This window comes from Haliotis asinina, chromosome 11 (assembly GCF_037392515.1).
Source record: "Haliotis asinina isolate JCU_RB_2024 chromosome 11, JCU_Hal_asi_v2, whole genome shotgun sequence".
NCBI classification, from domain to species: Eukaryota; Metazoa; Mollusca; class Gastropoda; order Lepetellida; family Haliotidae; genus Haliotis; species Haliotis asinina.
Window position 1 is genome coordinate 32,660,558 of NC_090290.1, and position 274,796 is coordinate 32,935,353.

Genomic DNA, 274,796 nt, shown 5'->3' on the forward strand with positions numbered 1-274,796 from the left:
TAGTATCATCATGTATCATCTGTATATCTGATGATCAAGTATCGCCTGTATGTCAGATTGTCTAGTATCATCATGTATCATCTGTATATCTGATGATCAAGTATCACCTGTATGTCGAATTGTCTAGTATCATCATGTATCATCTGTATATCTGATGATCAAGTATCACCTGTATGTCGGATTGTCTAGTATCATCATGTATCATCTGTATATCTGATGATCAAGTATCGCCTGTATGTCAGATTGTCTAGTATCATCATGTATCATCTGTATATCTGATGATCAAGTATCACCTGTATGTCGAATTGTCTAGTATCATCATGTATCATCTGTATATCTGATGATCAAGTATCACCTGTATGTCGGATTGTCTAGTATCATCATGTATCATCTGTATATCTGATGATCAAGTATCGCCTGTATGTCAGATTGTCTAGTATCATCATGTATCATCTGTATATCTGATGATCAAGTATCACCTGTATGTCGGATTGTCTAGTATCATCATGTATCATCTGTATATCTGATGATCAAGTATCGCCTGTATGTCAGATTGTCTAGTATCATCATGTGTCATCTGTATATCTGATGATCAAGTATCACCTGTATGTCGGATTGTCTAGTATCGTCATGTATCACCTGTATATCTGATGATCAAGTATCGCCTGTATGTCGAATTGTCTAGTATCATCATGTATCATCTGTATATCTGATGATCAAGTATCACCTGTATGTCGGATTGTCTAGTATCATCATGTATCATATGTATATCTGATGATCAAGTATCACCTGTATGTCGGATTGTCTAGTATCATCATGTATCATCTGTATATCTGATGATCAAGTATCACCTGTATGTCGGATTGTCTAGTATCATCATGTATCATCTGTATATCTGATGATCAAGAGTCATATGTACGTCAGAAAGTCTAGTATCATCATGTGTCATCTGTATATCTGATGATCAAGAGTCATATGTACGTCAGAAAGTCTAGTATTTTATGTATCATCTGTATATCTGATGATCAAGAGTCATATGTACGTCAGAAAGTCTAGTATTTTATGTATCATCTGTATATCTGATGGTCAAGAGTCATATGTACGTCAGAAAGTCTAGTATTTTATGTATCATCTGTATATCTGATGATCAAGAGTCATATGTACGTCAGAAAGTCTAGTATTTTATGTATCATCTGTATATCTGATGATCAAGAGTCATATGTACGTCAGAAAGTCTAGTATCATCATGTATCATCTGTATATCTGATGATCAAGAGTCATATGTACGTCAGAAAGTCTAGTATTTTATGTATCATCTGTATATCTGATGATCAAGAGTCATATGTACGTCAGAAAGTCTAGTATTTTATGTATCTCAGAACATCTAGTATGCCACGTATCTTATGTATGTCGGATCATCTAGTATCACAAGTATGTCGGATGATCAAGCATCATGTGTATCTCAGATCATGTAGTATACTGTGTGTCATCTAGTATCTTATGTGTGTCAATTGGTCGAATATCATATGTGTGTCAGATGATCAAGTATCATATATGTCATTGATGATGAAGCATTATATGTATGTCAGATGATCTAGTATCTTATGTATTTCTTATCATCTAACATCTTATGTATATCAGATGATCTAATATTATATATTTGTCTGATGATCAAGTATCATATGTAAGTCGTATCGTCTATTATCATATGCGTGTTGGATCGTCCATTATCATATGTCTGACGGATGATCTCGTATCATGTATACGTTTCAGCTTGGTACTGGTGTGATTCAACCGACAGATTTCAGCGTGCTACTTGTGTGATTAAAAATACAGATGTTTCAGCGTGGTACTGGCGTCGTAAAACCTTCAGATTTCAGCGTGGTACTGGTGTCGTAAAACCTTCAGATTTCAGCGTGCTACTGGTGTGATTGAACCTGCAGATTTCAGCATGGTACTGGTGTGATCAAGCATACAGATTTCAGTGTGCTACTTGTGTGATTAAACCGACAGACTTCAGCATGGTACTGGTGTGATTAAACCTACAAACGTTATGCAGATGAACTGCACGAGGATGATGCATTAAATTGCTAAATACATGTACGAATATCTTGCATGAGAACAGTGGATTGTGGGTGTAGAGTTTTATGAATTTGCCAATTTTCATCATTTAATGAACTCAGGGCAGTACTCTTTTCAATTATACGGATTTGTTTTACAATATGTTCACCAATTCATATGTAAACAGTACTTTTAAACAGAATGGAATATTTTGCAACGTCTACTTTAGAACTGAAGTGACTGACTGAAGTAAATGGTTACATTTACAGTAGTGAGTCTAAATCTTTGATGAACCTTCAAATTGTGTACGAGTGATTGGCTAGGCGAACACAAAAGCACGTTGATAATGGTGCTTCAAGTCTTTCTCACAGATGAATGGTCAGTCATTAAGATATTTCTGCAGCCTTTAGCAATATCTCGGCGGCGACAAAAACAATGGGCTTTACACATTGTACCTATTTGCAGAATCGAACCAGTTCCTCAGTGTGACAAGTGTACGCTTTAACCACGAGGCTGCGCCGATCGGTGACATAGATAACACACACCTGTTATTACCTGTATAAGTAATGTTAGTTTGTTGTCGCACTCATCCGTATTCCAGCTATACGGCGGTGTACAAGTGTTGAAGGCTACTCTGATGGGTAAGAGAAGAATACAAAACATACATTTCTATTTATATAATTATGCATATTTTATTCACTTTTCAAATTACAATTCAAAAATATATAGGTAAATTAATAATGGTGGCGCTATATGGCGAGCACTGCAGTCTTTGTTTCAACATATTCCAAGACTGGTTACCTCTGCTTTTAGAGGCTGAAAAAGAAAAAAAAAGAACAGTCACAACACCTCCGATAATTACGACATATTCCAGGACAACACCATTCAAACAATACAAAGTACATAGTTGGACACGTTATAAAGCATTCACCATGAACACTCGTAACTATAAACGATATTTCCATAGATAATATACATTATACTGGATGCCAAACCCCTGAAGCAGTAAAACATGATCGGTTATACGTCAGTGTATACGACTACAATACTACAAACACTATAATGCGGACAAAGACCGGAATCAGATAGCATTTGAACAGACATCTCGTTTGACAGTGCTATGAAACTCCACTCGCGACATATTTAGAGTGAGTGAGTTAGTATGACTTTATGCCGCTTTTAACAATATTCCAGCAACATCAGGCGGATGACATCAGAAATGGGCTCCACACACCTGGGAATCGAAGCCAAGTCTTCATCGTGACGAGCGGGACGCTTGAACTACTTGGGGTCAGTGAAAAGTTTAATTCCATGGAAAAAAAGAACTAATACGGGAGATGAAATCAAAGTATCAGATTGCTAGATATCGGTTCAAATCCTTATCTCACCACGATTATTAACCTGTTTCGTTGGAATTCTACTTGTTTTGGTAATACTATCAACAGGGGCGTGAAATCCACACATTTAAAGACTGCAGCTTGTTATACGTACCACATGTTACAAGAGCAGCTGGTGATTTCCCTGATGCTGATGGTGCGGGAAGAAGTGTCGGCGCAGGTGACGGTGTAGTTCTTGAGTGACGTCTCAACAGGGATGCAACATCTGCACTCCTTCACCATGGCGTTATTTTTAGTTACGTCGAAAGTGACAGTACTAGGACCACAGTCACCTTTGCAGGAATACTGGTCTACCTCAAAGCTGTCGATACAACCCTGAACGCCAATCTTGACCTTTTCAGCAGATGGTTGGCATGTCTTCTTTCTGCATTCATACTTGCAGCAAGAGCCTTCAGGAGCAAGAATCATATCTTCGGTGTCCTGGAATGAATAGTTTTGTATACATTTAACACCTCATTTATCATCTTCGTTGATATCCTAAATGGGACAGTTTTGATATCATTTAGAGAATCGGTTGGTCACAAACATAGATGGTCTCTAATTCCTCCATTATTGAAAATTACACGTTACTGAATAACATCATACATGGACATACATTTGATTTGAACGAAAGCAAGTGGTATGTATATACGTCACATCTATACAGTGACTTGAGCTTACAAAAGAGGCTACAATTTCTTAAAATCGTGTGGTTGGCGGGTAGGGTCATGCTGGTGTTAAGCATCCACAAGAATCAAAATGTAACCTCTGATAGCGTTGGAATGACGAATTCTTCTAAAGGGATACTCCTTTCGAATAACCTCAAGTAAATGTAACTTACGGAATTGCATGACTTCACACAGTTATCGCTAGGGATTCGCTCTCCTTCTTCGCAGATCCACTTAGTACAGTTATCAGCTGGATCTGTGATGAGTTCTCCGTTCTAGAAGTATTGATTAGCATTTAAGTTAATCTGGTTTGATGACGACGTCTTGTAAAAGGTTCAACAATAGCATATCTGTACAAACATCACATCATTTGAAACCACAATATTTGATTGGATGATTGATCATATTTCCAAACATTTATATTCAGCAACAATAATTTGTTTGTAACTATGTTCCATTAACACGGTTCAGAGAAGACAGTGTGCCATCTTGTCATTACGAATGGAGGCCGTCACATGATAACTATGTCTCATTCATCCTCTGACTGGACAATATTAGTAGTGAGGATGAACTGGTAACTCACCTTATAAATTTTGCCATTGTACACACAGTCTAGACATTCCTCAATCGTGACGCAATCTGCACCACGTCTAACGGTGTTGTTGGTGCACATACATCCGGGAGATGGAGAGGCCTGGCAGTTGTCCCTCGGGGTCCTGTCTTCACAAGTCATTTGGCAGTAGGTGTAGTTAGTATACTCTTCGTTGTCTTTGTCGCATTCTGAAAAAAAACCCACAGAAACTTTAGCTTTGGGGGTTCTCTAGAAACCATTCTTGTAGTGAATGGACACTAATGGGGTCGGTTTGTCAGACTTGGTTCCTGGATATTGGTGTCAGTCACTGGATGTCTGGTCCAGACTCGATTATTTCCCGACAATGGTTATTTAGCTGGCCATCTGTCACAACACAACACACAAAGCTACATGTTGTATCGTCATGGAACAGTAGCAATATATATGGAAACTATATACTCAAAAATAGTCGTCGATAACATACTTATATTTGTTGTAGTAAGAAGGTTATGCTCTTCTTCACGTATCTTAACTTATCGTATCTTACCTATCTTGGAATGAACTGCAGTCTATGACTGGAACATAAATATGTTTATGTTTGTTGGTAATTGTCTCATTTTATTTCATTAAACAGTCAATATTAAAAGACAAATATCATCGCTCATAAAGGATGGGCGAGAGCATGTACTCACTGCATGGTTCGTTGTAGCAAGGACGAGTTTCTTCTTTCTTCAAGTGTTCGCACCTCACATCATTTTGTGTATCACGTGTTCTTGTGACATTCTGAAGTCCACATGTACCGTCACATGTTGTCCACTCGCCCCATGTATACTTGTTGCCTTTTTTTAGAAGACATAACATGTGTGTACCGTTCAAGCATGTGCATTATGTGGCATTATGCGCCATGACCACTAAATGTCATATATAGCCCTGTGAGTAATTGTTACAATGTTAGCAGGTGTAGTAAATGTAATACTGTGAGTAAACATGAGAATGCCAGCATCAGTAAAATTTTACAATTTGTTTGAGTAAACATGAGAATGTTAGCAGGTAAAGTAAACGTTGCACTGTGTTTGAATAAATTTGAGAATGATAGCAGGCGTAGTACATTCTACAGTGTTTAAGTAAACATGAGAATGTTGGCAGGTGGAGTAAATGTTACATATTTTAGCAGACGTAGGCTTTGAGAAAACCTTTAGTTCTATAGTTATTGAAATGTAGATCAGAAGCTTACAATAGCAGGGTTCTCCACAAGGTTCCTCGGTCGACTCAGTGATTTGACAGTTCTTGTCGTCTGGATTTGCGATGGTGTAATTCCTTGTCTTGATACCTTGTGTTTCACCATCCTTGACGCATTCCTTGCTGCAAGGCGTCCAAGCAGTCCATACGGGGTCGCAACCTGTGAGAGAAAGAATCATATTTTGTTCAGCAAATCACTACCTTGAATGTGAATACCACTAACTCAGAACAACATCAGTGAATCTCGCACATGTTTAGGTTGGGAATTCATATCACTGCATGAGTCTGACATACTTGAGACCCGCAGAGAAACGAGGCTGAACAAATCTGGCAACCGAAGTCTTAGAGCTTACATTCGGCAGTTCCACAAGGTTCAGTCTCCACTTCTCTTGGGCCGTTTTCACATCCTTTGCCTCCGCATTTAGGGCCATCGCACTCTCTCTGTCTTGTCATGTTCCTGTCCCTGCACATCTTTCCATTACAAGTGATGGTTGACCATTCCGCCCACTCCTTATACTTGCCATCAACTGCAAACGGATTACAGTCAGATCAACAATGCTGAGCCATGTTGTGTTTGGTAGAGAATGGGCACTTAACGTAAGGGAAGAAAACAAGTAGGATACGCGATGATTAATACACACTTTCGAAAACATCAACGAATAAAGATCAATGGCTTTTAAGTTTTGGCCTTAGCGAAATATTTAGCGGAACGTACTTGGTGACTTGGGAACCTTGGTGGAGTTTCCGTTTTCGCATGTACTGAAACACGTGGAAAGGGCTTTATTAGACAAAAGCAAAAGATAACCTGTAGAATTCAGTAGGTGTTCTGCGATGGATGCGTGAGAACAAATATGGGGCATGTGGGCGAGATGTCTACGGTATCATGCCCTAGTGTGCAGTGCACGGCCATGTGCACTTAAAAGAATCCACGAATCCGTTGGTATGGTGGCCACATGGAAACACCTTGTTGTGGGCACAGCAACGTGCAGTGAATTTGGACAAAGTACCATGGCCCTGTGTCCCTGTCCACCCAGCTGTGAATGGGTATGGGAAAGCCGCATTAACTCGGCGCGCCTAGTGACTGTATGACTTGCATGTTCCCCAGGGAGTTGAGATTTATAATACGATATGCCGATTAGATTGACATCATGCGATCGATGAAAAATACCAGCTTCTTGACCTTGTACAAGTTGCGCAGATGTGTGAGCTATCCTATCTCCTACTGAGAGCACCATGAGCAATGTAGCAGTGGAGTTCAATGACATGGCCCGTGTGATAGTCGCCAATTTACACTGACAAGACAACAGCGGCAGTCTTTAAAACAGACACTGATTTGTAAAATTATGTGAAATGCGCCCATAATGGGGACGTTAATTTCGTCAAGGTTTATTTATACGTACACAGTGAAACACTCCTCATCGATAGTATTGCCGCTTTTGATGATGTCACCCTGATATTCACATGGGCATAGTGGTACGACGCAATCAGCAGTCTCTGTCTCTGGGTTCTGCTTATCACACGTACTCGCGCTCTGTGACACCCTACAGAAACAAATATATTCGGTTACACATGTCTATAGATTGTAACAAACACATTTCTGATGACAGTACATTGAAGTATCATTATATATGTTAAACATGGGACAATATTTATATTCAAATTTCAAATATCAAACATACCCCTGATAGGTAAAATAATCAGCAGGCAACACTAACCTTGTCCTGGATTTTGTTGCATTCTCTCCGCATGTTGGATTACAATCACTCCACTGTGTCCATTCAGCCCAGTTGCAGCCTAGGCAGAAATACAGTCAATGATGTTTTAACATCTGAGAATCCACTATCAACAATAAGTCTCGTGACATATTTCATAAAACTGTTTTACGCAATCCAATATTGAAATATTTTAGTTTCAAATGATTCTGACCGAAGGCCACGAGTTAACAACATCGTTTATCTGCTGCTGAAGGATTCTTTTTAATGTAATAAAGGGTGAATATTCCAGTGTGAGTATTAGACATGAAAAGGACTTATGATAGCATATAACACGTTCAAATATATCCAACCAATATGTATAAATACAGATAATAAGCACAAAACCGATAACAGTAAACATTAGCTTGCTATATTATGTCAGTATCAATGCATCATCATAAAAGCCTGCCATCATTAAATATTCTGCTGCTTTACTCCTAACTCTGTTAGGTACCACTTGTAGTCAGTGTTTGGACATACTAGTAAATACTCCAGTCATGGATACTGTCAACTCAGTCATGAAAAAAAAATATGTGTATACGTACATGCAGCTTTAGGTGCACAGACGAATTTCTTTTCACTGTTACATTTGCTGAAAAAAGGCAGTTTGCACAGCATGAATATGCATCCATCAAAGGATTGCAACATATGTCATATTTGGGATTTCACTTTCTTAGTAAAGTATAGATTGTAGTACGTTTTGGTTGAGTCCCATCCGGGTTTCGAACACGCACCCTCAGAGTCAGGCAATCATTGCATGTTTTTGCCTTGAAATTAGAGAAGTTCCACATTAGAATATTGTGTACAGGTTTCATAAATCTCCTCAACAGACCGGCGGGAGCAACTCGACTACCATTAGCCACATGGCACTATTTGTTGAAAGGTATCATTTTCATATTCCACAGCAGTTCAGTTATCGGTATTATACATTATACAAGTATAACAGGAATATATTAAAAGATCTAAAATACCATTCTTCACATGGGTCTCCGGATGGTGCTGGGTAGACTTCATTTTCGTTGTATTTTTTCCCGTCACTGTCGTAACACCCACAGTCTTCTTTAGGGATGCATTTTCCATCCTCCATCTTGTAACCCTCCTCACAGACGCATGTTTCACCAATGACACAGTCTCCTGAACTCAAGCAGGCAGCGGAAAATCGCATTCCGTAACAGGTCTCGCACGTCTCATTGCAGTTCGTGCTAATTTTCATGTTTTCCCCACAGACAGCTACACCAAAGACAAGAAATAGTGTATGCTTCTATATGTCATAATGAATTATGTCTATATGTCGTGAAAAAACTAACTTGTACCAAATGACGAGTATCTTCTAAAGTGTATACTCTTGAGTAGTGTGAAAAACTAGCTTGTACAAAATGACGTGTACCTTCTAAAGGGTATACTCCTGTACCATGGGAAAATTAGCCTGTGTACCTTCTAAAGAGTATACTCTTGTGCAGTGTAAAAAACCTGGTTTCTACCAACTGACGTGTACCTTCTAAAGAGTATATTCTTGTCTGGTGTGCAAAACTGACTTGTGCCAACATACATGAAGCCTTCAATAGATATGCAAGTGATAATCTGACATACGCGTAGAACAGTCCGAGTCACACGCCAGCTCCTGCACTTGACTCTCTGAGCAGGTACATCTGACGTCATCAGTACAGTTTCTACTTCGGGTCCTGGACACGGTAACAGATTTACACCCAGAGTCGCAGGCCGACCATTCTCCCCACGGCTCCCAACATGTTGGTGGCCCTGAAATATTTATAAACAGATGATCAGATGCGGTAGTACCACTGGTTGTAGTTGTACCAGATGTGGTAGTACCACTGTTTGTTGTACCAGATGTGGTAGTGCCACTGGTTGTAGTTGTACCAGATGTGATAGTACCATTGGTTGTTTTCCCAGATGTGGTAGTACCACTTTTGTTTTACCATATGTGATAATGCCACTGCTTCTTTTTTCCAGATGTGGTAGTACCACCTTTGTTTTACCATATGTGGTAGTACCACTGGCTGTTGTACCAGATGTGGTAGTACCACTGCTTGTTTTTTCTAGATGTGGTAGTACCACTGGTTGTTGTACCACATGTGGTAGTACCACTGGTTGTTGTACAGATGTGGCAGTACCACTGGTTGTACCACATGTGGTAGTGCTACTGGTTGTTGTACCACATGTGGTAGTACCACTGGTTGTTGTACCACATGTGGTAGTACCACTGGTTGTTGTACAGATGTGGCAGTACCACTGGCTGTTGTACCACATGTGGTAGTACCACTGGTTGTTGTACAGATGTGGTAGTACCACTGGTTGTACAGATATGGTAGTACCACTGGCTGTTGTACCACATGTGGTAGTACCACTGGTTGTTGTACAGATGTGGTAGTACCACTGGTTGTTGTACAGATGTGGCAGTACCACTGGCTGTTGTACCACATGTGGTAGTACCACTGGTTGTTGTACAGATGTGGTAGTACCACTGGTTGTACAGATATGGTAGTACCACTGGCTGTTGTACCACATGTGGTAGTACCACTGGTTGTTGTACAGATGTGGTAGTACCAGTGGTAGTTGTACCACATGTGGTAGTACCACTGGTTGTTGTACAGATGTGGTAGTACCACTGGTTGTACAGATATGGTAGTACCACTGATAGTTGTACCACATGTAGTACCACTGATTGTTGTACAGATGTGGTAGTACCACTGGTTGTACATATATGGCAGTACCACTGGCTGTTGTACCACATGTGGTAGTACCACTGGTTGTTGTACCAGATGTGGTAGCACCACTGGTTGTTGTACCACATGTGGTAATACCACTGGTTGTTGTAGATGCTGTACCCCTGGTTGGAGTGGTACCTCAATGCATAATCGTGCTTGAGATTTAGAGATGTAAGGAATACGATTTCAAGCAGTAGCCGTCGCACGTCGATAATATTGTAGATGTCGCTACCATATCTTATATGTACCTTTCCTGGTTTCGTTGAGTAGAAATCACTTACCAGTGGTGGTGGTTGTTCCGCTAGTTGTTGTTCCACTGGTTGTTGTTCCGCTAGTTGTTGTTCCACTGGTTGTTGTTCCGCTAGTTGTTGTTCCGCTGGTTGTAGTTCCTAAAACATGTGAGTCGCTGAGCGTGTTAAAGGTTAACGTTTAACGAGTTATTTCAGCCATAAAGCGCCGAAACCAGCTGACAAATGAATCACCGGTTCAACGTCCTCATTAATAGTGTTGTACATATTCAAAACATATAATGAGGTAATGAGGTTAGATGACAACTGACAATGGAAATTCTTCAGGTAATGTCGCAAACGAAGATATGAAGAAAAACCATTGTAAGGAAACAAACCATAGAATTCAGAGAAAAAGAAAACGCCACCTATAAATCGTAATATTTTATATATAGATCTGTATGACAAATAAAATTCGTTTCAGTATATTTATTAACAAATCAGTAAATATTATCCATAAAAAACTCAGGTTTTGATATGGTAACGCTTTATTTCTATGTGTAATGTTGTTAGATTCCAATTTTCTTAAATGTTCCAGGCATCTGTTATTCGACGTTGCTGTTGCTGGATAATGAGAAAATATTGAAATGATTAGACATGAAAATAAAACACATATCTCTCTGAACCACAACAGAGGTACAAAGAATTAATGGTAAGATGGTATAAAGAACGACTCGCCTTTGCAACGTTTCTGGTGTTCTTTTTGGAAGTTCATACAACGTAAGCTATATCTAACACAGTAAGATTTATTTATAACAAACACAAAAACAACGTTAATTCTGGTCATGGTATCACATTGTATACTGTTCTCGGAGTCATTATAAACGTACTTTTCTCTATCTAGTTTTTGAACTCTGTCTTCGATCTTTATCAATAATTAAAAGTCCATCGGCAGATTCACTACGAAAACTGTTACAAACCGCTCAGACAACAACAAGGCAAATCCTTATCGTCTACACTGTTCCTCAAAATGAAATATGCCGTTGAGGGATCTTTCATAAAAAACACAAACGTACCTGTGGTTTCCTCTCCACAATAACTAATGTCACCATTGGTTTGGATGGCATTCTGAAGCGTACTTCTTGTCATGCTGGTTTCAATAAGCACAACGATAACTGGTATAGCTCTGTTGAGTGAAATGGGTCTTGAAACCTATGAAAACATAGACGAAAGCTGTCAGGGCAAGAACGGATGTGTTTTCACATGAGGAGAGGTAAGAAACGTAGGACTGCTGTACTAGTTACTTCTGTGAATGGTGTTCACCGAGATGAAAAAGGCTGCTCAAACAGGCTTATGTATTGCAGTCTTTGCTACTATCGAAATCTTCAGATTACTTTAATATAAAAAGTCAACTCTAGTCAAACATTTGCCAGTACTCACATCGAAACTATCAAGCAATACTAGAATCCTTAGATTCGCCAAGGCTTCGGTATATCGAATTGTCAATCTTCTGTTTGGCCTGGGATTATTCACAGTGGCTAAAACCAAGTTACTGTTTAGAGTCTCCTGACCGAAGGGTACAGATTCACCAGTGTCTGCAAAGAATGAACATGTGAACATGATTAAATCGTAGCCATGGATTAATATCCATATAAAATAGAACACAATCGGTATATGTTTTCACCTGTTTGGTTTATCTGGTATCTGGCGGAATTGGTCTAACAATAAATATATATAATGTACCCTCAGCCAATATATATTTGCATTTATCCCCACACCAGCAATGCCATATACACTTTGCAGAAATAAAAGGTTTACCTGTGTCTGTAATTATGATTGTGCCCGATATAAATCCACTAATAAGCACAGAAAATCCACTCTCCATTTCCTCTGTCACTTGAAAAATGTTCGAATCGTTGACACCCTATAATGAAAAGGAATGTAACATGATGCATCATTTTTGTTGTACCTTATATGCAATAATGAAGACTTTCAACGAGACAGATATTGCTTTGAAACATATCGTATAGGAACATAGTCACAGCAATTAGTTGGTGAGATTTGCTATTTATCTACCCTGACAATGCACTGTATCACAATATTACTAGACGGTAAACACCGGTAAACACCTTTCTTTAGTTGCTTGAGCAAGAAAGTAAAATTTATAACACTCTATGGCACTAGGCACGCAGTAGGCGACTCTCGAAAACATCTGTCTTTACGTAAACTTACGTTTCTGTCAGTAACTACACTTTACGTAGGTGCAGAATAATCAGTGGCAAAGCTTCTTCAGAGTTTGTCATGACTGTAATTTCAACACTTGATATTTGGATTGCATGCCAATGGCACTGATATAAACTGCAACTTTAATGTATTGCATACAGTTGCATGTTTTCTTAACAGTTTTACGGCACATTCATTCAACGTTACCTTATTTAGTCCCCCTTCCTGAAAGCAAGATGAAATATGCCATAAGTAAGGTGAATGAGACACAGGAGTTGCCACTAGAACATTAGTCAATAAAAACATATGCGTCCATTCTAATGTACCTCATGAATCTATCTTTGTGCACGGCGTGTTTACATGTATTTGATAACACACAAACGGAGATGTCAAATATTTCATGTTCATAGTAGACGAAACCATTCAAAGAGATATTAATATTAACTGAGTCTGACTTATATATGGGCATACTACTTACCGGTGTCCTTTGAAGATCCGAAAACAACTGTCCCCTGGCAGTTGGTAAACCAAGCCTCAGATCACCGATTATTTCGTTCCCCCTAGTGACAATGGAGGCCAAAGAACGATCCCTAAAGCGTTCCACCGTTAAGCCCGTGATAAGTTCATGTATGCAGGTTCCTGTAAACAGAAGAAGAGACAATGAATGCACAAACGTGACTTCAACATTGTCGTAAGTGCGAATACAGCTAGATAGTACCTCATGGCATAATAAGGTTATATCGTAATGCATGGCAGTTTGTCTTGTGTCATTTTGACAACCACATACGTTTCTGAAAAAATATGCATGCAAGTCTAGCGCTAGTAGCACTGCTTGTTGTCAGTCTGATCCCGTTTGGTTCCTAAGCACAGTTTTGGGATTCATTTAAAGCATTCACATTCATACCTGTTGTTGCACTTGTTGTTCCCGATGTTGTTGTACCACTGGTTGTTGTTGTACCACTAGTAGTTGTGGTGCCACTGGTTGTTGTACCACTAGTAGTTGTGGTGCCACTGGTTGTTGTTCCCGATGTAGTAGTTGTACCACTGGTTGTTGTTGTACCGCTAGTAGTGGTGGTGCCACTGGTTGTTGTTCCTGATGTTGTAGTTGTACCACTCGTCGTTGTGCCTAGATTGTAAATAAGTTTTATTTCATATTGTGCGTATTGTTGGTTGTGACACTGTGCTTAGAATTGACATAGTTTCAGACCTTTCATCTAGTGCCATTGCCTACTGTGACCCCAGAGTAGATAAATCTCAATAGTACACATAAGCCACTTTGACCATATCCTCAACAAACCTCAGGACGTGAAGTCCTGTGTAAGCTACAACAAGCACCGATTGGAGTATAGAAATGATACGACAGCAACCACATGAACACGTCATTGCACTATTCCTGAATTTCAGACTTTAGAAATCAAAGAAGACCAAAAGTGGGCCTTTCTAGATGTTTCATTTTAGCATCCCGACCATCTTCTTCGATCTTTATCAACCCTTAAACGTCCATCGGCAGATTTATTGGCACATAACTGACAGATTGTTACAAACCACTGTTTCAGTCAACACCTATAAGGACTATAACAAACAAATCCTTATCGTCTACACTGTTCCTCAAAATGAAATATGCCGTTGAGGGAATCTTTCATAAAAAACACAAAACGTACCTGTGGTTTCCTCTCCACAATAACTAATGTCACCATTGGTTTGGATGGCATTCTGAAGCGTACTTCTTGTCATGCTGGTTTCAATAAGCACAACGATAACTGGTATAGCTCTGTTGAGTGAAATGGGTCTTGAAACCTATGAAAACATAGACGAAAGCTGTCAGGGCAAGAATGGATGTGTTTTCACATGAGGAGTGGTAAGAAACGTAGGACTGCTGTACTAGTTACTTCTGTGAATGGTGTTCACCGAGCTGAAAAAGGCTACTCAAACAGGCTTATGTATTGCAGTCTTTGCTACTATGGAAATGTTCAAATTAGTTTAATATAAAAAGTTAACTCTAGTCAAACATTTGCCAGTACTCACATCGAAACTATCAAGCAATACTAGAATCCTTAGATTCGCCAAGGCTTCGGTATATCGAATTGTCAGCCTTCTGTTTGGCCTGGGATTATTCACAGTGGCTAAAACCAAGTTACTGTTTAGAGTCTCCTGACCGAAGGGTACAGATTCACCAGTGTCTGCAAAGAATGAACATGTGAACATGATTAAATCGTAGCCATGGATTAATATCCATATAAAATAGAACACAATCGGTAAATGTTTTCACCTGTTTGGTTTATCTGGTATCTGGCGGAATTGGTCTAACAATAAATATATATAATGTACCCTCAGCCAATATATATTTGCATTTATCCCCACACCAGCAATGCCATATACACTTTGCAGAAATAAAAGGTTTACCTGTGTCTGTAATTATGATTGTGCCCGATATAAATCCACTAATAAGCACAGAAAATCCACTCTCCATTTCCTCTGTCACTTGAAAAATGTTCGAATCGTTGACACCCTATAATGAAAAGGAATGTAACATGATGCATCATTTTTGTTGTACCTTATATGCAGTAATGAAGACTTTCAACGAGACAGATATTGCTTTGAAACATATCGTATAGGAACATAGTCACAGCGATTAGTTGGTGAGATTTGCTATTTATCTACCCTGACAATGCACTGTATCACAATATTACTAGACGGTAAACACCGGTAAACACTTTTCTTTAGTTGCTTGAGCAAGAAAGTAAAATTTATAACACTCTATGGCACTAGGCACGCAGTAGGCGACTCTCGAAAACATCTGTCTTTACGTAAACTTACGTTTCTGTCAGTAACTACACTTTACGTAGGTGCAGAATAATCAGTGGCAAAGCTTCTTCAGAGTTTGTCATGACTGTAATTTCAACACTTGATATTTGGATTGCATGCCAATGGCACTGATATAAACTGCAACTTTAATGTATTGCATACAGTTGCATGTTTTCTTAACAGTTTTACGGCACATTCATTCAACGTTACCTTATTTAGTCCCCCTTCCTGAAAGCAAGATGAAATATGCCATAAGTAAGGTGAATGAGACACAGGAGTTGCCACTAGAACATTAGTCAATAAAAACATATGCGTCCATTCTAATGTACCTCATGAATCTATCTTTGTGCACGGCGTGTTTACATGTATTTGATAACACACAAACGGAGATGTCAAATATTTCATGTTCATAGTAGACGAAACCATTCAAAGAGATATTAATATTAATTGAGTCTGACTTATATATGGGCATACTACTTACCGGTGTCCTTTGAAGATCCGAAAACAACTGTCCCCTGGCAGTTGGTAAACCAAGCCTCAGATCACCGATTATTTCGTTCCCCCTAGTGACAATGGAGGCCAAAGAACGATCCCTAAAGCGTTCCACCGTTAAGCCCGTGATAAGTTCATGTATGCAGGTTCCTGTAAACAGAAGAAGAGACAATGAATGCACAAACGTGACTTCAACATTGTCGTAAGTGCGAATACAGCTAGATAGTACCTCATGGCATAATAAGGTTATATCGTAATGCATGGCAGTTTGTCTTGTGTCATTTTGACAACCACATACGTTTCTGAAAAAATATGCATGCAAGTCTAGCGCTAGTAGCACTGCTTGTTGTCAGTCTGATCCCGTTTGGTTCCTAAGCACAGTTTTGGGATTCATTTAAAGCATTCACATTCATACCTGTTGTTGCACTTGTTGTTCCCGATGTTGTTGTACCACTGGTTGTTGTTGTACCACTAGTAGTTGTGGTGCCACTGGTTGTTGTACCACTAGTAGTTGTGGTGCCACTGGTTGTTGTTCCCGATGTAGTAGTTGTACCACTGGTTGTTGTTGTACCGCTAGTAGTGGTGGTGCCACTGGTTGTTGTTCCTGATGTTGTAGTTGTACCACTCGTCGTTGTGCCTAGATTGTAAATAAGTTTTATTTCATATTGTGCGTATTGTTGGTTGTGACACTGTGCTTAGAATTGACATAGTTTCAGACCTTTCATCTAGTGCCATTGCCTACTGTGACCCCAGAGTAGATAAATCTCAATAGTACACATAAGCCACTTTGACCATATCCTCAACAAACCTCAGGACGTGAAGTCCTGTGTAAGCTACAACAAGCACCGATTGGAGTATAGAAATGATACGACAGCAACCACATGAACACGTCATTGCACTATTCCTGAATTTCAGACTTTAGAAATCAAAGAAGACCAAAAGTGGGCCTTTCTAGATGTTTCATTTTAGCATCCCGACCATCTTCTTCGATCTTTATCAACCCTTAAACGTCCATCGGCAGATTTATTGGCACATAACTGACAGATTGTTACAAACCACTGTTTCAGTCAACACCTATAAGGACTATAACAAACAAATCCTTATCGTCTACACTGTTCCTCAAAATGAAATATGCCGTTGAGGGAATCTTTCATAAAAAACACAAAACGTACCTGTGGTTTCCTCTCCACAATAACTAATGTCACCATTGGTTTGGATGGCATTCTGAAGCGTACTTCTTGTCATGCTGGTTTCAATAAGCACAACGATAACTGGTATAGCTCTGTTGAGTGAAATGGGTCTTGAAACCTATGAAAACATAGACGAAAGCTGTCAGGGCAAGAATGGATGTGTTTTCACATGAGGAGTGGTAAGAAACGTAGGACTGCTGTACTAGTTACTTCTGTGAATGGTGTTCACCGAGCTGAAAAAGGCTGCTCAAACAGGCTTATGTATTGCAGTCTTTGCTACTATGGAAATGTTCAAATTAGTTTAATATAAAAAGTTAACTCTAGTCAAACATTTGCCAGTACTCACATCGAAACTATCAAGCAATACTAGAATCCTTAGATTCGCCAAGGCTTCGGTATATCGAATTGTCAGCCTTCTGTTTGGCCTGGGATTATTCACAGTGGCTAAAACCAAGTTACTGTTTAGAGTCTCCTGACCGAAGGGTACAGATTCACCAGTGTCTGCAAAGAATGAACATGTGAACATGATTAAATCGTAGCCATGGATTAATATCCATATAAAATAGAACACAATCGGTAAATGTTTTCACCTGTTTGGTTTATCTGGTATCTGGCGGAATTGGTCTAACAATAAATATATATAATGTACCCTCAGCCAATATATATTTGCATTTATCCCCACACCAGCAATGCCATATACACTTTGCAGAAATAAAAGGTTTACCTGTGTCTGTAATTATGATTGTGCCCGATATAAATCCACTAATAAGCACAGAAAATCCACTCTCCATTTCCTCTGTCACTTGAAAAATGTTCGAATCGTTGACACCCTATAATGAAAAGGAATGTAACATGATGCATCATTTTTGTTGTACCTTATATGCAGTAATGAAGACTTTCAACGAGACAGATATTGCTTTGAAACATATCGTATAGGAACATAGTCACAGCGATTAGTTGGTGAGATTTGCTATTTATCTACCCTGACAATGCACTGTATCACAATATTACTAGACGGTAAACACCGGTAAACACTTTTCTTTAGTTGCTTGAGCAAGAAAGTAAAATTTATAACACTCTATGGCACTAGGCACGCAGTAGGCGACTCTCGAAAACATCTGTCTTTACGTAAACTTACGTTTCTGTCAGTAACTACACTTTACGTAGGTGCAGAATAATCAGTGGCAAAGCTTCTTCAGAGTTTGTCATGACTGTAATTTCAACACTTGATATTTGGATTGCATGCCAATGGCACTGATATAAACTGCAACTTTAATGTATTGCATACAGTTGCATGTTTTCTTAACAGTTTTACGGCACATTCATTCAACGTTACCTTATTTAGTCCCCCTTCCTGAAAGCAAGATGAAATATGCCATAAGTAAGGTGAATGAGACACAGGAGTTGCCACTAGAACATTAGTCAATAAAAACATATGCGTCCATTCTAATGTACCTCATGAATCTATCTTTGTGCACGGCGTGTTTACATGTATTTGATAACACACAAACGGAGATGTCAAATATTTCATGTTCATAGTAGACGAAACCATTCAAAGAGATATTAATATTAACTGAGTCTGACTTATATATGGGCATACTACTTACCGGTGTCCTTTGAAGATCCGAAAACAACTGTCCCCTGGCAGTTGGTAAACCAAGCCTCAGATCACCGATTATTTCGTTCCCCCTAGTGACAATGGAGGCCAAAGAACGATCCCTAAAGCGTTCCACCGTTAAGCCCGTGATAAGTTCATGTATGCAGGTTCCTGTAAACAGAAGAAGAGACAATGAATGCACAAACGTGACTTCAACATTGTCGTAAGTGCGAATACAGCTAGATAGTACCTCATGGCATAATAAGGTTATATCGTAATGCATGGCAGTTTGTCTTGTGTCATTTTGACAACCACATACGTTTCTGAAAAAATATGCATGCAAGTCTAGCGCTAGTAGCACTGCTTGTTGTCAGTCTGATCCCGTTTGGTTCCTAAGCACAGTTTTGGGATTCATTTAAAGCATTCACATTCATACCTGTTGTTGCACTTGTTGTTCCCGATGTTGTTGTACCACTGGTTGTTGTTGTACCACTAGTAGTTGTGGTGCCACTGGTTGTTGTACCACTAGTAGTTGTGGTGCCACTGGTTGTTGTTCCCGATGTAGTAGTTGTACCACTGGTTGTTGTTGTACCGCTAGTAGTGGTGGTGCCACTGGTTGTTGTTCCTGATGTTGTAGTTGTACCACTCGTCGTTGTGCCTAGATTGTAAATAAGTTTTATTTCATATTGTGCGTATTGTTGGTTGTGACACTGTGCTTAGAATTGACATAGTTTCAGACCTTTCATCTAGTGCCATTGCCTACTGTGACCCCAGAGTAGATAAATCTCAATAGTACACATAAGCCACTTTGACCATATCCTCAACAAACCTCAGGACGTGAAGTCCTGTGTAAGCTACAACAAGCACCGATTGGAGTATAGAAATGATACGACAGCAACCACATGAACACGTCATTGCACTATTCCTGAATTTCAGACTTTAGAAATCAAAGAAGACCAAAAGTGGGCCTTTCTAGATGTTTCATTTTAGCATCCCGACCATCTTCTTCGATCTTTATCAACCCTTAAACGTCCATCGGCAGATTTATTGGCACATAACTGACAGATTGTTACAAACCACTGTTTCAGTCAACACCTATAAGGACTATAACAAACAAATCCTTATCGTCTACACTGTTCCTCAAAATGAAATATGCCGTTGAGGGAATCTTTCATAAAAAACACAAAACGTACCTGTGGTTTCCTCTCCACAATAACTAATGTCACCATTGGTTTGGATGGCATTCTGAAGCGTACTTCTTGTCATGCTGGTTTCAATAAGCACAACGATAACTGGTATAGCTCTGTTGAGTGAAATGGGTCTTGAAACCTATGAAAACATAGACGAAAGCTGTCAGGGCAAGAATGGATGTGTTTTCACATGAGGAGTGGTAAGAAACGTAGGACTGCTGTACTAGTTACTTCTGTGAATGGTGTTCACCGAGCTGAAAAAGGCTGCTCAAACAGGCTTATGTATTGCAGTCTTTGCTACTATGGAAATGTTCAAATTAGTTTAATATAAAAAGTTAACTCTAGTCAAACATTTGCCAGTACTCACATCGAAACTATCAAGCAATACTAGAATCCTTAGATTCGCCAAGGCTTCGGTATATCGAATTGTCAGCCTTCTGTTTGGCCTGGGATTATTCACAGTGGCTAAAACCAAGTTACTGTTTAGAGTCTCCTGACCGAAGGGTACAGATTCACCAGTGTCTGCAAAGAATGAACATGTGAACATGATTAAATCGTAGCCATGGATTAATATCCATATAAAATAGAACACAATCGGTAAATGTTTTCACCTGTTTGGTTTATCTGGTATCTGGCGGAATTGGTCTAACAATAAATATATATAATGTACCCTCAGCCAATATATATTTGCATTTATCCCCACACCAGCAATGCCATATACACTTTGCAGAAATAAAAGGTTTACCTGTGTCTGTAATTATGATTGTGCCCGATATAAATCCACTAATAAGCACAGAAAATCCACTCTCCATTTCCTCTGTCACTTGAAAAATGTTCGAATCGTTGACACCCTATAATGAAAAGGAATGTAACATGATGCATCATTTTTGTTTACCTTATATGCAGTAATGAAGACTTTCAACGAGACAGATATTGCTTTGAAACATATCGTATAGGAACATAGTCACAGCGATTAGTTGGTGAGATTTGCTATTTATCTACCCTGACAATGCACTGTATCACAATATTACTAGACGGTAAACACCGGTAAACACTTTTCTTTAGTTGCTTGAGCAAGAAAGTAAAATTTATAACACTCTATGGCACTAGGCACGCAGTAGGCGACTCTCGAAAACATCTGTCTTTACGTAAACTTACGTTTCTGTCAGTAACTACACTTTACGTAGGTGCAGAATAATCAGTGGCAAAGCTTCTTCAGAGTTTGTCATGACTGTAATTTCAACACTTGATATTTGGATTGCATGCCAATGGCACTGATATAAACTGCAACTTTAATGTATTGCATACAGTTGCATGTTTTCTTAACAGTTTTACGGCACATTCATTCAACGTTACCTTATTTAGTCCCCCTTCCTGAAAGCAAGATGAAATATGCCATAAGTAAGGTGAATGAGACACAGGAGTTGCCACTAGAACATTAGTCAATAAAAACATATGCGTCCATTCTAATGTACCTCATGAATCTATCTTTGTGCACGGCGTGTTTACATGTATTTGATAACACACAAACGGAGATGTCAAATATTTCATGTTCATAGTAGACGAAACCATTCAAAGAGATATTAATATTAACTGAGTCTGACTTATATATGGGCATACTACTTACCGGTGTCCTTTGAAGATCCGAAAACAACTGTCCCCTGGCAGTTGGTAAACCAAGCCTCAGATCACCGATTATTTCGTTCCCCCTAGTGACAATGGAGGCCAAAGAACGATCCCTAAAGCGTTCCACCGTTAAGCCCGTGATAAGTTCATGTATGCAGGTTCCTGTAAACAGAAGAAGAGACAATGAATGCACAAACGTGACTTCAACATTGTCGTAAGTGCGAATACAGCTAGATAGTACCTCATGGCATAATAAGGTTATATCGTAATGCATGGCAGTTTGTCTTGTGTCATTTTGACAACCACATACGTTTCTGAAAAAATATGCATGCAAGTCTAGCGCTAGTAGCACTGCTTGTTGTCAGTCTGATCCCGTTTGGTTCCTAAGCACAGTTTTGGGATTCATTTAAAGCATTCACATTCATACCTGTTGTTGCACTTGTTGTTCCCGATGTTGTTGTACCACTGGTTGTTGTTGTACCACTAGTAGTTGTGGTGCCACTGGTTGTTGTACCACTAGTAGTTGTGGTGCCACTGGTTGTTGTTCCCGATGTAGTAGTTGTACCACTGGTTGTTGTTGTACCGCTAGTAGTGGTGGTGCCACTGGTTGTTGTTCCTGATGTTGTAGTTGTACCACTCGTCGTTGTGCCTAGATTGTAAATAAGTTTTATTTCATATTGTGCGTATTGTTGGTTGTGACACTGTGCTTAGAATTGACATAGTTTCAGACCTTTCATCTAGTGCCATTGCCTACTGTGACCCCAGAGTAGATAAATCTCAATAGTACACATAAGCCACTTTGACCATATCCTCAACAAACCTCAGGACGTGAAGTCCTGTGTAAGCTACAACAAGCACCGATTGGAGTATAGAAATGATACGACAGCAACCACATGAACACGTCATTGCACTATTCCTGAATTTCAGACTTTAGAAATCAAAGAAGACCAAAAGTGGGCCTTTCTAGATGTTTCATTTTAGCATCCCGACCATCTTCTTCGATCTTTATCAACCCTTAAACGTCCATCGGCAGATTTATTGGCACATAACTGACAGATTGTTACAAACCACTGTTTCAGTCAACACCTATAAGGACTATAACAAACAAATCCTTATCGTCTACACTGTTCCTCAAAATGAAATATGCCGTTGAGGGAATCTTTCATAAAAAACACAAAACGTACCTGTGGTTTCCTCTCCACAATAACTAATGTCACCATTGGTTTGGATGGCATTCTGAAGCGTACTTCTTGTCATGCTGGTTTCAATAAGCACAACGATAACTGGTATAGCTCTGTTGAGTGAAATGGGTCTTGAAACCTATGAAAACATAGACGAAAGCTGTCAGGGCAAGAATGGATGTGTTTTCACATGAGGAGTGGTAAGAAACGTAGGACTGCTGTACTAGTTACTTCTGTGAATGGTGTTCACCGAGCTGAAAAAGGCTACTCAAACAGGCTTATGTATTGCAGTCTTTGCTACTATGGAAATGTTCAAATTAGTTTAATATAAAAAGTCAACTCTAGTCAAACATTTGCCAGTACTCACATCGAAACTATCAAGCAATACTAGAATCCTTAGATTCGCCAAGGCTTCGGTATATCGAATTGTCAGCCTTCTGTTTGGCCTGGGATTATTCACAGTGGCTAAAACCAAGTTACTGTTTAGAGTCTCCTGACCGAAGGGTACAGATTCACCAGTGTCTGCAAAGAATGAACATGTGAACATGATTAAATCGTAGCCATGGATTAATATCCATATAAAATAGAACACAATCGGTATATGTTTTCACCTGTTTGGTTTATTTGGTATCTGGCGGAATTGGTCTAACAATAAATATATATAATGTACCCTCAGCCAATATATATTTGCATTTATCCCCACACCAGCAATGCCATATACACTTTGCATCAATAAAAGGTTTACCTGTGTCTGTAATTATGATTGTGCCCGATATAAATCCACTAATAAGCACAGAAAATCCACTCTCCATTTCCTCTGTCACTTGAAAAATGTTCGAATCGTTGACACCCTATAATGAAAAGGAATGTAACATGATGCATCATTTTTGTTTACCTTATATGCAGTAATGAAGACTTTCAACGAGACAGATATTGCTTTGAAACATATCGTATAGGAACATAGTCACAGCGATTAGTTGGTGAGATTTGCTATTTATCTACCCTGACAATGCACTGTATCACAATATTACTAGACGGTAAACACCGGTAAACACTTTTCTTTAGTTGCTTGAGCAAGAAAGTAAAATTTATAACACTCTATGGCACTAGGCACGCAGTAGGCGACTCTCGAAAACATCTGTCTTTACGTAAACTTACGTTTCTGTCAGTAACTACACTTTATGTAGGTGCAGAATAATCAGTGGCAAAGCTTCTTCAGAGTTTGTCATGACTGTAATTTCAACACTTGATATTTGGATTGCATGCCAATGGCACTGATATAAACTGCAACTTTAATGTATTGCATACAGTTGCATGTTTTCTTAACAGTTTTACGGCACATTCATTCAACGTTACCTTATTTAGTCCCCCTTCCTGAAAGCAAGATGAAATATGCCATAAGTAAGGTGAATGAGACACAGGAGTTGCCACTAGAACATTAGTCAATAAAAACATATGCGTCCATTCTAATGTACCTCATGAATCTATCTTTGTGCACGGCGTGTTTACATGTATTTGATAACACACAAACGGAGATGTCAAATATTTCATGTTCATAGTAGACGAAACCATTCAAAGAGATATTAATATTAATTGAGTCTGACTTATATATGGGCATACTACTTACCGGTGTCCTTTGAAGATCCGAAAACAACTGTCCCCTGGCAGTTGGTAAACCAAGCCTCAGATCACCGATTATTTCGTTCCCCCTAGTGACAATGGAGGCCAAAGAACGATCCCTAAAGCGTTCCACCGTTAAGCCCGTGATAAGTTCATGTATGCAGGTTCCTGTAAACAGAAGAAGAGACAATGAATGCACAAACGTGACTTCAACATTGTCGTAAGTGCGAATACAGCTAGATAGTACCTCATGGCATAATAAGGTTATATCGTAATGCATGGCAGTTTGTCTTGTGTCATTTTGACAACCACATACGTTTCTGAAAAAATATGCATGCAAGTCTAGCGCTAGTAGCACTGCTTGTTGTCAGTCTGATCCCGTTTGGTTCCTAAGCACAGTTTTGGGATTCATTTAAAGCATTCACATTCATACCTGTTGTTGCACTTGTTGTTCCCGATGTTGTTGTACCACTGGTTGTTGTTGTACCACTAGTAGTTGTGGTGCCACTGGTTGTTGTACCACTAGTAGTTGTGGTGCCACTGGTTGTTGTTCCCGATGTAGTAGTTGTACCACTGGTTGTTGTTGTACCGCTAGTAGTGGTGGTGCCACTGGTTGTTGTTCCTGATGTTGTAGTTGTACCACTCGTCGTTGTGCCTAGATTGTAAATAAGTTTTATTTCATATTGTGCGTATTGTTGGTTGTGACACTGTGCTTAGAATTGACATAGTTTCAGACCTTTCATCTAGTGCCATTGCCTACTGTGACCCCAGAGTAGATAAATCTCAATAGTACACATAAGCCACTTTGACCATATCCTCAACAAACCTCAGGACGTGAAGTCCTGTGTAAGCTACAACAAGCACCGATTGGAGTATAGAAATGATACGACAGCAACCACATGAACACGTCATTGCACTATTCCTGAATTTCAGACTTTAGAAATCAAAGAAGACCAAAAGTGGGCCTTTCTAGATGTTTCATGTTAGCATCCCGACCATCTTCTTCGATCTTTATCAACCCTTAAACGTCCATCGGCAGATTTATTGGCACATAACTGACAGATTGTTACAAACCACTGTTTCAGTCAACACCTATAAGGACTATAACAAACAAATCCTTATCGTCTACACTGTTCCTCAAAATGAAATATGCCGTTGAGGGAATCTTTCATAAAAAACACAAAACGTACCTGTGGTTTCCTCTCCACAATAACTAATGTCACCATTGGTTTGGATGGCATTCTGAAGCGTACTTCTTGTCATGCTGGTTTCAATAAGCACAACGATAACTGGTATAGCTCTGTTGAGTGAAATGGGTCTTGAAACCTACGAAAACATAGACGAAAGCTGTCAGGGCAAGAATGGATGTGTTTTCACATGAGGAGTGGTAAGAAACGTAGGACTGCTGTACTAGTTACTTCTGTGAATGGTGTTCACCGAGCTGAAAAAGGCTGCTCAAACAGGCTTATGTATTGCAGTCTTTGCTACTATGGAAATGTTCAAATTAGTTTAATATAAAAAGTTAACTCTAGTCAAACATTTGCCAGTACTCACATCGAAACTATCAAGCAATACTAGAATCCTTAGATTCGCCAAGGCTTCGGTATATCGAATTGTCAGCCTTCTTTTTGGCCTGGGATTATTCACAGTGGCTAAAACCAAGTTACTGTTTAGAGTCTCCTGACCGAAGGGTACAGATTCACCAGTGTCTGCAAAGAATGAACATGTGAACATGATTAAATCGTAGCCATGGATTAATATCCATATAAAATAGAACACAATCGGTAAATGTTTTCACCTGTTTGGTTTATCTGGTATCTGGCGGAATTGGTCTTACAAAAAATATATATAATGTACCCTCAGCCAATATATATTTGCATTTATCCCCACACCAGCAATGCCATATACACTTTGCATCAATAAAAGGTTTACCTGTGTCTGTAATTATGATTGTGCCCGATATAAATCCACTAATAAGCACAGAAAATCCACTCTCCATTTCCTCTGTCACTTGAAAAATGTTCGAATCGTTGACACCCTATAATGAAAAGGAATGTAACATGATGCATCATTTTTGTTTACCTTATATGCAGTAATGAAGACTTTCAACGAGACAGATATTGCTTTGAAACATATCGTATAGGAACATAGTCACAGCGATTAGTTGGTGAGATTTGCTATTTATCTACCCTGACAATGCACTGTATCACAATATTACTAGACGGTAAACACCGGTAAACACTTTTCTTTAGTTGCTTGAGCAAGAAAGTAAAATTTATAACACTCTATGGCACTAGGCACGCAGTAGGCGACTCTCGAAAACATCTGTCTTTACGTAAACTTACGTTTCTGTCAGTAACTACACTTTACGTAGGTGCAGAATAATCAGTGGCAAAGCTTCTTCAGAGTTTGTCATGACTGTAATTTCAACACTTGATATTTGGATTGCATGCCAATGGCACTGATATAAACTGCAACTTTAATGTATTGCATACAGTTGCATGTTTTCTTAACAGTTTTACGGCACATTCATTCAACGTTACCTTATTTAGTCCCCCTTCCTGAAAGCAAGATGAAATATGCCATAAGTAAGGTGAATGAGACACAGGAGTTGCCACTAGAACATTAGTCAATAAAAACATATGCGTCCATTCTAATGTACCTCATGAATCTATCTTTGTGCACGGCGTGTTTACATGTATTTGATAACACACAAACGGAGATGTCAAATATTTCATGTTCATAGTAGACGAAACCATTCAAAGAGATATTAATATTAATTGAGTCTGACTTATATATGGGCATACTACTTACCGGTGTCCTTTGAAGATCCGAAAACAACTGTCCCCTGGCAGTTGGTAAACCAAGCCTCAGATCACCGATTATTTCGTTCCCCCTAGTGACAATGGAGGCCAAAGAACGATCCCTAAAGCGTTCCACCGTTAAGCCCGTGATAAGTTCATGTATGCAGGTTCCTGTAAACAGAAGAAGAGACAATGAATGCACAAACGTGACTTCAACATTGTCGTAAGTGCGAATACAGCTAGATAGTACCTCATGGCATAATAAGGTTATATCGTAATGCATGGCAGTTTGTCTTGTGTCATTTTGACAACCACATACGTTTCTGAAAAAATATGCATGCAAGTCTAGCGCTAGTAGCACTGCTTGTTGTCAGTCTGATCCCGTTTGGTTCCTAAGCACAGTTTTGGGATTCATTTAAAGCATTCACATTCATACCTGTTGTTGCACTTGTTGTTCCCGATGTTGTTGTACCACTGGTTGTTGTTGTACCACTAGTAGTTGTGGTGCCACTGGTTGTTGTACCACTAGTAGTTGTGGTGCCACTGGTTGTTGTTCCCGATGTAGTAGTTGTACCACTGGTTGTTGTTGTACCGCTAGTAGTGGTGGTGCCACTAGTTGTTGTTCCTGATGTTGTAGTTGTACCACTCGTCGTTGTGCCTAGATTGTAAATAAGTTTTATTTCATATTGTGCGTATTGTTGGTTGTGACACTGTGCTTAGAATTGACATAGTTTCAGACCTTTCATCTAGTGCCATTGCCTACTGTGACCCCAGAGTAGATAAATCTCAATAGTACACATAAGCCACTTTGACCATATCCTCAACAAACCTCAGGACGTGAAGTCCTGTGTAAGCTACAACAAGCACCGATTGGAGTATAGAAATGATACGACAGCAACCACATGAACACGTCATTGCACTATTCCTGAATTTCAGACTTTAGAAATCAAAGAAGACCAAAAGTGGGCCTTTCTAGATGTTTCATTTTAGCATCCCGACCATCTTCTTCGATCTTTATCAACCCTTAAACGTCCATCGGCAGATTTATTGGCACATAACTGACAGATTGTTACAAACCACTGTTTCAGTCAACACCTATAAGGACTATAACAAACAAATCCTTATCGTCTACACTGTTCCTCAAAATGAAATATGCCGTTGAGGGAATCTTTCATAAAAAACACAAAACGTACCTGTGGTTTCCTCTCCACAATAACTAATGTCACCATTGGTTTGGATGGCATTCTGAAGCGTACTTCTTGTCATGCTGGTTTCAATAAGCACAACGATAACTGGTATAGCTCTGTTGAGTGAAATGGGTCTTGAAACCTACGAAAACATAGACGAAAGCTGTCAGGGCAAGAATGGATGTGTTTTCACATGAGGAGTGGTAAGAAACGTAGGACTGCTGTACTAGTTACTTCTGTGAATGGTGTTCACCGAGCTGAAAAAGGCTGCTCAAACAGGCTTATGTATTGCAGTCTTTGCTACTATGGAAATGTTCAAATTAGTTTAATATAAAAAGTTAACTCTAGTCAAACATTTGCCAGTACTCACATCGAAACTATCAAGCAATACTAGAATCCTTAGATTCGCCAAGGCTTCGGTATATCGAATTGTCAGCCTTCTGTTTGGCCTGGGATTATTCACAGTGGCTAAAACCAAGTTACTGTTTAGAGTCTCCTGACCGAAGGGTACAGATTCACCAGTGTCTGCAAAGAATGAACATGTGAACATGATTAAATCGTAGCCATGGATTAATATCCATATAAAATAGAACACAATCGGTATATGTTTTCACCTGTTTGGTTTATCTGGTATCTGGCGGAATTGGTCTAACAATAAATATATATAATGTACCCTCAGCCAATATATATTTGCATTTATCCCCACACCAGCAATGCCATATACACTTTGCATCAATAAAAGGTTTACCTGTGTCTGTAATTATGATTGTGCCCGATATAAATCCACTAATAAGCACAGAAAATCCACTCTCCATTTCCTCTGTCACTTGAAAAATGTTCGAATCGTTGACACCCTATAATGAAAAGGAATGTAACATGATGCATCATTTTTGTTGTACCTTATATGCAGTAATGAAGACTTTCAACGAGACAGATATTGCTTTGAAACATATCGTATAGGAACATAGTCACAGCGATTAGTTGGTGAGATTTGCTATTTATCTACCCTGACAATGCACTGTATCACAATATTACTAGACGGTAAACACCGGTAAACACTTTTCTTTAGTTGCTTGAGCAAGAAAGTAAAATTTATAACACTCTATGGCACTAGGCACGCAGTAGGCGACTCTCGAAAACATCTGTCTTTACGTAAACTTACGTTTCTGTCAGTAACTACACTTTACGTAGGTGCAGAATAATCAGTGGCAAAGCTTCTTCAGAGTTTGTCATGACTGTAATTTCAACACTTGATATTTGGATTGCATGCCAATGGCACTGATATAAACTGCAACTTTAATGTATTGCATACAGTTGCATGTTTTCTTAACAGTTTTACGGCACATTCATTCAACGTTACCTTATTTAGTCCCCCTTCCTGAAAGCAAGATGAAATATGCCATAAGTAAGGTGAATGAGACACAGGAGTTGCCACTAGAACATTAGTCAATAAAAACATATGCGTCCATTCTAATGTACCTCATGAATCTATCTTTGTGCACGGCGTGTTTACATGTATTTGATAACACACAAACGGAGATGTCAAATATTTCATGTTCATAGTAGACGAAACCATTCAAAGAGATATTAATATTAATTGAGTCTGACTTATATATGGGCATACTACTTACCGGTGTCCTTTGAAGATCCGAAAACAACTGTCCCCTGGCAGTTGGTAAACCAAGCCTCAGATCACCGATTATTTCGTTCCCCCTAGTGACAATGGAGGCCAAAGAACGATCCCTAAAGCGTTCCACCGTTAAGCCCGTGATAAGTTCATGTATGCAGGTTCCTGTAAACAGAAGAAGAGACAATGAATGCACAAACGTGACTTCAACATTGTCGTAAGTGCGAATACAGCTAGATAGTACCTCATGGCATAATAAGGTTATATCGTAATGCATGGCAGTTTGTCTTGTGTCATTTTGACAACCACATACGTTTCTGAAAAAATATGCATGCAAGTCTAGCGCTAGTAGCACTGCTTGTTGTCAGTCTGATCCCGTTTGGTTCCTAAGCACAGTTTTGGGATTCATTTAAAGCATTCACATTCATACCTGTTGTTGCACTTGTTGTTCCCGATGTTGTTGTACCACTGGTTGTTGTTGTACCACTAGTAGTTGTGGTGCCACTGGTTGTTGTACCACTAGTAGTTGTGGTGCCACTGGTTGTTGTTCCCGATGTAGTAGTTGTACCACTGGTTGTTGTTGTACCGCTAGTAGTGGTGGTGCCACTGGTTGTTGTTCCTGATGTTGTAGTTGTACCACTCGTCGTTGTGCCTAGATTGTAAATAAGTTTTATTTCATATTGTGCGTATTGTTGGTTGTGACACTGTGCTTAGAATTGACATAGTTTCAGACCTTTCATCTAGTGCCATTGCCTACTGTGACCCCAGAGTAGATAAATCTCAATAGTACACATAAGCCACTTTGACCATATCCTCAACAAACCTCAGGACGTGAAGTCCTGTGTAAGCTACAACAAGCACCGATTGGAGTATAGAAATGATACGACAGCAACCACATGAACACGTCATTGCACTATTCCTGAATTTCAGACTTTAGAAATCAAAGAAGACCAAAAGTGGGCCTTTCTAGATGTTTCATTTTAGCATCCCGACCATCTTCTTCGATCTTTATCAACCCTTAAACGTCCATCGGCAGATTTATTGGCACATAACTGACAGATTGTTACAAACCACTGTTTCAGTCAACACCTATAAGGACTATAACAAACAAATCCTTATCGTCTACACTGTTCCTCAAAATGAAATATGCCGTTGAGGGAATCTTTCATAAAAAACACAAAACGTACCTGTGGTTTCCTCTCCACAATAACTAATGTCACCATTGGTTTGGATGGCATTCTGAAGCGTACTTCTTGTCATGCTGGTTTCAATAAGCACAACGATAACTGGTATAGCTCTGTTGAGTGAAATGGGTCTTGAAACCTACGAAAACATAGACGAAAGCTGTCAGGGCAAGAATGGATGTGTTTTCACATGAGGAGTGGTAAGAAACGTAGGACTGCTGTACTAGTTACTTCTGTGAATGGTGTTCACCGAGCTGAAAAAGGCTGCTCAAACAGGCTTATGTATTGCAGTCTTTGCTACTATGGAAATGTTCAAATTAGTTTAATATAAAAAGTTAACTCTAGTCAAACATTTGCCAGTACTCACATCGAAACTATCAAGCAATACTAGAATCCTTAGATTCGCCAAGGCTTCGGTATATCGAATTGTCAGCCTTCTGTTTGGCCTGGGATTATTCACAGTGGCTAAAACCAAGTTACTGTTTAGAGTCTCCTGACCGAAGGGTACAGATTCACCAGTGTCTGCAAAGAATGAACATGTGAACATGATTAAATCGTAGCCATGGATTAATATCCATATAAAATAGAACACAATCGGTATATGTTTTCACCTGTTTGGTTTATCTGGTATCTGGCGGAATTGGTCTAACAATAAATATATATAATGTACCCTCAGCCAATATATATTTGCATTTATCCCCACACCAGCAATGCCATATACACTTTGCATCAATAAAAGGTTTACCTGTGTCTGTAATTATGATTGTGCCCGATATAAATCCACTAATAAGCACAGAAAATCCACTCTCCATTTCCTCTGTCACTTGAAAAATGTTCGAATCGTTGACACCCTATAATGAAAAGGAATGTAACATGATGCATCATTTTTGTTGTACCTTATATGCAGTAATGAAGACTTTCAACGAGACAGATATTGCTTTGAAACATATCGTATAGGAACATAGTCACAGCGATTAGTTGGTGAGATTTGCTATTTATCTACCCTGACAATGCACTGTATCACAATATTACTAGACGGTAAACACCGGTAAACACTTTTCTTTAGTTGCTTGAGCAAGAAAGTAAAATTTATAACACTCTATGGCACTAGGCACGCAGTAGGCGACTCTCGAAAACATCTGTCTTTACGTAAACTTACGTTTCTGTCAGTAACTACACTTTACGTAGGTGCAGAATAATCAGTGGCAAAGCTTCTTCAGAGTTTGTCATGACTGTAATTTCAACACTTGATATTTGGATTGCATGCCAATGGCACTGATATAAACTGCAACTTTAATGTATTGCATACAGTTGCATGTTTTCTTAACAGTTTTACGGCACATTCATTCAACGTTACCTTATTTAGTCCCCCTTCCTGAAAGCAAGATGAAATATGCCATAAGTAAGGTGAATGAGACACAGGAGTTGCCACTAGAACATTAGTCAGTAAAAACATATGCGTCCATTCTAATGTACCTCATGAATCTATCTTTGTGCACGGCGTGTTTACATGTATTTGATAACACACAAACGGAGATGTCAAATATTTCATGTTCATAGTAGACGAAACCATTCAAAGAGATATTAATATTAATTGAGTCTGACTTATATATGGGCATACTACTTACCGGTGTCCTTTGAAGATCCGAAAACAACTGTCCCCTGGCAGTTGGTAAACCAAGCCTCAGATCACCGATTATTTCGTTCCCCCTAGTGACAATGGAGGCCAAAGAACGATCCCTAAAGCGTTCCACCGTTAAGCCCGTGATAAGTTCATGTATGCAGGTTCCTGTAAACAGAAGAAGATACAATGAATGCACAAACGTGACTTCAACATTGTCGTAAGTGCGAATACAGCTAGATAGTACCACATGGCATAATACGGTTATATCGTAATGCATGGCAGTTTGTCTTGTGTCATTTTGACAACCACATACGTTTCTGAAAAAATATGCATGCAAGTCTAGCGCTAGTAGCACTGCTTGTTGTCAGTCTGATCCCGTTTGGTTCCTAAGCACAGTTTTGGGATTCATTTAAAGCATTCACATTCATACCTGTTGTTGCACTTGTTGTTCCCGATGTTGTTGTACCACTGGTTGTTGTTGTACCACTAGTAGTTGTGGTGCCACTGGTTGTTGTACCACTAGTAGTTGTGGTGCCACTGGTTGTTGTTCCCGATGTAGTAGTTGTACCACTGGTTGTTGTTGTACCACTAGTAGTGGTGGTGCCACTGGTTGTAGTTCCTGATGTAGTGGTTGTACTACTGGTCGTTGTGCCTGGTTATGAAATACATTGTTATATGTTAGTTTGTGACCCATGTTCCTGGAAATATGTTAAGACATGGCAGCAAGAGCCAGTGACTTTTTGTCTCCTTGGCACAATGACGTAAATGACTTTATTGAGTGTTTGTGTTTGTTTGTACCACTTTGTTTTACCAGCGACTTTCAAACTATGGGAAGAAGTTTCAATTGATCATTTAGCGTGTAAGATGTTGCGAAATTTACCATCATTATTAATGATAAAAGAAGTTTAGCTCATTGAAAAGATTGTGATTTTCTAAAGTAAATTACAGAAGTTGCAAGTGTCTTGATGAATTATTTACTTTTTTACAGACCAGGACAAATAATGATATTTACCAGATGTCCGCTGTTTTCCAGCCAGTGGAATCTTGTTGAAAATACTTCTTGTAAAAACTAAACGCGCGAAAACTTGCCGTGTTTATATCAATACAAGGTGCTTACAACAAGATATTTAATAAATGTACAGTATACTTTATATCTTTATTAAAATGTTTACATTTAATTATAATAATATTAATCATGAACAACATTTATTACGCTTATCTATGTTTCTGTCAAATGAAGTGATATCATTTAAATCCTTTCAGCAGTAAAATTACACGTATTAGTATCACTAATGCAATCAATGTTCGAAACTTGTGTTGTTGTGAATCACGTAAGGTTGTTGTCATTTATGACAGTATCACAGGATCATTCACTCTGGTTTTCGCGTTCCTGCTAAGATGCATCAATTTGCTCGCGCACCTTGATTACAAAAAACTGAGAGATTACAGTTAAACATAACAGCTTCTCAAACAGCGCAAAACAGTCCGTATATATCTTCAAGAAACAGCCGTTTCTTTCGCTGATGAAAGTCAAAGACACCCAAATAGAAAATGACATAAACATTACTTGGAAAACACATCATGTAACAACCAAAGTAAAATCCATCAGGTGTACAACCAAGAAAACCTGCTGTACCTGATGATGTTGTTTCGCTTTTTGTTGCGCCACTGGTTGTTGTACCACGAGTTGTAGTAGTGCCACTAGATGTAGTTGTGCCACTAGTTGTTGCTGAACTGGTTGTACCACTGGTGGTTGTACCACTTGTGGTTGTACCACCACTTGCAGTTGTTACACTACTTGTAGTTGTTCCAATGGTTGTTGTACCACTACTTGTAGTTGTTACACTACTTGTAGTTGTTCCAATGGTTGTTGTACCACTACTTGTAGTTGTGCCTATGGTTGTTGTTCCACTACTTGCAGTTGTGCCTATGGTTGTTGTTCCGCTAGTTGTAGTTGTTCCAATGGTTGTTGTACCACTGGTTGTAGTTGTGCCTCTGGTTGTTGTTCCACTAGTTGTAGTTGTTCCACTGGTTGTTGTTCCACTAGTTGTAGTTGTTCCACTAGTTGTAGTTGTGCCACTACTTGTAGTTGTGCCACTGGTTGCTGTACTACTACTTGTAGTTGTGCCCGTGGATGTTGTTCCGCCGGTTGAAGCTGTACCACTAGTTCTTGTTGTTCCACTGGTTGTTGCACCACTACTTGTAGTTGTGCCTATGGTTGTTGTACGACTAGTTGTAGTTGTTCCACTTGTTCTACTAGTAGTTCTTACACTGGTTGTTGTAGTGCTTGCTGTAGTGGTGCCATTGGTTGTTGTTCCTGTAGCTGTTGTTCCTAAATTTTGCACCGTTATGAATTCGTGATACATTTTAAAATTGTCTTCCTCGTACCCTTATGTAAGCCGAGTCTTTTTTGCGTGTCCTTGAAACAGCGCATTCGTTTATAGACACATGTTCCAGCAGTACAGTAAATAATTTCGACGTTGATACTACAATAATAACACGTAAATAAACCGAACATAATATATCGTCAAGGAAACAACTGTTTCTTTTCCTGATAACACATGAGGTCATGTAGGCACATAACCAAAAATGTGAAAAGATCAGAAAAGGTTCCTGAAAAAAATATCATCTAACCCAAAAATAAAACCCTTATCACTTGACTTGCTGTACCTGAAGATGTTGTTCCACTTGTAGTTGTGCCACTGGTTGTTGTACCACTAGTTGTAGTTGTGCCACTGGTTGTTGTACCACTGGTTGTAGTTGTGCCACTTGTAGTTGTGCCACTGGTTGTTGTGCCACTAGTTGTGGTTGTACCACTAGTTGTAGTTGTTCCAGTCGTTGTTGTACCACTCGTTGTAGTTGTGCCACTGGTTGTTGTACCACTAGTTGTAGTTGTTCCGCTGGTTGTTGTACCACTGGTTGTAGTTGTGCCGCTGGTTGTTGTGCCACTCGTTGTAGTTGTTCCACTGGTGGTTGTTCCACTGGTTGTTGTTCCTAAAATCAAGAGAGTTGTCAGTTGATGATTTGTATTAGTATTTCCTTGTATTTTTTTAATTATGGAGGACTCCATCCTGGAGGGTGGGTTTTCATTTAGCGCATTATGTTTCAGTAGTATGGTACAATACTTTCATCCCCTCCACTGTGCTCTTGGCAACCCATGCTTCTTGAATATATTTATTCTCACAGAATGCTCTGGTGAAAGACTGACACGAATTGCCTCCCCGAAATAAAACATACCCAATCCAGAGTATAATGAAAAGTTCAAAGTTCGAGGGGCAGAGTCAGGTCATGTTCATGGGCATCAACCATACGCACTTACGTTGCCACACGAAATGTTACAACATCAAAGATTAAATGATCTTCATTCATCAAGTGGATTAACCTCTTCGCTAGCAGAGGGCACAGCGTCGCGGCGTCACACAATTAAACCAATCATGTGCCCCGGTGATATATATATGTTTATGAGAGCAACCAGGGAAACATATGACATATAACTGTTAACAACAGAGCCCATGTCCATGTGTCCAAACAATTCATGAGACCCCTGATGGTTCACGTATCTTTCACTGTCAAAAAACGTTTTCTTGCATTTACTGGAAAGAATGATAAATTATCACTTACCGTGCAGAAAGTATTCCCTTGTCGTTATCGATATGGTGATTGTTATATCTTAACCCACTGAGTATGTGGTAAGAAAGATCAAGCTTTAAAGTGCTACCTTTTAACATGTGTAACACTTCAGCGTGAAGAGACCTTTATTCGTAATCCTTACTTGAAACTATACTATATGGCGTGACATACTCACAATGCAAGAGAAATCATTTCAATCCCTTTTTAATTAAGATATACACGCTCTTTTGTTAGAAAAGGAAATGGATGCAGGAATCGTAAATGTCGTTATGAACCATGTCACCTCTTGCATCAGGATGTAAGATCAGACATAGTGAGATCATTCAGCGAAGTACTCTCGTTCCTGTTTAGTATGCACTGACTTGATCATCCATCTAATGGCACCTAATGATACAAATGCTATTATCAAGCTACAACTCTAGCATCACTATGCACTGCGTCTGAGACGTCAATGTTTGTAATATGCCAATTCCAACCACTTGGTTGTGTCAACTGTATATGGGTGATATTATTATAGCGAAATAAGATCGCGTAAGCTAGATATGATTACAGAGGCGTATGGACGCTTAAGCTAAAGTACCTACTGTGTGTCTGTACATGCTATAATATAAAAAACTAGTTCCATCAATTTAATGGTCTCTAATGATACAAACTTTATTATTAACGTACAACTATATTTTACCTGTCACCCATCACGTCTGAAATACTAACGTTTGTAAAATGTGAATACCAACCCGCTCTATCATCTCCATATGTACCGGAGGCCATACATCCGGAATAAACAAATTGAAATTGAAATTTACATGCTCCTCCTAGTTTCCTACTACCACTGACACTAAACCTTATGCAGAATAAACATTAGATTCACCAGTTAGATCACCAGTAAAACATCTGACCAAAAACAAAAGTGATCACGAACTGCCATAGGTTGTTGTACCACTCGTTGTAGTTGTTCTGCTGGTGGTTTTTCCACTCGTAGTAGTTCTTCCACTCGTTCTTGTACCGCTAGTTGTTGTTCCTAAAATTGACATCCTTTCACTTTCTCATAATAAACTTCCACTCTTATCTTAATCCCGTTGCTTGTTGTATGGAAGGCTCTTCGACTCCATTCTTGAAAGCTGTTATTTGTTTGGTGCCACATGCTCCAGCGCTATAGGACATGATTTACATTCCCTGTACAGTACACTTGGCAACCTCTACTTCTTGAATTTATTCTTTCTGACAGGATGCTCTGTTGGTGAAAGCCTAACAAGAATTGCCTCCCGAAACAACATACTCTGTCCATCGTATATGTTGCGGCCTAATTCAACGCACAAGCTTCGAGGGGTACATTCATATCAGCAACGAACATAAAGGTCATGATCATAGGGCATCAAACAGACGCAACTGCGCTGCCACACGGGATGTAATAATATCAAAAGATCTATATTCAACGTTTGGACTTTACACACATCTTCATGGGAGCCCTAACGTATTTATGGCAGCGAGAAGTTTAGAATATAGTCCATACCCATGATCATCGAAAGAATTCATACGATCACTGCTCGTCACTCAGTGTCAAAACACCCAGTATCTCGTGCATTTGTTGGAAGGAACGATATATTACCACTTGCTTTTTTGAAAGGTATTCCTTGGTCCTGATTTATACGGTTATCCATATGTCCTCATTCTTAGAGTATGTGCTTACAAAGATACGCTGATTAGTTCTAGGTTTTAACATTCCTATCATTTCAACATGAAGAGCCCTTTCTTTATATATCCTTGCGTGATACTCCACCATATGCTTTGCTGCCCCTAAAAAACCTGACACACCCATCCTTTCGGCCAGTGCAAGAGAAATCATTTCAATCCCTTCGTTAAATATCAAATACACGTGCTAACGCAAATAATAAGTTTATATCTTAAAGAAAAGATTCCTCAGCCGATTCAACCCCCAACAATGGCGACAAATAAACAAACAAGGACAACGTTCACCAATGTACCAAAGAAAAAAATATAAAAAAAACACAAAAAACGTGTAATTATCAAATAAGAATCCCTCACTTAGAACACTCAAAGCCTATTGTACCTGAGGAAGTTGTACCACTGGTTGTAGTTGTTCCACTGGTTGTTGTACCGCTAGTTGTGGTTGTTCCGCTGGTTGTTGTGCCACTGGTTGTAGTTGTGCCACTAGTCGTTCTTCCACTCGTTGTGGTTGTACCACTGGTTGTCGTACCACTAGTTGTTGTTGTGCCACTAGTTGTTGTTCCACTGGTTGTAGTTGTACCACTCGTTGTTGTACCACTCGTTGTGGTTGTACCACTGGTTGTCGTACCACTCGTTGTAGTTGTGCCACTGGTTGTTGTACCACTGGTTGTAGTTGTTCCACTGGTTGTTGTACCGCTAGTTGTGGTTGTTCCGCTGGTTGTTGTGCCACTGGTTGTAGTCGTACCGCTGGTTGTTGTACCACTAGTTGTGGTTGTTCCACTGGTTGTTGCACCGGTTGTTGTTGTGCCACTAGTTGTTGTTCCCTTTGTTGTAGTTGTTCCACTGGTTGTCGTACCACTCGTTGTAGTTGTGCCACTAGTTGTTGTTCCACTGGTTGTGGTTGTACCACTCGTTGTTGTACCACTCGTTGTAGTAGTACCGCTGGTTGTCGTACCACTCGTTGTAGTTGTGCCACTGGTTGTTGTACCACTGGTTGTTGTACCACTGGTTGTTGTTCCACTGGTTGTAGTTGTTCCACTGGTTGTTGTACCGCTAGTTGTGGTTGTTCCGCTGGATGTTGTGCCACTGGTTGTAGTTGTGCCACTAGTCGTTGTTCCACTCGTTGTGGTTGTACCACTGGTTGTCGTACCACTAGTTGTAGTTGTGCCACTGGTTGTTGTACCACTGGTTGTAGTTGTTCCACTGGTTGTTGTACCACTGGTTGTAGTTGTTCCACTGGTTGTTGTACCACTCGTTGTGGTTGTTCCGCTGGTTGTTGTGCCACTGGTTGTAGTCGTACCGCTGGTTGTTGTACCACTAGTTGTGGTTGTACCACTGGTTGTTGTACCGGTTGTTGTTGTACCACTAGTTGTTGTTCCACTTGTTGTAGTTGTTCCACTGGTTGTTGTACCACTAGTTGTGGTTGTACCACTGGTTGTTGTACCGGTTGTTGTCGTACCACTAGTCGTTGTTCCACTTGTTGTAGTTGTTCCACTGGTTGTCGTACCACTGGTTGTAGTGGTTCCGCTGGTTGTTGTACCACTGGTTGTTGTACCACTGGTTGTAGTTGTTCCACTGGTTGTTGTACCGCTAGTTGTGGTTGTTCCGCTGGTTGTTGTGCCACTCGTTGTAGTTGTGCCACTAGTCGTTGTTCCACTCGTTGTGGTTGTACCACTGGTTGTCGTACCACTAGTTGTTGTTGTGCCACTAGTTGTTGTTCCACTAGTTGTAGTTGTACCACTCGTTGTTGTACCACTCGTTGTAGTAGTACCGCTGGTTGTCGTACCACTCGTTATAGTTCTGCCACTGGTTGTTGTACCACTTGTTGTTGTACCACTGGTTATAGTTGTTCCACTGGTTGTTGTACCGCTAGTTGTGGTTGTTCCACTGGTTGTTGTGCCACTGGTTGTAGTTGTGCCACTAGTCGTTGTTCCACTCGTTGTGGTTGTACCACTGGTTGTAGTACCACTAGTTGTTGTTGTGCCACTAGTTGTTGTTCCACTGGTTGTAGTTGTACCACTCGTTGTTGTACCACTCGTTGTAGTAGTACCACTGGTTGTCGTACCACTCGTTGTAGTTGTGCCACTGGTTGTTGTACCACTGGTTGTAGTTGTTCCACTGGTTGTTGTACCGCTAGTTGTGGTTGTTCCGCTGGTTGTTGTGCCACTGGTTGTAGTCGTACCGCTGGTTGTTGTACCACTGGTTGTGGTTGTACCACTGGTTGTTGTACCGGTTGTTGTCGTACCACTAGTTGTTGTTCCACTTGTTGTAGTTGTTCCACTGGTTGTTGTACCACTGGTTGTAGTTGTTCCGCTGGTTGTTGTACCACTGGTTGTTGTACCACTAGTTGTAGTTGTTCCACTAGTTGTAGTTGTACCACTCGTTGTAGTTGTACCGCTTGTTGTCGTACCACTCGTTGTAGTTGTACCACTTGTTGTTGTTCCTAAAATTGACATTGTTTCACTTTGTGATAATACACTTGCATTCTTAATCCCGTTGCTTTTTGTATGGAAGGCTCTTCGACTCCATTCTTGAAAGCTGTTATTTGTTTGGGGCCACATGTTTCAGCACTATAGGACATGGTTTTCATTCCCTGTACAGTACACTTGGCAACCTCTACACTTCTTGAATTTATTCTTTCTGACAGGATGCTCTGTTGGTGAAAGCCTAACAAGAATTGCCTCCCGAAACAAAACATACTCTGTCCATCGTATATGTTGCGGCCTAATTCAACGCACAAGCTTCGAGGGGTACATTCATATCAGCAACGAACATAAAGGTCATGATCATAGGGCATCAAACAGACGCAACTGCGCTGCCACACGGGACGTAATAATATCAAAAGATCTATATTCAACGTTTGGACTTTACACACATCTTCATGGGAGCCCTAACGTATTTATGGCAGCGAGAAGTTTAGAATATAGTCCATACCCATGATCATCGAAAGAATTCATACGATCACTGCTCGTCACTCAGTGTCAAAACACCCAGTATCTCGTGCATTTGTTGGAAGGAACGATATATTACCACTTGCTTTTTTGAAAGGTATTCCTTGGTCCTGATTTATACGGTTATCCATATGTCCTCATTCTTAGAGTATGTGGTTACAAAGATACGCTGATTAGTTCTAGGTTTTAACATTCCTATCATTTCAACATGAAGAGCCCTTTCTTTATATATCCTTGCGTGATACTCCACCATATGCTTTGTTGCCCCTAGAAAACCTGACACACCCATCCTTTCGGCCAATGCAAGAGAAATCATTTCAATCCCTTCGTTAAATATCAAATACACGTGCTAACGCAAATAATAAGTTTATATCTTAAAGAAAAGATTCCTCAGCCGATTCAACCCCCAACAATGGCGACAAATAAACAAACAAGGACAACGTTCACCAATGTACCAAAGAAAAAAATATAAAAAAAACACCAAAAACGTGTAATTATAAAATAAGAATCCCTCACTTAGAACACTCAAAGCCTATTGTACCTGAGGAAGTTGTTCCACTGGTTGTAGTTGTACCACTCGTTGTTGTACCACTCGTTGTAGTAGTACCGCTGGTTGTCGTACCACTAGTTGTAGTTGTGCCACTGGTTGTTGTACCACTGGTTGTTGTACCACTGGTTGTAGTTGTTCCACTGGTTGTTGTACCGCTAGTTGTGGTTGTTCCACTGGTTGTTGTGCCACTCGTTGTAGTTGTGCCACTAGTCGTTGTTCCACTCGTTGTGGTTGTACCACTGGTTGTCGTACCACTCGTTGTAGTTGTGCCACTGGTTGTTGTACCACTGGTTGTAGTTGTTCCACTGGTTGTTGTACCGCTAGTTGTGGTTGTTCCGCTGGTTGTTGTGCCACTGGTTGTAGTCGTACCGCTGGTTGTTGTACCACTAGTTGTGGTTGTACCACTGGTTGTTGCACCGGTTGTTGTTGTACCACTAGTTGTTGTTCCACTTGTTGTAGTTGTTGCACTGGTTGTCGTACCACTCGTTGTAATTGTGCCACTGGTTGTTGTACCACTGGTTGTAGTTGTTCCACTGGTTGTTGTACCGCTAGTTGTGGTTGTTCCGCTGGTTGTTGTGCCACTGGTTGTAGTCGTACCGCTGGTTGTTGTACCACTAGTTGTGGTTGTTCCACTGGTTGTTGTACCGGTTGTTGTTGTACCACTAGTTGTTGTTCCACTTGTTGTAGTTGTTGCACTGGTTGTCGCACCACTAGTTGTAGTTGTTCCGCTGGTTGTTGTACCACTGGTTGTTGTACCACTAGTTGTAGTTGTTCCACTAGTTGTAGTTGTACCACTCGTTGTAGTAGTACCGCTGGTTGTCGTACCACTCGTTGTAGTTGTGCCACTGGTTGTTGTACCACTGGTTGTTGTACCACTGGTTGTAGTTGTTCCACTGGTTGTTGTACCGCTAGTTGTGGTTGTTCCGCTGGTTGTTGTGCCACTGGTTGTAGTTGTGCCACTAGTCGTTGTTCCACTCGTTGTGGTTGTACCACTGGTTGTCGTACCACTAGTTGTTGTTGTGCCACTAGTTGTTGTTCCACTTGTTGTAGTTGTACCACTCGTTGTTGTACCACTCGTTGTAGTAGTACCACTGGTTGTTCTACCACTCGTTGTAGTTGTGCCACTGGTTGTTGTACCACTCGTTGTTGTACCACTGGTTGTAGTTGTTCCACTGGTTGTTGTACCTCTACTTGTGGTTGTTCCACTGGTTGTTGTGCCACTCGTTGTGGTTGTGCCACTAGTCGTTGTTCCACTCGTTGTGGTTGTACCACTGGTTGTCGTACCACTCGTTGTAGTTGTGCCACTGGTTGTTGTACCGCTAGTTGTGGTTGTTCCGCTGGTTGTTGTGCCACTGGTTGTAGTCGTACCGCTGGTTGTTGTACCACTAGTTGTGGTTGTACCACTGGTTGTTGTACCGGTTGTTGTTGTACCACTAGTTTTTGTTCCACTTGTTGTAGTTGTTCCACTGGTTGTCGTACCACTAGTTGTAGTTGTTCCGCTGGTTGTTGTACCACTGGTTGTTGTACCACTAGTTGTAGTTGTTCCACTAGTTGTAGTTGTACCACTCGTTGTAGTAGCACCGCTTGTTGTCGTACCACTCGTTGTAGTTGTACCACTTGTTGTTGTTCCTAAAATTGACATTGTTTCACTTTGTGATAATACACTTGCATTCTTAATCCCGTTGCTTTTTGTATGGAAGGCTCTTCGACTCCATTCTTGAAAGCTGTTATTTGTTTGGGGCCACATGTTTCAGCACTATAGGACATGGTTTTCATTCCCTGTACAGTACACTTGGCAACCTCTACACTTCTTGAATTTATTCTTTCTGACAGGATGCTCTGTTGGTGAAAGCCTAACAAGAATTGCCTCCCGAAACAAAACATACTCTGTCCATCGTATATGTTGCGGCCTAATTCAACGCACAAGCTTCGAGGGGTACATTCATATCAGCAACGAACATAAAGGTCATGATCATAGGGCATCAAACAGACGCAACTGCGCTGCCACACGGGATGTAATAATATCAAAAGATCTATATTCAACGTTTGGACTTTACACACATCTTCATGGGAGCCCTAACGTATTTATGGCAGCGAGAAGTTTAGAATATAGTCCATACCCATGATCATCGAAAGAATTCATACGATCACTGCTCGTCACTCAGTGTCAAAACACCCAGTATCTCGTGCATTTGTTGGAAGGAACGATATATTACCACTTGCTTTTTTGAAAGGTATTCCTTGGTCCTGATTTATACGGTTATCCATATGTCCTCATTCTTAGAGTATGTGCTTACAAAGATACGCTGATTAGTTCTAGGTTTTAACATTCCTATCATTTCAACATGAAGAGCCCTTTCTTTATATATCCTTGCGTGATACTCCACCATATGCTTTGTTGCCCCTAGAAAACCTGACACACCCATCCTTTCGGCCAATGCAAGAGAAATCATTTCAATCCCTTCGTTAAATATCAAATACACGTGCTAACGCAAATAATAAGTTTATATCTTAAAGAAAAGATTCCTCAGCCGATTCAACCCCCAACAATGGCGACAAATAAACAAACAAGGACAACGTTCACCAATGTACCTCAGAAAAAAAAATAAAAAAAACACCAAAAACGTGTAATTATCAAATAATAATCCCTCACTTAGAACACTCAAAGCCTATTGTACCTGAGGAAGTTGTTCCACTTGTTGTAGTTGTGCCACTTGTTGTTGTACCACTGGTTGTAGTTGTACCGCTGGTTGTCGTACCGCTCGTTGTAGTTGTGCCACTGGTTGTTGTACCACTGGTTGTTGTACCACTGGTTGTAGTTGTTCCACTGGTTGTTGTACCGCTAGTTGTGGTTGTTCCGCTGGTTGTTGTGCCACTGGTTGTAGTTGTGCCACTAGTCGTTGTTCCACTCGTTGTGGTTGTACCACTGGTTGTCGTACCACTAGTTGTTGTTGTGCCACTAGCTGTTGTTCCACTGGTTGTAGTTGTACCACTCGTTGTTGTACCACTCGTTGTGGTTGTACCACTGGTTGTCGTACCACTCGTTGTAGTTGTGCCACTGGTTGTTGTACCACTGGTTGTAGTTGTTCCACTGGTTGTTGTACCGCTAGTTGTGGTTGTTCCGCTGGTTGTTGTGCCACTGGTTGTAGTCGTACCGCTGGTTGTTGTACCACTAGTTGTGGTTGTTCCACTGGTTGTTGCACCGGTTGTTGTTGTGCCACTAGTTGTTGTTCCACTTGTTGTAGTTGTTGCACTGGTTGTCGTACCACTCGTTGTGGTTGTTCCGCTGGTTGTTGTACCACTGGTTGTTGTACCACTAGTTGTAGTTGTTCCACTAGTTGTAGTTGTACCACTCGTTGTAGTAGTACCGCTTGTTGTCGTACCACTCGTTGTAGTTGTACCACTTGTTGTTGTTCCTAAAATTGACATTGTTTCACTTTGTGATAATACACTTGCATTCTTAATCCCGTTGCTTTTTGTATGGAAGGCTCTTCGACTCCATTCTTGAAAGCTGTTATTTGTTTGCCACATGTTTCAGCACTATAGGACATGGTTTTCATTCCCTGTACAGTACACTTGGCAACCTCTACACTTCTTGAATTTATTCTTTCTGACAGGATGCTCTGTTGGTGAAAGCCTAACAAGAATTGCCTCCCGAAACAAAACATACTCTGTCCATCGTATATGTTGCGGCCTAATTCAACGCACAAGCTTCGAGGGGTACATTCATATCAGCAACGAACATAAAGGTCATGATCATAGGGCATCAAACAGACGCAACTGCGCTGCCACACGGGATGTAATAATATCAAAAGATCTATATTCAACGTTTGGACTTTACACACATCTTCATGGGAGCCCTAACGTATTTATGGCAGCGAGAAGTTTAGAATATAGTCCATACCCATGATCATCGAAAGAATTCATACGATCACTGCTCGTCACTCAGTGTCAAAACACCCAGTATCTCGTGCATTTGTTGGAAGGAACGATATATTACCACTTGCTTTTTTGAAAGGTATTCCTTGGTCCTGATTTATACGGTTATCCATATGTCCTCATTCTTAGAGTATGTGCTTACAAAGATACGCTGATTAGTTCTAGGTTTTAACATTCCTATCATTTCAACATGAAGAGCCCTTTCTTTATATATCCTTGCGTGATACTCCACCATATGCTTTGTTGCCCCTAGAAAACCTGACACACCCATCCTTTCGGCCAATGCAAGAGAAATCATTTCAATCCCTTCGTTAAATATCAAATACACGTGCTAACGCAAATAATAAGTTTATATCTTAAAGAAAAGATTCCTCAGCCGATTCAACCCCCAACAATGGCGACAAATAAACAAACAAGGACAACGTTCACCAATGTACCTCAGAAAAAAAAATAAAAAAACACCAAAAACGTGTAATTATCAAATAATAATCCCTCACTTAGAACACTCAAAGCCTATTGTACCTGAGGAAGTTGTACCACTGGTTGTAGTTGTTCCACTGGTTGTTGTACCGCTAGTTGTGGTTGTTCCGCTGGTTGTTGTGCCACTGGTTGTAGTTGTGCCACTAGTCGTTGTTCCACTCGTTGTGGTTGTACCACTGGTTGTCGTACCACTAGTTGTTGTTGTGCCACTAGTTGTTGTTCCACTTGTTGTAGTTGTACCACTCGTTGTTGTACCACTCGTTGTAGTAGTACCGCTGGTTGTCGTACCACTCGTTGTAGTTGTGCCACTGGTTGTTGTACCACTGGTTGTAGTTGTTCCACTGGTTGTTGTACCGCTAGTTGTGGTTGTTCCACTGGTTGTTGTGCCACTGGTTGTAGTTGTGCCACTAGTCGTTCTTCCACTCGTTGTGGTTGTACCACTGGTTGTCGTACCACTAGTTGTTGTTGTGCCACTAGTTGTTGTTCCACTGGTTGTAGTTGTACCACTCGTTGTTGTACCACTCGTTGTGGTTGTACCACTGGTTGTCGTACCACTCGTTGTAGTTGTGCCACTGGTTGTTGTACCACTGGTTGTAGTTGTTCCACTGGTTGTTGTACCGCTAGTTGTGGTTGTTCCGCTGGTTGTTGTGCCACTGGTTGTAGTCGTACCGCTGGTTGTTGTACCACTAGTTGTGGTTGTTCCACTGTTTGTTGCACCGGTTGTTGTTGTGCCACTAGTTGTTGTTCCCTTTGTTGTAGTTGTTCCACTGGTTGTCGTACCACTCGTTGTAGTTGTGCCACTAGTTGTTGTTCCACTGGTTGTGGTTGTACCACTCGTTGTTGTACCACTCGTTGTAGTAGTACCGCTGGTTGTCGTACCACTCGTTGTAGTTGTGCCACTGGTTGTTGTACCACTGGTTGTTGTACCACTGGTTGTTGCTCCACTGGTTGTAGTTGTTCCACTGGTTGTTGTACCGCTAGTTGTGGTTCTTCCGCTGGATGTTGTGCCACTGGTTGTAGTTGTGCCACTAGTCGTTGTTCCACTCGTTGTGGTTGTACCACTGGTTGTCGTACCACTAGTTGTAGTTGTGCCACTGGTTGTTGTACCACTTGTTGTAGTTGTTCCACTGGTTGTTGTACCACTGGTTGTAGTTGTTCCACTGGTTGTTGTACCACTGGTTGTAGTTGTTCCACTGGTTGTTGTGCCACTGGTTGTAGTCGTACCGCTGGTTGTTGTACCACTAGTTGTGGTTGTACCACTGGTTGTTGTACCGGTTGTTGTTGTACCACTAGTTGTTGTTCCACTTGTTGTAGTTGTTCCACTGGTTGTTGTACCACTAGTTGTGGTTGTACCACTGGTTGTTGTACCGGTTGTTGTCGTACCACTAGTTGTTGTTCCACTTGTTGTAGTTGTTCCACTGGTTGTCGTACCACTGGCTGTAGTGGTTCCGCTGGTTGTTGTACCACTGGTTGTTGTACCACTGGTTGTAGTTGTTCCACTGGTTGTTGTACCGCTAGTTGTGGTTGTTCCGCTGGTTGTTGTGCCACTGGTTGTAGTTGTGCCACTAGTCGTTGTTCCACTCGTTGTGGTTGTACCACTGGTTGTCGTACCACTAGTTGTTGTTGTGCCACTAGTTGTTGTTCCACTAGTTGTAGTTGTACCACTCGTTGTTGTACCACTCGTTGTAGTAGTACCGCTGGTTGTCGTACCACTCGTTATAGTTCTGCCACTGGTTGTTGTACCACTTGTTGTTGTACCACTGGTTGTAGTTGTTCCACTGGTTGTTGTACCGCTAGTTGTGGTTGTTCCACTGGTTGTTGTGCCACTGGTTGTAGTTGTGCCACTAGTCGTTGTTCCACTCGTTGTGGTTGTACCACTGGTTGTCGTACCACTAGTTGTTGTTGTGCCACTAGTTGTTGTTCCACTGGTTGTAGTTGTACCACTCGTTGTTGTACCACTCGTTGTAGTAGTACCACTGGTTGTCGTACCACTCGTTGTAGTTGTGCCACTGGTTGTTGTACCACTGGTTGTAGTTGTTCCACTGGTTGTTGTACCGCTAGTTGTGGTTGTTCCGCTGGTTGTTGTGCCACTGGTTGTTGTCGTACCGCTGGTTGTTGTACCACTAGTTGTGGTTGTACCACTGGTTGTTGTACCGGTTGTTGTCGTACCACTAGTTGTTGTTCCACTTGTTGTAGTTGTTCCACTGGTTGTTGTACCACTGGTTGTAGTTGTTCTGCTGGTTGTTGTACCACTGGTTGTTGTACCACTAGTTGTAGTTGTTCCACTAGTTGTAGTTGTACCACTCGTTGTAGTTGTACCCCTTGTTGTCGTACCACTCGTTGTAGTTGTACCACTTGTTGTTGTTCCTAAAATTGACATTGTTTCACTTTGTGATAATACACTTGCATTCTTAATCCCGTTGCTTTTTGTATGGAAGGCTCTTCGACTCCATTCTTGAAAGCTGTTATTTGTTTGGGGCCACATGTTTCAGCACTATAGGACATGGTTTTCATTCCCTGTACAGTACACTTGGCAACCTCTACACTTCTTGAATTTATTCTTTCTGACAGGATGCTCTGTTGGTGAAAGCCTAACAAGAATTGCCTCCCGAAACAAAACATACTCTGTCCATCGTATATGTTGCGGCCTAATTCAACGCACAAGCTTCGAGGGGTACATTCATATCAGCAACGAACATAAAGGTCATGATCATAGGGCATCAAACAGACGCAACTGCGCTGCCACACGGGACGTAATAATATCAAAAGATCTATATTCAACGTTTGGACTTTACACACATCTTCATGGGAGCCCTAACGTATTTATGGCAGCGAGAAGTTTAGAATATAGTCCATACCCATGATCATCGAAAGAATTCATACGATCACTGCTCGTCACTCAGTGTCAAAACACCCAGTATCTCGTGCATTTGTTGGAAGGAACGATATATTACCACTTGCTTTTTTGAAAGGTATTCCTTGGTCCTGATTTATACGGTTATCCATATGTCCTCATTCTTAGAGTATGTGGTTACAAAGATACGCTGATTAGTTCTAGGTTTTAACATTCCTATCATTTCAACATGAAGAGCCCTTTCTTTATATATCCTTGCGTTATACTCCACCATATGCTTTGTTGCCCCTAGAAAACCTGACACACCCATCCTTTCGGCCAATGCAAGAGAAATCATTTCAATCCCTTCGTTAAATATCAAATACACGTGCTAACGCAAATAATAAGTTTATATCTTAAAGAAAAGATTCCTCAGCCGATTCAACCCCCAACAATGGCGACAAATAAACAAACAAGGACAACGTTCACCAATGTACCTCAGAAAAAAAAATAAAAAAACACCAAAAACGTGTAATTATCAAATAATAATCCCTCACTTAGAACACTCAAAGCCTATTGTACCTGAGGAAGTTGTACCACTGGTTGTTGTACCACTGGTTGTAGTTGTTCCACTGGTTGTTGTACCGCTAGTTGTGGTTGTTCCGCTGGTTGTTGTGCCACTGGTTGTAGTCGTACCGCTGGTTGTTGTACCACTAGTTGTGGTTGTACCACTGGTTGTTGCACCGGTTCCTGTTGTGCCACCAGTTGTTGTTCCCTTTGTTGCAGTTGTTCCACTGGTTGTCGTACCATTCGTTGTAGTAGTACCGCTGGTTGTCGTACCACCCGTTGTAGTTGTGCCACTAGTTGTTGTTCCACTGGTTGTGGTTGTACCACTCGTTGTTGTACCACTCGTTGTAGTAGTACCGCTGGTTGTCGTACCACTCGTTGTAGTTGTGCCACTGGTTGTTGTACCACTGGTTGTTGCACCACTGGTTGTTGTTCCACTGGTTGTAGTTGTTCCACTGGTTGTTGTACCGCTAGTTGTGGTTGTTCCGCTGGATGTTGTGCCACTGGTTGTAGTTGTGCCACTAGTCGTTGTTCCACTCGTTGTGGTTGTACCACTGGTTGTCGTACCACTAGTTGTAGTTGTGCCACTGGTTGTTGTGCCACTGGTTGTCGTTGTTCCACTGGTTGTTGTACCACTCGTTGTGGTTGTTCCGCTGGTTGTTGTGCCACTGGTTGTAGTCGTACCGCTGGTTGTTGTACCACTAGTTGTGGTTGTACCACTGGTTGTTGTACCGGTTGTTGTTGTACCACTAGTTGTTGTTCCACTTGTTGTAGTTGTTCCACTGGTTGTTGTACCACTAGTTGTGGTTGTACCACTGGTTGTTGTACCGGTTGTTGTCGTACCACTAGTCGTTGTTCCACTTGTTGTAGTTGTTCCACTGGTTGTCGTACCACTGGTTGTAGTGGTTCCGCTGGTTGTTGTACCACTGGTTGTTGTACCACTGGTTGTAGTTGTTCCACTGGTTGTTGTACCGCTAGTTGTGGTTGTTCCGCTGGTTGTTGTGCCACTGGTTGTAGTTGTGCCACTAGTCGTTGTTCCACTCGTTGTGGTTGTACCACTGGTTGTCGTACCACTAGTTGTTGTTGTGCCACTAGTTGTTGTTCCACTAGTTGTAGTTGTACCACTCGTTGTTGTACCACTCGTTGTAGTAGTACCGCTGGTTGTCGTACCACTCGTTATAGTTCTGCCACTGGTTGTTGTACCACTTGTTGTTGTACCACTGGTTGTAGTTGTTCCACTGGTTGTTGTACCGCTAGTTGTGGTTGTTCCACTGGTTGTTGTGCCACTGGTTGTAGTTGTGCCACTAGTCGTTGTTCCACTCGTTGTGGTTGTACCACTGGTTGTCGTACCACTAGTTGTTGTTGTGCCACTAGTTGTTGTTCCACTGGTTGTAGTTGTACCACTCGTTGTTGTACCACTCGTTGTAGTAGTACCACTGGTTGTCGTACCACTCGTTGTAGTTGTGCCACTGGTTGTTGTACCACTGGTTGTAGTTGTTCCACTGGTTGTTGTACCGCTAGTTGTGGTTGTTCCGCTGGTTGTTGTGCCACTGGTTGTAGTTGTGCCACTAGTCGTTGTTCCACTCGTTGTGGTTGTACCACTGGTTGTCGTACCACTAGTTGTTGTTGTGCCACTAGTTGTTGTTCCACTAGTTGTAGTTGTACCACTCGTTGTTGTACCACTCGTTGTAGTAGTACCGCTGGTTGTCGTACCACTCGTTATAGTTCTGCCACTGGTTGTTGTACCACTTGTTGTTGTACCACTGGTTGTAGTTGTTCCACTGGTTGTTGTACCGCTAGTTCTGGTTGTTCCACTGGTTGTTGTGCCACTCGTTGTAGTTGTGCCACTAGTCGTTGTTCCACTCGTTGTGGTTGTACCACTGGTTGTCGTACCACTAGTTGTTGTTGTGCCACTAGTTGTTGTTCCACTGGTTGTAGTTGTACCACTCGTTGTTGTACCACTCGTTGTAGTAGTACCACTGGTTGTCGTACCACTCGTTGTAGTTGTGCCACTGGTTGTTGTACCACTGGTTGTAGTTGTTCCACTGGTTGTTGTACCGCTAGTTGTGGTTGTTCCGCTGGTTGTTGTGCCACTGGTTGTAGTCGTACCGCTGGCTGTTGTACCACTAGTTGTGGTTGTACCACTGGTTGTTGTACCGGTTGTTGTCGTACCACTAGTTGTTGTTCCACTTGTTGTAGTTGTTCCACTGGTTGTTGTACCACTGGTTGTAGTTGTTCCGCTGGTTGTTGTACCACTGGTTGTTGTACCACTAGTTGTAGTTGTTCCACTAGTTGTAGTTGTACCACTCGTTGTAGTTGTACCGCTTGTTGTCGTACCACTCGTTGTAGTTGTACCACTTGTTGTTGTTCCTAAAATTGACATTGTTTCACTTTGTGATAATACACTTGCATTCTTAATCCCGTTGCTTTTTGTATGGAAGGCTCTTCGACTCCATTCTTGAAAGCTGTTATTTGTTTGGGGCCACATGTTTCAGCACTATAGGACATGGTTTTCATTCCCTGTACAGTACACTTGGCAACCTCTACACTTCTTGAATTTATTCTTTCTGACAGGATGCTCTGTTGGTGAAAGCCTAACAAGAATTGCCTCCCGAAACAAAACATACTCTGTCCATCGTATATGTTGCGGCCTAATTCAACGCACAAGCTTCGAGGGGTACATTCATATCAGCAACGAACATAAAGGTCATGATCATAGGGCATCAAACAGACGCAACTGCGCTGCCACACGGGACGTAATAATATCAAAAGATCTATATTCAACGTTTGGACTTTACACACATCTTCATGGGAGCCCTAACGTATTTATGGCAGCGAGAAGTTTAGAATATAGTCCATACCCATGATCATCGAAAGAATTCATACGATCACTGCTCGTCACTCAGTGTCAAAACACCCAGTATCTCGTGCATTTGTTGGAAGGAACGATATATTACCACTTGCTTTTTTGAAAGGTATTCCTTGGTCCTGATTTATACGGTTATCCATATGTCCTCATTCTTAGAGTATGTGCTTACAAAGATACGCTGATTAGTTCTAGGTTTTAACATTCCTATCATTTCAACATGAAGAGCCCTTTCTTTATATATCCTTGCGTGATACTCCACCATATGCTTTGTTGCCCCTAGAAAACCTGACACACCCATCCTTTCGGCCAATGCAAGAGAAATCATTTCAATCCCTTCGTTAAATATCAAATACACGTGCTAACGCAAATAATAAGTTTATATCTTAAAGAAAAGATTCCTCAGCCGATTCAACCCCCAACAATGGCGACAAATAAACAAACAAGGACAACGTTCACCAATGTACCAAAGAAAACAATATAAAAAAAACACCAAAAACGTGTAATTATCAAATAATAATCCCTCACTTAGAACACTCAAAGCCTATTGTACCTGAGGAAGTTGTTCCACTTGTTGTAGTTGTGCCACTTGTTGTTGTACCACTGGTTGTAGTTGTACCGCTGGTTGTCGTACCGCTCGTTGTAGTTGTGCCACTGGTTGTTGTACCACTGGTTGTTGTACCACTGGTTGTAGTTGTTCCACTGGTTGTTGTACCGCTAGTTGTGGTTGTTCCGCTGGTTGTTGTGCCACTGGTTGTAGTTGTGCCACTAGTCGTTGTTCCACTCGTTGTGGTTGTACCACTGGTTGTCGTACCACTAGTTGTTGTTGTGCCACTAGTTGTTGTTCCACTTGTTGTAGTTGTACCACTCGTTGTTGTACCACTCGTTGTAGTAGTACCGCTGGTTGTCGTACCACTCGTTGTAGTTGTGCCACTGGTTGTTGTACCACTGGTTGTAGTTGTTCCACTGGTTGTTGTACCTCTAGTTGTGGTTGTTCCACTGGTTGTTGTGCCACTGGTTGTAGTTGTGCCACTAGTCGTTCTTCCACTCGTTGTGGTTGTACCACTGGTTGTCGTACCACTAGTTGTTGTTGTGCCACTAGTTGTTGTTCCACTGGTTGTAGTTGTACCACTCGTTGTTGTACCACTCGTTGTGGTTGTACCACTGGTTGTTGTGCCACTGGTTGTAGTCGTACCGCTGGTTGTTGTACCACTAGTTGTGGTTGTACCACTGGTTGTTGTACCGGTTGTTGTTGTACCACTAGTTGTTGTTCCACTTGTTGTAGTTGTTCCACTGGTTGTTGTACCACTAGTTGTGGTTGTACCACTGGTTGTTGTACCGGTTGTTGTCGTACCACTAGTTGTTGTTCCACTTGTTGTAGTTCTTCCACTGGTTGTCGTACCACTGGTTGTAGTTGTTCCGCTGGTTGTTGTACCACTGGTTGTTGTTCCACTGGTTGTAGTTGTTCCACTGGTTGTTGTACCGCTAGTTGTGGTTGTTCCGCTGGTTGTTGTGCCACTCGTTGTAGTTGTGCCACTAGTCGTTGTTCCACTCGTTGTGGTTGTACCACTGGTTGTCGTACCACTAGTTGTTGTTGTGCCACTAGTTGTTGTTCCACTAGTTGTAGTTGTACCACTCGTTGTTGTACCACTCGTTGTACTAGTACCGCTGGTTGTCGTACCACTCGTTATAGTTCTGCCACTGGTTGTTGTACCACTTGTTGTTGTACCACTGGTTGTAGTTGTTCCACTGGTTGTTGTACCGCTAGTTGTGGTTGTTCCACTGGTTGTTGTGCCACTGGTTGTAGTTGTGCCACTAGTCGTTGTTCCACTCGTTGTGGTTGTACCACTGGTTGTCGTACCACTAGTTGTTGTTGTGCCACTAGTTGTTGTTCCACTGGTTGTAGTTGTACCACTCGTTGTTGTACCACTCGTTGTAGTAGTACCACTGGTTGTCGTACCACTCGTTGTAGTTGTGCCACTGGTTGTTGTACCACTGGTTGTAGTTGTTCCACTGGTTGTTGTACCGCTAGTTGTGGTTGTTCCGCTGGTTGTTGTGCCACTGGTTGTAGTCGTACCGCTGGTTGTTGTACCACTAGTTGTGGTTGTACCACTGGTTGTTGTACCGGTTGTTGTCGTACCACTAGTTGTTGTTCCACTTGTTGTAGTTGTTCCACTGGTTGTTGTACCACTGGTTGTAGTTGTTCCGCTGGTTGTTGTACCACTGGTTGTTGTACCACTAGTTGTAGTTGTTCCACTAGTTGTAGTTGTACCACTCGTTGTAGTTGTACCGCTTGTTGTCGTACCACTCGTTGTAGTTGTACCACTTGTTGTTGTTCCTAAAATTGACATTGTTTCACTTTGTGATAATACACTTGCATTCTTAATCCCGTTGCTTTTTGTATGGAAGGCTCTTCGACTCCATTCTTGAAAGCTGTTATTTGTTTGGGGCCACATGTTTCAGCACTATAGGACATGGTTTTCATTCCCTGTACAGTACACTTGGCAACCTCTACACTTCTTGAATTTATTCTTTCTGACAGGATGCTCTGTTGGTGAAAGCCTAACAAGAATTGCCTCCCGAAACAAAACATACTCTGTCCATCGTATATGTTGCGGCCTAATTCAACGCACAAGCTTCGAGGGGTACATTCATATCAGCAACGAACATAAAGGTCATGATCATAGGGCATCAAACAGACGCAACTGCGCTGCCACACGGGACGTAATAATATCAAAAGATCTATATTCAACGTTTGGACTTTACACACATCTTCATGGGAGCCCTAACGTATTTATGGCAGCGAGAAGTTTAGAATATAGTCCATACCCATGATCATCGAAAGAATTCATACGATCACTGCTCGTCACTCAGTGTCAAAACACCCAGTATCTCGTGCATTTGTTGGAAGGAACGATATATTACCACTTGCTTTTTTGAAAGGTATTCCTTGGTCCTGATTTATACGGTTATCCATATGTCCTCATTCTTAGAGTATGTGCTTACAAAGATACGCTGATTAGTTCTAGGTTTTAACATTCCTATCATTTCAACATGAAGAGCCCTTTCTTTATATATCCTTGCGTGATACTCCGCCATATGCTTTGTTGCCCCTAGAAAACCTGACACACCCATCCTTTCGGCCAATGCAAGAGAAATCATTTCAATCCCTTCGTTAAATATCAAATACACGTGCTAACGCAAATAATAAGTTTATATCTTAAAGAAAAGATTCCTCAGCCGATTCAACCCCCAACAATGGCGACAAATAAACAAACAAGGACAACGTTCACCAATGTACCAAAGAAAAAAATATAAAAAAAACACCAAAAACGTGTAATTATCAAATAATAATCCCTCACTTAGAACACTCAAAGCCTATTGTACCTGAGGAAGTTGTTCCACTTGTTGTAGTTGTGCCACTTGTTGTTGTACCACTGGTTGTAGTTGTACCGCTGGTTGTCGTACCGCTCGTTGTAGTTGTGCCACTGGTTGTTGTACCACTGGTTGTTGTACCACTGGTTGTAGTTGTTCCACTGGTTGTTGTACCGCTAGTTGTGGTTGTTCCGCTGGTTGTTGTGCCACTGGTTGTAGTTGTGCCACTAGTCGTTGTTCCACTCGTTGTGGTTGTACCACTGGTTGTCGTACCACTAGTTGTTGTTGTGCCACTAGTTGTTGTTCCACTTGTTGTAGTTGTACCACTCGTTGTTGTACCACTCGTTGTAGTAGTACCGCTGGTTGTCGTACCACTCGTTGTAGTTGTGCCACTGGTTGTTGTACCACTGGTTGTAGTTGTTCCACTGGTTGTTGTACCTCTAGTTGTGGTTGTTCCACTGGTTGTTGTGCCACTGGTTGTAGTTGTGCCACTAGTCGTTCTTCCACTCGTTGTGGTTGTACCACTGGTTGTCGTACCACTAGTTGTTGTTGTGCCACTAGTTGTTGTTCCACTGGTTGTAGTTGTACCACTCGTTGTTGTACCACTCGTTGTGGTTGTACCACTGGTTGTTGTGCCACTGGTTGTAGTCGTACCGCTGGTTGTTGTACTACTAGTTGTGGTTGTACCACTGGTTGTTGTACCGGTTGTTGTTGTACCACTAGTTGTTGTTCCACTTGTTGTAGTTGTTCCACTGGTTGTTGTACCACTAGTTGTGGTTGCACCACTGGTTGTTGTACCGGTTGTTGTCGTACCACTAGTTGTTGTTCCACTTGTTGTAGTTCTTCCACTGGTTGTCGTACCACTGGTTGTAGTTGTTCCGCTGGTTGTTGTACCACTGGTTGTTGTTCCACTGGTTGTAGTTGTTCCACTGGTTGTTGTACCGCTAGTTGTGGTTGTTCCGCTGGTTGTTGTGCCACTCGTTGTAGTTGTGCCACTAGTCGTTGTTCCACTCGTTGTGGTTGTACCACTGGTTGTCGTACCACTAGTTGTTGTTGTGCCACTAGTTGTTGTTCCACTAGTTGTAGTTGTACCACTCGTTGTTGTACCACTCGTTGTAGTAGTACCGCTGGTTGTCGTACCACTCGTTATAGTTCTGCCACTGGTTGTTGTACCACTTGTTGTTGTACCACTGGTTGTAGTTGTTCCACTGGTTGTTGTACCGCTAGTTGTGGTTGTTCCACTGGTTGTTGTGCCACTGGTTGTAGTTGTGCCACTAGTCGTTGTTCCACTCGTTGTGGTTGTACCACTGGTTGTCGTACCACTAGTTGTTGTTGTGCCACTAGTTGTTGTTCCACTGGTTGTAGTTGTACCACTCGTTGTTGTACCACTCGTTGTAGTAGTACCACTGGTTGTCGTACCACTCGTTGTAGTTGTGCCACTGGTTGTTGTACCACTGGTTGTAGTTGTTCCACTGGTTGTTGTACCGCTAGTTGTGGTTGTTCCGCTGGTTGTTGTGCCACTGGTTGTAGTCGTACCGCTGGTTGTTGTACCACTAGTTGTGGTTGTACCACTGGTTGTTGTACCGGTTGTTGTCGTACCACTAGTTGTTGTTCCACTTGTTGTAGTTGTTCCACTGGTTGTTGTACCACTGGTTGTAGTTGTTCCGCTGGTTGTTGTACCACTGGTTGTTGTACCACTAGTTGTTGTTCCACTAGTTGTAGTTGTACCACTCGTTGTAGTAGCACCGCTTGTTGTCGTACCACTCGTTGTAGTTGTACCACTTGTTGTTGTTCCTAAAATTGACATTGTTTCACTTTGTGATAATACACTTGCATTCTTAATCCCGTTGCTTTTTGTATGGAAGGCTCTTCGACTCCATTCTTGAAAGCTGTTATTTGTTTGGGGCCACATGTTTCAGCACTATAGGACATGGTTTTCATTCCCTGTACAGTACACTTGGCAACCTCTACACTTCTTGAATTTATTCTTTCTGACAGGATGCTCTGTTGGTGAAAGCCTAACAAGAATTGCCTCCCGAAACAAAACATACTCTGTCCATCGTATATGTTGCGGCCTAATTCCACGCACAAGCTTCGAGGGGTACATTCATATCAGCAACGAACATAAAGGTCATGATCATAGGGCATCAAACAGACGCAACTGCGCTGCCACACGGGATGTAATAATATCAAAAGATCTATATTCAACGTTTGGACTTTACACACATCTTCATGGGAGCCCTAACGTATTTATGGCAGCGAGAAGTTTAGAATATAGTCCATACCCATGATCATCGAAAGAATTCATACGATCACTGCTCGTCACTCAGTGTCTAAACACCCAGTATCTCGTGCATTTGTTGGAAGGAACGATATATTACCACTTGCTTTTTTGAAAGGTATTCCTTGGTCCTGATTTATACGGTTATCCATATGTCCTCATTCTTAGAGTATGTGCTTACAAAGATACGCTGATTAGTTCTAGGTTTTAACATTCCTATCATTTCAACATGAAGAGCCCTTTCTTTATACATCCTTCCTTGATACTCGGCCATATGCTTTGTTGCCCCTAGAAAACCTGACACACCCATCCTTTCGGCCAATGCAAGAGAAATCATTTCAATCCCTTCGTTAAATATCAAATACACGTGCTAACGCAAATAATAAGTTTATATCTTAAAGAAAAGATTCCTCAGCCGATTCAACCCCCAACAATGGCGACAAATAAACAAACAAGGACAACGTTCACCAATGTACCTCAGAAAAAAATATAAAAAAAACACCAAAAACGTGTAATTATCAAATAAGAATCCCTCACTTAGAACACTCAAAGCCTATTGTACCTGAGGAAGTTGTTCCACTTGTTGTAGTTGTGCCACTTGTTGTTGTACCACTGGTTGTAGTTGTACCGCTGGTTGTCGTACCGCTCGTTGTAGTTGTGCCACTGGTTGTTGTACCACTGGTTGTTGTACCACTGGTTGTAGTTGTTCCACTGGTTGTTGTACCGCTAGTTGTGGTTGTTCCGCTGGTTGTTGTGCCACTGGTTGTAGTTGTGCCACTAGTCGTTGTTCCACTCGTTGTGGTTGTACCACTGGTTGTTGTACCACTAGTTGTGGTTGTGCCACTAGTTGTTGTACCACTTGTTGTAGTTGTACCACTCGTTGTTGTACCACTCGTTGTAGTAGTACCGCTGGTTGTCGAACCACTCGTTGTAGTTGTGCCACTGGTTGTTGTACCACTGGTTGTTGTACCACTGGTTGTAGTTGTTCCACTGGTTGTTGTACCGCTAGTTGTGGTTGTTCCACTGGTTGTTGTGCCACTGGTTGTAGTTGTGCCACTAGTCGTTGTTCCACTCGTTGTGGTCGTACCACTGGTTGTTGTACCACTAGTTGTTGTTGTGCCACTAGTTGTTGTTCCACTTGTTGTAGTTGTACCACTCGTTGTTGTACCACTCGTTGTAGTAGTACCACTGGTTGTCGTACCACTCGTTGTAGTTGTGCCACTGGTTGTTGTACCACTGGTTGTAGTTGTTCCACTGGTTGTTGTACCGCTAGTTGTGGTTGTTCCGCTGGTTGTTGTGCCACTGGTTGTAGTCGTACCGCTGGTTGTTGTACCACTAGTTGTGGTTGTACCACTGGTTGTTGTACCGGTTGTTGTTGTACCACTAGTTGTTGTTCCACTTGTTGTAGTTGTTCCACTGGTTGTCGTACCACTAGTTGTAGTGGTTCCGCTGGTTGTTGTACCACTGGTTGTTGTACCACTAGTTGTAGTTGTACCACTCGTTGTAGTTGTACCGCTTGTTGTCGTACCACTCGTTGTAGTTGTACCACTTGTTGTTGTTCCTAAAATTGACATTGTTTCACTTTGTGATAATACACTTGCATTCTTAATCCCGTTGCTTTTTGTATGGAAGGCTCTTCGACTCCATTCTTGAAAGCTGTTATTTGTTTGGGGCCACATGTTTCAGCACTATAGGACATGGTTTTCATTCCCTGTACAGTACACTTGGCAACCTCTACACTTCTTGAATTTATTCTTTCTGACAGGATGCTCTGTTGGTGAAAGCCTAACAAGAATTGCCTCCCGAAACAAAACATACTCTGTCCATCGTATATGTTGCGGCCTAATTCAACGCACAAGCTTCGAGGGGTACATTCATATCAGCAACGAACATAAAGGTCATGATCATAGGGCATCAAACATACGCAACTGCGCTGCCACACGGGATGTAATAATATCAAAAGATCTATATTCAACGTTTGGACTTTACACACATCTTCATGGGAGCCCTAACGTATTTATGGCAGCGAGAAGTTTAGAATATAGTCCATACCCATGATCATCGAAAGAATTCATACGATCACTGCTCGTCACTCAATGTCAAAACTCCCAGTATCTCGTGCATTTGTTGGAAGGAACGATATATTACCACTTGCTTTTTTGAAAGGTATTCCTTGGTCCTGATTTATACGGTTATCCATATGTCCTCATTCTTAGAGTATGTGCTTACAAAGATACGCTGATTAGTTCTAGGTTTTAACATTCCTATCATTTCAACATGAAGAGCCCTTTCTTTATACATCCTTCCGTGATACTCCGCCATATGCTTTGTTGCCCCTAGAAAACCTGACACACCCATCCTTTCGGCCAATGCAAGAGAAATCATTTCAATCCCTTCGTTAAATATCAAATACACGTGCTAACGCAAATAATAAGTTTATATCTTAAAGAAAAGATTCCTCAGCCGATTCAACCCCCAACAATGGCGACAAATAAACAAACAAGGACAACGTTCACCAATGTACCTCAGAAAAAAATAAAACAAAAAAACCCATAAACGTGTAATTATCAAATAATAATCCCTCACTTAGAACACTCAAAGCCTATTGTACCTGAGGAAGTTGTTCCACTTGTTGTAGTTGTGCCACTTGTTGTTGTACCACTGGTTGTAGTTGTACCGCTGGTTGTCGTACCGCTCGTTGTAGTTGTTCCGCTGGTTGTTGTGCCACTCGTTGTAGTTGTGCCACTAGTCGTTGTTCCACTCGTTGCGGTTGTACCACTGGTTGTCGTACCACTAGTTGTTGTTGTGCCACTAGTTGTTGTTCCACTGGTTGTAGTTGTACCACTCGTTGTTGTACCACTCGTTGTAGTAGTACCACTGGTTGTCGTACCACTCGTTGTAGTTGTGCCACTGGTTGTTGTACCACTGGTTGTAGTTGTTCCACTGGTTGTTGTACCGCTAGTTGTGGTTGTTCCGCTGGTTGTTGTGCCACTCGTTGTAGTCGTACCGCTGGTTGTCGTACCACTGGTTGTAGTTGTACCACTGGTTGTCGTACCACTCGTTGTTGTACCACTGGTTGTTGTACCACTGGTTGTTGTACCACTGGTTGTTGTACCACTGGTTGTTGTACCACTAGTTGTGGTTGTGCCACTGGTTGTTGTACCGGTTGTAGTTGTACCACTAGTTGTTGTTCCACTTGTTGTAGTTGTTCCACTGGTTGTCGTACCACTAGTTGTAGTTGTTCCGCTGGTTGTTGTACCACTGGTTGTTGTACCACTAGTTGTGGTTGTGCCACTGGTTGTTGTACCACTTGTTGTGGTTGTGCCACTGGTTGTTGTACCACTAGTTGTAGTTGTTCCACTGGTTGTTGTTCCTAAAATTGGGAACCTTATTAGTTGATGTGTGTTTTGTTGTTCGCTTAGTGCTGTTTTTTTCACGTACGGTTGGGTCGCTGAGTATCACGGAAAGTGTAAAGTTGAATACTTTTTTATCCACTTGCTTTAGCAGTACAAGTCATTTTATATAAGTTTATTCTGTATCTTTAGGAATCATACTTTTTCAATTTGCCCATTGTGGCCGGACACTGCAGATCATTTAACCCATCCCCCAATCCTGAAAACAAATCTTTTCTAACCCATACAAACCTCCCGTTACCCTTTTCCCCCATCCCTTCGCTTCCTACTTAGTGCATGGTTATGAAATTGCAAAGCATTGGATTTCTTCTTAATAGTTTCGGTTTCATTCAACATTACCTGATGTAGTTCCGGTTGCTGAAAGCAAGAAGAAATATGCAATAAGCACATTGAATGAGGGAAACAAGAGGTCATTTGAACACCATTCAACCAATGATGCATTGTACAGCTTATATTACTGATAGATTCTATGTGGACAGAATATGTAAAATGATAATGTTATTCATTTTATTGAAACGCTATGCAGATACTGATAAATGGAAATATATAGTTTGATAGATACAGTGGTCGGATTTATTCAAAATGCAATCAAATCAGTGATAGATGCCAATAGATTGTATAACTGTACTACACTGTACACTGTGTTTTTTGTTGGGGTAGTTAAGGACAGGCCGAGAGTAATATACATGCGAGCAATGAATCTTATTACCTTCATTGCATCAACGGCTCCTGATAGGCAGCTAAATGCATAATCTTTCGCACGTTGCATAACCTTGTGATATTATTAGCAGATGAGAAAACTTACTTTCTCCCTGACAAACACCCACAGTGTCCTCTATGTTGTCGATCACACCGTTGAAGGTTACCACATAACCTGGAATGAGCTTGTTGATGGTCACGGAATTCTGAAATTGTGTGATATATGATCATTTCAAACAAGCATATACAATTATTAGGAGATCTGAGAGAATTTGCAGTGAGATGGAACAATATGGGACTGTAGCGGCACCTTTTGTTGCCATCTTACTGTGGCGAATTCAAAACCAGAAAAGCAATAAATACAACGATAAAACGTGAAAGAGAGACACATTTTAGAAATGGGCATGATGTCTTCAGTTACATTCTAACTAACTACTCTCACTAACTGTGCACATATATAAAGTATAACTCATAGGTAGAACAACCATGTATAATCGACAAGGGTTGCTTTCTGCCATAGTTATGTGGTATGCTTCTACGATACTTACTTCAACAAGCTCTGCAAAAAATTTCAACGAAGTTGCCTGTAAGAAGTTTCCTTGTACTTTTATCCCATTGACCACGTCTTCTTTATTGAAGAAAACACATACGACGGTTTCCTTGCTGAATGCGTTTTCTCCCAATTCTTTTGCAATGGGCGTGATTAGTTTATCCGTGCCCACTGAAAATGGAAATCATAAAATGTATTTTATCTGTGTACCTTAAGGTACATCATAATGCATAATAATGTTCAGTGGGTATTTATACCGCACGTGTAATTGATTCCGCAAATACGAAAGACATTAGTAATTCGCTAGTAGGGGGTTAATATTTCCCCGTTTTCGCTATATTTGTACCTGTTTTGATATAGTAATAATGATTGTGTCTGGTATGTTCTATTAAGTCTCACTTTAATGAAGAAAACATTAAGTATGTTCATTTCTCAGTTAGGAATATATGTAAAATGTTACCTTCAGTGAATGTCAGGCCTTTAGCGTCGTCGAGTGACAGAACTGTGACGAGAATTGTCTGTTTATCTTTGGTAGTATCCTCAAACGTCAACCTTCTACTGACACCAGGATCACGCTTAAAGATAAGGGTCAAAGATTCGTGTTTTGTTGAGTAAGTAAGGGAACATAAAACAGAGTAATACAATCACAATGAGAACGTATGTGTACATACGATTTTGCTTTTAACGCCCCGTTACGTTATTTTCAGTTCAAAACGTCTGTTGTGTGCACTAACACGGGTATAATGATAACAAGAAAGAAAGTACATGTTTGCGTTGAGTAAATGATTAGCCGAGTCTGACGGAAGTAATATAACGTCATTAAGACAACGGACTCAATACGGTCGGAGATGTAAGGACGAGATACGAAAATAGGACCAACTAATACGAACAATGAACAATTTGGCTGCGTTACACTTTTAAATTGTTAGCAATGAAGTTTGATACTTACCGTAGTTGAAACAACTTCAAAGAAGTTGGGTACTGTGCCTGGTGGTGCTCTTGTGTAGTAGGTATCCACAAAGGCTGGAGGGCTATATATCGCCTCCAGAACAGTCTTGTTTCCGACGATAAACTTCTGCACCTCGAACGGAGCGTTGTCACTCGTGCCATTCATATTAAATTGCTCGCACCTTTCTACTGTGATGACATAGACAAAATAGTTGCATGTGATATTCTGTCTCAATGTTCTTTTGTTTAATTAGTATAGCATGTACATGTAATGGAAGAACACCCACGAAACTGAAAAAGGCAATATGCACCCCTTCCAAATACATCAAAACCTCATAATGTTGATACAAGGACTGTGGGTCTGTTTAGGCTTATCAAGACTTTGTCCTTTCTGGGTCACGTCATGGATTAACCGTTCAGTCCAAAAACACAACCATTGCGTAGAATGAATGAAAAGGACTGAGTCATACCTGACAATCAGATACTGTGCTTATAATAACGACTGACATCCACTGCCAATGTCTGGATAGTCTTGTTAAATTCATTACATGCCTTACATTTTATATTTACATTTTGACGTAAAATGGCACATTAGCGGTTACAAGGTGGAAGTGACTGGTCACCTTTCTGGACGGCTGAATTATTAGTATTAAGCTTTACAGATTTAAAATAGTCATGCTGGTAAAATTCACCATCAGCTTAAGCACCCATGCCCCCTCTACACGCAGCCCAGAAAGCGAATGGAACTTTTCTCGAGATGCGCTGCCTTGTCAAACTCACTTCCACACTCACAAAATTGCAGCCTCCAGCATTACAGAGTTTCAAAAGCGCTTTGTTCCCGGTGGACAACACGGGCACTCTCCTGATCTACGCCAAGAGATGAGGAGGTACCAAACCAAGGTCACCGAGAACAGTGGGGAGTTGCGGGCTTTTCAAGACCAGGCAAAAAATGGGTTGGATTGCTGTTCTGTTCCACAAACTGCATGTAAACATGATGCAGTGGTTTCTCAGAAAGCATCTCCACAAATGACCGACACTGAGCAGACTTTCTAAAGGACTTCACTTGGCTAAATCCCAGCCAGACGTGCTTCTTCTACAACCTTGGCACATTTGAAATAAAGTTCCTTGCTTTCATCATGAGTCTTGACAAGCGCCATCAGAGGATCATCGGATAAATAGGTATATACAAAAGTACAAATAAAAATCTATGATGAACAGCCTGCGCCTTCATCAAACCACTCCTACCTGAATTCAGTGCACTCATAAACGATTACGAGAGGACTGAAGGTGATGGGTTCAGGCAGTAAAGACACTGGGTGTATTGCCTTGTCAACTGCTCCTCAAAGAGTAGGAAAGGACTGGCACGACAAACATATTTGTGTCGTCATTTTGAAAACAAAGTTGTTTACTAACACACACACATAAACACACACACATCCACATTTGGAGCGCGGGTGTAGAATCTCTTTGATAACTCATGTCAGAGCGTTTTTTCTTCTTAGCAGTCCACAAGCTTTATACTAATACCTTAAATTTATCAATAATAAGAAAACTTACCTGTTGTTCCACTTGTTGTTGTTGTTCCACTTGTTGTTGTTCCACTTGTTGTGGTTGTTCCACTTGTTGTTGTTGTTCCACTTGTTGTGGTTGTTCCACTTGTTGTGGTTGTTCCACTCGTTGTTGTTGTGCCGCTGGTAGTAGTTGTTCCACTTGTCGTTGTACCTGTTTACCCAATATCATAAAACTTGATACCCGTGTGTCCTGAATAAACTCGTAGCTTCAAAGAGTACTTTTTGTAAAAAAGAACAAAAAACACCATAATATGAACTGGAAAATATGGTAAGATGTAAACTTATAATAATTGCTGTATTTAATGAATAGTTTTGCATATTCCAGTGTTTACATGAAATACATGTAATAATGTTGCATATATATTACCAACATCTTTATCTGAAGGCGTCTGATATTCACATATATTTGAATTATATATGCTGTTACTAAGTCCGTATTTTATAAGTGTAGCATAAGATACTTGACAATTGTCGGTAACTGACACTTTTGAGTTTCATCACAAACCGTAACAGTCTTTTCAGCCTTGTATAATAACAAAAAAAAACCCACAACATAAAGCTAGTTCAGTATCTAGGTGTGCACTCAAAAGCATGTTACGAAATGTTTTGAAATTTGAAATGTACTCTTTCTCAGTGACTTATTTTGAGCGCCTCGAATTAATGCTCCCCTAAAAAAGGATTCGCTCAAATCAGATTGGTGACTCCATTCGGTCCACAAATAAGAATTCGTAGACTACAAGTGTCCTTCAATGGACAGCCTTACCTGTTGTCTCGTGCTGGCATATGACAAGTTCAGATACCGAGCTAGTTGCTGGCACAAGGATGTCTGATACAGGACCATTGATGGAAATCTGAACATGAAAAAAGGCGATGTGCAACTTTCACACAATCACTTTATGCATCAATATATACAATGCAAATGATAGTTTATACACTCAAGACTGTGGACATAACCTGCTAAGCAATAAAAGCGAAAATGGGCATTTCAAAAGAAAGTCATTGAAAGAGCTGACAATGACTTTTTCATATATGTGGCCTCTAAACCTTGAAGGAAAAACTTACTTCAAAAACAGATGGATTTTGTGGATCTTCAGTGCCATCAAGTTCTTCGAAGACTTCGGGTTTGTCTTTTCCAGCTGGAGTGGTTACTGTCACTGGATTTGGACTTGGTGTAACTGGCACAGTAGTGAGGAAAACTGGTTTGCCATCAACAGTGCCTGGCGTACTGCTAGAGGTATCAACTGGTGATCCATTGACACTGAAGCCCTCAGGTTTCTCGTCAGTTACCAAGATAATCGTATCAGTCGAAGGTTTGACAGGGAACTCAGTCTCCTACAAAGTTAAAACAAATGCTTTATTACCTTCACTTGAAAATTCTTTCACCACAATCAAATGGGTAACAACAAATCTTCTTTGCAAACTACAAGCAAACGGTAAATAGTACAAATCTTCTTTGATGTCATCCTATCTTCAATCCAATATTTTCACGCCAAGTTTATTAAACTGCTCGCCAACATAGTGTATAAATTATCATTCAGTTCAGGAGGGTTTATTCAGATCCGAAAAGGTTATCTTATCAGTCGAAGGTTTGACAGGGAACATTGTTTTCTCATTCAGCACATACTCTCCACAGACATACCCTAGGATTTGTGGTTTCCTTAGGAGGCACCGAAGTGAAGATCGTTTTAGATGTGACCTTCACTGAGTCAACAAAGGGTGACTCATCCAAAGGTATTTGCGACAGAGGGTTGTCTGTGTTACCGACTGGGGATGATGTTGGTGCCGGTGATGGGTTCTCACTTGCGTTCATCAGATCAAGCTTGTCACATGGGGTAGTTCCTGTAATGTTGTCATAAAACAAGGGTCATAACATTTTCTGGTAGTATTTGTTAAAGCAAGTTCCAGGTCTTGATTTTGCAAAGAAAAAAACCCAAAATATAAGTACTAGAGCACACCAGGATATGACAAGTACATATGCATATAATAATATCATCGATATCCCAACAGTGTATATCCGATTCGAACTGCTTAGTATAGTACTTCGGTCTATGACAAGTGGATATACATAAAATCATGACAACAGTGGACAATCGAATTGAAAATATAATTATTTTTCTTTAGTCATTAAGAAAGGGAGACTGGGGCAAAAGTGTCGAGGTCAATAAGTATTTTAGAATAAAAGTATTACAAATTGACGACATACAATAAACAATTTATGATTGAACCATAACACATGTTAGTGACATGATTTTTTTAAAGGTTGTGGATCTGGTTGTACCGGATGTGGTTGTTCCGGACGTAGTTGTGCCGGACGTGGTTGTACCAGATGTGGTTGTTGTTGCACTGGTTGTTGTTGTTCCACTTGTAGTCGTTCCTAATGGAAATAATTCTATTATATATACCCTAACAGATCCTGTATTCCATCAAGGTATGATAATACGTTGTATATTTGTCGACAATTGATACTTTTTTAGTTTCATCACAAACCGTAAAAGTCTTTTCAGCCTATACAACAAACGGCCATAACAACAGTTTAATGTCTAAGTATACACTCAAAGCCATGCCATTAGAAGTTTCTTAAGAAATTTGAAATGTAATCCTTCTGAGTGACTTCTTTGGAGCACCTCGAATTAATGCTCTCCCAAAAATGGTTTCGCTCAAATCTGATTCGTGATTCCATTCCGTCTACAAATATGAATTCATAGATTACAAGTGTCCTTCAATAGACGGCCTCACCTGTTGTCTCGTGCTGGCATATGACAAGTTCAGATACCGAGCTAGTTGCTGGCACAAGGATGTCTGATACAGGACCATTGATGAGAATCTGAACATGAAAAAAGGCAATGTGCACCTTTCACACAATTACTTTATGCATCAATATAGACAATGCAAATGATAGTTTATACACTCAGGACTATAGACGTCGAACATAATGGCGATGGAAGCGATGAACTGGCATTTCAAAAGAAAGCTGCTGATAGAACTGTGAATCACTTATTCATATATGTAGCCTCTAAACCTTGAAGAAATACTTACTTCAAAAAGAGATGGATTTTGTGGATCTTCAGTGCCATCAAGTTCTTCGAAGACTTCAGGTTTGTTTTTCCCAGCTGGAGTGGTTACTGTCACTGGATTTGAACTTGGTGTAACTGGCACAGTAGTGAGGAAAACTGGTTTGCCATCAACGGTACCTGGGGTACTGCTAGAGGTATCAACTGGTGATCCATTGACACTGAAGCCCTCAGGTTTCTCGTCAGTTACCAAGATAATCGTATCAGTCGAAGGTTTGACAGGGAACTCAGTCTCCTACAAAGTTCAATCAAATGCTTTATTACCTTCATTTGAACATTATTTCACTACAATCAAACAGTTAAAAACAAATCTTCTTTGAGGTCATACATTCTTCAAGCCAATAGTTTACGCCAATTCGCCAGCAAAGTATATAGATTATCATTCAGTTCAGGAGGGTTTATTCAGATCCGAATAGGTTATCATATCAGTCGAAGGTTTGACAGGGAACGTTGTTTTCTCATTCAGCACATGTTCTCTAAAGACATACCCTAGGATTTGTGGTTTCCTTTGGAGGCACCGAAGTGAAGATCGTTTTAGATGTGACCTTTACTGAGTCAACAAAGGGTGACTCATCCAAAGGTATTTGCGACAGAGGGTTGTCTGTGTTACCGACTGGGGATGATGTTGGTGCCGGTGATGGATTCTCACTTGCGTTCATTAGATCAAGCTTGTCACATGGAGTTGTTCCTGTAATGATGTCATAAAACAAGGGTTATAACATCTTATGGATGTATTTGTGAAATCAGTTTGCAGGTCTTCATTTTACAAAGGAAAAAGGACGGCACACCAGGATATGACAAGTGCATATGCATATAATTATATCATCGATATCGCAACAGTGCAAATCCGATTCGAACTGCTTAGTACAGAATTTTGGTCCATGACAAATGCATATACATAAAATCATGACAACAGTGCACAATCGAAATGAAAATATAATTATTTTTCTTGTTAGTCGTTAACATTGAGAAAATGAAGCATAAGTGTCGAGGTCGGTTAATAATTTAGAATACAAGTATTGTTAACTGACATACAATACACAATTTATGATTGAACCATAACACATGTTAGTGACATGATTTCTTTTAAAGGTTGTGGATCTGGTTGTACCGGATGTGGTTGTTCCGGACGTAGTTGTGCCGGACGTGGTTGTACCAGACGTGGTTGTACCAGATGTGGTTGTTGTTGCGCTGGTTGTTGTTGTTCCACTTGTAGTCGTTCCTAATGGAAATAATTGTATTATATATATCCTAACAAATTCTGTATTCTATCCACATAAGATAATGCACTGCACGCTCGTTGACATCTCACACTTTTTTTAGTTTCATCGCAAACCATAAATGTCTGTTCAGCCTATACAACAAACAAATGGCCATAACGCCAGTTTAGTGTCTAAGAGTACACTCAAAGCCATGTCACTGGACGTTTCTTAAGAAATTTGAAATGTAATCCTTCTGTGTGACTTCTTTGGAGCACCTCGAAGTATTGCCTCCGGCTAAAAGGATTCCTTTAAATAAGACTGATGATTCCATTCCGTCTACAAATATGAATTTATAGATTACAAGTATCCTTAAACACAAAATATAATGGACAGCCTTACCTGTTGTCTCGTGCTGGCATATGACAAGTTCAGATACCGAGCTAGTTGCTGGCACAAGGATGTCTGATACTTTGCCATTGACGGGAACCTGAACATAAAAAAAGGCAATGTGTAACTTTCACATAATCACTTTATGCATCAATATATACAATGCAAATGATAATTTATACACTCAGGACTATAGACGTCGAACATATCGGTTAATGAATTTAAGAAAAAAACTGCCTTTCAAGAGAGAGCCATTGAAAGAACTGGGAATCACCTGAACCGTGAAGAAATACTTACTTCAAAAAGAGATGGATTTTGTGGATCTTCAGTGCCATCAAGTTCTTCGAAGACTTCAGGTTTGTTTTTCCCAGCTGGAGTGGTTACTGTCACTGGATTTGAACTTGGTGTAACTGGCACAGTAGTGAGGAAAACTGGTTTGCCATCAACGGTACCTGGGGTACTGCTAGAGGTATCAACTGGTGATCCATTGACACTGAAGCCCTCAGGTTTCTCGTCAGTTACCAAGATAATCGTATCAGTCGAAGGTTTGACAGGGAACTCAGTCTCCTACAAAGTTCAATCAAATGCTTTATTACCTTCATTTGAACATTATTTAACTACAATCAAACGGTTAAAAACAAATCTTCTTTGAGGTCATACATTCTTCAAGCCAATAGTTTACGCCAACTCGCCAGCAAAGTATATAAATTATCATTCAGTTCAGGGGGGTTTATTCAGATCCGAATAGCTTATCTTATCAGTCGAAGGTTTGACAGGGAACGTTGTTTTCTCATTCAGCACATACTCTCCACAGACATACCCTAGGATTTGTGGTTTCCTTAGGAAGCACCGAAGTGAAGATCGTTTTAGATGTGACCTTCACTGAGTCAACAAAGGGTGACTCATCCAAAGGTATTTGCGACAGAGGGTTGTCTGTGTTACCGACTGGGGATGATGTTGGTGCCGGTGATGGATTCTCACTTGCGTTCATCAGATCAAGCTTGTCACATGGAGTTGTTCCTGTAATGATGTTATACAACAAGGATCATAACATCTTATGGAAGTGTTCGTGAAATTAGTTCACAGGTCTTTTATTGAAAAGCCCCAAATCTGACCAACCAAGCACATCAGAGAACGAGAAGTACACAAATCATATCAGCGATATTGCAGTGTGTACATTCGAGTTGAGAATGTACTTATGTTTGTTTTTAGCCATTAACAAAGAGAATTGAGGCAAAAGTGTAAACATATATAAGAGACATGATTTTTTACCCGTTGAGGATGTGGTTGTGCCGGAAGTGGTTGTACCGGATGTAGTTGTACCGGATGTGGTTGTTCCAGATGTGGTTGTGGCCGTTGTTTCTGAAATAAACATTTTTGTCATCTTTTACGTAGAGATTCCTAATATGTACACGACAGTGCGTGTGTGTGTGTGTGTGCGTGCGTGCGTGCGTGCGTGTGTGTGTGTGTGTGTGTGTGTGTGTGTGTGTGGTGGTGATGGCAGGAGGGGCATGGGGAAGGAGAAGCTGAATGGTCCAGATATCAGAAATGTTGAAGAATAAATAATAAAACTTAAAGAGTGAAAATGAAATTGTTCAAAACCAACATTTAGACTCATTGCCTTATTCTATTTCTGATTTTTCAGTTACATCTGGAAATTATCCAGTTAAATACACAATCCAATGTTTTTCCACAATTACAATTGTTCTGTCTCTTAATTACAAGACAATCATATTTAGATATGAATGTGGACAGTCAGAGCTAGATCAAATATTTAACGAGCTTTAGTATAACTGAGACCTATGCCTAAATGCACAGCCTGTTGGTTTCATATACAGTAGTCTTTATTTAGGTTTACTTGGGTTTTTTTTACTATCATTTTGCATGGTGGAATATCATTGGCCCTCTTGATGCTTTTCATTGTTAAATATGAAAAATCGCGGCAAATATATGTTTTACCTGGTGCCTCATAACATCCCTCAGGTTCTATGTTCTTTATATTGACCGCTGTAGCTCCAGCTTTCGGCGTTATCTTCGCCTGCAGCGTTTTTGATGATACTAGTTCAAGTCCGTCCGGTATACTCAAAACGGCTCTGTCTCCAGTGAATGGAACTTCCTAAAAGCGAATTTTGTTACGTAGATAATTAAAATCGTTTCGGCACTACGATTAAGGTGAAGATAATGAGGGTCAGCTGTATATGCACGGTGGACTAGAGGATGGCTTAGGATAATGAGAAGTAGTGGTTGTAGCAGTCGCAGCAGTAATTGTAGTATTGAAGAAGTACTTATACACTAACCTTGATAATTTCGGTTGATCCATCATCATTCGACACTTGCAATGCTGCCTTTTCCATTTCATCACCGGTTATTGTCAATGAGAAAAGTTCTGCATTTGTCCCTGTTTTTGTGTTGATTCTGATGTTCAACAGAACGTTGCCAGTAACACCGGGACTGATTTGGAATGCAACTCCCGACTGTGGTAAGTCGTTAGCGGTCACGGAAATGTCATCTACGGGCACGTTCTTCTTTTCACAAACTTTGAAAGAAAAACACGAGGCTTTGTAGCTAATCGGCATATTTCTGGAATAACACTAAATAATAAATAAGAAAAAACAAAAAAAACATAACATATTACTGTCAAGCAGATATCCATACCGCAAGATATTGCATTAGTCACTAGCTGACATGATATACTGTCATGGGTGAATAAATTTCAAGATCCGAGTTACAGCAAATACAATCAAAGTTCAAGCCACATTCTGACTCACCCGCTGTCGTAGATGATGTAGTTCCTGGAAGAGAATTCGAGACGGTTGAAGGATTCTAAATCGCCATAGTACATGACGCATACCTAAGGGATCTGGACAATTTTATTTGTAAACTTACAAGGGTTTTACGTACATTTATGAACTCATCCATTCACTTCGTTATCATCCTATGTGACTGACAGTGCAAAACCTCACTCAGAACCAATGCAATGTTATCTACCCGATACTGAAATAATTTTAGGTTATCCCAAACTAAACGTTCGTATCTTGGTGGTGATACGGCCTTTGTGTAAGGAAAAACTCTGAATTACCTGAAGTGGTCGTCGTTTCCACTGCAAAAAGAGAAGGAAGCGTACCGGTAATAAATTTCAACAAGAACATTTCGAACCTTAAAGAACTGATCATCAAAGCATTATGCATCAATATACTGAACGACAAAAGAAACATCACTCTGACCTTTTGTCAAGTTTTTGAATAGCAGACATGAACGCTTACTTCTATGAGACATTTTTAGGGAAGGTGACTGGGTAAGGACTTGCAAATTTGAATTGTGTAGTTTTCACTCATCCGTTTTGGCATATGCTCTTCTCTTCGCTGCAAAATCATTTACGTGATATTTTCCAAAAAGTGGTTAGGGGAGGCAATGTTTCAGTTGCGTGTAAAAAACTTAGAGCAACAGGCGAGTAAAGTCCTTTCCATGTTTTAAAGCTAATCAACTGGCTAGGGCTTCATTACTGTAAATACCTGTAAAGTGTGGTCTCGTTGTGGCTTTGGTAGTCGTTGTTGTGGCTTCCGTTGTTCCGAAAAGACCTTTACCCTCTGTTGAAACAAATGTGAAAGAAAAAGTCCTTACAAGAAAAGGGCCCCGGACATATACTTCTACAATCAGACAATATTCAGCCAGAGTGTAGGACATGTACATAGCTAGCCTCGGGTCTAATCTGAGAGTTTGTGTTTTGAGCTATAAGTGTATATTCAACACCAGAAATACACTCTTAGAAAGGTTATGTTTGTTAAACTTGAAACATTATTTGTAATCACAAGTGTTGGTGTTGCTTGCATTTGGACGACTCTGTGTCGACAAAGGGTAGACCCTTGTCGGCCGGTTCTGGCAGTTCATACTTTCTTTATTCGGCTTTAGTAAGTGGATGTCAATTTTAATAGTGCTTTAATAGTGCTGCCAAGAAGTCATGGCTAATCTTGAGAGCGGTTGCACTGTAACATTTCACCATCATCACTTACTAGAAAAAGATATACTATTTAGGTATAGCCACCACACTCTGATTATCCAACATCAGATTCTTTTAAATACAATTGAGAATTTTATGTTCTGTGAACAGGACCACATTCTTGAAGTTATTTGTAATGTCCTTTCAACACTGGTTGTAGCATCTTACCCGTGGTAGTAGTTGACGTTGATGTTGAAGTTGTCCCTGGAAAGGTATAAGAAATAATGCAATGCAATGTTGATGTAAGCATTCTAACTGTACTGTATGTATACAATGCATACAATTATTTATGCATAATGCATCTCTCACTTAAACGATCATTTCAGTGAATATTTAATGTATTTTATAGCAGTCCTTTATTAGTTTTTATGTTTGGCTTTAACATGCATGGTTAATACTTGCGGCACAGTACCCGTGGTGGTGCCTGAAATAGAAACAAACACTGAATTAACATTTACGACAGGAAAATGTCAACAACAAATGCCATCATGCAATCATCGTCACCATCCTAGGAGAGACCTATATTATGATTATGAGCAGGTTAACACATAACGGTGCACATTTAATATTTGTTTCATTATCATTTTCTTGTTAACTAGACACCACTAATTCCTACACTAATTCCTATTGTTTTGTGATACGAATGCAGGTAATTGTAATACCGCTGGTTGTAGCACTGGTTGTAGTTCCCGAAGTTGTTCCACTGGTTGTTGCTGAAGTTGTAGCACTGGTCGTTGTTCCCGATGTAGTTGCGCTGGTTGTTGCTGGGAAAGTGTTATTCATTATTTTAAAAAAATGACATTCTCTCTTAATTACATCTCTAACACTTAATTATTCATACGAATGTTTTCATTGTACGAGGCGTTTGTATATTACGTCAGGTTAAACAAAAACTGCAGATCATCGGTTTTAAGCAAGAACATGTCATTATCGCATTTTGTTGTCTTACCACTGGTTGTTGTTCCAGACGTTGTTGTCGTACCACTGGTTGTTGTTCCAGATGTAGTTGTACCACTGGTTGTTGTTCCAGATGTTGTTGTACCACTGGTTGTTGTTCCAGACGTTGTTGTCGTACCACTGGTTGTTGTTCCAGACGTTGTTGTTGTACCACTGGTTGTTGTCGTTCCAGACGTTGTTGTAGTACCACTGGTTGTTGTTCCAGACGTTGTTGTTGTACCACTAGTTGTTGTTCCAGACGTTGTTGTTGTACCACTGGTTGTTGTTCCAGACGTTGTTGTTGTACCACTGGTTGTTGTTCCAGACGTTGTTGTTGTACCACTGGTTGTTGTTCCAGATGTTGTTGTACCACTGGTTGTTGTTCCAGATGTAGTTGTAGTACCACTGGTTGTTGTTCCAGATGTTGTTGTTGTACCACTGGTTGTTGTTCCAGACGTAGTTGTTGTACCACTGGTTGTGGTTGTTCCAGACGTAGTTGTAGTACCACTGGTTGTTGTTCCAGACGTTGCTGTTGTACCACTGGTTGTTGTTCCAGACGTAGTTGTTGTACCACTGGTGGTTGTTCCAGATGTAGTTGTTGTACCACTGGTGGTTGTTCCAGATGTCGTTGTCGTACCACTAGTTGTTGTTCCAGATGTAGTTGTACCAGAGGTTGTTGTTCCAGACGTAGTTGTAGTACCACTGGTTGTTGTTCCAGATGTTGTTGTTGTACCACTGGTTGTTGTTCCAGATGTTGTTGTACCACTGGTTGTTGTCGTTCCAGACGTAGTTGTTGTACCACTGGTTGTTGTTCCAGACGTTGTTGTTGTACCACTAGTTGTCGTTCCAGACGTTGTTGTTGTACCACTGGTTGTTGTTCCAGATGTTGTAGTTGTACCACTGGTTGTTGTTCCAGACGTTGTTGTTGTACCACTGGTTGTTGTTCCAGACGTAGTTGTTGTACCACTGGTGGTTGTTCCAGATGTTGTTGTTGTACCACTGGTGGTTGTTCCAGATGTCGTTGTCGTACCACTAGTTGTTGTTCCAGATGTAGTTGTGCCAGAGGTTGTTGTTCCAGACGTAGTTGTAGTACCACTGGTTGTTGTTCCAGATGTTGTTGTTGTACCACTGGTTGTTGTTCCAGATGTTGTTGTACCACTGGTTGTCGTCGTTCCAGACGTTGTTGTTGTACCACTAGTTGTTGTTCCAGACGTTGTTGTTGTACCACTAGTTGTCGTTCCAGACGTTGTTGTTGTACCACTGGTTGTTGTTCCAGACGTAGTTGTTGTACCACTGGTTGTTGTTCCAGAGGTTGTTGTTGTACCACTGGTTGTTGTTCCAGATGTCGTTGTCGTACCACTAGTTGTTGTTCCAGACGTAGTTGTACCAGAGGTTGTTGTTCCAGACGTAGTTGTCGTACCACTGGTTGTTGTTCCAGATGTTGTTGTACCACTGGTTGTTGTTCCAGATGTTGTTGTACCACTGGTTGTTGTTCCAGACGTTGTTGTAGTACCACTGGTGGTTGTTCCAGACGTTGTTGTCGTACCACTGGTTGTTGTTCCAGATGTAGTTGTACCACTGGTGGTTGTTCCAGATGTTGTTGTACCACTGGTTGTTGTTCCAGACGTTGTTGTAGTACCACTGGTTGTTGTTCCAGACGTTGTTGTCGTACCACTGGTTGTTGTTCCAGATGTAGTTGTACCACTGGTTGTTGTTCCAGATGTTGTTGTACCACTGGTTGTTGTTCCAGACGTTGTTGTAGTACCACTGGTTGTTGTCGTTCCAGACGTTGTTGTAGTACCACTGGTTGTTGTTCCAGACGTTGTTGTTGTACCACTGGTTGTTGTTCCGGACGTTGTTGTTGTACCACTGGTTGTTGTCGTTCCAGACGTTGTTGTTGTACCACTGGTTGTTGTCGTTCCAGACGTTGTTGTTGTACCACTGGTTGTTGTCGTTCCAGACGTTGTTGTTGTACCACTGGTTGTTGTTCCAGACGTTGTTGTACCACTGGTTGTTGTTCCAGACGTTGTTGTTGTACCACTGGTTGTTGTTCCAGATGTTGTAGTTGTACCACTGGTTGTTGTTCCAGACGTTGTTGTTGTGCCGCTGGTGGTGGTTTCTGACATTTGTTTAATTGATGTATTAGTTGGTGCTCAACTTTCATCGTCAATCTTATCCTTGTTGGATAAAGCCCAACTTTGCTAACATTCTTAAGCCGTAACTGATATCAATTGCCTGTTTTATGCATACAAATATAATAAAGACCTGAGAAAATGCTTCTCGTTTTTCATGTCCTACTTCATTTTTCCTACTGTTTGGGTATTTGGAGGAAGATTAATGCCCCTTTTCTAGTCGCATTAAAAACTGCAATCAGTGTTCAGAGAGTAATTACTGGACCATGATTTCCAGTTTAGAACTTATCTATAGTAAGTGCCACTTGCCACTGGAATTAACATATTAACAGTTAAGGGAGCATATTGATAAAAATGGGTACTTGATAAATTATGGGTGTTGAGGATCTTATCCTCTATTCTGTTTGCAATATGATACTGATGAAAGAATTCAGGATATCTCAAGTTTACCTGTTGTTTCCTCGCCGCAGTAACTGATGGAACCAGAGTTTACGGCAGTCTGTAAAGCTGCATCTTTTACTTTAAAAAGCGCCAAGATACTTGCTGTCGCTTGGTTGATTGTAATCGGGGTTGAAGCCTGTAATATAAAGAAACAATTAACTAAGACGTGAATATCTCTATTTAAATAATATAAGTGCTTAGTACAAAATAGGGATTTATGCAAAAGAGTTGACATGTTCACTAGTCATTGACGTTTATGTCATGTGTAAATCTAATTCCTACTTTTCCTGGCGATGTTTTGTTGTGGTAATTTCGGAAACAGTATCACCTATGTGACAGACATTGAAGAAGGACATATAGTCACTTATAGATAGATAAGATAGAGTGTGGTTCTCAAAGAAGGAAGCTATTTTGATTTGATTTAATGGTGTGACCAACCTGGCATAAAACTCATGATGTCAACTCTAACCATTGGTCACTTCTGCATTGTGTGTATGAGACTAAATATTTAATTAAAAACATAAGGCAACCCTGAAGAAATATTTGCCATAACTCACATCGAAATCACCAAGTGACTTTACAATCTCCACACTGATAGAGTCTTCGGGATCATTAATTGTCAACTGTTTGGATGGATCAGCATTCTTCACAGTGACCAATGTAATCTCGCTTGTGGTGATTTCGACAGTGAAAGGTACAGGTGAACCGCCAACTGCAACAGATGAACATCTCAGCATCACTAATCCGTTCTGGAGGATTTATATCAATATTACAATATAATACAACCCTAGCTATTCATATATCTTTTAAATGTATTTTGTATTTTTGCAGTCACTCTTGTGATGTAACTTAAACATTTTGGTCCTTACCATAATCATCCATACATCCAGTTGTGTCCAGTCATATGTTACTTCTACGGTAAATACTTCCTTAAAATACCCCATGCTACACAGAATTACGTTACAGTTCCTAATGATATGTGACTTGGTATATGTCGTATCTCCTTAGAAGCTAACCAGAAAGAACCCATTTTCAATCAATACATCTCTTATCCAAGTTCAACAGGTCGAAGCATCGCCACGATTTTATGAAAAATCCAGGAGATGTGATATGTGATATATCTTCATACATGTATATGTCGGTGGAACCTTATTATTAATCATATTCCCATGCATCGATCCTAAACTATCATTTGGTGTGCCCCATACCAATCTACATCACATACATATCAATACCATTGACCTCTACCTGTTTCGGTTATTTCAAATGAGCCTTGCACATTCCCACGAACCAACAGAGAAAATTCATCCTTCATTTCCTCTGTCACATCCAGTGTAGAGGTTTGGGATGGGTTCTGAAAAGAGACGGTTTGTAGTATTATACATGTGGGAAGTCCTCTGCCATATGCAGTGACGGTCATATTTTTTAACAATATACTGTGGTTTAGGTTATCTTGATTGTTGATGTGATCGACTTGCATCGTTTCTGGCTGTCCTCACAACCTGTTTGTAGTGCACAGCTGTCAATATTTAAGTCATGGTTTAATAACTTCGGGGTTCCCATTGATGGAATTAAAACGGGTCTGTATAATTTCAACGATTGGGCCTGTGGTCAGTCTTCTAGCTTCCACCTCGGATTCCATGGCCATTGTCGGTCCATACCAACTATAAGCTCCGTGAACATTTGCCTCAATGAAAATCTTCAACGTGAATTCGGTTGTCGGTTGTACCCAGGGGTCATGAGCAAAACAATCAACCAGAGTGACATTTTACAGAATAGTATTCATAAGTTTGCTAACATAACGTAGTATTACATTCGGCATTGCACGACAGGTTAACCTTTCTATTGGTCCCTAAACATATTTGTCCATCAGCCTAAACCCATAATGTTACTTCACCATTGCTGACGTTTGTACGTACAGTTTTCTCTTTAAGTGTCGAAAACACCTTTGCAGTTCCGGTGAAACCGAGATTCACATCACCAACTATTTCATTGGCCCTGGGGCTAATGAGGACTAATGATGAATCGCCACTTTCTTGTACTACTCCGGTGAGACTTTCATGTTTGCAGGTCCCTGGAAATATGACAATCATACCAATATTTAGCAGCAATTGTTTTGTGTAATGGCGTGGCGCTTTTTTTCTATTTTCTTTTTTTTAAATGTATGATTAAACTGTTGGGGAAAATGTATCATTATGTAGTACATAATCCCATTACCAATACCTTACATAAATGGTGATAGTATTAGATGATAAGGTCAATAGCACAGGCAGCTCAGATATACTGAATCAGAAAACATAATGTAGCTAAGTGATTGCTACAATGAAACGCATTTCAAACTTACAGTGGATAGAAGCATGAGCATTCAGGGTTAAAGTTCAGTTCAGTAAGTGAAATAAAGTAAACATGATATTGTACCTGTGGTTGCCGAAGTAGTGGTGGACACGGTGGTAGAGCCTGAAAATGAAGGACAAACCATTGTTATCGATGAGCATGAAGAATTATCAACATTATACTGGCTACACAGAAGAAGTGCATGATTGACATTTCTGGTCATGCCATATATCAGTTTCAGTTATTTTTATGGTGTTGTTCACACATGCCGATTCATCTTTTTATTTTGAGACACGTTTGTTCAACGTAGTCCGGTTGAGCCTGTGAAAAGTAATCTTACTAGGGGCGTTCATTAAAGATTTCCACTGACCCAGTTCTGGTTTCACATGTGGTTGAAACATCATGTGAATAATGACATATAATGTCTATGGGTCATGTGGTCATTTTCAGCAGGGAACTATGAAAGGTATTTCTTTGACAAAGCATTGTATTAAAGTGAGGTGTGACAATGGTGCCAGCTGACTACCGAGCAGTGATCACATTTTGTACTTGAAAGGTCGCACACCAAAAGAGACCTTTGATGAAAAGAAAGCAGCCCATGGGGAGGATGCCCCGTCGTATCAGCTAGTTACACATCGCCAGTTTACATGTGGTCTGAAATCTGTGGAAATGCTCCCATTCCTGGTCGACCTCATTCACCCATTGATAAAGACACTGTCGGTCAAGTGGAGACTGGCATTTTGGAAGGTCACCGTTTGTCAGTTAGTCCATGATAATAGTTGCATAAAACATTTGGAGAATAGTCTAAGTCTTGGTGGATGTTATGTAGAGAGGGACTAATAACTGTGGAATGTTTCGTTCCCCTAAATTCACTGCAAGTTAGTCAGGTGAAATCTTTAATGAACGCCCCTCGTAGTAGTTAAAGTCATGTAAAGGCTGCTATCTATATTGTTACTTTGTTGTGAATAATTATTGTTTTCACACACCGGGTATGTTGCAACACTCCAGTGCATATTTTTAGAATGCGAGTTTTGATATACTCAAACCAACGTATGTCTTACTAAAAGTTGGAGAAAGAGGTATAGAGCCGCTTTTGGCCGGAAGCATAGCTTCTGAGTTACTAGCGGACGGTTGTAAGGTTTTTCTGTTGCTGGTTGATGGTACAAATGTTACTGTTCCGCTGGTTGATGGTACAAATGTTGCTGCGCCGCTGGTTGATGGTACAAATGTTGCTGTTCCGCTGGTTGATGGTACAAATGTTGCTGTTCCGCTGGTTGATGGTACAAATGTTGCTGCGCCGCTGGTTGATGGTACAAATGTTACTGTTCCGCTGGTTGATGGTACAAATGTTGCTGCGCCACTGGTTGATGGTACAAATGTTGCTGCGCCGCTGGTTGATGGTACAAATGTTGCTGCGCCGCTGGTTGATGGTACAAATGTTACTGTTCCGCTGGTTGATGGTACAAATGTTGCTGTTCCGCTAGTTGATGGTACAAATGTTACTGTTCCGCTGGTTGATGGTTCTGGAAGTGCTGTTTACATGCGATGATTATTCACGATGACCAGCAAGAATCTAATTCCCAATCTCAAGTCGATAAGAAGAGTATTTAATGCTGTTACTCCCGTTATCTTTGTAGAAGTTTCCAGATAGTCAAGTAGTAGTAGTAGTAGTAGTAGTAGTAGTAGTAGTGGTGGTGGTGGTGATGGTAGTAGTAGTAGTGGTAGTAATAGATTAGTTGTTATTGTTGTTGCAAATACAAATTATGCAATATTGATACAATCCAACTTAACTGAAACAGATTAATTCATCAGTTGCAAGCCTTGACTATATTTCATTCAATTGATACAATGATACAATGCGGTTATATATTGTCTAGAAATGATAGCAACATTGTGGATAGAAACGGACGTCCATAAGGCGCATATTCCGATCAGTCCATTTAGACACCACCCTCCTAAGCACATGCCCCTGAATGTCTATGGAATTTCTGAAGCTTTCTGACGCAAATGTCTACCCTACCGATGCTCAGTCGAGTTTTGTAAGACCATGGCAAGACACTGACGTGAAAATTATGAAGGCGGTCAACAATGACATCAGATGTGTTTGGTGTAATATTGCCATGATGAAACTCGCCTCTCTGTCAGCTGATGATCAGAAGATGACGTAGAAAAATGTGACCAGCGTACTGATTTCCGGATTTACTAAAACTTCCATCAAGTCAGACATCCGTAAGTAGGCTCCAGCTACCCCCGTCATTACATCTCGCTGACGACCGTTCGATTGCAAAGGTCTATGTGAACGTTGGGAGAAACGCAGTCTTCCGTGCTTCTTCTCGGACCAGATTCGATGCCATTTTCTATGCGTGTACGGTGATGCTCCATCACACATGTTGTAGTCGATGCAAACGCCTCGCACTCACGGACACAGATTATACGCTGAGGTGGTGACACTTATTTGACATCGTTTCGTACGATATACCAGTCTAACAGCCGAGATATGCTCTAGAGTACATCGAAATGACTGCAGTCTTGCTCGGACTCTCTGTTTTCGAGATGCTGAGGTTAGGAACATTCAGTGTCGTGTTGGCATTTTTTTCACTTCCGGTAAGTCGACACATGTATGACGATACGTTGTCTGAAGTTTGCCCTTTAGTTGCTATTGTCACTGAACATGAACGTCGCAACTTACATTCTTTCTTTAATCTCCACGTGTGAGTAACAATGAGCAATAAATAATATTCAATTCGTACTCATGGTCTCATGAATATAATAATCGACACCTACTTGTTGTTGTACCACTTGTTGTTGTACCACTTGTTGTTGTTCCACTGGTTGTTGTTCCACTGGTTGTTGCAGTGGCTGAAAGTAAAACGTGACGAACGGTGAAATAATAGTAGTAGTGTTTGTAGTATATTATACAATAATTGTAAGAAGGTATGTTTCATGTTTGCTTGTATTGTAACATAATAGTTCATATTCAGTGTCGATGGCGAGCAGCAGAACACTTTCACATCAGCGTATTTTGTCACAGAAAGCTAATTGCACTGAACAACATGACCACCCCATCTACGGACAGTTGATCACCATCACACTTGCTTGAATGCACTCTAAAACGTTAAGTTCCCTTCGGATGAGTTTAAGAAAACGGGCCAAGGATAAAGTATAAAACAACAGGGACCCACCTTCAGAATACACACACCAAGGAGAATACATTCTTCCTTAATTACTTATGTGCAGATCTGAACTTATCTTCGGTACTTCTATTATTATCATTATTATTAACTACTTTTATGACACATTTGGCACCGCTGCTTGTCGTTCCACTAGATGTTGTTGTTCCTGAAGTTACATTACCACTGGTCGCTGTTGTTCCAGATGTTGTGGTGCTACTCGTTCTTGTTGTTCCTAAAGTCGTAGTTCCACTGGTCGTTGTTCTTCCTGAAGTCGTAGTACCACCAGTTGTTGTTGTTCCTGAAGTCGTAGTACCACTAGTTGTTGTTGTCCCTGATGTTGTAGTACCAGTGGTTGTTGTACCAGACGTGGTAGTACCACTAGTTGTTGTTGTCTCTGATGTTGTAGTACCACTGGTTGTTGTTGTTCCAGATGTTGTGGTGCTACTGGTTGTTGTTGTTCCTGAAGTCGTAGTTCCACCAGTTGTTGTTGTTCCTGAAGTCGTACTACCACTAGTTGTTGTTGTCCCTGATGTTGTAGTACCAGTGGATGTTGTACCAGATGTTGTAGTTCCACTGGTTGTTGTTGTTCCAGATGTTGTAGTTTCACCGGTTGTTATTGTTCCTGAAGTTGTAGTGCCACTGGTCGTTGTCCCAGGTGTGGTGGTACCACTGGATGTTGTACCAGATGTGGTAGTACCACTAGTTGTTGTTCCTGATGTTGTAGTACCACTGGTCGTTGTTGCTCCTGAAGTTGTAGTACCACTGGATGTTGTTGTCAGTGATGTTGTAGTACCACTGGTTGTTGTAGTTCCTAAAGTCGTAGTACCACTGGTTGTTGTTGTCGATGATGTTGTGGTTTCACCGGTAGTAGTTGTTCCTGAAGGTGTAGTGCCACTGGTTGTTGTCCCAGTCGTGGTAGAACCCCTGGTTGTTGTTGTTCCAGATGTTGTGGTGCTACTGGTTGTTGTTGTTCCTGAAGTCGTAGTTCCACTGGTTGTTGTTGTTCCAGATGTTGTAGTACCAGTGGTTGTTGTACCAGACGTGGTAGTTCCACTGGTTGTTGTTGTTCCAGATGTTGTAGTTTCACCGGTTGTTGTTGTTCCTGAAGTTGTAGTGCCACTGGTCGTTGTCCCAGGTGTGGTGGTACCACTGGATGTTGTACCAGACGTTGTAGTTCCACTGGTTGTTGTTGTTCCTGATGTTGTAGTACCACTGGTCGTTGTTGTTCCAGATGATGTGGTACTACTGGTTGTTGTTGTTCCTGAAGTCGTAGTACCACTAGTTGTTGTTCTCCCAGATGTTGTAGTACCAGTGGTTGTTGTACCAGACGTGGTTGTACCACTGGTCGTTGTTGTTCCAGATGTTGTGGTACTACTGGTTGTTATTGTTCCTGAAGTTGTTATACCACTAGTTCTTGTTGTACCAGACGTTGTAGTTCCACTGGTTGTTGTTGTTCCAGATGTTGTAGTTCCACTGGTTGGTGTTGTTCCAGATGTTGTGGTGCTACTGGTTGTTGTTGTTCCTGAAGTCGTAGTTCCACTGGTTGTTGTTGTTCCTGAAGTCGAAGTACCACTAGTTGTTGTTGTTCCTGATGTTGTAGTACCAGTGGATGTTGTACCAGATCTTGTAGTTCCACTGGTTGTTGGTGTTCCAGATGTTGTAGTTCCACTGGTCGTTGTCCCAGGTATGGTGGTACCACTGGATGTTGTACCAGATGTTGTAGTTCCACTGGTTGTTGGTGTTCCAGATGTTGTAGTACCAGTGGTCGTTGTTGTACCAGACATTGTAGATCCACTAGTTGTTGTTGTTCCAGATGTTGTAGTTTCACCGGTTGTTGTTGTTCCTGAAGTTGTAGTGCCACTGGTCGTTGTCCCAGGTATGGTGGTACCACTGGATGTTGAACCAGACGTTATGGTTCCACTGGTTGTTGTTGTTCCAGATGTTGTAGTACCACTGGTTGGTGTTGTTCCAGATGATGTGGTACTACTGGTTGTTGTTGTTCCTGAAGTCGTCCTACCACTAGTTGTTGTTGTGCCTGATGTTGTAGTACCAGTGGATGTTGTACCAGACGTGGTAGTTCCACTGGTTGTTGTTGTTCCAGATGTTGTAGTTTCACCGGTTGTTCTTGTTCCTGAAGTTGTAGTTCCACTGGTCGTTGTTCCAGGTGTGGTGTTACCACTGGATGTTGTACCAGACGTTGTAGTTCCACCGGTTGTTGTTGTTCCTGATGTTGTAGTACCACTAGTTGTTGTTCTCCCAGATGTTGTAGTAACAGTGGTTGTTGTACCAGACGTGGTAGTACCACTGGTCGTTGTTGTTCCAGATGATGTGGTACTACTGGTTGTTGTTGTTCCTGAAGTTGTAGTACCACTAGTTGTTGTTCTCCCAGATGTTGTAGTACCAGTGGTTGTTGTACCAGACGTGGTAGTACCACTGGTCGTTGTTGTTCCAGATGTTGTGGTACTACTGGTTGTTGTTGTTCCTGAAGTTGTAATACCACTAGTTGTTGTTGTACCAGATGTTGTAGTACCAGTGGTTGTTGTCCCAGACGTTGTAGTTCCACTGGTTGGTGTTGTTCCAGATGTTGTGGTGCCACTGGTTGTTGTTGTTCCTGAAGTCGTAGTTCCACCAGTTGTTGTTGTTCCTGAAGTCGTAGTACCACTAGTTGTTGTTGTCCCTGATGTTGTAGTACCAGTGGATGTTGTACCAGATGTTGTAGTTCCACTGGTTGTTGGTGTTCCAGATGTTGTAGCACCAGTGGTCGTTGTTGTTCCAGATGTTGTGGTGCTACTGGTTGTTGTTGCTCCTGAAGTCGTAGTTCCACTGGTTGTTGTTGTTCCTGAAGTCGTAGTACCACTAGTTGTTGTTGTCCCAGATGTTGTAGTACCAGTGGTTGTTGTACCAGACGTGGTAGTTCCACTGGTTGTTGTTGTTCCAGATGTTGTAGTTTCACCGGTTGTTGTTGTTCCTGAAGTTGTAGTGCCACTGGTCGTTGTCCCAGGTATGGTGGTACCACTGGATGTTGTACCAGACGTTGTAGTTCCACTGGTTGTTGTTGTTCCAGATGTTGTAGTGCCACTGGTCGTTATCCCAGGTATGGTGGTACCACTGGATGTTGTACCAGACGTTGTAGTTCCACTGCTTGTTGTTGTTCCAGATGTTGTAGTTTCACTGGTTGGTGTTGTTCCAGATGTTGTGGTGCTACTGGTTGTTGTTGTTCCTGAAGTCGTAGTACCACTAGTTGTTGTTGTCCCTGATGTTGTGGTACCAGTGGATGTTGTACCAGATGTTGTAGTTCCACTGGTTGTTGGTGTTCCAGATGTTGTAGTACCAGTGGTCGTTGTTGTTCCAGATGTTGTGGTGCTAGTGGTTATTGTTGTTCCTGAAGTCGTACTACCACTAGTTGTTCCAGATGTTGTAGTTTCACCGGTTGTTGTTGTTCCTGAAGTTGTAGTACCACTGGTCGTTGTCCCAGGTGTGGTGCTACCACTGGTTGTTGTACCAAATGTGGTAGTACCACTAGTTGTTGTTCCTGAGGTTGTAGTACCACTGGTCGTTGTTGTTCCTGAAGTTGTAGTACCACTGGATGTTGTTGTCCCAGATGTTGTAGTACCACTGGTTGTTGTTGTTCCTGAAATCGTTGTTCCACTTATTGTTGTCGATGATGTTGTGGTTTCACCGGTAGTTGTTGTTCCTGAAGATGTAGTACCACTGGTTGCTGTCCCAGGCGTGGTAGAACCACTGGTTGGTGTTGTTCCAGATGTTGTGGTGCTACTGGTTGTTGTTGTTCCTGAAGTCGTAGTTCCACTGGTTGTTGTTGTCCCAGATGTTGTAGTACCACCAGTTGTTGTTGTCCCAGATGTTTTAGTACCAGTGGTTGTTGTACCAGACGTGGTAGTTCCACTGGTTGTTGTTGTTCCAGATGTTGTAGTTTCACCGGTTGGTGTTGTTCCAGATGTTGTGGTGCTACTGGTTGTTGTTGTTCCTGAAGTCGTAGTTCCACTGGTTGTTGTTGTCCCAGATGTTGTAGTACCAGTGGATGTTGTACCAGACGTTGTAGTTCCACTGGTTGTTGTTGTTCCAGATGTTGTAGTTTCACCGGTTGGTGTTGTTCCAGATGTTGTGGTGCTACTGGTTGTTGTTGTTCCTGAAGTCGTAGTTCCACTGGTTGTTGTTGTCCCAGATGTTGTAGTACCAGTGGATGTTGTACCAGACGTTGTAGTTCCACTGGTTGTTGTTGTTCCAGATGTTGTAGTTTCACCGGTTGGTGTTGTTCCAGATGTTGTGGTGCTACTGGTTGTTGTTGTTCCTGAAGTCGTAGTTCCACTTGTTGTTGTTGTCCCAGATGTTGTAGTACCAGTGGATGTTGTACCAGACGTTGTAGTTCCACTGGTTGTTATTGTTCCAGATGTTGTAGTTTCACTGGTTGTTGTTATTCCTGAAGTTGTAGTGCCACTGGTCGTTGTCCCAGGTATGGTGGTACCACTGGATGTTGTACCAGACGTTGTAGTTCCACTGCTTGTTGTTGTTCCAGATGTTGTAGTTTCACTGGTTGGTGTTGTTCCAGATGTTGTGGTGCTACTGGTTGTTGTTGTTCCTGAAGTCGTAGTTCCACTGGTTGTTGTTGTCCCAGATGTTGTAGTACCAGTGGTTGTTGTACCAGACGTGGTAGTTCCACTGGTTGTTGTTGTTCCAGATGTTGTAGTTTCACCGGTTGTTCTTGTTCCTGAAGTTGTAGTTCCACTGGTCGTTGTTCCAGGTGTGGTGGTACCACTGGATGTTGTACCAGACGTTGTAGTTCCACCGGTTGTTGTTGTACCAGACGTGGTAGTACCACTGGTCGTTGTTGTTCCAGATGTTGTGGTACTACTGGTTGTTGTTGTTCCTGAAGTTGTAATACCACTAGTTGTTGTTGTACCAGATGTTGTAGTACCAGTGGTTGTTGTCCCAGACGTTGTAGTTCCACTGGTTGGTGTTGTTCCAGATGTTGTGGTGCTACTGGTTGTTGTTGTTCCTGAAGTCGTAGTTCCACCAGTTGTTGTTGTTCCTGAAGTCGTAGTACCACTAGTTGTTGTTGTCCCTGATGTTGTAGTACCAGTGGATGTTGTACCAGATGTTGTAGTTCCACTGGTTGTTGGTGTTCCAGATGTTGTAGCACCAGTGGTCGTTGTTGTTCCAGATGTTGTGGTGCTACTGGTTGTTGTTGTTCCTGAAGTCGTAGTTCCACTGGTTGTTGTTGTTCCTGAAGTCGTAGTACCACTAGTTGTTGTTGTCCCAGATGTTGTAGTACCAGTGGTTGTTGTACCAGACGTGGTAGTTCCACTGGTTGTTGTTGTTCCAGATGTTGTAGTTTCACCGGTTGTTGTTGTTCCTGAAGTTGTAGTGCCACTGGTCGTTGTCCCAGGTATGGTGGTACCACTGGATGTTGTACCAGACGTTGTAGTTCCACTGGTTGTTGTTGTTCCAGATGTTGTAGTGCCACTGGTCGTTGTCCCAGGTATGGTGGTACCACTGGATGTTGTACCAGACGTTGTAGTTCCACTGCTTGTTGTTGTTCCAGATGTTGTAGTTTCACTGGTTGGTGTTGTTCCAGATGTTGTGGTGCTACTGGTTGTTGTTGTTCCTGAAGTCGTAGTACCACTAGTTGTTGTTGTCCCTGATGTTGTGGTACCAGTGGATGTTGTACCAGATGTTGTAGTTCCACTGGTTGTTGGTGTTCCAGATGTTGTAGTACCAGTGGTCGTTGTTGTTCCAGATGTTGTGGTGCTAGTGGTTATTGTTGTTCCTGAAGTCGTACTACCACTAGTTGTTGTTGTCCCTGATGTTGTGGTACCAGTGGATGTTGTACCAGACGTTGTAGTTCCACTGGTTGTTGTTGTTCCAGATGTTGTAGTTTCACCGGTTGTTGTTGTTCCTGAAGTTGTAGTGCCATTGGTCGTTGTCCCAGGTGTGGTGTTACCACTGGTTGTTGTACCAAATGTGGTAGTACCACTAGTTGTTGTTCCTGAGGTTGTAGTACCACTGGTCGTTGTTGTTCCTGAGGTTGTAGTACCACTGGATGTTGTTGTCCCAGATGTTGTAGTACCACTGGTTGTTGTTGTTCCTGAAATCGTTGTTCCACTTATTGCTGTTGTCGATGATGTTGTGGTTTCACCGGTAGTAGTTGTTCCTGAAGATGTAGTACCACTGGTTGCTGTCCCAGGCGTGGTAGAACCACTGGTTGGTGTTGTTCCAGATGTTGTGGTGCTACTGGTTGTTGTTGTTCCTGAAGTCGTAGTTCCACTGGTTGTTGTTGTTCCAGATGTTGTAGTACCACCAGTTGTTGTTGTCCCAGATGTTTTAGTACCAGTGGTTGTTGTACCAGACGTGGTAGTTCCACTGGTTGTTGTTGTTCCAGATGTTGTAGTTTCACCGGTTGGTGTTGTTCCAGATGTTGTGGTGCTACTGGTTGTTGTTGTTCCTGAAGTCGTAGTTCCACTGGTTGTTGTTGTCCCAGATGTTGTAGTACCAGTGGATGTTGTACCAGACGTTGTAGTTCCACTGGTTGTTGTTGTTGTTCCAGATGTTGTAGTTTCACCGGTTGTTGTTATTCCTGAAGTTGTAGTGCCACTGGTCGTTGTCCCAGGTATGGTGGTACCACTGGATGTTGTACCAGACGTTGTAGTTCCACTGCTTGTTGTTGTTCCAGATGTTGTAGTTTCACTGGTTGGTGTTGTTCCAGATGTTGTGGTGCTACTGGTTGTTGTTCTTCCTGAAGTCGTAGTTCCACTGGTTGTTGTTGTTCCTGAAGTCGTACTACCACTAGTTGTTGTTGTCCCAGATGTTGTAGTACCAGTGGTTGTTGTACCAGACGTGGTAGTTCCACTGGTTGTTGTTGTTCCAGATGTTGTAGTTTCACCGGTTGTTGTTGTTCCTGAAGTCGTAGTGCCACTGGTCGTTGTCCCAGGTATGGTGGTACCGCTGGATGTTGTACCAGACGTTGTAGTTCCACTGCTTGTTGTTGTTCCAGATGTTGTAGTTTCACTGGTTGGTGTTGTTCCAGATGTTGTGGTGCTACTGGTTGTTGTTGTTCCTGAAGTCGTAGTTCCACTGGTTGTTGTTGTTCCTGAAGTCATAGTACCACTAGTTGTTGTTGTCCCTGATGTTGTGGTACCAGTGGATGTTGTACCAGATGTTGTAGTTCCACTGGTTGTTGGTGTTCCAGATGTTGTAGTACCAGTGGTCGTTCTTGTTCCAGATGTTGTGGTGCTACTGGTTGTTGTTGTTCCTGAAGTCGTACTACCACTAGTTGTTGTTGTCCCAGATGTTGTAGTAGCAGTGGTTGTTGTACCAGACGTTGTAGTTCCACTGGTTGTTGTTGTTCCAGATGTTGTAGTTTCACCGGTTGTTGTTGTTCCTGAAGTTGTAGTGCCACTGGTCGTTGTCCCAGGTGTGGTGCTACCACTGGTTGTTGTACCAAATGTGGTGGTACCACTAGTGGTTGTTCCTGAGGTTGTAGTACCACTGGTCGTTGTTGTTCCTGAAGTTGTAGTTCCACTGGATGTTGTTGTCCCTGATGTTGTAGTACCACTGGTTGTTGTTGTTCCTGAAATCGTTGTTCCACTTATTGTTGTTGTCGATGATGTTGTGGTTTCACCGGTAGTAGTTGTTCCTGAAGATGTAGTACCACTGGTTGCTGTCCCAGGCGTGGTAGAACCACTGGTTGGTGTTGTTCCAGATGTTGTGGTGCTACTGGTTGTTGTTGTTCCTGAAGTCGTAGTTCCACTAGTTGTTGTTGTCCCAGATGTTGTAGTACCAGTGGATGTTGTACCAGACGTGGTAGTTCCACTGGTTGTTGTTGTTCCAGATGTTGTAGTTTCACCGGTTGTTGTTGTTCCTGAAGTTGTAGTTCCACTGGTCGTTGTCCCAGGTGTGGTGGTACCACTGGATGTTGTACCAGACGTTGTAGTTCCACCGGTTGTTGTTGTTCCTGGTGTTGTAGTACCACTGGTCGTTGTTGTTCCAGATGATGTGGTACTACTGCTTGTTGTTGTTCCTGAAGTCGTAGTACCACTAGTTGTTGTTCTCCCAGATGTTGTAGTACCAGTGGCTGTTGTACCAGACGTGGTAGTACCACTGGTCGTTGTTGTTCCAGATGTTGTGGTACTACTGGTTGTTGTTGTTCCTGAAGTTGTAATACCACTAGTTGTTGTTGTACCAGATGTTGTAGTACCAGTGGTTGTTGTCCCAGACGTTGTAGTTCCACTGGTTGGTGTTGTTCCAGATGTTGTGGTGCTACTGGTTGTTGTTGTTCCTGAAGTCGTAGTTCCACTGGTTGTTGTTGTTCCTGAAGTCGTAGTACCACTAGTTGTTGTTGTCCCTGATGTTGTAGTACCAGTGGATGTTGTACCAGATGTTGTAGTTCCACTGGTTGTTGGTGTTCCAGATGTTGTAGTACCAGTGGTCGTTGTTGTTCCAGATGTTGTGGTGCTACTGGTTGTTGTTGTTCCTGAAGTCGTAGTTCCACTGGTTGTTGTTGTTCCTGAAGTCGTAGTACCACTAATTGTTGTTGTCTCTGATGTTGTAGTACCAATGGATGTTGTACCAGACGTTGTAGGTCCACTGGTTGTTGTTGTTCCTGAAGTTGTGGTTCCACTGGTCGTTGTGCCAGGTGTGGTGGTACCACTGGTTGTTGTACCAGATGTGGCTGTACCACTAGTTGTTGTTCCTGAGGCTGTAGTACCACTCGTCGTTGTTGTTCCAGAAGTTGTAGTACCACTGGTCGTTGGAGTTCCAGATGTTGTGGTGCTACTGGTTGTTGTTGTTCCTGAAGTCGTAGTTCCACTGGTTGTTGTTGTTCCACTGGTTGTAGTTCCACTGGTTGTCGTTCCACTGGTTGTTGTGCCTAAATAACAAAGAGTTTCACAGGTGAATATTAACAATTCGCACTAGTTGTTGTACCAGACGTGGTAGTACCACTGGTTGTTGTTGTTCCAGAAGTTGTAGTTTCACTGGTTGTTGTTGTTCCTGAAGGTGTAGTGCCATTGGTCGTTGTCCCAGATGTGGTGGTACCACTGGTTGTTGTGCCAGACGTGGTAGTACCACTAGTTGTTGTTCCTGAAGTTGTAGTACCACTGGTCATTGCTGTTCCAAAAGTTGTAGTACCACTGCTTGCTGTTGTTTCTGAAGTTGTAGTACCACTGGTTGATGTTCCAGTCGTTGTAGTACTACTGGTTGTTTTTGTTCCAGATGTGGTGGTGGCACTGGTCGTCGTTCTTGTAATGGTTGTCTTAGATGGAGCTAATTGCTTTATTTGAGTATTGCTTTATTTGAAGGTGAATTTTTTCCAGTAACTCGTTAAATGGTACCAGTTTTTTCGTACCATTAAACACAATTTTATAGATACATGATGAAACTTGCATCGTGTCTACGATGTTCAACCTCTGCTTACAGTTATTTCGCAGGATTGCAAATATCGTTAACTTGAAGGCTTGCTCAAAACATTATGCATGACGACCATTCAAAAAATGAACAAGCATGATAATCCCCTTTTTATGATGTCATTCAATAAAATCTCTTATCGAAAAATCCCTGTTTTCATCTCAAAGAAACTTTGAGCGACAGGGCCTGTTTCAATACATCAAGGACAGGTCAGACCTAGAGGGTAATCCAGTTAGATTCATGACCTCGCTGCTTGCTTGACGACAAGACAGGTCTTCTTTGATAGTGTTCACATTGTTGATGTGATGACATGGTACCATGTACATGCTATATATGTCTCTAAATTGTGTCTTAAGTCCCCAAGGTGTGAAAAATAATATATTATGCTCTTTCACAAAACGGTAGAGTTTGTTAGGTAGAGGTTTGTTGAATGTTATGAATGTTATAACTGAAGCACTTGAAAATTTAGCAAATACAAGAGATAACTGCTGATATATGACCACACACTTACTTGTCAGGGTCTTCACACATGCTTTAATGGTGACTTGACTGAATGTGAATCCTTTCTTGGCAATGACAAGGAGCTCCGTTGATCCACTTGGACTCTCCTAGAATTGTTAATCAAGAGGATTAGTTATACAAGTATGAATTCAGCACCATGTAAATATTTCATGGAACCCTTCGTATTTGACGAACAAATGAGATATTGCGCTATAGTAATGAATGTACAAAGAAAAGGAAAGACAACCATAGTCAAACGTTTCTTTTTACAACATGAGATTTTCTTTTTCTGCTGTGGAAGTCAGTTAGGAATGTATGGAGAGAACATGAACATTTTCGTCTTGAGAGACAAAACGTGGACCAAAAATGTACAATACACTGCACCCTGGCTATAATGACCCTGGTTCTGTGTTTGCCAGAACGGATTACCTGCTGATATAATACCCTGGTTATAATGCCATGTGTTTGCCAGAGCGGATATCTTGTTGATATGATACCCTGGTTATAACTGATACAGCGAGGATTGGATTGCATGCCTATTTTGGCAATTACTATTTGACAGTGGGACACCAAGAGTGAATTTTCAACAATGTATCAAGGTGCGTAAATCATTAACCAGTTCAAGAACACATTTCGTACACTTAGTTCAAATCTGTTAGGAGTTTGTAAGTGATACTAACCTTTAATGGGAGAGCAGCGTCTGTCACTTCTGTTAGTGAGTAAATCTTGTCCCCAGGACTTAAACTCGATATTGTAATTTGTTCTATTCCAGTCGGTTCAACAACCGTGAACTTGTCATTGAATGTTTCAGCGTTCCCTGCTGTGAAGAAAAGTGAAAAGTGGTTGAGTTTCTCTGAGCCCGTGTGAGATGACGGATGTGACACTTTCAGTTGAAAACCAGATTACAAAAGGTAAATGGTATATTCATTAAAATTTATGGTAAATATGGACAGTTACCGATGACCTGATCCCTTATAAGCACTATTATCAATATGTTTTACAGATTACAAGAGAGTTGGTTGTCCTGGCGCAGTCAGGCTGGTTTCACGCAGGCACCCTTGCCTCATCCCAGGCAGAAAATAGGACCTCTCCCACAGAGGGATGGCAAGTCGAACCAGGAACAGTGGCGAAAGTGGCGACATATTTGGGGTGTAAACGAGGTTGACCATAAATCTATGTAAATAGATTTATATGCTTCTTAGAAAAGATAGATGTGGGTTGATTCATGGGTTGGCAATCATGATCACGGTATGACATTTGTGCCAAGAAAGGACATCCAAAAACAATGTGCTGAACTGTCTCACCAATTAATTACACCATAAAATAAATTTCACGTTAAGGTTGTCTATAAGAGAGACATTTTGGTGATTGGTCTTCGACGGCCAAAGGATAAACCTCAGTTTCTTATTTGGGAAAAGCATATTCAGCTGTTTAATGAATGAAACAAAATAGAAACAGAATTTAGAGAATAATCTGCTAATAGAACAAGAATCTAGGCCAGAAATTTCGAGGCCGGTTGTTTCTAAGCCAGATGAGTTTACATCAGAAAGAAGAACGAGATTGACGTTGACGTCCATTTGAAGAACGCTCATGCAAAGGCTCCTGGCCGTCTCCAGTTGTGCCCTCACCCCAGGGACTGACGGCTCATGTGACTTTTGAGGAACTTGAGTTGGTCTCCGTCTCCGTATGGTACTTTCCCAATGCAGGTGAAGCAATTTGCCATTAATGCATGTATTTTAAGACCATCCTTTGGCACACTGATGTAATGTGTCTTGGGATGGTTAGGACATTCTTGGCTAGGTTCTGTGCCTAAACCATAGGAAGTCCCATCTCCATTACCGGAGGCAGGCTAGTTGGACAGGGGACTGAACAAAATTCTTCTTGACATTCAGTAAATATACGTTTAAAGAATACAATTACCCCAATCAAGACCAGATAGCTGCATATGTATTATTTAAGAAACCATTAATCTCCAGTTACCTGTAACTGTAACCTTGTCTCCGACTGTTGCCTCTTCAATAAATATAGGTCCAGGAACTGCATCTCCATTATTAACAGTCTGCAAATTGATATAGACGAGGGGTTTATTTGTGCAAATGTGTATGTTTGGAGACAACTCTCGAAGCAAAAAGAGCAACACCACTAGTTCACTTTAAATACGAATGTATGCATTAGTATAAAGTGTCTTGCCAAAATGGCTAATACTCTGACTGAATGTTTAAATTGGAAGAGCGGAAGAGCTGGTATCTTGCATACGATAATAATGTGTTAATTTTAATTGTTTTCGGTTTTTCTCCCTTTTTTGCCAATATATCTGATACTAGCTGAATACATAAAATATAATTATGAAAGCAGATCGACAAATGCCAAGATACCATTCCAGACATTTACCTAGGTAGGCGATTGCGTCGTGATCCTGGCACTAAACAGTTTTAGTATTAGTACAGCTACTTACGAGCAAACGATCAATGGTATAAATCTTCACAGGTTCTGTTCCGGGACTTTCGACAGACATTATCTGTCCTAGGATTTCCTCCCGAACAAGTTCTCTTGTGTTTGTTGTATCAGTCAAAGGAGCACTAGTGAGAGTCACTGTATTTTCAGAGTCGCTGTCCTCACACAATTTGGCTGGAATTTAGGAACATGAGACAAACTGTGTTCAACGCGTGTTGAGAATCATTGTTAAATCAATGCGTGTGCAAAACAGGCGAGTTTTAAAAAACATATAACAGGATTTAAGATCAGAGTGATTGATTCAGTTTAGTTTCAGCACTCAGCACTAACCAGTATTCCAGTTATATGGCGGCCGTATGTAAATAATCGAGTCTGGACAAGACAATCCAGTGATCAACAGCATGAGCATTGATGTGCTCAATTGGGAACCGATGGCATGTGCCTAGCGAGCCTGACCACCCGATCCCGTTAGTCGCCTCTTACGACAAGCATGTTAACCTGTTCTACCCCGGCCTTCACGGGTCCTCAGGGTTAGAACCTACAATTCTGGTATCGTGACCACGATATGAACTTGGAGTCCTCAACAAAGGTTTTGCTTCATTTAAATCAAACAATGTGACTTACTGTGAAGTTATGCACTTACGAAACCAAAACATGAAGTAAACATGCTTCACACCAGGTTACGGGGACATTCAGCTTCAAGTTTACGACAGGTGGTTATAACGTGCAATGTTCTTTACTCACATGTAGTCCCACTCGTAGTTGTTGTTCCACTTGTGGTTGTTGTTCCACTTGTGGTTGTCGTTCCACTAGTTGTTGTTCCACTAGTTGTGGTTGTTCCACTGGTTGTCGTTCCACTGGTGGTTGTGCCTAAATAACAGAGTTTCACAGGTGAATATTAACAATTCGCACTTAAAGTTTCTTCATTAAACATACGCAAATGATTTGAGAAAATGTAAGATAACTCACACTTATTTCCAAACGTAAAACATTGTATTCTCACCTGTTGTTAAATGTTCGCAGATCTCGATCTTTTCAACATCTGTGCCCTTTGGCACAATTATGCTCGAAAGCTCTTTATTAATAGGAACCTGAAAGAATAATGTGTTCACGTTAGTGAATACGAATTCAAGTGGTACATCCTCATGCATATACCTGCTTAAACAAAAGTTACAGTCAGAACAGCTAAGTCTGCCATAGGTTGTAATATGAACGTGTTTTCAGTTTGGCATTATCTTATGATAAGTACCTTGAAGCTGTCTGTTCCGGGGAGTTTCTCTCCAACAACTTCTTCAAATACTTCCGGCCTCTTTTCTCCCGGTGGTGTGACAACAGTTACGGGTGCACCCTCGGTTATGTCAACAACAGTCACAAAGATGGGCTTGCCATTCCTATTGCCGCTGGCAGATGTGGTTGTATCTACAGGTTGACCATTAACACTGGTACCAGTCGGAATTGTCTCTGTTATAAGAAGAATCTTCTTGGTCCTTGGCTTGACGGCAAATGGTTCCTAAAAGTTTGTAAAATTGAAAAATGTTCAATTTGTTAGTTACAGTACACAGATGCATGTTTTTTTTCTAAAAGCAACAACTTAAAACCACCAAAAAGGAAACGCGTACTCAAATCATTCGAAGGATATTCACAGACAATTTAAAAATCATGAGTCAAGCTTCGAGTACGTGTCACGCACTAAAGATAAAAAGAATTCTACAGTAGTTGTGTCGTTTCTACAGAATGTTCAAGCATTCTGAAAAATCTTGTGAAAACAAACACGAGACAATTTTGAACAAACTCACTTGACTAAGTAGAAACTACATGTAGTTGTGATATGTCCTCACTCATGTTTTGAATCAACCGCTTAAGCTGTTCGTAGGAGTTTTCATAGGGAGATAAATCTAGTGCTATGCATTACAGAACATGTATATCATCCGATAGATGGTGTCCATGCATGTCTGCCATGTTACATTTCTTAAATGTTCGCATAACGTCTTAAGGGTTATTGTTTCAAAACCTACCCCGGGTGTTTCTTCCACAGGGGAATACACGACGGACGATGTCGAAGTTACACTGTCAACCAGTGGGCTATCCGACAGTGGGAATTCCAACAGGTTGTTGTTTGGCAGGCCAAAGTCGTCTGGTGTTGGAGTAGCTGCATTATCCTGTGGGTTCATCAAGTCCACCTTGCTACAAGGAGTACCTGGAAGTAAATATCGCGAGGATGTAAGTACAGTTGCCGTCATTTATCATGTTTGTAAAGACCAACGGCGCTTAGGAGAGGGTTCTGGTGATCCTGACAAAGTCAGGATAGTTTCATGATCAGCTCAAGGCTCTTGCCCCTCTCTACTTGCAACCAAAACAGCAAATGGGACTTCTCCCAGTAAACGCTGCCTAGTCGAACCCTTCCAGAACTTTCCGGAGAATATGTAGATTCCCAAGCATTGCAGAGTTCTGCATTACCCAGATTGTCAGAAGGTCTGTGCTCCCGGTAGAAAACCCGGACATCCTCCTGATCTGCGCCAAGAGATCAAGAGGTGACATACCGAGGGCACCGAGAACAATGGGTTGTCTGACGACAGTGTACTTGCAATGCAAGCAAGGCATTTCAAAGGCGAAGTCCGCATACTTAGCATGCTTTTCCTGAATCTTGCCAATCACGTTACAGTCAACATGGACAGAAAATTCAATGATGTTCAATGATGGCTTTATCAATAAGGACACGAACAGGTTTGTTGGTAGAAATTCTTCTGAGGCCGTGTAAGGACCTATACCAAAGAAGTTTGAAAGCGTCATTTTCAATGACGCTCTGGAGATGTTAAGGGTCGTACCATGGATAACCTCGGAGTCAGTTAGTTACACGCATGGCACAGGCGGTAGTAAAAGTAGCGAGCCTTTCCATCATGTCTCTTAAGATATGCTGTTTGTGCAGGGCATCCACTGACAAGGTGTTAGACAGTCTTTGTAAATTCTTTACACATTCGACATTTCATTTTAATATTTTCTTTAAGCATCACACTTTGGCGATTGTCAGTGGGAAGTGACTGGTCTTGACCAGGAAAAACACTGCCCTGAGTTTCACTTTTAATGACCCCCATCACTATCGAGTGAATAGACCCCAAAAATGTAATCTGGTGAAATTTTAAATCAATACACCTTGTTGATTTCGTATTTAATCCATCCAACAGTTCTGACGAAGTGCATAATCATAAGCTTTTCTGATAAGTTTCTGCATCTGGAATCGTGTGGACACAGTGGTTTTAAGAGTATATAGGGAATATTATATCTGATGGTTCCATTGAAGTGGGTCAAAACTCTAGTTTAAAGTATTCAATGAAGGAAGTAATGACCCCAAAGTCCAAGAAATGTATAGAGACTTAGCTGGAATCCAGTTGGAATTTGAGAACATTTTCAGTGTACACTTCGCATAGCTTTAAGTATGCCCGCGGCATTCTAGGGTCCCACTGTCTGTGTTAAGATTTCTGTTTGTGTGTTCTGTTTCCACATATACCATACTGTTTGAGGATTTCGAAATCTGTCTTGGTGTATATGCGGATATTATAAAGTGCCGCCTAAAAAGAGACCTTTTGATAGCTTCACATGTTCTTTATTTTAGTGGCTCCGATTTTATTTTATGGACACTATTCAACGACGATTTTCAACAATTTTCAATACATGCACATTTACAGCGTATTATATGGTTGCTGAAAAGGGTCACATGACTTGGAAATATTGTTGTATCATTGAAAATTACGTTTGATTAACTGTTCATGTCCTGAGCACATACACCTTATATTCTTACCAATCTAAAAAGATATACACGAGATAAAATAGTCGTAAAGTTTCTTTCTGTGAAATGAATGTTCAATTAATTTAGAGCAGACGTAATTGTTGTGCATTTTTGACAAAAAAACCCAGCTTATTTATATAAGGAATGAAAGGTAAATATTTGATAAATGATACTTTAATATTCCCTTCTGAAAAATTATTTTGTTAAAAAATCGACAACTGGGTAAATATAGCACTTCATTTTTAAAAGATGAGAGCAAATCTAAGCGACGGATTCTAATCATAAATGAAAAGGATTGATGGTTTCAAGACTGTTTTAAATTAGAGGTACATTTTAGAACATTATTTCAGTTCTAATAGCCTTAGTGTGGGCCGACTGCACTTATTTATCATTGCAGTACTTGCCTTTACACGTATGTCTTTTTATGGCGCACATATGCAGTTGTGTTAGGGTAATCGTGACATATTTTATTACAAGAGTAAGAACTTGTACGTTGTATATAGGATCGTGCTCATGATACCAACCAATACCCATAAACATATACCAAATTACAATACACTAGCGCCATATCACCATAAAATATTGGAACATGTCCTAACGTGTCTAGCCTGTTGATATAGAATGGTGTAGAACATTATGACAATGATGCGTCCATTGCTATTGTTCTGGGGGATCATCAGGCTACCAAGACTGATTCCCACGTCTGATGACACATATTTTATACACCACCCTTGTAAGGAACTACTGAAAAGGCCTATATTAGCTCGTTTTGCATTGTAGCTCGACATTTGCCGTTCCAAATAGTGTTGAGAAATAGTACTTATCAACATCCTAAGCATTCACACATAAAATAGTGTAATGTGCGGTTATTGAGTATGTAATCACCTGTAGTGGTTGTTGTTCCACTTGTTGTGGTTGTTCCACTAGTTGTTGTACCACTGGTTGTCGTTCCACTGGTTGTCGTTCCACTTGTGGTTGTGCCTAAATAACAAAGAGTTTCACAGGTGAATATTAACAATTCGCACTTAATGTTTCTTCATTAAACATACGCAAATGATTTGAGAAAATGTAAGATAACTCACACTTATTTCCAAACGTAAAACATTGTATTCTCACCTGTTGTTAAATGTTCGCAGATCTCGATCTTTTCAACATCTGTGCCCTTTGGCACAATTATGCTCGAAAGCTCTTTATTAATAGGAACCTGAAAGAATAATGTGTTCACGTTAGTGAATACGAATTCAAGTGGTACATCCTCATGCATATACCTGCTTAAACAAAAGTTACAGTCAGAACAGCTAAGTCTGCCATAGGTTGTAATATGAACGTGTTTTCAGTTTGGCATTATCTTATGATAAGTACCTTGAAGCTGTCTGTTCCGGGGAGTTTCTCTCCAACAACTTCTTCAAATACTTCCGGCCTCTTTTCTCCCGGTGGTGTGACAACAGTTACGGGTGCACCCTCGGTTATGTCAACAACAGTCACAAAGATGGGCTTGCCATTCCTATTGCCGCTGGCAGATGTGGTTGTATCTACAGGTTGACCATTAACACTGGTACCAGTCGGAATTGTCTCTGTTATAAGAAGAATCTTCTTGGTCCTTGGCTTGACGGCAAATGGTTCCTAAAAGTTTGTAAAATTGAAAAATGTTCAATTTGTTAGTTACAGTACACAGATGCATGTTTTTTTTCTAAAAGCAACAACTTAAAACCACCAAAAAGGAAACGCGTACTCAAATCATTCGAAGGATATTCACAGACAATTTAAAAATCATGAGTCAAGCTTCGAATACATGTCACGCACTAAAGATAAAAAGAATTCCACAGTAGTTGTGTCGTTTCTACAGAATGTTCAAGCATTCTGAAAAATCTTGTGAAAACAAACACGTCAAGGGGATGTCAACTTAAATAACTATGTTGAATTGAGATAGAAATCACACGAATGAATTATACACAAAACAGAAGACATTGATACGTTTTGATTCAGGTGTAGCATTTAAAGTAGGCAACACGAAGCATATAGTATATTCTTACAATTAGTTTTTGGTTTACATTACTCAGAGTCAAGTCATGTTGTGCCATGGGAAGCTACTATCATATACATCATATTTACACTGTTGTTCCCGGTCATGAAATTGGTGCACACTGAAACGGTGTCAGACTCAACTCACTAACTCACTCATGACAAAACCTGCGTTTAGAATTTTTTGTTTCTTATCACATGGCATTGCAACACCAACATGCATAGTTCTTCAAGCAGTGTTTTACATATTTTCCAGATAAGTGTTTCAAACATATTGAGGGTTGGACATTGAAAATACATTTTTCATGGTTAATGTTCTTCGAGGTTCCAGTCATCTTCTGTATCACAGTTTCCAAACACGATTGCTCGCAGCGCCTAATCAGACTTTGATTCCTGTTACCGCGGATAACGCAAGCTGCCTGTTAGGCGTTAGAAGGTTATAGTCAAATAACTTTATCCAACCAGGTACCCATTTTCTGTTAGGTGAACAGAGACAATTTTGAACAAACTCACTTGACTAAGTAGAAACTACATGATATGTGATATGTCCTCACTCATGTTTTGAATCAACCGCTTAAGCTGTTCGTAGGAGTTTTCATAGGGAGATAAATCTAGTGCTATGCATTACAGAACATGTATATCATCCGATAGATGGTGTCCATGCATGTCTGCCATGTTACATTTCTTAAATGTTCGCATAACGTCTTAAGGGTTATTGTTTCAAAACCTACCCCGGGTGTTTCTTCCACAGGGGAATACACGACGGACGATGTCGAAGTTACACTATCAACCAGTGGGCTATCCGACAGTGGGAATTCCAACAGGTTGTTGTTTGGCAGGCCAAAGTCGTCTGGTGTTGGAGTAGCTGCATTATCCTGTGGGTTCATCAAGTCCACCTTGCTACAAGGAGTACCTGGAAGTAAATATCGCGAGGATGTAAGTACAGTTGCCGTCATTTATCATGTTTGTAAAGACCAACGGCGCTTAGGAGAGGGTTCTGGTGATCCTGACAAAGTCAGGATAGTTTCATGATCAGCTCAAGGCTCTTGCCCCTCTCTACTTGCAACCAAAACAGCAAATGGGACTTCTCCCAGTAAACGCTGCCTAGTCGAACCCTTCCAGAACTTTCCGGAGAATATGTAGATTCCCAAGCATTGCAGAGTTCTGCATTACCCAGATTGTCAGAAGGTCTGTGCTCCCGGTAGAAAACCCGGACATCCTCCTGATCTGCGCCAAGAGATCAAGAGGTGACATACCGAGGGCACCGAGAACAATGGGTTGTCTGACGACAGTGTACTTGCAATGCAAGCAAGGCATTTCAAAGGCGAAGTCCGCATACTTAGCATGCTTTTCCTGAATCTTGCCAATCACGTTACAGTCAACATGGACAGAAAATTCAATGATGTTCAATGATGGCTTTATCAATAAGGACACGAACAGGTTTGTTGGTAGAAATTCTTCTGAGGCCGTGTAAGGACCTATACCAAAGAAGTTTGAAAGCGTCATTTTCAATGACGCTCTGGAGATGTTAAGGGTCGTACCATGGATAACCTCGGAGTCAGTTAGTTACACGCATGGCACAGGCGGTAGTAAAAGTAGCGAGCCTTTCCATCATGTCTCTTAAGATATGCTGTTTGTGCAGGGCATCCACTGACAAGGTGTTAGACAGTCTTTGTAAATTCTTTACACATTCGACATTTCATTTTAATATTTTCTTTAAGCATCACACTTTGGCGATTGTCAGTGGGAAGTGACTGGTCTTGACCAGGAAAAACACTGCCCTGAGTTTCACTTTTAATGACCCCCATCACTATCGAGTGAATAGACCCCAAAAATGTAATCTGGTGAAATTTTAAATCAATACACCTTGTTGATTTCGTATTTAATCCATCCAACAGTTCTGACGAAGTGCATAATCATAAGCTTTTCTGATAAGTTTCTGCATCTGGAATCGTGTGGACACAGTGGTTTTAAGAGTATATAGGGAATATTATATCTGATGGTTCCATTGAAGTGGGTCAAAACTCTAGTTTAAAGTATTCAATGAAGGAAGTAATGACCCCAAAGTCCAAGAAATGTATAGAGACTTAGCTGGAATCCAGTTGGAATTTGAGAACATTTTCAGTGTACACTTCGCATAGCTTTAAGTATGCCCGCGGCATTCTAGGGTCCCACTGTCTGTGTTAAGATTTCTGTTTGTGTGTTCTGTTTCCACATATACCATACTGTTTGAGGATTTCGAAATCTGTCTTGGTGTATATGCGGATATTATAAAGTGCCGCCTAAAAAGAGACCTTTTGATAGCTTCACATGTTCTTTATTTTAGTGGCTCCGATTTTATTTTATGGACACTATTCAACGACGATTTTCAACAATTTTCAATACATGCACATTTACAGCGTATTATATGGTTGCTGAAAAGGGTCACATGACTTGGAAATATTGTTGTATCATTGAAAATTACGTTTGATTAACTGTTCATGTCCTGAGCACATACACCTTATATTCTTACCAATCTAAAAAGATATACACGAGATAAAATAGTCGTAAAGTTTCTTTCTGTGAAATGAATGTTCAATTAATTTAGAGCAGACGTAATTGTTGTGCATTTTTGACAAAAAAACCCAGCTTATTTATATAAGGAATGAAAGGTAAATCTTTGATAAATGATACTTTAATATTCCCTTCTGAAAAATTATTTTGTTAAAAAATCGACAACTGGGTAAATATAGCACTTCATTTTTAAAAGATGAGAGCAAATCTAAGCGACGGATTCTAATCATAAATGAAAAGGATTGATGGTTTCAAGACTGTTTTAAATTAGAGGTACATTTTAGAACATTATTTCAGTTCTAATAGCCTTAGTGTGGGCCGACTGCACTTATTTATCATTGCAGTACTTGCCTTTACACGTATGTCTTTTTATGGCGCACATATGCAGTTGTGTTAGGGTAATCGTGACATATTTTATTACAAGAGTAAGAACTTGTACGTTGTATATAGGATCGTGCTCATGATACCAACCAATACCCATAAACATATACCAAATTACAATACACTAGCGCCATATCACCATAAAATATTGGAACATGTCCTAACGTGTCTAGCCTGTTGATATAGAATGGTGTAGAACATTATGACAATGATGCGTCCATTGCTATTGTTCTGGGGGATCATCAGGCTACCAAGACTGATTCCCACGTCTGATGACACATATTTTATACACCACCCTTGTAAGGAACTACTGAAAAGGCCTATATTAGCTCGTTTTGCATTGTAGCTCGACATTTGCCGTTCCAAATAGTGTTGAGAAATAGTACTTATCAACATCCTAAGCATTCACACATAAAATAGTGTAATGTGCGGTTATTGAGTATGTAATCACCTGTAGTGGTTGTTGTTCCACTTGTTGTGGTTGTTCCACTAGTTGTTGTACCACTGGTTGTCGTTCCACTGGTTGTCGTTCCACTGGTGGTTGTGCCTAAATAACAAAGAGTTTCACAGGTGAATATTAACAATTCGCACTTAATGTTTCTTCATTAAACATACGCAAATGATTTGAGAAAATGTAAGATAACTCACACTTATTTCCAAACGTAAAACATTGTATTCTCACCTGTTGTTAAATGTTCGCAGATCTCGATCTTTTCAACATCTGTGCCCTTTGGCACAATTATGCTCGAAAGCTCTTTATTAATAGGAACCTGAAAGAATAATGTGTTCACGTTAGTGAATACGAATTCAAGTGGTACATCCTCATGCATATACCTGCTTAAACAAAAGTTACAGTCAGAACAGCTAAGTCTGCCATAGGTTGTAATATGAACGTGTTTTCAGTTTGGCATTATCTTATGATAAGTACCTTGAAGCTGTCTGTTCCGGGGAGTTTCTCTCCAACAACTTCTTCAAATACTTCCGGCCTCTTTTCTCCCGGTGGTGTGACAACAGTTACGGGTGCACCCTCGGTTATGTCAACAACAGTCACAAAGATGGGCTTGCCATTCCTATTGCCGCTGGCAGATGTGGTTGTATCTACAGGTTGACCATTAACACTGGTACCAGTCGGAATTGTCTCTGTTATAAGAAGAATCTTCTTGGTCCTTGGCTTGACGGCAAATGGTTCCTAAAAGTTTGTAAAATTGAAAAATGTTCAATTTGTTAGTTACAGTACACAGATGCATGTTTTTTTCTAAAAGCAACAACTTAAAACCACCAAAAAGGAAACGCGTACTCAAATCATTCGAAGGATATTCACAGACAATTTAAAAATCATGAGTCAAGCTTCGAATACATGTCACGCACTAAAGATAAAAAGAATTCCACAGTAGTTGTGTCGTTTCTACAGAATGTTCAAGCATTCTGAAAAATCTTGTGAAAACAAACACGTCAAGGGGATGTCAACTTAAATAACTATGTTGAATTGAGATAGAAATCACACGAATGAATTATACACAAAACAGAAGACATTGATACGTTTTGATTCAGGTGTAGCATTTAAAGTAGGCAACACGAAGCATATAGTATATTCTTACAATTAGTTTTTGGTTTACATTACTCAGAGTCAAGTCATGTTGTGCCATGGGAAGCTACTATCATATACATCATATTTACACTGTTGTTCCCGGTCATGAAATTGGTGCACACTGAAACGGTGTCAGACTCAACTCACTAACTCACTCATGACAAAACCTGCGTTTAGAATTTTTTGTTTCTTATCACATGGCATTGCAACACCAACATGCATAGTTCTTCAAGCAGTGTTTTACATATTTTCCAGATAAGTGTTTCAAACATATTGAGGGTTGGACATTGAAAATACATTTTTCATGGTTAATGTTCTTCGAGGTTCCAGTCATCTTCTATATCACAGTTTCCAAACACGATTGCTCGCAGCGCCTAATCAGACTTTGATTCCTGTTACCGCGGATAACGCAAGCTGCCTGTTAGGCGTTAGAAGGTTATAGTCAAATAACTTTATCCAACCAGGTACCCATTTTCTGTTAGGTGAACAGAGACAATTTTGAACAAACTCACTTGACTAAGTAGAAACTACATGATATGTGATATGTCCTCACTCATGTTTTGAATCAACCGCTTAAGCTGTTCGTAGGAGTTTTCATAGGGAGATAAATCTAGTGCTATGCATTACAGAACATGTATATCATCCGATAGATGGTGTCCATGCATGTCTGCCATGTTACATTTCTTAAATGTTCGCATAACGTCTTAAGGGTTATTGTTTCAAAACCTACCCCGGGTGTTTCTTCCACAGGGGAATACACGACGGACGATGTCGAAGTTACACTATCAACCAGTGGGCTATCCGACAGTGGGAATTCCAACAGGTTGTTGTTTGGCAGGCCAAAGTCGTCTGGTGTTGGAGTAGCTGCATTATCCTGTGGGTTCATCAAGTCCACCTTGCTACAAGGAGTACCTGGAGGTAAATATCGCGAGGATGTAAGTACAGTTGCCGCCATTTATCATGTTTGTAAAGACCACCTGCAATTAAGCAGAGATGGCATGAATTTTCTTGATTCTCCCTATTGTTTGGTTATGGCCACAGAACCGCCTAAAGGTTGATGAATTGTTGTGTTGATGAATGTTGTGGTAACTGCTCCTTTAACATACTAATGTCAAACTTTCACTTCCAGGAATGGTTAAATAGTCCCCGAAAAGAATTCACTTTTCGTATCTTCCTTAGTCGTAATGCCCTTTCATTCTCAGTCATTGTTGTTTTGTTTGTTTTTGGGGGGGTGTATAAAAAATACCTGTTTTCTTTTATATGCTTAATCAAGACTGTTAGGTATTCACGAAAGTCATAAGTTTGGAAAGTTGATAACTCGAGCGATTTCGTTAGAATCTATCTCAAACACATAAATAAGGTTTCACTATGCATATGACCTGAGACACCATATGATAATACAAACGGTCTAGGTCAAGATTTCCGAAACTTCCGAAACAATTTTATCCCCAGAATTGTATTATTGTTATCAGTTTAAAATGTCTGCTTCGTGTAAAATGATATAATGTGAGGTGTACATGAGTTGTCGATTTTGGACATCATATAGTTATTCTATTTTTGCTCATTGGCATAGATTCCCAATACTGAGTGTATATGGAAATGACATATTCCTGCTTTGCCTTGCTTTATCGTTTGGACGGGTAAAAAGATGATCCACTAGACGAACCGGACTACAAATTCACATTAACATTTGACAACTGAACATACCGCAATGTTCCAAGTTTTTATTTTTTATTTTATCATAATTGTGAAAGCAATGATATGAATAAGAAAGATATTGTGATTTGTGACATGTTCAGTACACAGATATATCAATATGTGTCGACCAGGTTTTTGACCACATTCATTCTCCTATAAGTGTTAGATATCTGCAACCGTTATATTTCCAAGGGCAGTAATTCAAAGAGTCAAAGATGTTAACGATTGTATTTGGTGGGTGTTGGATATTCAACTCAACTGATCATTCCTAACATGTTATATCACATCAGATGTCGCTATTACATACAATAGTTCATCACAAGAGGTATTGCAGTAAAGAGCAAACTAATGATTGGTATATGCCCGATAGCTCGAAAACGTCATGAGTATCATTGCATGGCGACAATTACAAAGGTGTATGGCATTTTTCATATCACTGACATATGAGTGAACTTGATTGATATGATTGTTACAGACATTAAAATATTTGCTCTGAAAAATATTTTATTTGTTTTTATGTGTGAATGTGCGTGTGTGTGTGTGTGTGTATGTGTGTGTGTGTGTGGTCAGTGTGCCTCTGATAGTATTTTATAAATATGACCATGAAGACGATATGGATTTTGTCAATCGCTATGACCGTAGACATGCACAAGTAAATGAGTATATACGTTGTGAAACACAGACATGTGCCCGAGATTAATTTCCATCAACTTGTCATTCTTACAATTAGAGTCATAGCAAATGGACATTCAGAATGTTTCATATCCATTGCCTCTGGAAGTCTAGAGCTTCTGTAAACACAGGTTTCTCTCAAGGAAATGATTTGTAACACACATTATACTCACCAGTCGTTGTTGTTGTTCCACTTGTTGTGGTTGTCCCACTGGTTGTAGTTCCACTTGTTGTTGTTCCACTTGTGGTTGTAGTTCCACTAGTCGTTGTTCCACTGGTTGTGGTTGTTCCTATTAAACACACACTCATATATACTCCCTGTCGTTTGTCATCAAACACGTGAACAAACACGTCTTTTTGTTACCCTGCCTATCGTTATAAGAATAAAACTACGACTGGTTACGCCACTATATAAAAACAGTAACCACGGGCGCGACATTAAAACGGTAAGTGTTTTTTGTTTGTTTGTTTGTTTGTTTTTTATTCAAGGCATGCACACTGTACTACAAATTAAAACTATTCAAACATCAATTTTCATGTAATATAGCACATGGGCAATAACCCGCAGCATATATCACAGTATTATATTTATGAACGAAGATATTAACGCAATCTAACACAGAACTGCAGACGAGCACAATTACGGTAAGTATACACTTAACCATGTCCATATTTTGATGATTTTGATGTATTTATGATGTCTATGCAAGCTTTTTAGTCATTTTTATTAGAACGCAATCCAACTGAATGCCTATTCCCCAGACAAAATGAACTCTTTGCACACCATGGGTATGGATGAAGAAGGCAAAGATCAGATGCATATATCTATAGTAACATATCAAAGAATCTACCCTTTACATTAGGATTAGATTCATGTGGATAGCCGTTAACTCAACACCTTTAACTCAAACACAAGGCCTAGCCACACAATCCTGTTTCCACTGAGTTTATCAAAGTACTGAGTTAAGGAATTGTTTGACCGTTTTACAACACAAATTTCGTTCAGAAGATAGATAATACAGTTTCGTTTCAAAATACGAGGAAAGAATTTACTCATAATACATACCAGCCACAAAATGTTTTTGCGCAAACCGAAAATATCAATGTAGGGACATGGTATCTTCATACATAGATACAAGTGTGAACCCAGCAAGTAATGGAGACAATCAAACGCTCATACACGTGCCTTCCGACCACAAGCCATTGATGGTGGCCAATGGACTTGTACTGTTTTACTGCACGTGGACCCCATGCAACTGCACACAATATATGAAACTCGGAAATTGCTGTCACTGTCAAAAATTTGATCTTTGGTCATTCAAACTTTCAGAAATTCACAAGAGAAGTCATTTGCCCAGATTATCATCTGTCATGAATCCATTGGAATGGTTTGACTAGGAATGAGCCAACAGGTGACAGCAAATTTCCAGTGCCATCGCAACATCTGCACTGGTCAGGGGTTGTCAAAACACTAATGACGTCGGCGGCTCCCGACGTACTGGGCGTCCCCGAGTAACGACACCAAGACAGACGGATTCGGAGGGACTCGTCTCCGGCACAGGCTCCAGACGGCAGTGACCACATTCCAGACCATTCCAGGACTGCACCGTGTCAGGGATCATTTACGTCAGATTTAGATTTGACCACGACACTCTGTGACTTTGTCGAGTCACGGATATTGTTCATGTTCTTTTTCTTGTAGTCCGATACTTCAGCTTATAAAGTGTCTACATCATTTCATTTCTTCTGTGTTGTATTACAATTCCGAATGCAGTGTCTGCGAACACAGTTTCTTTAAGAGCTAGTATGTTATAATCGGTCAATCTTGTCACAAAATACAGTGTGCATGAAATTGACTTACATCTACTTGCCATTTTTAATAACATGAACATTTCTAATGTTATAATATTAAAATGTCTGTCAAAAATGAAACTTCCTCAATTCCACAGCAAAAAAGTGCCATTAACAGCACCGACGACCGTCCCCGTAGTGATCGACTCTGTGAAACAACACGTCGCTAGAACTGTCCTATCGTCCATCACAACATGGACATAGTACCCGTAATCAGAAGGCATTTGAACGATTGCCATTCAAACAGTAAATTTACTGATGTACCGGCACCTGGATTTCAATGTTTTGTTTCTACGAACGCTTCCCTTTCCACAAACAAAACCAATATTTTATTGGGCAGAAAAGGATATACGAACATGACTCATATTTTTCAAATAATAACAAATATTTAATGAAACAAATCGCATTATCTACTAGCAAATCTAATCAACATCTACAATCACATTTCATCAAAACATGGTGCTGCTTCTTTTCCAGAAAAACAACCGCTCAAACACAACTAAGTGTCAAAGAGTACTCTTCGCGTCAGCAAAATCATTCCTTCTGAAAAACGTTCGTATCCATCTCATCTAAATACCATTTATGCAGCATTTCTAATGAACCCATCCTTAAAATAACATTCAATTAAATAACTGTGAAACACATGGTACACACGGGCAGCCTCACCTGTTGTCTCGTGCTGGCATATGACAATTTCAGATACCGTGCTAGTTGCTGGCACAAGGATGTCTGATACTTTGCCATTGACGGGAACCTGAACATGAAAGCAGCAGCATGAAACTTTCACATAATCAATTTATGCATCAACGGATGCAATGCAAATTTGAGTTTGTACACTCAAGACTACAGAAGTTGAGCATATCGGCTAAGCAATAAAAGCGAAGAGCTGGCATTTCTAAAGAAAGTCTCTGAAAGAGCTGACAATCATTTCTTCATATATGTAGCCTCGAAAGCTTGAATAAATACTTACTTCAAAAACAGATGCATTTTGTGGATCCTCAGTGCCAACACGTTCTTCGAAGACTTCAGGTTTGTCTTTTCCAGCTGGAGTGGTTACTGTCACTGGATTTGTACTTGGTGTAACTGGCACAGTAGTGAGGAAAACTGGTTTGCCATCAACGGTACCTGGGGTACTGCTAGAGGTATCAACTGGTGTCCCATTGACACTGAAGTCCTCAGGTTTGTCGTCAGTTACCAAGATAATCGTATCAGTTGAAGGTTTGACAGGGAACTCAGTCTCCTACAAAGTTCAAACAAAATGCTCTATTACCTTCACTTGAAAATTCTTTCACCACAATCAAATGGGTAACAACAAATCTTCTTTGCGCTCATACATTCTTCAAGCCAATATTTTACACCAACTTTATTAAACTGCTCGTCAGCATAGTACATACATTATCATTCAGTCTATGAGCGTTTAATCACATCGGAAAATGTTATGTACGTTGTTTATTCAATCAGCACGTAGTCTCTACAGACATACCCTAGGATTTGTGGTTTCCTTAGGAGGCACTGAAGTGAAGATCGTTTTAGATGTGACCTTCACTGTGTCAACATAGGGTGACTCGTCCAAAGGTATTTGTGACAGAGGGTTGTCTGTATTACCGACTGGGGATGATGTCGGTGCGGGTGATGGGTTCTCACTTGGGTTCATCAGATCAATCTTGTCACATGGGGTCGTTTCTGTAACGATGTCATACAACCATGTGTCATAACATATTGTGGAAGTGTTTGTAAAAGCAAGTCATAGGTCTTCATTTTCATTAAAACAAAACCAACTCTAACTAACCCAGCACATTAGGGATATGACGGGCACATATATCATATCAACAATATCGCACGTGTGAACTGTACATTCGACCCTAGGACACGATTTTATTACGTTTTTCCAACATTAACAAGGACAAAATGGGGCAAAAATGTCCAATTGAAAAGGACTTTGCTAACAAAGTATTGTAAAGTGACGTACAAAACCATTTCTGTACTGAACCACAAAATATACTTGTGACATTATTTCTTTTACCCGTTGTTGTTCCACTGGTTGTGGTTGTTCCACTCGTAGTGGTTGTTCCACTTGTGGTTGTTGTTGCACTGGTAGTGGTTGTTCCACTTGTAGTTGTTGTACCACTGGTTGTGGTAGTTCCACTTGTGGTTGTCGTTGCACTGGTTGTGGTTGTTCCACTTGTGGTTGTCCCTAATGGAAACAATGGAATTAGGTATGACCATCCAGTCTGTGTTTTATCAACAGCAGAAAAACAGGGCATTTAACCAATGACATCATCAGACAGGGTATCTGAGATATATCACAGATCTATATGTTCAACATTCTCTCAAGCTTGAAGTACCAAAACAAACAAACATCAACGCCAGTTAAGTGTGCAAGGGTACACATTGAGTCAGCTAAATCGTTCTTTATAAAGAAGTTTCAAATGTAATCCTAATGGATGACGTCTCTTTAGCATCTCTAATGAATCCATCCTTAAAGTACAATTCGCGTAAATCACATTGACGGTTCCTTTCCGTGCAAGAAATGTGAAGTATCCTTCACCACATGGTACACGCGGGCAGCCTCACCTGTTGTCTCGTGCTGGCATATGACAATTTCAGATACCGAGCTAGTTGCTGGCACAAGGATGTCTGATACTTTGCCATTGACGGGAACCTGAACATGAAAGCAGCAGCATGAAACTTTCACATAATCAATTTATGCATCAACGGATGCAATGCAAATTTGAGTTTGTACACTCAAGACTACAGAAGTTGAGCATATCGGCTAAGCAATAAAAGCGAAGAGCTGGCATTTCTAAAGAAAGTCTCTGAAAGAGCTGACAATCATTTCTTCATATATGTAGCCTCCAAAGCTTGAATAAATACTTACTTCAAAAACAGATGGATTTTGTGGATCCTCAGTGCCAACACGTTCTTCGAAGACTTCAGGTTTGTCTTTTCCAGCTGGAGTGGTTACTGTCACTGGATTTGTACTTGGTGTAACTGGCACAGTAGTGAGGAAAACTGGTTTGCCATCAACGGTACCTGGGGTACTGCTAGAGGTATCAACTGGTGTCCCATTGACACTGAAGTCCTCAGGTTTGTCGTCAGTTACCAAGATAATCGTATCAGTTGAAGGTTTGACAGGGAACTCAGTCTCCTACAAAGTTCAAACAAAATGCTCTATTACCTTCACTTGAAAATTCTTTCACCACAATCAAATGGGTAACAACAAATCTTCTTTGCGCTCATACATTCTTCAAGCCAATATTTTACACCAACTTTATTAAACTGCTCGTCAGCATAGTATATACATTATCATTCAGTCCATGAGCGTTTAATCACATCGGAAAATGTTATGTACGTTGTTTATTCAATCAGCACGTAGTCTCTACAGACATACCCTAGGATTTGTGGTTTCCTTAGGAGGCACGGAAGTGAAGATCGTTTTAGATGTGACCTTCACTGTGTCAACATAGGGTGACTCGTCCAAAGGTATTTGTGACAGAGGGTTGTCTGTATTACCGACTGGGGATGATGTCGGTGCGGGTGATGGGTTCTCACTTGGGTTCATCAGATCAATCTTGTCACATGGGGTCGTTTCTGTAACGATGTCATACAACAATGTGTCATAACATATTGTGGAAGTGTTTGTAAAAGCAAGTCATAGGTCTTCATTTTCATTAAAACAAAACCAACTCTAACTAACCCAGCACATTAGGGATATGACGGGCACATATGTCATATCAACAATATCGCACGTGTGAACTGTACATTCGACCCTAGAACACGATTTTATTACAACATTAACAAGGACAAAATGGGGCAAAAATGTCCAATTGAAAAGGACTTTGCTAACAAAGTATTGTAAAGTGACGTACAAAACCATTTCTGTACTGAACCACAAAATATACTTGTGACATTATTTCTTTTACCCGTTGTTGTTCCACTGGTTGTGGTTGTTCCACTCGTAGTGGTTGTTCCACTTGTGGTTGTTGTTGCACTGGTAGTGGTTGTTCCACTTGTAGTTGTTGTACCACTGGTTGTGGTAGTTCCACTTGTGGTTGTCGTTGCACTGGTTGTGGTTGTTCCACTTGTGGTTGTCCCTAATGGAAACAATGGAATTAGGTATGACCATCCAGTCTGTGTTTTATCAACAGCAGAAAAACAGGGCATTTAACCAATGACATCATCAGACAGGGTATCTGAGATATATCACAGATCTACGTGTTCAACATTCTCTCAAGCTTGAAGTACCAAAACAAACAAACATCAACGCCAGTTAAGCGTGCAAGGGTACACTTTGAGTCAGCTAAATCGTTCTTTATAAAGAAGTTTCAAATGTAATCCTAATGGATGACGTCTCTTTAGCATCTCTAATGAATCCATCCTTAAAGTACAATTCGCGTAAATCACATTGACGGTTCCTTTCCGTGCAAGAAATGTGAAGTATCCTTCACCACATGGTACACGCGGGCAGCCTCACCTGTTGTCTCGTGCTGGCATATGACAATTTCAGATACCGTGCTAGTTGCTGGCACAAGGATGTCTGATACTTTGCCATTGACGGGAACCTGAACATGAAAGCAGCAGCATGAAACTTTCACATAATCAATTTATGCATCAACGGATGCAATGCAAATTTGAGTTTGTACACTCAAGACTACAGAAGTTGAGCATATCGGCTAAGCAATAAAAGCGAAGAGCTGGCATTTCTAAAGAAAGTCTCTGAAAGAGCTGACAATCATTTCTTCATATATGTAGCCTCGAAAGCTTGAATAAATACTTACTTCAAAAACAGATGGATTTTGTGGATCCTCAGTGCCAACACGTTCTTCGAAGACTTCAGGTTTGTCTTTTCCAGCTGGAGTGGTTACTGTCACTGGATTTGTACTTGGTGTAACTGGCACAGTAGTGAGGAAAACTGGTTTGCCATCAACGGTACCTGGGGTACTGCTAGAGGTATCAACTGGTGTCCCATTGACACTGAAGTCCTCAGGTTTGTCGTCAGTTACCAAGATAATCGTATCAGTTGAAGGTTTGACAGGGAACTCAGTCTCCTACAAAGTTCAAACAAAATGCTCTATTACCTTCACTTGAAAATTCTTTCACCACACTCAAATGGGCAAAAACAAATCTTCTTTGCGCTCATACATTCTTCAAGCCAATATTTTACACCAACTTTATTAAACTGCTCGTCAGCATAGTATATACATTATCATTCAGTCCATGAGCGTTTAATCACATCGAAAAATGTTATGTACGTTGTTTATTCAATCAGCACGTAGTCTCTACAGACATACCCTAGGATTTGTGGTTTCCTTAGGAGGCACTGAAGTGAAGATCGTTTTAGATGTGACTTTCACTGTGTCAACATAGGGTGACTCGTCCAAAGGTATTTGTGACAGAGGGTTGTCTGTATTACCGACTGGGGATGATGTCGGTGCGGGTGATGGGTTCTCACTTGGGTTCATCAGATCAATCTTGTCACATGGGGTCGTTTCTGTAACGATGTCATACAACCATGTGTCATAACATATTGTGGAAGTGTTTGTAAAAGCAAGTCATAGGTCTTCATTTTCATTAAAACAAAACCAACTCTAACTAACCCAGCACATTAGGGATATGACGGGCACATATATCATATCAACAATATCGCACGTGTGAACTGTACATTCGACCCTAGGACACGATTTTATTACGTTTTTCCAACATTAACAAGGACAAAATGGGGCAAAAATGTCCAATTGAAAAGGACTTTGCTAACAAAGTATTGTAAAGTGACGTACAAAACCATTTCTGTACTGAACCACAAAATATACTTGTGACATTATTTCTTTTACCCGTTGTTGTTCCACTGGTTGTGGTTGTTCCACTCGTAGTGGTTGTTCCACTTGTGGTTGTTGTTGCACTGGTAGTGGTTGTTCCACTTGTAGTTGTTGTACCACTGGTTGTGGTAGTTCCACTTGTGGTTGTCGTTGCACTGGTTGTGGTTGTTCCACTTGTGGTTGTCCCTAATGGAAACAATGGAATTAGGTATGACCATCCAGTCTGTGTTTTATCAACAGCAGAAAAACAGGGCATTTAACCAATGACATCATCAGACAGGGTATCTGAGATATATCACAGATCTATATGTTCAACATTCTCTCAAGCTTGAAGTACCAAAACAAACAAACATCAACGCCAGTTAAGTGTGCAAGGGTACACATTGAGTCAGCTAAATCGTTCTTTATAAAGAAGTTTCAAATGTAATCCTAATGGATGACGTCTCTTTAGCATCTCTAATGAATCCATCCTTAAAGTACAATTCGCGTAAATCACATTGACGGTTCCTTTCCGTGCAAGAAATGTGAAGTATCCTTCACCACATGGTACACGCGGGCAGCCTCACCTGTTGTCTCGTGCTGGCATATGACAATTTCAGATACCGAGCTAGTTGCTGGCACAAGGATGTCTGATACTTTGCCATTGACGGGAACCTGAACATGAAAGCAGCAGCATGAAACTTTCACATAATCAATTTATGCATCAACGGATGCAATGCAAATTTGAGTTTGTACACTCAAGACTACAGAAGTTGAGCATATCGGCTAAGCAATAAAAGCGAAGAGCTGGCATTTCTAAAGAAAGTCTCTGAAAGAGCTGACAATCATTTCTTCATATATGTAGCCTCGAAAGCTTGAATAAATACTTACTTCAAAAACAGATGGATTTTGTGGATCCTCAGTGCCAACACGTTCTTCGAAGACTTCAGGTTTGTCTTTTCCAGCTGGAGTGGTTACTGTCACTGGATTTGTACTTGGTGTAACTGGCACAGTAGTGAGGAAAACTGGTTTGCCATCAACGGTACCTGGGGTACTGCTAGAGGTATCAACTGGTGTCCCATTGACACTGAAGTCCTCAGGTTTGTCGTCAGTTACCAAGATAATCGTATCAGTTGAAGGTTTGACAGGGAACTCAGTCTCCTACAAAGTTCAAACAAAATGCTCTATTACCTTCACTTGAAAATTCTTTCACCACAATCAAATGGGTAACAACAAATCTTCTTTGCGCTCATACATTCTTCAAGCCAATATTTTACACCAACTTTATTAAACTGCTCGTCAGCATAGTATATACATTATCATTCAGTCCATGAGCGTTTAATCACATCGGAAAATGTTATGTACGTTGTTTATTCAATCAGCACGTAGTCTCTACAGACATACCCTAGGATTTGTGGTTTCCTTAGGAGGCACGGAAGTGAAGATCGTTTTAGATGTGACCTTCACTGTGTCAACATAGGGTGACTCGTCCAAAGGTATTTGTGACAGAGGGTTGTCTGTATTACCGACTGGGGATGATGTCGGTGCGGGTGATGGGTTCTCACTTGGGTTCATCAGATCAATCTTGTCACATGGGGTCGTTTCTGTAACGATGTCATACAACAATGTGTCATAACATATTGTGGAAGTGTTTGTAAAAGCAAGTCATAGGTCTTCATTTTCATTAAAACAAAACCAACTCTAACTAACCCAGCACATTAGGGATATGACGGGCACATATGTCAAATCAACAATATCGCACGTGTGAACTGTACATTCGACCCTAGAACACGATTTTATTACAACATTAACAAGGACAAAATGGGGCAAAAATGTCCAATTGAAAAGGACTTTGCTAACAAAGTATTGTAAAGTGACGTACAAAACCATTTCTGTACTGAACCACAAAATATACTTGTGACATTATTTCTTTTACCCGTTGTTGTTCCACTGGTTGTGGTTGTTCCACTCGTAGTGGTTGTTCCACTTGTGGTTGTTGTTGCACTGGTAGTGGTTGTTCCACTTGTAGTTGTTGTACCACTGGTTGTGGTAGTTCCACTTGTGGTTGTCGTTGCACTGGTTGTGGTTGTTCCACTTGTGGTTGTCCCTAATGGAAACAATGGAATTAGGTATGACCATCCAGTCTGTGTTTTATCAACAGCAGAAAAACAGGGCATTTAACCAATGACATCATCAGACAGGGTATCTGAGATATATCACAGATCTACGTGTTCAACATTCTCTCAAGCTTGAAGTACCAAAACAAACAAACATCAACGCCAGTTAAGCGTGCAAGGGTACACTTTGAGTCAGCTAAATCGTTCTTTATAAAGAAGTTTCAAATGTAATCCTAATGGATGACGTCTCTTTAGCATCTCTAATGAATCCATCCTTAAAGTACAATTCGCGTAAATCACATTGACGGTTCCTTTCCGTGCAAGAAATGTGAAGTATCCTTCACCACATGGTACACACGGGCAGCCTCACCTGTTGTCTCGTGCTGGCATATGACAATTTCAGATACCGTGCTAGTTGCTGGCACAAGGATGTCTGATACTTTGCCATTGACGGGAACCTGAACATGAAAGCAGCAGCATGAAACTTTCACATAATCAATTTATGCATCAACGGATGCAATGCAAATTTGAGTTTGTACACTCAAGACTACAGAAGTTGAGCATATCGGCTAAGCAATAAAAGCGAAGAGCTGGCATTTCTAAAGAAAGTCTCTGAAAGAGCTGACAATCATTTCTTCATATATGTAGCCTCCAAAGCTTGAATAAATACTTACTTCAAAAACAGATGGATTTTGTGGATCCTCAGTGCCAACACGTTCTTCGAAGACTTCAGGTTTGTCTTTTCCAGCTGGAGTGGTTACTGTCACTGGATTTGTACTTGGTGTAACTGGCACAGTAGTGAGGAAAACTGGTTTGCCATCAACGGTACCTGGGGTACTGCTAGAGGTATCAACTGGTGTCCCATTGACACTGAAGTCCTCAGGTTTGTCGTCAGTTACCAAGATAATCGTATCAGTTGAAGGTTTGACAGGGAACTCAGTCTCCTACAAAGTTCAAACAAAATGCTCTATTACCTTCACTTGAAAATTCTTTCACCACACTCAAATGGGCAAAAACAAATCTTCTTTGCGCTCATACATTCTTCAAGCCAATATTTTACACCAACTTTATTAAACTGCTCGTCAGCATAGTATATACATTATCATTCAGTCCATGAGCGTTTAATCACATCGAAAACTGTTATGTACGTTGTTTATTCAATCAGCACGTGGTCTCTACAGACATACCCTAGGATTTGTGGTTTCCTTAGGAGGCACTGAAGTGAAGATCGTTTTAGATGTGACTTTCACTGTGTCAACATAGGGTGACTCGTCCAAAGGTATTTGTGACAGAGGGTTGTCTGTATTACCGACTGGGGATGATGTCGGTGCGGGTGATGGGTTCTCACTTGGGTTCATCAGATCAATCTTGTCACATGGGGTCGTTTCTGTAACGATGTCATACAACCATGTGTCATAACATATTGTGGAAGTGTTTGTAAAAGCAAGTCATAGGTCTTCATTTTCATTAAAACAAAACCAACTCTAACTAACCCAGCACATTAGGGATATGACGGGCACATATATCATATCAACAATATCGCACGTGTGAACTGTACATTCGACCCTAGGACACGATTTTATTACGTTTTTCCAACATTAACAAGGACAAAATGGGGCAAAAATGTCCCATTGAAAAGGACTTTGCTAACAAAGTATTGTAAAGTGACGTACAAAACCATTTCTGTACTGAACCACAAAATATACTTGTGACATTATTTCTTTTACCCGTTGTTGTTCCACTGGTTGTGGTTGTTCCACTTGTAGTTGTTGTACCACTGGTTGTGGTAGTTCCACTTGTGGTTGTCGTTGCACTGGTTGTGGTTGTTCCACTTGTGGTTGTCCCTAATGGAAACAATGGAATTAGGTATGACCATCCAGTCTGTGTTTTATCAACAGCAGAAAAACAGGGCATTTAACCAATGACATCATCAGACAGGGTATCTGAGATATATCACAGATCTACGTGTTCAACATTCTCTCAAGCTTGAAGTACCAAAACAAACAAACATCAACGCCAGTTAAGTGTGCAAGGGTACACTTTGAGTCAGCTAAATCGTTCTTTATAAAGAAGTTTCAAATGTAATCGTAATGGATGACGTCTCTTTAGCATCTCTAATGAATCCATCCTTAAAGTACAATTCGCGTAAATCACATTGACGGTTCCTTTCCGTGCAAGAAATGTGAAGTATCCTTCACCACATGGTACACACGGGCAGCCTCACCTGTTGTCTCGTGCTGGCATATGACAATTTCAGATACCGTGCTAGTTGCTGGCACAAGGATGTCTGATACTTTGCCATTGACGGGAACCTAAGCATGAAAGCAACAGCATGAAACTTTCACATAATCAATTCATGTATCAACGGATGCAATGCAAATGGGACTTTATACACTCAAGACTACAGAAGTTGAGCATATCGGCTAAGTAATAAAAGCGAAGAGCTGGCATTTCAAAAGAAAGTCTCTGAAAGAGCTGACAATAATTTCTTCATATATGTAGCCTCGAAAGCTTGAATAAATACTTACTTCAAAAACAGATGGATTTTGTGGATCCTCAGTGCCAACACGTTCTTCGAAGACTTCAGGTTTGTCTTTTCCAGCTGGAGTGGTTACTGTCACTGGATTTGTACTTGGTGTAACTGGCACAGTAGTGAGGAAAACTGGTTTGCCATCAACGGTACCTGGGGTACTGCTAGAGGTATCAACTGGTGTCCCATTGACACTGAAGTCCTCAGGTTTGTCGTCAGTTACCAAGATAATCGTATCAGTTGAAGGTTTGACAGGGAACTCAGTCTCCTACAAAGTTCAAACAAAATGCTCTATTACCTTCACTTGAAAATTCTTTCACCACAATCAAATGGTTAAAAACAAATCTTCTTTGCACTCATACATTCTTCAAGCCAATATTTTACACCAACTTTATTAAACTGCTCGTCAGCATAGTATATACATTATCATTCAGTCTATGAGCGTTTAATCACATCGGAAAATGTTATGTACGTTGTTTATTCAATCAGCACGTAGTCTCTACAGACATACCCTAGGATTTGTGGTTTCCTTAGGAGGCACTGAAGTGAAGATCGTTTTAGATGTGACCTTCACTGTGTCAACATAGGGTGACTCGTCCAAAGGTATTTGTGACAGAGGGTTGTCTGTATTACCGACTGGGGATGATGTCGGTGCGGGTGATGGGTTCTCACTTGGGTTCATCAGATCAATCTTGTCACATGGGGTCGTTTCTGTAACGATGTCATACAACCATGTGTCATAACATATTGTGGAAGTGTTTGTAAAAGCAAGTCATAGGTCTTCATTTTCATTAAAACAAAACCAACTCTAACTAACCCAGCACATTAGGGATATGACGGGCACATATATCATATCAACAATATCGCACGTGTGAACTGTACATTCGACCCTAGGACACGATTTTATTACGTTTTTCCAACATTAACAAGGACAAAATGGGGCAAAAATGTCCCATTGAAAAGGACTTTGCTAACAAAGTATTGTAAAGTGACGTACAAAACCATTTCTGTACTGAACCACAAAATATACTTGTGACATTATTTCTTTTACCCGTTGTTGTTCCACTGGTTGTGGTTGTTCCACTTGTAGTTGTTGTACCACTGGTTGTGGTAGTTCCACTTGTGGTTGTCGTTGCACTGGTTGTGGTTGTTCCACTTGTGGTTGTCCCTAATGGAAACAATGGAATTAGGTATGACCATCCAGTCTGTGTTTTATCAACAGCAGAAAAACAGGGCATTTAACCAATGACATCATCAGACAGGGTATCTGAGATATATCACAGATCTACGTGTTCAACATTCTCTCAAGCTTGAAGTACCAAAACAAACAAACATCAACGCCAGTTAAGTGTGCAAGGGTACACTTTGAGTCAGCTAAATCGTTCTTTATAAAGAAGTTTCAAATGTAATCGTAATGGATGACGTCTCTTTAGCATCTCTAATGAATCCATCCTTAAAGTACAATTCGCGTAAATCACATTGACGGTTCCTTTCCGTGCAAGAAATGTGAAGTATCCTTCACCACATGGTACACACGGGCAGCCTCACCTGTTGTCTCGTGCTGGCATATGACAATTTCAGATACCGTGCTAGTTGCTGGCACAAGGATGTCTGATACTTTGCCATTGACGGGAACCTAAACATGAAAGCAACAGCATGAAACTTTCACATAATCAATTCATGTATCAACGGATGCAATGCAAATGGGACTTTATACACTCAAGACTACAGAAGTTGAGCATATCGGCTAAGTAATAAAAGCGAAGAGCTGGCATTTCAAAAGAAAGTCTCTGAAAGAGCTGACAATCATTTCTTCATATATGTAGCCTCCAAAGCTTGAATAAATACTTACTTCAAAAACAGATGGATTTTGTGGATCCTCAGTGCCAACACGTTCTTCGAAGACTTCAGGTTTGTCTTTTCCAGCTGGAGTGGTTACTGTCACTGGATTTGTACTTGGTGTAACTGGCACAGTAGTGAGGAAAACTGGTTTGCCATCAACGGTACCTGGGGTACTGCTAGAGGTATCAACTGGTGTCCCATTGACACTGAAGTCCTCAGGTTTGTCGTCAGTTACCAAGATAATCGTATCAGTTGAAGGTTTGACAGGGAACTCAGTCTCCTACAAAGTTCAAACAAAATGCTCTATTACCTTCACTTGAAAATTCTTTCACCACAATCAAATGGTTAAAAACAAATCTTCTTTGCACTCATACATTCTTCAAGCCAATATTTTACACCAACTTTATTAAACTGCTCGTCAGCATAGTATATACATTATCATTCAGTCTATGAGCGTTTAATCACATCGGAAAATGTTATGTACGTTGTTTATTCAATCAGCACGTAGTCTCTACAGACATACCCTAGGATTTGTGGTTTCCTTAGGAGGCACTGAAGTGAAGATCGTTTTAGATGTGACCTTCACTGTGTCAACATAGGGTGACTCGTCCAAAGGTATTTGTGACAGAGGGTTGTCTGTATTACCGACTGGGGATGATGTCGGTGCGGGTGATGGGTTCTCACTTGGGTTCATCAGATCAATCTTGTCACATGGGGTCGTTTCTGTAACGATGTCATACAACCATGTGTCATAACATATTGTGGAAGTGTTTGTAAAAGCAAGTCATAGGTCTTCATTTTCATTAAAACAAAACCAACTCTAACTAACCCAGCATATTAGGGATATGACGGGCACATATATCACATCAACAATATCGCATGTGTGTACATTCGACCCTAGGACACGATTTTATTACGTTTTTCCAACATTAACAAGGACAAAATGGGGCAAAAATGTCCCATTGAAAAGGACTTTGCTAACAAAGTATTGCAAAGTGACGTACAAAACCATTTCTGTACTGAACCACAAAATATACTTGTGACATTATTTCTTTTACCTGTTGTTGTTCCACTGGTTGTGGTTGTTCCACTCGTAGTGGTTGTTCCACTTGTGGTTGTTGTTGCACTGGTAGTGGTTGTTCCACTTGTAGTTGTTGTACCACTGGTTGTGGTAGTTCCACTTGTGGTTGTCGTTGCACTGGTTGTGGTTGTTCCACTTGTGGTTGTCCCTAATGGAAACAATGGAATTAGGTGTGACCATCCAGTCTGTGTTTTATCAACAGCAGAAAAACAGGGCATTTAACCAATGACATCATCAGACAGGGTATCTGAGATATATCACAGATCTACGTGTTCAACATTCTCTCAAGCTTGAAGTACCAAAACAAACAAACATCAACGCCAGTTAAGTGTGCACGGGTACACTTCGAGTCAGCTAAATCGTTCTTTATAGAGAAGTTTCAAATGTAATCCTAATGGATGACGTCTCTTTAGCATCTCTAATGAATCCATCCTTAAAGTACAATTCGCGTAAATCACATTGACGGTTCCTTTCCGTGCAAGAAATGTGAAGTATCCTTCACCACATGGTACACACGGGCAGCCTCACCTGTTGTCTCGTGCTGGCATATGACAATTTCAGATACCGTGCTAGTTGCTGGCACAAGGATGTCTGATACTTTGCCATTGACGGGAACCTGAACATGAAAGCAACAGCATGAAACTTTCACATAATCAATTCATGTATCAACGGATGCAATGCAAATGGGACTTTATACACTCAAGACTACAGAAGTTGAGCATATCGGCTAAGTAATAAAAGCGAAGAGCTGGCATTTCTAAAGAAAGTCTCTGAAAGAGCTGACAATCATTTCTTCATATATGTAGCCTCGAAAGCTGGAATAAATACTTACTTCAAAAACAGATGGATTTTGTGGATCCTCAGTGCCAACACGTTCTTCGAAGACTTCAGGTTTGTCTTTTCCAGCTGGAGTGGTTACTGTCACTGGATTTGTACTTGGTGTAACTGGCACAGTAGTGAGGAAAACTGGTTTGCCATCAACGGTACCTGGGGTACTGCTAGAGGTATCAACTGGTGTCCCATTGACACTGAAGTCCTCAGGTTTGTCGTCAGTTACCAAGATAATCGTATCAGTTGAAGGTTTGACAGGGAACTCAGTCTCCTACAAAGTTCAAACAAAATGCTCTATTACCTTCACTTGAAAATTCTTTCACCACAATCAAATGGTTAAAAACAAATCTTCTTTGCGCTCATACATTCTTCAAGCCAATATTTTACACCAACTTTATTAAACTGCTCGTCAGCATAGTATATACATTATCATTCAGTCTATGAGCGTTTAATCACATCGGAAAATGTTATGTACGTTGTTTATTCAATCAGCACGTAGTCTCTACAGACATACCCTAGGATTTGTGGTTTCCTTAGGAGGCACTGAAGTGAAGATCGTTTTAGATGTGACCTTCACTGTGTCAACATAGGGTGACTCGTCCAAAGGTATTTGTGACAGAGGGTTGTCTGTATTACCGACTGGGGATGATGTCGGTGCGGGTGATGGGTTCTCACTTGGGTTCATCAGATCAATCTTGTCACATGGGGTCGTTTCTGTAACGATGTCATACAACCATGTGTCATAACATATTGTGGAAGTGTTTGTAAAAGCAAGTCATAGGTCTTCATTTTCATTAAAACAAAACCAACTCTAACTAACCCAGCACATTAGGGATATGACGGGCACATATATCATATCAACAATATCGCACGTGTGAACTGTACATTCGACCCTAGGACACGATTTTATTACGTTTTTCCAACATTAACAAGGACAAAATGGGGCAAAAATGTCCCATTGAAAAGGACTTTGCTAACAAAGTATTGTAAAGTGACGTACAAAACCATTTCTGTACTGAACCACAAAATATACTTGTGACATTATTTCTTTTACCCGTTGTTGTTCCACTGGTTGTGGTTGTTCCACTTGTAGTTGTTGTACCACTGGTTGTGGTAGTTCCACTTGTGGTTGTCGTTGCACTGGTTGTGGTTGTTCCACTTGTGGTTGTCCCTAATGGAAACAATGGAATTAGGTATGACCATCCAGTCTGTGTTTTATCAACAGCAGAAAAACAGGGCATTTAACCAATGACATCATCAGACAGGGTATCTGAGATATATCACAGATCTACGTGTTCAACATTCTCTCAAGCTTGAAGTACCAAAACAAACAAACATCAACGCCAGTTAAGTGTGCAAGGGTACACTTTGAGTCAGCTAAATCGTTCTTTATAAAGAAGTTTCAAATGTAATCGTAATGGATGACGTCTCTTTAGCATCTCTAATGAATCCATCCTTAAAGTACAATTCGCGTAAATCACATTGACGGTTCCTTTCCGTGCAAGAAATGTGAAGTATCCTTCACCACATGGTACACACGGGCAGCCTCACCTGTTGTCTCGTGCTGGCATATGACAATTTCAGATACCGTGCTAGTTGCTGGCACAAGGATGTCTGATACTTTGCCATTGACGGGAACCTAAACATGAAAGCAACAGCATGAAACTTTCACATAATCAATTCATGTATCAACGGATGCAATGCAAATGGGACTTTATACACTCAAGACTACAGAAGTTGAGCATATCGGCTAAGTAATAAAAGCGAAGAGCTGGCATTTCAAAAGAAAGTCTCTGAAAGAGCTGACAATAATTTCTTCATATATGTAGCCTCGAAAGCTTGAATAAATACTTACTTCAAAAACAGATGGATTTTGTGGATCCTCAGTGCCAACACGTTCTTCGAAGACTTCAGGTTTGTCTTTTCCAGCTGGAGTGGTTACTGTCACTGGATTTGTACTTGGTGTAACTGGCACAGTAGTGAGGAAAACTGGTTTGCCATCAACGGTACCTGGGGTACTGCTAGAGGTATCAACTGGTGTCCCATTGACACTGAAGTCCTCAGGTTTGTCGTCAGTTACCAAGATAATCGTATCAGTTGAAGGTTTGACAGGGAACTCAGTCTCCTACAAAGTTCAAACAAAATGCTCTATTACCTTCACTTGAAAATTCTTTCACCACAATCAAATGGTTAAAAACAAATCTTCTTTGCACTCATACATTCTTCAAGCCAATATTTTACACCAACTTTATCAAACTGCTCGTCAGCATAGTATATACATTATCATTCAGTCTATGAGCGTTTAATCACATCGGAAAATGTTATGTACGTTGTTTATTCAATCAGCACGTAGTCTCTACAGACATACCCTAGGATTTGTGGTTTCCTTAGGAGGCACTGAAGTGAAGATCGTTTTAGATGTGACCTTCACTGTGTCAACATAGGGTGACTCGTCCAAAGGTATTTGTGACAGAGGGTTGTCTGTATTACCGACTGGGGATGATGTCGGTGCGGGTGATGGGTTCTCACTTGGGTTCATCAGATCAATCTTGTCACATGGGGTCGTTTCTGTAACGATGTCATACAACCATGTGTCATAACATATTGTGGAAGTGTTTGTAAAAGCAAGTCATAGGTCTTCATTTTCATTAAAACAAAACCAACTCTAACTAACCCAGCATATTAGGGATATGACGGGCACATATATCACATCAACAATATCGCATGTGTGTACATTCGACCCTAGGACACGATTTTATTACGTTTTTCCAACATTAACAAGGACAAAATGGGGCAAAAATGTCCCATTGAAAAGGACTTTGCTAACAAAGTATTGCAAAGTGACGTACAAAACCATTTCTGTACTGAACCACAAAATATACTTGTGACATTATTTCTTTTACCTGTTGTTGTTCCACTGGTTGTGGTTGTTCCACTCGTAGTGGTTGTTCCACTTGTGGTTGTTGTTGCACTGGTAGTGGTTGTTCCACTTGTAGTTGTTGTACCACTGGTTGTGGTAGTTCCACTTGTGGTTGTCGTTGCACTGGTTGTGGTTGTTCCACTTGTGGTTGTCCCTAATGGAAACAATGGAATTAGGTGTGACCATCCAGTCTGTGTTTTATCAACAGCAGAAAAACAGGGCATTTAACCAATGACATCATCAGACAGGGTATCTGAGATATATCACAGATCTACGTGTTCAACATTCTCTCAAGCTTGAAGTACCAAAACAAACAAACATCAACGCCAGTTAAGTGTGCACGGGCACACTTCGAGTCAGCTAAATCGTTCTTTATAGAGAAGTTTCAAATGTAATCCTAATGGATGACGTCTCTTTAGCATCTCTAATGAATCCATCCTTAAAGTACAATTCGCGTAAATCACATTGACGGTTCCTTTCCGTGCAAGAAATGTGAAGTATCCTTCACCACATGGTACACACGGGCAGCCTCACCTGTTGTCTCGTGCTGGCATATGACAATTTCAGATACCGTGCTAGTTGCTGGCACAAGGATGTCTGATACTTTGCCATTGACGGGAACCTGAACATGAAAGCAACAGCATGAAACTTTCACATAATCAATTCATGTATCAACGGATGCAATGCAAATGGGACTTTATACACTCAAGACTACAGAAGTTGAGCATATCGGCTAAGTAATAAAAGCGAAGAGCTGGCATTTCTAAAGAAAGTCTCTGAAAGAGCTGACAATCATTTCTTCATATATGTAGCCTCGAAAGCTGGAATAAATACTTACTTCAACAACAGATGGATTTTGTGGATCCTCAGTGCCAACACGTTCTTCGAAGACTTCAGGTTTGTCTTTTCCAGCTGGAGTGGTTACTGTCACTGGATTTGTACTTGGTGTAACTGGCACAGTAGTGAGGAAAACTGGTTTGCCATCAACGGTACCTGGGGTACTGCTAGAGGTATCAACTGGTGTCCCATTGACACTGAAGTCCTCAGGTTTGTCGTCAGTTACCAAGATAATCGTATCAGTTGAAGGTTTGACAGGGAACTCAGTCTCCTACAAAGTTCAAACAAAATGCTCTATTACCTTCACTTGAAAATTCTTTCACCACAATCAAATGGTTAAAAACAAATCTTCTTTGCGCTCATACATTCTTCAAGCCAATATTTTACACCAACTTTATTAAACTGCTCGTCAGCATAGTATATACATTATCATTCAGTCTATGAGCGTTTAATCACATCGGAAAATGTTATGTACGTTGTTTATTCAATCAGCACGTAGTCTCTACAGACATACCCTAGGATTTGTGGTTTCCTTAGGAGGCACTGAAGTGAAGATCGTTTTAGATGTGACCTTCACTGTGTCAACATAGGGTGACTCGTCCAAAGGTATTTGTGACAGAGGGTTGTCTGTATTACCGACTGGGGATGATGTCGGTGCGGGTGATGGGTTCTCACTTGGGTTCATCAGATCAATCTTGTCACATGGGGTCGTTTCTGTAACGATGTCATACAACCATGTGTCATAACATATTGTGGAAGTGTTTGTAAAAGCAAGTCATAGGTCTTCATTTTCATTAAAACAAAACCAACTCTAACTAACCCAGCACATTAGGGATATGACGGGCACATATATCATATCAACAATATCGCACGTGTGAACTGTACATTCGACCCTAGGACACGATTTTATTACGTTTTTCCAACATTAACAAGGACAAAATGGGGCAAAAATGTCCCATTGAAAAGGACTTTGCTAACAAAGTATTGTAAAGTGACGTACAAAACCATTTCTGTACTGAACCACAAAATATACTTGTGACATTATTTCTTTTACCCGTTGTTGTTCCACTGGTTGTGGTTGTTCCACTTGTAGTTGTTGTACCACTGGTTGTGGTAGTTCCACTTGTGGTTGTCGTTGCACTGGTTGTGGTTGTTCCACTTGTGGTTGTCCCTAATGGAAACAATGGAATTAGGTATGACCATCCAGTCTGTGTTTTATCAACAGCAGAAAAACAGGGCATTTAATCAATGACATCATCAGACAGGGTATCTGAGATATATCATAGATCTACGTGTTCAACATTCTCTCAAGCTTGAAGTACCAAAACAAACAAACATCAACGCCAGTTAAGTGTGCAAGGGTACACTTCGAGTCAGCTAAATCGTTCTTTATAAAGAAGTTTCAAATGTAATCCTAATGGATGACGTCTCTTTAGCATCTCTAATGAATCCATCCTTAAAGTACAATTCGCGTAAATCACATTGACGGTTCCTTTCCGTGCAAGAAATGTGAAGTACCCTTCACCACATGGTACACACGGGCAGCCTCACCTGTTGTCTCGTGCTGGCATATGACAATTTCAGATACCGTGCTAGTTGCTGGCACAAGGATGTCTGATACTTTGCCATTGACGGGAACCTAAACATGAAAGCAACAGCATGAAACTTTCACATAATCAATTCATGTATCAACGGATGCAATGCAAATGGGACTTTATACACTCAAGACTACAGAAGTTGAGCATATCGGCTAAATAATGAAAGCGAAGAGCTGGCATTTCAAAAGAAAGTCTCTGAAAGATTTGACAATCATTTCTTCATATATGTAGCCTCGAAAGCTGGAATAAATACTTACTTCAACAACAGATGGATTTTGTGGATCCTCAGTGCCAACACGTTCTTCGAAGACTTCAGGTTTGTCTTTTCCAGCTGGAGTGGTTACTGTCACTGGATTTGTACTTGGTGTAACTGGCACAGTAGTGAGGAAAACTGGTTTGCCATCAACGGTACCTGAGGTACTGCTAGAGGTATCAACTGGTGTCCCATTGACACTGAAGTCCTCAGGTTTGTCGTCAGTTACCAAGATAATCGTATCAGTTGAAGGTTTGACAGGGAACTCAGTCTCCTACAAAGTTCAAACAAAATGCTTTATTACCTTCACTTGAAAATTCTTTCACCACAATCAAATGGTTAAAAACAAATCTTCTTTGCACTTATACATTCTTCAAGCCAATATTTTACACCAACTTTATCAAACTGCTCGTCAGCATAGTATATACATTATCATTCAGTCTATGAGCGTTTAATCACATCGGAAAATGTTATGTACGTTGTTTATTCAATCAGCACGTAGTCTCTACAGACATACCCTAGGATTTGTGGTTTCCTTAGGAGGCACTGAAGTGAAGATCGTTTTAGATGTGACCTTCACTGTGTCAACATAGGGTGACTCGTCCAAAGGTATTTGTGACAGAGGGTTGTCTGTATTACCGACTGGGGATGATGTCGGTGCGGGTGATGGGTTCTCACTTGGGTTCATCAGATCAATCTTGTCACATGGGGTCGTTTCTGTAACGATGTCATACAACCATGTGTCATAACATATTGTGGAAGTGTTTGTAAAAGCAAGTCATAGGTCTTCATTTTCATTAAAACAAAACCAACTCTAACTAACCCAGCACATTAGGGATATGATGGGCACATATATCACATCAACAATATCGCACGTGTGAACTGTACATTCGACCCTAGGACACGATTTTATTACGTTTTTCCAACATTAACAAGGACAAAATGGGGCATAAATGTCCCATTGAAAAGGACTTTGCTAACAAAGTATTGCAAAGTGACGTACAAAACCATTTCTGTACTGAACCACAAAATATACTTGTGACATTATTTCTTTTACCCGTTGTTGTTCCACTGGTTGTGGTTGTTCCACTCGTAGTGGTTGTTCCACTTGTGGTTGTTGTTGCACTGGTAGTGGTTGTTCCACTTGTAGTTGTTGTACCACTGGTTGTGGTAGTTCCACTTGTGGTTGTCGTTGCACTGGTTGTGGTTGTTCCACTTGTGGTTGTCCCTAATGGAAACAATGGAATTAGGTATGACCATCCAGTCTGTGTTTTATCAACAGCAGAAAAACAGGGCATTTAACCAATGACATCATCAGACAGGGTATCTGAGATATATCACAGATCTACGTGTTCAACATTCTCTCAAGCTTGAAGTACCAAAACAAACAAACATCAACGCCAGTTAAGTGTGCAAGGGTACACTTCGAGTCAGCTAAATCGTTCTTTATAAAGAAGTTTCAAATGTAATCCTAATGGATGACGTCTCTTTAGCATCTCTAATGAATCCATCCTTAAAGTACAATTCGCGTAAATCACATTGACGGTTCCTTTCCGTGCAAGAAATGTGAAGTACCCTTCACCACATGGTACACACGGGCAGCCTCACCTGTTGTCTCGTGCTGGCATATGACAATTTCAGATACCGTGCTAGTTGCTGGCACAAGGATGTCTGATACTTTGCCATTGACGGGAACCTAAACATGAAAGCAACAGCATGAAACTTTCACATAATCAATTCATGTATCAACGGATGCAATGCAAATGGGACTTTATACACTCAAGACTACAGAAGTTGAGCATATCGGCTAAATAATGAAAGCGAAGAGCTGGCATTTCAAAAGAAAGTCTCTGAAAGATTTGACAATCATTTCTTCATATATGTAGCCTCGAAAGCTGGAATAAATACTTACTTCAACAACAGATGGATTTTGTGGATCCTCAGTGCCAACACGTTCTTCGAAGACTTCAGGTTTGTCTTTTCCAGCTGGAGTGGTTACTGTCACTGGATTTGTACTTGGTGTAACTGGCACAGTAGTGAGGAAAACTGGTTTGCCATCAACGGTACCTGAGGTACTGCTAGAGGTATCAACTGGTGTCCCATTGACACTGAAGTCCTCAGGTTTGTCGTCAGTTACCAAGATAATCGTATCAGTTGAAGGTTTGACAGGGAACTCAGTCTCCTACAAAGTTCAAACAAAATGCTTTATTACCTTCACTTGAAAATTCTTTCACCACAATCAAATGGTTAAAAACAAATCTTCTTTGCACTTATACATTCTTCAAGCCAATATTTTACACCAACTTTATCAAACTGCTCGTCAGCATAGTATATACATTATCATTCAGTCTATGAGCGTTTAATCACATCGGAAAATGTTATGTACGTTGTTTATGCAATCAGCACGTAGTCTCTACAGACATACCCTAGGATTTGTGGTTTCCTTAGGAGGCACTGAAGTGAAGATCGTTTTAGATGTGACCTTCACTGTGTCAACATAGGGTGACTCGTCCAAAGGTATTTGTGACAGAGGGTTGTCTGTATTACCGACTGGGGATGATGTCGGTGCGGGTGATGGGTTCTCACTTGGGTTCATCAGATCAATCTTGTCACATGGGGTCGTTTCTGTAACGATGTCATACAACCATGTGTCATAACATATTGTGGAAGTGTTTGTAAAAGCAAGTCATAGGTCTTCATTTTCATTAAAACAAAACCAACTCTAACTAACCCAGCACATTAGGGATATGATGGGCACATATATCACATCAACAATATCGCACGTGTGAACTGTACATTCGACCCTAGGACACGATTTTATTACGTTTTTCCAACATTAACAAGGACAAAATGGGGCAAAAATGTCCCATTGAAAAGGACTTTGCTAACAAAGTATTGCAAAGTGACGTACAAAACCATTTCTGTACTGAACCACAAAATATACTTGTGACATTATTTCTTTTACCCGTTGTTGTTCCACTGGTTGTGGTTGTTCCACTCGTAGTTGTTGTACCACTGGTTGTGGTAGTTCCACTTGTGGTTGTCGTTGCACTGGTTGTGGTTGTTCCACTTGTGGTTGTCCCTAATGAAAACAATGGAATTAGGTATGACCATCCAGTCTGTGTTTTATCAACAGCAGAAAAACAGGGCATTTAACCAATGTCATCATCAGACAGGGTATCTGAGATATATCACAGATCTACGTGTTCAACATTCTCTCAAGCTTGAAGTACCAAAACAAACAAACATCAACGCCAGTTAAGTGTGCAAGGGTACACTTCGAGTCAGCTAAATCGTTCTTTATAGAGAAGTTTCAAATGTAATCCTAATGGATGACGTCTCTTTAGCATCTCTAATGAATCCATCCTTAAAGTACAATTCGCGTAAATCACATTGACGGTTCCTTTCCGTGCAAGAAATGTGAAGTATCCTTCACCACATGGTACACACAGGCAGCCTCACCTGTTGTCTCGTGCTGGCATATGACAATTTCAGATACCGTGCTAGTTGCTGGCACAAGGATGTCTGATACTTTGCCATTGACGGGAACCTGAACATGAAAGCAACAGCATGAAACTTTCACATAATCAATTCATGTATCAACGGATGCAATGCAAATGGGACTTTATACACTCAAGACTACAGAAGTTGAGCATATCGGCTAAGTAATAAAAGCGAAGAGCTGGCATTTCAAAAGAAAGTCTCTGAAAGATTTGACAATCATTTCTTCATATATGTAGCCTCGAAAGCTGGAATAAATACTTACTTCAACAACAGATGGATTTTGTGGATCCTCAGTGCCAACACGTTCTTCGAAGACTTCAGGTTTGTCTTTTCCAGCTGGAGTGGTTACTGTCACTGGATTTGTACTTGGTGTAACTGGCACAGTAGTGAGGAAAACTGGTTTGCCATCAACGGTACCTGGGGTACTGCTAGAGGTATCAACTGGTGTCCCATTGACACTGAAGTCCTCAGGTTTGTCGTCAGTTACCAAGATAATCGTATCAGTTGAAGGTTTGACAGGGAACTCAGTCTCCTACAAAGTTCAAACAAAATGCTTTATTACCTTCACTTGAAAATTCTTTCACCACAATCAAATGGTTAAAAACAAATCTTCTTTGCACTTATACATTCTTCAAGCCAATATTTTACACCAACTTTATTAAACTGCTCGTCAGCATAGTATATACATTATCATTCAGTCTATGAGCGTTTAATCACATCGGAAAATGTTATGTACGTTGTTTATTCAATCAGCACGTAGTCTCTACAGACATACCCTAGGATTTGTGGTTTCCTTAGGAGGCACTGAAGTGAAGATCGTTTTAGATGTGACCTTCACTGTGTCAACATAGGGTGACTCGTCCAAAGGTATTTGTGACAGAGGGTTGTCTGTATTACCGACTGGGGATGATGTCGGTGCGGGTGATGGGTTCTCACTTGGGTTCATCAGATCAATCTTGTCACATGGGGTCGTTTCTGTAACGATGTCATGCAACCATGTGTCATAACATATTGTGGAAGTGTTTGTAAAAGCAAGTCATAGGTCTTCATTTTCATTAAAACAAAACCAACTCTAACTAACCCAGCATATTAGGGATATGACGGGCACACATATCACATCAACAATATCGGATGTGTGTACATTCGACCCTAGGACACGATTTTATTACGTTTTTCCAACATTAACAAGGACAAAATGGGGCAAAAATGTCCCATTGAAAAGGACTTTGCTAACAAAGCATTGCAAAGTGACTTACAAAACCATTTCTGTACTGAACCACAAAATATACTTGTGACATTATTTCTTTTACCTGTTGTTGTTCCACTGGTTGTGGTTGTTCCACTCGTAGTTGTTGTACCACTGGTTGTGGTAGTTCCACTTGTGGTTGTTGTTCCACTGGTAGTGGTTGTTCCACTTGTAGTTGTTGTACCACTGGTTGTGGTAGTTCCACTTGTGGTTGTCGTTGCACTGGTTGTGGTTGTTCCACTTGTGGTTGTCCCTAATGGAAACAATGGAATTTGGTATGACCATCCAGTCTGTGTTTTATCAACAGCAGAAAAACAGGGCATTTAACCAATGTCATCATCAGACAGGGTATCTGAGATATATCACAGATCTACGTGTTCAACATTCTCTCAAGCTTGAAGTACCAAAACAAACAAACATCAACGCCAGTTAAGTGTGCAAGGGTACACTTCGAGTCAGCTAAATCGTTCTTTATAAAGAAGTTTCAAATGTAATCCTAATGGATGACGTCTCTTTAGCATCTCTAATGAATCCATCCTTAAAGTACAATTCGCGTAAATCACATTGACGGTTCCTTTCCGTGCAAGAAATGTGAAGTATCCTTCACCACATGGTACACACGGGCAGCCTCACCTGTTGTCTCGTGCTGGCATATGACAATTTCAGATACCGTGCTAGTTGCTGGCACAAGGATGTCTGATACTTTGCCATTGACGGGAACCTGAACATGAAAGCAACAGCATGAAACTTTCACATAATCAATTCATGTATCAACGGATGCAATGCAAATGGGACTTTATACACTCAAGACTACAGAAGTTGAGCATATCGGCTAAGTAATAAAAGCGAAGAGCTGGCATTTCAAAAGAAAGTCTCTGAAAGATTTGACAATCATTTCTTCATATATGTAGCCTCGAAAGCTGGAATAAATACTTACTTCAACAACAGATGGATTTTGTGGATCCTCAGTGCCAACACGTTCTTCGAAGACTTCAGGTTTGTCTTTTCCAGCTGGAGTGGTTACTGTCACTGGATTTGTACTTGGTGTAACTGGCACAGTAGTGAGGAAAACTGGTTTGCCATCAACGGTACCTGGGGTACTGCTAGAGGTATCAACTGGTGTCCCATTGACACTGAAGTCCTCAGGTTTGTCGTCAGTTACCAAGATAATCGTATCAGTTGAAGGTTTGACAGGGAACTCAGTCTCCTACAAAGTTCAAACAAAATGCTTTATTACCTTCACTTGAAAATTCTTTCACCACAATCAAATGGTTAAAAACAAATCTTCTTTGCACTTATACATTCTTCAAGCCAATATTTTACACCAACTTTATTAAACTGCTCGTCAGCATAGTATATACATTATCATTCAGTCTATGAGCGTTTAATCACATCGGAAAATGTTATGTACGTTGTTTATTCAATCAGCACGTAGTCTCTACAGACATACCCTAGGATTTGTGGTTTCCTTAGGAGGCACTGAAGTGAAGATCGTTTTAGATGTGACCTTCACTGTGTCAACATAGGGTGACTCGTCCAAAGGTATTTGTGACAGAGGGTTGTCTGTATTACCGACTGGGGATGATGTCGGTGCGGGTGATGGGTTCTCACTTGGGTTCATCAGATCAATCTTGTCACATGGGGTCGTTTCTGTAACGATGTCATACAACCATGTGTCATAACATATTGTGGAAGTGTTTGTAAAAGCAAGTCATAGGTCTTCATTTTCATTAAAACAAAACCAACTCTAACTAACCCAGCATATTAGGGATATGACGGGCACACATATCACATCAACAATATCGGATGTGTGTACATTCGACCCTAGGACACGATTTTATTACGTTTTTCCAACATTAACAAGGACAAAATGGGGCAAAAATGTCCCATTGAAAAGGACTTTGCTAACAAAGCATTGCAAAGTGACTTACAAAACCATTTCTGTACTGAACCACAAAATATACTTGTGACATTATTTCTTTTACCTGTTGTTGTTCCACTGGTTGTGGTTGTTCCACTCGTAGTTGTTGTACCACTGGTTGTGGTAGTTCCACTTGTGGTTGTTGTTGCACTGGTAGTGGTTGTTCCACTTGTAGTTGTTGTACCACTGGTTGTGGTAGTTCCACTTGTGGTTGTCGTTGCACTGGTTGTGGTTGTTCCACTTGTGGTTGTCCCTAATGGAAACAATGGAATTAGGTATGACCATCCAGTCTGTGTTTTATCAACAGCAGAAAAACAGGGCATTTAACCAATGTCATCATCAGACAGGGTATCTGAGATATATCACAGATCTACGTGTTCAACATTCTCTCAAGCTTGAAGTACCAAAACAAACAAACATCAACGCCAGTTAAGTGTGCAAGGGTACACTTCGAGTCAGCTAAATCGTTCTTTATAAAGAAGTTTCAAATGTAATCCTAATGGATGACGTCTCTTTAGCATCTCTAATGAATCCATCCTTAAAGTACAATTCGCGTAAATCACATTGACGGTTCCTTTCCGTGCAAGAAATGTGAAGTATCCTTCACCACATGGTACACACGGGCAGCCTCACCTGTTGTCTCGTGCTGGCATATGACAATTTCAGATACCGTGCTAGTTGCTGGCACAAGGATGTCTGATACTTTGCCATTGACGGGAACCTGAACATGAAAGCAACAGCATGAAACTTTCACATAATCAATTCATGTATCAACGGATGCAATGCAAATGGGACTTTATACACTCAAGACTACAGAAGTTGAGCATATCGGCTAAGTAATAAAAGCGAAGAGCTGGCATTTCAAAAGAAAGTCTCTGAAAGATTTGACAATCATTTCTTCATATATGTAGCCTCGAAAGCTGGAATAAATACTTACTTCAAAAACAGATGGATTTTGTGGATCCTCAGTGCCAACACGTTCTTCGAAGACTTCAGGTTTGTCTTTTCCAGCTGGAGTGGTTACTGTCACTGGATTTGTACTTGGTGTAACTGGCACAGTAGTGAGGAAAACTGGTTTGCCATCAACGGTACCTGGGGTACTGCTAGAGGTATCAACTGGTGTCCCATTGACACTGAAGTCCTCAGGTTTGTCGTCAGTTACCAAGATAATCGTATCAGTTGAAGGTTTGACAGGGAACTCAGTCTCCTACAAAGTTCAAACAAAATGCTTATTACCTTCACTTGAAAATTCTTTCACCACAATCAAATGGTTAAAAACAAATCTTCTTTGCGCTCATACATTCTTCAAGCCAATATTTTACACCAACTTTATTAAACTGCTCGTCAGCATAGTATATACATTATCATTCAGTCTATGAGCGTTTAATCACATCGGAAAATGTTATGTACGTTGTTTATTCAATCAGCACGTAGTCTCTACAGACATACCCTAGGATTTGTGGTTTCCTTAGGAGGCACGGAAGTGAAGATCGTTTTAGATGTGACCTTCACTGTGTCAACATAGGGTGACTCGTCCAAAGGTATTTGTGACAGAGGGTTGTCTGTATTACCGACTGGGGATGATGTCGGTGCGGGTGATGGGTTCTCACTTGGGTTCATCAGATCAATCTTGTCACATGGGGTCGTTTCTGTAACGATGTCATACAACCATGTGTCATAACATATTGTGGAAGTGTTTGTAAAAGCAAGTCATAGGTCTTCATTTTCATTAAAACAGAACCAACTCTAACTAACCCAGCACATTAGGGATATGATGGGCACATATATCACATCAACAATATCGCACGTGTGAACTTACATTCGACCCTAGGACACGATTTTATTACGTTTTTCCAACATTAACAAAGACAAAATGGGGCAAAAATGTCACATTGAAAAGGACTTTGCTAACAAAGTATTGTAAAGTGACGTACAAAACCATTTCTGTACTGAACCACAAAATATACTTGTGACATTATTTCTTTTACCCGTTGTTGTTCCACTGGTTGTGGTTGTTCCACTTGTAGTTGTTGTACCACTGGTTGTGGTAGTTCCACTTGTGGTTGTCGTTGCACTGGTTGTGGTTGTTCCACTTGTGGTTGTCCCTAATGGAAACAATGGAATTTGGTATGACCATCCAGTCTGTGTTTTATCAACAGCAGAAAAACAGGGCATTTAACCAATGTCATCATCAGACAGGGTATCTGAGATATATCACAGATCTACGTGTTCAACATTCTCTCAAGCTTGAAGTACCAAAACAAACAAACATCAACGCCAGTTAAGTGTGCAAGGGTACACTTCGAGTCAGCTAAATCGTTCTTTATAGAGAAGTTTCAAATGTAATCCTAATGGATGACGTCTCTTTAGCATCTCTAATGAATCCATCCTTAAAGTACAATTCGCGTAAATCACATTGACGGTTCCTTTCCGTGCAAGAAATGTGAAGTATCCTTCACCACATGGTACACACGGGCAGCCTCACCTGTTGTCTCGTGCTGGCATATGACAATTTCAGATACCGTGCTAGTTGCTGGCACAAGGATGTCTGATACTTTGCCATTGACGGGAACCTGAACATGAAAGCAACAGCATGAAACTTTCACATAATCAATTCATGTATCAACGGATGCAATGCAAATGGGACTTTATACACTCAAGACTACAGAAGTTGAGCATATCGGCTAAGTAATAAAAGCGAAGAGCTGGCATTTCTAAAGAAAGTCTCTGAAAGAGCTGACAATCATTTCTTCATATATGTAGCCTCGAAAGCTTGAATAAATACTTACTTCAACAACAGATGGATTTTGTGGATCCTCAGTGCCAACACGTTCTTCAAAGACTTCAGGTTTGTCTTTTCCAGCTGGAGTGGTTACTGTCACTGGATTTGTACTTGGTGTAACTGGCACAGTAGTGAGGAAAACTGGTTTGCCATCAACGGTACCTGGGGTACTGCTAGAGGTATCAACTGGTGTCCCATTGACACTGAAGTCCTCAGGTTTGTCGTCAGTTACCAAGATAATCGTATCAGTTGAAGGTTTGACAGGGAACTCAGTCTCCTACAAAGTTCAAACAAAATGCTTTATTACCTTCACTTGAAAATTCTTTCACCACAATCAAATGGTTAAAAACAAATCTTCTTTGCGCTCATACATTCTTCAAGCCAATATTTTACACCAACTTTATTAAACTGCTCGTCAGCATAGTATATACATTATCATTCAGTCTATGAGCGTTTAATCACATCGGAAAATGTTATGTACGTTGTTTATTCAATCAGCACGTAGTCTCTACAGACATACCCTAGGATTTGTGGTTTCCTTAGGAGGCACGGAAGTGAAGATCGTTTTAGATGTGACCTTCACTGTGTCAACATAGGGTGACTCGTCCAAAGGTATTTGTGACAGAGGGTTGTCTGTATTACCGACTGGGGATGATGTCGGTGCGGGTGATGGGTTCTCACTTGGGTTCATCAGATCAATCTTGTCACATGGGGTCGTTTCTGTAACGATGTCATACAACCATGTGTCATAACATATTGTGGAAGTGTTTGTAAAAGCAAGTCATAGGTCTTCATTTTCATTAAAACAGAGCCAACTCTAACTAACCCAGCACATTAGGGATATGATGGGCACATATATCACATCAACAATATCGCACGTGTGAACTGTACATTCGACCCTAGGACACGATTTTATTACGTTTTTCCAACAGTAACAAGGACAAAATGGGGCAAAAATGTCCCATTGAAAAGGACTTTGCTAACAAAGTATTGCAAAGTGACGTACAAAACCATTTCTGTACTGAACCACAAAATATACTTGTGACATTATTTCTTTTACCTGTTGTTGTTCCACTGGTTGTGGTTGTTCCACTCGTAGTGGTTGTTCCACTTGTGGTTGTTGTTGCACTGGTAGTGGTTGTTCCACTTGTAGTTGTTGTACCACTGGTTGTGGTAGTTCCACTTGTGGTTGTCGTTGCACTGGTTGTGGTTGTTCCACTTGTGGTTGTCCCTAATGGAAACAATGGAATTAGGTATGACCATCCAGTCTGTGTTTTATCAACAGCAGAAAAACAGGGCATTTAACCAATGTCATCATCAGACAGGGTATATGAGATATATCACAGATCTACGTGTTCAACATTCTCTCAAGCTTGAAGTACCAAAACAAACAAACATCAACGCCAGTTAAGTGTGCAAGGGTACACTTCGAGTCAGCTAAATCGTTCTTTATAAAGAAGTTTCAAATGTAATCCTAATGGATGACGTCTCTTTAGCATCTCTAATGAATCCATCCTTAAAGTACAATTCGCGTAAATCACATTGACGGTTCCTTTCCGTGCAAGAAATGTGAAGTATCCTTCACCACATGGTACACACGCTCAGCCTCACCTGTTGTCTCGTGCTGGCATATGACAATTTCAGATACCGAGCCAGTTGCTGGCACAAGGATGTCTGATACTTTGCCATTGACGGGAACCTGAACATGAAAGCAACAGCATGAAACTTTCACATAATCAATTTATGCATCAACGGATGCAATGCAAATTTGAGCTTATACACTCAAGACAACAGAAGTCGAGCATATCGGCTAAGCAATAAAAGCGAAGAGCTGGCATTTCAAAAGAAAGTCTCTGAAAGAGCTGACAATCATTTCTTCATATATGTAGCCTCGAAAGCTTGAATAAATACTTACTTCAAAAACAGATGGATTTTGTGGATCCTCAGTGCCAACACGTTCTTCGAAGACTTCAGGTTTGTCTTTTCCAGCTGGAGTGGTTACTGTCACTGGATTTGTACTTGGTGTAACTGGCACAGTAGTGAGGAAAACTGGTTTGCCATCAACGGTACCTGGGGTACTGCTAGAGGTATCAACTGGTGTCCCATTGACACTGAAGTCCTCAGGTTTGTCGTCAGTTACCAAGATAATCGTATCAGTTGAAGGTTTGACAGGGAACTCAGTCTCCTACAAAGTTCAAACAAAATGCTTATTACCTTCACTTGAAAATTCTTTCACCACAATCAAATGGTTAAAAACAAATCTTCTTTGCGCTCATACATTCTTCAAGCCAATATTTTACACCAACTTTATTAAACTGCTCGTCAGCATAGTATATACATTATCATTCAGTCTATGAGCGTTTAATCACATCGGAAAATGTTATGTACGTTGTTTATTCAATCAGCACGTAGTCTCTACAGACATACCCTAGGACTTGTGGTTTCCTTCGGAGGCACGGAAGTGAAGATCGTTTTAGATGTGACCTTCACTGTGTCAACATAGGGTGACTCGTCCAAAGGTATTTGTGACAGAGGGTTGTCTGTATTACCGACTGGGGATGATGTCGGTGCGGGTGATGGGTTCTCACTTGGGTTCATCAGATCAATCTTGTCACATGGGGTCGTTTCTGTAACGATGTCATACAACCATGTGTCATAACATATTGTGGAAGTGTTTGTAAAAGCAAGTCATAGGTCTTCATTTTCATTAAAACAGAACCAACTCTAACTAACCCAGCACATTAGGGATATGATGGGCACATATATCACATCAACAATATCGCACGTGTGAACTGTACATTCGACCCTAGGACACGATTGTATTACGTTTTTCCAACATTAACAAAGACAAAATGGGGCAAAAATGTCCCATTGAAAAGGACTTTGCTAACAAAGTATTGCAAAGTGACGTACAAAACCATTTCTGTACTGAACCACAAAATATACTTGTGACATTATTTCTTTTACCCGTTGTTGTTCCACTGGTTGTGGTTGTTCCACTTGTAGTTGTTGTACCACTGGTTGTGGTAGTTCCACTTGTGGTTGTCGTTGCACTGGTTGTGGTTGTTCCACTTGTGGTTGTCCCTAATGAAAACAATGGAATTTGGTATGACCATCCAGTCTGTGTTTTATCAACAGCAGAAAAACAGGGCATTTAACCAATGTCATCATCAGACAGGGTATCTGAGATATATCACAGATCTACGTGTTCAACATTCTCTCAAGCTTGAAGTACCAAAACAAACAAACATCAACGCCAGTTAAGTGTGCAAGGGTACACTTCGAGTCAGCTAAATCGTTCTTTATAAAGAAGTTTCAAATGTAATCCTAATGGATGACGTCTCTTTAGCATCTCTAATGAATCCATCCTTAAAGTACAATTCGCGTAAATCACATTGACGGTTCCTTTCCGTGCAAGAAATGTGAAGTATCCTTCACCACATGGTACACACGCTCAGCCTCACCTGTTGTCTCGTGCTGGCATATGACAATTTCAGATACCGAGCCAGTTGCTGGCACAAGGATGTCTGATACTTTGCCATTGACGGGAACCTGAACATGAAAGCAACAGCATGAAACTTTCACATAATCAATTTATGCATCAACGGATGCAATGCAAATTTGAGCTTATACACTCAAGACAACAGAAGTCGAGCATATCGGCTAAGCAATAAAAGCGAAGAGCTGGCATTTCAAAAGAAAGTCTCTGAAAGAGCTGACAATCATTTCTTCATATATGTAGCCTCGAAAGCTTGAATAAATACTTACTTCAAAAACAGATGGATTTTGTGGATCCTCAGTGCCAACACGTTCTTCGAAGACTTCAGGTTTGTCTTTTCCAGCTGGAGTGGTTACTGTCACTGGATTTGTACTTGGTGTAACTGGCACAGTAGTGAGGAAAACTGGTTTGCCATCAACGGTACCTGGGGTACTGCTAGAGGTATCAACTGGTGTCCCATTGACACTGAAGTCCTCAGGTTTGTCGTCAGTTACCAAGATAATCGTATCAGTTGAAGGTTTGACAGGGAACTCAGTCTCCTACAAAGTTCAAACAAAATGCTTATTACCTTCACTTGAAAATTCTTTCACCACAATCAAATGGTTAAAAACAAATCTTCTTTGCGCTCATACATTCTTCAAGCCAATATTTTACACCAACTTTATTAAACTGCTCGTCAGCATAGTATATACATTATCATTCAGTCTATGAGCGTTTAATCACATCGGAAAATGTTATGTACGTTGTTTATTCAATCAGCACGTAGTCTCTACAGACATACCCTAGGACTTGTGGTTTCCTTCGGAGGCACGGAAGTGAAGATCGTTTTAGATGTGACCTTCACTGTGTCAACATAGGGTGACTCGTCCAAAGGTATTTGTGACAGAGGGTTGTCTGTATTACCGACTGGGGATGATGTCGGTGCGGGTGATGGGTTCTCACTTGGGTTCATCAGATCAATCTTGTCACATGGGGTCGTTTCTGTAACGATGTCATACAACCATGTGTCATAACATATTGTGGAAGTGTTTGTAAAAGCAAGTCATAGGTCTTCATTTTCATTAAAACAGAACCAACTCTAACTAACCCAGCACATTAGGGATATGATGGGCACATATATCACATCAACAATATCGCACGTGTGAACTGTACATTCGACCCTAGGACACGATTGTATTACGTTTTTCCAACATTAACAAAGACAAAATGGGGCAAAAATGTCCCATTGAAAAGGACTTTGCTAACAAAGTATTGCAAAGTGACGTACAAAACCATTTCTGTACTGAACCACAAAATATACTTGTGACATTATTTCTTTTACCCGTTGTTGTTCCACTGGTTGTGGTTGTTCCACTTGTAGTTGTTGTACCACTGGTTGTGGTAGTTCCACTTGTGGTTGTCGTTGCACTGGTTGTGGTTGTTCCACTTGTGGTTGTCCCTAATGAAAACAATGGAATTTGGTATGACCATCCAGTCTGTGTTTTATCAACAGCAGAAAAACAGGGCATTTAACCAATGTCATCATCAGACAGGGTATCTGAGATATATCACAGATCTACGTGTTCAACATTCTCTCAAGCTTGAAGTACCAAAACAAACAAACATCAACGCCAGTTAAGTGTGCAAGGGTACACTTCGAGTCAGCTAAATCGTTCTTTATAAAGAAGTTTCAAATGTAATCCTAATGGATGACGTCTCTTTAGCATCTCTAATGAATCCATCCTTAAAGTACAATTCGCGTAAATCACATTGACGGTTCCTTTCCGTGCAAGAAATGTGAAGTATCCTTCACCACATGGTACACACGCTCAGCCTCACCTGTTGTCTCGTGCTGGCATATGACAATTTCAGATACCGAGCCAGTTGCTGGCACAAGGATGTCTGATACTTTGCCATTGACGGGAACCTGAACATGAAAGCAACAGCATGAAACTTTCACATAATCAATTTATGCATCAACGGATGCAATGCAAATTTGAGCTTATACACTCAAGACAACAGAAGTCGAGCATATCGGCTAAGCAATAAAAGCGAAGAGCTGGCATTTCAAAAGAAAGTCTCTGAAAGAGCTGACAATCATTTCTTCATATATGTAGCCTCGAAAGCTTGAATAAATACTTACTTCAAAAACAGATGGATTTTGTGGATCCTCAGTGCCAACACGTTCTTCGAAGACTTCAGGTTTGTCTTTTCCAGCTGGAGTGGTTACTGTCACTGGATTTGTACTTGGTGTAACTGGCACAGTAGTGAGGAAAACTGGTTTGCCATCAACGGTACCTGGGGTACTGCTAGAGGTATCAACTGGTGTCCCATTGACACTGAAGTCCTCAGGTTTGTCGTCAGTTACCAAGATAATCGTATCAGTTGAAGGTTTGACAGGGAACTCAGTCTCCTACAAAGTTCAAACAAAATGCTTATTACCTTCACTTGAAAATTCTTTCACCACAATCAAATGGTTAAAAACAAATCTTCTTTGCGCTCATACATTCTTCAAGCCAATATTTTACACCAACTTTATTAAACTGCTCGTCAGCATAGTATATACATTATCATTCAGTCTATGAGCGTTTAATCACATCGGAAAATGTTATGTACGTTGTTTATTCAATCAGCACGTAGTCTCTACAGACATACCCTAGGACTTGTGGTTTCCTTCGGAGGCACGGAAGTGAAGATCGTTTTAGATGTGACCTTCACTGTGTCAACATAGGGTGACTCGTCCAAAGGTATTTGTGACAGAGGGTTGTCTGTATTACCGACTGGGGATGATGTCGGTGCGGGTGATGGGTTCTCACTTGGGTTCATCAGATCAATCTTGTCACATGGGGTCGTTTCTGTAACGATGTCATACAACCATGTGTCATAACATATTGTGGAAGTGTTTGTAAAAGCAAGTCATAGGTCTTCATTTTCATTAAAACAGAACCAACTCTAACTAACCCAGCACATTAGGGATATGATGGGCACATATATCACATCAACAATATCGCACGTGTGAACTGTACATTCGACCCTAGGACACGATTGTATTACGTTTTTCCAACATTAACAAAGACAAAATGGGGCAAAAATGTCCCATTGAAAAGGACTTTGCTAACAAAGTATTGCAAAGTGACGTACAAAACCATTTCTGTACTGAACCACAAAATATACTTGTGACATTATTTCTTTTACCCGTTGTTGTTCCACTGGTTGTGGTTGTTCCACTTGTAGTTGTTGTACCACTGGTTGTGGTAGTTCCACTTGTGGTTGTCGTTGCACTGGTTGTGGTTGTCCCTAATGAAAACAATGGAATTTGGTATGACCATCCAGTCTGTGTTTTATCAACAGCAGAAAAACAGGGCATTTAACCAATGTCATCATCAGACAGGGTATCTGAGATATATCACAGATCTACGTGTTCAACATTCTCTCAAGCTTGAAGTACCAAAACAAACAAACATCAACGCCAGTTAAGTGTGCAAGGGTACACTTCGAGTCAGCTAAATCGTTCTTTATAAAGAAGTTTCAAATGTAATCCTAATGGATGACGTCTCTTTAGCATCTCTAATGAATCCATCCTTAAAGTACAATTCGCGTAAATCACATTGACGGTTCCTTTCCGTGCAAGAAATGTGAAGTATCCTTCACCACATGGTACACACGGGCAGCCTCACCTGTTGTCTCGTGCTGGCATATGACAATTTCAGATACCGTGCTAGTTGCTGGCACAAGGATGTCTGATACTTTGCCATTGACGGGAACCTGAACATGAAAGCAACAGCATGAAACTTTCACATAATCAATTCATGTATCAACGGATGCAATGCAAATGGGACTTTATACACTCAAGACTACAGAAGTTGAGCATATCGGCTAAGTAATAAAAGCGAAGAGCTGGCATTTCTAAAGAAAGTCTCTGAAAGAGCTGACAATCATTTCTTCATATATGTAGCCTCGAAAGCTGGAATAAATACTTACTTCAACAACAGATGGATTTTGTGGATCCTCAGTGCCAACACGTTCTTCGAAGACTTCAGGTTTGTCTTTTCCAGCTGGAGTGGTTACTGTCACTGGATTTGTACTTGGTGTAACTGGCACAGTAGTGAGGAAAACTGGTTTGCCATCAACGGTACCTGGGGTACTGCTAGAGGTATCAACTGGTGTCCCATTGACACTGAAGTCCTCAGGTTTGTCGTCAGTTACCAAGATAATCGTATCAGTTGAAGGTTTGACAGGGAACTCAGTCTCCTACAAAGTTCAAACAAAATGCTTTATTACCTTCACTTGAAAATTCTTTCACCACAATCAAATGGTTAAAAACAAATCTTCTTTGCGCTCATACATTCTTCAAGCCAATATTTTACACCAACTTTATTAAACTGCTCGTCAGCATAGTATATACATTATCATTCAGTCTATGAGCGTTTAATCACATCGGAAAATGTTATGTACGTTGTTTATTCAATCAGCACGTAGTCTCTACAGACATACCCTAGGATTTGTGGTTTCCTTAGGAGGCACTGAAGTGAAGATCGTTTTAGATGTGACCTTCACTGTGTCAACATAGGGTGACTCGTCCAAAGGTATTTGTGACAGAGGGTTGTCTGTATTACCGACTGGGGATGATGTCGGTGCGGGTGATGGGTTCTCACTTGGGTTCATCAGATCAATCTTGTCACATGGGGTCGTTTCTGTAACGATGTCATACAACCATGTGTCATAACATATTGTGGAAGTGTTTGTAAAAGCAAGTCATAGGTCTTCATTTTCATTAAAACAGAACCAACTCTAACTAACCCAGCACATTAGGGATATGATGGGCACATATATCACATCAACAATATCGCACGTGTGAACTGTACATTCGACCCTAGGACACGATTTTATTACGTTTTTCCAACAGTAACAAGGACAAAATGGGGCAAAAATGTCCCATTGAAAAGGACTTTGCTAACAAAGTATTGCAAAGTGACGTACAAAACCATTTCTGTACTGAACCACAAAATATACTTGTGACATTATTTCTTTTACCTGTTGTTGTTCCACTGGTTGTGGTTGTTCCACTCGTAGTGGTTGTTCCACTTGTGGTTGTTGTTGCACTGGTAGTGGTTGTTCCACTTGTAGTTGTTGTACCACTGGTTGTGGTAGTTCCACTTGTGGTTGTCGTTGCACTGGTTGTGGTTGTTCCACTTGTGGTTGTCCCTAATGGAAACAATGGAATTAGGTATGACCATCCAGTCTGTGTTTTATCAACAGCAGAAAAACAGGGCATTTAACCATTGTCATCATCAGACAGGGTATCTGAGATATATCACAGATCTACGTGTTCAACATTCTCTCAAGCTTGAAGTACCAAAACAAACAAACATCAACGCCAGTTAAGTGTGCAAGGGTACACTTCGAGTCAGCTAAATCGTTCTTTATAAAGAAGTTTCAAATGTAATCCTAATGGATGACGTCTCTTTAGCATCTCTAATGAATCCATCCTTAAAGTACAATTCGCGTAAATCACATTGACGGTTCCTTTCCGTGCAAGAAATGTGAAGTATCCTTCACCACATGGTACACACGCTCAGCCTCACCTGTTGTCTCGTGCTGGCATATGACAATTTCAGATACCGAGCTAGTTGCTGGCACAAGGATGTCTGATACTTTGCCATTGACGGGAACCTGAACATGAAAGCAACAGCATGAAACTTTCACATAATCAATTTATGCATCAACGGATGCAATGCAAATTTGAGCTAATACACTCAAGACAACAGAAGTCGAGCATATCGGCTAAGCAATAAAAGCGAAGAGCTGGCATTTCTAAAGAAAGTCTCTGAAAGAGCTGACAATCATTTCTTCATATATGTAGCCTCGAAAGCTTGAATAAATACTTACTTCAAAAACAGATGGATTTTGTGGATCCTCAGTGCCAACACGTTCTTCGAAGACTTCAGGTTTGTCTTTTCCAGCTGGAGTGGTTACTGTCACTGGATTTGTACTTGGTGTAACTGGCACAGTAGTGAGGAAAACTGGTTTGCCATCAACGGTACCTGGGGTACTGCTAGAGGTATCAACTGGTGTCCCATTGACACTGAAGTCCTCAGGTTTGTCGTCAGTTACCAAGATAATCGTATCAGTTGAAGGTTTGACAGGGAACTCAGTCTCCTACAAAGTTCAAACAAAATGCTTATTACCTTCACTTGAAAATTCTTTCACCACAATCAAATGGTTAAAAACAAATCTTCTTTGCGCTCATACATTCTTCAAGCCAATATTTTACACCAACTTTATTAAACTGCTCGTCAGCATAGTATATACATTATCATTCAGTCTATGAGCGTTTAATCACATCGGAAAATGTTATGTACGTTGTTTATTCAATCAGCACGTAGTCTCTACAGACATACCCTAGGACTTGTGGTTTCCTTCGGAGGCACGGAAGTGAAGATCGTTTTAGATGTGACCTTCACTGTGTCAACATAGGGTGACTCGTCCAAAGGTATTTGTGACAGAGGGTTGTCTGTATTACCGACTGGGGATGATGTCGGTGCGGGTGATGGGTTCTCACTTGGGTTCATCAGATCAATCCTGTCACATGGGGTCGTTTCTGTAACGATGTCATACAACCATGTGTCATAACATATTGTGGAAGTGTTTGTAAAAGCAAGTCATAGGTCTTCATTTTCATTAAAACAGAACCAACTCTAACTAACCCAGCACATTAGGGATATGATGGGCACATATATCACATCAACAATATCGCACGTGTGAACTGTACATTCGACCCTAGGACACGATTGTATTACGTTTTTCCAACATTAACAAAGACAAAATGGGGCAAAAATGTCCCATTGAAAAGGACTTTGCTAACAAAGTATTGCAAAGTGACGTACAAAACCATTTCTGTACTGAACCACAAAATATACTTGTGACATTATTTCTTTTACCCGTTGTTGTTCCACTGGTTGTGGTTGTTCCACTCGTAGTGGTTGTTCCACTTGTGGTTGTTGTTGCACTGGTTGTGGTTGTTCCACTTGTGGTTGTCCCTAATGGAAACAATGGAATTAGGTATGACCATCCAGTCTGTGTTTTATCAACAGCAGAAAAACAGGGCATTTAACCAATGTCATCATCAGACAGGGTATCTGAGATATATCACAGATCTACGTGTTCAACATTCTTTCAAGCTTGAAGTACCAAAACAAACAAACATCAATGCCAGATAAGTGTGCAAGGGTACACTTCGAGTCAGCTAAATCGTTCTTTATAAAGAAGTTTCATATGTAATCCTAATGGATGACGTCTCTTTAGCATCTCTAATGAATCCATCCTTAAAGTACAATTCGCGTAAATCACATTGACGGTTCCTTTCGGTTCAAGAAATGTCAAGTATCCTTCACCACATGGTACACACGGGCAGCCTCACCTGTTGTCTCGTGCTGGCATATGACAATTTCAGATACCGAGCTAGTTGCTGGCACAAGGATGTCTGATACTTTGCCATTGACGGGAACCTAAGCATGAAAGCAACAACATGAAACTTTCACATAATCAATTCATGCATCAACGGATGCAATACAAATGCGACTTTATACACTCAAGACTACAGAAGTCGAGTATATCGGCTAAGCAATAAAAGCGAAGAGCTGGCATTTCTAAAGAAAGTCTCTGAAAGAGCTGACAATCATTTCTTCATATATGTAGCCTCGAAAGCTTGAATAAATACTTACTTCAAAAACAGATGGATTTTGTGGATCCTCAGTGCCAACACGTTCTTCGAAGACTTCAGGTTTGTCTTTTCCAGCTGGAGTGGTTACTGTCACTGGATTTGTACTTGGTGTAACTGGCACAGTAGTGAGGAAAACTGGTTTGCCATCAACGGTGCCTGGGGTACTGCTAGAGGTATCAACTGGTGTCCCATTGACACTGAAGTCCTCAGGTTTGTCGTCAGTTACCAAGATAATCGTATCAGTTGAAGGTTTGACAGGGAACTCAGTCTCCTACAAAGTTCAAACAAAATGCTTATTACCTTCACTTGAAAATTCTTTCACCACAATCAAATGGTTAAAAACAAATCTTCTTTGCGCTCATACATTCTTCAAGCCAATATTTTACACCAACTTTATTAAACTGCTCGTCAGCATAGTATATACATTATCATTCAGTCTATGAGCGTTTAATCACATCGGAAAATGTTATGTACGTTGTTTATTCAATCAGCACGTAGTCTCTACAGACATACCCTAGGACTTGTGGTTTCCTTCGGAGGCACGGAAGTGAAGATCGTTTTAGATGTGACCTTCACTGTGTCAACATAGGGTGACTCGTCCAAAGGTATTTGTGACAGAGGGTTGTCTGTATTACCGACTGGGGATGATGTCGGTGCGGGTGATGGGTTCTCACTTGGGTTCATCAGATCAATCCTGTCACATGGGGTCGTTTCTGTAACGATGTCATACAACCATGTGTCATAACATATTGTGGAAGTGTTTGTAAAAGCAAGTCATAGGTCTTCATTTTCATTAAAACAGAACCAACTCTAACTAACCCAGCACATTAGGGATATGATGGGCACATATATCACATCAACAATATCGCACGTGTGAACTGTACATTCGACCCTAGGACACGATTGTATTACGTTTTTCCAACATTAACAAAGACAAAATGGGGCAAAAATGTCCCATTGAAAAGGACTTTGCTAACAAAGTATTGCAAAGTGACGTACAAAACCATTTCTGTACTGAACCACAAAATATACTTGTGACATTATTTCTTTTACCCGTTGTTGTTCCACTGGTTGTGGTTGTTCCACTCGTAGTGGTTGTTCCACTTGTGGTTGTTGTTGCACTGGTTGTGGTTGTTCCACTTGTGGTTGTCCCTAATGGAAACAATGGAATTAGGTATGACCATCCAGTCTGTGTTTTATCAACAGCAGAAAAACAGGGCATTTAACCAATGTCATCATCAGACAGGGTATCTGAGATATATCACAGATCTACGTGTTCAACATTCTTTCAAGCTTGAAGTACCAAAACAAACAAACATCAATGCCAGATAAGTGTGCAAGGGTACACTTCGAGTCAGCTAAATCGTTCTTTATAAAGAAGTTTCATATGTAATCCTAATGGATGACGTCTCTTTAGCATCTCTAATGAATCCATCCTTAAAGTACAATTCGCGTAAATCACATTGACGGTTCCTTTCGGTTCAAGAAATGTCAAGTATCCTTCACCACATGGTACACACGGGCAGCCTCACCTGTTGTCTCGTGCTGGCATATGACAATTTCAGATACCGAGCTAGTTGCTGGCACAAGGATGTCTGATACTTTGCCATTGACGGGAACCTAAGCATGAAAGCAACAACATGAAACTTTCACATAATCAATTCATGCATCAACGGATGCAATACAAATGCGACTTTATACACTCAAGACTACAGAAGTCGAGTATATCGGCTAAGCAATAAAAGCGAAGAGCTGGCATTTCTAAAGAAAGTCTCTGAAAGAGCTGACAATCATTTCTTCATATATGTAGCCTCGAAAGCTTGAATAAATACTTACTTCAAAAACAGATGGATTTTGTGGATCCTCAGTGCCAACACGTTCTTCGAAGACTTCAGGTTTGTCTTTTCCAGCTGGAGTGGTTACTGTCACTGGATTTGTACTTGGTGTAACTGGCACAGTAGTGAGGAAAACTGGTTTGCCATCAACGGTGCCTGGGGTACTGCTAGAGGTATCAACTGGTGTCCCATTGACACTGAAGTCCTCAGGTTTGTCGTCAGTTACCAAGATAATCGTATCAGTTGAAGGTTTGACAGGGAACTCAGTCTCCTACAAAGTTCAAACAAAATGCTTTATTACCTTCACTTGAAAATTCTTTCACCACAATCAAATGGTTAAAAACAAATCTTCTTTGCGCTCATACATTCTTCAAGCCAATATTTTACACCAACTTTATTAAACTGCTCGTCAGCATAGTATATACATTATCATTCAGTCTATGAGCGTTTAATCACATCGGAAAATGTTATGTACGTTGTTTATTCAATCAGCACATAGTCTCTACAGACATACCCTAGGATTTGTGGTTTCCGTAGGAGGCACTGAAGTGAAGATCGTTTTAGATGTGACCTTCACTGTGTCAACATAGGGTGACTCGTCCAAAGGTATTTGTGACAGAGGGTTGTCTGTATTACCGACTGGGGATGATGTCGGTGCAGGTGATGGGTTCTCACTTGGGTTCATCAGATCAATCTTGTCACATGGGGTCGTTTCTGTAACGATGTCATACAACCATGTGTCATAACATTTTCTGGAAGTGTTTGTAAAAGCAAGTCATAGGTCTTCATTTTCATTAAAACAAAACCAACTCAAACTAACCCGGCACATTAGGGATATGATGGGCACATATATCACATCAACAATATCGCATGTGTGTACATTCGACCCTAGGACACGATTGTATTACGTTTTTCCAACATTAACAAGGACAAAATGGGGCACAAATGTCCAATTGAAAATTACTTTGGTACTAAGTATTGTAAAGTGACGTAGAAAAACATTTCTGTACTGAGCCACAAAATATACTAGTGACATTATTTCTTTTACCCGTTGTTGTTCCACTGGTTGTGGTTGTTCCACTTGTAGTTGTTGTACCACTGGTTGTGGTTGTTCCACTTGTGGTTGTCCCTAATGGAAACAATGGAATTTGGTATGACCATCCAGTCTGTGTTTTATCAACAGCAGAAAAACAGGGCATTTAACCAATGTCATCATCAGACAGGGTATCTGAGATATATCACAGATCTACGTGTTCAACATTCTTTCAAGCTTGAAGTACCAAAACAAACAAACATCAATGCCAGTTAAGTGTGCAAGGGTACACTTCGAGTCAGCTAAATCGTTCTTTATAAAGAAGTTTCAAATGTAATCCTAATGGATGACGTCTCTTTAGCATCTCTAATGAATCCATCCTTAAAGTACAATTCGCGTAAATCACATTGACGGTTCCTTTCGGTTCAAGAAATGTCAAGTATCCTTCACCACATGGTACACACGGGCAGCCTCACCTGTTGTCTCGTGCTGGCATATGACAATTTCAGATACCGAGCTAGTTGCTGGCACAAGGATGTCTGATACTTTGCCATTGACGGGAACCTAAGCATGAAAGCAACAACATGAAACTTTCACATAATCAATTCATGCATCAACGGATGCAATGCAAATGCGACTTTATACACTCAAGACTACAGATGTCGAGCATATCGGCTAAGCAATAAAAGCGAAGAGCTGGCATTTCTAAAGAAAGTCTCTGAAAGAGCTGACAATCATATCTTCATATATGTAGTCTCGAAAGCTTGAATAAATGCTTACTTCAAAAACAGATGGATTTTGTGGATCCTCAGTGCCAACACGTTCTTCGAAGACTTCAGGTTTGTCTTTTCCAGCTGGAGTGGTTACTGTCACTGGATTTGTACTTGGTGTAACTGGCACAGTAGTGAGGAAAACTGGTTTGCCATCAACGGTGCCTGGGGTACTGCTAGAGGTATCAACTGGTGTCCCATTGACACTGAAGTCCTCAGGTTTGTCGTCAGTTACCAAGATAATCGTATCAGTTGAAGGTTTGACAGGGAACTCAGTCTCCTACAAAGTTCAAACAAAATGCTTTATTACCTTCACTTGAAAATTCTTTCACCACAATCAAATGGTTAAAAACAAATCTTCTTTGCGCTCATACATTCTTCAAGCCAATATTTTACACCAACTTTATTAAACTGCTCGTCAGCATAGTATATACATTATCATTCAGTCTATGAGCGTTTAATCACATCGGAAAATGTTATGTACGTTGTTTATTCAATCAGCACATAGTCTCTACAGACATACCCTAGGATTTGTGGTTTCCGTAGGAGGCACTGAAGTGAAGATCGTTTTAGATGTGACCTTCACTGTGTCAACATAGGGTGACTCGTCCAAAGGTATTTGTGACAGAGGGTTGTCTGTATTACCGACTGGGGATGATGTCGGTGCAGGTGATGGGTTCTCACTTGGGTTCATCAGATCAATCTTGTCACATGGGGTCGTTTCTGTAACGATGTCATACAACCATGTGTCATAACATTTTCTGGAAGTGTTTGTAAAAGCAAGTCATAGGTCTTCATTTTCATTAAAACAAAACCAACTCAAACTAACCCGGCACATTAGGGATATGACGGGCACACATATCACATCAACAATATCGCATGTGTGTACATTCGACCCTAGGACACGATTGTATTACGTTTTTCCAACATTAACAAGGACAAAATGGGGCACAAATGTCCAATTGAAAATTACTTTGGTACTAAGTATTGTAAAGTGACGTAGAAAAACATTTCTGTACTGAGCCACAAAATATACTAGTGACATTATTTCTTTTACCCGTTGTTGTTCCACTGGTTGTGGTTGTTCCACTTGTAGTTGTTGTACCACTGGTTGTGGTAGTTCCACTTGTGGTTGTCGTTGCACTGGTTGTGGTTGTTCCACTTGTGGTTGTCCCTAATGGAAACAATGGAATTAGGTATGACCATCCAGTCTGTGTTTTATCAACAGCAGAAAAACAGGGCATTTAACCAATGTCATCATCAGACAGGGTATCTGAGATATATCACAGATCTACGTGTTCAACATTCTTTCAAGCTTGAAGTACCAAAACAAACAAACATCAATGCCAGATAAGTGTGCAAGGGTACACTTCGAGTCAGCTAAATCGTTCTTTATAAAGAAGTTTCAAATGTAATCCTAATGGATGACGTCTCTTTAGCATCTCTAATGAATCCATCCTTAAAGTACAATTCGCGTAAATCACATTGACGGTTCCTTTCGGTTCAAGAAATGTGAAGTATCCTTCACCACATGGTACACACGGGCAGCCTCACCTGTTGTCTCGTGCTGGCATATGACAATTTCAGATACCGAGCTAGTTGCTGGCACAAGGATGTCTGATACTTTGCCATTGACGGGAACCTAAGCATGAAAGCAACAACATGAAACTTTCACATAATCAATTCATGCATCAACGGATGCAATGCAAATGGGACTTTATACACTCAAGACTACAGAAGTTGAGTATATCGACTAAGCAATAAAAGCGAAGAGCTGGCATTTCTAAAGAAAGTCTCTGAAAGAGCTGACAATCATATCTTCATATATGTAGCCTCGAAAGCTTGAATAAATGCTTACTTCAAAAACAGATGGATTTTGTGGATCCTCAGTGCCAACACGTTCTTCGAAGACTTCAGGTTTGTCTTTTCCAGCTGGAGTGGTTACTGTCACTGGATTTGTACTTGGTGTAACTGGCACAGTAGTGAGGAAAACTGGTTTGCCATCAACGGTACCTGGGGTACTGCTAGAGGTATCAACTGGTGTCCCATTGACACTGAAGTCCTCAGGTTTGTCGTCAGTTACCAAGATAATCGTATCAGTTGAAGGTTTGACAGGGAACTCAGTCTCCTACAAAGTTCAAACAAAATGCTTTATTACCTTCACTTGAAAATTCTTTCACCACAATCAAATGGTTAAAAACAAATCTTCTTTGCGCTCATACATTCTTCAAGCCAATATTTTACACCAACTTTATTAAACTGTTCGTCAGCATAGTATATACATTATCATTCAGTCCATGAGCGTTTAATCACATCGGAAAATGTTATGTACGTTGTTTATTCAATCAGCACATAGTCTCTACAGACATACCCTAGGATTTGTGGTTTCCGTAGGAGGCACTGAAGTGAAGATCGTTTTAGATGTGACCTTCACTGTGTCAACATAGGGTGACTCGTCCAAAGGTATTTGTGACAGAGGGTTGTCTGTATTACCGACTGGGGATGATGTCGGTGCGGGTGATGGGTTCTCACTTGGGTTCATCAGATCAATCTTGTCACATGGGGTCGTTTCTGTAACGATGTCATACAACCATGTGTCATAACGTCTTGTGGAAGTATTTGTGAAAGCGAGTCATAGGTCTTCATTTTCATTGAAACCAAGCCATGTTTAACTAATCTACCACATTAGGGATATGACGGGCACATATGCATACAGCATATCAACAATTTCACATTTGTGGTTTTATCGACATTAACAACGAGAAATTGGAGCGAAATATTATTTTAGCGACAAAGCATTGTAAACTGACGTACGATAACTTTTCTGTACTGAACTACAACATATACTAGTGACATTATTTATTTTACCCGTTGTTGTTCCACTGGTAGTGGTTGTTCCACTTGTGGTTGTTGTTGCACTGGTAGTGGTTGTTCCACTTGTGGTTGTCGTTGCACTTGTAGTGGTAGTTCCACTTGTTGTTGTTCCTACCGAGGTAATTGAAATACACATGTGTTTCCAGACTTTGTTTACTGTTTACATAAGATTCTGATTTGTTTTTCTATTAATGACTAGCAGACAAGTAACGTCAAACTACACAAATGTAGGAGTAAACAAACAGAATCGTTACTTCCAAGATAATCAAACTTCTCAGACCTTTCAATTGACTAAAACATTAATATTTTCAAATTGCATTGTAAACATCACAGTGTGATATAAGAAAAGAGGAATATCACAGATGATGGCCCGTGTTTCTTACCGTTTGTCTCCAATATGAAACCCCTGAATGTGTAGAGGATAGCAAATTTTATGTCAGCAAGTTTTGCGGATAAGATATTTGATATCTGTCTAGTGTTTAAATGTGGTAAAGTCATGTTGTCTTCTCGTCATGATCATTTCAGAGTTAACGTAATAAATGACCACTTATTTGTAATATTCGCTTAGAGTTAGTTTTCCTTTGTAGAAATACGAAAATATATGATGTTAGCATGTGATATATGGTACCTTCAGCAAAAAACAATTTTGTAGCTACCTGTGGTTTCATGTTCACAGATATCAAGACGTGAAAGAGTCGCGCTTTGTGGCAAAATGATGCTTTCAAGAGGTCTGTTGATGAGGAACTGTGGATAAAAAAGAAATCAACTGCTGTAAGGAACCACTTTAAGTTCCAACAGTCCAAGATATAACATTATTTACCAGTAATGCCATTACTGAACAAATAAATTTGATATCAGAATTGAGTATGCTGGAATTCATTGGAATTCTGGAAGTCTAATTTGGCTGGAAATTTGTGGCATCGCATTTAGCCAGATTCTGTAGTCAGATTATTTAGTCATTCTCTCATTTAGTCATTCCCTAGGTTGAGTCTCGATTATCGCAATGTTGAGGTTATGTAGCTGGCATATTTCTAAAACGAAAGGAACATTGAATACACACTTTTCATAACTAAAAACTTCGTTAACTTCTTACTTTGAAAGTTTGGGGTCCAGTTGATTCTCCTGTGATCTTTTCATATACGTCTAATAAGTCTATTCCAGTGATCCCGACCGTAACCTCTGTGCTACCTTTAACAACATCGGCTCTTGTAATAAAAACAGGAACTCCCTTCCTAGTTCCTTCAACACTATTAGTTACATCAACTGGATTTTTGTTTACAGTAATTCCTGTTGGACGAGCCTTTGTGATCAGGATTACTTCATCCGTACCGGGATCCAGAGTGAAAGATTTTTCCTGAAAAACCAAAACCAAAATGGAAAAAAAACAAGTATAAGAGATTGTACATCATACGTTCGATGTTTACATCGACATTGAATTTAATGAAAAATATTTCTACAACGGAAGATCTCTGTAAGATGTTATAGCTAAGACAGACTATTTGACAGAATCGGTGGACGATGATGTAGCCAGATTTTTACAGGTTTTAGGGGATTCAACTATAAACCCCACTTGCAATTTCAATAAGATGGGTGGACCTTATTTGAGTGTGCTACTTTTCGCAATAACGACTGCCGTTTATGACTTACTTAGGCTCGTCTAGCTCAACGTTTCAGTACCTGATCAGTTGATGTCGTGGTTTCCAAAGGCAAGAAGATGTTTTCTTCTGAAGAAACTACATTATCCACCAATGGATTACCAGGGAGGATTATTTCACCAAATGAAGACGTTACTACTTCAGGAGCTGGTGCTGGAGAACCATCTGTAGGTGCCATCAAGTCCCTCTTCTCACATGGCGTTGTACCTAAGCACAATGGACAAATCACGTGAATCATCATCGATGATATTTTCCCCACATACCACTGGAACACGAAGAAGGAATACACTCCAGATAAATAGGCAGGATTTCTTTTCTGATCGTAACAAGATAAATATATAGCTAATCAATCAATTAGTAACAAATAGACAACAGACATATTGATTACACTGCCTCAAAATGAAATGTCTCTTCAAGTTCCATGAAATATTGTGCAATCAATGTCCTCAAATCCTGGATCTGATTCCAGTTAGAATTGTTTGCCATCGACCTGTTCTGGTTTCTCAAAGGATCGAAGAACAGGATTTATGACCTGACTGATGACGTGTCAGCTTATACAGGTTTAATGTTTACACAGGTATTATTCCCTACAGTAGTTAAAAGACGGGTATTCATAGGGACCTGTCACAGTAGGAAAACAGAAGAGTGAATAAATACTCCGGGTACATGTTTGTTCCCAATTGACAAATTTGAGTGCATCATAGGATACCTGTTGTTCCACTTGTAGTAGTTGTACCACTTGTAGTAGTTGTACCACTTGTAGTAGTTGTCCCACTTGTCGTTGTACCTTGGGATGTAGAAACAATTTATTATAAACGTAAGTATTTTCAGTGTCAAACGTTTAATTTAAGACACTTATATTCAATCTGTCCATACTAATAAATATAACCGCACAAAATATTACTTGTATGCACATACAAAATGCAGACACGGTTTTTCCATATCAGACAGTGATGTGAATGAATAAAATTCACCTTTTCACGCAAATATGGACATTGAGAATCGGGACATCCAAATGAAATTTCACGTACTGGCATCAAGATTTGATCTGTTCAAACTTTGAATCCACGGATACATTGTTGATACATGTTACATTTAATCTTCAGTAACCCATGCTTGTCAAACGAGGCGACTACCGGGATCTGGTGGTCAGGCTAACTGACATACATGAGCTCTCTGCGGTTGATGACTGGATATTTTTATCAAGATTCGGTAACTTACAAACCGCTGCAACATAGCTGAATAGCTGACGTCAGCAAAAACTGAACTCAGTCAATCACTCAAATCATGAATAGCTTCAGAAAGCATTTTGATGGACTGGGGGGTACGATATCTATATTTTGTACATCGGGTTGATCTGATGACGTTGGTTCATATAGATATTAGTCACCAGAGAATTTCCAAAAGTATGAAGTTTTACTGAGTTTGACAAAAACAGGTAACGCTAATAAAGACAGAACATTGCGCAAAATAACTTCAAACACTTACCATATGTGTGGTAAGGAACAACATATTAATCAATGAAGGCCCTCGTACATAACTTGAATGGTTGCACTGGGAAATTAAGATAAAGAAAATAGTTAAACAGCCTTACCTGTTGTCTCGTGCTGGCATATGACAATTTCAGATACCGAGCTAGTTGCGGGCACAAGGATGTCTGATACTTTGCCATTGACGGGAACCTGAAGATGAAAAAAAGCATCATGCAACTTTCACATAATCACTCCATGCATCGGTATATACAGTGCAGATGAGAGTTTATACCCTCAAAACTATCGGCTCTGAACATAATCAATAAAAGCGAAGATCTGGACATTTTATGAAAAAAAAGTAGCTGAAAGAAATTGGAATTACTTCTTAACATTTGTAGTCTAAACCTTGAACAAATACTTACTTCAAAAACAGAAGGATTTTGTGGATCCTCAGTGCCAACACGTTCTTCGAAGACTTCAGGTTTGTCTTTTCCAGCTGGAGTGGTTATTGTCACTGGATTTGTACTTGGTGTAACTGGCACAGTAGTGAGGAAAACTGGTTTGCCATCAACGGTACCTGGTGTGCTGCTAGAGGTATCAACTGGTGTCCCATTGACACTGAAGTCCTCAGGTTTGTCGTCAGTTACCAAGATAATCGTATCAGTTGAAGGTTTGACAGGGAACTCAGTCTCCTACAAAGTTCAAACAAATGCTTTATTACCTTCACTTGAACATTGCTCCACTACAATCAAACGGTTAAAAACAAATCTTCTTTGCAGTCATACATTCTTCAAGCCAATATTTTACACCAACTTTATTAAACTACTCGTCTGCATAGTATACAGATCGTCATTCCGTTCATTAGCGATTATTCACATCCGAAAATGTTATGCATGTTGTTTTCTCATTCTGCACATACTCTCTTAAGACATACCCTAGGATCTGTGGTTTCCTGAGAAGGCACTGAAGTGAAGATCGTTTTGGATGTGACCTTCACTGTGTCAACAAAGGGTGACTCGTCCAAAGGTATTTGCGACAGAGGGTCGTTTGTATTACCGACCGGGGATGATGTCGGTGCTGGTGATGGGTTCTCACTTGTGTTCATCAGATCAATCTTATCACAAGGAGTTGTTTCTGTAATGATGTCATGTATCATTAATTTTAGTCGTTATATTGAAAGATAAATTACCACACATGAATCAGACTAAACCAGTGTGATTACTGCGATTTGAAGTACAATGATATAGTCACTAATAATGAATTGTACCAAAAGGTACAAAATTGAATTATTTCAATTTACCTGTTGTTGTTCCACTGGTTGTTGTTGTTCCACTGGTTGTGGTTGTCCCGCTTGTTGTTGTCCCTGGTGGAGAAACAGTTTCGAATCTCAAAGCAGTCAATACACTGTGACAGTGGTAAATATACATCACAAAACATGTGGCACTGATCTCTTTAAAAACAATCAGTGTAATGTTTTCCTAAACACATTTGCAGTCATACCTGTTGTATGATAACAAATCTTGACCTTGATATTGCTTTCATCGACAGGTGTTGATGGATTGGCAGACAAAATGATGAATTTTGGTCCAGTAATTGGCACATCCCCGCTCTGAAATCATTTACATGTTTGATTAAACACTGTCAAAGTGCCAGTGTCATATATCCATGCATCTATTTCGAAACTAATCTTAGTTCATCGTTTACTATACATTGTATTGAGACATTTATTGATATAAACGCATGGTACTTAATTTCCATGCATGTAATATAGTTCATTAGAATATTGCTACAACACCTCTTATGCAGTGAAGCCATGCATGCAATGAAAGTGGGTAAGTTACTTGATTTTACGCTGCTTTTTAGCAATATGCCAGCAATAATTCGATGAGGGACACCTGAAAAGAGCTTCACACATTCTATTTACTTGAGGAATCCCATCCGGGTGTTCAGTGTGACCAGCGAACACTTTAACCGCAATCATCCCTATAATGAGTCCATTGAGCACATACTATTCTCGTGTGTTTAGATTTATTGCCCTTGACTGCGATCGTATCAAACATAACTTCAAGCAGAGGGGCACAGCATAATGAATAGGTATTAAACAAAGACATCCAGGAAGAAAAGCTAAACATGCTGTATTAAGTGTCATTGTAGGACCTTTGGTTGATCAACTTGTCCAAGCTGCTGTTGCACCTGGTAAGAGGAAATTCAACACTTCATCCACTATTTAGATAGCATGTGAGAATAATGATAATGTTAGTATGACACTTCGGCAAAAATATAGCCATATTCACAGGTTTGAAAGTCTGATAAGTAATGTTTATCATTTCCAAAAAGTGTTTACGTCACTTTCCTGGACACCTTACACAAACACACAGGTATGGGTACAAAGTTTTGTACACACTACCGATTTTATCAGAGATCTTTGACTGAAACTAAAGAAACAGTTTCAAACTCATGCACAAACATTGACATACGCATACTCAATAGAAATCATCAGGAGGTTAGCAGCTCACTTCAATCGATTTACATCAGGTTTACCTGTGGTGCATTTTCTTCAACAAAGGTCTCACTTCCAGAAACTGGTGTGTAGGTCCCTTCTGGAGCGTCTCTGTACACGTACACCTTCTTGTCATCGAAAGAAAGTGTTTCACTTGGACTTTCAACACTGTTGTCTACAATAGACACCAAGTCGTTAACAACGGGGAATTATGTCACCAATAGATATCGAGTTTTCACGTGAAAAGCCGGATGAGAAAAAAGCAGCATTTTTTCACAAGCAAGACATTGCTCAAGACACTGACATGATATTGTGATACTTATTGACGCTTAAGTCACCAACCCTAAATTTCAGAGAGAGAAAGAGATTTTTACCTTTCTTTAGTGGTTCCGTACTGTCTCCTGTTGTTATAACAATAATGTCCTTCGGGCCAGTAAGAGTGACAGTAGCCTGAAATTATGTCGTCATTGTCACATAGATTACTGAGTCTGACGAAGTCTAGTATATTATACAATGGTGATGATTAATCTGACATCGCATGGCTCATACTTGAAGTGCTTCAAAAGACCATATAAGAGACTTCATGAAGACATTACCATTTGTCTATAATCTCGCATTATATTGAAAGCATCGGTTTCTGCTGAAAGAACTTGACTACAATTGCCGCTGGGTGAATGACGTTATTACTGTTATCACTGTTATAGTTTATACTGACATCATCATTATACTACTTTTGAGTTTTGCACAGACACTCTTATGTGTCTTGACACTGTAAATACCTTGGAATATTTTGAATCATAACAGACTCGGCTTACCTCTTCCGGCTCTAACGGGTTTAAGATGCTGCCATCAGATGGGTTTGTGACTGAGACGATGTCTCCACTGTCAAAAATACTAACAGATGAGCCCGCTTTTTTCACTGCACTGGGGAGATCCTGTCCCTCCATGATATCTTCACATGGGGTTCCAGCTGTAGCAAGAATAATCAGTCAATCGCCACACAATTTGAAGAGTACATATGTATTTATCGTCATGGCACCTGGAATGAAACCAAAACCAATGGCCCAAACTAAGGATCACCAGATATCATCACCAAACATCATTGAACTCACCTGTTGTCGTTCCACTTGTAGTTGTTGTACCACTGGTTGTGGTTGTCCCACTAGTAGTTGTTGTTCCACTAGTGGTTGTTGTTGCACTTGTGGTTGTTGTTCCACTAGTCGTCGTTCCTATGAAAACATTTCAAATACTTGTCCTTTTGGTATCTGTATTCTGTAGTCTTTAGGAATGAAGTTCAATGGTGATTGTAATTTGACAAATGTTTTAGTTACATTCAAAATTAAATGAAGTTCAGCTGTCTTTTTGGCAGTAACAGAACAAGACGACTGCTGCCGTCCATTACAACACACAGAATCTATAGGCATCTATGTTCTGAGGAAAATTCCTATTTATATAACACGCCTTTTTGTCTTAATTTTTCAAGTACATAAAACATTAACTTCTCTAAGATCTAACATCAGCAGGATGATCGACATTGCAAATCCTTCCTTTACAAACACAAAGGCCCCTCCAGTGAAAAGGCGATTCAGGTTATTATTAAACACAGAGTTGTAGCCTCACCTGTCGTCTCGTGCTGGCATATGACAATTTCAGATACCGAGCTAGTTGCGGGCACAAGGATGTCTGATACTTTGCCATTGACGGGAACCTGAAGATGAAAAAAAGCATCATGCAACTTTCACATAATCACTCCATGCATCGGTATATACAGTGCAGATGAGAGTTTATACTCTCAAAACTATCGGCTCTGAACATAATCAATAAAAGCGAAGATCTGGACATTTTATGAAAAAAAGTAGCTGAAAGAAATTGGAATTACTTCTTAACATTTGTAGTCTAAACCTTGAACAAATACTTACTTCAAAAACAGAAGGATTTTGTGGATCCTCAGTGCCAACACGTTCTTCGAAGACTTCAGGTTTGTCTTTTCCAGCTGGAGTGGTTACTGTCACTGGATTTGTACTTGGTGTAACTGGCACAGTAGTGAGGAAAACTGGTTTGCCATCAACGGTACCTGGGGTACTGCTAGAGGTATCAACTGGTGTCCCATTGACACTGAAGTCCTCAGGTTTGTCGTCAGTTACCAAGATAATCGTATCAGTTGAAGGTTTGACAGGGAACTCAGTCTCCTACAAAGTTCAAACAAATGCTTTATTACCTTCACTTGAACATTGTTCCACTACAATCAAATGGTTAAAAACAAATCTTCTTTGCAGTCATACATTCTTCAAGCCAATATTTTACACCAACTTTATTAAACTGCTCGTCAGCATAGTATATAGATCGTCATTCCGTTCATTAGCGATTATTCACATCCGAAAATGGTATGCATGTTGTTTTCTCATTCTGCACATACTCTCATAAGACATACCCTAGGATCTGTGGTTTCCTGAGAAGGCACTGAAGTGAAGATCGTTTTGGATGTGACCTTCACTGTGTCAACAAAGGGTGATTCGTCCAAAGGTATTTGCGACAGAGGGTCGTTTGTATTACCGACCGGGGATGATGTCGGTGCTGGTGATGGGTTCTCACTTGTGTTCATCAGATCAATCTTATCACAAGGAGTTGTTTCTGTAATGATGTCATGTATCATTAATTTTAGTCGTTATATTGAAAGATAAATTACCACACATGAATCAGACTAAACCAGTGTGATTACTGCGATTTGCAGTACAATGATATAGTCACTAATAATGAATTGTACCAAAAGGTACAAAATTGAATTATTTCAATTTACCTGTTGTTGTTCCACTGGTTGTTGTTCCACTGGTTGTTGTTGTTCCACTGGTTGTGGTTGTCCCGCTTGTTGTTGTCCCTGGTGGAGAAACAGTTTCGAATCTCAAAGCAGTCAATACACTGTGACAGTGGTAAATATACATCACAAAACATGTGGCACTGATCTCTTTAAAAACAATCAGTGTAATGTTTTCCTAAACACATTTGCAGTCATACCTGTTGTATGATAACAAATCTTGACCTTGATATTGCTTTCATCGACAGGTGTTGATGGATTTGCAGACAAAATGATGAATCTTCGCCCCGAAAGTGGTACGTCTCCGCTCTGAAAGCATTGGCATGTGAAATATGATTTTTGACTAAACAGTATCAAAGCACCAAGTTATATACATTGATGACATCTGTTTCGAAACTAATCCTGGTTCCCATTTTCTATGTATTGACAGATCTTTAAATGAAACTGAAAAAAAAGTTTCAAACTCATGCACAAACATTGTCAGACGCATACTCAATAGAAATCATCAGAAGGTTAGCAGCTCACTTCAATAGAAATCATGTTGAACTAATCACGATCTATATCAGGTTTACCTGTGGAGCATTTTCTTCAACAAAGGTCTCACTTCCAGAAACTGGTGTGTAGGTCCCTTCTGGAGCGTCTCTGTACACGTACACCTTCTTGTCATCGAAAGAAAGTGTTTCACTTGGACTTTCAACACTGTTGTCTACAATACACAAAAAGTCGTTAACAACTAGGAATTATGTCACTAATGGATATCGAGTTTTTCACGTGAAAAGCCGGATGAGAGAAAAGTAGCATTTTTTTCACAAGCAAGACATTGCTCAAGACACTGACATGATATTGTGATACTTATTGACGCTTAAGTCACCAACCCTAAATTTCAGTGAGAGAAAGAGCGCCAACCACTTTCAGAGAGAGAAAGAGATTCTTACCTTTCTTTAGTGGTTCCGTACTGTCTCCTGTTGTTATAACAATAATGTCCTTCGGGCCAGTAAGAGTGACAGTAGCCTGAAATTATGTCGTCAGTGTCACACAGATTACTGAACTTTTATTGATTACATTTTCATAACTGACAAGGTCATTGCTGGAATTCAGCATTTATTCCCAACAAATATTAATCCGAATTGAACAAGAATAGTTAACACGAGCATTGCAAAACTAGCTAGTGGGTACATTGACAGCTATTTAGTATTTGTATTATGTTTCCGTACAAGACGCCATAGGTCACAAACTTGTGTCATTTCCAGGTTCTGTTTATCCTCAGACAATTTCTTTGGTCGTGTGACTGATGGCGATTGTGATTAGTTTAGTGTATTCATAGGAACATACACTGCCTATCTACACAGAACTCTGTTCAGAGAAACAGGATTGGCTCTGACTGGTATCTAAAGAAATCGCGACAAATAGAGTTTTGTAAGGCTGTATACTTCATATTCAATAGTATTGTGATTATGCTATATTGCTTTCCTTCCACTTCAGTAGAGGACAAATGAGTGACTATGTTTGGCTGATTGTGGAGTCTAACGTGGTCTGAAATATTATAGAATGGTGATGATTAATCTGACATTGTGTAGATCATTCTGCTTCAAAAGACCACTGGCATTTTGTCTATAATCTCGCATTACATTGGAAGCAGCGGTTTCTGTTGTTTTAGAAGGTTAGCTACAGTTGCTGCTGAGGGAATGATTTTATTGTTGTTATCACTGTCATATTTTATACTGACATCATCATTATACTACTTTTGAGTTTTGCACAGACACTCTTATGTGTCTTGACACTGTAAATACCTTGGAATATTTTGAATCAGTCCATAACAGACTCGGCTTACCTCTTCCGGCTCTAACGGGTTTAAGATGCTGCCATCAGATGGGTTTGTGACTGAGACGATGTCTCCACTGTCAAAAATACTAACAGATGAGCCCGCTTTTTTCACTGCACTGGGGAGATCCTGTCCCTCCATGATATCTTCACATGGGGTTCCAGCTGTACCAAGATTAATCAGTCAGTTACTACACAATTCGAAGAGTACATATGTATTTCTCGTCATGACGCCGGGATTGATCCAAAACCAGTGGCCAAAATTACTGGTCATTAAATATCATTTTAAGAAATACATCATTGAACTCAGCTGTTACTTTAACGTCTTGAATTCATTTGACAAATTCGTGAGAAATCCAAAGAACTTTCTCATTTCAGTAATCTGCATCTAAATAGATGCGCCACTGATAAAGAGTATGCTCAGACTGTTCAAATGTATTCTTTTACTCTATTAGTACCCTATTGATGGGTGAGTATACTCGTGATCGTTTTAACCGCCATGTTAGCTTCGTGGAAACTTACCTGTGGTGGTTGAAGGTGTACCCTCTGCAAAGCAGAAAGTAATAGGAGTTATCCATCTATTTGCTATGACAACTCGTTTGTACTCGTGCAAGATAAGTTACAATTAGGGGACCCTTGTGCTGATAATCCCACTGGTGGTATGACTGAAGCTCCAAATGTTAGAATAAGATCAATTTGCTCAGTGCAAACCTTCGCTGTTACAACTGTTGATGTAATAACAGGATTTTTAGGAAGCCTCATAGAAGGTTCTGAACCACCTGTATAAGTGAATGCTAGAAATTTATTTCATACATTTAATTTAAGCGTCAATACATTGGAGAATATATCGATATGATATTTTCAGTATACACCAAGAAACTAGAGTCCACGTGACGTAATTCGGTCTATAAGCGAAGGAAATGGGCAATCTTTTTGAATTTATCTTCCCGTTACTAATCCGCTAGGTGCGCTGATCCGGACTGTCCAACATTAAACTGACAGCGCATGGCGTATGCGCGATGTGCGCCATACGTGTTACTGTTACACTTGGAGAAAGTTAACCAGTATAGCCTTCACTGTCACCGGGAACGTTCACGCTGGTGCATGGACAGCATATCTTTTCCCTTTTACGATGATATATCAAGTGTTATGTCCTGAAATATTTATTCTATGATTTTATGATACACCTGGGATAGGCAAGACTGCTCACATTGCAAGTGTGAATCGCGAAATGGTAGTCAGATGATCGTTTTCAGGCCATGTTTTGTCGTTTTGTCGACGTTTTGCAGTCGGTAATTTACGTCTGGCACTAGATGTCTCAGCACCACACATTTTAAACTGCAGTGTATTTTCATTGTATATGTACTCAAATCGCCTTAGTATTACGGCCGATATGGCTGCATTCATGGAATTCACTAAGGTGGGGAGTTGATGCGATGCGCGAAATGTGAAATGTTCACTGAAAGTCTTGTTATGTAAATTCCATTGGGTCGTGATGGGATTGAGATATTAAGCACCTACAGAGGAAAGTAAGAAACAATGGTGAAGTAATGGGCATAACTAAAATCCCTACTGTACTTTTTTATGTTTCTAACGGTTTGTGATGCATGAAATATTAATTCACTCTATAGATAAATAATAAATAAAAATACTGCAAATTTCTACAATAACTGCATTTTAATTATGCTCAATTAAGTGTATAAATTAAAACGTAATTCTTAAGTTTTAATAAAGGAAATAATATTAAAATATTAATTTATTAAAATATACTAAGCAAAACTACATTAGGTTAAGTACATATTCAAGGGCACTTTCCAAATGTTATTTTAAATTACACAACTAAACAATACATATATTCATATTGATAATAAATTTCGGTCTCTAATATAATAAATGACACTGTCAGCATCGAATGGTTTACATTTTCCTGCAGTGTCTATATACATCTTGTCTTCACAATGATCAGATTATTATAATAGTCATGAAAAAGTTCACACTTTACTTTTTAGCCCTCGTTCTTTATGTTTTGTTGCATTAATTGATTTTTCAAATTCTAACACAAATATGCCAATAAAGTCAATATCTTTTTCCACTTTACATTGTATTTGCATTGCACAATGTTGTAAATCTGTCTGATTCTTTGTATGCTGGTGTATGTACACTTTAATATTAAATTACACATGCAGGACGTTATTCAGTCATTGCACATTGTACTGTTATTTGCTATAATATAAATAAATGCATCAACATATCTTCATATAATAATTGTGGGGTTAAATCCAAATGTATATCATCTGAAATATATATTTGAAAATGAACATATTTTCTGTGTTTATTCCTAACAAACAGACATAACCTAAGTCTTTCTTTCAGAGCTGTTAGATAGTACATGGTCTGTCATGAGAAATATTTTGTCAATTTAATGTTACCATAACAAGAAACATGAGATGTCATTTTATGATTCACATACTCTTGGGTGGTCAGAATTATATGCTGTTCGTGCGAAATCTCTGTAAATATATTAAGAGCTTTAAGTGGTGTTAAACTGAGAAATGAATCAGTAAAATAACATATATAACAGGACTCACAACACTGACTGGTGGACATATTTTAGAAGGGATAAATATTTTATTTCAAACTATGATGATTGGTGTTTATCATGCAACCGACTAACTGCTTGGACAATAGATGTATGGCACTTGTACAAGTATACATAAAGATATACAGTAGTGTCAGAATTTAAAAATCAAAATGGTTTCAGATTAGTGAGGAACTGCCGCTCAAACTGTAATATTTATGTCGCTAGGTAACTGTTACATTCTATGCGGAATTTCTTCAATTTGAGGGACGTGTAATAATCACAAATTCTCAATAAAGAACTTCCAGGGAACACTCTTTCGCCAGAGGTGTATCTCCGGATTTTCTTTTACGTTGAGATCGGTGGTAGAATAAGAACTAGTTGTAAGATTTTAATGTGGTAATAGTTAAAGAATTACTGTTGGGAATAACATAAGGGCTAATAACGTATAAAAAAGAATTTTCATTATTTCACAGATGCTACGACACCCGAGACTTGCTCTGTCTTGTGTTCTGTGGTAGGAAATGCCGTGACAATATAGCAGCTTTTCATGGCGTTTTCCCTGCTATCTTCTATCGTGTCAATTCGTACTGCATTTGGAAATTAAACAAACGATGCCTTTCAAAACTAAAAATCAAAGCAAAACGTGTCAGTTAATGGTTTTTCGTCGTCAATGATCGTTTCTTCAATGAAGTTGACCACGGCAACGCGTTTGCTGGGTTCTGTCTTTACATGTAGCAAGTTGTCGCAGTCCACTTTGAGTCGGGAACCAGACCAGAAGCGAGAAGTTTGACCGTCGCTTATATCATTTTAAAAGGAGAGTTATCGCCCCTCGCAACAAAAAGATCGCCCATTGTATTATACTGAGTACATAATACAAAACCGTATGTTTTCAAATGATCATTTATACAGCATTGTACCTCTTTTCGTGTCCTTCCGAATGCAGACAATATGCTGCATACAGTATATGTGACTTGACATACCTACAAAGTCACTGCTCAGTGAAACGCGAGTATTTAAATTTCAAAAAGAAAAATGTTGTTATATGTGTATGACAAATGATTGCATGCAATTTGTTTATGGCATTCTCCTTTCTCTCTTACCACAGTCAGTATGTTCAATCGTTCAATCTTCAATAGGCTGGTTGAAATATAGTGAGTATATCCTAACTAGCAAAGGGTTACTTTAAATTGTATCTTAGTATGCATGGTTAATGCACTGCTATCTTTTCCCTCTGCATTTAAAACCACCTCATTTCTCCGTGGAAGAGCAAATTTTACTGTATTTCCAAACGGAATTTCATAATCATTGTGATTTCGAAATAGGTTCAAATTTCTGAAATAATAAACGCGTTATGCTTTACCTGTTGTCTGCGTAATTTCTGTGACAGTAGTGGCTGAGGTTGTTGCTGAAAAACGACAAGCAACATGTTTGGTTGACATATACGTGACATATTATGTGACACATTCGTGACACGAATCATATCCTATGCATTTCTCTAATTTTCTAAATTTCTCAAAGGCAAAAGTTGTGGATATTTTTGTTTGTAATCATATGATCACATATTTGCCCCAGAGACAGAGTGTTTGCAAATAATGTTAAAAACGCAAGCATTAGGTAGTTGTTTGGAATGAATGAATGCTACAGGACGCCTGCCTGTCGTGAAACATAGCCAGGAATGTTCTCTTTATGAAGCCAGAGAACTTGATGTTTGTCAATTCCACTGAATCTATTCAAAGGAAGTGTAGAAGTCAGCAAAAGCATCTCTGTTCGTTCTCTTAATATTCGTTCTATGTGGGATACAGAGTCGTGAATTTACAATGGCTGCTTTACAGTTTTTGCAACAGAACAGCAATTGAGTGACGTTTCACTACTGAAACGGCAGAGCACACGTTGCTTGAGCTGTACCGGAACACTAATGATGTGTTACTCTGAGCCCACAAGATCTCAGTAATTATGATCCATTGAATAAGTGTGGGACTGAATGGAGCGACGTTTACCACGTCATCCGAATCCTCCAACAACGCTGCAGAAACTCCACCAAATTTTACCAACAGGCCTCATTACTAAGAAAACCTGCCAATCTTGTTCGTGTTAATTTGTTCATAACCAAAAAAATTGAACGTAAAGTTAAACGTAATATCTCTTTAAGGATTGAATACTATATATATTTTACCGCATCGGATGTCGTCTTCATCTTCGCAATAGGGTACCCCTTGTCGTGTTGTATTACAGTCACATTTACCGTCACAGACAGCTGTCTTGGGTATGCAGATGTTCACCTCCATGCACCATTCCTCCTCACTTGTACATGGTACTGTATTGAAGAAGAAGCACTGGCACTGCACTCAAGGTATTACAGTTTCCCAAAAGCAAGACGTGTGCATGATTATCACACATTTTATATGAGAAACAAGTAAGAAATGTTATATGGACACAATATTCTTTCGCATAGAATCTTTGTTAGAATCGAACCCATGCATTGCACAGCTGTAATCACTAGGCTACCCTTCAGCCATTGCAATTCTCATACACACCCGGGTTGAAGCCGTAACGTGCATCTCACCTGAAGGAGTGGTACCACTTGTTGTTGTACCACTTGTTGTTGTACCACTGGTCGTTGTACCACTGGTTGTTGTGCCACTGGTTGTCGTCTCGCTTGTTGTCGGGATGGTTGTTTCTGACACACAAGAAGTATTTGAATGAAATGTATAAACTGGTATGCCTTTCTTATTTTAACACACAAGTAATATTACAACATATCTGTGAATCTGGGCCCGATTTCTCGAAACAGACTTAAGTATTAACTCAAATCTGAAACTGAGTTTGACAATTTGAAACTGTTGAATCTTTATCCCAACTGCATTTTTGGCCCAACTAAGTCCAAACAACTAAAGGCAACTGTCCACCAAATTCAGATTGTCTACTATGTGTGAGCTGGATACCAATTTCCTTTCATTCTAGAAAATGCATGTGCCTGCATTCTCTCAAATTTGAGCAAAAACGTGAACTTAAGTCAAAACTCAGACTTAAGTTTCTTTCGAGAAATCGGGGCCTGGTCTACTTGTTAGTACAGCATTACATTATAGCATTTTTGTATGTTTTGTTCAGCAATACGGGCGTCCATGCCACCATCACGTAAACAACAAATAATCCATCCAACTAGTGGCTGAAGTCATGATTAACCACACCATCAACAAGTAGACCCGATTCTGTGTCAGATGGCTCTTATGAAAAACAGTTGCTGCGTGGCATCATTGGATTCCAAGGGATTCATTCTATATAATTTCATAACGGATCAGTTATATACGCATATACGTACCTCCTGGCTCGTAGCAGGCTTCAACCTCGATGTCATGGATAACCGTTACTGTCAGGAGAACCTTTATCTCCACCAGAATTTTGGCCACTTTATCTCCAGTTATGACAAACTTTGCGATGTCATTTTCAATTGTTGGATTCTATTTCAACAGAAGAAAGTTACGGCTCAGTTAATAATGTGACTCAACCTGATGGTAGTACAAAACAAATTTTACACATTAACGCTATGGTCCCTATGTTAAACACACAGTAAAATACGTTCACAGTTGAGTTGATCTATGATCTTTGAAATTACTCATCTGCCTTTGCTTTTCTATGATATTTAATGGCCCTTCTTTGAAATTACTCATCTATCTTTGCTTTTTGTCACATTTTGAGATGTCTCCAAAACGCAATATACTGGATGGTTCTCTAACTTAATTCAATACTTTCGATATTCCAGGTTCGTCTCAGCTCTTGTTTGGTCTATGAATGCAAAGAGCGTTACTGAATGCACGCAGACAATTAGACCGACAAACACTATGACGCTTTTACCTATTGTTTGAAGGGCGGACAAACGGATATAGAGACTGACAAATTTGTTATACAGATATGAGGATGGTGGGTTTAGAGGCGGTGGTGGCGTGGTGATGATGCAGTCGCTATTGATGACAAAGAAACAAGTATTGTCCATTTGGATACACGTGCCGATTGCCAGTGGGAAAACAAAAGAAAAGATAATAGAATAACCACTCCTTAACTTTGAAACTGGTTTGCTGTTGATATGCGTTAGCTGGTGATTACCTCATAAACTTTCTTTCCTCCTGCTGGTGTTTCTATCATAACCTTGGCGTCGGTCATGTTGTCAGCTCCGAAGCTCACTCCAAACACTTTCGGTTCTGTCCCAGCTTTAGCAATGATAGTAAGTTCCAGTTCAACATCCCCATCCACAGTTGTGTTGAAACTTCCCCCGTTGGCAGCCAACTGTGCCATGACGTTATTATCCTTGGTCTGTACGATGAGGTAGCCGGTTGACACCTTCTCCACATCACACTCCGGAGCTAGGGTAAATAACAAATAACACATATAAGCTTGAGACTGTGAGCAGGGTTGACAACAGTGACGTTTAATAATAGTGGGTGGTTGGATATTGTTAAATAGCAAATTGTTACAGCAATATATAAATGAATTGTACATCAACGGCCCACGCGGGAGGGGAACATGCTTTTCAAATGGCCAAGGAAACAGTCGATTCTTTAACAGGCCGTTGTCCTTATCCCTACAGTCAAAATATTTAGCATTCCGGAAATGTCCATATCTAATATTTCCAGTAGTTTGAATATAATTGACTTCCAGCTTATGTTTCTGTAGTTTGTGAATTTGTGTTTGTGTCAGCAGCGTTGAATCAGTGCCAAATTAATCTCAAAAACTTTGTAATGGATGGTCCAGCTAGCGTCCAAAGAAATTGTTCAAGAAAAGATAGCCTCGGAGGGTGTATGCGGAAGTAAGACCGTCAGGTATTGCCCATGAGGCAATCCTAGTTTTACTATCAAGAGAAGAGAAGAAGATAGTACTTACTTGTTGACATCGGCGTTGCTGTAACACAAAAAAGAATAGTGTTAAAAGTTTTAAGATAAAAAGTTTATAAATAATATTTCTTTGAAAAATGAATATTCATTCAAATCAAATAAGACAGATACCGTGCGTTTTCTACTTACTGCATCCCTTCTCGTCAGATCCATCCCCACAGTCATCATGGCCATCACATCTCCGGTCCTTGGGGATGCAACTATCGTTCTCCACACACTGTGTCTCATTCCTTGGACAAACTGTAATAATAAATAACATAATTATTATTAATGGTTTCGTTAATCTATATGCCCCTTTACATGCTTGTAAAATCGTTTGCTTCACTTCTGGCCCCTCTTTCATGTTATTATTTTAGTTGTGTTAAAGGTATCTTTTCACATTTATGAGACCCATGAAGTTCCTGGTTAGATCTGGTCTTCAGCATTTCATGCTTGTTGCAAGAGGCGACTAACGAGGTCGGGTGGTCAGGTTCGCTGAGTTGGTTGACACGTCATCGGTTACAGGTAGATCGAGACGCATGGTGTTGATCACTGGATTGTCTGGTCCAGACTCGATTATGTACACTATAGCTGTAATATTGCTGAGTACGACGTTAACAACAAACCAACTTACTTACTTACTCCATGTGCCTTGGAACGTCCACATATTGGCTGAGATGTAGGACTATTTATTTCAATGGCAACAAATCACGTAAACGTTGGAAAGACCTTTCAGTTTAACACGATTTCATCTCTGAATGTATTGCAATGACATTTAAGGGACCAGTTTACTAGAGGTCCCAAGTATCATGTAAAACTATATGATTAAGTTACACAACACAAACCAACCAATGATATTTATTACACACTACAAATAATTTATCCTCCAGATAATTTGAATATGAGACAACCCTTACCATGGCAACCTGCTTCATCCGACTTGTCTTTACAGTCTGCCTCTCCATCGCAGACAAAGGACAGTGGCATGCACATTGTTTTCACGTCCGCACACGTGAAAGTTTCATTGCCGCATGTTATGTCTGAAAATATATCCATGTGGTCATATATGTTGGAAAGGAATATAGAACAAAGTATTATAGACGAATGATATTGATAATAGAATAATCGGGCAGTACCATTTGATTGGTGGTCGCTGTAGAATCTTAATAGCATGATGATACAAACACATCACAATAATAAATTACACTTACTGCAGTTTCTTTCGTCGGATCCATCGTCACACTCTTTGAGGCCGTTGCAAGTGAAGGTTTTGGGGATACATTGTCCAGAGTCGCATCTGAACTGAAGGTCAGTGCAGGTTCCATCTACAATCAACACAAGTTACCATTTGTACATCTCAACATTTTGTTGTTTTTACATACAGGTTGAAACGGAATGCATTTAAAATGCAAACACTAATATGAATACAAACACATGCGTAAGCGACTGTTGCTAAAGTGATTTCATATGCTCAATAGATATTTTCTTCCTCAAGACGTTTTTCGTGTGTTGAAACACTTCCCTATCATAACCATATAATTGAATCCAGGTATTTTTCTTCCAAAATTATCATCCTGTTTATTCCAGGTATTATTATTATTATTTAAACTGTCAGCCAAATAAACCCACATAAAAGTGGTCGCGTTCCAGTCTTGGGTAATAGTTGTATGAAGCTTGGCCATTAGAATATCCATGACAAGTGTATTGTTCGTTTCGGGTTACCGTGATGTCAATATTCCTGTGCTTAAAGTGGAAGACAACAAAGGATTAGAGTCTCTCTTCTGTAAAGTGTCCATTTATAACAAATGTTATCGAGAATTCCAATAATCACTCTTAGCGCTAGTTGTTTTTTCTAGCCAAATATAAGAAATGAACTGGTTACATACTGCAGTTGACTTCATCTGAGCCGTCGCTGCAGTCCCTCATTCCGTCACAGACCTTGTCCTTACTGATACACATGAGTACTCCCTGCACTTCACCACAACTGTGTTGTGTCGAGTCGCATTCGCCACATGTCTTGCCAGTACATTGCAGTTGGCCCTCTTTACATGTGCTGTAGCACAACAAAACAGTTATAGCACTCTTCACAGGGACAAATATTTAGTTCAGTAACACCGCTAATAAACAGAAGACGCTCCATAAAGTCATTCGACAGGTTATATGAACATGGGAATTTCAGGCACAATCACGACAGGATACATGATACTACCCAAATGCTTGCTGGATAGATGGTTACACGTCTTTCGTTGCCTCTTGGTTAAGGAAAGATCACAGAGGCCGTTATACGTTTGCGAATAAGTTACCATGGGCATTTACCATATGCACCTTCAGTTTCCACGACCACGGTCCCACGTGTGGTGATCTACCTTCAATTACTGGCAATCTGTAGTCTGTGGTGTTTTTTGTGTTGTATTGTCATTTATAGTTAAAATATTTTAGATTTAATTACGAGTCTTAAATTCATTCCAGTGATAATATAGTTATTTTACTGTCCTTCCACAACAAGTGTTTTATAATTTGATTGTGTTTATTGTTAATTTATAACTTTTTCATGTCACAATATGGTTGAAATATTGTCGATGTGACTATAGATGTTAACTTACTCACTCACTCAGTTTCAACAGGGGAGAATAAAGGAAAACAGAATTACCAGAGTTGGCAATCTCGTGTGAAGTTCTGTCCTGGTTGATATATGAAGCCGTTGTCGTCCTTGCATGGGCATTGCTCCAGTGGTACACATTGTTTGGTTTCCTCTGAAAGAATTAAATTTCCAGTTAACTCGACACATAAACCACACATATACAACTTTATGACTGATCAAGTAAGGTGGGGTTAAATGCAGCTTTTATTGGTTGGGTGCTCACAATTGTCAAATAGAATCTCAAAGCAGAGAAAATATCAAATGTAAACGTTATTAAGGCAAACGATTCAAAGCTGAGCATGAATCTTAGAATTGCAAGTGGTATTGGAAACTACATATACACTTGACGCTAAACAAACTAGTGAAGGGGTGTCTACATACCATCCATGATAGTTCCTTCGGGGCAGAAACAGCCTTCAACACAATGGGTGCTGTTGCAGATCTCGCCGACAGTATCGCTGATGGTTGGTTTGGCGCAGCTTGGTTGACAGGGGTTGCCACATGCTCTGTACTGACTTCCACCATCACATTGGATTGCTGGTAAGATACAATTAAATAACTAGTGTGGTCGATATTGACAATCATGTGTTGACACATTATTTTGAAGGTTAACATTGCTTTCATGAAATGAGTCGACAACCGTTTGGGATGAGAGTTTGCTACAAATCATATACCTAGATTTTTAAAAGACAGTTACAAAGGTGGAGGAAGATTGACCTCATTTCGATAAGCAAGTCTTTAATTCAATGTGAACTGGGTGACTTGGTTGTATTTACTTACGGCACAATCTCTGCGTTCTCCATTTAATAGCTATGCCATGGAGGTTCATACATTCAGCAGCATACGTTGCAATGGCGTTACACAAACATTCACAGTCGCCTCCCTTGTCACAACTGCAAACATCGGGGAATATTGTTATTACTGACCGATTTATTTGGAGTTATTGATCGAATATGTCTCTTTAACTTTTAATATTTTTCTTTAATTAGCGTATTCCGTTTAACTATAAGGGGTACATCATCACTATATTCACACAGCATGCGTTTAAAATCAGTTATAAATAAACGTTTTTATTTTATCGAGTATAAATTGTTAAACGTGCTTTCAAACTGAACACTTACCCACATGCCTCCGACTGACAGAATTTAAAGAGGGTATGTGTCCGTGTCACCATCTTGTTTCTACATTGTTGAAATTCAGGACTGTTAAGTACACTGCAAGCACTTGTGGCCCAGTCTTTCCTGTCGCTATTTACCTGTTTAGTATAAAACAAAAACAAATTTGATAATATGTATACTAAGACGTTTTCATACTTTTATACGTAAATAATTATTAGGTGAAATGGGGTTTTAGCTGGTGGGGTAAGAACGGGGTGTTGGCGGTGTATGGTGGGTTCACTGCTTTCATAAGACTTTAGAGGCAGTCCGTAATCTGTTACACAAATCGATAACGGGTGTGATGCGTGTGAAATATGTATGTGTCTCAACAGAAACGATAAAATCTATTTTTAAAAAAAATATATGAAATGTAACATTAGTTGGGAAGATAAGCATCGATGTAATATGTGCTCTCACCTCACATGGCTCTTTGCCCGAGGGCACATACTCGACACATGTATCGGGGGACACTCTCCAGGAGTTTCCGAATTCTGCTGCATCAGCAGCAAGGGCACCTGTTTGCAAGGTTTTGTCGTCCCGACTGTTACCATTGTTATTACCGCACAAACCACGTGTTTGATTTTCCCAGCTCTCGGGTACTTCAAGCTTCACGTATAGACCTGTTGAAATACCAAGGTTATGATTTTTATAACGTTTCTATTGTTCCCAAGGGTACATCATTAAACATCAACATTTTTTAAAGTTTGTCGGCTCGACTTCGACTTCGACTTCGACTTCGACTTCGACACAAAAATTCACAAAATGACGTACCGACTATAGCGTCCATTTTCATTGTTAAGTTGGGAACATAGGTCTCCATTTTGTGTCATGACTTTGGAGGCTAGTATTTTAATTGCAGTGAACTTTGTCACGTTGAATATTACTCTCAAAAGAAACATTAATGTTTGAAGTTTCAGAGTGTGTTGGTTAATTCCACATAAATGGATATATCTTTTGGCAGTTAGGATTTTATGGTTAATAATCTATGTGTGTATAATGTTCCAAACCAAACAAGGTTATTGTCAACAAGTGTCATTTTAAATAGTTCCTTTTTAGCATAGATAATACCATGTAGAAACGTGTATTGGAAATCAGTAAGTTTGATATCTTTCAAACCATTGCCATAAGCAACTTTAGCGAAAGATGCTTGACATTTAAGACACATTTTAGGTAAATCTTCAATAGTTGTTGCGTCTGATAGTGCACTCCGATATCAACGGAATGCATATGAATATATTGACTGTAGATGTATACAGATGTGAGTATATCATGCATAAAATCAAATGCCAAGGCCTTCAACATACACACTTAATCAACATACATCAAGTACATTTTCCTTTGCTCACCTTGGTCCCATGTGAGGACTAAACCGCGGGCGATGATGTGATATGTAAGAGCGGTGAGGCGGACCTGGATGCCATCCAGTATGTTGTTAATAGTTCCTTCTGGGTAGTTCTGACCGTTGATGTCAACACCTTTAGATCTGGCCATTGTTAAAGTCATGCCTTCACCCAATTGAACTTCAACAGATTTGGTGCACATGGTCTCGGTACCTCGACACTTGTAGCCCTGTATAAGAACCTTGATATCGTTATACTCCAACATGACGTACTGACACGAGCCGTCACTGGAACCAGGGAAGTAGTATGCGTCGCCATCAAAGGTCTGGAAGAATTGCTGGGTTCCGGACAGCGTACAGATTTCTACAGTCAAAATAAACAAGATAAGAAGTATGAGATTGAGAAAAAAATTTTATACTTTCATCTTCAGGACGAATTGGATTTAATCCAAATATAAATAACCAGGGCAATGATTTAAGACTCTCTGGAACTTCAATAGTGAGACATACATATCTTATAGTTGATTATACATGGAAACTATGTCTGTGGAAAGGATTCGTTCATGTGTATATAAACATGAATGCATTTTAAATGCTAAATAAAATAACTTATTCAGTTTGAGGATTGTGATTAAGACAAAGTAACCATTACTCACGTCTGCACGTGCTTGAGTCGAGGACGTCCCAGTGAGCGTTGTTACATTTCCTGTAAATTCATGCTGAAGTTGTAGTGATGTTTATATGCACAACATTTGTCAACATGGTGGAATCTTTATAATATCTAAGTACAATATGCTTCATTATATCCTTCTGCTGACTGCAGTATTACTTCTACATAGGCTTACATTGAATGTCCTTGAAAGTGTGCGCAATCATATTCTTACATAATACATATCCGTAAACTACAGTAGAATATTGTCTGCCAGGGGTGTAAGACCGAAATAACGAACATCCCTATGTCTGCACTGTGGTCTGTTTATCTTCAAATCCTGTGTGCTACTAAGGTTAAATGTACCGGTAGACTCATTCTTTATAATGCGGGTGGACCTGGAAGTCACAAACATGGCGAAGGTGGGTCTTGCTTCGTTTTTGTCTAGGATATCCTGTTTCGTCAAATCAATAACACGAAAAGAAAATGAAAGGGTGAGCACAGCATACGTATTTGTGGCTTAGGCGTAACAGCAGCAGTAGCAGTAGTAGCAGTAGCAGTAGTAGTAGTAGCAGTAGCAGTAGCTGTAGTAGCAGTAGCAGTAGCAGTAGCTGTAGTAGCAGTAGCAGTAGAAGTAGCAGTAGCAGTAGTAGTAGTAGCAGCAGTAGCTGTATTCGTAGCAGTAGCAGTAGTAGTAGTAGCAGTAGTAGTAGTAGCAGCAGTAGTAGTAGCAGCAGTAGCTGTAGTAGTAGCAGTAGCTGTAGTAGTAACAGTAGCAGTAGCAGTAGTAATAGTAGTAGTAATAGGAGTAGTAATAGGAGTAGTAATAGTAGTAGTGATAGTTACTTTTGGTGACAGCCTGCGGAGATGATGGCTCCATGCGCGAAGTAATCCCCGGTGTCGTAACATGGACACTGTCCAGCCTGAATACATTTCCCAGACTGGAAAGAAAAATATAACATTTCATCATGCACTGCCGTCGTGCTTTCCCCAACCCGTACTTCATCATTTAAGTCCTTTCAGAAACAATAGGGTAGATTCTCTCAATGACATCGGATCTTTATAACTGCCATATCTATTGTAATTTGTGAGCATTTGTAGTAATTAACGTATGTCTTTCCGTCTGTTCACGCCAGCCATAAGACTGTTGTCTGATTCATTTAGTCGCTTAATGCGATAATCATGGATTGCTCTTGATGATCATGAATCATTGCTGACCCGGAAAATATATGGAATGACACACAAGTTATTCTGTAAGTACATGCGTCGTATAAATAACTCACTGGATCTTCAACAGTTCCATCGGGACAATAACAAGCTTCCTGCAAGATGAACTCGCCATTTCTCTGTGGAAGTTGTTTGCAAGAGCTCTTTCGTCCAGGCATTTGGCAGACGGGTTTACAGGTACCATCTGGAAGTTCAGCCAGAGTTTGAGTTCCAAGACAGGTCCTCTTCTCGCATGTTGTATTGGTGCAGGACAGTTTACCACCTGAACACACGCTGAAAACACACCATAAGGTCAATAATAAGTACACAGTAAAGATGACATGGCTTCATTAAATGCTTACTTATGTGTAATGATTAGCATCAATGTATCCACAACGGACGTCTAATCTACTGCGTGACTAACACAGTAGGTTACCTCCCCTTCACCATGACCACAAGAATGGTTTCAAAACGGTTGACATTTGGAAGGGGTATTTGACATTGTTTCACATAGGCGTGTTCCCTTAGATCCAAAGGGATCGCCGGAAGATATATATTGAAACAAATTTACTTTTTTAAGTATTTCAATAGAATGGGGACAAAATACAAAGTTTTTCGAAAATAACCTTCATGAAAATATATATTTTAGTATTTTTAGTATTTTCACTACTTGGACTCAATGGAGTTATTTCTTGTCCATGATGTGTCTTCTCCCATTGTTGGGGTGATAGGTTGTAGAACTATTAAAAAGAAATTATTTATGCACACGTTAAAATAACAAAGCTATTGACAAATAACAGGATTTTAGATATTTGTTGTATTTATGCAGCAATAATAATAACTCCCCATGAGTAATACATATCACAAAGAACTCTGAATTCAGAGATATGACACATAACACAAGAGGCTGCTCATTTCTGTGAACGTTCATTATCAATCCCGAACACCGTAGTTTGCTTTGTGGTGAATGTTCATCATAACGGTATGTTGAGTTTCCTAATGTGAAAAGTTGAAAGTCGAAGGGTATCAACAGGGAAAAGGATATCTATTTTTAACCAATCAAAACCAAGCTTACTAGAGTGATACATATCTCACACGCCTATGATACGGGTGCAATGGTAATTCGACTCTTTGACCTTTTGCAGGGAATATTATCAATATTATTGAAACATGTTTGTCGCTCTTTATAATTTGATTCATGAGTGGATGATGTATGTAATATTTCAATATCAAATACAGGAAACTGAAACGTGAGAGTTTTTTCAACATAATGAGAATATCTCTGTACAGTTACTTATGAGTGAGCCTGGAGTGTATGTAACCACTTGGTTTGCTTGTTTACTGCCCGAACCAACCACCAAACATACGAACGACTTGACACACTTTTCAGTTTCACTAGTTTTTACATTCTAAAATAATGAACGTATTATAAAACAATTCCTGTATGGCTCAATCGCTAACCAATAACAAATCATTATAACACCTATCAATATCGGTATCGGTAATTCCAACGCATCGAGTCTAAGTTTCTGTTGTTGTCGGGTTTTTTCATTTATATTTCAGAAAGCAACCATTATCTATTACAACACTTTCTTTTGAGGCTCGTATATAATAACTGAGTAGCTGAACCTGTACACGTTTGGTTCCGAGCTTACCATTCCTGACAGCCAATGGTGACCTTGTCGCCGGGTTTAATGGGGGTGGTAGGATCATCGAGCGAGTAGCAGTTGCACTGGTCCTGTGGAACACAGTTGTTGTCTTGGTCAAGGTAATTTCCTGCCTTGCAAGTACAACCCTGGAGACAGTCGCCAGTGCATTTTCCATCGCTGAGACTGAGGTCACGACAGGAGGTGTCACAGCTCTTCACGCAACAGCTGTACTCCTTATCAGTGTCTTGATTACCAGTCCCGGTTGTACATTTTGTCATTGACGCTAGTAAAGAAAGAAAGCATATCATTAGTGAGTGAGTTTTCGTTTTTCACGGCTTGCAGCAATATTCCAGTAACATCACGTCGGGGTACACCAGAAAAGGACTTCACACATAATGTGAATCGAACCCGAGTCTTCGGCATGACGAGCGAACGCTTTAACAAACAGGCCACCCTACCGCCCCCTTATAATAATAACATCCCTATGGACTACCTTAGCCAGTCAAAGTATAATGCTACGTAATGCTATGAAATTGACTGCTTGACTATCTTACCAATGATCATGTGATGAAGTATTCCTTCGTCTCTAATATTAAAACATTAGATATTCTAGTTTGAAATGCTTCACCCGTCTGTGCTTGGAGAGAGTCCAATAAATATACCAGTGGAATTACAACACAAACTGACGTAAAAGCACGAGGACTTACAGCAGTCTACTGTGGCTGAGTCGTTGAACTGTGTAAGGCAGATGCCACAGTCTCGAAGCATTCCTTTGAGAAGACCACAGACTCCTTCTCCCTTCATTGCTTCACAGGCAACTTCGTACTCATCCAGTTTGCTTATGTCCATTGTTGGACATTTGCTGGTTATAGCTTTCCTCATGTTCTCACACTGCAACAGGTAAATGTGTATAATATATACAGTGCTATAGTGGATATCATTTGCCAAGTGAGGAGTGGAGAGACAGCTTCCAGAGTTCAAAATTTAATACAATGGAACTGTCGGGAACTGTGTGATATCAATAACTTTAGATGTTTGATTGGCAATTATACGACACTATTGTCTGGGTTACACCTTGTTTTCATTCTTTCTATTGTATAAAAACGAAAGAAGATGTACCCACCACCACCCCCTACCACCCCAATCTCTATATTCATCAACATTACTGTTTGTCAAGTCAATGCAATGTCATACTTTTTTACTTCAACACTCTTAAACGGAACTGACAATATTGAGTTTAGATTTATTATGTCCAATAAATGTTCAAGTAAACATTGAAGACGAAATATGTTACTAAATGATCCTAATCAAACCCTGAGAGGCACATATCAAATCCTGCCACATTGGCAAAATAATCATCATCTGACGACTATGCTACAGATTTTCACACTGGTAACTCAGAGGAATACAACAGACCATTTTCTTCGATAATCCAGCAGCAAACATACCATTTCGCAGTTCGTGTTATTTTGGAAATGGGGAAGAAAATGCATGACTGTAGACTTGCCCCATTTCATGGAGAGATGCTATAATCATTTCAAGCCTAATAAGGATCATTATTACTCAATATATCATCATTTCTTTCATTTCCATTTGCTCTGATTTGTCAACGTTTGATACTGAACAAACGATTTAAATGGGAGATGTCATCGGATACTGTGACAGCAGTTACAGTCATATTCGTCATCACCTTATATTCTATATTCATTTCGATAGAAATATGTTTCTTGCCGCACATAACTTTATTATTGCTGATGTGGCTTAAAGCAATTTTACTCACTCACTACTGAACTGCACTGGACTATTTTTCAAGCCACGAAAATGATCTTAGATGATGATACTTAAAATGCACGAATACATTCTTGCAATATGCGTTGGTGAAACAATAGTCGGTATATGTGTTAAGTATAGGAAGGGATATACCTGTGGTATTTTGGTTGTGCTGTCATAAGCATCAAATGCAAGACATCTGTCCTGTGAGTTCCCGGCAATGAAGTCGTCTTCACTGTACTGACTAAGAGTGACTGGATCGATGAGGTCGTTGTCGGGTTTGTAGTCGAAGTTACCACAAAGGCCGGATACCTAGAACACACACAAAATGATCATTACTACCGAAAGAAAACTGTATTTGGATACCTTCTTCACAGTCTCCTGTCTCAATGGAATGACATATGCACCCATCTGAATTAGAACTTTCACAACTCACAACGTTTTTTTCCTTCAGCTGTTGGCAATCTATAGCCTGAGGATTTTTTATATTGCATTACCATGCAAAGCTAAAGTGTATTAGAATTCATTACTAATTATAAATAAAAATATTGTGATAAACTAGCTGTTTTACTGTCCTTCGATAACAGTGTTTAATACTTAATCTGTATCTCTTATGAAAGTAATATTTGTTTTTAGTCACCATATGGCTGAAATATTGTCGATGTGACTAAAATCTTAACTGACTCACTCACTCACAACAGTTTGAATATATAGTACTATAAACGGTTTGATACTTTTGTCCGAAAAACAAGGGTATAAATACCTTAATCGGATATCATTTAACGTTGCAAACAGAAAAACTGCAGTCAGTGGACAGAGTGTGGATAAACAAATAGTAAAAGATGATCGCAATTAGAATCTGGAATATGCAAGCCACATAACACTAATCCCAATCAGGGACTGACACGTGTAGACGATTGTAAAGCGAAACTATATTTCAGCTATATCACGGGTTTGGGTAGATAAGAGTGTCCTTCACTACAAACAATTGCAACAGATTACACAATTTCGCTGTTTTTCAAAGTGATGATGTTGTGTCCCCTCCTTATGTGACAATACCTACCCTGGTTGAGTATACACTGGGTCTGGCCGAAATGACGATACCGCTGCTTTTGTCGATTGAAACTGTGAGGTCCAGGAATTCAACTACGTAGGTATCCGCGGCTGTGCTGATGAACAATCCAGTTTTGGTGAATGGAAGACCTTTAGTTTGACCATTGACTTTGAAGGTTTGGTCTTTCACACCGATTGCGTAGCTGTCTTTTCCCCTGGTCACTGTGACTGTCATCAGACTCATGTCTGGTGCCGTTGAAGCGTCTACTTTCATCTTGTCTTTGAGCTATAACAGACATTGTAATTAACTGACTGTTACATTGAATGATAAGATCTATATTAGTCTAATCCCAAGCTCAATGTTTAGACTGGCGGCGATGATAAGCTTGTTGTTGCATGATATGTAAATAAAATCTATCATAATATACATCGCTGTAAATAGTTAGGATCGTTGTCATTAGAATAAACACATTATCCGGAGTATTGACATGTGGCGGGATGCGGTAATTTCATCATTTTAAGCAACTGACCATATGTTGTTTGGTTCGTTGAATGTGACAAATGGTTGCGATCATGTTTTAATACGATGTGTCGGCTTCAGTGTGTCTGTTATTTCCCCTTTTAAAAGTGTATATATGCAAGTGATCAGATCCCCTTACCTCCAACAGTGTGAAGGAACACTCGGCTGAGCCCTTGTTGGACACCTTGAAAGAGAAGTCATCAAACTGTTTGACGGTCTTGAGACCTTTCACTTCGCAGATGCCTGGACAATCCTCCTTGACACATTTCCATATACCATAGGTTTGACAGGTACTGTAACGAAGAATGAGATTCGATACTCTGGGTTTCCCATCAGTAGCGGGCACACGAGGGAAACAAGCATTAAATTAAGAGATTATTCAATAATCCATTCAGCAGGTAGAAAACAATGTTCTGCTTATTTGTTGGAAAGGTGTGAAATAAATGACTGCAAAAATATCTACTTATCTCTAAAGACTTGTTAATATAAGTTCTTACCATGACATACACTTGTCCTTCGTGTACATTTTTTCGTCGAGAGCATATGCCTTCTTGTCGTAGATGCACTTGCAGTCGTTAGGTGCCACACAGTTGCCTGCATTGTCAAGAATCTTTCCTGTCTCGCAGACACACCCGGCCATGTGCTGAGAACAGGATGGACTAGTGAGTCTCTTCAGGTTGTCTGTGTCCATCATTCCGCACATTGCAGGGCATGGGGATGCATACACAGAGAAGACCTTTCCAGCTGGGCACTTCTTGGCTGAAGAATCAAAACAGGTGCGTATTCAAAAGGTGTGACTCAATTCAGAACATTAGAAAATCCATATTGTTTGAATGAAGAGACGTAATGACTTAACCACAAAATCAGCATGACATCCATTTTTGTTTCATTCACGATCAGCAATATGGTATCTTAGTATCTTAGAATACAACGATAATAACGAGTAATTAAGAAATTCAAGTCATCAAGCTAATCTCCTTGAGTCTGAAAGTAAGAAGTATACATACGACAGAAGTTCTTCGTTCGCCATTTAAAGTAGACTTGCTTTGCAATACACATGGAAGAATAGAGAGACAGCGTGTTGCACACGGCTTCCTGTTTCTTCTCGGGAGTGGCAGCATTGCAGTAGGCTCTCTTGCACTCAAAGAGGCTCAGTGTAGGGTCCACCTGTTATCATGACACACGTCTTGCAAATATACACTCAAAGTGGGCAAACATTTACAATTAGATAATGATATACATTCAGTGTGTACAAAAGAGGTTAAATGTGCTGTAAGTGGACAGTAAGTAATAATGATAATAACAGTACGTGTGTTAATACTCCCTGGATTCCGTACAAACGTGTAGACTCAAAGTGCTACATATAAAGGTGATTTGAATGCTAGAAGGCATACCTTTAGGAGTCCATCTATCTATTGTTTTAGTCAAAGTACACTGATCCCCATGAAGTGTCCGTATACTTACGATATCGTTGCAAGTTCTGAAGCCACTGCTTCTAAGCCAAGCACAGGCCTTGTTAGCTTGGTCCTCTTCATCCCCAGCGGCACATCGCCTCAGTCCCTCGCCACACTGCATCACATTGTATACACCAGTTTTACCAAATAATATATGATATAGTCAGTGTCATATATTTCTGCTTAGTGGGTATTAAAGGTAATATGCGCATACAACAAGGGTTGAAAGTACAGGATCTGAGAGTATTGATATCAGATCACAAACGGAACATGTGAGGGTTGACATATCGTTATATACACACATGGTTGAGAGTACATGGTTAAAGAAGCTTAATATTCCATTACATACACAGAGTTTTGAAAGTACTCTATGGACGGATATGATATCATGTACAAGGAGCGCTGGTAGCACGTTAAAGTGAGTGAGTGAATGAGTGAGTGAGTGAGTTTAGTTTTACGCCGAACTCAGCAATATTCCAGCTATATGGCAGCGGTCTGTAAATAATCGAGTCTGGACCACACAATCCAGTGACCAACAACATGTGCATCGAACTGCGCAATTGGGAAACGATGACATGTGTCAACCAAGTCAGCCAGTCTGACCACCCGATCCCGTTAGTCGCCTCTTACGACAAGCATAGTCGCCTTTTATGGCAAGCGTAGGTTGCTGAAGGCCTGTTCTACCCCGGAATTTTCACGGGTCAGCACGTTAAAGTGTACATCGAGTGCTGATTACTGCTACATGTATCAAGGGTCATAGCATTATGTCATCTAGTGTTACATATGACTGGTAGTAAATACAAAAGATAGAGGTTGTGCATGCAGGGGAAGTGTACAGAATGTAAGTTATACATTTCAGCTTTATATCAATCAAGCACATCTGTTAAACGCTGAAAATGATAGACAACTTTACCTTATCTGCGCTTCTGAAGCTACCTGCAATACCTTTGACTTCAATGGGGTTGGTGAGGAGGGCGTATTCAGCTGCAGAGGAAACGATTTGGGTATATATATGGTAATTGAATCGATTGAAAAAAATATTCTTACTGTCCTTTTCCTCAAAAAAAGTGAAAAGAAAATGAATATTATCTGTACCTGCTTGATCGCCCCTGCCGTTCCCACACATTCCGGTGAAACCTCCATCTTCAAGCGTTGCCCTGTCAGCTGTGATCACAGCCATACCGTCATCATCCACACCAACGGTGATCTCGAATGCTGAGAGTTTGAAGTTCTTACGCTCCAACTTTTCGTAAACAGTAATGTCTGAAAAAAATATGGGATTTACCAATGCATTCTAACAGAGAACTTTTCTCCTGATTGTCTCAACAAACAAACCACCAACAAAATCTTTGACGAGCGTGTCATTATTTAGCGTGTCATTAATAACATCATTGGGTTTTCACAGTCAAAACTGCTTATACAAGAGATTTTACTACAAAGCAGATACGCGTGTCTTATGTAGTTTCATAAACCATACAATATTCATTAATTCCAACTATCAACCCTTCCGTATTACAAATACGTCCGTTTAAAATTCTATTTTTAATTTTCTTGATTCTACATATTTTCGAAACGATTAAACGATACCATTTTAATGGTATTGCCTCACTGAAATTACATTGATATAACATCTGCAAAGGTCAAGATCTAGAATGATATGTGTATGATCAAATGAATAACATTTCAACGATTTAAGCGATATAGTGAGATCTGACGGGGTCGTGCTGGTGAGGTCTCACTTGAGAATTCTTTTATAAACACTTGATGTTAGAATGAAGATTTTTATGGATATCAGCTTCTCTATTATGAGAACACAACGTTTCGGAGTTTATGCTTACTCCTTCATCAGGTGAATGAGAATTACATAGATAAACACTGATGAATTACATAGATAGAATGTACACAGATAGATAAGATTAATTTATCAATAATATCAATCATAAAAATCTTATGCATTCTTATGTATTTCACTTCTAAATGCCCTTCAAAGACTTGACACTTGATGTTATCACCTGCTAAATATCCATCTATGCAAATGTTCAGATTTACCGTTAACATCTACAATAAATGGAATCTGATTTGAGTTAGTGTTAGTCCATACTTCTTCTGATATTGGAATGTACATACAAGTTTTATCTGAATATGTAATACATGGCTGCTTCCTTCCTCCTACCTCCGAGACTCTTTGGTTCTGATGGGACGTCAATTTCCGTTCCACTAGGACTTTTTACTTTTCCAGTTTCGCTACTGTATTCGTAAGTTTTCCCGTCCATTGTGATAGAAAGAGACTGAAAAGACAAAATTTTTAGATATTGTTAAGACAGTGGTGTGACAAGACATCTTTGGTTTGATATTCCCCGAGCACCTGTCTCCCCTATTATACATGTTCAAGAAACGTCAAAAGTACCTTCTTGCATTTGCACGTAGAACCGGGATCGCATGATGTATATGCTGTGACCTTTATGTTAGCGTTCTGGATGAGTGTCATGGTACAGGTTGAACAGTACTGGTAACCCACGCCGTCAAAGGTACGGTAGCTGCACTCTCCGAAAGTTCGGCAGGTCTTTGTGCGGAAATCACCTTCTCCACCAATAACTGTTGCGTTCACTGTAAACGCAGGGTTAAAGATGTTTCAAACATGTTGTTTCATCACATCGTATTTTCGTAGTCTCATACATCGCAATTACTCATGACAGATAACGAAGCATTAAAAGGAGCATATGAGAAGTGTATATATGTCATCATACCGTGGTTCATTATTCATCCGGCCATTGCCATTATGCAGCTCACAAATACAAATATACGTTACTGAACTGCAACTGAAATTACAATTGATTTGTCAAGGTGTGTATAGGGTTAACTGTAAGTGGATATTTTACACGGCATAAAATGCTCCTGTTTCATATGCCAGTATCACTTTGATCGGCCTTGAATATGTGCCAAGGGTACGTACAAGCTAAACAGTCGAGATGCTATTTCCATGAGGGTGGTAACGAAATATATATTTTATTAACTTATTACTCTCCAATGTTTTATGTCCTTTTATGTTCATACATGAAAATAACAAAACAAGACAAACTGCCTGTGCTATCCTTAAGGTTGTGTAAGTTCTATTGCATGTAGTTTGGGGAATTCATGTCTCTAAAAATACTACCTTCTCAACGTGAATTCAGTACAAGGAACTGACAAATGTAACATTCTCTATGCTTGTTGCATTCTCCTTACACACCTTTCTTACAGACGTTGCAGGTGTTTCTGTTACCCCAGGATCCACCTTCTGTACAGCAAGTGCCCTCTGCCGTGAATTCACTTTTCTTGGAGCCGCTACAGAATTTGCCCACGTAGCAGTAGGACTCTGAAAGTTCCGCAATATAATTGTGTTAAACGTTAATTACGATGTTTAAGGGATTTTTGGGGTGGTGAAATATTGTTTATTAAAACTCACGACAGTTCGTGGTACACGTGCATGTGTAGGTATCGTGCTTAAACAACCACAGCTCTCCATCAGCATTTCTTATAGAACTATTTAACGCTGAAAGTAGTCTATGAAGCGTTAGCAAATTAATTCACACTGCCATACTTGCATTACTTTGAAGATATTTACCAACATGTGAAATAATCATTTCATGAAACTGCATAATAGTGAACATATCTTAAATATATCACGGTCGTTTAAAAAGCTTATTTATCAAATCAGTGAGTGAGTTTGTTATCACGCGGCTTTTAGGAATACTCCCGCAGTTTCCACTGATGACACCACAAATTGGCTTCCCAGAATCAAACCCTTGTCCTCGACGTAAGAAACGAATATTTTAACTACAAGATTACTCCGCTGCTTTTTCAGTTGCAAATGTGTTTTGCTGGTTCCATCTCGTGTATACTGTTCAATCTAAACAAATATAGTGTCCAGGATATCAAAAGCAGTGAACCAAATTTTGAAGGAACGGTTTATACCAGTTCCTTTCTGGCAGGATCAGATATTCTATCTGATTTAATTTGAATCAAATCCAACCTACCTCCTGGCGCCTCCTCACAGTTGACCCCAGTGTAATTGTTTTTACACTCGCAGAGGTTAGGGTTCACACAGACCCCGTTGGCCCCACAGCCACCAGTACAAACAGCTGTGCAGGGAGAGAGAGAGAAAACACCGTCTTTATCATACTTTCATGTAAAATACTTTTATTTCATGGATAATACGCTTTAGCAAATTTCCGTGTCATTCATCGCAGGATTACCCACTCCCTCACTAATCGCCAAACCATCCGCCGAGAAACTGTATGGTAACAATCGTATGACGCCATAATATGACGTATGCAGTACACGGAGTTCGATTAGGTGTTTTAGAGTTCGCTATGTGCACATTTATTTTCACTTCTTTATCAAATTATTTTACACGGTGAACCGTTTGCACACTTTACTTAACTTAAACATTTTCATATCACTGATTTTAAACTTTCAGTCGCGAGGCAGACGCTATGCAGTTTACATATCATATGTTCGGTAGCAAGATTAATCCTCAAAATGAAATAAAACAAAATGGTATTTGCACATTCAACATGGCCGCGTTGTAAACTTCTTCCTCGGGTAATACTGTCTAATATGCCCCTTTTCGTAGCCGTGTTATCCATCGCCTGCCTGCTACAAAAAGGCGTACATCAGACCCTCGAGAGAAGCATACAACCTATATTGTTTGCAACATATACTGGATTCTATAGTAGGACAGATCGCCGTAACATTTCAGATATAGTGTAAAGTCCCACATGCTCACACCGGCGATTGATCAACCATTCATGTGCCAGTGTAGGGGAATATTTCAGGCGCATTAATGTTAACGAAATACCTTTAACTGCAGGCAGACCATACATGGACACCTTCTATGTGTTATGTAATATATTCATTACAAGTAATATTATACTGAAAAAAGGCAAATGTTGTAATTAGGAGATAAACATACTGTGTTGGGAAATCAGAGGTATATAACGAAATTATAATAGCTCTAAATTTGATTTACGCGTTCGGTTTTAAATACAAAATTTAGAGCTATTATAATTTTGTTATATACCGCTGATTTTCCAACACAATACGTTTATCTCCATTCTACCATAACCGTGTTATTCAGATTTAAAACAAGTACATGATGTGTTTGAAAATCAGAGGTATATAACGTGATTATATACCTCTGGATGACTTTGATTAACCAATCACTATCCAGTATTTACTGAAGTCATGGTAGAATTGGTAGTAACGTTCACAAAAATTCCAGGTAGTCTCTGTATTTTACCATGCATTTCTTGTCTTTATTTAAGAAAACAAAATATCAGCTCGAAATCAGATATAACATGATATAAAATATGAACTTACGATCGTTGCAGCCGTTACCGCCGTAACCGTCGCAACAGCCCCATATGTCCACCTCTTTTTTGCTATAACAACAAATGGGTATCGTCATATACAGGCATTAAAAGAAGCGAAATGTTACTTTGGAAACCAGTTACTGCAGATTCTTAAAGAAATTAACTAAAGGCTATATTTCATAAAGCTGCTATTGCTGTCATTTTTACAACTGGGTCGGACTCGCTGATTCCAGAATCACACCTTTATCATTCTTGACATCATTTGAGAAAAGAAACAGAAGTGAAAACCTTCCTATCTAAACTCTCAATATTGATATTGTACAAAAATAAAAACATCAGTAACGGAAGGCCCTCAACAATATAATTTTACCTCCATTTGTTATGTGTGAAGATACAACCGCAAAACGATATTCTAAATACTATAAAAGTGATTACATATGACACGTTTGAAATGTTGCTGAAGTAAGACATGCACCAACAATGGTTAATATTTTTTTGGTTCTGCGATTACGGGTTTATGCGTAAGACGATGTTCGTTTACAGGATTTGGAAGATAATGTGTGTAACGACTGCATATGTAAGTTACAAATGTAGGTATGTCCATGTGCCGAGAATGCATGTACATTATAAGGACAAATGTCTTCAAAATTTGTCTTCAGAATTTGTTATAAATACATCACATGTAATACACTCTATACTTCGCGAAATGTATAATACCCTATCACACAAGAAGGCACATATCACGTTTGAAAACATTTGTCAAGCTCGTTTTCTCTCTATCCGAAAATGCCCAACAACGTATGTATGAATTTATTACCTAGTGAAAACACAAGGGATGTCAAGCGTGGACAGTTCCAGTGCGTTCTTCTTCTGGAGATCCTTTCCCGGGTTCAAACTGTAAATCTGATCCATGGCCGGGTAGTATCCATCCTGCATCATCTTCAGCATTTGTGTGCATGATTCATTTTTGGTGTCTGTTTCAAGTCGCGTCGTGTTGCAGTAGGCCGCTCTGTAATGATAGCACAAGCTCCAAGTGACACATACTTCAACGTGTTGCAGAAAGAACATGCAGGATGGGTGATGCCATTGTGGCATTTCCGTAATAACACAGGGAAAGTAATAACATCAAGAAACTTGCAAGACTATTAAGACAATGAAATGATTTCACAGAGGAAGCAGTTATGAAACACAATCAGTGAAGATAACATTGCAAAGATAAGGTTCCTATGTTGATGCAGTTCTATCATTGTGAACATTGCGAAGATAAGGCTACTAGCCTCATGCAGTTCTGTCATTGGGAACTTTGCAAAGATAAGGTTCCTATGTTGATGCAGTTCTATCATTGTGAACATTGCGAAGATAAGGCTACTAGCCTCATGCAGTTCTGTCATTGGGAACTTTGCAAAGATAAGGTTGCTATGTTGATGCAGTTCTATCATTGTGAACATAGCGAAGATAAGGCTACTAGCCTCATGCAGTTCTGTCATTGGGAACTTTGCAAAGATAAGGTTCCTATGTTGATGCAGTTCTATCACTGTGAACATTGCGAAGATAAGGCTACTAGCCTCATGCAGTTCTATCATTGTGAACATTGCAAAGGTAAAGCTGGTATGCTGATCCAGTTCAATCGTTGTGAACGATATATTAAACAAATCATATTATTATGACAATGCAACCATATCTTAGAGAACTTATTTATGCGTCTGATTATCACGATAATTCATTTACATCATAACGAATATAGTGTCGAGCGAATATATAAACATCAGCCTAGAATAGATGATGAAGCTACGCGACAAAAAATATCTGTGTTCACAAAAGGATCAGAAAGAATATGAAAATGTTAAGACAAGGATGTTAATACCATGGCATCATGTTGATAGTAATTATATAAATGAAGACACCCTTTCAGTTAATGAATTGTCTTATTCGGGTATCAAATCAAAGTATCAATTAGTTATACTGAGATGCGGATTTGAGGTATGTGGTAGAAAATATACTAAACTACAACAGCGTATATCTTCGCAAGCCTGAATATTCAAAATATTATATTTCATGTTTCTCCTATATTTGCACGATGTGCGTTCATGCCAACAACAAATACTAGTAATACACTGCTTATTCGTAATTGAGAAAAAAATACTGTGCATAAAAGACATTGCATCGACGTTGACAATGGTTTGGGGTATTGATGAAAAAATGAAACTATCGACATTATTTGGGAGCATACTTAGAATATACACCACAATCTATCAAATACAGATTCTAAATGTGAAAAGAAAGTTCTTTAACTCCCGAATGAAGGCATTTACAAATTGCCGCTTAACCTGACGATTTAATCTGATTTAAGTTTCAAAGTTGTCCAAGTGCACGTTTATATCATTCACATGAAGAATGTGAAAGTGCGCTAAACGTCAAGTCGAAATAAACACCACGTCACTTCCATAACCCCTAGCAGCTGTCGCCATTTTGAAATCATTGTCTATGGTTCGGACTTGCTGCTTGAGCTAGCTGTCACGAGCCAACTGTCACATCGACAAACTGTCAAGCCAATTCCTCTTAAATGCCAAATTTCTACAATTTCGATGCAGATGACCATATCTTCAGAGTTTTGTTTCACTTCTTTTGTCTGTGTATTTGTGAGAAACCAGCGACTGCATGTCAAATAGTTAGTTTAGTATTAGTTCCCATGCAGCATATTGACAATGTCTGACTGGTGAAGACCTACTAAGTTAGCCACTGTTCATTTCAAGGCTCCTGAACAGATCCCTTACTGTGCGTGACAAAAACCAACAGATCCATTCCTGTACGTGACATACACCAAGTCGAGTACAAGACATGATGTCATGCCGGTCAGTTATACGAACGTTTTACGTGGCCTACTCAAACCAAAATAGTTTTAAAGCTACCACCGAATCCGTTTAATATCATATTTATACTCACAGTTGAGCACTTTTATAACTATAGTGTATTATCTGTTTATAGTTAACCGCGACTATGCTGTAAGCGGGAGAATTGAATATCTTAATTCAGAATTAAAATCTGAAAATTTAAATCCTATGACAATAGTTTCATGTCTATGTGACTTTTATTTTAGAGACAAGACACATTCTATGTGATTCTTGTTTTAAAGACAACATGCATCCTAAGACAATGAAATGACTACATGACATATTTATTGACAGTGAAAGATACTTACGAGGAAATGGCCGGTCCGGTTACCATTATCCATAGTATAACAGAGAGAAACGGGTTGAGGGAACGAGCCATGGCTCCCTAGTTTTAGTCGATCTACGACTCGTTTGTCCTGTCAACACTCCAATAGTCCAAGTTTTCGCATGCACGGATAAATACACAGAAATGTATCGGGCAGTGCTCTCTTGGAGAAGAAGTCTCGTTCGCTTATTCCTGCTCTCTTTATTATATACCTTCGTAAAATAACCACGTGACTTAACTTTAGGCTACCAGTTACCTATTGAGTGCCCCTATACCATATTGATATTTTGTCATGTGCTCACCCTTCCATTGGCTGGTGGTGGTGGCAGCTACCACAGACATTGATTTGCTTTAACTAAATTCATAATAGCCTCTGTGGTGTTGTTCCTTGGGTAACATATGGCAGCTATGTTGACGAATATATTTAGAAATATACAGACCTCAGCAGAATTTTGTCCACTCCTTACTTTTGACATTAATGCACTTTTCACGCTCTTTCTGCGTGCTAGAACCGTGATATCACGGCCATCTTGAAATCTATATAATGACATTATGATTGTAAAGCGCATATTTCTGCAAAATTCGCAATTGTGTTTACTCTTGTGTGTAGACTGCTTCATGCAAGGGCATGCCTCCATCTCTGTGCACAGTTGATCTGAATGTGTACACCTTTACATAACGGTATGTACCGAACACGTTAAGGAAGTGTGCAAAATGTAATTTCATATCAACACTGTCCACTTAGTGTCATTGTTTGGACTGTCCAGAGAAATTCTGGATGTAACGTTAAATTAAATATTAGCCAGCTTACTTTGAACTGACAATGTACTATTTTTTAACATTTCCCAAAAATATTAAGTTATAAGTGAACACCAGAAAATTATTATCCGTTAAATGTGAATTGTTATGAACATGCAACTAGCATTGTCAATTAAATACTACACCCAGATGGATGATGCACGGAGTCATTTGCTGGAAAGATATCGAAGATTTCAGATGCAAGACCCGTCCTGATTATGTTCCTGGAATTGTCACCACCCTAGGAGTATTGATGGGACTTACTGTCTCTGTTAGTTGAAGCAGAAGGAAATGATATTCAAGACGACAAGCTTTGCTGTTCTATTTTTGTGGATGGTTTACTTCTTTTTTTCATTCTTGGATTTGTTTGGTTTATTTTTTTTTATAGTTTTTGCATTTTGGGGGTTGTATGTTCAAAGTGTTTTTGTTTTCTTTTGGTTGGGGGAAATGGGGGTTGGGGGTTGTTGTTGTTGCTTTGTCTTTGTTTTTCGGGGTTTGTTTTCTTGTTATGACCTTTAGTTTGTTTATGGAGCTTTTGGGTGGGTTTGGGGGTGAGAGGTGGAGGGGTTTGGGGGGTTGGTTGGTTTTTAGGGGATTTTTTTGTGTGTTTTTCGTTATCTTTTTGTTTTTGTTTTTATTTTTTGGGGGTTTTTTTTGTTTTTCGTTATCTTTTTGTTTTTGTTGTTAGTTTTGGGTTTGTTTGTTTTTTGTTTTGTTTTTTGTGTGTTTTTTTGTGTTTTTGTTTTTGTTTTTTGTTTGTTTTTTTGGTTTGGGTTTTTTCCTGTTGTTTTTTGTTTGTTTGTTTGTTTACTTGTTTTTTTTTGTTTTCTTTTTTTAGATTTGTTTTGTTTTGTTTTTTGTTTTGGTGGGGGTTTCTTTTATTGCTTGTTTGTGTGTGTGTGGGGGGGGGGGGGGGGGAGGGGGGAGTAGTTTTTTAAATTCAGAGGTTCAGAGGGCACGCTCCATAACTGATCCATAGCTGTTTTTCGGGGTTTGTTTTCTTGTTATGACCTTTAGTTTGTTTTTGGAGCTTTTTTTTTTTTTTTTTTTTTTTTTGGGGGGGGGGGGGTTGTTTGGTTGTTCTTTTAGGGGATTTTTTTTTTGTTTTTCGTTATCTTTTTGTTTTTGTTGTTTGTTTTGTTTTGTTTTGTTTTTTGGGTTTTTGGGGGGTTTTGGTGGGAGTTTCTGTTATTGTTTGTTTGTGTGTGTGGGGGGGGGATAGTTTCATAAATTCAGAGGTTCAGAGGGCACGCTCCATAACTGATCCATAGCTGTAAGCGTCAGAGGAAGAACAGAAACCATATCAAATCTCTCCTTACAACACAAACCGAATCCTTAGTCACAAGAAATCTCTACTTAAAGCAGAGCCTGTTTTATAATTTACTACTCACGATGCCGTGAACAGATGACCCTGTTCACACCACTTTTAACGTTCTTTGAACATTTCGTTCACAAAGTATGCTTACTTGTACCTCAAAGGTTTTGAAATGGACACACCACCGGCTGGTAATGCTGCAATATCGTTAGACACAAACGGAAAATCTTCTTTCGTCGCTCTTGTCATACCCGAATCAATGAATAGGCCACGTTTTTCTTCTCGCGTGGGTAGATCAGTAGAAGGGGTCATTTTACCACTGAAAATCGTCGGTATGCCTGGAGCTGAAATCAAACTTCCTTAGAAAATTAGCCGATATACCCGTTACAATTAGCTTGAAAAACAATTTGTCATGACCGTGACCTGCTATGACCATTAAGTAAGAGACCGAGGTATGATGTTATTTAACTTGTCGTTAATGAAAGGTTCTTAAAGTATGAGTTTAGTGGTGTTCAAGTGAAGCTTAGTATTTTAGATATAAGTAAAAAGTTTCAGTTTTTACGAAACACTTACTGACCAGAACTGTTAAACAGAACGTTATATAAAACACGTATTAAAATGATCACCACTAAACAGGGCAGCACAAGGGTTAATGCTTCTAAGCATAAGTTTGCTCTATGGAACACATTAATAGAAGTCGGTTACCTCAAGAATTTAGCTTCATACTTTAAATATTGCCACATATGCACACATTCCAAGTCAGTGGTTAATGTTCTCATTGACTATAGTTTAGTTCCCTTTAGTAACATGTATTTTTGATAGGAACACGACTCTGCAAGTGTCTTTTGATAAGAATTCTAACTTTAGATGTAGATCTAAACAATCAAATGTAGAATCAAGACATACCAACCTACCAAAGTATCTAATGCTAAATGAGTGTAAATCATTCTCGTATAGTTAATAAAATGTTATATAATCTTAACATGTGGCTCCATATACTGCCAAAATACCCAATGAGGTCTCATTTTCCGTTAAGTCGACATCTTTATTACAAGACGTACCTTATACAAGACTGCATATATCAATTTACAGAAGCGAGGCATTAACACGGTTATGCGTCCATTGACAAACAAGTACAATATACAATGAAACAATTAAGCCCAAGTGTTGATGGGTTTGTCGAAATATGACGTTTGCAAAATATTTCAAAACAGAAACACAAGTGGGTTTTTAGGATACGTTTTTCACTGCCTGCCTTGGGTACCACATGTCACCGTATCTCAGTTTCGCAAGATGGATTCTGATGATGTTCATACGCCATTATACACAGACACATAGCTGGAGTATTGCCGAGTGCGGCTTTAAACAACAAAGATTTTTTTAAATACTGTTACAGATGGGCGAGAAAATTACATGTTAATCCAAACTGAGATTTTAAAAAATATATTACACTGACAAAAAACGATTATATCAACAAAGACATATTCAACGTTCCGCGGTGTCTCCCTCTCGATATTTGTCATCGAGCACTTCTCGTTTTTTACTGGATTTTGGTTTTGTTTTTTACTAAAACTCAGTTTTAAAAATAAGACGTCTTGTATAAAGATGTCGCCTAAAACATAGAACCAAATATATAACATAAATATGTCTAAAACATAAAACCAAATATATAACATAAATATGTCTAAAACATAAAACCAAATATATAACATAAATATGTCTAAAACATAAAACCAAATATATAACATAAATATGTCTAAAACATAAAACCAAATATATAACATAAATATGCCTAAAACATAAAACCAAATATATAACATAAATATGTCTAAAACATAGAACCAAATATATAACATAAATATGTCTAAAACATAGAACCAAATATATAACATAAATATGTCTAAAACATAAAACCAAATATATAACATAAATATGTCTAAAACATAAAACCAAATATATAACATAAATATGTCTAAAACATAGAACCAAATATATAACATAAATATGTCTAAAACATAAAACCAAATATATAACATAAATATGTCTAAAACATAAAACCAAATATATAACATAAATATGTCTAAAACATAAAACCAAATATATAACATAAATATGTCTAAAACATAAAACCAAATATATAACATAAATATGTCTAAAACATAAAACCAAATATATAACATAAATATGTCTAAAACATAAAACCAAATATATAACATAAATATGTCTAAAACATAGAACCAAATATATAACATAAATATGTCTAAAACATAAAACCAAATATATAACATAAATATGTCTAAAACATAGAACCAAATATATAACATAAATATGTCTAAAACATAGAACCAAATATATAACATAAATATGTCTAAAACATAAAACCAAATATATAACATAAATATGTCTAAAACATAGACACCTAACAACCTACGGGAATGTGTGAAATGCCTATAGTGCCTTGCTACAGATAACTGCAGACGTATCAGAACTATACTATAATGTTGAGTTTAATATAATTCTTTGGAATGTTATAATACCGCCTGCACATTTAGAAAGAAAACAAACCACACGTTTGAATATTCGCCTGTTGATTCCACTTTTAAATGTGTCATTGTTTTTACTTCATGCGCGGTTAGCCTCCTTCTAACCTCAGTTACATGGATGGGACCCCGATGAATAATATCGGAAGAATACGCAAGGCACATCCTTGTAACACATTTTCCATCACACTTCATGAATTATGGTGCTGCGTAATACAAATACAAATCTGGAAATACAAATGACATAATGATGGGTATTAACCACTGTTTGTCCTTAACCCTGATTAGCTGCATGCCCTAAGTACCCAGCAACATGAAAGGTTGTGGGTCCTGATCAGCATGTGTAGGCCTTACCTTTTAATATGGAAATGATACTCTACGTGACTGAGAAGGAAAAAAGCTGGTGACCACTAGGACCTGCACAAAAGAAAAGCTGTGGGTCTGATCTGTTTTCAGTCAGCGTCGGACCAAAGGACCACCCTTAATTCTGAAAGTTGGTATAAACACATATACAAAATCTTCGGTGTCACCACAATTGTAGACAAAATGTGATTAAGATAAATAAATATAAAATCCCCATGTGTCATACACAGAGTTTTATCGGGAGTCTTGTAAGTAGACTAACGCTTAGAATCTGAATATATAAAAGTTTGGTTGTAACAAACAAATCCGTTGAAATTGAAAAGACCAGAACTTCAGAACCTGGAGAAATCTAGGCTTGCTTCATGTAGTATTTTAGCAGTGTAGGGAGGGCTAGGCTGCAGGGAAAATAATGTGGTTCAGGGACTGTGTGACACTTACCTTGTAAGTCAATTCTTCATTGTATGAAAGGACATAGGGCCATATACAAATGAGATACGTCTTACCAATGGTGTATATAATCAAAATTCTAACTAATCAAATCGTTTCTTTACAAAATGCATTGTAAATAAATAGGGCTACATTGTGTTGTTTTGGGGGTTCTACGCAGAAATGTAAGGAAGACAATAGTTTAGCACTGATTTGAGATTGAGACCGTTGAGGCAGATACGTATTTCTTAGAATTTCATATACAGGACAAACAAATGAAATTCTTTAATAATATAACAGAACGAACATAATCATTTGGGGTGGGGGTGAGGTACATAGAAACATATCTTCCATGGTTAATTAAGAAATCATTACGGGTTGATCTAAAACGTATAATATCATTGCGAACATTTCTATAGCGAAGGGAGAAAGATAACTCTGGATCAAGCAATGTCTTAAATTGACGATGTGAATCATATCTAAAGCTTTCATTAATAGTTGATTACCATTCCTGCTTAAACATATCAATACAGCCTAAACCATATCTATAAATAGTAGGGCGCGAATATGAGATGGGCAGTAACTCTTTCCAAGATAATCAACACGTAAAAGCATATTGAAGGCCTTTTAGGTTAACAGTGTTCAGGAATATTAATTATTTACACCAATATTTTAAACAGCGACAATAAGATAACATGTGCAATGGGAACCTCCCACATTCACCATAAACCATAGCATTTGGTGATGACAAACCAAAATTTAGAAACTTTTACCGGCAAACAATTGATTTTTTTCTATGGTATAATACTCTTTAATATCCGATATCTCTGATCCATATAGTAAAATCGGTTGTATCTGAGGGTAAAATAATTTGAAGTAAATAGTCGGTGGAATGACACCGAGCCCTCTTCCCCAAATTGGGTACAGACATACAAGTATTTATAATCATTCACAACAGTATTACGTTTATCTTTGAAAAAAACATTTCTCTCTGGCCGACAAAGGACCACCTCTATAGATATATCAACGTTTTTTTATCTAGATACACACTTAACTGCTATTTATCTGTATACGCTGAAAGTATATCTAGTTGACTGTGAAGACCAGAGACAGTACCGGACATAAGAATGACATCATCAGCAAATAATAACATGAAACGTTCTATTACATCGGGAGAAGGTTGGATGCTGTGTTTACCAGACTTCACGGTATCTGAATGTAATTCGTTAATGAAAAAGGAGAGAAGCAGAGGATTTATAACACATCCTTGACGCAGACCGACAGGACAATCGAAAAAGTCACTTGCACCATTTCCACAGCGCACTGTGAGATTCCGGTATTCAATCTCTCATATTCGACCATTGTTTTAACCTACTGTTGATAATAGATGTAAACCTTTTACCAAGAGTACTAGTCAGCGACATACCTCTATACGTATCAGGATTTCGTTATTTCTGTTTTTATTTAACGGCGTAATAATAGATTGTGCTCACAAGGAAAATAAAACATGTATCAAATACTCGATTGAACATATTAACAAGGAAGGGTGTAATGTGAAGTAATGAGCTTTTCAGCATTTCTGAAATACACCCCCAATTCCAGCAGATTTATCAGCTTAAAGACGAGTATATCATATTCCGTAATAGGTGATTCCAGCACAAGCCTATCAACATCATTAAACTCTTCACTTAACACATTGCTGTCACAATTTGTCGAGAACGTATATTTTTCCAAAACAGTTTCAGGCTGTTTAGGGAGTTATTAAGTCGCTCAAGTCTGCATGAAGCTTTATAAATGTTTCCAAGTCACCAGTAACCCTTTTTCACTATATCCACAGCAACATCGTCTAAACTTTCTTGGAGCTCTCGTGCTTTCTGTCAATTAAATGAAATGGCTATTTCCACAAGTTTGGGTTTTAGACGGCAAGACATTATACACGACAAATACCCAAACCCTTACTGTGATCATCAACATGGCATTGGTCATGGTTTCCACCCGAATGGATTACATCGCATTTCAAAACTGACATCGGTGTTAAGGTAAAGCAGAGATCGATGTTAGTCACATTCAACTTCGGCTCGAAACTGCATAATCAATAAAATCGTTTATCCTCTAGCATCAGGGGGGTGTATGCATGTTGGCAGTTTCATTGGTACTAAGGAGCAGTGAGCAACTATGATTCTTATCCAACCACTGAATAGGAGTAGTAATGATACTAAGGAAATTTTAACGCGCTGAATTCCGCTTCATGAAAGGACACACTTAGAGCCCTAACAAATAAAATATGAAGTAGATATAAATAATTGCACAATTGAAATGGGAGATAATTAATAGCGAAGAAATAAGATGGCTTTAAGTCTAGACTTAAAGGTTTGCAGGGTAGGAGCTAATTTCAAAGTTGTTTTGAGGGCAAGCGAGTTCAGCGAGTGGCTGCTGTACTGGAGAAGGTTCTGGTGAGCATGAAGAATATCAATTACTGAAATAAGTATTTCTCTGAAATAATACCTTCACGAAACGCAAACCCCCACCTTATACAAGTGAATGCGTTTGGAGTAGCTTAACCATATGCAGTTGTACATGTTGCTTGTGTCTACAATCCGTGTTAGAGAGGTATGTTCCTGGTAGAGAATAGTCTCATGTGGTGTGTGGAGCGGTTATTAGAAAATGCAAATATTTTAGAGAATATGAGGACTTCTACCTATCTGGTAAAGCTATATTTTTATAAAACAATTTCAGAAGAAACAGTGTCAAGCTGGAAGGTTTTTCCAAGGTTTCCTGGATTTATTTCTGATTATATATATTCTATATAATATTATATTATGTGTAAATACTCATACACCTCAACCACTATGTGAACGTTCCTGGGCACAAGGAGTGAGTGAGTGAGTTGGTTTGTTGTTAACGCCGTATTCAGCAATATTCAGCTATAATGTAAATAATCGCTTCTGTACCAGACAATCCAGTGAACAATCCAACAAGCGTGAACATCGATCTACGCAACTGAGATATGGCACGTGTCAGCCAAGATAGCGAGTCTGACCACCTGTCCCGTCAATTCTAACTCGGATCTTCACGGGTCTCCAAGAAACAAGGAAGAACCAACGGATGGAACTTTTGTGTTGGTGCCTAAGAAACCCTGACTGGGTATAGGTGCTCTTAGTACACAAACGCTTGAATTGACGCTCCAAATGCTCCTTAAATGTCGATTGCATGTAATTTGTTTTAGGTTTCAATAGGATTCCTGTAAAGAAACACTATCCATGAACCTATGTAAGAGGTGAAGAAGTGGGGTCAGTTGCAAGGATCGGTGACTTGGTTAGTTTTCGTGTCCTGAACCAAGATGGCGTTGATCGTCGCTTATCGTATCAAGCAGTGGTTTGACAAATAGTTTCATCAAATCGCCCTACAGCGTGAACACTCCAGGCGGTTTAACACAAACGACAAACTAAGTGGTTATTTTTTGATAAATGTATATGCTCAAAAAATAGGGGAACTTCACCTTTTATTCATGTTTGAAAGAATTATGAGATGTATCTGAGTTAATCAACGTTGATATAATAAATAATGAATGTTTCGAGAGGACATCACCACATGCACTCCCGATGGTATAAGTGTTTGTGCAGCAATCGCTCTTGAACGGTGACTGGTGTATGCTATGAAATTTTTATGCATATGATTTTCATTGTCAAACAAAAATACGGCTAGAAACAAACACTAACAACTGTGTGCAGCAGGATGATTGTCACAATTAATGAACTACAGTGATTTATCGATCTTCTTGGTAATGGTTCCCCATGCACGTGTACAGGGTCACTGCGTTGTGCGCGTGCATCCCATACGTTGTGTTTAGGGGTGGTGATAAAGAAATGGTGGTGCGTTCATAAGACATCTGTCTTTGGGAAGTTTTTCCCCCATCCTTCGAATGACATTTCCAATGTTATCGGCCCCAATGTTCAGAGGTATTGATGCAGTGATGTCCTAACATTTTTTACAGAATTATTTTCACAATTAATCACGTAATAATCATGTTCCATTTTCAAGTGTGTTGTTTTGAATACAAAAGTATGGTCCGGTCAGTTTATTTGTTCTTGTAGAAAGCTTTTCAAAAATACCTAATTACCATAAGAATACTGATGTGAATGCGTTTGATGTTTCATGTAGGAAAGCAGGGATTTGCAACTTTAGCACGCCATTGATCTCTATGTACAGGAATGGGCGAGTCTTTTCATTTTCGCCATCTGTGACGGCCGAACTACCGTGCGCCAATACATCGACTGACAAGTACGCTCTTTATTGCAGTGCTTTTGAAATTTTGCCGTGGCAATCCGTCGTTATAAAACGATCCTTATGAAACATGTGTGGGTTGTTATACAACGTTCAAAATGCAAACCTTTAACTTACTAATGCTGTGGTGAGGGTGATTTGGGTATTCTGGGGTGAGGGTGGGTTGGATATTGCTGGGTGGGGGTTAATATAAATTAAAGTTGCATTGTCTTGGCCTTCTTTATTTTGGGCTACCTTTTTTATATGTAGGTTAAAGCATTATCATCAGACTGTTTACATTAACTATGACATCTTTCAATTTACAAGCTAAACCCAACCTAAAATTGAGACATTTAAGGAACTTAAGCATTTGGAATTGGAAATAAATCAACAGTTGTCGTGAAGATGCACATCTAGGCTTACAATACATCAACGGAAAAACTTTCTCCAGTAGAATATGTGATCAATGCATAGACACGAGTAGTTAGCAATCTTGAAATATGTCTCTCTGTCTCTCCTCTCTCTGTCACTTTCTCTCTACCCCGTCTGCATTTTTTCTTTATAGAACTGTTTCCTTTTCACTGAGCATTGTATGTTTAGGTATTCAACAGTGATAAGAAGTATAACACTCTGTCTCAATTAGTTCACTATTAACGTTGCCCCAGCCATAGTCACTATTGCAATATTTAATCCATATTTCTCAACCTGGGTGTGAACACAGTGCACCTAGTTCTTCTACTGGGATACATACCACAATATTTCACCTAAATCGATCATTGATATGTGATAGAAGGAAGACAAGGTAAGCAATACACGCAGTCCAAAGTCGGTAGGTTATAAATTCTTATGTCGTCCATCATAAAACTCCTACATCGTTATGAGCGTTTGCAAGATGGATTTTTCTCCCATCCATACACGGGCATCTGTTACCTGCGGGAGAAATACCACCAGTAATATAGTTGCCCCGGCATGTCCCAACCTCTCATCAACGATGTTTACCAGCACTACATCGATGTCTACACCACCACAGCTGTCGACGTGAACAACGTCCCGCTTCTGAGTACCGATTGATTATTCTCAACATGCAAAGTGTCGCCTTCTAGTCCAACCGATCTTGTTCTCAATCCACCTGGCGAGTTTACCCGGATAACGATTACTTTTCGCAAAGCATTTAATTTTGATTATTTTCATTTGACTTGCGCTTTTTGTCTAATTCTTTAAAATGGTTTATCTGGGCAGTAGCCGATGATAATTGGATGTGTACCTTTTTGACGTTTTAATTTAAATACCTTTTGAATTTTTAGATCAATAAATATATTTGATTAGTTTGTTGATAATCAATAGATGACATTTATGGAAAATAATTTTCAGATGGTAAATAACTAACGAGTTTTCAATGAATGTTAAACATTATAAACCTATCAACGAGTGAAATATCGCAATTCTAGTTCCATGTCTTCTGATGCAGTTCGTAAGCATGTACGAGGACGATCAGTTATAAGTAGCTAGTAGTAGTTAGTAGCTAGTGGTAGCTAGTAGTAGTAGTCGTCGTCGTCGTCGTCGTCGTCGTCGTCGTCGTCGTAGTAGTAGTAGTAGTAGTAGTAGTAGTAGTAGTAGTAGTAGTAGTAGTAGTAGTAGTAGTAGTAGTAGTAGTAGTAGTAGTAGTAGTAGTAGTAAGTAGTAGTAGTGGTAGTAGTGGTAGTAGTGGTGGTGGTGGTGGTAGTAGTAGTAGTAGAAAACAAAAACACAATAAACGTGATATTGGTAAATAGGCATTACGTTTAAAACAAGCAGCAAAACTAAGTAAGTCTGACAAACTGTTTGTACATTGTATTGGTCTAATGTTTTCCTCTGTAAGAATTGTATTCGCTTTATAACAACACGTATCTCCGATTAATGAATATGTGTTCCACACGACTGATGTAATCCGCCTTTAACTGGAATATTCACTTTTCTCTCTTTCGTCAGGGGCGGCTGGGTAGCCTAGTGGCTAAAGTCTCACGCCGAAAGCCAGGGATAGAGTCCCCTCATGGGTATGGGATATGAAGCCCATTTCTGGTGTCCACTGTCGTGATATTTGCTGGAATATTGCTGAGTCCAACTCAGTCACTCACGCCTTTCTTCAGCCATCAAAGTTTACAAAATGGCGTTCTGGAAGCAGCAAAATGCTCGGAAATAAACTACTTTTTACTATTCCATAATTTAACAAATCTCACTTATGTTTTTGTCAACATCATCCAGCATGTCTATTTGCCAACCACAACATATCTCAGTTAAAAAACCTAGAAAACCTCATTTTGTTTTGATTTGTCTTTTTTCCTTCACAGACATCTTTGCTCGGAGAGAGTTCCTTTCAAAGTAAACTTTGTATACCTAGTTATTATACCACCTTTCCTCACTAGATACATGTGACTTAAACACATTTCATGGATGTGTGCATGGTCAACAAACTGTAAATACAGTATATTAAAACTGCTCAGGAAAAAAGATAAAAGTATACACATTTTGTAAGTAGTTTCGCCAGGATAATGTATAGATATTGGTAGGTGTCGTTCAACTGTTCTCCTTATACTTCTATCGGCCTGGTGTTATAAAGTACTAGCATGAACAAACTTTCATAGATTCTGTGAACTATCAGCCCTTTAAGTTTGAATTTCCTCTCAATACTGTCGTGATGACATGTTCTTGTTTGTTAAAGACTGAATTGTGCCTCCACTTAGGTTAGTTATTTCAAATAAAGAAATAGTGAATAACACTTTCTGTTGGCTAACCAATAAACAGGACGGGCTGTTGTCCATGGAATCAATCACATTTTAGAGCACTACAGCACAGCCTGTATAAATTCACATATTCATGTACCGAAGTTAACTTCGAAATACAATGTATATATATATATATATATATCATATGTCGTGGAAGTACATAAAGTATTTGACACTGAATAGGGCGTCCTTATTTTGTACTGAGGAGTTAATAAATTCCACAGTTTCATGGTATAAGGTAAAAATGATCTGGTTGAAGTTTTAGTTGTGCTCCAGTCCGATTTCTTGATATCAACTTCTGTGTTGGGATGAACGCAGCTGATTGGTATTTGGATTTGCAAACAATTCTGAAATCTTAATAAAAGACAACTGAAATAGCGCTATACATGTATTTTTATTGATGCAATTTTAACATAATTCTATTCAGTTGGAATATTTACAAACCGTAATAGTTTACACTATTATTTATGTGACATTAGTCAACACTGTCTTAGTCACATAAATATTAGTGTAAACAATTACATTTACCATATCTTGCGTTACGTTTACGTTGTCTGTCATGGACTAAAAAATCGCCTGTATTGTCTTAAGCAGTGGGACTCTTTAAACCTGTAACACGTTTTCGGTATTCAAACCTGTAACATGCTTTCTTTATTCAAACCTGTAACATGCTTTCTTTACGTTTAAAGAACGGAATCGTTCCACTTGTATTGTGCACAGCAGACAGCAGTGATTCGCCATGTGTGACGCACCCATTGTGTACCTCTTTCGTCACTCGAGTGGAACCCGTCTGCCACGCGTCGAAGAAGTCTACACTCATTTATGAGAACTCCCAGTTGTGAATCTCCCAGTTGTGAGACAGTGGAGCAGGTAATTAACAAAGAAAACACACCATACTCCCCTATCTGATAGAATAGTTTAACCGTAACTAATTAGGGTTTAGCTATGTAACTGAACCTCGTGAACTGAACAGAACACACATTTTATTCTAGAATATCATCTATAGTGACACAGAGAATATACAGCATATTGATGCATATTAAAATATTAGGATTCTTAAAGAGACACTGGGAAAGAAATTGACGTCTAATGGCATTTAGTGCTGGACAGTAAAACATAATATGGAGGTCATCACTGACAAAAGATGTATAAAATTGGCGGTTTCTTTTACAATTTTCAATGTCGCAACAACGTTCTGTTTCAATGGGCAATCAGTGGTTGGAAATTCTAAATTTAGTTAACCAGAGCTTATAGTAATAAGGTGATAGTAACAAATAAGGTTCTAAAAAGCAGTTCATATATGATACGATTGACACTTGATATCAATGGAAATTAAAATCAGCATTTGAAGAGTATAAATTATCGGGCAACAAAGCGGGAGTTACATGAGGTCACAGAGAGTTGATGACACGTCGGGCATTGTTTGTCCCTTTATCAGGCAACAGAGCGGGAGTTACATGAAGTCACAGAGAGTTGATGACACGTACGCGTCGGGCATTGTTTGTCCCTTTATCTGGCAACAGAGCTGGGATTGCATGAAGCTGCAGAGAGTTGATGACACGTCTCGTTTGATTTGTCCAGAATTCCGTAGATTTAGTCGTTCACAAACTATGCTCAATGAACGTTCATGTAAATAATGTAACAAAACTGTTTTTAAAGATTATACATACTGTTGCTGAATGTTCTCTCCATTCAGATTTACCGAGTGAATTACGGAATACAACGTCTCGGTTAAATCCATACCTCTCCATACCAGATGACCCATGTTCATTATGCTTAATACTAGGCTTGTAAGTCGCATTACTTTGTCAACTGGTCTTTTCCGTCTTCATTCCCTACTCACTAACCAAAGCCATACTTACATCATTCTACGAGTAGTGCAGTATTATTAACCCTTTCTACAGAAGTCAGCCAGAGGCATATACATGTACTGTCATGACACCGAGTTCCCAGAGACTCTGAGGTCATAGATGAAGCTTATGTTTATCAAGGAAAATATCTGCTCATAAATCATTATTGCTACTACATGTCATACATCATTTGAAAGTTCTAATCCCACTGCTGATAAATATGAAAGTTACTTCTTATCATATTATTCAAGTAATACGACAACAACTGAAGTGAGTCCATTTTTAATGAAAATGCAGGCTTACACATTTATATGTCCAAATAAACCACGAAGGAAGCAAACACCGACGCCATTTTTGTCCATTTGTAACATGTCATGATATCCCCTTCCCTTTTTCCTTTACACGTGCATTTTTTCACAACCGGAAAAATATTGTTTTTAAATTTTTGAAATCCTATATATGGTCGTGTATTTTCCTTTATCAGTGGTATTCCGCTCGGTAACAATTAAGGATCTTTTTACAATGTATATTATCATTTAATTTTTGGTTTTTAAAGGAAATTGAATTATTAGATATACTTTTTTTGGTTATAAATGGCAGTACAGCTTAACAACTGCGATTGTTAATAACTATCCCCAAAGGGGGCTAATGTGTTGTAAAATTATTTGTCCTCCTGAGAGGATACGTAGGTCCCAAAACGTTCAAAGTCAGATATTCTCCACCATGCTTTTTAAACATAGAATAAGTGTTGCTTCGAGTTATGGCTAACTTTCCATTATGGTGATGTGCCTCCAGTTGCTTGTGATCTATAGCTCGATTTTATATTGAATTGTTTTGAAATTACTTAGCTTTTTACATTTAACTCAAACTAGTTTTAATTGATTTGTGATAATCTAGTCGTTATGCAATCTTCCGCTGACAGATTTTTCAAAACAGTATAAATACTTTTATCCTAAGTACTTAACTTTTGTTTTTTACGATATGGCTTAAATATTGCCAATGTGACGTTAAATACTACCTTACTCTCTCTTAACTGAGGTCCTCAACAGTGTAGGCGTATAGCATTCATCTATTCATAATTTCAGTTTCAAATATACTGGCGTACACTGAGGACGAGCAAACTTGAACCTGATACCCATTACCCAATCGTTGTTCATTTCTTTTTCCGTTTACTGGCTTTCTTATGAATAAACCCAATAATTAATCAAGCAGCAGGTCTGTTGAAATTTAAAGTCAGACATGCAAACATTTTGTCGATTACCAAATAGAGGCATGTCTATAGGTAGATTCTACTAGTCTACATGTAAGTGAGAATAAAGAGAAATTCATAAGGGCATTGAAGTGACCGTCCTTTCAGTATTATAGCTTTGTATTCACGAGTTGTTGCTTCTACGGTCCTTCGTACAACAGCTGTTCCTATAGTTCAGGCATGTTGATACATACATGGCTCGTGTATGTTAACAGCTTCACAACATTGTTCTGTCTGTCGTTTTCATGTATATTACGTTTCACAATAATTCATTCTTTGCCGAATAAATAGGTTTACACTGAAACACCAGTGGGGGCGACTTCTGAAAGGAGCTTTACAATCGACCTGCATTGTCGCTACGGAAGTTTAGATATACCCGGAAAAAAGGGACGAAGAAGAAAATACACTTGTTATATTTTGATGCTTACAAACTAAGTACAATGTAAGTCCGTAAATATAAGATTATTCTATATTGAAGCCACCAAGGATGTTTAAATCCTCTTAGCAGGTGTTGGTAGGAAGGTGATAGCAACATACCTGCAGTATAATTAACAAATTCGACCCTGGTTGATAAAGTATATACTAATTTGGAGACAGTTTATCGTGTGCGGTTCCTTTTGGACAAGGTGCTTGGAAGATTCTTGCCATTACAAACGACTTGACGAACAAGGTTTGGTGTTATGTATTCGGACCAGTAACTGCATTGCTGAAACGACTTGGCGAACAAGCTGTATGATTATGTGTTCGGGTCAGGAACTGCAGTGTCTAAATGACTTGACAAACAAGATGTGGGGTTATGTGTTCAGGCCCAAAACTGTTTTGCATAAATGATTTGACAAAGACGGTTTTGGATTATGTGTTCGGGCCAGGAACTGTATTGCTTAAACGACTTGACAAACAAGGTTTGGGATTATGTTTTCAAGCCAGAAACCGTATTGCATAAATGATTTGACAAAAAAGGTTTTGGATTATGTGTTCGGGTCATGAACTGCATTGCCTAAATGTCTTGACAAACAAGGTGTGGGATTATGTGTTCAGGCCAAAAACTGTATTGCATAAATGATTTGACAAAGAAGGTTTTGGATTAAGTGTTCGGGCCAGGAACTGTATTACATAAATGACTTGACAAAGAAGGTTTTGAATTATGTGTTCGGGTCATGAACTGTATTGCTTAAACCACTTGACAAACAAGGTTTGGGATTATGTGTTCAAGCCAGAAACTGTACTGCATAAATGACTTGACAAAGAAGGTTTTGGATTGTGTGTTCGGGCCAGGAACTATATTGCATAAATGACTTGACGAACAAGTTTCGGGAATGTGCGTTCGGGTCAGAAACTGCTTTGCCTATATATACATGATTTGACAAACAAAGTTTGGGATTATGTGTTTGGGATCATGTGTTCGGACCTAGGATCTGCATTGCAGAAATGACTTGCCAAACTAGGTTTTGGGATTAAGTGTTCGGGCCAGGAACTGTATTGCATAAAGGGCTTGACAAACAAGGTTTGGGATTATGTGTTCAGGCCAGGAGCCTTATTGCATAATTGATTTGACAAACAAGGTTTGGGAATATGCGTTCGGGTCAGGAACTGCAGTGCCTATACACAAATGACTTGACGAACATTATGTGTTCTGGCTAGGAACTGTGTATTGCATAAATGACTTGACAAACAAGGTTTGGGATTTTGTGTTCGGGCCAGGAAATGCAGTGCCTAAATGTGTGTAGCACAAGGGGCTTGTTTCTACCAGGCTGAAGGAACTGTTCGGTTCTATATTCCTGGATGAAGCGGTGTTAACACAAACCAAACTGGCCATGAGACTTAAACGCATATCAATGATAAACGTACCATATGTAATATTGATTAGCTATATTTGAACATAGAAAGATAAAGTTGTGGTGTTGTTCTAGTCTGATATCTACAACCAATATCATGCAAGCTGTCACAGAAACGTTAGCAGGCATGCAATGGGAAATTATAGTTACCTCCCTTCTCAGATACTGACGTACATTATAATTCGGACTGATGAATGTTCTACTCTTCGGGTTTATTTTTCTTCTTTCCCAAGGAAATGATTGCTCTTACAGACATCAAAATCTTAATGTGGTGTAGGCAAGGTTTAGTGTTATATCCAATATAAGGTATCCACATTGTAACTTTTGCAATAATATATTGAAGCTACATATCCAACCTTAGAATCTTTAATTGCTATTAATTTAACACCACGACCATATTGATCTGACTTATTTAACCATATCTTATTGGGCAGAATGAAATGAGTTAGGCGCAAGTGACCTACTTATAAGTCTTTCTCCTGAATCTACTTCATTAAGCTGTCATATATGAATGACGATAGATTTTAAGAGAATAGAAGGAAGGCGTCTCTGAGCAAAATATATATACCCAGTCCCTGAAACATACTCTTCAATACAGTCGGGCATATTTCGACGTGGGTATGTCTATACAGCTGATAAATGTATGACATGAACTTTATATCGTAGACAAACGTGAGATGGATACCTCTCCTTGACTTATTCCCCTCGTTACATGACGCTTACATGACGCACGTAAGCACGCACGCAAATACGCACACAAATGGACGTGTGTATAAGTCATTGTGTTTATTCAGAATCTAAATGGCTTAACAATGGTGATCACATTTTACAGAGGAAATATTTCTATATAATTACACACGTTCTTTTCCGGTTAATGCTACGTCATCCGTTGACAAACTTTAAAGACGGCACAGTAGGTAACAAAAAGATTAGACTTAGATTTGGTGTTTCCTTACAAACAATGCAAGATTATTTATTCACCATTTCTTATAAACTTATTGGTTGTTTGAGTATATATCTCCATATATCTTCATATTTTGATAGTGGGGGCGGTATAACTCGGTGGTACACACAAGACCCGCCAATCACGGCGTGAGACGTGTTACCAAAATACCAAAAAGAGTGACAGATGCCTAAACCAATCAAATATTGAATAGTTTCATAAATCTTCACGTGACCATCAATCCCCGAGGAAGACAAGCACCACCCTGTTGTCACCTACTAAGTCCGACCATTGCTATGTCGGAATGTTTATTGACCTGAACGTGACAGATGCTGTTGATCACTTATTTAGTGGTATACTTGAACATACGATGACGCATTTCTTAGACATTTCTCTATAAGAAGCAATACGGTCGATAACGTATGTATGAAAGTATTGTCCTCGGGCTGAAGCTCTATCGCACCGTCGATACTAATTATTTTTCCATGCATGGCGTTGGTTTGTGTGTTCTGAACCTCGCCTAGCGAATCATTTCTGCACAAAAGCTTTATATCGCGACATAATTTGGCATAATCATAAAGCGAACGGAAACTCGGCACATACGACATCCAAAGAAGAAACGTAATGCACGTACATCTAAAATTAATTTAAGACAAACAGAATATCAGTAAAAATTATCAAAAGGAAATATAAGCATGATATTCAGCTGAGTTCCTGCCATTTTTGTGCTTTACCACTCAAATGACTGATGGGCACATTTTACCATATTACTGCTGAAAGCTTTCACTCACTTAATTAAAAGGTGAAACTCTTTTCATAATAGGGTTCTGTCTCAAGTGAATGTAGAGCACATTTTAACATTTAATACTGATCAAAGATGAATACTTATGAGCCATGTAGCATTGCCACCATCGTCACGTATGATAGAACTTGTCAGAACATCAATACATTGTGTACATTACAATACGAACCATGTTAAATCACGAAAGTTCACGAGTTGGGCAAACGTCAGTTAGGTGTTATTTCACTGAGCAGTTCTTGTAATCATCAGTCATGAGTGGAAATACAGCATAATCACAGTGACTGTACATAACCATTAAGGTGAATTGTGCATCTATATCATGATGAGACCAATTAACAATCACAGTGACTGTACATAAACATTATAGTGAATTTTCCATCATTATCATGATCAGAGCAATTAACAGTCACCGTGATTTGAAATAACTCTCTCGGTGATTGTACATAACTATGACAGTGACACAACATAACTATTGCAGTGACTGTACGTAACTATGAGAGTGACTGAACATAACTCTCTCTGTGATTGTACATAACTATGGCAGTGACTGGTCATAACTATTGCAGTGATTGTACATAACTATCACGTTGACACTACATAACTTTGTGTTGGTCTCTTTTGAGGAGGTCTCTTTGCGGCAGTGTCTCAACGGCCATACGTGTTATACTCACAACTTCCTGTTAAAAGGTGAAGATCCTCCGTTTTTTTGGTACCCTTTCTGATGAGAGAGTTATGCATGCCCTGCTTCACTGTGTTCATTTCTCCATCATAAGGGATAAAGATTCCAATATATGAACAGTGAATGATCTTTACAACTGTTAATTTTCATTTAATGATTAGGATTTTTAAAGGAATTTATTTATTTGATGAATTCTGGATGATGTGGTTTTAAATAGCTATCTTTTAAAGATTGGTAGTTTAGAGTAGTTACATAGATCGTTAGTGGGTCAAAGGGGGTTAAGGTATTGTAAAATTATTTTCCTCCTGGGAGGGTAAGTAAGTCCCAAAAATCTTCCTACAATCGCAAGCTGAAGGGATGGTGTAAATCCAACTAGGATTCATACATGCAGCAAAAAGTTATAAATCCCCATGGTCCTCGTATGGTGATCTACCTCCAGTTGTTGGTGATCTATACCCCGTGTTTTATACTGTTCTTTCTCCTTTAACGGGAATGTTTTAGCTTTGTTCGCTAGTTTTATATTTCTGTCTGTGATTCTCTAGTATTTTAATGTCCATCCTCGACAGGTTTTGATCTTTTTATTGTATATTGCTTCAGTCATGATATTGTTGATATATTGCTGATGTGACGTTACATGTTAAATCACTCACTCACTCACTGCATAACTATCACAGTGACACTACATAAAAATTACAGTGACATTACACAACACTCACAGTGACTCCACACAACTATCAAAGTGACACTACATAACTATCACGGTGGCGCTACACAATTATCACAGTGACTCAACATAACCATCACAGTGACTCTTCATAACCATCACAGTGACTCTACATAACCATCACAGTGACTCTACATAACTATCATATTGTCACTACATGAAAATTACAGTGACATTACACAATACTCACAGTGACTTTACATAACACTCACATAGACACTACACAACTAGGACATTGTCACTACACAAACATCTCAGTGTCAGTATATAACCATCTCAGTGACAATACATAACTATTCCAGAGACACTACATATTAATTAGCAGAGTGATTCTACATACATGTACATGTAATTATCACAGAGACACTATATAACACTCACGACCATCTGTCCCTAGTATGATGATCTACCTTCAGTTGTTAGCAATCTATAGCCCATTTTAATATTGTATTGCCCTCTATGGATAAACTCCTTTAGGTATAATTACTAGTTTTACATTCGTTTCTGTGATATTCTAGTTGTTTTACTGTCCTTTGTCGACAGGTTTTTATGATATACATATATTCCATTTCATTGCTATGTTCCCGTCACGGTATGCCTGAAATATTGCCGATGTGACGTTAAATATTAACTCACTCATTCACAACTATCTTAGTGACAATGCACAACTGTCACAGTGGCACAGCATAGCAATCACAGTAACACTACGTCACTGTCATAGCGACACTACATAACTGTCATAGTGACACTACATAACTATCACACTGACACTACATAACTACTACTGTCAATGTGCTTCACCAACATAGTCATCACGGAAAGTCAATGGTCAATAGACAGATCAAGCTCTGGTAGGGTTTCTGGCTCACCCAGGATTTCCACCGGGTCATGGACGTTCGACGTCATACCGTGACTCAGGTAGCCTGTTTGTAAAAGAACTGGAACAATTATGCATTGGGTATTGACGGTGATGTGACTGCTGTCGGAACTTCTTTTGCAATTTGCAGAATATACTTAGTGTATATCTGCTCACGACAGAGAGAATAACAAGCCATGAATAGGTTTCTGAAGCACGGATCGTCATCGATACGATACTATGTACCTTCAACTTACAGCTGGTCTTTGATTAGTCGAGAAACGGGTAACATCCATCTACAAGATGTGTTTTGGGACGTTTTGGAACAAATGCAATCTTGAAGTAAAATCGTATTAGCAGTGTTACATGTACATGTCATTCAGAGTACACTAGTATAGACTAGTCCAGAATCAGAAAGTGGTATGTATGTATGTATGTATGTATGTATGTATGTATGTATGTATGTATGTATGTATGTATGTATGTATGTATGTATGTATGTATGTATGTATGTATGTATGTATGTATGTATGTATGTATGTATGTATGTATGTATGTATGTATGTATGTATGTATGTACGTGTGTGTGTATGTGTGTGTGTCTGTGTCTGTGTGTCTGTGTGTGTATGTAAGTAGGTATGTAAATTTCAACTATCCGCTTTCAGTTTACAAGAGACATATCTAAAAGATAAAGATAACTTTGATATTCGTCAGTACAATTCGCATCATTTCTTTTGACCTCAAGGAAATATAGCTACAGGTGATGCTCCTGTATCATCCATGGCCCTTTCCCTCTAGATGCAAATTTCAAGGCGTATCTTTATACATAACTGTAGCTATTTGTCCCATGTATATTTCTCCATCTTCTCCTCTTCAGCCGTCTGATCTTCATGGGTGATTTACATGGGCCTAATTCTCTATGGCGAAGTGTTAAAGTCAGCTGACCTTTACTTAAGACACTTTATGCTGACGAATTAATATCGTACTATTTTACAACTAGATATTTGTATAGCGCCGATCTACTGTGAGTGCTATGGATCCTGTTCAGTAATTCCCGGACAAACTGAATCAAGCGGCTGATAAAATTATTCTTTAGTCCTGTGCGGCAGGAAACATTCATACACCATGGTTTACTGACGACTGCAAATAGGCCAGGAAGATTTAAGTGTAGGGAGAAGGCAGAGGGATAGTTTCGCTGGCGTCCTACAGTTCACAATTTAAATAATGTAAAAATAAATAGTTTTAAGGCACGACGATCTTTCAAGCGAAATAAGCGACAGTCTAGGAAGGACTTTGTATCAAAGATCAGTTCACGTACACCTATGACGAAGGTGTGAAACATGATTCCGAAAATCAGGAGTAATAAGATACCAAATCTAGTATTCATCATTGAACGATGGACCCAATATAATAACTAATAAATCTGACATTGCAAATAAGTTGGGAGAAACTTTAGCTGTACATTCTTCATCATCAAATTAAGATCCCTAATTTCAGAAACATAAAAATCAACAATTTTTTTTTTAATTCTGACAATGGTGAAGACTACGATGAAGTATTTTGACTACGTGAGCTTGATACTGTTTTAGCACAAATATGATACGGCAACAGGAGTTGATAATATCCACTATCAGCTTCTACATATTTATCCAACACTTGAAGGTATTTTGAGGACATTTGGACAACTGGATATTTTCCTCCTTCGTGGCATATTGCCATGGTTGTCCCTATACTTAAGCCTGGCCTGTATCATACTGATCATCTAAATATAGACCTTTTCATTGGCGAGCTGCGTTGGTAAAATCGTGGATTGCATGGTCAATAATCGACACATATGGATTTTAGAGATCAGTAATAATCTAATCACGAACATTCAATGTGGTTTTCTAAAAAGTACTGTTGACCATTTAGTTCGCTTGGAATCATTCGATAAAATTTTGTAAAATTGTTGTAAAAAACCAACATGCTGCACCAAAAGCGTGTGATACATCATTGAAACGTGGTAGTTTACAGGATTTAGAGGCCTTTGGTTTTTACAACCCTCTCTGATCAAACACGAAGTATTTTGTCGGTCACACTGCCTAGTATTTAGTATTAAGATCAATAGTTTATCAAAGGTTTCAATCTGCGGATAACTGTTTATGGACAATTTCAATATTTCTTGTCGTGATAAAAATATGCAACGTGCAATTGTGTTTAACTAAATATAATAATGGTGTCTTAGAAAACGGCTTCAAATTTTCTAAGCGAAAAGCTACTCTTTAGTAGAAAATATAAGCCACATAAGGACCCAGAATTGTCTTTAGATGGCACTTCCATTACAATTGTCAAGGAGCCAAATTCTTGGATCTAATTTTCCACTGCTATTTAGCTTTTCTTCCGCATATGAAATACCCGAAGGCACCAGTACCAATAAATGCCTGAAGGACTTTCGATTTATTGAAAGTAGTTTCTCGTATTTCAAAGTGGGGAGGGTATCAAACTAGCCTCCTACACCTGTATGGGTCATTGATCAGCTGCAAACTTGATTTTGACTCCATGGTCAGGCTATCGTTCAGCCTGCAAAAGCAACCTAACACTATTAGATTCAGTCCACCACCAAGGTCAAAGACTTTGTCTTGGATGTTCTAGAACTTCTCCTCTTACTCAACGTCGTATAAAATCTTTAACAATATGTTACAAAACTATTTTCTAGCGAGTCTCACCCTGCATTTAATCTTTTTTATGAGGATCTGAACAACAAAAAGTCTTCTTTTGTGCCAACGCTGGGACTAACAGTCAAATCTTTTCTTTCTGGTGCTGGCATTAACCAGCAAATATAGCTCTCCTTTCCGTCTTCTTTCTTCTCCTCCTTGGCAACTAGTTAGGTCACAAATTAACTTCCCACTGACAACATTTAGAAAATCAGAAACCAATGAATTACATTATCAACAGGAACTTAATCAGTTGAAAAATACACCATAATATTATATACAATTCCTTATTTACAGTTAGGTCCAAGGATGGTGTCGCAGTTGCTTGTGTCACTGTCATTGGATCCAAAGCAATATCTTCACTTCTGTCGGATAACAACCACTTTTAATCGAAATTTTTTAATTATATAATGATCTTGCTACCGGCCAATACGACATTGCCCGCCGTAGGTTACCCAGCCATGTTGGCATTTCTGGAAACACAGTGGCCGATCTTCCTTCCAAGGCAGCACTAAACAAATCCGTGACACCACGTCTTACTCCATAGTGGGTACATTATTCTATGTACATGTAATAATGCTATTGACTCTGTGCAAATATACTAAAGTATTATCTACCTTACAGGTATGCATTGAACTTATACTTTTACATAACGTATGCCAACCTGTATGTACACCCGAAATAAAACAAAAAAAACGGCTTCATTGTTCAGTGGCGATGTTTCGGAATAGATGCTTGTACAGTGTTCAAGTATGGGATGGTGAATGGAATGTCTGAAAACAGTACTGTATAGGTGTCTATTGTCGCCATTGTACAAGACAAAAGTTGATCACTTACGAACACTTCTTATTCCGTACTTTAATTACAAAGCTTGACACCAAAGTAGGTATCGACTAAATTAGTAGCACAGATTGTTGGCTGTATCCTCAAAGGAGGTCAAAGTACTGCAAAATTATTGTTCTCCTGAGAGTGTACGTAAGCTCTAAAACATTCAAAGTAAATTCAAACTTTCCACTTATTCAATTGTAGAATATGTGTCTTTTTAATGTATGGCTAGATTTGTCTAATTTTCCAACGACTGAAGGGATCGAGTGAATCCAGCTAGGATCCATGCCGGAAGCAAATGCGCTGTAAGTCACCTTGGTCCCTAGACCTGCCTGCTGTTGTTGGCAATATAGTATAATGTACGTCAACATATTATGTTATATATTATATATATTATTTATTATGATGTTGTACTGTCATTTATAGTTACAATATTTTATATTTAATTAAATGGTTTACTATCTTTTACAGACAGGTAAGTAAAATATCAAACCTCAGTTTTATTCAATTATACGTATACAATCTTCTCAGTGACGATATGACTGAAATACTGTGACTTTATGACTTTATGGCCTTACGTCACTCACCCACTATACAAATACTAAAACTCTAAGACCTAAAGCCGTTCCGACAGTATGAACCTGACATAATGTAACTGTTCCATCATTGCACGACACTAAAACAACGCCTGTTACAATGAGACACTCTGTGCATTACTCGTTCAAACTGTATGAACGCAGCGTGTGTTATATGTTTTATATATACGCGTTTACACACACACACACACACACACACACACACACACACACACACACGAAATAATCGCACAGTACTCAAAATTACAGATAAACAGCGCTGTTGGAGACGTTTCCAAGTGCATAGCAAGCCAATGTTTTCGTGTTAGGTCGATAGGTTGCAAACCTTTATATCAAGACTGTGTAGAAGGCTTGCCCGACCTTTTCAACAACCGTCATGTACGAGTTTTTTTATAATGATAGCTACGTCCCTGGTTATACTACGCTCTAAAACGTCGTTATATACGTTTCTGGGAGAGAAATCCGAGAATGAAATGTACCTCATTGAAAAAGTTTACCCGGACTTTATCATTTCATGTTCAGCTGTTCCATAATGTGGAATCTTTGTTGTGATTTGTCTGTTTCATTTTTATTTATAATCTGTCAATATATCGCACAGTTCCAACTCTGCTGCTCACATGCGCTTTGTTTTTCTCTCGATCGTTGGATGTCAATTTCAACGGCACATGATATTATCGATCTCAACTTCCTTGGGAGTATACAACCGTTGAAGCTTTTAGGCGCACCAAGTTATTGTGGTTTTCACAGCTGGGTGAACTGGGACACAGTACTCTGTACCCGCAACTAGGAGTTTGCACATATTCATGTGACCACCAACTGGTCTTCTACCGACGGATTCGTGGGTGCACAGGGTTGTGTACCCCAAACTCGCTGGAGGCCTTACGCCTTAGATGGCTCGCCCACCATGCACGGGCGATGCATCCGAAGTCATAAGATTTCACCAAACTTATATCTCAACTTCATTTCATCTTGCTTCGCAAACTCCTTCCTTCACATTTATACTTGCCCTTGGAACAGAATAATAGAATCCCGTCCTTGTCACAGTATTCATGAATGGGGAGATCAATGGACTAGACTTCCTGTCGTGTTTAATGTAAGGCATCGTATGTAAATTGCGCTATCAGTGGATTATCTCGTCCATGGTCGATTTGTGACAGCCGACAAAAGCCGACAAGTGAGTATTGTTTGGGCAGTATTCCAGCAATATCATGGACACCAGACCTTCACACATTGTACCCATGTGGAGAATCGAACCCGGGTCTTCGGTGTGACGAGCGGACGCTTTAACCATAAAGCTACCCCAACCGCCACGCAAAGGCTGGAATATTGTTGAGTACGGTAATAAACATCAGAGGGGAGGAGGATTCTCTTTGCACTGGGTCAGTTACATTGTGTGTTATAACAAGGCTCACTAGTGATAGTACATTCATCCGTTTATTTACACAAAACTTGTACATGAAATAATAATGTCCAAAAACATCCTTAAAATGCAAACAACACAACGTATTTTTTATGCTAACTGTCTGTGAATTTTATTAAGTGACTTCACTGGAAGGTGCGCGCCATACACCCCGGCGCGATAGAGGAAGTATTCCAGGGCCAGGATGACGCTGTCGGAGACCGGGCTGATGGTAATACTGACGTCACTTACTGACGTAATTCCCTGAACAAAAAAAAATATTTGAAAAATTAACTGTAGGAATGGTACACATGTAGTAGGTCTAGCAAAACAATAGGTTAAATGCGTTTTGATCAAATTTTGGCTGAACGCTGACACATAATTGTGGAACATATTTAACGTATGTTATATTTGTGATTACACTTTCTTAATAAAGTACCTCTAGTAAAGTAATTCTAGTACCTGTTAGAATCTAGTCCCATCCGGGATTCGGACACACACCCCCAGACACCAAATAGCATAAAGTCAGCCGCACAGCCCGCTCAGACACAGGGAAATCGTGCACCCAAGTTGAGAGGTGAACTCTTATCGACCCAACCCCACATTAAGGTGATCATAACCTACTGTATTGATATCGTTATAGTCATACAATGTGGGCATCATTCAACCAGAAAGGTCATACAGACATTCTGAAGAGGAAAACAATAAAAGGCTCTGGACTGTCTACAGAACTGACATACCAACATGATTACACAAATGAATATTAAATAAACACTTTTATGATACAGTCACAACTATTTGCCACTGGAAAGGGTAAATGGGCATTATTTTATGTAATGCTGTGTTTTTATGCAAAACGTGACTGAATCACTGTTTAACTGTTGACAGAATAATATCGAAATTCTGTTATATCACTCACACAGAAGGGCAGAAAAGGTTTTGAAAATATTAGGTTTTTCAGAAAATCAGAATTTAAAGGAGACAGAGATCGGCCACTAGGATGCGTTGGAAGGGAAAACTGACATGTTTCTGAGTGACACTTTTGTATGTGGATTCTGGAAGATTTCAAAGACACCAAACCGAGACTCACCCACCCTACAACTACATCTTCAGCACAAGCACTCATCTGAACACTTCAGAAACGCTATCAGTCTGCTGCTGATCAAAATTGGTGTTCATGTTAAACATCCTCTTCTAGAACCAATAGCACACTATGACTAATTCTACACCCAATCTTGATTCGATCCGATAAACTTTAATCTTCTATGCCTTACTATACCTATTTATTCCGTAGAGGGGTAAATGATTTTCTACAGTGGTGTGTATTTGGCAAAGCTAAAGTCTCCGGGCTTCAGAGCTTCAGCGTTGGATCATCATGCCTAAGACCAAGCTAGGACTGTGATTGCTCAATAGTGAGTGAGTTTGGTTTTACGCCAGGGAACACCAAGAGAGGGTTTCACACATTGTTGGGAATCGAACGCGTGTCTCCGGCATGGCGAACACACATTTTAACTATTAGGTTTTTGCATGTGTTGGATTTTAATTTTCAAACAATAAACGAGATTAGAAACAAACAACTGCGCGATGTAGGATGAATTAATGGTCTATAGTCATTTATCGCATGGGGTATCAAGATGACCCACTAGGTTGTGCACATGCATCCCATGCGTTGTGTTTAGGGGTGGTGGAAAAGAGAAATGGCTATCTTTTAAAAGTTTGTTGACGCTTAAAGTTCCTATCAAAGTTCAGGTTCTCTTACTTTTTTAGAGGAGCACATAAATGAGCACGCCACGACATTACCTGCTTCGTCATGTTGTTGTGCACGTCCATCTCAGAGAACCATGCAGGGTATTCTTGTACAGACACCGACTCTACAGACACACCATGGAACCTGCTTCTGTCCAGGGCGTCCCGAGAGTCGCCCAGGATGATGCCAAGATCACGGAAGCAGTCCGCGACTACAACGCATTCGGAAGTAGCGCTTCCGTTACATCTTGACTTCGACGGACTAGACGTCCCGAATTTGGAAATGGCTTTTCTGCTGATGACATAACCCGCGCTCCCAAGAGGGAAGACGACATTCCCTTCTCTCAGAACCTGGCCAAAATAAACAGGTTTGTTGTAATTTTCGTCCTTGAGGAAATAGCGAAGGTTTTCAAGAACGACAAACGTCATGGGATGGACTCGGATAAACCAGTGGGCTTCCTCTAAATGATGTTTGTATATGTAGTTTAAGGCCTGCAGAGAGGCATATGAGTCGTCCTCCACTGGATGCCGAGAGGTAGGGATCTTGAGAACCACTGTCTCGTTATCTGTGGCTTTGGTGCTGAAGAGAAGAAGACGGTCACATCTACGGCCCCACGTCTGCTCGTACACTGATCTCTGGGCGGCAACTTTGTCCTCAGCAATGACAACAAAACAGAGAATCTTCACTCGTCGAAGATCGTCTGCTACATCTGTGTACCCTGAAAATATGGAATGAGTGGGATTTGAGCATAGCATGGAGATACGTCACGGAGGGGCACATAATGACGCGAGTGGATTATTAAATACCCTGAGTTGGTAAATATCCTGGGGTGATAAATATCCGGGGTTGGTAAATATTCAGGGTAGTAAATATTCTGAGACGTTAAATATACGGTAAATATCCTGGGACAGTAAATATCCTGGGGTGGTAAATATTCTAAGACGGTACATATTCTGAGACGGTAATTATTCGGTAAATATCCTGGGGTGGTAAATATTCTGAGACCGCCCCCTCTACACGCAGTCCAGACAGCGAATGGGACTTCTCCCAGGAAACACTGCCTAGTCGAACCCACTAGTAATAATATTATTATTATGTTTTACAGATTAGAACTGAAATGCAGCAGAGAGGGTTCGGGTGATCCTGGCACAGTCAGGCCGGTAAGGCTCATCATCAGCTCAGGGCCCTTGCCCCCTCTACATGCAGCCCAGACAGAAAATGGGACTTCTCCCAGGAAACACTGCCTAGTCGAACCCACCAAGAGCTTTCCGGAGAATATGGAGGTTCCCCAACACTGCAGCCTTCGGGGTCAAAGCCACAGGCATGGCGGGGACGATAGTAAAAGCAACGAGCCATGCCATCATGTCTTTTAAGGTATGCTGTTTGTGCCAAGGAAGGGCATCCACTGGCAAGGTGTTGGACAGTCTCTTTGAATTCATTGCAAAGACGACATTTCATGTTCACATTTTGATTAAGAATCACATTTTGACGATTGCGAGTGTCATTATTATGATTATTATTATTGTGGAACATAGTGTGTAACATTCGCTTTTTATACATAGAAATGTAAACAAAACATAGTTTCCAGTCATGACATATTAGGGAGAGTATTATAATATAAGACAACACTCACACTCTTTTTAATAAATTTAAAGTTGGTTAGTGGTATCGTTAATCATGTCTACTTTTAGTATTATGTTTCATGCCATACAATGTATGGCTGCTGCAGGCCTTTTAACGACCACTGACTACAGTGTAGCGGTAACCATCCAACGGCGTCAGCTGGTGCGTATCTCTCGCAACCTCAGCCTTGTGCAGTTGACGCTTGCACCTGATCTAGTGTTCCTGCATGGACGGGTCAGGGTGTTACATTAGTAAAGTGAATAAATACAAATATATGTCATATAATGTTAAATTGTCCATAATGTGACATTACTTTGAACAAAGAACATTCTAATAATATTCAAAGACGACACAGCGTAAATTTAGCATTTGTATTAGCTACAAGCGCTGACAGGGAATCCCAACAAGTGAACATACATGGGGTACTGAGAAATATTCAGACATAGAATCCCAACAAGTGGACAGACATGGGGTACGGAGAAATATTCAGACCCGGAATCCCAACAAGTGAACAGATATGGGATATGGAGAAATATTCAGACACGGAATCCCCATATATAACCCACATAACAGTTGACGTCAAGGTGTTGCTGAAGAATTATACTCACAACCTTGAAAATATGTCTATGATCATTCGATTAAAATGTGTATAAATATCGCATGTACCATAGTGTGAGTAGCGTCCGGGTTTTTGAAACCGTGATGAATGAGTGGCGTGTGGTTTATTGGTGCGTGGAACGGTGACACTGACTCTGAGAATCATACACAATCAGCTGGTGTAAATGTATGCTAGGGCAGTTCGTTATGTCACAGAAACATGTCTACAAACGCATGGTTCGTTTTAACAAAACTGTTTGTGTGTGACTAGTCAATAGAATGTGCAGGTAACTGTAGCCCTCAGGAGTGGACAAGCTTGAGTAACGTGCGTTGCAGTAAGCCAGTACAGAGTTTGACACAAGAATGCCAGTAAATGAAGGTATGACGACAGCGTCTAGTTGTGGAGGTGAACTACTTTCCAAAAGTCCCGACAAAAACCGGAACTATCTTGTTACATGTACGATTTTGTTTGTTGTTTAGTGCCGCAATATTCTACTTATATGACTGTGGTCTGTAAAATGGGGAAGTGGGCTTAGTTTTACGCAGCTTTTAGCAATAGTCCAGCAATATCAAGGCAGGGGACACCAGAAATGGGCTTCACACATTGGGAATCATACCCGGTCGTTTCAATCACGAGTTGAACAATTGGGCTTCCCCACCGCCCCGAAATTATCGAGTCTGAACAAGACAATCTAGTGCTCATTTGAATAATTATTGAAGTACGGTATTGGGATACGATGGTATGAACAACCAAGTCGAGCCTAACCACCCGATCCCGTCGTAAGAAACGACTAACGAGATCGGGTGGCATCCCAACTGCGTGGAGTGATGTTCATGCTGTTGATCTTTGGGTTGTCTAATTCAGACTCAATTATTTGCAAACCGCTATATAGCTACTACATTGCTGAGTATGGCGTAAAACTAAACTCAGCCACGTGTGTTTTGGTCGCTTAGTCCAGTTTCTGCATTAGGAGATATAGATATAGCCTCACCCCGGGAGGAGAACAATATTTTAACTACCATTTATCAGAAAACCTTGTTTTGAAAATTGTACTATCTCGGTTCAGTGGCGAACTCGTAGTTACTCTGAAATAACCGAACAATCCAAACAGTTTAATTTCGTTTGTCATGGTTCAAACCCTTCAAATAAAAATCTTCTGCCGTTCTGCAGGATTGATGTGTATATCAATAATGCCTGACACCATATTTTATCTGCTGACATAACGATAAATAGAGGCCGGACATTCAGTTGGTGATTCCGGAACGTCAGTTCTTCTTAACAAGTGGTAATACACTCTCGAAACCGGTTGTCTCCCTTGTGAACATACAGGTTATGACGCATTGCGTCTAACGTTTTTGGGTTTGTGGCACCTCAAGCTGTGACACGACTGTCGATATAGTCCTATGGCAGCCGCCACTGGTCAATACGTCCGTCCTGTTGTCGAGAGGCGGAATTGTTGAGCTGTGATGTATGGCTAAGAGCAAGCTCAGGATTTACGCCCACTGATAAATTATGGACAAACCCTTTTCAGGCTTGTTTGTCCATGTCTCATGTAGCTATTTTGACGTAGGTGAACTATTTCTGTCTTACGTTGCACGTTTAATGCGCATTAATATATTCGGTGGTTTTTCGTGTGATCAATTTTTGAAAAGTTTACATCTATGGGGGAAATATTATAATAACGTGCCTGTACTGTCATCTTTCAGCATTTTCATCACTGCCATCACGTTCAACATTGCCATCACTGTCATCTGTTTCAATGCTGTCATCACTTTAATCATTATCATCACTGTCATCACTTTAATCATTGTCATCGCTTTCAACAGTGTCATCACAGTCGTCTGTACCATCACTGTCATCTGGTTCATCACTATCATACTGTCATTATTTCTATTACTGTCATCACTGTCAAGGCACTTCACAGAAATAGTCCAAGCACATTTTTTAATTTTTTGGGGGGCATGGCAAAGTGTTTAAGCAGTATATGATCATTCGTTGGAATTATTTTTGTTCCGAAACGTATAATTTAAGCTTGTGTAGGTGACATGTGTATATTTTACCCTATCGCGTGTATTGTAACATTTGAAGATTTTCTAAGAATGAAAATGACGAACATAGTCCTACCCGTTCAGCAACCTTATTTGTTGAAGGTCTAGTGCCTAGTGTCATTAATCATACTCTATACGCGGGATTGGTTTGTGTGGTATAAGGTCGCATATTTCGTAAACATATTTTTCCGGCTACCTGATTGGTCCAGAGGTGGTCACGTGACTGTGGACAGAAAAACATGTTGACTCCAACACAGCTCCGTCCAAAGGTCATATTGAGTTACTATGACGTCAGCTATGGCGTCATTCTACTTTTTGCATGTCACTGTATCATTGACGTAACGTTATTGATTTGTAGTGAAAATAAAATTACTGTTCTTGACTAAATGGACATGTTTTAGTTTCTAGAAGCTTTATTTCGACAATTACATTATAAGATAATTATAGACTGGTGAATCCGGTCAATATTGCTTTTCGCGGGTCCATAAAAACAGGTATTGACCTCATCACCCGTCTATAATGGTATAATACTCGGCCATGGTCAGTGTGTTATGAGGGTGTATGCTCGGGATTGTTTAGTGTGGTATAAGGGTGTATGCACGGGATTGTTTTTTTTTTTTTTTGGGGGGGGGGGGGGGGTTGGGTTTTGGGGTTTTTTTTGTGGTATAAGGGTGTATGCACCGGATTGTTCATTGTCGTATGAGGGAGTATACTCGGGATGACTGCCTGCCTGTCTGCAAGAGACAATATGCAATATACAGCTTCAATCATTGACCACATACAATTGGAACTGAACACCTATCAGGCTATACGACATAAACAAAATAAATTGATGTATGACTCGTGCACCTGTCTCTGAGGGTCCTGTCTCTCCCACATTATGTAATTAGGCAGGTGTGAAACGTGTACACATGACATGTTTTTATGTCTGTAGGTTGCAAACAAATTACATCCATTTTTCTCGGATGACTGGATCTGATGGAAACTGGTGCAAACTCATGTCAGTTTCAACAGGGAGACTATATAAACTATATAAAAAAAAACTCCCCGAAAAGCCGCTGAACGTATGTCTCGGGTCGTTACGTAACCAGTGTAGCCTTGGTTCGGTCTCCCGAGGGTTTCGTTTCGAGGGAAGTAAGCCCAAGCACAAAATATTGCACTTTTGAATCGCGATTGTACCCTCAGAATTTTGTTTACATGTATTTGGTATTTTTACAAGCGGCAATGTATATTATATATCATGAATAAGTGATAATTGTGTTTTAATTCTGTTTGTTTTGGTTTTTTGGGGTTTTTGTTTTTGTTTTTTGTTTTTTTGTTGCATGTGACCTTTAAGAAAAAACGATTTCATTACTTTACAGTTGGAAGTACCGCGAAGGCTACGTTCACTGAACCGAGAAGCGTCACGATTATAACCACTTCCGGCCATGAACCTATAAAATTGACTCCAGCTCCAGTGTACGTTAAGTAAACGTATACTGTCGTCACATGCTAGAAAGAAACAATACGTTGCAATAAACATTTATTTACTGAAGTAGTGAACGGTTTGGGAAAGTAAATAATTGGTGTTGTACCCCAAGATGCATGCATGCATGTTGGTATTAGTCTAGCACTCACCTCTGTTGTATCTGTTGTCAGCAATAAACTGTTCTCTTCGCTGCCGCCATTTTGTGTCAATTGTCCGCTGGCCCGACGTTGGGGACGTGAGCCCCTGAGGAAATGGATCTTGGCCCACAGAGATATTTAGGAGGAGTTGACTAACTAGAGCACCTAAAGAAAACCCAACAGCAATATAACCCGTCGTTAGAACGTGGAGCTGTCGCGATCTTGGCATGGTTACACTGTGGTTGTGGGCCGGACATTACACATATGCACGAAAGCAAGCAAGCCTGCCACAGATGGTGGTTTGGCAATCGGGGCAGAACATTAGATTGATCATAAATATACTAAACTCAAACACAATGTTTAAAGAGTGTTGTTTATCATGATTGGTAACGGCGTTATTGGGTTACACATATAAAAAAAAATTATATAAGAATGTTTGCTTCTAGAATTTCATGTGTGATGCAGACATTTAGTCATGTTATGACTTCCTGGAAACGTGGATTTTAAGTGTCCATGATCACTTGATAGTTCTTCCTTTAGCGTAGGAATTGTTACTTCAAGGTTCGCGTTAAAAGGGAATTGATGATTTCCTGGAAATATTCAATGGAAGTGACAGCCGTCGCCAGGTCGTGTTGGACGTCACTTATTGAGAAGTATCGCCTCGGCATTGAATTGTGACTTGCATGGTCTTTCTAGACCCTTTAGTATGTGCATTACAACTATAACTTACAGTCTATTTCTTTACGAGTCTCGTAAATTATTTGTGTTTTTTTTTCCTGTCTATGTGACCATCCGAATTCAATAAAAGATCAGTGAGAGAATTTACCGAATGTCAACTTCTTTAACGTACGCAGGGGAAAACGAAAAACTCTTCCGACTCACGGCATCAAATGTGAACTCACTTTCAGGAAAAGTAGAATTTGCGAAATCGTACTGAAACTTCCTGAATTTTCCAATCACACACAGACACACGGACACACACGGTTTCAGTTCTACTGGAAATGACAATTCAAATATGACAGGACGGGATGACGTGCACAGCCAGTCAAAGGGAGATAATGCAAGAAAATTAAGAATGAAACATATATGTTTTGTTATTGAAAGGGCACGGTAGTTACGTGATATTATGCAGCACGTAGGAATTTGTAGCTGTACCATATTACGGATGCTGTAACAATTTAATATCAATGAAGTTCTTGTAAATTATCGGTATTACATCCACAAAATGAATTGTGTCTGAATTTGGTGACTATGAAAAACTTACCTTTGCGTGGTTTTATTCAATAAACTATAAATTAACATTTTAAATCTTGTACGAAACACCCAACGTTACATGTTACTGCATAGACGAGGATTGAATAAACAGATATATGCAATGTTTTCAATTGCATAAAAAATAATAAAAATATCTTTCCCTTCTTTCGCCTGTTATTTTTGTTTGGAAGTTAAAATACAATCTCGATCTATTTAAGGGAGTATTACTTCAAGAGATAAGTGGAGGTTTTTACAGATGTTTAACAAAGTACCGTAACCGCATCATCAGCTGATGATGACAGGATGTTGTAACTACTCTCCATTTAACATTAATGAATTTATTGTAATTTATCGGTATTACATCCACACAATGAACAGTTACTGTATCTGAGCTTGATAGCTACTAAAACATACGTTTACATGGTTTCATTCATTAAAATATACATTAACATTTTAAATTTCACACAAGAAATCCAACACATCGAAAATCTATAAATGTCAGTGGGTATATTAGACACCTAACTCTGTACTGCTTCTAGAGATAAGTGGAAACCTTTACAAATGTTTAATAAAGTATCGTGAACTCATCACCAAACTGCAGTCTGTGGGCTGCAATAAAGAATTCAATATCTGCATCGGATGCCTTTAAAATCAATAATTGGATATCACTCCTGATTTTCAGTTGTCACAAATTCATATATGACCTTCGAATTTGTGATCAATTATTCATATCTTTGCGAGTACAAATATTGTCACAAGAGACTGTTCACTCGACTGTGCTATGCTTTCTTAGAGGCTTGTCAATATCGAGGCAATATGTTACCTTTGCTAGCTACTAGATAGTATTTCATACCATGAAATGGAATTTTGATATGTACATCGATGTAGGTCGATGCTGTTCTTTTTCAAGCCTGATGATTTTAATGTTCTGAGTCAACGCTCCAGGGACAACGGTAGTATTCCTTGAATCTATTCCACATATCAATAATTCATTCATATGAGAAATGGAGTGAATTATGTATAACATTGAGTGGTTGAGATACCACACGTTTGCAGCGATTTCATGAGCAACTAAAACCCGAATCTATAATTATTATTTCCATACTAAATAGTTTCAAAGACAGCTTCCTCAAGATTCACTGCTTAGTGTCATTTAATGTTTCTTTGGACAATGTACTACAACTTCCTGAAGAGTAGGACTCATATTCCAATAACAATAAAACCTTCCTTGTGTCACCTTGCCCTTGACATGTACCCAAGTTTCAGGCAGTATATGTCAATGATGTAATAGTAAAAGTGATGAGGATGAGGACCAATATTGTTTTCAAGATTTAAGATATTTGGTATCAGCTGGTAGAAAGGCCATATGAACCAAAGAACAAATTATATATATATGAGTTGCTTTCTTTTTATTTACACATTCAAATACACGTACATTGTTTAAGAAATTAAGCAAGATTTTACAGATGATATATATTATTTGATTGACACAAGATTACCGCTAGTACAATTTGGAATGAAACGCTCTTTCTCTTAGTTACAAAATATACACAATCATACAACACAGGCTTTTCATTCAGCATTACATTACAGTGTTCACAAATATAGGGATTACAACTAAGATGTTTTTCCTTATTCAGGCATATAAGTTAATACACGTCTATGCTCACGGGAACTATTTTTTTAGAAATATTTTTCACAGCTAAGTAAAGACATATGAGAACTATAAAATATGAGAGCAGAACTCTGAGGAGAATCATGCTATTTCTGATACGCATATGTCTTAACACATCGACTACAGATGATTTAAGAGGACTTTTAAGATGACTTCACAAAATGATCAGGATCTTCTGGATCTTCTGGATCTCTGTAAATTCTCTGTTTTTTTCCAGTGTTTCCAGAGAAACCAGTTACCGTAATCAGGGAGACTATAGAGAGATGGAGAGGAAACTCCTCGAAAAGCCCCTGGACGTATCCCGAGGGTCGTTACGTAACCAGTGTCGGTATGTTATAGCTCACTGACTTCCATTCTCTATTCACCGCGAAGATAGACTAAATTGTGCCGATAAAAACTTCTTTCACATATTCATTTAAAGTTTAGAAGGGAAACACGCCTTTAGTTGAAAGGTATTTGTATAAGTACTAGTGATAGGTTTATGGCTTTAAAAACTTATTGCAGATTATCCTTGCCGTAATGTTGTGCGATGAATTAGTTCGGCTTATTACCATATCCATCTTCTCCATGTCAGCCATTTTGTATCATTTCCACTGTCATTATGTGAACATATGCATGGGTGTGCTGTATGGTTTAGATGTATGATGCATGGTACAACTGTGTTATACGGCAGTTTATAATATACCTATGAATAACATGGAACATTTTGCACAGCCGTATTGCCCCGCTTCTAAACTGGTACGGAATGAATACGGTTCGATTCCTCGTATGGGTACAATGTGTGAAGCCCATTTCTGGTGTCCTCTGCCGTCGTATTGCTGAAAAAGGCCTGAAAGCGGCGTAAAACCATACTCGCTCTCTCATTCTAACCACCGCTCGCCTTGATGCTTGAGGTGATAGTTGGTAGACCTGTCTGCATGTAAAGCACACATAATTACATAGGGAAAGAAAGGACATGGTAGTGAGTTTTGCATACTCTCTGGGAAACACGGGGACTGTCTTTAAACGCAGTAGGAGTTTGGGATTATAGCACTATAACCATCATGCCGAGATACATACGTTCACCTAAGCAATAAGTGACTTTTACATGATAAATTCAGCTTCCTACGAAACCTTTCATTCACAACTACCAATCCAATCATGCTTTCATTTTCACTCACACACACGCACGCACGCTGAACTTTCATAATGTCAGTGGGAAGCTGGAAAGCATTACATTGAAAAACTAAAGAGTATGGGATCAAAATGAAATATCCTGTTCACCCTTGATGAAATACATCAACTTACTGAACCCTTAACCCGGGTACATACAATTAATGTGACACTGTCCCTGGCCAAGTGCTACGAAAGTCTATATCCGGTTACAGAACATGGTTTACCCCACTGTTGAAACAGTGGTCCACGTGTTCACAGACCACCTACATGGCCATGAACCGCAGGTTCTAATGGACGGTGATAATGCCGGGTGTATCATAGCACCTGATTTAGATGTTAACCCTACATTTGGCCTGGGACTAAATAACAAGTAAAGATAAAAGCAACTTGAGAGAACAAATCTAAAGCTCTGCTCCTGCAATCTTTGAAAGATGAAATGGGGGTTAACGTTGCACTTATGAATATTTCGACATGTAAAGGTCCGGGGTAGAATAGGCCTTCAGCAACCCATGCTTGCCATAAAAGGCGATGTCGTAAGAGGCGACTAACGGGGTCGCGTGGTCAGGCTCGCTGACTTAGTTGACACATGTCATCGGTTCACATTTGCGCAGATCGATGCTCATTCTGTTGATCACTCGACTGTCTGGTCCAGATTCGATTATTTACAGCCCATACCATAAAACTGGATTATTGCTCAGTGCGGCGTGAAACTAAACTCACTCACTATGAATATTTAGCTCATATCACAAAGTGCATGAGTGTATGTGTGGCAGCTTGTAGTAGCCCAGCGGTTCTTGCACTAGAGTTAGTAAAAACACACAAAATGAAATGGATTATGTTGTTTCATATGGCTCCATTGAAGTAAAACACGAAGTTCTGAATAATGTTTTGTCAGCAAAATGTTTTGAATAGAATTGGTCTTCAGTAACCCATGCTTGTCTCAAGAGGCGACTAACGGGGTCGGGTGGTCAGGCTCACTGACTTGGTTGACACATCGTCTCCCAGATAAATACTCACGACGTTGATCACTGGTCCCCATGTGGCAGAATTCAAATTATTGAATCATATGAAGCCATTTCCTCCGAACTTCAAGCTGTTTATGAAATCAATAATAGACAGAACTATTGTATTTAGTGTTTTAGTGTTTCTAATCAATATGTCCTGCATTGTAATCATTCATTATTCCTTTACAACATTATTGTACACTAAGGGGTGGGGGGAGCAGGTTGTCACGACTGGCGTCTATTACCGACAATTCTACAATCAAACTGGGTAGAGTATAATAAGGGTGTATTATGGAGCGCCACTCTCAAGTGCAATGCTTGAGTCGGAGACGTTTTGAACAATACCTACAGTTACACGAGTGAAAATGGTTAATAGAATAGCTCCACTGTTTACGACAGAAGTTGTTATCGATCCTTTAAAGTTGTTATCGATCTAAAATAGCTGACTTTCAAACACACGTGTAACGTATACATCAAAGGTTTTACTGTGGTACCATTACAACCCCACTGGTGTAAGGGAGATAACTCGTGTGTAGAAGGCCTCTCTGTGTGTTGTGTGCGTGTGTGGGGGGCGGAGGGGGGTCCTTTTTGGAAAGGAGGGGAGGTGTAAGCCACAGTGTAATTGAATAGAGGCAAATATTTTTACTGTTGCACATGTTCAACCGTGGATCTGATTACCTACATTGGAGTATTGCCATCGTATGCACGATTTGAACGCCTCCGCGTATGTTTACATATACACGTATATCACACTCCATACGCGGTCAGAAAAGATGGCCGAAAGCATAAACAAACATCAGCTTTGTTTGAGTGCATTGACATAGCAGTACACCATTCCCCAACATTGCAATGGTAAAAGAAATAATGCGTGTGTCTTTATTGACTTCCCATCTATTCGACTCGTCAAGATTAATACGAATCGGTCATAGACAGACTGTATCGTTAGGGGCACTGGTGCGGAGCGAATAATGTTTCTCGCCAACGGTCTAATTACGAAACCAAGCTGCAAATTGGTCAGCACTCGCTCCCTCGACCGTGACGGACAAAGGGACTGGGCTCCTGTCCACATTAGCAGAATTTCTTCACCCTAAAAAGTGAGGAGGCCGGATGCTCATCACATGACGTTATTTAAAAATATCCATGGTATTCCTTGTCTGATCGTAACAAAATATCCCAGCAGTGTAGTTTGTTTTCGGATGCTTGGATAGTGTAGTGACTGATCCAATGTGATCCTATTTCGGTGTTTTTAACCTCGATATTTAATCATGTTATGTGAAAATATGATGTCTACAGGCACGTAGCAAGCCATTTGTTTCAGTCCAAAAGATTGCAAGCTTTACTTTTAGATAGTTTTGATGTGGTTTTTTTTTTGTTGGTTCAGCTGTGATAGTAAATATCATACGTAAATTTTGGTAGCTGTGGTAGCTACCCCGGTTTATTATTTATGATAATAAAAACACACAGTTAATTTATATGAATTCGTAAACTAAAAACGATGACTTTACCTTTGGTAGAGAAATCTGAAAATTGTCTTACGTAAAAAAACAAAAATTACTCGACAAAGGTTCCTATTTGGCACTTCTCCTGTCTAGAGTAAATACTCAACATTATAAATTAAGGTCTGTCGTGGCAAATGTATTGTATGTTATGTAATATGTGCATGTAAGTGATGTAAGAGGGTTCATCTGCTGACTTACAAAAACAAACATCAATCAAAGGATTAACCGGTAACACACTGATTGATTAATTACTTTTATCTTCCACAGCGGATTTGTCAAAAGGCAGTGTGTGCATATGTACAAATCTATACTGACTACAACCTGTCGTAAAGTGCAAGTGTAAAAACAACATCCTCCCTTCAAACAATTAACCACCATTGCGTTGATTGCTCATTATTGGTTAACTACTTAGAATGGCAGACATCATACAATTAGTTGCCAGGTGTGATATCTTGGGTGACCAATGAGAGGTTTATCAGGTTTTCACCAATGTGTTACTTTTTCGAAAATAAGACACACGACACAGAGCAGGATTATTTACCAGCTACAGATGAATGGAATATCTTTCTTTTATGTGGATATTGATGGATACATTCCTAAACAAGGTAGTAGCCTGACATTGTTCTATAAAATTGGTCTGCTTTACATTCATTATTTGCATTTTGTTTTAATTTATTTGTTGTAGCATTCAGCAGAATCTATTTGACAGAAAACACACACTAGATTGCTTATGTGTGTTGTTAAATAGGATCCACATTGGCAATCTATACAATGTATAAATGTTGCTGTCATGTTAGAAATTTATATATAAGTCTGTATAAGCAGACTGTGTGTTCTTTCATTAAATTTCTAAATCAAATATGACACTAAACTAATTAGGGTTATGAGACAAAATTTAGAGACGTAAATTGGCTTCGTTATTTTCACGTCCTAATAGTTCTTTACCATTTCTACCACTGGCAGATGATTAACCTTCAAAGTGTTTCATTTGTTTTTTTGTTGCGCATACGGACTGCGCAGCAGAGATCACGAACCAGTCACGAATTCTGGGATATCATCCGGGTACTCACGGGAGAAAAACAATAACAAAAGTTTACACCAGTCCACGGAAATTGCTCCGCATCAGTGTCCCTTTACGAAACCAGCTGCAGTTTTACTCTGACTGGTTCTTGACTGTATGTATAACGGATATTGTTTAAAGGTCACATACAACCCAAAAATCAAACATAACTAAAACGCAATTATCACTTATTCATGACATAATATACAATGCTGCTTGTAAAAAAAAATAAACAAAATGATAAGCGTACAATCGCGATTCAAAAGTGCAATATATAGTCATAGCGGGTGGGCGTGCACTCAAGTGTAACGACGGCTTCCGATTTGCTGATACGAGGGTTGGCTGAAAAGTTCTCAGCCTGAGTGGTTTTCCCCCACCAGGTAGAGACAGGTGTTTGCCACCAAAGGACAATCATTTAGTTAATCATAGACACAAGAACTACAAACGTACTAATAGCTTTATCTCAACTATAGCTCTTTTGGTAAACCTACCCCCTGAAACCATCAGAAATGGACAAAACTGAATACAGGGCAGTCATCAAGTACTTGCAAAAGAAAGGGATGTCCCCAACACAGATACATGCTGACATGGTCTCCAATCTAGGGGATGATGCTCCTTCATTTTCCACAGTAAAGAAGTGGGCTGCAGAATTTAAGCGTGGCAGACAAAGCCTTGATGATGACCCACGCTCAGGAAGGCATTCAACAGCAACCACTCCAGAAAACATCACGCGAGTGCTCGATATGTTGATGGATGATCGACGATTGACTACTCGACATATTGCTAGTGTAGTGGGCATCTGTCATGAGAGGGTTCAGCATATTATCACCAACGAATTAGGAATGACTAAAGTTTCTGCAAGATGGGTGCCAAAGTTCTTGACAGAAACGTGTCAGGTTCCAGACGCCCCTTGACAATTTGCGTCGTTTTGAAGCAGATCCCGATGATTTTGTGGCACGATTTGTAACCATGGATGAGACCTGGATACATCACTTTCAACCAGAAACAAAACTACAGTCAAAACAGTGGAAGCATCCTGATTCACCAGCTCCGAAGAAAGCCAAGTCTGTTCCTTCAGCTGGAAAGGTGATGGCATTAGTCTTTTGGGATTCCAGGGGTATTCTGCTCATTTATTATCTTGAAAAAGGTCAAACTATCAACGGCAGATACTATGCTGATCTACTGAACCAGTTGCGAGAAGCAATCAAATCCAAACGACGAGGGATGATCGCTAAAGGTGTCCTCTTCCACCAAGACAATGCGCCTGTTCACAAATCGGTGGTGGCCGTGTCAACAATCCGCGATTGTGGCTTTGAACTCATTGACCATCCTTCTTATTCACCTGATTTGGCTCCTTCTGACTTCCACCTGTTCCCCAAAATGAAAAAGGAACTCGCCGGTCGCCATTTTGCAAGTAATGATGACGTCATTTCCGCTGTGACTGATTTTTTTAGGGTAGCTGAAGAAGATTTCTTCCTGACCGGGCTTCGGGCCTTGCAGCATCGCTGGCAAATGTGTGTGAACTTGGATGGGGACTATGTAGAAAAATAAATTACAAACGTGGACTTTGTAACTTTTTTTCACAGTGAGGCTTAGAACTTTTCAGCCAACCCTCGTACGCTGAGGGTTCATTGTGTGTACAGAAAGATGATCTGTTTCATGAGCTTTTTAGAAGTATGGCGAGTCACAAGGAAGTAAAATTCTTTATGGATGACAACTTCTTTTATTGTACTTGATGCGTCTTTTAAGCATGGATTCGTATGCCGTTGTCAAACAAAATTATATACGCTAGAAGAAGTTGTTATCCATAAAGAATGTATATAGAGATGTTTGGTTTTGTAAATGCATATTCTCTGAATTTGCGTTCGATCCAATCAAAAATCATCTCAGTAGTGCTGGTGAACTACTGCGTGGCTGGAAACTGTCATTCGCCCAAGTACAAAGCAGGACTTGAAACTAACAAGAGTTTGCACCCGTTTCCATCAGATCCAGTCATCCGAGAAAAATGGATGTAGTTTGTTGGCAACGCACAGACATAAAAACATGTCATATGTACAAGTATCGCACCTGCCTAATTACATACTGTGGCAGAGACTGGACTCGGGTGCACGAGTCATAAATCAACTTACTTTGTTTATGTCGTTTAGCCTGATAAGTTCCAATTGCGTGTGGTGAATGATTGAAGCTGTGTATTGCATATTGTCTTTTGCAGACAGACAGGCAGACATATAGGTGTCAATAAACCAGACATTGAGCCTTCTCTGTGACAGAGGCTGCTTACCACAATCAACAAGTTGGTTTTTTTTATATGTAACCAGTAGATTGCTTACTTGTTTGTGTACATAACCAAGTTTAAACTATTGCTCACGACCCCATACTCCGGGCATGCATACTGTTTCAAGCTCCGCGAACCTATTCACTGCGCATGCGTTATGGGCGCAGCGCAGCACAGCTGTTGAAACCACTTTTTCCCCCAGCGCTGGGGGAAAATTAGTGAATCGTTTGAACTCCGATTTCACGGGCTTTTTTCATCGCTTTTTTTCCCTCAACTTTATAGGTTCAACTGACATTTTTGTATCAATTGATTCGGTATGTGCATACCGAAAGGTATCAGGATCTACAAAGCTGTATTTTACGTTGCATGTGACCTTTAATACAAAAAAAGAATGGCTCTAGTCAGTTGGAAAATAATTTTACACGTCCGTCAGTCCTGTTATTCGCTGCTTCTCACCTCACACAAACAGATTAAAGCACAAGTTTCATACATGGAGCTTTTCCATTGATATTATGTCTAGTGGTATAATGTCTTAACATTTAAATTTAAGAATTTAAGAGTCTACTTTCTAGAGATGTAAAATATGCACTCCAATAGTATATGTTAGAAATACTGTCATAACATTCCCATCCACCCACAATTTGTTTACAAGTAGTTGGCACAAACACTGAAATATTTTCCGAACGAAGGCACATTTTAACTGTTTCACTTCGCAGTTTTTTTACAAAGCTTCACCGTCGTTGCTCCATGATCTAACCATGGTAAGCGATGTCCGTGTGCGCAGCAGAATACGCTGTACTGGTTTATGTGTTCGCTCGACACGTAATCCGGTCCCATTCCCCATCTTACAATACGTGAGAAATGTGAGAAATATGTGAAACGCCACAGTCCACGTGACAACGGACTGTGACAACAATGTTGATCAGTTCAAAACTGAAAAGATAATTCCTCTTGTAGCGGTGAGTCACTGTACTGTCACACCTGAAATGTGAGTTCCAACTTGTTAAGAAATCTTTCGATGCTCAGTTATGCCTGTGACCTTGTTTTTTTTTTCAGATCTTGACTACAAAAAGAAACCAGCAAACATAAAAGGGCTTTGTGGATAATTCTGGTGCTTATTTCATGACAAAGAGGCATTTGAAGTCTCATATGTGGTTGAGAAAACACAGCTCTTGTTTCATAACAATCCGTCATCAGTGTTCCGTAACGCATGCTTGTCGTAACAGGCGATTAACGGTTCAGGTGGTCCAGGCCGCTGGATTTGTTGACACGTCATATCATAATTGCACAGATCGGTGCTCACGATGTTGATCACTTGGTTGTTGGTTGAGACTTGATTATTTACAGACCACCAACATATTACTGGAATATTGTTGAGTGCGGCGTTAAACATCAAACAATCAAACAAACAAACTTATTTCATGACTGTACCATCTTTTCACTGCCGTAGTACACAAACCTAAATATTTCCCCCAGTGTAGTATTGAGTTTGTTCATCTCGTCTGGGTTTTCAGGCACATGCCCGTGACGATGCCAAACGTGCACAGCGTAGCGAGACTTCCAGTCATAACCGGCTTGTTTGAACATCTTAGCCGACTCGAACCAGTTTGGTCGGTATATCATGTCGGCTATTTCATTTACTGACCCTTTGTTCTTAAGCCACATACGTTTGGCGGTCCACAGTGAGTTCTCGAAAATGTGAGATTTATTGTAATGACGATATCCGGAATACCATTCTCGCAGAAATTCTGAATTCCTCTTAGAGACAATGAAAGCGTTGCCCATCCCCGTGCCGTTGTCGATCAACCCCATAGTGAGACTGGTGTTGAGGAGAGCGTCTATTGGCCGCAGTATCATCATGTCGGTGTCCAGATAGATGCCACCGTTCACTGAAAATGTAGAAGTTGATTGAAACAAAGGGAGCTGAAAACAAACCTAGCCGATGGAAATGTGAACCAGAAAGGTTATCAGCTGTTGCAGCCAGGAGACAATATTTGCTGTAACCACTGTTGGTATATCATATGGTGCTCGGAAAGAAAATCATAGGGAAAATGGATAAATATCATAAAATGTCCCGTTCATCAGTTATTTACTTTGTTTCTACTGTACGTTATAAATTTTGCAAAAAAAACCAGTCCTGTTCTCCATTAAATTTGTTTGTATTTCACTTCGAGTTAATTATTCCTTTGAGAGTGAATCTGTGAGCAATTGGATCTTATTAAAACTGGGGAAATACACATATTAGTAGTAATTTGTTTTTTAAAGGTTTGTGGGATTAAAAGTCATACATTATATGATTGCTCATTTAACTTGCTTTGCGCTTGACGATTTAAAGCAAATTAATGAGCTGATGGGATTATCAGTTGTGTGCTGTTTAGCTGTTGTTCGTTCGTTTAACGCTAGACTCAACTGATTACAAATCATTGGGGTCACTTATTGTTTCAATTTGGAAATCACCACGTAACTTCTGAGTGACATAACTGATTGTCTTCCAATACATGTTAACTGAAGGAGAATCGCAGCTGTTAGGCAGTAAAGTCATTGATTATTTGTGCAAGGGAACATTTCGTAAAATACAAGAGACAAAGTGAGGAATATTTTCTGCTCATGTTGTTCTTTCCTATTTATACGAATTGACATACACTAAGTTTACACAATATTAACACTATACGACGGCGTTCTAGACCAGGCCAGTGACTACATATATTCACCCCCTGGAACCACTGTCCTGCAAGGTGCAGTGACAGGGTGACAGTCCGCCTGCGTTTGCAGTGATCGCGTGCTTGTTTTGGTGGCAAATGTAAGATCGGTGTTAAAAATCTAGTCACCATTTGTGACACTCGAACAATATCGTTTAGATATTAACATTTCACGAATGCACAGGTTCTGATGGTGATGCATAGAATGTTTCAAGTTGCTAGGATAAACATGAAAGAAGCAATCGTCGATTATCGGCAGATCATATCTTTTCACGTAGACAAAAATTGATTTTATTTCAAATATATTTCCATTTTTCGTATGAACGACAAACAGAGTTAATAAGTATCGCCACCAGTACCCTCTGTGAAAAGAGGAAGTAATTCAGATCAAAACTGAAGACGTTATTGTACAAAATGTAAACCTGATATTCAGTGAAGTGATCGCGGGAATATTTGTAGTTTCAAATATATTAATAGAATTACACGTCATTAGTATCACCAATACCGGTATTGTGAATATAGTTTTACGCCGCACTTAGCGATATTCCAGCAATTTCCCGTCGGGGTACACCAGAAATGGGCTTCACACCTTGTATCCATACAGGAAATCGAGCCCGGGTTTTCGGCGTAAGAGCGAACGCTTTAACTACTAGGATACCAAACCCCCACAGTAACGGTGTTGAAGGAAGGATAAATTCACCCCTAAGTCTGCTGGCGTCATTAATAAAGGGCCAAGCTATTAGTAACAACAATTCTTAAAAGCTGTAAAATCTTCGGGTTTTTTTTAAACAAATACAACTGGGTTTTTAACAGTATGAAAAACACATTTATTTCTTTAATATCCGATACATTCTGTTTCAAATGGCACACATTTTATTCAAAATGTCGACATGGAAATCCATTGGTTGACACTTGCTGAAATGTGTCAGACCTAGACTAATGCTTAGTCTATGAATAGATGGCAACCAACAAACCTATTGTAAATTGAAAAGGAGTGCCAGAGACACCAGGGATTCTGAACCTGGGAAAATCTAGACTTTTTCGTCATTTAGGACTTTAGCATTGCAGGGAAGCTAGGATGTAGGGAAAATAATGTGGTTCAGAGACTGTGAGAGTGTCAGACCATAGGCCTGGTCAAATTCAGCAGTAGGTCGCTATCCGCTTTTATGCGAGTCAGGGTGCTGTTGGTAGACTGTGACAGAGATTCCAAGAATTCAAACTAGTCAGCAGTCTTAGATGATAGGCACATGATCAACGCTGCGTTATGACACCGATTCCTTAACACATCAGATCTTCCATCAGAACCCTCCAGTGTTAACAATGTAAGGATATGCAGGAGCACCGGTCGTCGACGTGTAAAGGCAGCCGGACTAACACCACGTCACAGGCAATCGAGTTTGAGATGGAGTAGACATCATGGCCAGTGGTCTCGTGTGCTCTTCACAGATGAAAGCAGATTCAATTTGTACGCCCAAGGTGGTCAGCAGAGGACAGACAGACAAGGCATTGATTGTATCTCGTCACCACCTCCCCAGGATAACTAACCCATGTAGCCACTTTTTAGCATACACACAATACAAGTTGTTCACTGGCCAGGAGGCGAACATGGGTTGATGCATCCTGGATGTTTGTTTATGTTCCCTATGTTAATTTTGAATTGTTTGAAGCAAGGGTACAAGAATTTTTGTAGCCATTGGTAGACAAGAAAACCAAATTTAGAGTTATCTCCCTTCCGCCGCATTCGCAAAATATCTGAAATTTCCGTACATCGTACGTGATTCATTGCAACTCGAGATAAAGAATTGCTACAACGAAGTACCAAATGAGTTCGAGATTCCCAGCGGCGGGGTACATAGAAAATGTTACGCACTTGTAGTGAGTGAATGAGTTAATATTTAACGTCACATCGGCAATATTGCAGCCATATCGTGACGAGAACATTCAGCAATGAAAACGACAATATATACATTATAAAACCTGTCAACGAAGGGCAGTAAAAGAACTAGAATATCACAATTATCATTAAGACTAGCGTGGAAAGTTAAAATTAATATCACTATCTGGACAAAACAATATAAAAACAGGCTATAGATCTCCAACAACCGAAGGTAGATCACCATACTAAGGACCATTGGGACAGTACCTTTGCTACCTGCATGGACCCTAGTTGGATTTACACCATCCCTTCAGCTGCTGGAGAGTGTATGAAATGCTAGCCAGAATTAAAATAACATGAATAATACGATTAAAAACCTGGTAGACTTAAATTTACATCAAATGTTTTGGGACTTAGGTACCCTCTCAGGGGGACAATAACTTTGCAATACTTCAACCCCCTTTGAGGGTACAGCCACTAACAATTCTAGTTACTAATCTAAACTACCAATCATTGAAATAGATCTATCTAGCGAAACAAATTTCTCAAAATTTAACATTGAAATCAATTTATTTTTAAAAAACAATGATTAAACGAGAACTAACGCTGATAAAAAGATCCTTGATAGTTGTGACATTGAAATATGTATCCCTTGTGATGGAGAATTAAACACAGTCAAGCAGGATATGCTTGACCGTGACTCTCTCATCACAAAGGATACAAAATGGAGGATCCTCACCATTTAAAAGGTATGCATGGGTATATCTAGTATGGCCAATACGACATCGTTGTAAAATAACCTCTTCAAATCTGGACTGACAGCCCAAGTAGGTGTAACCAGTATACGGTTTTATTTCATGTAATTTATTTATACCTACTTGGGGGTAAGCTTTAATGCTAGCTTTGTAGTCAGAATAAGGAATAAGAAGTGGTGTCGAAGATTTGTTGAGTGATGCCTTAGCAGCAAGATCGGCCATTGTGTTTCCAGAAATGCCTACGTGGCTGGGTAACCAACAGAAGACGATGTCGTATTGGCCAGAAGCAAGATTATTATACAATTCAATAGTTTCAATTAAAAGTGGATGTTTACAAGAAATATTTTTAATGGCCTGGTGGCAAGAAAGAGAGTCTGAAATAATTATATACTGTTTATGTTTAGGATGTCTTTGAATATGTTTAAGGCCCGTTAATATGGCGTTAGCTTCAGCTGTGAAAATAGAGCTGTTATCCGGTAATCTAGAAGATATTGTTCTGGATCCAGTGACAGTGGCACAAGCCACCAAATGCCAAGGAGGAGAAGAAAGAAGACGGGAAGGGGCTATATTATCTAACTCCATGCTTGCAGCAGAAATAAGTGGTTTTATTCTTAAACCAAGGGGTCGAAGATTTCTTATTGTATAATTCCTCATACAGAGGATTGAAAACACATTTATATGCAGGGTTGGATTCACTGGAATATAGTTTTGTTCCATACTGTAAAGCTAATTTTATACGTCGCTGCTCAAGAGATGGTTCATCAGCCTTTGTACTAAAAAGTGTGACAGACAAAATACTGCCTTGTGGAACAAGTGATTGTAATGATCAGACAAGGTACTCGTAGAACCCACTCGGACTTGAAACTGTCTGTCATTTAAAAAGTTGGCTATAACTTCAGGCAAACGACCTCGCAAGCCGAAGTCATGTAAGTCTCTCAAAATGCCATATTTCCAGGTTGTGTCATATGCTTTTTCTAGACCAAAAATGAGAGACACAGCATTTTGTTAATTAATTAGAGCGTTTTTAACAAATAATTCCAAAAGCACTAAGTGGTCGACTGTACTTCTGTTTTAACGGACGCCACACTGTATGTCTGTTATGAGATTACTTGTTTCCAAGTACCAAGCAAGTCGATTATTTATCATGCGTTCCATGGTCTTGCAAACACATCTAGTTTATGAAAATGGTCGATAATTGGATGGATCCGTATGATCACGTCCGGGTTTGGGTATTGGTTCCACTATAGCGTCACGCCATGAAAAAGGAAACTTCCCTGAAGTCCAAATATTATCAAAAATACATAACAGCGTCTGTAAGCATGCTTCAGAAGTTGATAATGTATGCTATCAGCTCCTGTAGCAGTATCGTGAGCTTGATCAAGAGCAGTATGGAGTTCATGAATAGAAAATGTTTTATTATAATCTTCCCCATTATCTGAGTTGAAACTAATAGTTTTCTTTTCTTGTTGTTTTTTATATTGTTGGAATTTAGGCACATAATTAGAAGAGGAAGAATGTTTAGCGAGAGTTTCAGACAAGTTATTTGCAATATCTGATTTATCGCTAAGTAATTGATCTCAGTGTTTCAGATGATGGACACTAGATTGAATACCTTTAACTTTACTTTTCTGGACCATGTTCCAAACCTTGGACATGGCTGTCAGAGAACGTATTTCGGATACATATTTTTTTCAAGATTGGCGTTTATTCTGTTTTAAGGTACGCCGCGCGTTAGCATTTAAAATTTTTAATTTATTTAAATTATGCACCATGGGATGGCGACGGAAATAATGTTCTGGTTTTTTCATTGCCCTCCTAACTTTTTTGCAATCATCGTTGAACCACGGTTTTCGAATATGTGGAACTGCAGAGGATTTGGTATACATTCATCAGTTATAGATTTTAGTTCATCAGAAAAGCTTTTGATAGCGTCAGGAACATCAATAAAATATTTAGGTTGAAGCTTGGCAGCACACAGCGTTTCATATAAAGGTCAGTTAGCCTTATTAAAATTCCATCTTGATGATGGAGGCACATCAGATGGGGTTACAGACTTTAGGATAGTAGGAAAGTGGTCACTTCCACAGAGGTCATTGTGGCCTGACCATTCAAATTCATTTAGTAAGTAGGAGTCACTAAGTGACAAATCAAGAGCTGTATATGTTCCTGTGCCAGGATGTAAATATGTATTTGTGCCATGATATGCATTATATTGACGTAAGTTAAAAGTATTTGTCTGCTTTAGATAAGTTTCTTGCAAGCTGAATGCTGATGGTGTAAAGTCTTGGACAAACAGGTGAAGCTCATTATGACTAGTCGTTAGGCCCCTGCAATTCCACCGAATAATATCGGAAGAAACTATTTCTTCGGAGGATTTATTGGGGATCTACCCTATGATTTCCTTGAGGGCGACAAGCTATGTGCCGTACTTTCGATGTTTTAGGACATATCCATGTCCTCTAAGGATCCGAACTTATTAAAAAGTTTGATGGCGTCATTTGAACCTTTGGAGGTTCTGCTAATTTGACATTTGTGTAAGTCATTTCTGGTTTTGATTGTATTTTGGTAATATCTTTCCCATCAATTTGTGACTGACGTTTAGGTATGGGCTGTGGAGGAGGGGGGAGTGTAAGCCATGGGTAATGCAGTATGTTTCATCATCTGAGCTCCCCACCCACCACGGAGTATCACACGGACAATGCTAAAAAACAAGCAGGCCTCCGACTTGCAGCGCAAGCATGCACAGTGGGTGTAAAGTCATTGGACCCCGATCACTTCACGATCACATTTAGGTAGATAAAATTAATATTATGCATTCAATAGGGCAAAGACGTCACATATATGTGGAAAAGTGTATCATTAACAATCTCGGCTCATTGAAATGCTGTAAAATCAAACCGTTAGGAAATACACTTAGTATTTGTCTACGTAAAAAGATATGTTCTGTCGATAATCGACGATTTCTTCTTTCACGTTTAACCTACCAACTTCAAACTTTCTATTTATAACCACCACATCATGTGCATTCGCGAAATGCTAATATTTCAACCATACTGTTCGTGTTTCACAAATGGTGACTAGAGTTTTAACACCGATCACACATTCGCCACCAAAACAAGCACGCGATCACTGCAAACGCAGGGGGACAGTCACGACATCACTGCACTCTGCAGGACAGTGGTTCCAGGGGTTAAAGAGACTGACGTCATAAGCCTTGATCTACGCTAATGGGATAAGATTAAATTTGGTTTTTAGGTTTGGTTTTTCTAATCGTAAATATATCCATTTTACTGTAACGAAGAAATTAATATTTTAAGAGGTTCCTTTAGAGTTTGTAATTAGAGTGGACTTGTGTATATGTGCAGACTTGGTCTCGTCGCTATATGGCTAACATAATGCCGATAAGAGTAACATTTTAACTCACTTTTCAACCAAATGGATTCTGTGACATGCATCAACCACGTCAGCAAGCCTGACCACCCGAGCATGTTAGTGACGTCGAGTTTCATCCATGGACATTTACGATTCCACCATATCGGTGTCACTAACCTATCACCGCCCGAGCATGTTAGTGACGTCGAGTTTCATCCATGGACATTTATGATTCCACCATATCGGTGTCACTAACCTGTCACAGCCCGAGCATGTTAGTGACGTCGAGTTTCACCCATGGACATTTACGATTCCACCATATCGGTCTTACTAACCTATCACCACCCGAGCATGTTAGTGACGTCGAGTTTCACCCATGGACATTTACGATTCCACCCATATCGGTGTTACTAGCCTATCACCACCCGAGCATGTTAGTGACGTCGAGTTTCATCCATGGACATTTACGATTCCACCATATCGGTGTCACTAACCTATCACCGCCCGAGCATGTTAGTGACGTCGAGTTTCACCCATGGACATTTACGATTCCACCATATCGGTGTCACTAACCTATCACAGCCCGAGCATGTTAGTGACGTCGAGTTTCATCCATGGACATTTACGATTCCACCATATCGGTGTCACTAACCTATCACCACCCGAGCATGTTAGTGACGTCCAATTTTACCCATGGACATTTACGACTCCACCATATCGGTGTCACTAACCTATCACCACCCGAGCATGTTAGTGACGTCGAGTTTCACCCATGGACATTTACGATTCCACCATATCGGTGTCACTAACCTATCACCGCCCGAGCATGTTAGTGACGTCGAGTTTCACCCATGGACATTTACGATTCCACCATATCGGTGTCACTAACCTATCACCACCCGAGCATGTTAGTGACGTCGAGTTTCACCCATGGACATTTGCGATTCCACCATATCGATACAATACTCACCTATGAGCACCTGTAGACGGACTATGTCACTTGCATGCTGTATGTAGACCAGCTTTTCTGACGTGAGGTAGGGGGCAGGTCGAAAAACAAATCGCACTCCTCTGACGTCACTCAGCACGCGCGTCCACCAGTAGCCATATGGAGGAGCATCAGATATAACGTATATTGCCCAGGGGGAGATAAATCTTTTGGCACTCACAACGCTCAGATAGTGCATGAAGAGAAAATTTGGCGGTTTCCCCGGTTGCGGGGAGAAGATGACGTAGTACACAATACGTGGAACTAGGTTCCGGTCTGCAGGCAATAAACAGTTATTCTCAATGGTCAGCCCATTTTGGAAGAAAAATTGTTCACACAAAATATCACTTCTGTTCCATGAGTTTCCACAAAATCGTTCCAAATCTACTGTGGGCTCCACACTTTTGAGAAAGTCGTGAACACATGGCGACTTATACTGTGCGGGTTGGAGCGACACACGGAGTCTGAAGGCTCGGAACATACCAGTCAGCTCGGAGAGCGACGTGGTCCCCAGCTTTATACAGAATATCAACAGGGTTGACACCATAGCGGAAAGTATCACTGACGACATCAATCGCTTGTGGAATTTCATTGTTCCACCATCAAACACTAATGACAAGAAATCCACAAAAATGAAAAACCACCAATTGATCTGTCAGTGCACACGAGAAACACCTGTAAGTATGATGTTTCCGGGCTTGGCCCGCCCTCCAATGTTCACAGTGCCGTAACAATGCACAGTGTACTCCTTGAAGACATGGAAAGTGTCATGTACTCACATGACTCCTTAAACACCGAAGTAGGAGAGCTGCCTACTTCCAAAAACCACGCCGCACCCCCTCCGGTGACCCGCCAGCTGTCACACCACAACCACTGAGATTTGGACTGATTCGGACATTAGTCACGTGCAGATATAATCGGATGAGATTTTTGTTAGCATGGGATCGAGATCAAATATAAAATGAATCCATTTTCCATTACAACGGGTGTGCGCACTTGAATGTGATCCACGTGTACAGCTAGATGTTCCAAACTGATGCTGATTAACACAAAAAAGCTCAACTGAACACAAATAGGTAAATTCATTTAAAACACATCTACCTGTGTTCCTAACGGTTACGTAAACACGCTAAAACGGCTTGATGTATTGACTGGATGGGCTTTTGCAATCTTGGATACTACTGGTCAGGAGATAACAATGATTTACCCACGGCGAAAACTGCACACTATATTCACTGTGGAACTTGGCGTAACATACATCAGTTCCATCATGCCAGTTGCACGGCGTGATCATGACTTTCTTCCCTTCGTAGGACGGTAAATATCCGCTTGCGTGCGTGCGTGCGTGCGTGCGTGCGTGCGTGCGTGCGTGCGTGCGTGCGTGCGTGCGTGCGTGTGTACTAAGCGAGAGAAAGGCAGGAGGTTTGGTTTCTTGGAAATACCGTCTGGCCACTGCTGAACTTCCCCTCATGCAATATTAAATTTATAATTCCATTTACAATTTAGTTCGTTACTCTTCACGAACGGCAAATACTAATTTCGTTCAAATGTGTACATGAAATATATTAATACTGTTTAAATGTCATAATTCCATTTGCCATTCCATTCCATTCGTCGATGTTAACAATATTGATGATGATGATGATACTGATGATGATGATGATGATGATGATGATGATGATGATGATGATGATGATTGTAATGGTGCCAAAGATGTAAATACTGTTAATAGTGCATATGCTGCAGATAATGTTGACAGGGTTGTTGTTGTAGATAATGATGATACTGATGATGATGATGATGACGATGATGATGATGATGATGATGATGATGCTCCTGATGAATCTGAAACTTATAACACTATTACGAACTTTTTAAGTTTGAATGAATGTGGCCTTAGAAAAAGACTTCAGTATGATGAATTTGTTAAGCTCTTGGAAGATCATGACATAATAGGGTTTCAAGAAACTAAAACAGACTGCTTTGATGATATAAAATTAGAAGGATATAGAATATGCTTAAAACACAGACTAAATGCAGCCAGAAAGTCTGGTGGAATAGGAGTTGCTATAAAACATAAATATGAAAAACATGTCACAGTTTTAGAAAATGACTATAAATTCATCTTATGGATAAAACTTGACAGGCAAGTGTTTCACATTGATCAAGATATCTATATTGGCATTGTATATCTTCCACCTGAAGGATCTAAATATGTAAATAATGATGCTTTTAACGAAATAGAACAGTCACTATTATATTACCTTTCAATTAGTGATTATGCCACCCTTATGGGTGATTTTAATGCTCGGACCAGTAATATGAAGGATTATTTGTCGATAGATAAACATATTGTCGATGAATTTGATATGGACTTAGACGAAATGAAAAACGACATAAACCCAGAAAATATTCTAGATAACTTACACCTCCCATATGATAGAATTACTCAAGACAATGGCAAGTCTGTAATTGATTATATTGTTACATCCCCTCCCTGTCTATCATTGTACAAAGATTTCGAAGTTTTTGAATTCTCACCTCTTTACTCAGATGTACATTGTCCTATTCACTTCGCACTTCACAGCTGTAGCAATACACCAAAACCTGCCAGTAACCCAGTAACGGAGAAAAGCCCACAAAGAAATAGGCCAAAACATTATGATATTGAAAAGTCGAATACCTTTTGCCACAATGTGAATTCCGAAAAATGAACAGATATACATAGACGCACTGAGTTGGCGTGTGAGGAAGGGGCTGACCCAGATATTGCAAATGACATCACCTCTGACTTGGCGCTGGTATTAGTTGATGCGGCACGTGAAACATTTGGTATTAGGAAGACTTATGCGAACTCCCCTAAGACGAAAACAGGCAGAAAAGACAAACCTTGGTTCAACTCTGAATGTAGGAAGATGCGTAGAAAATTCCATAAAGCTAAAAATGTGTTTAAGAAATTTAGAACTCCATTTAATAAAGAAAGATTTTATGAATCGTCCCGTGCTTATAAAAAATGCATGGATAAACATATTAAATTATTCTCTAAAGAAACAGCTGAACAATTTCGTAGTAAAAGAAAACATTCTCCAAAAGATTACTGGAAGATTCTAAACAGGCGAGAAAATGTAAAAACAGACATATCACCTAGCTTACAAAATTTTTACGAGTATTTTAAAACAGTTAATGAAACGAAATGTAATGATCATATCCCTCTTGATAATGAGGATACTGATGATCCTATATTTGATACACATATTCTTAATGATGTAATCACAAGTGATGAAATTGCCTCTGCCATTAAAAACTTGAAGCGTAACAAAGCCTCGGGAATAGACTTAGTAGAAAATGATTTCTTAATCGATGCGTCTGAAAAATTAACACCACTCCTAACTAGTTTCTTTAATCTGATTTTAGATTCTAGAATCGTCCCAGACTGTTGGCTTAAAGGTGCAATCAAACCTATTTATAAGAAGAAAGGTGGCCCAAAGGATCCTAATTCATACAGACCCATAACTATACTAAGTTGCTTTGGAAAACTCTTCACAAGTATCTTAAACACGAGACTTACACATTTTGTTGAGATAAATAGTACTCTCTCTCCATCACAGTCTGGGTTTCGAAAAGGTTTCTCGGCTTGTGACAATTTATTTGCAATACACATGATATCTGAAATCCTTAAGTTGTCAAAAAAAATTGTATTGTGTTTTCATTGATTTCACAAAAGCCTTTGACACAGTGTGGCGAGCTGGACTATGGCATAAATTACTAAAATATGGCATAAATGGTAAAATACTAACCCTTGTTAAAAATATGTACCATAACATAAAATCGGCTGTTATGTTTGATAACCATATAACTTCGTACTTCCCATGCAACACAGGGGTGCGACAGGGTGAAAATCTTTCCCCTTTATTATTCTCACTATTCATAAATGACATCGAATCACACCTTTGTAGTCAATGATGTACAGGTATTAATTTTGAACAATCTGCTGAAAAGAACATAACTGTTTGGATAAAATTTATAATTTTACTATATGCCGATGATGCTGTCTTGGTAAATGACAATCCCAATGATTTGCAGTTGTCTCTGAATTCATTTTACGACTACTGTAGTCAGTGGAGGTTAAAAGTAAATCTCTCTAAAACTAAAATCGTTGTATTCGGTAGTGGTCCTTCCCAAAAACTCGAAAAGAAACTACATTTTACTTACGGGGGCGAACCAATCGAAATTGTTGATAGCTATACTTACCTTGGTATCAAGCTTCACCGTAATGGACGATTTCTAAATGCAATCAAAAGTTTTGTAGAAAATGCAACTAAAGCAATGTCTTCACTTCTAAAAAGATCACGTAGTTTGAATCTACCTTTAGACTGTTTGATGTCAGCTTTCGACACAATGATAGCTCCCATATTAATGTATGGTTCAGAAATATGGGGTTATGAAAGCTTATTGTTAATTGAAAAAACACATTTGAAATTTCTAAAATACGCCAGTGGTCTTAGCAACTCAACTCCCAACTATATGGTATATGGAGAATTTGGAAGATATCCTCTATACATTAAAATATATAAAAGAATTATCTCACTCTGGCATAAAATAGCTATAAACCCACTCAATATGAAACTGTCAACTATGTTATATAACTTTGTAACATCATCTTTACCGAAAGTTGTAAACCAATTACAATGGTTTAAACGTGTTAAAGATATTTTAGATAATTGTGGACTTTCAGAAATATACAAGAACCCTTTTCTTTGCTCAACTGAATACTTGGTATCAAAAATAGAATTAACATTAAAAGACCAGTATCTACAATATTGGCATTTTGAACTGTCCTCCAGTTCCAAAGGTAAATTCTATCAAACTGTTAAGGACACTATATTATTTGATAACTATCTGTTTCTTCCTAAAGAAATATATATACCGATTCTTAAATTCAAGCAGTCTAACCATAATCTACCCATCGAAACAGGACGCTGGTCCAATACTCCAAAAGAAAATAGACTTTGTAAACTTTGTGATTCTCCGTCTGTTGGGGACGAATTCCATTATCTTGTTAAATGCGAAGCTCTTCTCCAACAGCGGGTGATGTACATCCCAGAATACTTCTATAAATGGCCAAATGCATTCAAACTAAAAAAAAATATTCTCAGTACAGAAAACAAAACACATTAAAAATCTCTCTAAGTTTTTGAATACTCTTTCTAGCATGTTCAAATTGTAGTTACTGCACTTTAATTTATGAGATATTTTATCCGCCATCTTGATTGAAGATACATTTCCATCCACAATGTTTTCTCATGTACCACCGTAGGTGGGTCTTTTTCGAGAATAAACTGTTCTGTTCTGTCCATTTAGTGCATTACTGTTCATAAATGACTAAACGCTGAATCCGCGTTTTTGTCGTTCCTGGTTATTTTTTATAACCCATGTAACTGTAACAACATTTTAATCCCATTGTAACCAGTCAGTGGCGTAGGTAGAGATTGTTGACTCCTCTCTTTTGTTTTGGCACACTTGCTGTGGTGTGGTGTGGCGTGGCGTGGTGTAGATTATCAGGGAGACTATACTATATGTGCGTTGGAGCATGAGGTACACGTTAATTAGTACAAATGGATGGTAAGGAAAGCAAGCGAGTGTCCTGTCCCAGTTGTAGATTACCCCTGATAATACGTATGATTGTGATTTATAGTAACTGTGTTGGGCGTGAAAGTACAAATGATAGTCCATCGCTAAGTCGGCAATGCCTCTTAATCCTTAATGAAACAACTTGCCCGACTGGCGAAACGTCGACCTAAAGCGAGTGTAAATGAATTATAACATTTAATATTGCATGTGGGGAAGCTCAGTAGTGGCCGGACGGTATTTCCAAAAAACCAAACCTCATGCCTTTCTCTCGCTTAGTACGCACGCGCGCACGCACACACAACACATATTTATTTACGGATATTTACCGTTGCAATAAGTAGAAAGAAAGTAGTGATCACGCTGTGCATTTGCCATGATGGAACTGTTGTTTGACATATATTGCATGGATGTAATATGATTGGATTAGTGGCCCTGAGTGAACTCACTAAATAATACAAGTCCAGTCCAGAACAGGAAGCAATATCTACCCAACCATCTAATAATTTTTCCTAATGAAATAAAGTTTACGAAAATATTATCTGTTAAAACATGGCAAGAGATAGTGAACCTATCAACATATATTGTAAAGTTATCATCTCTGGTCAGAAGAAGACGTTAACATGTTGTGTTCCTGCAGTCATGGATCTGAGCTGATTTTCTATTTGTATACATGTTTAGATCATATGCTCTTGTACCACCAAGGTGTTTTTTAAGAATAAAGAATTGATTTCAACCTTAAATTGGTGATCACCTGAGTTGAACTTTGGGTGACATCCATAATTTTTATCCCTTGAAACAGCAACGCCAAAACATGTCACATCGAAGGATGTCCTCCACCCCCCTACCCTCCCTCACCATACCGTGTATAACTATTTGAGCAAACAAACCCAGTCTACCGTGCCCCCTAATCCTCTTACTCCTTAAAGGTCATATGCAACTTAAAACACAACATTGCAGATTCTGATACCTTTCGGTGTGCACTTACCGAAACAAATCATCAAAAATGCCAATTCAACCTATAAAGTTGAAAAAAATGCGATGAAAAAAGCCCGCGAAATAGGAGTTCAAACGATTCACTTAATATTATAATAATCTTTTCGTTACATAAATATCTGGTTTATTGACACCTATATGTCTGCCTGTCTGACTACTGGAGACAATATACAATACACAGCTTCAATCACTAACCACATGCAATTTGAACTTAGGCTATACGCCATAAACAAAATGAATTCATTCTTCATGACTCGTGCACCCGAGTTCAGTCTCTGCCACATTATGTAAGTAGGCAGGTGTACACATGACATGTTTTGCAAACAAATTACATCCATTTTTCTCGGATGACTGGATCTGACGGAAACTGATGCAAAATCTTGTCAGTTTCAAGTCCTGCTTGTACAGTTTTTTATTGGATCGAACGCAAATTCAGAGAACATGTATTTACAAAACCCAACATCTCTATATACATTCTTCATGGATAACTTCTTCTAGCGTATATAATTTTATTTGACAACGGCATACGAATCCATGCTTAAACGACGCATCAAGTACAATAAAAGAAGTTGTTATCCATAAAGAATTTTACTTCCTTGTGACTCGCCATACTTCTAAAATGCTCATCAAACAGATCATCTTTCTGTACACACAATGAGCCCTCAGCCTATCAGCAAATGAGCCAGCCAATCAGAAGTCGTAGTTACACTTGAGTACATGTTGTTGATCACTGGATTGTCTGGTCCAGACTCGATTATTTACAGACCGTCGCCATATAGCTGGAATATTGCTAAGTGCGACGTAAAACTAAACTCACTCACTCACTCAGTTATGTTATGATTTTTGGTTGCATGTGACCTTTAAAAAAACAACTTGACCGACAGGCTAAAGGCCCTGAGGCATTTTCCTTACTAAAAGAGTGGAGTGGAGGCTATCATCATCACACAAATCGTTTAGGAGGATATTCTCCTGTTCCAAATAATAATAATTGTATTTAGGAATGGAATAGACTATTCATTGTTTATTTCGAACATTCTTCTGTTGACAAGCTACAGTGTGTTCCTATATACGCCTCACAAAAGGTTCAGCAACCAGTATCTCATAGCATTTTCATGTACTGAATGTAGTAGTAGTGTAATGATGCAGTAGAAAGGTGAATGACGATATTACACTGAAAATAGTTAGTTATTTGTCACGAGTGTATATATTGTTCCTATAGCTGTGGTTCCATGCAAAAGACGTGCGCATTTGTTGTGGTCATAATAAATAAACATATTTCATACAGCATTTTGAAACTTTCCAGGTTATATACACTGCATATACTCAAAAGAAAACTGTAAATATAATGACTGGAAGCTCGATCTCAACCATAACTTTACAATTCACACAGTAGGCTGAAAAAGCGGAGGTCATTTTTAAAACTTTCTGTCAGCTCCCGCAACAAGAAAAATAAACGTGGCGTCTGTTCCATGTACTCTAAAATTGATCGCTCCTGACCGACCCCACGGTCACAGTCGACTTCACACGTAAACTGAACGTAGCAGCTTGCCGTACTAATGCCCTACTTAATCACAATTACTTTGCAACTGACACCTGGATTATTAAAGACACAAAGAGATACTTACAAGGAACTAAAGATCCCGAACAAAACCTTAAGCGCGTTTCTTGACCTTGAAATGTTTACAGCTGTTAACTTTCAACGTGGCACGTGTTAACTATTTATTTTGAAAAAAAAAACTACCCCCGACGAAAGTGAACGTGATGAATTCCAAACTCATTTGTGAGTGAGTTTAGTTTTAAGTCGCTCTTAGCAATATCCCAGCAATATCACGGCTGGGGGCACCAGAAATGGTCTTCACATGTTGTGCCCACGTAGGGAATCGAACCCGGGTCAACGAACCCACTGGGCTCCCCCTCACCGCCACCCGCGTAGATGGCAAAACAAGGCATTCGAATTTTTTAGTGGAACGCTGTCGGGTGTTTTTTAATCCTTTCGCTTGAGGAGAACTAGTATATCATGTAGATGTCAACATCTACGTAAAACCTTTCTTGAACCCATCAGTAAGCGTTGGACTTAAGCGAGCTGTTACAGAATATTTCCAGTCACATTCATATATTCTTTCGTGACACTTATCAAAGTTTGTACGCCACTTCGAATTCCATATGTTGAACACCTACAAACGATTATTCAACGTACATGAGAACCCATCCGGTAAATTCAATACTGTAAACAAAGATTGTTTAATATGTAATTGTAAAATTGAAGTGTTCTCACTCTTGTCACAGAAAAACGACATATCGGCACGACTGGGCATTGACAAACCAGTTGATGGTGGTTTCCGATAACTGCTGGCCGCGGCAGATGGGGAGGTAACATCCTGGGTCTTGCTCAGCCGAACTTCAGACATGACATAATTTTGATTATTATAATCGCTTTTTAACGCCACACTCAGCAATGTTCCAGTTATATGACGGTGGTCTGTAAATACTCGAGTCTGAACCACACAACCCAGTAATCAAGAACATGGGCATCGATTTACAAAGTTTAGATACATCGACATGTTTCAACCAAGTCAGCAGTTCTAACCCGGAATGTCACGAGCCGACATGCAAGAGTTGCCTCCATATGATACTTTGAAATGAAATCAGTTATATTTAGTATCGCATTAACGACATTGAACAAAAATGTGATCGTAAGTAAAGAATTTACAGAAATTTCCTTTATTAATGTGTTTCAAAAAAGCTTTTTGAACGCAAAGCTCGTAAACCAGAGAATATATTCTCATAACGCTTAGGCTGCATATTTGTTTCACAATTGACGAGGGCGATAGGAGAAACATATTTTTTTCACAACTGACGAGGGCCTTAGAAGAAACATATTTGTTTCACCACTGACGAGGGCGATAGTAGAAACATATTTGTTTCACAATTGACGAGGGCGAGAGGAGAAACATATTTGTTTCACAACTGACGAGGGCGATAGGAGAAACATTTTTTTCACAACTGACGAGGGCGATAGGAGAAACATTTGTTTCACAACTGACGAGGGCGATAGGAGAAACATATTTTTTCTCTCTCAGAAATACAGCTTGGGAAGTTTACCTTGTGTTAATGAGTTGCAGATTCAGTCACACTCATTCTTATAGTGGTCAAATGGATGGTCGGGACGCTTGGATAGGCTGGAGATGACACCGGACTTTTCAGAGGGGTGATTCTCCAACTCTCAGGGCCATCCCCCCAGCCAATGGCCTTAACCTACCCTCCAAAAATGAACCCCCCAAAAGGGGTGATCTACAAGATTAACAGTGAATGTGGTGACTCATATATAAGTGAAACCTCCCGCTCAGTTGATATCCGCATAAAAGAACATAAAACCTCAACAAACAAGGCAAACCCTCAACAAACCTATTAAATCAAGTTTGACAACGTCTGGATCCTACCAACCGAGAATCAAGACTTCACAAAAAAACGTCTAGAAGCCATCGAAATCCGCCTCCACAAACCTTTCATCAGCAGAGACCAAAGATACTAGGTACGATCAGTCTATGAAGAATTAATCAAACAACAGACTCTATAAACACCCACTCAGCTTGTTATTACAACTTAATCCTTTGGTTATTGGCTTCATCACCATCATCCATAAAGTTGTATGTTTCATTTTTAAGCCACGACTTCTAGAATGCCGATCAGACAATTTCAGATGTTGGCTTTGTGCTGTATTCAGGCGAAATATGCTGGTATAACGGTGGCATGTGTTCAAGGCGAGGATACAGAGTAAATGTTACCGATTTTGTTCGATGTTGTTCTCTTGATCATACGCCAATATGGAATGGTTAGACAGGACCATGGAGTGTCCCAGTGTAGGAGTATCTATATTGTCTATAATAGCCAGTATATTTTAACTTGTTTTCATCATTAAGTCTGGCCCTAGTTTAACCACTCAATCTAACTTGCTTCACTTTCACAAAAGCACATTCAGCCCAGTGCTTTCGTTGTTCATTTCACCTATTGTCTTGTCCCAGGCCCCTTATATTCCCAAGCAGAGTGTTTGTGGGTCAGATTTCATTTCCACTTCAGTCTCTCAGTCACTGGTCAGCATATACAGCTTTTTCACAGGTTAGCTTATTTTTGCAAGGTGTATTTTATGTCTCCATATTTAGTGTGTATGTATTATTTCTTAGCTTCTTTTAAAGCATGTATCATGTTATGTGTGGTAAATGTAACTTAAATTAACTATCTGTTGTGTGCCACATAACTAGGTCCTAGCAATACTTTTTGGTAGGTGAGTGTATTGCACGTATTCTTAAATAGCATTTCCACGGGGATGTAACTTATTGTGTAGGTAAATGTAATGTGTACATTTATTTCAGATGTATCTACTTCTATTAACTAATGTACCTAACTTTGTATGTATGTATGTATGTGTGTGTGTGTGTGTGTGTGTGTGTGTGTGTGTGTGTGTGAGTGAGTGAGTGAGTGAGTGAGTTTAGCTTTTAGCAATATTCCAGCGATATCATTGCGGGGGACACCAGAAAATGGGCCTCACACATTGTACCCATGTGGGGAATAGAACCCGGGTCTTCGGCGTGACGAGTGAACGCTTTAACCACTAGGCTACCCCACCGCCCTATGTATGTATGTATGTATGTATGTATGTATGTATGTATGTATGTATGTATGTATGTATGTATGTATGTATAAGTCGTTGGAAAGGATACTGTATGTACTTACGTCATAAGCATTGCTTTTGTATATATTTATGTTCAGGTGAAGCAAACATACTTGCTGACGTTTCAAACGTCGAAAGGGCGCAGTGCCATACACTCGGTGAGGGTCATTCACATTGTATTGTATATAACTATGTAGTACCCTTATATGATGTTTAACGGTCATCTTGAATATATACGTCGTAAGTATGTATATATTTATACACTCACTCTATGACCTAATCAATCAATAATTATTGTATTGATAATATGTATTTGACAGTAGCATTTGTAGCAGCAAGAACACAAGGCTTGAAACACGCGCCACAGGTTTTAATCATTTTCGTTTCATCGTTGTACAGTCGTTTACAATAACAGTATAGCGTTGAACAATTCATGCCGAGGTGTGGTGAGGTTCAAAATCTACAATAAAACAAAGAATCTCTGTACTACAAATCATATCCAAAATATCAAAATTCATATGCAAATGTTAACAAACCTTATTTAACATAATTTTACTTATTTAGGGCTTTAAACAACATTTCAAAAACATTTTATACATTTCATTTAGGCTTAGTCATGAAAATAACAGAAACATACAAATTTACAGTAAATTTCCCTTCAAATGACATATTTCATACCAGAAACATTTCTAAGACAATAATGGCAAATATTCATTACATTAAACATTCTTGAACGCAATTGAATAGGACATATGACAAAATTTTACTCACATCTTGTGTAGCCACATGGACTTAGTAACCTTTTCAAAATGGTGTGTCCTTCTTGACTGCAAGGTGATATGCACTCAGGTAGCCACCAGGGGCAGACTGACATGCAAATTAGGTCACCTGACTTACTGTTTATAAACATTGCCGTGTGCTTTTGTTATGTTTATGCAGGTAGTGCTTTGATCACTGTTATTATTTGGAAATATGAATTTGAAAATGAAATATTTTGAATTTAATCTATTTTGTGATAATAAATGAAAACATAAATTTGTCAATAAATGAACTTAATGAGCATTTTTTCATAAAACTGAAAAATAATGATTTTTGCCTTTGCAGCATTTATGGCTAATTCTCATCTGTGTCGGCCCTTGAAGTACTGTCGTATATTTTGATACAGTGTGTTAATACAATGCATTCATTTCCACAGTTCCTTCTGTTACGAGTTTGCCAATAAACCCTGACATCTACTGAAACCCATTTGCCGTTGTGGTATATCCAAAACCACTCCGGTTACACAGGAATGGAGCGAATGACGGTGAGGGTGATATTGCTCTTCGCGCCGCACACACACCTACTATGTGAGTAATTCAGGAATATGTATCTAGGGGGCATTTCAGTCTAAGTAAACTTACCAGTGTTTTTCGTTACACTGAGTCTAACCAAGGAGACTATACATAGAAGGAGAGGAAACTCCCCGAAAAGCCGCTGAACGTATGTCCCGGGTCGTTACGTAACCAGTGTAGCCAATATGGAGGCAGCTTAGTATTTAAGATTGAGTCCGGATTATTTTCACCAGCTGATTAAATTCGCAGAATGTTGTGACAACTGAAATCCTACATGTAGAAGATAAGTTAACTATTTTGTCACTTCAGTTTAAGTCAAATTATCGGTATTAGTGTCAGTATTAGGACAGCAGATTTGTAGTAAAGTTTCAAGTAAGTATTTTACAGCTCACTGGCTTCCATCCTCGATTTACCGCAAAGATCAGGGATACTCTACAGCATCTATATAGGCTCCCTGCTACGATAGACTAAATTAAGTCGATAAAAACTTCTTTCACACATTCGTTTGATTTTTAGAAGGGAAACATGCCTTTAGTTGAAAGGTATTTGCAAGTAATTGTGATTGTTTTATAGCTTAAAAAATTGTTAGGGTGTATTTCAGGTGTGTGAAAAATGTGACATATCGCCGATCTGCTCTGATCCGGCATTGAAATGCTATAAGCCGTTGTTTCAGTATTCCTAGTTATTACTTCAAAAACATCTTTCACATACACCTTTAATTCTTATGAGAGGAATACACTATCAGGCGAAAGCTTTTGCAAGTAATAGTGAAAATTTCATAATCTAAAACAATAGGGTGTATTTGAGGTGCGTGCAAATATGGCATATCCGGTCTGATCTGATCCGCCATTGATGCTTGTGATGTTTGAAGGTTATAGTCCTATAACTTCTTTCTTTCTTGTTGATCTTATTTTTTGACCAAACTGGAAAGGTGTTTACAACGCTTTGTGGCAGTTTTACACTTTCTGTTTTGAGGGGGATGTGACAGTGTCAGTTTTGTTACATTTACGTTTTGTCAATGTCCATTCCATTCCCCACGTGCAACAAGATATCTGAATTAATTATCAATGTAAACAAAAATGTCTCAAAGTAGATTTTTTAAAAAGGACAGTTGATGTTAACACATGTGTTCTCGTGATACTTTTGCGTTTTTTAACATATTTTGGGAGAGAAGGCCGCGGTGTATAAATTATTCTTTCATTCATTGACATATGTACTTCTTTCTTATATTCTTTTTTTATTCCTTTCATTCATACACATAATTCTTGATCTTAATTCTTACTATAATTCATTGAGTCAGTCATTCATTCATACATTCATTCATTCATGGTAAAATTTCGACTGATACAATAGACTGTTAAAGGTTACATGCAACCAAAAATTCAAACATAATTAAAACGCAATTATCACCTATTCATGACATATAATATACATTGCTGCTTGTAAAAAACCCCAAATAAACAACAAATAAACAAAAATTATATGCGTACAATCGCGATTCAAAAGTGCAATATTTTGTACCTAGGCTTAGTTCCCTCGAAACGAAGCCCTCGGGATACTAAACCCAGGCATGGCGGGTGGGCGTGTAACTACGACTTCTGATTGGCTGGTTAATTTGCTGATAGGCTGAGGGCTCATTGCGTGTACAGAAAGATGATCTGTTTGAAAAACTTCTTTTATTGTACTTGATGCGTCGTTTCAGTATGGATTAATATACCGTTGTCAAACAAAGTCATACACACTAGAAGAAGTTGTTATCCATAAAGAATGTATATAGAGATGTTGGGTTTTGTAAGTACATGTTCTCTGAATATGCGTTCGATCATATCAAAAATCATCCCACTACTGGAAACTGTCATTCGTCCAAGTACAAAGCAGGACTTGAAACTGACAAGAGTTTGCATCGGTTGAAGTCAAATCCATTTGAATTAATGAGATTATTGTTTGTTTTCATCAAGTTAGAAAAATCAAATCTACTTTCTACTAGTAGTTAAATATGTAGTTGAATCATTACCAAAAGGAATTTACATGACACAACCTGTAACATAACCTAAGTGAGGTCGGGGTCGAAGTGAAAATACTGCGCGATAAATTTCCAATCTACTTGGTTTGTAACGTTCACTCACCAGTATGTAGACACTTGTCTATATACATCTTTATACTTGGTCTCATAATCCTAATTACTTTATAATCATACTTGTGTAGTATATACTTGTGAGTATATATATATATACTCACTTGGCTGCTGCTTAGGGTACACATCCGATGTGCCCTAACATCGTCACGCACAAGAAAGTCTGTGGTCAGCAGTAGACGATTTGCAGGAGAAACAAGTCAAGGTTCTTGGCCAGTCTGATCGCCGATAACCGTGTAGAACTCCATTCAGAGCTAGATGTGCAACTCCGAGACGGTCAAGGGTACGTAACTCTTCCAAACTTAGGACACCCACGTATGATGTGGTTGGGTTCGTGCGATCGAGAGGCAAAGGCTGATAAAGCAGCACAGCTCACGTCTCAAGACAGCCCAAACCTGTTACAGCTAGAATTATCACATGCTCAGTCACCTCGGACTGTGCATGTGAGAAGAAACCATACGTGACCTGACATGAAAATCTTTTGAAAAATAACTTTTTTCATGTTGTTGTTGTTATTTTTGGTTGTTCTTTTTGATGCTTTTTAATGTGTCGGTAATACTTTCAAAAGAAGATTTTAAAATTTTTAAATGTTTTTGTTTGCTGTTTTTATCGTTCAAAGAGGCACATGCAACGAAACGGGCAAACTGGAAATGTCAGGTGGTTAAGTCTTTAAATTGTCGGTATTATCATATGCGTTTTAAATGATAGACAACAGGGTTCTTTGTTTCTAACTCTCGCATGTTTTGACCTGGGTCATTTATAGTGATTTGACCAACATGAGTAAACTAGATCTTGTATTTATATTTTGAAATCTCCCTAGAAAATCAGCTCGGGTCATAAACAAGAAACACGCTTTATGAAAACCTCTAATAGTTTATCCTTACCTGTGCATTCGCATATATCCGAAACTGCCTAAATATGATCCCGATCACAGTATTATCAACAGTACCTGATAACGTTCATAACATAACCTTAATATGTTACACAATTCTTAAATAACCGTCGTACAAAACGTCGAACTGTACATATTTTGAACAGTTGAACTGATATCAAATCATCACTGTTCATGTTGTGACAATGTCTCACATGTCAAAACTATGGCATTTCTACGCGCACCTGTGGTGGTGTTCATCGCGACGTCTGGACAAAATCCACGTGCCAGGCACGTGCGACGCACGTGTTGCTTGTCACGCCATGTCTTCATCGGGGCGGATATTTCAAATTAAAGTGGCTATATGTTGTGTCTATACTTAACCATTTATATATTTATCTTTCTGGAAATGCTCATAATTTTCCTGGAGTTGTTTTGTGAACCTAATGCAAACGCAGGTTGTGGTTCCTATGTACGTGTATTAATGGCGCACCACATGCAGCATAATGGCAGTATATATTTCGAATGATGAAAGAAGAGCCTATGTAATAAAACCAGCGTCCAATCATGTGACACAACTACATAATTAAACAATTACAGCAATTATGAGGATATTAACTATGAAAAATCAGAACGCGTGAAGCCTTGTCGCGGTGTGCCGTCAGCTCGAGGCTGTTGGGGAGACAATGGATAAAGCGTTCGTTCGTCACATCAAAGACCAGGGTTAAATTCGGTTTCCCACATGGGTAAAATGTGTGAAGATCAGGCTTTTCTGGTGTCCCCATCCGTGGTATTGCTGGAATATCGCTAAAAGCGACTTAAAACTAAACTCACTCGGTGGCTCGGAATACAAATCTTTCACTTCCTTCGGGGGTAGGGTTATTTTCCCAAGTAAATACAGCTGACGCGTGCCGTGATGAAGGTTAACAGCTGTAAACATTTCAAGGTCAAGAAACGCGCTTAAAGTTTGTTCGGGATCTTTAGTTCCTTGTAAGCATCTTTTTGCATCTTTAATCCTGGTGTCAGTTGCCAAGTAATTGTGATTAAGTAGGGCATTAGTACAGCAAGATGCTGCGTTCAGTTTACGTGTGAAGTCGACTGTGACCGTGGGGTCGGCCAGGAGCGATCAAGCGGGTAATTTGGAGGACCTCGAACAGACGCAACATATTGAGCCTTCATGTCTTTTTCTGCTTTGGAATTTGAAACTGAATGACAGGACATGACTAACGTGGCATATTATTTTGGCACCCGCCATGTTCGACCACATGCGTGAAATGTGACCTATTAATTGAGATGAAGCATCCAGTTATATGTACTTCTTTGAGAGGCATGTTTAGAAGTTGGTGAATCACATACGAAACATACTCTATGGATGAACAAGTTCTTTATTTAGATGATGCGACGTGTCGGTACATATTCTTGTATCGTTGTCAAGCAAGTATATTTTTTGACAACGATGAGTTCAAAATTTCCATCGGCATTGCTTCAGCTTCGAGATCAAGTTTACACATTGCAAAAATATATAATTACACAAAGTTACATTCACAAACAACTTTGCATGTACATATTTCAAAATCACTATATCATCTATATTAACAATTTAGAACACGGGCAATAGCAATATTTGTAACTCTAAAATGGACTTTACAATACTACTTACAATCAGGGTGAACAGTGACGGCAGGTAAATGTATGTTTTTGTTGCTCATTGATAGATGAACTGTGAAAGCGTGTTCTTCTCCTTAAGAGAGCCCCAGTCTAAAATGGGGAATCCCCACAATGCATGCACGGCACGCGTCTCCCTGCAGCTCCTTCTCCCCCAACATTAGAAATCATTCGTCTGCTGGAAGCCCGATACGTCTGCGCATGCGCTGTCTGAATCCCAGCAACCAAAAAGTACAGACGCGACACAAGGGGTGTACTCGACACATAGATTGAAACTATATGCATTCATTTTGTAAATAAACGTACTTTCATTACTTTTATACTTAACGAGTTAGTTGTACGTTACCGTAATTCTCTAGTGAAAAGTACAGGGGACGAATCGCTATCACGCAGTTTTCGCGTTGTGGGATTTTTTTCTGTTTTGTGTTGAAGTTGTTTAGAGATGGACATTGGCAAAGTGAACGTATGTGAGTACAGAATCTGCCGTGTAGTCATGTTAGTTTGAATGAATGTCGATAGTTAGGAGTCACGGTCGTCCTACCCTGCACTACGTCTCTGCAACCCTTGACGGACCTGTCGAGTGTAGACTAAATCGTGCGTTGAATAATGGCGTAGCCTAAGCTAAGGACCGTTCATAGTTTATGGATACATGGGGTGGTGAGGATTTTATGTTGGCGAGTGGGGGTAGGGTGGGTGTCAACAATTTTGTACACATGTCCTGGAGGTGGGTTCATTTACGTGGGAACCAGGGGAAGTCACTCACCTTGCACATCCCTTTCAGGGGTTGGGGTGTCATACACATTGTACATGCAACTCCATGAACAAGTCAGTCATCGTCAGTCAGTCAGTCATAACATTGCTAAAAACGGCGTAAAACTAAATTTCCTCACACTCACTGAATGGAGACACATAGTTACTGACAGCCGCCGTATCGCGGGAATGACCGAAAGATGAAATATGATTCAGCTCAGGGCTCCCAGTGTCGATCTTAATCATGGAATGTTGACGGTGTTCATTTGATGGTGAGATACTGTTTCACCCACAAGTAGCCATGACCTTCTGTGAGAAGGTGGCAACTGCATATAATTGCAACACCAAAGAAGTGCTAAATAAACCACGTAAAAAGTCGTCACAATATTTTTAACATCAGCAATGAATTTGCTACACGCTGTTCCACCTTCAACGTATACATGAGCTTCTGCGGTGATATTTTTTTAATGACAAACACGTGTTGAAGTTATTTATGGTTCTGCAATATAACCTAATATTATGTCAGATGTGTTTGTTTTGATATGCTCCCTCGGGACTCGGTACACGAGATGCACTCGCATCCAGATGAGTCGCCACGTGCCAAGGGGTATGCATTTACAAGAGGGGCCTTGCAGGGGATGGAACAACATCGTTGAGTGAATTCATCTTATCTAACGACAGGGAGCTGCGGGTTAAATTCTAATCATTCAACTGGCAGATAATGTACAATGTCTGCTTGACAACTACATTTGTTCGCAGTGAGTGAGTTTAGTTTTACGCCGCAGTCAGCAATATTCAAGCTATAAGCCGGCGGTTTGTAAATAATCGAGTCTGGACCAGACAATCCAGTGATCAACAACATGAGCATCGATGTGCGCAATTGGGAACCGATGACATGTGTCAACCAAGTCAGCGAGCCTGACCACCCGATCCCGTTTGTCGCCTCTTACGACAAGCATAATCGCCTTTTATGGCAAGCATGGGTTGCTGAAACATTTGTGAGTGAGTGAGTCTAGTTTTATGCCGTACTCAGCAATATTCCAGCTATATGGCGGCGTCTGTAAATAATCGAGTCTGGACCAGACAATCCAGTGATCAACAACATGAGCATCGATGTGCGCAATTGGGAACCGATGACATGTGTCAACCAAGTCAGCGAGGCAGACCACACGATCCGGTTAGTCACCTCTTACGAGGAGGCGAGGAAATATGATCCTGGAATTCACACACCTGAATGGGACACGATACCAAATGCTTTTGCAACAGAACATACAGATTGATGTCTATGAAACTCCAATCTATTAGGTGGATTTGTGTCCTCATTATTACCCCGGATAATAATCCGCCAATGAGGCGCTAGAAGGTTATAGTCATATGGCCTATCCCACTGGGTACCCGACTTTCTGCTGGGTGAACAGAGGCGTTTTTTAAACAAACTCATTTGCAACAGTTACCAAATGTGTAAACATATACGTGAACCATCAAACAACAAAGAAAATGTATACACTTAATTAACAACTGATGTCTCCAGCATGAAAGGAGGAGATCCATGCAACCCCTATGCTGCTGATGTGTTTTGAGACAGGAAAGGCAGGCGGTGGTCGTCCACATACAGCATACATCTCTAGGACATCTTGTATGGACTACGCTCTCCAAATACTCTCAAAGATTCCAGAAAAAGTCTTGACTCATTGCCTAAATACTTGCAACTAGCACACCACCTCTACTGAATCTCAACCTAAACAATCTGTTACAATTACAATATTGGTTCACAATCAATAATTCTGCCCTATAGCATTGCCAAGTTATAGGATTCTTTGAGTGATACTTTAAAGTTGGAGAGTCAGATGAGGACTTTATGGATGAACTTTATAATAAGGTGCACGTGGTGAGACGTTTTGATAGAGATTCATGTGTCGTTGTCAAGCAGATTCTTGTTTCATTGTCATACCTTCTCGACAACGATACAAGAATCTGTATCGAAAAGTCACACCACCTGAATATAAGTTCTTCATCCATAAAGTTTGCGTTTATTTGATAAAATACTCGTGGCTCTGAAGGAATGAGTAGGCGTGACTTGAGGCAGCTAGGGTTATTATCGTGCACCTGGGTTATTATTACATATTTGTAACATTGCCATCGTTGATCACTAGAGGGTTCCAGATGGGTTGACCCCCACACCATTACGAGTGAACCACTGAATACACACATTAATGTTGAAAAAAAGCATCAGCGTAATGTCCTCATATTCCTGATATCCATAAACACGCTGGTGGACATCACTCCCGCCGTCCAGATGAAACTTAGCTGGCTTGAAGTCTGCTAACCTTCATGCAGTCCTGTACGCTGAACGTCAGATGCAATCTTGACCATGTGCAGTTTGCAGGGGGCGTACAGTCGGATGTGGGCACATAACTTTGATAGAAACAAAGCATTCCTTTACGATGAAAAGGAGTCCCAGTGCACGTGAGAAGGAAACTTCTTGAGCTTGTGCAAATCTTGACTTAGCGGTAAGTATTGCATAAATGGCCCGTCGGTTAAATACTGCGAGTCATGGACTGTAAGATAGACTAATCAGGACGTTGTGGCCAGAGTCTGACAAAGTCCTTGCATTGATACTGTTTTTGATCCAGGGTGCTGTGAACTGTGTAAATTGCTGTCTTAAACCGCTGTGCGGATGAACAAGACAGGTGTGGTTATCTCTCTGTCCACATCTCCCTGTGAGTGAACGTCCACAACGCTGTCATTAACCTGTGTTGTGTCCACTTGGTATTAGGTTTTGTACGACTCTGGTTCCCCACCACATTTCAAGCCGCTCGTTTCAGATAGGTTGGGTATAACGTTAGCGAGGTTCAAGCTTTATATGATCAAAATACTTGAACGATTTACCCTACGTTTGCACTGTATCAATTCCAAGTGTACATGTGTGAAGAACACCATATACATCTGATTTTATTCATACTATGGACCCAATTTCAACTGACAAGATTGGCAGCATCTGCCATTTGGGGCGTCACTTCACCTGTGCTAGATAAGACAAATGAAAGTCAAGGTACTGCTTGGAACATCCCATAAACTGTTTATAAAACACTTCCGCTTGAAACTCTTTCACCAGATCTGAATGTGTGGACATTTTCGACATGTAGTCGGTGACCACCTATTGTGATGTCATAATCCAAACCGAACCTCTGTTGAACTGAAGTCTGTTGGGCTTGCACAGCTTACGACGTTTTTAGGTGCGTGCGTGCGTGCGTGCATGTGTGCGTGCGTGCGTGCGTGATCGATGTAGACTGGCCATTAAACGCCCCAACTCTAACCACGTCTTCGTTGTTCTATAGACTATAACAATATTCTCGACACCACCGTGACATAACTCGTGAAGATCTGGTTTAGAAAATATTTTCAGTATCCCATCCTTGCCGTAAGGCGACTTACGAGATCGGGTGGTCAGGCTCGTTCACCTGGTTGACACATGTCATCGTATCACAACTGCGTAGATTGATTACTGTTAGTTAATCACTGAAGTGTCTGGTCCAGAGCGCATATAGCTGGAATATTTTCTACTATACCACCAAGATCTGCACCCGATGTTTATATAAATCGAGAACATTAACGGGCTCCGTGAATATTGCTTCCTTGGCGGGTGCCAATGGAACATGAGAAAAACTCTGTGTGACCATTTTCAGTACGAATACACGATTTTGACTTGCAGTACATGTCAAGTAAAACTGATAGAATGGGCTGTGGATATTGTGACACAATAATATTGAATGAGTCACAGATGTGAATGTTGGATGCTGCCGAACTCTTTTGAAAAGACTATGAAAAGGAATAGAATCTCCCTCCAGACGACTTGGATAAATACTTGCTGATCATTCCCTGTAACGTAAAGATATTGTCAATAGTATAATATTTCTTTCGAAATCCAGCTTGATTTTCAAACATCATGTTTTCGTCCTCTGACCAAGCTTGGAGTCTCTTATTGAGAATTTTAGTGAACACTTTTCCTGTGATAGAAATGAAAGATATCCCACGATAACTGTTGATGTCAGTCGATGAGCCTTTTTTGTACAGAATGCACATAATCGCCTCACAATGTGTCTGTTTGAGATATTCTAACTGATGTATTGTCCAATAGGCTAAATTAGAACATACTTGAATGAGGTGGACTCGGGTGCCCTGTTTACGGGCATATGATCTTAAGCTCTGAGCAGTATATGTGCATTGTTAGACGTGGCACTAGTCACATATACTACATATAACCCACCATATAACCTGCCATCAACAATACTGTGCATTCACGGTGAACGTTTGAAATAGTTTAGCTACAGCTTTGCTTTTCGCACTGAAGTGGGCTGTTAGTTACTGCCCGGAATGTAGTCCCATCACAGCACATTGTACCAGCTCCATAGTTGTGTGTGTGTCATCAGGTTCCAAAACAGTTTTCTCTGTAGAAAATTCTACCATAACTTCAGTAAACTTCAGCTTAATCAAAGCCATACAGAGGTACATAATCACGTTATATACCTCTGATTTTCCAACACAGTATGTTTTTCTCTTAAATCTACATATACTTTCATTCACCCTTAAGTTTTGCCATTGTAATTAATAGACACAACAGCAGTGATTAATAGACACAACAGCAGTAATTAATAGACGCTACAGCAGCATACTTTACATACAAACATTTTATAGACAAGAAAATACAAACCCTCAAAATCAAATCTGAATTCGAAATTTCGGTAATCACATCCATGAAGTTTCTTCTTGTGGCTTTTAGTATATAGAAACTAAGTTCTGCATTTACACTCGGTGTCTCATGTCAAAATATTGATTACAGAACACACTCGTTTCTTGTTTACTGGGTTCCGCCCTATTGTGCACAGTGCGATGACAGTCCAGATTTTTTAGACTGCCATTTAACTGGGTGCATACATATTTATCGGTATGACCTGATAAGTCATTAAGCACTTGTATATTGTACAGTGTGGTCTGTCGTAAAGCGAGCTCTGACAAACGGAAACCTGGAAATCGAGGAGATCTCAAAACGAGGCTCCGCCGCTAGAAAAGTATGACGGTTTCTTACGGAGCTGATATTACATCAGCCTCACTGGTCAGAACTATGCCGAAAAAGCGCAAAAAACACATAGCAGGTTTAACCAGTGAGCGAGATACATTGTGAATCATTTTACGACTTCACCAAACAGGGACAGTCTGTGATTCCATAATCAAGGTATGCTGCCTGAACCTCGACATAAAGTATAGAAAGACGGTGCTATTACAGTTTAAAATTAAAATTCATTTGTAAATACCATTTACTCATGAAACGAGGAATTGGAATTCAATTTAACCAGAGTTGGTTGTGGTGTCTGTTTTCACTTTCACTCGAGAAAATTCGGATCGTCTGAAAAGTAGGTCATTGTCTGAATAGGTTAATGAGACTCACGTTTCGGTATGTCACTGCCAAACGCTTAGGCTCCAGATTCCTTGGAATAAGTATAGCGGATAACAGAGTTACAATATATATCGATATATGTTATTGCCAGTACACAGCCCTACCGTCCAGAGTCGCTAACATTGTATAACCATGCATTATTTAAATACATGTGTGTATACTGTCTGCCACAGTCACGTGTTTTATGTACAATGTTGCAATCTATCATAGCAACAGAAGGGAAGGCAGCATTCATTACAGCAGTTGAGATCAGCTGACGGACATTAGTAACTGTGGTCAGTGTATATTAATACAGGGTATAACGGCACGTGTGCTTTAGACGTAATATAACTTAACATTTCAGGCTTGCAGACTCCCGCCTGCCCGACCGTCCGGGGCGGTCTGTTTTGTGATCGAGCTATCAATTTTAAATAAATTCACAACGGATGGTCTTGGACCAATCTGACTTTTGACTTCAATGACTAGAGCCTTGATTGAAACAGAATTGAAAACATAAAGCAGTTTCCATCCTCTTGTTTACCTTCGTTTTATTTCTCTTAATCCAGAAAATTATG

The 274,796-nt window shown here is 39.7% G+C and overlaps 5 protein-coding genes and 1 pseudogene across 5 annotated transcripts; all 6 read right to left on the bottom strand.

The window, feature by feature from the left end:
• Positions 1-2,726: 2,726 nt before the first annotated feature.
• Positions 2,727-196,802, bottom strand: LOC137255371 (mucin-19-like; annotated as a pseudogene).
• LOC137256383 (mucin-22-like) lies at positions 9,451-33,519 on the bottom strand. Its single transcript, XM_067794212.1, has 49 exons — positions 33,403-33,519; positions 32,977-33,137; positions 32,706-32,723; positions 32,094-32,199; positions 31,716-31,870; positions 31,352-31,487; positions 30,595-30,816; positions 30,169-30,329; positions 29,898-29,915; positions 29,286-29,391; positions 28,908-29,062; positions 28,544-28,679; positions 27,787-28,008; positions 27,361-27,521; positions 27,090-27,107; positions 26,479-26,584; positions 26,101-26,255; positions 25,737-25,872; positions 24,980-25,201; positions 24,554-24,714; positions 24,283-24,300; positions 23,672-23,777; positions 23,294-23,448; positions 22,930-23,065; positions 22,173-22,394; positions 21,747-21,907; positions 21,476-21,493; positions 20,865-20,970; positions 20,487-20,641; positions 20,123-20,258; positions 19,366-19,587; positions 18,940-19,100; positions 18,669-18,686; positions 18,057-18,162; positions 17,679-17,833; positions 17,315-17,450; positions 16,558-16,779; positions 16,132-16,292; positions 15,861-15,878; positions 15,249-15,354; positions 14,871-15,025; positions 14,507-14,642; positions 13,750-13,971; positions 13,324-13,484; positions 13,053-13,070; positions 12,441-12,546; positions 12,063-12,217; positions 10,677-10,784; positions 9,451-9,594 (listed from the first exon to the last, which is right to left on the bottom strand). The coding sequence occupies exons 4-49, from the start codon at positions 32,158-32,160 to the stop codon at positions 9,451-9,453; spliced, it is 6,060 nt and encodes a 2,019-aa protein (XP_067650313.1). The 5' UTR covers positions 32,161-32,199; positions 32,706-32,723; positions 32,977-33,137; positions 33,403-33,519.
• LOC137256384 (mucin-22-like) lies at positions 80,932-90,099 on the bottom strand. Its single transcript, XM_067794213.1, has 2 exons — positions 83,161-90,099; positions 80,932-81,291 (listed from the first exon to the last, which is right to left on the bottom strand). The coding sequence occupies exons 1-2, from the start codon at positions 90,097-90,099 to the stop codon at positions 80,932-80,934; spliced, it is 7,299 nt and encodes a 2,432-aa protein (XP_067650314.1).
• LOC137256385 (involucrin-like) lies at positions 90,096-92,008 on the bottom strand. The gene is made up of 3 exons (XM_067794215.1): positions 91,940-92,008; positions 90,671-91,868; positions 90,096-90,586 (listed from the first exon to the last, which is right to left on the bottom strand). The coding sequence occupies exons 1-3, from the start codon at positions 92,006-92,008 to the stop codon at positions 90,096-90,098; spliced, it is 1,758 nt and encodes a 585-aa protein (XP_067650316.1).
• Positions 196,803-223,526: 26,724 nt separating the features above from the next.
• LOC137255869 (glycoprotein-N-acetylgalactosamine 3-beta-galactosyltransferase 1-like) lies at positions 223,527-231,441 on the bottom strand. Its single transcript, XM_067793448.1, has 3 exons — positions 231,144-231,441; positions 225,311-225,975; positions 223,527-223,774 (listed from the first exon to the last, which is right to left on the bottom strand). The coding sequence occupies exons 1-3, from the start codon at positions 231,358-231,360 to the stop codon at positions 223,622-223,624; spliced, it is 1,035 nt and encodes a 344-aa protein (XP_067649549.1). The 5' UTR covers positions 231,361-231,441; the 3' UTR covers positions 223,527-223,621.
• Positions 231,442-242,472: 11,031 nt separating this feature from the next.
• Positions 242,473-251,335, bottom strand: LOC137255372 (uncharacterized). Its single transcript, XM_067792813.1, has 2 exons — positions 250,726-251,335; positions 242,473-242,942 (listed from the first exon to the last, which is right to left on the bottom strand). The coding sequence occupies exons 1-2, from the start codon at positions 251,333-251,335 to the stop codon at positions 242,473-242,475; spliced, it is 1,080 nt and encodes a 359-aa protein (XP_067648914.1).
• Positions 251,336-274,796: the final 23,461 nt, after the last annotated feature.

Coding starts and splice junctions, on each gene's coding strand:
- LOC137256383 (XM_067794212.1), bottom strand. CDS start 32,160: ATGGAGAGTGGATTTTCTGTGCTTATTAGTGGATTTATATCGGGCACA. Junction 27,522..27,786: donor AACAACAAGTGCAACAACAG/GTATGAATGTGA, acceptor TTCTGTTTACAG/GAACCTGCATACATGAACTT. Junction 24,715..24,979: donor AACAACAAGTGCAACAACAG/GTATGAATGTGA, acceptor TTCTGTTTACAG/GAACCTGCATACATGAACTT.
- LOC137256384 (XM_067794213.1), bottom strand. CDS start 90,099: ATGACTTCAGGAACAACAACAACCAGTGGAACTACGACTTCAGGAACA. Junction 81,292..83,160: donor CAACAGCGACCAGTGGTAAT/GTAACTTCAGGA, acceptor ACCATCAACTAG/CGGAACAGCAACATTTGTAC.
- LOC137256385 (XM_067794215.1), bottom strand. CDS start 92,008: ATGGCACTACACCTTCAGGAACAACAACAACCAGTGAAACTACAACTT. Junction 91,869..91,939: donor TGGAACAACAACAACCAGTG/GTACTACCACGT, acceptor TTTGTTATTTAG/GCACAACAACCAGTGGAACG. Junction 90,587..90,670: donor CCAACCAGTGGTTCTACCAC/GCCTGGGACAGC, acceptor AACAACAATAAG/TGGAACAACGATTTCAGGAA.
- LOC137255869 (XM_067793448.1), bottom strand. CDS start 231,360: ATGCCAAGATCGCGACAGCTCCACGTTCTAACGACGGGTTATATTGCT. Junction 225,976..231,143: donor TGACAACAGATACAACAGAG/GTGAGTGCTAGA, acceptor CCATATTTTCAG/GGTACACAGATGTAGCAGAC. Junction 223,775..225,310: donor ACAACAACATGACGAAGCAG/GTAATGTCGTGG, acceptor TTTTTTGTTCAG/GGAATTACGTCAGTAAGTGA.
- LOC137255372 (XM_067792813.1), bottom strand. CDS start 251,335: ATGAAATTCCACAAGCGATTGATGTCGTCAGTGATACTTTCCGCTATG. Junction 242,943..250,725: donor CCGTCTACAGGTGCTCATAG/GTGAGTATTGTA, acceptor CTACATTTTCAG/TGAACGGTGGCATCTATCTG.